We start from the raw sequence: 232,237 nt of genomic DNA, 5'->3' as shown, positions 1-232,237 counted from the left end.
AATAAATTCCTAAAAATAAATAGAAACTCCTGATTCCTGCCAGGGCTGATAGCTACAACTCCAGCATTAGGGGTATAAGAGAAAACAAGACAGGTTTGAAGAATTTTTGAAAATATTTATCAAACCACATCAAATTTACTGACAGATGAGTTATGTTTCAAAGTCTAGAAAAAGGCCACACAGAAATCAGCACGGTAGAATACACAAAGAATCATCTCAAAATCAGGTAAACGAACAACAGTTATTACCACTTATGACATTTTATTGGCATATGACAATTTACAAGAGTCCCTGTTGTATTGTACATCACACTGAGTAAGAATCGTTTAGCCATCTACATTCATTCTTATTGGGTAGTATTTTTTTTCTCAAATTGTAATTGAATTGCCAACACTTGATTTTAACTCTGACAAAAGGGAACAACAGCAATTCCTTGAAGTAGAGTGCAACTGGAAAAAAAAATGCTTCTTATATGAAAATTCCTAGGATGTTGAAGAGCACACACCTAACTGAGTCATGGCCTTCTTAAGCGGCTTTGTTACTTTTTCAAGATATATCCTTTGGTTCATTTCTACTTCTTTCATCTGGGCAAACTGGGGTTGATCAGAGTAATGTCCTGGTACCTGTAGTCTAGCAAACTTAACAGGAGGACCATTCTGTTTTTTAAACATTTCATTTAGTATGAAATTAAATGTCAGTTTCCAAAAAAAAAAAAAAAAAAAAAACGCAGATTTTTATGTTTGGCTCTGAAAACGATAAAAGCACAATGATGTTCTACTGCAGAATTCTCACAACCCTCCTAATGTACTAAACAGTACTAGTACTACTTTGCCTTCAATAAAAGTAACTGAAGGTTACATCCCATCAGCACATAAAACTACCATCTGCCAACTCCATAAGCGATTTCTCATCAAATCCCCCTTAGAAAAACTACACATAAAACTCACTGAGATTCAGAGTCCAAGCAAAAGGTCTTAAAATTTAAAAAGCTACATATGTTTACATGTAATAATGAGAATCAAATTCTGGGTTGGAGGAGCCAATCCATATTGCATTTACATTTAAGTATCATTCTGACCAGGATTGTGAGTTATGTCCAAACAAATGCAATATACCCGCTTTGGCAGGAATTTCCTCTGACTCAAATTAACTTCAGAAAGAAATAATGAGAGAAAGCACACAATAATGAGTAAGAATCTTAGGAAAAACATTTGGTGTGTTAACTTTGGTTTTAGTTTTGTTTTGTTGACAGTATCTCTTACCAAATGTCCCTGGCTGTAATTACGGCGCACAATGCACTGCAAATCAACAACATGTGTGGAAGAACCACACATTCAAGAGCTTCAACAATTTACATTAATAGGATAAGTATTTTCTCCTTTAAAATGAAAAAAACACAATTCAGTTGCTGAATTACATGCAATGTGGCTAGTTTAACGTGTAGAAACCAGACTTAACACTAAGTTTACTATTTTATTCTTTTAAGGGGTATTAAACATAACAAGCAAAGAAAGATTATCTACTTAAACAGAACCCTTGAAAGAAATAGGTCATTTTACAAAAGTCAACAGTGGGGGGGGGGGGCACTTAAATCAATGCTGTAAGTTTCCTGCCAAATTTTTTTCCTGGTGACACTACAGAAAACAAGCTACTTAAAATACAATTGGACAGTAGTATATGCTATGTATCTGTTCCTCCTCCTGGCTAAACTACAAACTAATCTACAGCTGTTCAAAAGCCCCCAAAAATATAAGCAATCAAATCTGGTCCCAAATGCATCCAATTATTTTACAATATAATCCTCCTGCAGAAACAGGATCACATAATTTTGCACTGCTTGGGTTGTTTTAATACTTAAATCTGGTTATGTGGAACTAGAATCATTATTTACAGTGTTAATAGAAAACCAGTTTCATTCTCTCAAATAGCTGATATCTAAGACCATGACTCAATCTAACAAGAATGGAAAACAAATACTCAATTTTGAACCCAAATAAGAAAGGTTCCTAAAAATGTTTGGTAGGCCATTGCTTGCTTTCAGTAAAAATATCATGTTCTCAATCCTTTAAACCTAATTTTAAATAGTCTGTACTTTTTAGCACTTGGCAATGCTACTGTCCTTAATATTTGCTGATGTGTAAAACTAACTTAAGTTTACCAAAGTAACAACTTTGTGAAATACTTCAAAATTAGTCACCCTACAATGTAGTGTTCAAATTAAGGAACATACTAAACAGATGCAAACCAGTTAAGATAATTAGTGTGGTAGGTATAAATTTCTGTTCAAGGATTTGTGTGTACAGCTAACGTTTACTTCAGAATAAAACACTAACAAACAGGGAGGAAGAGAATCAGAACTTTCACAGAGCTGTTCTTGACCATATTATAGACAAAGCAGAAATACAATGCATGTAACAAAAAGAGTATAAGGATTTTTAAAAGTTATGATAGTTACAAATATGGTACGTAACAATTTTCTATTTTATTTCAGTACAATTGTCAACATACAGTCTACTATTTTTTCAAGATATTTGAAGACTTAAAACAAAATTTCTATAGACTACTTGCAAACAGTAAAATTTAAGTAAAATGCTTACATTCTTATTTGAAAATGAAACAAAAATCAGGTTAAAAAAATGGTGAATGCCAAGTTCTGCTCTCTGCTGCACTCTTCACTTACTACTCCTAAAAAAGAAAAGGAAACAAAGATTAAGAAAGATGTGAACAGTAAAAATCAACCACAATGTTTCTTAAAGTTAACTTGCCCACCCACCAAACCCATACTAAATAAAATCTGTCAAAATCGCAAAGTGAAAATTTCTACCTTTTCTTCTTTGCGTCTGTCCTTCTTTTCTTCATTATTCTCCATAGTCTCTTCTTCATCTTCAACAATCCCATCCCCTTGGTATTTGTCATGAGTCCACTTTGGACTGCTACCTGATTTTTTGAAATTAAAGCGTCCTCGGCCACGCTGGAAAGTACCACGACCTCTTCCTCTCTTGGCCCAATAATCCACACCATCATCTCTGTCATCATGCTAAAGAAGGGTTAAAAGAAAAGTCAATGAAATGGCTTTCTGATAAAAATGATCACTTCTCTAATCATAAATCATGAAATTGATCATATGAACACTGGGCACATGCTCTAAAACACAATAAAATCAACATTTTTCAGCAAAGACATTCTATTGTCAATGAAGAATTGCATCTTATTACTTAGTGATGATGCAAGCAATGCTTGCCCACACAACTGCTTAAAGAATTCCAACAGCAACTTACTGATTTTCAGAACTGTGACTTTTCTAACTTGTTATAAAACACTGCAGGTAATCAGATTAATTAAAAAATTCCCCTCAATCATAAAGATGTGGCAAAAAAAACCACAGAACATTATATTAAAATTGATATAATGAATTATTCCTTGAACATAAGACAGATTTTAAAATCCTACATTAAGATTTAAAATCTGTCAACACAATTTTAAGTCTTCTAGGCAAAGGAGTTTCAATGACAAATTATGATGACATCCCTAGGACAATATATGTCAGCTATTTTCTTTTTCATCAATCTAAGGTACTGTAGCTATCACATTCCAAGCTGAACTTTTCATTAACTACATTGAAAAAGGTACTTAAATTACAAATTGCTCAGGCTAGAGAGATGGCTTATCAGTTAAGGCACTTGCTTGCAAAGTCTAACCACCTAGGTTCAATTCCCCGGTACCCAAGTAAAGCCAAATACAAAGAGATGCATTCATTTGGAGTTTGTCTACAATGGCTAGAGGCCCTGGCGCACACGTTCTGTCTCTCTCCTATCTCTGTGTTTGCAAATAAGTTTAAAAAAATTACAAATTGCTCTATTAAGCAAATCAATCTACAATTTTGTAGATGAGTATCATATTCCAAAAGTCTCTTACTAATTTAACTCCAAATCTGCCAACTATAAACTGGGAAATAAGACAATACCCCTTTATAAGGAAAATGGCATAATTAAAACAATTGTGCAGCCTATGAACTACTGATACCAACTACCAAGTCAGTAAAACTTTTATGTCATATAGTTTTCAAAACACAGAAAATGCCTTTGTTTATAACCATTTAATGAAGATCAACCACTTGCATAGCTTAAAACTTAAAAATGTTAGTTTGAAAGTACACTTTTCAAATACTATTAATAACCAATTTTTCAGAGCCTCATTTTGTCTATCATATTTACATAGCATTCATTCCATGGATTTGTAGAAAGACAAACATCAGAGTATAGACATGTTTTGAAGTCTCTGTATGGGCGTGTATGTTCATGTATGTGTGTTCAGCACAGGTCAAATAACGCATCTTATTTAGGTACCACCTTGGTTGGTTGGTTGGTTGGTTTTGGTTTTTTCCGAGGTAGGATTTCATTCTAACCCAGGCTGACCTGGAATTCGCACTGTAGTCTGAAGCTGGCTTCAAGCTCAAACTTCTGCCTCCTAATTGTCCCAAGAGTCAAGCTCTCTCACTGGCCCGAAACTTGCCAAGTAGGCTAAAGTGGATCTCCAGAAAGCCCAGGATGGATTTCATGCTGTAAAAGCACACGTCACTAACACCCAGCTTTTGGTTAACTTGTGTACTAGGATCAAACCCAGGGCCCTCATGCTTGCAAGGCAAGCAATTTACAAACTGAGCTATTTTTTCATGGCTTTAAGTCTTAACAGAAATCGAACTTATCTTCCCATTTTATAATAAAGGGAAACATTGAGGGAATATAGAACTGAAAAAGTACCTGCGCCAGTGTCTGACAAACAAGTACTTATTTCTATAGTACTTCCTATAGGTAAGACATGGGACACTGTTCTGAGCATATGTATTTACTCATCTAATCTTCACAACTGCTCAAATACTGTTATTATCTGTTCTTTTACCATAAAAGCATACATATGGAAATTAAAATCCTCTGAACATTACCCATGGCTGTCCTGGGAGCAGTAAATAATTAACCACACCAAGCAGCTGAGAGTTAGTAGAAATGAAAGGCTGTGGAACGGCTGGATGCCAATGTTAAAGTACTATTACTTTCAAACTCATGATTATCTGAAGACTTAGGTAAAGGAAACAGCAACTTAGATGAGACTTAAGTTGTGTCTCTCAGAGGGTGTCCTCATATGAACTAAGTGAAATTTTGGGTGCTAAAGATACTCTATCTTCACATTCTTCTGGTCCAAGATTTCAATCTCGTAATTTTAATTAAATTATCTACAGATAAGAAACCAGAAGTAGATATTCATACACAACTAAACTGTGTTAACAACAGTCCATATAGAACACAAAGATCTCCAAGTTTACACATGCATACATGCCTGGAATCCCAGCATTCAGGAATCAAGCCGTCTGCAGGAGGATCTCTAGTTCAAGACCAGCCTGTTTACATAGATCCTATGTCACCCACCCTGTGGTGGTTTGATTCAGGTGCCCACCATAAACTTAGGTGTTCTGAATGCTAGGTTCCCAGCTGATGGAGATTTGGGAATTAATGCCTCCTGGAGGGAGTATATTGTCAGGGGCAGGCTTATGGGTGTTATAGCCAGTTTCCCCCTTGCCAGTGTTTGGCACACTCTCCTGTTGCTATGTCCACCTTATGTTGGCCAGGAGGTGATGTCCACCCTCTGCTCATGCCATCATTTTCCCTGCCATCATGGAGCTTCCCCCTCAAGCCTATAAGCCAAAATAAACCTCTTTTTTCCCACAAGCTGCTCTGTTGGGTGATTTCTATCAGCAATATGATCCTGACTGCAACACACCCCAACCCCCATTAATTTTAATAATCAAGTATCAAGGATTTCAAAACAGCAAGTTTCAGAGCCCAGTCGAAATCCTGACTCTTCATCCTCCCCCACACCAAGCCATTCCTTACAAGGGTATAATCATTTATTCTTCCTCTGAAAACTAACAACTCACCAACTTTGTTTATTTTCCCACTTGTCCCAACTGTTTATTCTTCACTCAGGTTCTACTTAAAAACAATTCTTTCCTGGAACTTTTACTACTGATTACCATCCCCTTGCATGAACCCAAATTTTGAAATGAGTTTTAGAAAAGAATCCAACAAAACGCTACTATAACTCTGTTTTGAAAGATGAAGTCTGGGCTGGAGAGATGGCTTAGCGGTTAAGTGCTTGCCTGTGAAACCTAAGGACCCCGGTTCGAGGCTCGGTTCCCCAGGTCCCACGTAGCCAGATGCACAAGGGGGCGCACGCGTCTGGAGTTCGTTTGCAGTGGCTGTAAGCCCTGGCTCGCCCATTCTCTCCCCCCCCTCTATCTGTCTTTCTCTCTGTCACTCTCAAAATAAATAAAAGATGAACAAAGTATTTTTAAAAAAATACCGTCTGCTTAGATATATAGGCAGCTTCCCTTGGGAAAAAAAAAGAAAGAAAGAAAGATGAAGTCTATAGTACTTTTAGAACTCTGGCTTGGCACCCTGGGCATGAACTCTAATACAAACCTCATTTTAAGCAATAAAAACAGAATAATAGCCTGGCATGGTGGTGCGCACCTTTAATCCCAGCACTCAGGAGGCAGAGGTAGGAGGACCACTGTGAGTTCAAAGCCACCCTGAGACTACAGAGTGAATTCCAAGTCAGCCTGAGCTAGAGTGAGACCCTACCTTGGAAAAAATAAAATAAAAAAAAATAACCCCACCTCAAAAGGATTTTATCAATCATTTAGAATACCATTCACTTTACTGTACCTAGTAGTAAATGAAACAATGTTTTGTTTTGTTTTTTAAATTTATTTTATTTGAGAGCGACAGACACACAGAGAAAGACAGATAGAGGGAGAGAGAGAGAGAGAATGGGCGCGCCAGGGCTTCCAGCCTCTACAAACGAACTCCAGACGCGTGCGCCCCTTGTGCATCTGGCTAACATGGGACCTGGGAAACCGAGCCTCGAACCGGGGTCCTTAGGCTTCACAGGCAAGCGCTTAACCACTAAGCCATCTCTCCAGCCCTTGTTTTGTTTTTGTGACAGGCTCTCACACAATAGTTCAGAGGTTGGCCTTAAACTTATGACAGTCCTCCTGGCTCTGGCCTCCACAAGCTGGAGTTACAGGCATTGAACTACCATATTCAGCTTTAATGTTAGTATTAATATTTAACTGTGGCAAAATTTTCTACGTTTGATTACTCTAAAGACACTAAGAAAATATGTAGGTTATTTTAAATTTACTATTTGCAAGCAGGGAGAGGGGGAAATCAAAGAGGAGGGGCACACCAGGACCTCTTGCCACTGCAAATAAACTTCAGATGCAGGCACCCCTTTGTGCATCTGGCTTTACATGAGTACTGGCCATTTAAGCCTGGAACCTTCAGACTTGTATACAAGTGCCTTAACTGCTACGTCTTCTCCCCAGCCCTGAAAATACATAGTTTTAAACCTTGTTTCTTCTGAACTGTTCTTTTTACATGGGTACTGGGTGACCAAAATTAAGCAGTCTTGTAAGCCACACATGCACAAGCATGTTTTCTCACACTCACATCTCACCAGCCCTGACTTGATACTTTCACTCGCATTTCTTCTATCCTAAGCACTGTCTTAAAAAAAAAAACAAAAAATCACAGCACCTTTATGTAAGATGCAAATACTTCAAATTAAGACGTAAAAACCAATGTTGTGGGTTCATAGAGGTCACTCAGTGGTAAGGGTGCTTGCTTGTAAAAGCATGATGGCCAGGTTCAATTTCCCAGCACCCACATAAAGCCAGATGCACAAAGTGGCACCTAGATCTAGGGTTTTCTGGCAGGAGGCCATGGCAAGCCCATGCTGTCTCATTGTTTCTCAAATAAAATTGGAGGAAAAAAAAAATGTGTTACCACTTGTTCTTAGGAACCTAAGTAATTCTGGGAATTATTTATATGGAGAATTTGTTTGCTAATTTCAGCTGGTAATTTAAGTAACCATCAGTTTGTGATACAAATGAGAACAAAGCTGTTTTTCTTTATTTACTGTATTTGAGAGATTGAGGCAGATAAGAGAATGGGCACGTTAGGGCCTTCGGCTGCTATGAGCAAACTCCAGACTCATGCACCACCTTCTGCATCTGGCTTATGTGGGTACTGGGGAATCAAACCTGGCTCCTTTAGCTTTGCAGGCAAGCCGCTAAGCAACCTCTCCAGGCCAAGTTTGTAAACTATAATATCGAATAGCAAAGCATTGCTGCTACTTAAGTAGCTAAATTCTTAGAAACATACTCATGAATAAAACTAGTTATAAACCAACCTAAAATAATTATGTCTCAATTTAAGATAAAATCCGGTATCAAATTCTGAAAGTAAAATAAAAGGTCTGGTCTAAATCATGTTTATGGTCAAACCCAATGGAACTGCCCTGTAATCAATCCCAGGAACTGGAAGGTGGATCAAGGTGCTCAAGGTCGTCCTCCACCTTTGTCTCCTGAGTGCTGAAATTAAAGGCATGTGCCACCATACCTGGCCTGAGACTGTCTTAAAAACATAACCAAGATGGGGCTTGGTGGCACACGCCTTTAGTCCCAGCACTCAGGAGGCAAAGGTAGGAGGATCACCATGAGTTCAAGGCCACCCTGAGACTATAATGAATTCCAGGTTAGCCTGAGCTAGAGTGAGACCCTACCTCAAAAAAAAAAAAAAAAAAAAAAAAAAACAGGCATGGTGGTGCATGCCTTTAATCCCAGCACTTGGGAGGCAGAGTTAGGAGGATCACTTTATTTCAAGGACAGCCTGGGCAAGGGTGAGACCCTACTTCAAAGGAGGAAAAAAAATACACACAATCAATGGATCAATAAAGCTTTTAGAATTGTTAAAGGTGGTAAACAATTACTATTACTATCCACTGTTACCTCTAATCTTTTAACCTTTTGACCTTCATTCTTAGCCTTACTGGCCTACATTTTTACCACTTTCTCAAACAGCTTTTGAAATGCAAGTCTTTTGATCTCTTATGTTCTATGTAATTTGATCACCATGTACACAACCTATAGATGGTTCCTAGCCTTTAAATCAGCATTAACAATTCTTGTCTCTTGGATATGTGTTCTTCATTTCTCCTAGTCATTTAAATTTTCCCCTTAAAGGGGCATCTTCCTTCCAGATTCCCAATCTTAGCATTCTTCAAACAAAATCCCATTAAGTGGCTGGCAAGATGGCAGCTAAGGCAGTTGCCTGCAAAGCCAGAGGACCCAAGTTTGACTCCCTAGGACCCACATAAGCCAGATGCAGAAGGTGACGCATGCATCTGGAATTCGTTTGTAGTGGCTAGAGGCCCGGGCATGTCCATTCTCTCTATCTGCTTCACACACTCTAATAAATAAAATAAAATAAATTATGTAAGATATATATGTCCCCCCAAAAATTTGATACTTTCTAATTTTTTCCCAATTGTAGCCCCTGAGCTTCAGCATGCTCTTAAAATTTCTAAGTAGTCTAAAAGCCTAAGCTCCACCTGAACCTTAAATTTATTACTGAAGTATTGTGGCCTTCCAGGATGGTTCCAGATTTTCCTCAATTTTCCAAATGTATGTCTACAAACCACCCAATCATCTTGAGTTCTTTATGTCAAAGCCATTTCATGTCTTGTACTATCATAGCACAGCTGCTTATCTTTAAGATACAAGCCAAATTCCTCTTCAAAAAAAAGTCTATCCAGCCGGGCGTGGTGGCGCACGCCTTTAATCCCAGCACTCCCAGCACTCGGGAAGCAGAGGTAGGAGGATCACCATGAATTCAAGGCCACCCTGAGAATACAGAGTGAATTCCAGGTCAGCCTGGACTAGTGAGACTCTACCTCGAAAAACAAGAACAAACAAACAAACAAAAAAAGCCTATGCCAACTTAACTTCCTAACAAACTTTCATCATATGCCCCTAGAAAGTTAATTAGGTTTTGAAACCCAGCACTGTAATCATCTCATAGTATCTTTCCACACCTAGTACTAAAACATAATAATAGTAGTCTGTTTAATTTCAAATTATTTGTAATCTTTGTTACATAATTATATTTTTTACAATCAAGATTTTTAACAGAAAGAAAAGTTTATTTAGTATTCTGTGAGAGGCAGTGGGATTGGCAATAACAGAATTGCCAGCCTAATTATAGTTGCTCAAGTCAGACAGTAGATAGACCTTTTATACACAACAGATGAAACATCTTACTCTATCCATATTGTCAACTCATGCAAGCATAACTTCTCAGCAGAGAAATAAATTTAATTACAATAGGTATCATTCTATAACTGTTACATCCTTGGTAATTATTAAGATGGCAGGAGACATATAAAAATCTGTTTTTGAAAAAGTACACTGACCATTTTCCTAACAGATTTCCTTCAGAATATGGCTTTTCCATTTAATTAAGCAGATTTGTTAGGAACATTTCAAGTTTAATCCTTCTTAACCCAGTATTGTTTAAGTCAAAACAAAAGTACTTCTGGTATATTTTGGTATTTAGGGTCATCTGCCTCTATAATAAGGCTATACAATCTTAACTGCAAACACCAAAATATGTTCATCCTGTCTAGATAGCATTCAGGGCTCACTACCTCCCATGTTTATCCTGAGAAAGCTATTAGAATGGGGGGGGGGGGGGGAAGTGCTGGAGAGATGGTTTGGTGTTTAAGGCTTTTGCCTACAAAGCCAGAGAACCTAGGTTCAATTCCCCAGCAACCAAATAAGCCAGATGCACAAGGTAGTTCATGCAACTCAAGTTCGTTTGCATCGACAAGAGACCCTGGTGTGCCCATCCTCTCTCAAATAAACAAACGAATGAATGAATGAATGAATGAATGAATGAATGAAAGCTACTTGAATGTTGCCAGGTGTGGTGGCTTTTAATCCCAGCACTCGGGAGGCAGAGATAGGAGGATTGTAGTGAGATCCAGGCCACCCTGAGAAGGCAGAGAATTCCAGGTCAGCCTGAGCAACAGAGACCTTGATAAACCAAAAAAAAAAAAAAAGAAAAAAGAAGTCGTCTACTGGAATGGAATGAGCATCTCTACCTTAATGTAGCAAAAATCAACATAGTTAGCAATTACTTTTGTTTGCTTTTTTGAGGTAGGGTCTCACTCTGGTCCAGGCTGACCTGGAATTCACTATGTAGTCTCATGATGGCCTTGAACTCATGGCAATCTTCCTACCTCTGTCTCCCGAGAGCTGCGATTAAAGGCATGCGCCATCACTCTCGGCTTTAAAAATTGTATTTTGAGACAGGTTCTCACTATGTAGCTGGAGAGATGGTTTAGCAGTTAAGGCCTGCGAAGTCTCCGGACCCACGTTCAATGCCCCAGTACCCAGGTGAGACACATGTACAAGGTGCCACATGCATCTGGAGCTCATCTGCCATTGCTAGAGGCCCTTGTGCTCCTATTCTCTGTAACTCCCTCTTATCTCGCACACTCTAATAATAAAATAAAACCTAATTTCGTTTTACTTCAAAGCAATTAGACAGCTCTGCTCAGACCCTTTTTACAAGTACAAAGGTTATTTGTCTTTCACTTAAATAGCTGATGAAACTCAAAGAGAAGATTTCTGCATTTATTGTTGCTGTATGGACAGATGTTCTCTGAATGGAGTTATCAAATCAGGTATTTTTTTAGTTTACCCTGATCATTCCACAAATGATACTAATAAAAGTGCAAAAAGAACTAAAGGGACCTCAAAGAATGTAAAAGAATATTTCTGAAAATGTTATCCCAAGTTACAGTGAACTCTTCTTGTAATAGTGGATATCTGCTTTCTGATGTAGTCACCTGGTGTGCTTTGAAAATTAATGCAAACCAAATAAACAGATTTCTAACACCCACCAAGAAGTACTTCTTGCTCTTTGGGGTATATTCTGGATCCCATTCCTCTTCCTTCGGTCTCTTTTGAAAAGTAGTATTTGAGTTGTTTGGACCAGTATTTGTCCCAGCAAAAACTCCTCTGGCTCTTCCTCTGCCTCTAATTCGAAACTGATTAACATTAACAAAGTGGTTTAATAGCACAATCAAAAGTATTTAGTTACATGCAAACTCTTAACTTTTAGTGCAGTAACAATATATATACATATATGTCCTAATTTCCTACCTAAACCTCAACCTTACAGTCACTGTGGAGTCAATGGTCATTAATACTAGTAGCAAAAAAATTCTGCCTACCAGAAGTTGAGTAAGGTTAAGAAAAACAATCAAAAAGGAAGACCACAAAACATAGCCTGAACTAACATTCTTAAGTAATGAACATTTCTCCCCTTTTACTAGCTCCAACTTACATAATTTCTTTGAATTATCATTGAGCCACGTGTCCAAAATATAACCCCATCAGAAAAATAACTTGTTTCCTATAATGACCCAACTAGATATAGCTCAAGGGAAGAAATTATTTCAGAAATCAGAGCAAGAAAATATATGACACTAAAATCTATCATTACAACTTTATAGAAATTTGGGGAAGATGTATGATGTATGCTATACATAATAAAAAAGAAACGTGTATAATTTCTATGACTGATACCCATATAAGCAAGAGCTTAAAATAAGAAAAAAAGTAACAGCTATAACACAGGTGAACAAATAAGTTTTAATGTTTCAAGACAGGTTTTTAAAAATCTAATGGTTAAACATTGCTTAATCAGTAAATTTCTTTTGACGTTTTCTTTTAAGGCAAGGTCTCACTCTATCCCAGGCTGACCTGGAACTCACTCTGTAGTCCAGGCTAGATCTGAAGCGATTCCTCTACCTCAGCCTCCCGAGTGCTGGGATTATAGGCGTGAGCCACCACACCCGGCTTCTTGTGACTTTGATTCTATGTATAGTTACTGATCTTAAGGCAAGAAAAGTATCTAAGTTATACATATACTTCAAGATCTCAAAAATAGTAATCCTTAATGAAGCCCATCCTTCAAATGGCATTGTATTTCTCAAGACTAACTGTGACTTCAGAATAGTCACTGCACAATCTCTTGGTACACTATGGGGCTGGAGAGATGGCTTAGCAGTTAGGCACTTGCCTGCAAAGCCAAAGGACCCACATAAAGCCAGATGCAAAAAGTGGCACATGAGCCTGGAGTTCGTTTGCCGTGGCTGGAGGAGAGACCATTGGGGGGCCCCCACAACATAAATAAAAATAATTTTAAACAAAAAGACAGTACCTCAAATGTTATAACCAACTACTACTTACAAAAGTTCCTCGTGGTCTGCTAACTCCTGCAAATCCCGAGTATTCTTTCAGTTCATGGTGAGTTTTAAACTCTTCTTCTCGTTCCTTCTTACTCTCCTTTTCTTCTCGAGAACTGGGAGAAGAAGGTGATGCTGAAGATGATGATGATCGAGAATGATCTTGTTCTCTACTTTTATGTTTGCTGAAAAATAAAGAGTGCTATTTTTAAAAAGATTTTTAAAAACTTTCAGACAATCTTATAAGAGGGATGTTTTCAAGTCATAAACAACTACCCCTTTAGAATTATTATATAAGTAACTTGAACGTTGAGCTCTGACAAGGTTTATACTTCCCATTCTTCTTCAGTGATGGTTTTACATAACTAACAAACATGCTACAGCCTGCCTGCCAGTTACAAAATGGTGGTCTACCAATTTCAAGAATAAGGCTCAGTCTTTCATTATTTTAAGTTAACTTATAGTATCTGTTACTTTAATAAAAGGAAAGGAAGAGCAAGAAAAAGAATGGTTTTATTTGTTTCTGTGGGATTTGGATTTTTTTTTTTTTTTTTTGGTGGTTGTTCTGTGGCACTGGGGATTGAACCCAAGCTGCCTGGGACATGTTAGGTAAACATTCCAGCACTTAGCTATAGCCCTAGCCCCCAAAAGAATGTTCTTAAGGACAACTTGAAAAATGAATTGCAGTTTATACACCCTGAGTGACAACAGTTCATATGGTATGAGCCGTAACACCATTATAGAAATAAAAAGCATGACATTACAAATACCAGTCATAAATTTAAAAGCACAAGTAAAATTCACCATTTACCTAATAAACAGCAAGAAAACAATTGTCTATAATACTTTGTATTCCTATATTATCAATTTTTCATGACTCTAATGTAACACCCGAATAAGTCATACCTGCATTTAACTCTTACCACTGCTAACAGTATCCATGGAAACATTTTGAAAGACTAATGCACATTCCTATTTCTATTCCTTCCTCCCCCCAATTGCTCCCATGTTAAACCACTAGATAATCAGTTTAAAATTCTTGTACTCTGGGTGTTATGAGTTGAAAAAGTGCGGAATCAAGCATAACGAACCAAAGTTCTTACACAAACTGTTTCTAGAAATGCACTGCATTGAAGTCCAACCTCCTGATGTAGCCTGGATAATAGGACACATTAATTTGTCATTTTTTTTTTCAGTGTTAGCTTGCTATTCCAAAGTTTTTGTCCTCATCCACCATAAGCCGTGTAAAAGACAATTACATTTTTGCTGTAAAACAAATAATTTTAATTGTTTAAATTTAAACATTTGATTACATAGTCAAAATTGAAAGCAATTAAGCTGACAATTATTAAAGGCTAATTAGAAGCTAAGACCTAACTTGGACAATTTGAACAATTACCTGTCATCTTTGTAAGATTTGTATTCCTTGTAATCTTTTGGAGTTTTTTCTTGCTTTCTTGAGCCACTGGATTCCCTGGAGCCCTTGGAATCCCCCCGTTCTTTACTTCTTTCTTTTCGACGGCGATCAATGTCATGCCGAAGATCAGCAGAATCACACCTTAATTTTTTATCTCCCTGTAAGACAGATGTAAAATGCACATTTCAGGGAATAAATAGAAATATACATGCATATTTATTTAAGCCAGTTTCTAAAATAATACAGTACTAATTAGATAAAAGTAGATCACCTATTACCATCATCCTTGACTTAAAAAAATCCACTTTTACTGAGCATTTGCATACACAGTGGGACTAAAGAAGTTACTAAAAGCTATCTTGAATTTTACAGTGTTTACTCTAAACAACTCACAATGAACTTTTGTAAAACATTAAAGTATAACACATTTTTTCACTAAGCCAATCTTATTAGCTCTCACCCTTCAAAATGTTTTTTTTTTAAATATCTGAACAGTGATAAAAGTTATAATTTGTAGCTGTGATGTAGCCTTTAATCTACAAAATTAAGAGATCCTTAAGTAATGGTGCTTATTAACTAAGCCTCATTATCATCAAGTTCTTCCCAGGCAAGTTGACAAACCCAACAAAAGACACTATATAAAAAGATTCTGTAATTGTCATAACATGCAAGTGGAATATGATTAATAAAACTGAGGTTGAACACAGGTCAAAACAAATTCAAAAAGATATTCATAATCCTGTACTCAGTATTTTGGGCCATATACTGCCCTTTCTCAATTCAGGTATTGCAACGGACATTAGTTTAACTGGGTCACAGTTCACCTCCTTCTTGTTCCATTGCTTTTTCAAATACTATAAAATTTAGGAAGATGAAAAGAGGCATCTAGGAATGAAGAGAAATTATACATCAGTAAGATGCTAAGCAATGTGGACATCCTTGTGATTATTCAACAGTATTTATTCTGGGAAATCTAACTATAATATTTATAAGCATTCATCAAATTGAAAGAATCTCCAGAGATAAAAACTACTCACCTATGTGCTCCTAGGGGAACAACAAAAAAAAAAATCTAATCACAACAAAAACCTTCCTATTCACCCGGGTATTAGTGAGTCCAAAAAACAAGATAATAAAGCTACTTTATAAAACGCAGAATGTATATACAATTATTGCATGTTAACATGTTAATTATTCATTCAGAAAAGGAAAATAAGAATAAAACCCATATCCTTCTTGTCCACCTATCAGTTATGACTTTCTCTCAGACCAAAACAAGCTTAGTAATAAGAGAAGAAAATATGTACTTTCAGAACACAAGGACAGAATTGGTAAGGAAATAGTTAACCCACACTGAATTCAAGGTATGGAAATTAAAAGGGATAGGGAGAATAAATACATTCACTTCATAAGTTTTCCCAAAATCACTATCTCCCCTGCTCAGAATTCACTTTCTTCTTCTTCACATGCTACAGATTTCAAGGGAGTTAACAGCATGTCCAATCTGAATATACTACCCATCAATAACAGTTTCTATTAATAAAAATACCTATGATTCAAAATAGCCCAATTATTCCACAACTCTGCAAAGCAGGTATATTCCCCTCCTTTTTTTTTTTTTTTTTTTAGATACGGTTTCACTGTAGTCCAGGCTGACCTGAAATTCACTCTGAACTCATGGCGATCTTCCTACCTCTGCCTCCCAAGTGCTGGGATTAAATGTGTGCACCACCACACCTGGCTATATGCCTTTTTTATTTAGAAAAATTCGAAGTTCAACAGGTCATTTTCCAAGTATAATATATACCTAACAGTGATAGCCAAAAATATAAAGAAGCAGTATTTCCACACATCGCCTATTATTTTCAAGTCAGTTGATCTTTTTACCTTTCCTGTACAGTTTTACCTACATTTTATGGGCTGTCACTTAAGTTACTCCACCCAGTAAATGTCAATTTTGAACTATTCAAGTATACATAAACCTTCAACTACGTGCTCTCTTCAGGAGCACATATACTAAAATTGGAACAATGGAAAGATTAGCATGGCCCCTGAGCAAGGATGTCACACAAATTTTTGAAGTGTTCCATATTTTTAACATATGGCTCATATAACAATGAGGGTCCCTTCAGACCTCTAATACAAGTATGGTACCAACATGTGCTGTTTACACACTGCATAGGTACATACATAACTAATTAAAAAAAACAACCTTCAACGACTCAATTCCAGGCTCATCCAGCCCCTTGTTCCCCACCTCACCACCACAACTCATCTTTCACATGGTTCCTTTTTCAGCTTAAAAGTCATTTTCCACATCTAAAAATACTCCAACAGTGACAAAAAGTTTTTATTCCAAAGGCTCATTGTGAATCTGTTTTAAAACATCTATTAAGTAAACCACATCAAAATGTACAACATCCATGTGTGAGAGCATACATCTTCATTCTCAGCACTAAAGAAGCTGAGGCAGGAGCCCTGACATGACTTGAAGATCATCCTAGGCCCATATAGTAGGTACCAGCCATCTGAGCTAAATTAGAAAAAAAGGAAAAAGAGAAGAGAAAGCCTAACAGCATTACTTTAGCCACACACAATTTCTGGTTAATCTCACCTCAAAACTTCACAGAACTATAATGTAATTTTATTTATCTGCTTTTATAATATTTGTCTACCCACTGATTCCTTACCTTTTCTTCAGACTTTTTCTTTGATTAGCGTTTTCAAAAAGTACTCTTGGTTTTAACAAGATACAATAATGTTAAGCTTAATTTCTTCTAGAAAGAAACTGTGTACACTGCCATAAAGATAATGTATTCATAATTAAAAGCAAGACATAAACGTTTTCCTTAACAAGATTGAGTATAGTATCATTGACAAAGCTCAACTCTGCATGGAAAAGTAAGTACAGTAAAAAAAATAAAAGCATACCTTTTGATTTTCTTCCTTAAAAACTCTCTCTTCCCCTGATAAGCGGGTATGCTTCCTCAGAGCACTTGGAGAGATGTCAATTCTCCTTAAGGTAAAGTAAAGTAGATTTGTAGTCATAAACCTTCTAGTTAAAAAAAAAACAAACATACTACTGCTCATTGTTGTGAAATTCTAGTCACTTCTCTCCTAATCAATTAATTTGACACGGTAAGCCTATTGATTTAAATCCTAAAACAATTAAGAAAAAGGATATACATTAAGACTGAGTTAAAAACTGATTATTAACCAGGCATGGTGTCACATGCCTTTAATCCCAGAACTTGGAAGGCACAGATAAGAAGATTGCTGTGAGTTCAAAGGCAGCCTGAGACTATAATTCCAAGTGAGCCTGGGCCAAAGTGAGACCCTACCCCCAAAAAAACAAACAAACAAAAGAATGTAGCAATACACATCTATAATGGCACTCCAGAAGTTTAAGCACAAGGAATCCTGCGATTTCAGGGACCACCTTAGCTACGTAGGGAGTACCAGAGCAGCTAGGGCTACAAAGCAAGTCACCATCTCATAATGAAAGGAATAAATTTAAGTTTGTATAGACTTTTTTTTTTCTTACTATCTTTTATTTATCTGACAGTGAGAGAGAGGCAGATCGAAGAGGCACATAAGGGCCTCTAACCACTGCAAACAAATCCCAGACACATGTGCCACCTTGTCCATCTGGCTTTATGTGGGTACTGGGGAACTGAACCAAGGTCCTTTGGCTTTGCAGGCAAGTGCCTTAACCACTAAGAAATCACTCCAGCCCTGTGTAAACATTTTTTCTCCCCTAAAGCAGGGTTTCACTCTAGCCCAGGGTGACCTGGAATTCATTACGGTAGTCTCAGCGTGGCCTTCAAATCATGGTGATTCTCCTACCTCTGCCTGCCAAGTGCTGCGATTAAAGGCATGTGCCACCATGCCCAGATAAACTTTTTTTTTAAGTCTTTTTATTTATGTATTTATTTGACAGAGGGAGAGAAGGAGAGAGAGAATGGATGCACCAGGGCCTCCAGCCACTGCAAACGAACTCCAGACATGTGCATCTCTTTGCGCGTCTGCCTGATGTGGGCCCTGGGTAATTGAACCTGGGTCCTTTGGCTTTGCAGGCAAATGCCTTAACCACTAAACCATCCCTCCAGCCCCTGTGTAAACTTTTTTTAAAGCTAGTTTTTCATAATTTCAATTAAGGAGATGGGAAGAGTAGGCACACCAGGACCTCCGGACACTGCAATGAACTCCAGATGCGTATGTTACTTTGTGCAACTAGCTTTATGTGGTTACTGGAGAAATCTACTCAGGCCATTAAGGTTTGCAAGAAAAGCAAGTGCTTTTAAATGGCGAACCATCTCTCCAGCCCTTGGTAGACTTTCATATATATAAATGAAAGCTAATACCAAACTTACTTGAACATTTAAAAAAAAATGCTTTGGGGGCTGCCTGCTAAGCCAAAGGACCCAGTTTCGTTTTCCCAGACCACATTAGCCAGTTGCACAAGGTTGTGCATGTGTCTGTGGAGTTTTTGCAGCGGCTAAAGACCCTGGTGCTTCTGTTCTCTCCCTTGCTTCCACTGGCCCCATCCCTGGCAAATTTGTCACTTTCCCTCAAAATAAATAAAAATGAAATTTTTAAAAAATGCTTTGACTTGAGCCGGGCATGGTGGCGCACACCTTTAATCCCAGCACTCAGGAGGCAGAATTGCCATGAGTTCAAGGCCACCCTGAGACTCCATAGTGAATTCCAGGTCAGCCTGTGCTAGAGTGAGACCCCTACCTCACAAAAACAAACAAATAAAAAATGCTTTTACTGAATATTTTCACTTTATATATACAATCATCAATGAACATTTATAAATATGACTACTGGCTCTTAAAGAATCCTTATATTTTCAAACATCTAATCCACTAAGTTTTATGCTATGCTTTTCCTTTCTAAGCTAGTTACTTGTTACAGCTCTCAGTGATTTAATAGTTGCCAATTAAAAGCACTCGTAAGAACTCAACTCTTGAATTATATAATTTTATAATCAATACCACTAATTTCTACCATCACCCTGAAAATATTGTATGTAATATTAGATAACCCATTGCCAATGAAATGAAGTGAGAGAGCCAGGAATCCACACAATCACCTCACTTCAACATTAATATTCTTTTAATGAAAAAAACTTGCTTCAAACTAAGGAGTACTATTTCAGACTGACAGAAATTCCAGGGATGCTTTGAGGCATTCACTCCACAACCTTCTCCCTCTAGAAAGTACAAACAAGGGCTGGAGAGATGGCTTGGCGGTTAAGTGCTTGCCTGTGAAGCCTAAGGACCCCGGTTCGAGGCTCGTTTCCCCAGGACCCACGTTAGCCAGATGCACAAGGGGGCGCATGCATCTGGAGTTCGTTTGCAGAGGCTGGAAACCCTGGCACGCCCATTCTCTCTCTCTCCCTCTGTCTGTCTTTCTCTGTGTCTGTCACTTTCAAATAAATAAATAAATTTAGAAAGTACAAAAATGCTACCATCTATATTTAAACTCCATACTATAGTGATTAAAAGTTAATGTTTTATGTTCTAAAGCCAGGTATCATGGCGCACACCTTAAATCCCAGCACTCAGGAGGCAGAGTCCCCAGGAGGACTGCATAGTTTATAGCCAGCCTGGGACTATAGAGTGAGTTCCAGATCAGCCTAGGTTAGCGTGAGAACCTACCTTGAGGGGGGAAAAAAATAATTCCAATCAGGTAATATTAAAAAGAAAAATTTTAGCCGGGCGTAGTGGCACATGCCTTTAATCCCAGCACTCAGGAGGCAGAGGTAGGAGGATTATCGTGAGTTCGAGGCCACCCTGAGACGCCATAGTGAATTCCAGGTCAGCCTGAGCTAGAGTGAGACCCTACCTCGAGAAAAAAAAGAAAGAAAAACTCTTTTTCAAACCTTATAAATATATTTATTCAAAATACAAATGAAGAAAATTCAAGTGTATTTGCAACATTGATAACAAACTTCACCTACATTTTGTTTTCATCTGCAGATTCAGTACTGCACATACCTGTGTATCTCTGGGCTCTTCTGCCGGGCACTATGCTCTTCAGTGGCTTTCTGATAGGAAGTGAACCGCTCATTTAGGGTCACTGCAGCTGATTTGAAGTATTGCTCTGTTGATTTAGGAGAAACACTGCCAAGTTAGAATCTTTATTTTAAGAGGGGATTTTCACTTGTGACAGAAGGTCATGGAAAACAAAAATACTCAAGAAACCTAGCAGAAGAGAATTCAGGGTTTAAAAAAAAAAAAGTACCTCCTACTCTTTCTTTTAACTTTCTTTACCTCAACAACTAAGTGACTGCAAAGTTCCTCACAGGTCCCTGTCAGTACTACATATAATCCAAGAACAATCAGTGGATTAAATCCAGAGTCCCATTCCATTCTAACAGACTACTATTTCAACAGAGCAAAAGGAATAGTAATACATGCCATGTCCTTACACCTTGCCAATTTATGAGTCAATGAAGCTATTACTGCTTTAAAAATCATTTAAAGAAACAAAAAATATGAAAATAAGATAGCTTGAGTAAACTGAAAAAATTATTTCAAGAACTATGCTGATACATCAACAGAAATGGCTTTACAAAAAATGCTGCCATTCAACTGGAAAAATATTTTTGAAATCAATTTACATACACTAATTATTGCAAAAATCTGGCATCTTGGCAAACCTGACAGCACATTTGGTATTGTTGTCTGTCTTTATACAATTTTTAAATTGGTAATACCAATATTGATTAGTTTCTAAATCAGTTCAAGATATGCTGCAAATGTAAAATAGAGACGTATAAAGTCATGATTTATGAAATGTTACATTATGAAGTAAGCTATCTGCTTAACATGTCAACATACATCTGTGTCAACTTACCGCCCAATATCCAGCACATGTCTCATAACCAATCATTAAAACTTGAAACGGCCACTACAAGGGTAGTGCCTCAATCATAATTCCATGAAACCCAGGAATTTGAGCTAGCAACTCAGTTTTTATGCCACTTTTGCCAGGAAGACAGAAGATTCAACTTTGCCTGTATCTTTCAACAGCTATTTTACTTTGAAACATGGATTTTGCCATTTCAAAACATATTCCAGGACCTAGTTATAATGAAAAAGAAAACATCACTGGGCATTTTCAGCTCTATATAAAGTAAGAGCTGTTCAGTTCGGTTGCACAACACCAATTATGAAACATAACTACAGTTCTTCTAAAAAAGTAAAAAAGAAAATGAAAAAGGAAAAAAATTTATCAAAATCTGATCTCAAAATTCAACAATAAATTGTAAAATGTGGACAGGCCAAAAAAAGAAGAAAAAAATGTTAATGTTTCATATTTTATGGACCACAGTAACATGGTCATAAACTGGTTCACAAGCTTATTTATAGCCAAATAGCAAAACTTTTTGTTCCCATGTTTTAAGTAACAATAATGAAAAAGAAAGTCATTATCCAGTTTTGAAATATCAAGTGCATAAAGAACTCTGAGTGACAAGTTTCAGCTATTATGAGTTGTTGTCATAACAAACTTGAAGAGAGTGGAGGGGTGGAAGGACATTTTCGATCAATAGTGAAATTCCTGGGAAGGAACCTACTAATTACACACACACACACATACACACCAAAACAAAACTTACCTAACTGCCCAAAAGTCATGCCCTAAATCTTTTGAAAACTGTTAGTATTTTTGAAACTAGAACTACATGCTAATGAAAACATAAAAAGTATTACTTTAGTTGACATGAACATCCGTATCTTCAGAACCTAAAAAATGATCCTATTACTGTAATTAGTCACTACTCACATAATCACTATTTACCTAACATGCTTACAAGCTTATTGAACTTTACTGGTTTAAAACTCTTGGTAAATTTTCTTCTGGTCTATCATTTAAAAACTAAATAGTATCAACAAATAAGTAGCACAAACAAGAAATACTCTTTTTCTAGTGGTTCCAGATTTCCTTAAAAACCAAAAAGAAATTGAGTAAAACAATAGTAACAATATTGCCTAACTTTGTTACAAATCAGTGTTACCAGCCATAGACATAGAGATAATCTTTAAGCATTTTGTACCTCTCATGAAATACATTTTTGTAAACTTTAGATATTAAACAAATCTCTATCATGTTAACATGACACAGGTTTTTTACAATGCTTTAATTTTAGCTTTCTGGTCACTTTTTAAGTATCTTCATGAGATCCTACACAAACTATTTCCAAATGTTTAATAATACTGATACACAACTGCTAGCTCTAAGATACACTAATTACCAAGCATAACTACTCACTTTTCATTAGGAATGCAAGAAAAATTTAATTTCAGTACTAAATAAGTTAAACATACCTTTAACATGATGAACCAAGGACACAATGTGTTGTATAAATGACTCTGAAGTGCTTTTGCTGGCCTGAGGCAACTTAATGTGGTCAAAGATGGACCGGAATTCTTGCTCTTTCTTGACAGAATGGACAAGCGTACTAGCAAGTAGCCTGTCTTTAGTTAAGGAAGCAGGTCTAGAACATATCAAAAACAAACACACACACACAAAATACACCATTGGTTTGAATGTGTAGATCGTTAAGTTCAGAAAGATAATTAATATCAGTGTTAACTACCCTAGATTGATTACTTACTGGGCATCAGTGTAGAATTACCTGTTAGAATCATCCAGAGGAACAGGTGCCATTTTGAGTTTAACTTCAGGACGATGAGAATCACTGGCTATCATTTTGATCCTAAGTGGACTTTCCTCCCTGAAGGTAGACTTTTCTCGTGTATCCAGATTCTTATGGAGAGGGGGACTGTAATCAAAGAGGTCTTTGAGCTTTTCAGACTTTACCTGCTCAGGTGATTGAGTTTCTTTCTTTACTGTTATTCTTTCAGAACTTTTGTCTTCTTCCTTGTGCTTATCTTTTGCAGTGCTAGGCCTTTCCACTACATATCCAGTCTCTTTCAGTTTGTAATTTTTTTCTTCTCTAAATCCATCACTTTCTCTATTGCCTTTCAGTGAAACTTTGGACTTGTACTTGGGTCCTTCCTCCTCAGTATTCCGATGAGACGCAGTAGCAAAATTTTTACCCTGATCTGCGAGGACTGACTTTCTAAACTGTCTATAATCCTCCGTCTCCTCTGTATCCTCCCCTTCAGAATCGTTAAACTTTTGTTTTCCAGAATCTTTATCACTGAAGTAATCTAGAACTTCCTGATCTTCCCATTCTCCCTCTACCCTCCCTTTCTCTGATCCTTTCTCCTTTGGAGCCTCTTTATCCCTTGTATTACCCCTATCAAGCAGGAATACTCTAGACTCTTCATCTGTGAACCTGTGAATAAGCAAAAGAGGACAGTAACTCTGGATTGCATTCATTGTAGATTCCTGCATACTTAAATGTGTTGTCCAAAAGCACAGGACCAGCAGAGCAGAAATAACCTAACTGAAAGTACATTTTTAGATTGCTTTTAAAATAATTAAAAGCATTCCTATATAACTTACAGGGTTTTAAAATAAACTTAATTATCAGAGTTCCTCAACTTTAAAAAGACATTTTCAAAATGTAGCCACACTCCTCAATTCTCAACTAATAACCCCAATTGCTACAGAGAGTCTACAGTATTGAACAAAACCTAAATTTAACTTTCTGAGGCTAGGAAACACTAATAGACAATACTTTATTAGAACTATAATTATAAAATTTTAGATGATTTTATTTGTGTGGCTTTCAGAGACAGAATCTCATGTAGCCCATGCTGGCTTCCAACTTGCCACATATGTAGCTAAGGGTAGAATAATACAACTCTGATATTCCCTGCCTCCACCTCCCCAAGTGCTGGAATTGTAGGTATACTCCACAACATCCTGCTCCTTCACTTATTTCTTATCTGTTACTGTAAACAAGAGCTCACACAAACATAGACATTAATAATATTAGGTATAGCCAGGCATGGTGGCACACACTTTTAATACCAGCACTCAGGAGGCAGAGGTAGGATAACCATGAGCTTGAGGACACTCTGAGACTGACTACAAAGTAAATTCCTGGACATCCTAACTAGATCAAGAACCTACCTCAAAAAATATTAAATAAAAAATTTTAAAATAGCATTAGGTATTTGATACTCTATTTGAATCACAAACCAGCCCATATAACCTTTGCTCTTTAAAATACTACTACTGGGGGCTGGAGAGATGGCTTAGCGGTTAAGCGCTTGCCTGTGAAGCCTAAGGACCCCTGATTCAAGGATCCATCCCCCAGGACCCAAGTAAGCCAGATGCACAAGTTGGTGCATGCATCTGGAGTTTGTTTGCAGTGGCTGGAAGGCCTGATGCGCCCATTCTCCCTCTCTCTGTTGCATTCAAAATGAAAACGAACAAAAAATAAATACATGAAATACTACTACTGGCCATTATTATGCAGCTAAGTATCGATTAAAGAAAGTAAGTCTAGCCGGGCATGGTGGCGCATGCCTTTAATCCCAGTACTCGGGAGGCAGAGGTAGGAGGATTGCCATGAGTTCAAGGCCACCCTGAGATTACATAGTTAATTCCAGGTCAGCCTGGACCAGAGTGAGACCCTACCTCGAAAAACAAAAAAACAAAAAACAACAACAAAAAAAAAGTAAGTCTAGGTCACACCATACAGAGCATATTTGTTCTTTGTCACCCGGTATGTTAATCACACTAACTTAGATAATTTTGATTAATTTGCTAGCACCTTTTTCTGAAATTCTTTAGATTAGAATGTAAAATTATTTAAAATATTATAGTCTTAAAAAATATCTTTTCTGAGCTGGAGAGATGGATTAGTGGTTAAGGCATTTGCCTACAAAGCCAGAGGATCCAGGTTTGAATCCCCAGGACCAATGTAAGCCAGATACACAAGGGGCACATGCGTCTGGAGTTCATTTGCATTGGCTGGAACTCTGGCATGTCCATTCTCTCTGTCTGTCTCCTCTCTCTCACACACACACATTCTCTGCTTACAAATAAGTATTTTTTGTTTGTTTGTTTTTCGAGGTAGGGTCTCACTGTAGCCCAGGCTGACCTGGAATTCACTATGGAGTCTCAGGGTGGCCTCGAACTCACGGCAATCCTCCCACCTCTGCCTCCTGAGTGCTAGGATTAAAGGCATGCGCCACCACGCCCAGCGCAAATAAATATTTTTTAAAAATATCTTTTCTAAGTCCTGTGGAATTTATTAAGTACTGACAGCTGGTCTGCTAATACCACCACCAAATAAAGAGCACATAATATGACCACATTAATGTAGGTCACAATCCTTTTTTGTTGTTGTTTTTCAAGGTAGGGTCTCACTCTGGTCCAGGCTGACCTGGAATTCACTATGTAGTCTCAGGGTGGCCTTGAACTCACAGCAATCCTACCTCTGCCTCCCTCTGCCTCCCGAGTGCTGTGATTAAGGGCATGTGCCACCATACCCAGCCACAATTCTTATACAAAAGGAAAAAAATTCTAATGCGCTCACACAAAGTTAACTGTTTATGGTTATTTTTATATCATTCAATTTTGCCTTTTTTATAACCATTAGTTGTGGACTGATTGAAGGAATATTAACTCATTATTAAAACTTCCAAGTTTAACCTTTAAACAAATCTGGAATTATAAAGTAGGAACAAGAAAATCTAAACACAAGTAACAATGCAATTTTATAACAGTTATTATCTTAATTCCCTACATTTCATTCTTACCTTTTTAAAAACTTTCCAGTCTTTGCTGTTTCCTGATCTCCTCCATCAGGGTAAAATGAGGATCGTCCCCTAGACTCATCTCTTGGGGCATTTTGTGGGGTGATTGTCTTTGCAGGGCTTCTTCGTGAAGGGATGTGATGAATTGGACTATTCTGAGAAGGACTGTATCGACTAGACCCATTTCCAACAGAACCTGACCCAGACCTTTCCGGGCTATGCTGAATGGAATGTGAGTGCTGGGAAGGGGTATTTTTGGCAGAGTGGGCTGTACTAAGCATGGGGGCATCTGAGCAAGATGAACTCTGACTAGGTGGTGTAGCAATAGGGGAAGGACTATGCGGTGATCTGGGACTATTATCGTAAGCTGAAAGGCCAGGCCAAATATCACCAGATGTGGCTGACTTAGTAAACTCATCAATAGATTCAGATGGATCATGTTCAAACGTATCTTTTGGTTCCTCCTGTGATTTAGTTTTCAAAGGACTCTCTTCTTGGGGTTCCCCTTCAGCTTTTTTGGTTTGTTTTTCCTGAGACCCTCGTCTTTTAGATACAGGAGATTTACTATATGGTGATGAAGAACGAGATGATGATGATCTTGGAGACCTAGAAGATCTGTATGACCGGCGAGATCTGCTCCGGGATCTTTGAGAAGAAACAGATCTTCTTTTTGGACTCCTGGAACGTGATCTACCTCTTCTAGGGCTCCTAGAATGCCTTCTATTCCAGACAGGTCTATAGCCACCACGGTGATATCTACCTCCTCCTCCTTGATAATACCCTCTACCCCTTCCTCTATACCCATAAGGTCGTCTCATTCCTCTATTGTTTCTGTAATCACGACGATAATCTCTAGAATAAATACGATCTCTACTACGAGATCTGGAATACGTTCTGGAACGAGACCTAGAACTAAAAATGAAATAAATATCAATGCAAGAAAACTAAAGCACTTCAAACTACTATCCCAAAATATGTCTGCCTGAATACAGTACATAAATAATCAAAAGTAAAAACTACTGCCCAAAAAAAAAAAAAACCTTGTCCGTATAAGCTTACTGTTTCTAATATTTAAAAAACTCACTTCTAAGGTAAATGAGAATGAATTATAAGCCATAGGAAACTAGGCATAGAAAACACTAGGGGGAGCAAGATATCCAATAATAAGTTATAACGTATCTAGGCTGGCATTTAAGAGTGACACTATAAAATAAAATTTTAATGATATAACATAATGTACTGTTTAACAGGGAAAAAGTTATAAGCCAGTATTAACTTGATAGGATTATGGTCACTGTTATTTTAACGTGTGGCTTCTACTTTCTCTGTTATGAACATTATTATTTGAAGAAAAACCATTATCATTTTATAACAAAAATGAGAATTATTCTTTTAAAGAAACATAGTCAGCCGGGCGTGGTGGTACACTCCTTTAATCCCAGCACTTGGGAGGCCAAGGTAGGAGGATTGCCGTGAGTTCGAGGCCACCCTGAGACTACATAGTTAATTCCAGGCCAGGCTGGGCTAGACTGAGACCCTACCTCGGAAAAACCAAAAAATATAAAGAAAGAAACAAAGCCAGAAATGAAAAACTATAAAATAGAGATCATTCACTGCCAAATATCCTTGCATTATCCAACTCACCTCTTTAACATGAAAAAAATAACAAGACAGATTCTCAGATCTAGAGTCACACCCACTAGATTACTGGGTTGCAACTTAGACAATGAGGGCTTTTATGAAAATGAAATATACTAATGGCTTTAGCACATCTACATATAGGACACACATTAGTTGAATTAAAAGTACTAGAAGCACACTAATTCACCTGTATCTCTTCTTCCTAGAATGTGATCTTGATCTTGATCTAGAACTAGATTGTGATCTAGACTTTGATCTTGAAGAATGGGATCGAGAATTGGAGCGACCCATTTCTTTCTCCTAATCAAATGAAAGATCAAAAGTTAAATCACAAAAGAACTGAAGCAGTTTCACCTTAATGTTTATTTACTTCCAGGTAACAATAGGATTTTACAGATCATTTATTATTTTTCAAATATAGTAAGACAGGGCAATCATCCCTGACTAAAAAAAATGTTTGGGGCTTGAGAGATGGCTTAGTGGTTAAGGTAGCTGCCTACAAAGCTAAAGGATCCCAGGAATGATTCCCCAGGACCTATGTCAGAAGGACACACAAGGTGACACTTACATCTCTCACGCGTGCTTGCTCTGGCTCGCTCTCTCATAGAAATAAGATTTTTAAGTTTGCACTTACGTGACAGGTACTATATTCTGGAGACAAAAAAAATATATTTCTATAAACTAAGAACATATTTCTCAATCCAAAAAGATAGCAGCTACAGAAGCCAAAATGTGCCAGGTGTGGTGGTGCACGCCTTTAATCCCAGCACTCAGGAGACAAAGATAGGAGGACTGCTGGAGAGTTCTAAGCCAGCCTGAGACTACATAGTGAGTTCCAGGTCAGCCTGGGCTAGAGCGAAACCCTACTTTGAAAAAAACAAAAACAAAAGCCAAAAAGTATGTATCAGATAGCAATAGCATGTCAGATGTCACTCCAGGATTAAAACAATGTATATCACTCCTCTGATAGTGCTTTATGTCCTTAAGTTGTGTGGGTGTGTGTGTGTGTGTATGCGCACGCACGCAGGCATGTGTACATGGGCATGCCAGTACCTCTTGCCTCTTCAAACATCAGTTACTTACATCACTTTTGGCATCAGGCTTATGTGTGTGGCTTGGGACAAAAAGGTAGATGGCTTGCTTAGTAATGTAGGCGCTTGCCTGGAAGCCTAAGGACAGACCCATGTTTGAATCCCCAGAACCCACATAAGCCAAATACACAAGGTAGCATGTGTCTGGAGTTCATTTGCAGTGGCTAAGGCCCTGGCATACGACCTCTCCCTCTCTCTAGTTCTCTCTCATAAATAAAGCAATACTGCCAGGTGTGGTAGTGCATACCTTAAGTCCTAGCACTTGGGAGGTAGATTAGGAGGATTACTGTGAGTTCAAGGCCAGATTAGCCTGGACTAGTATAAGATCCTACCTTGAAAAAACAACACACACACACACACACACACACACACACACACACAAACTGATTTGGGGGTGGACACCAGCAGGGAATTGCAGGAGGATCAGGAATTTGAGGCCAGACTAGGATACACTTTTGGGGCTGGGTAAACAGCTCAGTGGTTAATGGTACTTGCTTGTAAACCCTGATGGCCAAATTTCGATTCCCCAGCATCCACGTAACTCAGCAAGAGAGAATGGCATGTACACACACATATGCAAACAAATAAAAAATAAAAATAAAAAAGAAGTATCAGAACTTTAAGAAAAAAAGGAAGCTGAATACCAGTATCTTCTAAACATTAGTCTCTATGTATCTATACTACATGTAGCATATATCTATGTTAGAAACTTTTAATTTACTTTTCTTTAAAATTAAAACAATTTAAATATATATGGTAAATCATTCCATGTACATCCTAAATGCCATGTCTTCATTTATTCAATGATTTGTAAGGCTATACAGTCTTAGCCACTTGAACTATTATTTTTGTCATAAAAGTTGGCCATTAAACAGCCAGACCCTTTATCCCAGCATTCAGGAGGGACAGGCAGAAGGATAGTCATGACTTTTAAGCCAGGGACTACAGGGTGAATTGTAAGCCAGCAAGGGCTAGAGTGAGACCTTACCTTGGAGGAGGTAGAAAGTAGCCAAAAATCCACAGTCCCCAAACAAACTATTAACAGCCTACTGCTAACCAGAATCCTTGCTGAAAAAAATCAACTAATAGATATTTTGTAGTTATATTCAAATTAAAGGCCTTTCTGGGCGAAAGTGAGTTCAAGGCCAACCTAGGAAACTTACCGAGACCCTATTTCAAAATAAGAAATGAAAAGGGCCAGGAATATAGCTCAGTGTTTATAGTGCTTGCCTAAGTTATAGGTTCAATTCCAAGCGCCAAGAAACACACAACACAAGCTAAGAACTGGGCATATAACTGCTTAATCTTAGTATGCACAAGCCCAGGGCTGTTTCCCCAGCACTGCAAGTGGTGAAGAACACCTTGAAAAGACTCACGCAAATTAGAACTTATTATTCAAGAGTCAATTGTAGGCCTATTTCCAAATTTCTATTAACTTATTACTCAAAGTAATAATTTCCATAACTGCTAACAATTCTCATAAACAAATACCATTTACCTTGGACGTTATGCAGGATAAAGGAGTCAGTCAAGTCTTTAAGGTACTGCAAAATTCTTCCTGGAGAAAATGTTCTGAGAAATAAATTCTAAATTCAAATTCCTAGTAAAAATAAAAGAAAGATTATGAATTTAATTCATAATAAATTGGATATATACTATTTACAATACTGGGCATCAAATAAACTAATAAAGGTGCTTGGGGGTTTCAAGGAAACTTATTTATGAAATTAAGACTTTTAGCTGGGGGCTGGAGACATGGCTTAGCAGTACTTGCCTGTGAAGCCTAAAGACAAGCTCAATTCCTTAGGACCCATGTTCAGCTAGTTGCACAAGGTGGCACAAACATCTGGAGTTAATTTGCAGTGGCTGGAGGCCCTGGCAAGCCCATACATTCTCTCTCCCTCTGTTTCTGCCTTTCTCTCAAATAAATACATGAAATAAATTTTTTTAATTAAAAAGAATTTTAGCTGGGCTGGGCCAAATGCACAAGTGGTACATATGTCTACAGTTCATTTACAGCAGTAAGAGAGGCTGGCATGCCTATATACTTTACCCCTATCTCTAATAAATAAATATTTAAAATAAAATTGATTTTAAAAAATTTTAACAGCCACCACAGTAACTCATGCCAAAAGCATTCTTATAAATATAAAAGACATTAAATTAACAGGCAACAATGCCCCAAATATTTACCAGTCCTCAATATTTATCCTAAGCTAACTAACAATTACAATGTAAATAAATTTGGATAAAAACATTAAGCAGCCAGCACTGGGGAGGCAGAGGTAGGAGGATCGCCCTGAGTTTGAGGCCACCCTGAGACTACATAGTGAATTCCAGGTCAGCCTGGGCCAGGGTGAGACCCCTACCTTGAAACCCCCCCCAAAATTAAGCAGTTATCAATACTGAAAAGATTAGCTCTGTGAAATATATTCAGTGATTACCAACTAGGCAGTCAAACCACCACAGGAAACTAGAAATTAAACACAAGATTGATATATGCCAGCATGCAAAAATTCATAAACAGATTTAAATCAGACATACACATTAAAAATAAAAATCACCAGATGTGGTGGTGGCATATGCTTTTAATTCCAGCATACAGAAGGCCAAATTAGGAAGATCACTGTGAGTTTGAGGGCAGCGTAGACTAATTCCAAGTCTGCCTGGCTATAGCAAGACCCTACTTCAAAAAACCAAAAAATGAGCCAGACATGGTGGTGCATGCCTTTAATCCCAGCACTCGGGAGGCAGAGGAAGAAGGATTGTCATGAGTTCGAGGCCACCCTAAGACTACATAGTTTATTCCAGGTCAGCCTGGGCTAGAGTGAGACCCTACCTCAAAAAAAAAAATAAAAATAAAAATCCATGAATCTTAACCAAGTAGTGATCCAATTTTTTTTCCTGAATTTTTATTAACATCTTCCACGATTATAAAAAATAACCCATGGTAAAACCTTCCCTCCCCCCACTTTCCCCTTTGAAATTCCATTCTCCAAGTGATCCAATTTTTTAAATGTAGTATTAGAAACACAAGAAATGTCCCCTAAACAGCCAAGGCCCTTCAACAGAAAGATTAAGAGATCTCCAGTTCAAACTAGGAAGTAGAAGCCTTTGGGTAACATACTATAATAGAAAGTAGTGAAACCAAATAACCAAGCAGGCTCGTGTACAGAAATAAAACAATTTCTGGAATTGGCACTAGTTCTTAAAATTCCAATCTCCTAGGATAATTTTCTGAGTTAGTGTACTACTAAAACTTTATTCTGCCATAGAAGTTATTGATTTCACTACTGGAAACAGTACAGTAATTTCAGCTAACACTTTCCCTGAAGAGTTCCAAAGGGATACTTTTAACTTGTATATATACATTTAAAGGTCCAATAAAGTATATACTAGAAACCAAAAACTGAAAGAAAAAAAATCAGTGGCTATATATTCATTTCAGAATCTATAAACAAACTGGGTGTGGTGGCACACACCTTTAATCCGAGCACTTGGGAGGCAGAGGTAGGAGGATCACTCTGAGTTCCAGGCCAGACTGAGACTACATAGTGAGTTAGTGAATTCCAGGTCAGCCTGGTCTACAGTAAGAGCCCATCTTGAAAAAGCAACAACAAAAGTATTACTATGACAAATGTGGTGGCACACACTTGTACTCCCAAGCAGTAGACACACAGAAGCAAGAAGATCTTGAGTTCAAGGCCAGTCCATACCACAACTATATCCTGTCACAAAAATAAATCAAATAGAACCAAGTAACTAACACAACCAGGGGGGAGGAGTCACAAGGGAACTTTCTTTAGCAAGGACACACTCAGAAGTTATCATCTGGGCTGGGGATATGGCTTGGCAGTTAAGGCCTGCAAAGCCTTAAGACCAAGGTTCAATACCCAGGACCCATGTAAACCAGATGCACAAGGCGGCGCATGTGTCTGAAGATCATTTACAGTGGCTAGAGGTCCTGGCACCATTCTTTCCCTCCCTCCCTCTGCCTCTTTCTCTGTCAAATAAACATACAAAATAAAAAAGTAGTCCTCTGACTTCCACATGTATGCCATGGCATTGTACACCCACAATCACACAAATAATTTTTTAAAAGGAACACTGAGAAGATCCAAAAACAGAAGATCACTCTACAGAGAGGATAAAAATTGTACAATTCAGGAGAGAAAAAGCAGCAAATCCAGACAGTCATCAACAAGTTGAGGGTACAACACAATGTAGCAGAGAAATGGACAAGATTAAATAATATCCAGAAGCAGAGTAAGCAGACTTTCATTCTAATGGGAAATTAATCATCTGATTTTCATTTTAAGATGGCTGCTATGGAGAGAAAGAAGAGCAGGAAGAAAATGATATGGCTTAAGTTAAAGAGAATGGTTACCTAGATAAAGTGACAGCATGGGAAGAGACTGTTGGAGGTACTTAGCACTGGTAGCCAGCTAGAACCTGTGTTCTAAATTCAGACTCCAGCATCTAGGAACTAGGTATATTCAGGAAGTAAAGACAAAAGATGTATGCACTTTAATCCAGGACCAGAATGAAATCCCCTGATCCCAACTCCTGTAGAAATGCATAATGGTGCCAAAACATGAGAGAATTCAAAATACCGTATCTATCTTTCCTATATTACAACCAAGACTCCACTTGTAAATTCAGGAATAATTTGCCTCACAAATCTTCATTTAATTCACCAACCACTGAGGAATACAAGTAAAATAAATCAGTCTAAAAAAATAGTAAAATTGGCAGGGTGTGGCGGCACATTCCTTTAATCCCAGCACTGGGGAGGCAGAGATAGGACTATTGTGAGTTCAAGCCCAGCCTGAGACGACATAGTGAATTATAGGTCAGCCTGGGCTAGAACAGAGACCCTACCTCAAAAAAAAAAAAAAAAGAAAAGAAAAAGAAAAAGAAAAAAAGAAAAACTGGCCAGGTATAATGGCACACACCTTTAATCCCAGGCAAAGGTAAAAGGATTACCATAAATTTGAGGTCAGCCTGGGCTAGAATGAGACTCTACCTGAGGGAAGGGGGAAGGAAGAGAGCTGAACGGATGGCTTAGCTGTTAAGGAGCTTGCCTGCAAAGCCCAAGGACCCAGGTTCAATTACCCAGGACTCACATAAGAGAAGACAAGGTGGCACCTGAGTCTGGAGTTTGTTTGCAGTGGCTGGAGGCCATGGAGCGCCTATTCCCTCCCTATCTCTTTCTAACGCAATCAAATAAACAAAAAATCTTAAAAATGGGCTGGAGAGATGGCTCAGCACTTGTTAAGGTGCTTGCCTGCAAAGCCCAAGGACCCAGGTTCAACTTCCCAGAACCCATGTAAAGCTAGATACACAAAGTGGGGCATGTGTCTGGAACTTGTTTGCAATGGCTAGAGACCCTGGCATATCCATTCTATCTGCATCCCTCTCTCTGATGATACAATCCTACTCCTGGGCACTTGAGAGGCAGAAAGATTGAAAATTTAAAGCCAGGGCCTCAAGAGATTGCCCACTGGTTAAGGTGCTTGCCTGCAAAGGATAACAACCTGGGCTGGACTCCCCAATACCCACACAAAGCCAGATGACACATGCATTTGGAGTTTACATGCAGTGGCTGGAGGCCCTGGTATACCCTCTCTGTATCAGTCTCTCTCTCCTCTATGTTGGCAAATAAAGAAATATTTTTTTTAATTCAAGGTCAGTTTTGGCTGCATAGCCAATCTGCAACCAACATAGGTTATACTGACACCCTATTTCAAAAATAAAAAGTCAGGCATGATGGTACAGGCATGTAAATTCAGTCTGTAATCCCAGCACTTGGTAGACAGAGGCAAGAGGAATGTGACCAGCCAGGAATATCCACATAGGAAGACCCAGTCTTTAAAAAAAGAAAAAGTAATTAATTAAAAAATTAAAAAAGAAATTACCCAAGATGAAGTTTCTCAAAATAGCATCTTTGCCTTACCATTTCAACATATTTAAGCCAAGTCTTCATTTTAGCACACTAAAGCAGTCCCAGCTCCATATTTTTAAACAAATTAATACTATTGACATCTTTTAAAATACAAAAGGGGGGCCTGAAAAGATGGCTGAGCAGGTAAGGCACTTGCCTGCAAAGCCTAAGGACCCACATTTGCCTCCCCAGAGCCCATGTAAGCCAGATGCATATTATACCACATGCATCTGGAGTTCATTTGCAGTAGATTCGTATTTTCTCTCTAAATGAGTAAAACTGAAATTACAAACACTTCACAAAAAAGGGTTGGGTGTTGTAGTGCATGCCCCTAGCCCTTAATCCCAACACACTGGGAGCCAGAGGTAGGAGAAACTCTGTAAATCGAGGCCAGCCTGGGACTACAAAGTAAATTCCAGATCAGTCTGGGCTAGAGTGGAAAAAAAATAATAATAATTGAACTACTTCAGTTCTGTACTAGAAATTCTCCATAAAAGATTTCACAAATTTTTACTTTAGTCCAGCTTATCACCTTGCTGAAAAAGAAAAGAGTTGAGGGGCTGAAGGCATGCCTTAGCGGTTAAGGTGTTTGCCTGCAAAGCCAAAGGTCCCAGGTTCGATTCCCTAGGACCCACGTTAGCCAGATGCACAAGGGGGCCCACGCATCTGGAGTTGGTTTGCAGTGGCTGGAGGCCCTGGCATGCCCATTTTCTCTCTCTCTCTCTCTCTCCTCTGTCAAATAAATAAAAATAAAATATTTTTTTTTAAAAAAAGAATTGAGAACCAGAATACCTGCATTCTCCCAAGTTGTGCTACTCTCTGGCTATGTGGACCAAAGTTTTCTACCTTTTTAGACTCCATCTAGAAAACTGCAAAATAATGGATCAAGTAAAATCATTTTTAAAACTCCCAATAATTACACACAAATATTGTTTAGTACTGCTTGTATTACTGTTTGCCTTTCAATCTTCAGGACAGTCAGAATATTAAATAAAAGCCTGTGCCTCAGAGGTAGTATTTATGAGCACTGTTAGAAATGAACAATGAACTAATCTATCCCCTACAACTATAATCTATCCACTATCCACAGACATGTTGGTCTTCATTCTCTTGTCTACAAGTACAGCAGAATTCAGCTGTGGATAAAGAGCAACTGATTCAAATGTTTCTGGGAACATTGGAATTAAGTATACTCTTGAACATTCTTTGAACATTTGAGGGTTTCTGAGAACTCTCAATCCAAAGATATAAGTACAACTATATATATACATTGCATTTCCACAACTCTTCTCATCAAAAAACTTAATCTTGTATGCTCGCATACGTTACTAAAGGAATTCAACTAGATCCAAGCCTGTAAGTGAGCAATACATTTTCCAGGACTGCTAAGTCTGCAAATTACTGTTTTCTCAGTCAAGAATCAGCCTCAGCCAGTCTCCTTAGCTTCCAGTGCATTTATCTGAATTAAGGGAAACTCCAGTGTTCCCTACAATGTAATAGTAACCAGAGAAAAAAAATCCTTAAAGTAAAATCCTACAACCCATCATTGTTAAACAGGCCTTAGCTTGTTTTCTATAAACTACTTTTTAAAACTTTTTATTTTTATTTATTAGAGGGAGAGAAAGAGAAAATGTGAATGGGTGCATCAGGGCCTCCAGCCACTGCAAACGAACTCCAGATGCATGTGCCACCTTGTGCACCTGGCTTACGTGGGTACTGGGGGAAGTGAGCCTCAAACCCGGGTCCTTAGGCTTCACAGGCAAGCACAATGCTAAGCCATCTCTCTAGTCCACTGTAAGCTACTTTTTAATTTGTTTTTAAGAACATACTTTGTATGGATACACCATGGGTTGACACCATCTTTTCCCTCCTCCTTATCCCCATTCCCTCCTCAGTGGGGTCACTGATATTCCCCATGGGGTTGTGGTTTATGCGTTGTGCAAGCAGCAGTCACTAAGGGAAGGAAATGCCTCTGGGCCTGATATCCCAACCAGGGGCTCTTACAGTCTTCCCCCCTCTACCACAAAACTCCCTAAACCTTGGTGGGTGTTTTAAGTCTACTTCAGGGACGAGCTACTTTGGACACACAAACCTTCCCCCTCCAACTATACCGAGTTGGTTACACGAATATGCAAATACAGGGCTGGTGAGCAGTTAAGGAACTTGCATACAAAGCCAAAGAACCCAGGTTAAATTGCCTAGGACCCACAGAGGACAGATGCACAAGGTGGCACATGCATCTGGATTACTTTTGCAGGGACTGGAGGTCCTGGCATGCCCATATTCATTCTCTCTCCTCTCCTCTCTCTCTCTCTCTCTCAAATAAACAAACAAAAATACAAATAGGGCTGGAGAGATGGCATGCCTGTGAAGCCTAATGACCCAGGTTCAATTCTCCAGAACACAAGTAAACCAGATGCACATGGTGTCGCATGAGTCTGGAGTTCATTTGCAGTGGCTAGAGGCGCTGGCACCCCCATTCTCTATGCGCCCCCCCCCGTCTCAAATAAATAAATAAATCTTTTAAAAAATACAAATAAACCGAAAGTTTTCTTTCTCTGCAGAACAGCATCTCAACTATTCCAACTAAAGTTGAACTGTAAGCAGGGCATGGTGGCACACACCTTTAATCCCAGCACGTGGGAAGCAGAGGTAGGAGGATCACCATTGAGTTCAGGCACACGCTGAGACTACATAGTGAATTCCAGGTCAGCCTGGGCTAGCATGAGACCCTACCTCGAAAAAACCAAAAAAATAAAAAATAAATAAAAAATTTAAAACACAAGTGGAACTGCAGGAATTTGCAATAAGAACAAGTTAATTTAGTTTTATTTGGGGGGGGGGTTCAAGTTAGGGTCTCCTACTAGCCCAGGCTGACCCGTAATTCACCATGTACTCTCAAATTGGCCTCGAACAGCAAACCACCTACCCTTGCCTCCCAAGTGCAGGGATTAAGGCTGTGCACCACCATGACTGGTTTGCTCTTTGTTTTCTTTAAGATTATTAAAATTCATGGAGAGAAAAGGAGGCACCAGAGCCTTCTACCACTGCAAATGAACTCCAGACACAAGTGTCAGTTTGCACATCTGGCTTTACGTGGGTACTGGAGACTTAAACCTGGATCCTTAGGCTTTGCAGGCAAGCTCCTTTACCGCTGAACCATCTCTCCAGCGGCCCTTGCTTTGCTTTTTTGATTTGTTTTTGTTTTTTGAGGTAGAGTCCCCCTGTAGCTCAGGCTGACCTGGATTTCACTATGCAGTCTCAGGCTGGCCTGGAAATCACGACCAACCTCCTACCTCTGCCTCCCAAGTGCTGGGATTAAAGATATACACCACTGTGCTTGGCACCTGCTTTGCTTTTTAATCCCCCCCCCAAAAAAACTTCAATGTTCTTTGACAATAGGTTACAACTCTGAGCTAACTAAGCGTTTTCCGTCAGTCTTAGCCACACTGGACTTGCCTTCAATTTTCGTCCAACTTTTCTCTTTCTTTTTAGATGTTTTTATTTATTTATTTATTTATTTGCTAGTGGAGAGAATAGACCGCCAAGGCCTCCTGCCACTGCAATCATATTCCAGATACAAGCACCACTTTGTTCATCTGGCTTTACGTGGGTACTAGGAAATCGAACAAGAGCTATTAGGCTTGGGAAGCAAGCGCCTTAACCACTGAGCCATCTCTCCAACTCCAGAACTTTCTCAAGTCTAAAATACTACAAAGTAAAAATTAAGATAGCCGGACGTGGTGGCGCATGCCTTTAATCCCAGCACTCGGGAGGTACAGGTAAGAGGATCGCCGTGAGTTCGAAGCCACCGTGAGATTACATTGTAAATTCAGGTCAGCCTGAGCTAAAGTGAAACCCTACCTCGAAAAACGAAAAACAAAAAAATTAAGATAAGTGCCGGTACTTCCACCGGATAGAGGAGATAAACACAAAATGTGCTAGATAGATCCCAGTGGTGTACACAGCTATAATCCCAACACCACCCGAAATCAAGTTCGGGTTTAGCGCTTTTAGCCTCGGCTACAGAGGGGAAATCCTGTGTCATAACAAAACAAAAGGGCCTAGAAAGATGGCTTAGCGGTTAAGTCACCTGCCTGCGAAACCTAAGGGAACCCTGGTTCGATACCCCAGTACACACGTAAGCCAGATGGACAAGGTTGCACATGCTCTGGAGTCCGTGTGCCGTGGATAGACGACTTGGGTTTGCCCATTCATATCCTCTTTTCTCAAATAATTAAAAATAAAAAACAGGGCTCGAGAGAGTGTTTAGCGGTTAAGGCGCTAGGGCTCCAGATCCTACGTTAGCCAGACGCGCAAAGTGACGCACTTATCTAGCGTTCGATTGCAGTGCGCCAATTCTCATTCTCTCTCTCACATAAATAATAATTTTTTTTAAAGTCTGTTGGGCTTGCCTCAAGAAAAAAAAATTAGGTCCGGTCCGGCGTGGTGGCGCAGGACTTTAATCCCAGCACTGGAGAAGTGGAGGCAGGAGGATCGCCGCGAGTTCGAAGCCAGCCTGAATGGTCAGCCAAAAGGGAGCGCGAGACGCTCCCCTTCGAAAACCACAACAACTTAAAAGACAACGGAAGCCTGGCGCGGTAGAGGTACCCGGCTGTGGCCCAAGCGGCCGGGAAACTGAGGCCGGCGGCTGGGGGAGGGGAGTGGCTACACAGGCCAGCCGCCCGGAAGACCAGACCTGAGCCCGCAACCGCTATCGAGGCCTGCACGCACAGGCAGCCTCCCGCCGACGAAGGCGGCTTCACGGCAATGCAAAGACGACAAAGACACCAACGGCCCCACTCACTCAGCTCCGCGGCACGTCAGCGACTTTACCCGAGGCCGCGAGGCCCAGAGAGCCAACTCCTGTCGCTGCCGCCGCTGCCGCCGCCGCCGCGCTCGCGGCCTAAGGCGGGGAAAGAAAGGAAAAAGTGCGCCTGCGCACAGCGATCCGCGGGGGCGCGCACGAGCCCGGGTGGGAAGCGTTGGGGGAAGGGCCAGGAGAGGGCTCTGCGCACGCGCACGGGAAGGCCCCGCGGTCTCCAGGCCTCGGGACCGCGCTCGCCGTTGGCACAGTTCACCCCAACCCCCACCTCCCCAACCCCCGCGGCCTCGGAAACCTGAGGCAAGGCGACAGGAAAGAAAACGCACGGGTAACGGCTCCACGTTTCCTGGGTGCTCTGGTGCCGTCACCACCCAGAGTTAACAGCACTCCTCCGTCCTCGGCGTTCACGACTCTCTGAGTACTACGGATGCCGCGCGAGGCCTACCTGACACGCCCGAGCACGAGTCCCGGGATATGGCTCCGTCGTCAACTCCACAAGCCGGCCGTCTCCAGACTCCAGAAGGAGAGGAAAACCATAGAGGTTGCTTCGACGCGCTAGCTCGCCTCCGTCACTTCCGATTTGGGGCGTGGCCTCGGGTACCGCTAAATATCCCGGCAGGCCCCGCCCACTCTTCCGCCCTAGACCAGCGCCCTGGCCACTGCGAAGATCTTCCCCGAGGCTTTCTGGGAAATCGCGCGGCTGGTCTCGCGAGAAGTTGGGTCGACCGGGTATTGGCGTCCTCCGCCTGGATTGTGGTAGACGAGATGGCCTGCGGCCTGCAGGCTGCTCGGCCTTGTTCTAGGATGACCCTGTCGTCTAGATGTCACGGTCGCCAGGGTACAGGCGGTATTCGATCTGTCAGGCTCATCCTTAATTGTGAGGCGGGCTGTGAGCTTCCAAACCACACTGAATCACTCCGAAGAAAAGGCTGGGCAGTAGACGCCTCTGTGCTCGCAGGCCTGCGGGCAGTCCCTTTGAACACCCCCAGGAGGATCTGCTGCTTTGCTAATAAAAAGGCTAAACCGGACAGGAGACATGGCTTACTGGTTAAGGCGTGTACCTGCAAAGCCAAAGGCCCCGGGTTCGATTGCCCACGACCCACGTCAAGTGGCGCATGCGTGTGGACTTTGTTTGCTTTGGCTAAAAGCCCTGGCGTGCCCATTCTCTCCCTCCCACCCTCCACCCTCAAATAAATAATTTTATTTTTAAGGAGGGCTGAAGAGATGGCGTAGCACTTAAGGCACTTGCCTGCAAATCTAAAGGACCCGGTTCGGTTCCCCAGTACCCAAGTAAGCCAGATGTACATGAGTCTGGAGTTCATTTGCAGTGGCTGGAGGCCCTAGCGGGACCATTTTCCCCTCTCTTTCCCTCTCTAATAAATAAAAATAAAATATAAAAATAAGTAAAAAAAATTTTAAAGAATAACTGCTTAGAGAGTTGCAAATGGCCTCAGTTGCAAGCCCGACCCAGCGGCATCTGCCAGAATGATGAAACAGATTATAAATAGGAAAAACACGGTTTTTCTTTTTCCATTTTAATCGATTTTTTAATAAAAACCTCTGGCATATTTACTAATAATACTTCTCTTAACTACGGTTCCTTAGGGACTTAAAACCGTTATTACTTTGATGTTTTAGGACGTCAATTTCCTTGAAGGATTTCAAAATTGTAATTAGCAGTGAGGCTTCTGTCACATCCACTGTGGAAGCTTGCTTGGAATGGAACATGGCCTAGGGCAGTTTCACAAGCCCAATTACCAGCTCAACTAGAAGAGCCTGATTTTCCACTGGCGGCAACCTGGCTTAGGCTTAGTTCGGTTTGGCATTAATTGGGCAGTGTGCCTCATGGCTCCCACCCTCAGGTGAAAGCTGGTCACAAGTCCAAAGCATTTCTTAATTAGGAACCTGGTCAATATCTATTGTTAGGTGAACTATATTAAAAAGGGAAAAAAGCGGGGGGGGGGGCTGTGCTGGAGAGATGGCTCAGCAGTTAAGATTCTTACCTGCAAAGCCTAATGTTGTAGGTTTGATTGATTCCCCAGTAGCCATGTAAAGCCAGATGCACAAAGTGGCACATGCATCTGGAGTTCATTTGCAGTGGCAGGAGGCCCTGGTGTGACCATTCTCTCCCTCCTCCCCTCCCTCCTTCTCTCTCCCCCCTCCTCTCTTTCTCTGTTTGCAAATAAAATATTTTGGGGTTTTCTTTTTTTTTTTGAGGGAGCCTTCCAGGGTGACCTGGAATTCATTATGTAGTCTTAAACTGGCCTCCAACTCATAGATCCTCCTACCTCTGCCTCCCCAGTGCTGGAACTAAAGGCATACACCAGCATGCAAGGCTCACATATCTTTTGAAGAACCATTGAGGGTTCAGCACAACTTTGCTGTCCTTTGAAAATGAGGCAGGATACACTAACAGCTTTTAATCTATTCAACAAAATACCACTTTTGAGCCAGGTGTGGTGGTGTATGCCTTCAATCCTAGCACTGGGGAAGTAGAGGCTGGAGGATCACTGTGAGCTCGAGGCCACCCTGAGATGACAGAGTGAATTCCAGGTCAGCCTGAACTAGAATGAGACTGTACCTTAAAAAAACAACAGCAACCATGGGATATATTTTATAATCCTGGAAAATGTTAATAAAAATTAAAAAAAAAAAAAAACACAGCAAGGGCTGGAGAGATGGCTTAGCGGTTAAGCGCTTGCCTGTGAAGCCTAAGGACCCCGGTTCGAGGCTCAGTTCCCCAGGTCCCACGTTAGCCAGATGCACAAGGGGGCGCACGCGTCTGGAGTTCGTTTGCAGTGGCTGGAGGCCCTGGCGCGCCCATTCTCTCTCTCTCCCTCTATCTGTCTTTCTCTCTGTGTCTGTCGCTCTCAAATAAATAAATAAAAAATGAACAAAAAAAAATTTAAAAAGAAAAACAGCAAAATACACCTTTTGTGTACGATTTCCTGGGAATCAAACCTAAGACTTAGTGAATCCTAGGCGCCTGCTCTATCACTGAACTACAACTGCAGACCTGACTGATTTTCAATAAACTGAAACATTGTAGCAGTCCCTTGAACCAATGAACCCTGCAGACATCTTTTGGAGGAGGTCTCATTGAAGCACCCTTAGGAGTAAAAGTAGAACAAATAAATAGTAAAATTAAAAAAAAAAAAAAAGTAGCTGATGAACGTGTTGAGAACTTAGAGAACTGCAACTACTTTCATCAAACCAGATACTGATGCATTAGTGTTCAGACATCAGGGGACTAGAGCTCTGATTCAGGTGCTAAACTGTTAGTTAACTTTGGGCAGGCCACTTCTCAGCTTTCAAATTAGGAGGCCAGAGAATCTTTAGGGTACAATCTTTGGGCTTCTCTGGACCACGCTGGAAGAGGAATTGTCTTGGGCCACACATTAAATACACAAACACTGTAGGAAAGTTTATGAGTAAAATAACAAGAAAAGGGCTGGAGAGCTGGCTTAGCGGTTAAGGCACTTGCCTGCCAAGCCTAAGAAGCCATGTTTGACTTTCCAGGTCCCATGTAAGCCAGGTGCACAAGGTGATAAAAGCACACAAGGCACATGTGTCTGGAGTTTGATTACAGTGGCTGGAGGCCCTACCCCACCGATTCTCTCTCCCTCTCTCTCTTTCCTCCCTCCCTCCCTCCCCCCCCCCTCCCCCCCCCCCCCCCTCTCTCTCTCTCTCTCTCTCTCTCTCTCTCGTGCGCACGCCTTTCTCACTCTCAATCTCTTGCATTTAAAAAGAAGAAGAAAGAAAACAGGCCAGTCCATTGGGCTTAAATTAAAGAAAAAAGTTCTATGCATAATTTTCTTGATGCTGCTAGTACAGATATGCAAAAAATCCTAATTATGCAACATCCTGAGTCCTTTAGGATTGTCAAGCAGGCCCCAAGTTTTTCATCACTAATAACATCTAAGTAATAAAGCCTCACTGATTTTCCTTGATGTTATTATAAAAGTAAAAGAGGACAACATAAACCATGGGGTATTGATATTGTATTTGACAAGCAGAGTAAAGTTTCTACTTACATTGACATGTGATCTTCAGAACTAGGAGAAATATGTAGATCCATTGTTGGTAAGCCATACAGTCTATGGCAAATTTTTCTGTTACCCCAATCTGACAAAGTCAACTTCTATTCCCATAGATCTTAAATGAAAGAAATGGTTCAGCTAAGTAAAGCCATAGTGTTCTCTACGTCTACTTAATATTATGACATACATAATTGTAGGGTGCTAAAAGCAACATGCTAACAGCAAAATAAGTCATAATTACTTTTTTTAATTTCTACCTCCCTTGGGCTATAAAGATGAAATTAAAATGGAATATCAGGCTCTAATTGCTAAGTAGGATAAGATTCCTGTGGAGAACATTTATAATTCCTTCCCAGCACAGCACAGTCCACAAAATAAAGATGTTCCCCAGTGTTCATAGAAAGTTCTTGAAGATCCTCATCCTCTGCTGTTGGGAAAGTTATTGAAACTCCACTAGTGTCATGTAAAAAAAAAAAAAAATAGGGGGCTGGAGAGATGGATCAGTGGTTAAGGTGTTTTCTGCAAAGACTAATAACCTGAATTTGATTCCTCAGTCCCCATGTAAACAAAGTGGCACATGCATTTGGAGTTCATTTGCAGTGGCCAAAGGCCCTGGAACGCCCATACTCTCTCTGTGTGTCTCCCCCCACACCTATGCTTGCAAATAAATAAAATATTTTTTAAAAAATAATAGGGGCTTAGCCAGCGTAGTGGTACATGCCTTTAATCCCAGCACTTGGGAGGCAGAAGTAGAAGGATCATCGTGAGTTCAAGGCCACCCTCAGACTACATAGTTAATTCCAGGTCAGCCTGGGCCAGAGTGAGACCCTACCTCAAAAAACCAAAATAATAATAATAATAATAATAATAATAATAATAATAATAATAGGGGCCAAGCATTTTGGTACATGCCTTTAACCCCAGCACTCAGGAGGCAGAAGTAGGTGGATTGCCATAAATTCAAAGCCACCCAAAACACATAGTGAATTCCAGGCTGACCTATGTATTCACTATGTAGTCTCGGGGTAGGTACAATTTCAAGGCGATCCTCTTCTGCCTCCCGAGTGCTGGAATTAAAGGCATGCAGCACTATGCATGGCTTGAATGTTCACTTTTTGTCATCTGTGTCTATTGAGAATATTCTCTGGGTGCCTTTGAAGACAGCAAGTTTTATACATTTTTGGCAGATAAATGATAGTCTCCTTGAGACACAGAGTCATAACAAGTAACATCTACACTCTGTATTCCATTGAAATGTCACTCTGGGTCATTGTTTCATCTCAGAAAAAAAAGTAAAGAACTGAATAAATAATTATCCCAGTTCTACTTAGAGGAGCATGATTTCAGAGCTGGTCTTCAAAAGAATCTGTTTGGCTTTGGGGGATGATAATAATGCCTCATATGCCTAGTCAACAATATTTTGCTCTGTGACAGGTAATTCACACCCTCCCTTCAATAGTCAGTTAAAACATTGATTCTCGGCCTGGAGATATGGCTTAGCAGTTAAGGTGCTTGCCTGCAGTGGTAGTTTGAATAGATGGCCCCCAATATAGTCAGTGTTTTACTAGTTTGTGGTTTGGATCTTCAGCCATCTAGCTGGAAGAGGTGGATCTTTGGGAAGCCTAAGGACCCATGTTCAACTGTCCAGATCCCACATGAGCCAGACACACAGCGGTGAGGCAAGCACAAGGTTTCACATGCCGGCTAGGTGGCACAAACGTCTGGAGTTCAACTGCAGTTGCTGAGGCCCTGACATGCCAATTCTCAAGCTTGCGGTTTTAACAGATGCACCGGTGACTTGCATTAAACTGTACAGCATTTTGGATGCAATGTATTAGGAAGTAGTGGAGTAAGAGATGCTCCCTCCTTCTTTCATCAGATGAGGGTCCCTATTCTTCCCAGGAAGCTCTAATACAACAAATGGACCTTGAACCACCACCACCAGCAGCAACTCATCAGAAATGCAAGTCCTCAGCTGTCATTGAACATTGAATCAGAAACTCTGAAGGGCTACAGACATATATCCATAATACACTGCTTGCCTAGAATGCACAGGTCCGTAGGTTTGACCCTCACTGCCTCAAGAAAACAGAAGAAACTCTGGGAAGTGGCTAGCCCTCCAGGAGTTAGTAAAAACACTTCAGTGAACTCACTCCTTGCTGAGTACAAAGCCTAGTGAATAAGCTCATGAGAGAGCCCTTGGGCTGGAGAGATGACTCAGTGTTAAGGTGGTTGCCTACAAAGCCTAAGGACCAAGGTTCATTTCCCCAGTATCCATGTAAAGCCAGATGTACAAGGTGGCATATGCATCTGGTGTTCGTTTGTAGTGGCTAGAGGCCCTGGTGCACCCATTCTCTCCTCTCTCTTTGTGCCTTTTTCTTTTTTCTTTTTTTTGGGGCAGCTTCCATAATTATAGACAATAAACCATGATAACTTTCTCCCTACCCCAACTTTCCCCTCACAAATTCACCCTCCATCATATCCCCTCCCCCTCTCAATTAGTCTCTTTTTGTTTATTTATTTATTTGAGAGCGACAGAGAGAGAAAGAGAGAGAGAGAGAATGGGCATGCCAGGGCCTCCAGCCACTTCAAACAAACTCCAGACACATGTGCCCCTTTGTGCATCTGGCTAACGTGGGTCCTGGGGAATCGAGCCTTGAACCAGGGTCCTCAGGCTTCGCAGGCAAGCACTTAACCGCTAAGCCATCTCTCTAGCCCAGTCTCTCTCTTTTTTTTTTAATTTTGACATCATCTTTTCCTCCTATTATGAGGGTCCCGTGTAGGTAGTGCCAGACACTGCAAGGTCATGCATATCTAGGCCACTTTGTGTCTGGAAGATTGCATTGTAAGCAGTCCTACCCTTCCTTTGGCTCTTACATTCTTTCTGTCTCAAATAAGTTTAAAATAAAAAATTTTTAAAAAAGAATGAGTCCTTGAACACAATATGCTGTCACTTTACAAACGGAAATCATAGTCATGTTTCAAAAAGGGGGAGAGAATGGTTCATTTTTGTGCCTTCATTTTTCTGCTTTTACATTCTTCCTTTGTTTTTTTTTTTTCAAGTATTTTGGTCACAGATATGTAAAAATGACTAACACAGTCCCTGACTTGGGCTGCTCAACAGTATAATTTTTTTTTACCTTTATGATGGTACAAGAACAGTATCCCTCAGTAGAAACTGGACTTCAAACCTCGGATTTTGGTCTCACCCAAGGCTACACTGTACAGTAAGACCCTTTGTCTCAGCGCTGGGCTTCAGCAGGCAGCGGTGGCCCCAGGCAGCCCTGTGAGCACCCGAGGAGTAACTGGCATACACGGGCATTGTGTTGCCAGCATTCTTTCGTATCAGACATTCAATAAATTGCACAAGATATTCAATACTTTGCTCGAAAAGAGGCCTTGCATTGGGCACTTTTGCCCAGCTGTAAGCTAATGTAATTGTCATGTGCATATTTAAAGTAAGCAAGAGCCAGGGTGGTGAAGCACACCTTTTATCCTAGCAGAGGTAGGAGGATCACCATGAATTCGAGGCCACCCTGAGACTACATAATGAATTCCAGGTCAGTCTGGGCTAGAGTGAAACCCTACCTCGATAAAATAAAATAAAGTAAGCAAGGTAGCTGGGCACTGTGTCTCATACCTTTAATATCAGCAGTTGAGAGGCTGAGATAAGGAGGATCACTGAGAGTTCAAGACCAGCCTGGGCTACAGTGAGACCCTGCCTCAAAACAAAACAAAACAAAATAAACAGTGGGCTGGAAAGATGGCTTAGCGGTTGAGCACTTGTCTGTGAAGCCTAAGGACCCCAGTTCAGGGCTTGATTCCCCAGGACCCACATAAGCCAGATGCACAAGGTGGCGCATACATCTGGAGTTCTTTTGCAGTGGCTGGAGGCCCTGGTGCGCCCATTCTATCTATGTGCCCCTTTCTCTCTCTATCTTACACTCTCAAAAAAAAAAAAAAAGAAAGAAAGAAAGAAAAGAAAAGAAAAGAAAAGAAAAGAAAAGAAAAGAAAAGAAAAGAAAAGAAAAGAAAAGAAAACCTTGAGACTGGAGAGATGGCTCAGCAGTTAAAGGCACTTACTTGCAAAGCCTGATGGTCCAGGTTTGATTCCCCAGTACCCACATAAAGCCAAATGCACAAAATGGTCACAGATATGCATCTGAAACTTTAATTTATCTATTATTATTTTTATTTTTACTTAATTGAGAGAGAGAAATGGGCAAGGAGAGAAAGAGAGGATCAGTGTGCCAGGGCCTTCTGGCCACTGCAAATGAACTACAGATGCATGTGCCTCTTTGTGCATCTGGTTTATGTGGGTCCTGGGGAGTCAAATCTGGGTCTTTTTGCTTTGCAGGCAAGTGCCTTTACCTCTGAGCCATCTCTCCAGCTCTGCATCTGGAGTTTGATTGCAGTAGAAAAGGGTCCTGGTGTGCCCATTCTCTGTGCCTCTCTTTCTGCTTGCAAATATATAAATAAAAACATTTTAAAGTAAGAAAGTCATGATGTCCAGTGAGTTACACGAATTAATTGTGTCTTCAGCCTGACATGGTATATCAGGATGTTACCTTGTCACGCGTTAAAGAGCACTTTTTTTTTCCATTAAAAAACAAAATTAAGCCGGGTGCGGTAGCACACACCTTTCATCCCAGCACTCAGGAGGCAGAGGTAGGAAGATTGGCATGAGTTCAAAACCACCCTAAGACTACATAGTGAATTCCAGGTTAGCCTGGAATAAAGGGAGACCCCCACCTTGACAAAGAAAAGAAAAATATTTAGCCTGTTGTGGTGGTGTATGCCTTTAATCCCAGAGAAGTAAGAATATTGCCACGAGTTCGAGGCCACCCTGAGACTACATAGTAAATTCCTGGTCAGCCTGGGCTACAGCAAGACCCTACCATGTAAAACCAAATAAATAAATAATAATAATGATAATTTTAAAACGGGTGTGGTGGCGCATGCCTTTAATCCCAGCATTTGGGAGGCAGAGGAAGATCACTGTGAGTTCCAGACCACCCTGAGACTACAGAGGGAATTACAGGTCAGCCTGGGCTACAGTGAGACCCTACCTCAAAAACCAAATAAAAAAAATTATTGATTGAGTTGTACATGTGTGCACATGTGTATAATAATAATTTTAGCCATGTGTGTTGGCCCATGCCTTTAGTCCCAGGAAGCAGAGGTCAGAGGATGGCTTTGAGTTCGAGGCTAGCCTAGGACTATAGAGTGAGTTCTAAATCAACATGGGCTAGAGTAAGATTGAACACAAATCTTTTTAAAATTTTTATTGAAGCCAGCGTTGGTGGCGCACACCTTTAATCCCAGCTCTCGGGAGGCAGAGGTAGGAGGATTGCCATGAGTTCAAGGCCACCCTGAGACTACATAGTGAATTCCAGGTCAGCCTGGGCCAAAGTGAGACTCTACCTTGAAAAACCAAACAAAAAAATTATTGATTTAGTTGTACATGTGTGCATATGTGGGTGTGTACATGCCAGAGTCTCTACTGCAAATGAACTGCAGACACATGTGTCACTTGGCACCTTGCTTTATGTGGGTTCAGGGGAATTGAACCCAGGCACCTTTAAAGGCTGAGCCATCTTTTCAGCCCGTGGTAGTCTCAGGGTGGCCTCCAACTCACAGTGATCCTTCTACCTCTGTGTCCCAAATCCTGGGATTAAAAGCATGTGTCACAATGCCTGGGCCTTTTTTTTTTCCCCCCTATTTTTTAAAGACAGGATCTTGCTATGTAGCCCATGCTGGCCTTAAACTTGTAGTGATCCTCCAGACTCTACCTCTTGTGTTGGGAGTACAGACTTGTGCCCCCTTGGCTCACTTTACAACATGTGTCTTTTAGAAGCTGTGACCTATGGAATGCACTACCCACAGTACAGACCTGAAATTCCCACCCCCCACCTTTGAAATCAAGCGTACCTCATATACATGATAAGCTCATGCACATTTAGCCAGTTTGTGCTGCCTACTCCAAACTCATACAGAGTACAGAGAGAGAAACAGAGGCAGTGGGGCAAGGCCAGCCCTCCTGCCACTGCAAACAAGCTCCAGATGCATGCACCACTTTGTGCATTTGGCTTTACGTGGGTGTTGGGGAATCGAACCTGAACTGTCAGGCTTTGCAAACAGTCACTCTAACAGCTGAGCCAACTCTGCAGCCTCTAATGCAGGAGTTTCGTCTCTAAAATCATACATTAATAGTATCAAAAGGGTAGAAACTTAATCCAACTATGGAGTTTAAAGGTGGGGCCTTTAGAAGGTGATTAGATTTAAGTAAGGTCACTAGGATGGAACCCCAGACAGACAAACAGACATTTCTACTCTGTGTCTGCCATGCAGTGCCATGTGCTGCCTCAGGAGTTATTTCAAGAACTGAGCTACAGGCTGCAGAGATGGCTCAGCAGTTAAACACTGTTGCTTACAAAGCCTAAAGGCCCAGGATCAATTCCCCAGTTCACACATAAAGCCAGAGGCACAGAGTGGTGCATGAGTCTTGGATTTGTTTGCAGTGACATGAGGCCTTGGCACACTCATATTCTCTCTCTCAAATAATAAATAAAAAGAATGTTTTAAAACATTTAAAAAGGGCCAGGCGTGGTGGCACATACCTTTAATCCCAGCACCACACATCCGGCTCTTCATTTTTATTTATTTATTTAGTTAGTTTTGGTTTTTCAAGGTAGGGTCTCACTCTAGTTCAGGCTGACCTGGAATTCACTATGTAGTCTCAGGGTGGCCTTGAACTCATGGTGATTCTCCTATCTCTGCCTCCGGAGTGCTGGGATTAAAGGCGTGCGCTACCACGCCCGGCTAAGCGTCTGGCTCTTTAAATATTTTATTTATTTATTTATTTATTGAGGTGGGGTCTCACTCTGGCCCAGGCTGACCTAGAATTCACTATGTAGTCTCAGGGTGGCCTTGAAATCATGGCACTCCTCCTACCTCTGCCTCCTGAGTGCTGGAATTAAAGGGCATGCCCAGCCTCTAGCCACTGCAAACAAACTCCAGACATTGCACCTCCTTGTGCATCTGGCTTATGTGGATCCTGTAGAATCAAACCTGGGTGCTTAGGCTTTGTAGGCAAGCACCTTAACCACTGAGCCATCTCTCCAGCCCTCTACCTGGATCTCATGCCCACTTTATTAAAATCAGTATTCAGGGCTGGAGAGATGGCTTATCGATTAAGCGCTTGCCTGTGAAGCCTAAGGACCCTGGTTCGAGGCTCGATTCCCCAGGATCCACATTAGCCAGATGCACAAGAGGGCACACACATCTGGAGTTCATTTGCAGTGGCTGCAGGCCCTGGTGTGCCCATTCTCCTTCTCTCTCTTTTTCTCAAATAAATAAATTAAAATTAAAATATTTAAAAAGAAAAAAGCATACAAAGAATCAGTGAAACTAAGAGATGGTTCTTTGAAAAGATAACTGAGATTAACAAACCCATGGGCAAACCTACAGCCAACATTATTCTAAATGAAGAAAAAAAAATCAAAGCATTTTCACTGAGATCAAGAATAAGATAAGAATGTATACTTTCTTATTCAATATACTGTTTGAACTCTTGGCTAGAAAAGCAAGACAATAAAATGAAATACAAGGGATACAAATAATATAAGAAGTCAGGCTGGAAAGATGGGTTGGTGGTTAATGTGCTAGCCTGAGAAGCTTAAGGACCCAGGTTTGATTATCTAATACCCACACAAGCCAGATGCACAAAGCAGCTCATGCATCTGATGTTCATTTGCAGTGGCAAGAAATTTCTGAATAAGACTTCAGTCACTTAGGAAACAAGTCAACCATTGACAAATGAGTGCTCGCAAAATTAAAAAGCTAATTAACAGCTAATTAAGCCTGCACAGTGGGAGAAAACCTTTGCTAGCCATGTCCGACAGGGGATTATCTAGAATGGACCAAAAAATTCAAAACCTAAAGAAATCAAATTAGCTCAATCAATAAATGGTCTCATGAAATAGAAAGCTCTGAAAAGATAACTCACAAGCATGAAAAACAAAATGCTCACTTCACTAATCACCAGAGAAATGCATATTAAACTACACTGAGATTCCATCTTACCCAAGTCAGAATGGCAATCATTAAAAAAATCAAATTTAAATGGAACCAGCCTAGATGTCCCTCAACTGATGAGTGGATAATGAAGATGTGGCACATTTATACAATGGAGTTCTACTCAGCGGTAAAGAAAAATGAAGTTATGAAATTTGCAGAAAAATGGATGGACCTGGAAAGGATTATACTAAGTGAGGTAACCCAGGCCCAGAAAGCCAAGCGCCACATGTTCTCCCTCATATGTGGATCCTAGCTACAGATGACTGGGCTTCTGCGTGAGAAGGAAAATACTTAGTAGCAGAGGCCAGTAAGGTAAAAAGGAGACATAAAGGGAAGAGAAAAGAAGGGAGGAGGGTACTTAATAGGTTGATATTGTATATATGTAAGTACAATGATTGTGATGGGGAGGTAATATGATGGAGAATGGAATTTCAAAGGAGAAAGTGGGGGGGAGAGGGAGGGAATTAACATGGGATTTTTTTATAATCATGGAAAATGCTAATAAAAATTAAAAAATAAAAAAAGAGAGTAAAACAAAGGTAATAGACTTATGTCACATGACTTTTGGTTTCATTGCAAGCCACAGAAGCTTTTTTTTTCAATTTTTTAAAATTTATTTATTTGAGAGAACAAAAGAGGGAAAGAAGCAGACACACACACACACACACACACATACACATACACACACACAGAATGGGTGCCCTAAGGCCTCCAGCCACTGCATATGAACTCCAGACTCATGTGCCACCTTGTGCATCTGGCTTATGTGGGTCCTGGGGAATTGAACCAAGGTCCTTTGGCTTTGCAGGCAAACCCCTTAACCATGAAGCCATCTCATCAGCCCCATTGTAGCTTTTATGAGGGCATTAATTTTTGAAGATAGACAGGTATGTCAGGAAACAGCATAGACAGTTTAGAAATAACTCACATATGGTCAAATGATTTTTGACAAAGTCACCTAATTTTTTTTAATTTTTGTCATTTCAAGGTAAGATCTTAGTGTAACCCAGGCTGACCTGGAATTCCCTGTGTAATCTCAGAATGGCCTCGAACCCACAGTGATCCTCCTACCTCTGCCTCCTGAGTGCTGGGATTAAAGGTGTGTGCTACCACACCTGGCTCCCCTAATTCTTAAATGAAGAAATGATTTTATTTTTGAGATAGAGTTTCACTCTAGCCCAAACTGACCTGGAATTCACTATGTAGTCTCAAGGTGGCCTCGAACTCACAGTGATCCACCTACCTCTGCCTCCTGAGTGCTGGGATTAAAGGCATGTGCCCCACACCCGGTTACTACTGCTGTTTTTACTCCTATGGCCAACACCATCACTACTACTAGCTTATTATTATTCTAATTATCATTCCATACGGAAACACTTAAAAGCTACTAATCGGGCTGGAGAGACAGTTTAGCAGTTAAGCACTTGCCTGTGAAGCCTAAGGACCCCAGTTCAAGGCTCGATTCCCCAGGACCCACGTTAGCCAGATGCACAAGGGGGCACACACGTCCGGAGTTCCTTTGCAGTGGCTGGAGGCCCTGGCGCGCCCATTCCTTCTCTCTCTCTCTCTCTGCCTCTTTCTCTCTCTGTCACTCTCAAATAAATGAAAAATGAACAAAAATTTTTTTTTTAAAAAAGCTACTAATCAACTGGGTGTAGCAGCTTATGCCTGTAACCCCAGCATTTGGAAGACTAAAACAGAAGGATGGTTGTAAGTTCAAGTCCCACCTGGTCTATACAGCAAGCTTGAGGCCAGTTAGGGCTACATAGAGGGACACTGTCTCAAAAAAAAAAAAAAAAAAAAAAAGGGTGGGGAGGGAGGGAATTACCATGGGATATATTTTATAATCATGGAAAATGTTAATAAAAAATAAAAAAATAAAAAACAAACAAACAAACAAAAAGGAGCTGGGCTTGGTGGCACATGCCTTTAATCCCAGCACTCAGTTGGGAGGCTGAGGTAGGAGGATGGCCATGAGTTCGAGGCCAGCCGAGAGCTATGGAGAGAGTTCCACATCAGCCTGAACTGGAGTAAGACCGTGACTCCACATACACGCACACACACACCCAACAACAACAACAAAAAGGAATGAAAGTGACACTATAAAAAATAATACTATAAAAAAACCAAAGACATGTTTGGTGTCCACCTGCCCAGAGAGGTGGCACTGATGACTCAACAGACATACTGTGAGGAGATGCTGAACACCAATCCTGTCCCGTCAGGAACACTGCCTTCCCATCAGGTAGGTAGAAGCAGAGAGTTTTCTTTCTCTCTTTCCCCTGTATGGACACTTAGAAGCTGGCCACCTACGGTCCAGGAAGAGAGCCTGAATCACATGGTGCCTTGATCGTGGCATTCCCAGCTCCAGACTGTGAGAAAGAGGATAAAAAAAATGCTGTTATTTAAGCCACTCAGTCTATGGTATTTTGCAGTGGCAGCCCAAACAGTCTAAAAAAAAATAGTCTAAAAAGTTGGAGAACAATGCACTTACATCTTCTCACTCATTCGTTACAGGGGTGACTTCAATCATTCCAAGTGAATACAACTGTCTTTAGTGGGGCGCTAATGGGCCATGCAGAATCATTGTAGCTCATAAGATCAAAACCAGACACGTAGCACCCCTTAATAAAGCTATAAAGCCGCTTTAATGAGGATTACTGCTGCCTGGAAGGGATACATGCTAAAGAATTGAATAAAAAATCAACCTTTCTGCACAATTCCAGCTGAAAACTGGCGGGCTGGGCTGGTATCTTCTTAGTGGCCCACTGCCTCCACCTTCTGGAAATGTGTGGGCATTGCAGTGCTGTTGGTTAGAGTGTATTTGTTTGCTCTTTGGTTTGTTTCCTTCCTTTCTTCCTTCTTTCTCTTTATTTTCTTCCCTCCTTTTCCCCTTTTCCTCTCCCCTTCCCTCCCTTCTAAGTCTTTATCACCATTCTCATTGCAAGAGACCAATAATGACAAAAAAATAAAACCTTAGCATATCAAAATAATGGAGCTTTGGGCTGGAGAGATGGCTTAGTGGTTAAGCACTTGCCTGTGAAGCCTAAGGATCCGGGTTGGAGGCTGGGTTCTCTAGGACCCACGTAAGCCAGATGCACAAGGTGGTGCATGCATCTGCAGTTCGTTTGCAGTGGCTGGAGGCCCTGGCGCACCCATTTTCTATCTGCTTCTTTCTCTCTATCACTCTCAAATAAATTAAAATTTAAAAACAAAAAAGAAAAAGAAAAAATAATAGAGCTTTTAAGGCTGACAAATAGCATTCTCTTAAATGTGATGGGCAGGGAAGGGTCTCAGTCTACCCCAGGCTGTCTTATAGCTCACCTGTAGCCCAGGCTGGCCTTAAACTCATAGCAATCTTCCCACCTCAGCCTCTCAAGTGTTGGGATTAAAGGTGTGCACCACCACACCAGTTTGTTTGTTTGTTTCTTAAAATATTTTAAACTAATTTTATTTACTTATTGGAGAGAGAGAGATCCAGGCAGGGAGGGAAAGAATGGGTGCACCAAGGCCTCTAGCTGCTGCAAAGGAGCTCCAGCCTCATGGGCTACCTTGTGCATCTGGCTTTAAGTGGGTAATGGGGAGTCGAACCAGGGACTTCACAGGCAAGCACCCTAAGCACTATGCCATCTCTCTAGCCCACTTTCATTATTATTATTATTACTATTACTATTATTATTATTATTAGTCTCATTCTAGCCCAGGCTGACCTGGAATTCACTCTGTATTCTCAGTCTTTTTTTTAATTAAAAAATAATAGTTTCTTTTTTATTTGAGACAGAGGAAAAGAGAGAGAGATAAAGACAGAAAGAGAATGGGCACACGAGGGCCTCTAGCCAATGCAAACGAACAAAACCCTACAGACTTGTGAAATAAAATTGGTTCATTTAAAAACAAAATTGGGGGCTGGAGAAATGGCTTAGTGGTTAAGCGCCTGCCTGTGAAGCCTAAGGATCCCAGTTCGAGGCTTGATTCCCCAGGACCCACGTTAGCCAGATGCACAAGGGGGCACACGCATCTGGAGTTCGTTTGTGGTGGCTGGAGGCCCTGGTGCGCCCATTCTCTCTCTCTGCCTCTTTCTCTCTCTGCTGTTGCTCTCAAATAAATAAATAAAAATAAACAAAAAAAATGTAAAAAAAAAATTTAAGCTGGGCATGGTGGCGCACGCCTTTAATGCCAGCATTCAGGAGGCAGAGGTAGGAGGATCGCCGTGAGCACGAAGCCACTCTGAAACTACATAGTGAATTCCAGGTTAGCCTGGGCCAGAGTGAAACCCTACCTCGAAAAACCAAAAAAACAAACAAACAAACAAACAAAACAAAACCTTATTGATTGATTTGAGTAAAAGGGAGATAGAAAGACTGGGCATGCTAGGGCTTCCAGCTGCTGTAAACGAACTCCAGACACATGCACCACCTTGTGTATCTGGCTTACAAGGGTCCTGAGGAATTGAATCTAGGTCCTTTGGCTTTGCAGGGAAACAACTTAACCACTAAGCCATCTCTCCAGCCCTCAAGTTCTTAAAGCTTTTGTAGATATCTACAGGTCTGAAACACACTAGATGAAGAATAAAGAAGACTGATTTCTATTAGATCCTATGGTTTATAAGACTATGGTTTATGTTTGTTTATTTTAAATGTTTTTTTTAATTAATTTGCAAGGAGAAAGAGATAGAATGGGTATGCCAGGGCCTCCAGAAGCTGCAAAGGAACTCCCAATGCAAACAGGACTGCATCTGGCTTTACATGGGTACCAAGGAGTTGAACCTGGAGTTTTAGGCTTTGCAGGCAAGCGTCTTAATTTCTAAGCCATCTTTCCAGCCCCTGCTTGTTTGTTTTCAGATAGGTTCTCAACCTCTAGCCCAGGTTGGCTTTGAACTCACCATCCTCTTGTCTCAACCTAGCAAGTGCTGGGATTACAGGCATGCTAAATGATGCCCAGTTTAACAATATGTTCTCATAGACAAATAGATTAGTGTCCTTATTAGGGGAGGAGTCCATAGCTCAACTTCTCTGCATTAGGTAAAGGCAGTGAGAAGGTGGTCCTTTGCACATCTAGAGAAAAGGCCTTACCAGGAACCTTAATCTCAGACTTCCAGTGTCTACAACTTTGAGAATTGTTAGTTTTTTATTCTTTTCTTCTTTCTTTTATTTATTTATTTTTAATTTTTTGTTAATTTTTATTTATTTATTTGAGAGTGACAGACAGAGAGAGAAAGAGGCAGAGAGAGAGAGGAGAGTGGGCATGCCAGGGCTTCCAACCACGGCAAACAAACTCCAGATGTGTGCGCCCCCTTGTGCATCTGGCTAACTTGGGTCCTGGGGAATAAAGTCTTGAACCGGGGTCCTTAGGCTTCACAGGCAAGTGCTTAACTGCTAAGCCATCTCTCCAGCCCCCTATTTATTTATTTATTTATCTTTGGTTTTTTGAGGTAGGGTCTCACTCTAGCCCAGGCTGTGGAGTCTCAGGGTGGCCTTGAACTCATGGCGATCCTCCTACCTCTGCCTCCTGAGTGTTGGGATTAAAGGCATGCGCCACTACGCCCGGCTTTTTTTTTTTTTTTAAGTCGCTTGCTGTATAGTATTTTGTGTGGCAGTCTGAGTTGACTGAGATGAAGACCCTACATGAAAAAAGCTAACAACAGGGCTGGAAAGATTGCTCAGTGGTTAAGGTCCTTGCCTGTTAAGCCTAATGAGCCAAAGATTGATTATCCAGTACCCATGTAAAGCCAAATACACAGTGGCACATGCATCTGGAGTTTGTTTGCAGTGGCTGGAGGCCCTGGTGCACCCATTTTCTCTCTCTCTGCTGGACGTGGTGGTGAATGCCTTTAACCCCAGCACTAGGTGGGATGAGGTAGGAGGATCGCTGTGGGTTCAAGGCCAGCCCGAGACTAGTTCCAGGTCAGCCTGCCTAGAGTGAGATCCTACCTGGAAACAACAAACAAACAAAAAACCAAGCAGACAATAAAGGTCGTCAATAAAACCACTAGCTAAAAAGCATAAAGACATAAGACAGTGATTACAGGAGAGAGAGATGACTCAGCAACTAAGGCACTTGCCTGCAAAGCCTAACAACCTGGGTTTGATTCCCTGGTACCCAGATGCACAAAGTGGCACACATATCTGGAGTTCTTTTACAGTGGCTGGAGACACCTGTTTCTCTCTCTCTCTCTCTCTCTCTGCTTGCAAACAAATAAATTCAAATTTTCTTTAGAAAAACGGTGATTACGTTAATACACCTCTAAGTAGGAAGGGGAAGACTGTTGTGGAAAGCAGGTTTTTGGTGAGGTACTAACTTGGGAGCTATTTGCTTGAGTATTTAAGATTTAAAAAAATCTAAATTATTTAAGCTAATTTGGAATGTTAATTTTAAAATAAAAGTGTACTTGGGATTTTACCATGTTTACTATGATACTGTCACAATATAAGAAGTGTTTTTGTTTGTAACTTTTAAAATCCTAGGCAAAGGGCTGGAATATAGCTCAGTGGTAAAGTGCTTACAAAGCACGCATGAGGCCCTGGATTCGATAACAAGCAACACAAAACAAAAACCAAATCAAAAACAAACCCTAAGCAAGACAAGATATACTCCGTCTGTCTAAGGTAACAACCCTTGCAAAAATATTCCCACAAATTCAGATACTTGTAATTCGTCATCTCCATGCTTCGGTCTTCCTTTTGTTACACTAATAGAAATGGAAGTTTCATGGAAAATGCTAATAAAAATTTAAAAAATAAAATAAAAAAAAAGAAATGGAAGTAGTGGTCAAGATAATAGTAGCCCGGGCTGGAGAGATGGCTTAGCGGTTAAGCGCTTGCCTGTGAAGCCTAAGGACCCCGGTTCGAGGCTCGGTTTCCCAGGACCCACGTTAGCCAGATGCACAAGGGGGTGCACGCGTCTGGAGTTCGTTTGCAGAGGCTGGAAGCCCTGGCGCGCCCATTCTCTCTCTCCCCCTCTATCTGTCTTTCTCTGTATCTGTCGCTCTCAAATTAAAAAAAAAAAAAAAAAAAAAAAAAAAAAAAAAAGGTAATAGCAGCCCATATTTCTGCTGAATACTACTGTGTTTCCCACGTCTCCTCTCATTCAGTCCTTGTTCATCCTTGGAGGTAGGCACTATTATTATGCGTGAACTAAAGTTCCCAAAAGAGCCTCTGCTGCATCTCCTTCCAACAAGGCTGAATGGGCTGACAAAACTCCTGTGATCACAGAGAGATAGAAAGTTGCCAGGTCTGAGCCAAATCACTCTGGGCTACCTTTAGCCCCTCATTAGCCATTTATTGCCCACCTCTGTGTCTGACCTAACATCCACATGGCTATCATTTAATCAGGTGCAAACTTTTTGGACTGTACCAGTCAACCACCAGCTCGTACCAACCCAAGGGCTAAGAATATGTCATCAGACAGCACCTGAAGCCCATGGTGGAGATTTCCCCGCTTTGCTGTAACCCACCTACCCGATGGTCAGCCAAGCTATTTGAAAAGTGTTAGAACCAGAATGTCTCCACTTTTGGACTCTGACTGCCGTTTCATTGTAACCCTCTGTTTCCCAACAGTGACCCCACCACATTCTTTTTTTTTTTTTTTAATTATTTATTTATTTATTTGAGAGCGACAGACACAGAGAGAAAGACAGATAGAGGGAGAGAGAGAGAATGGGCGCGCCAGGGCTTCCAGCCTCTGCAAACAACTCCAGACGCGTGCGCCCCCTTGTGCATCTGGCTAACGTGGGACCTGGGGAACCGAGCCTCGAACCGGGGTCCTTAGGTTTCACAGGCAAGCGCTTAACCGCTAAGCCATCTCTCCAGCCCCATTTACCACCTTCTTACAATGACCTGGACCACCCCACAATCACAGCTGTGGCCTGCCTGGTTTTCACTTCCCTAAAGCGGCCCAAGCGCTGAGGCAAGGTGGACCACCAGCAACCAAAGAACCCCAGTGACCTTCTCATCCACATCTCCTAGTCTGCAAGGGAAGTTGCCTCTAGGCTTTCCCTGAATAAAGCCTGTCTCTGCCATTGAGCTTTGAGCCATGGTACATGCATTTGTTGCTCATGTGCTATGGCTGGAGGCCCTGGTGCATGCGCTCTCTCTGTCTCTTCTCTCTCTCTCCTCACAAATAAAATAAAATAAAATAAAAAGTCCTTTGTGCATGTTGTAGTAGCACAGTGAGTAATCTCAGCACTTAAGAGGCTAAGGCAGGAAGTTTGCAAGTTGGAGACCAACCTGAGCTATATAGTCTAAAAAAACAAAAAGAAAACAAAGCAAAACATAATTCAAAAAAGAAATGATCTTTGGGGCTGGGGAAATGGCTCAGTGGTTAAAGGCTCTTGCTAACAAAGCCTGCTGGCTCAGGTTCAACTCCCCCGTACCCACATAAAACCAAATGCAGAAACAAAACTTTCACATATATATTTATTTTTTTGTTTATTTTTATTTATTTATTTGAGAGCAACAGACAGAGAGAGAAAGAGGCAGCTAGAGAGAGAGAGAGAGAGAGAGAGAGAGAGAATGGGCGCGCCAGGGCCTCCAGCCTCTGCAAACGAACTCCAGATGCGTGCGCCCTCTTGTGCATCTGGCTAACGTGGGACCTGGGGAACCGAGCCTCGAACCGGGGTTCTTAGGCTTCACAGGCAAGCGCTTAACTGCTAAGCCATCTCTCCAGCCCACATATGTATATTTTTGAAGGGTTTTTATTTTTATTTATATATGTTTTTCAAGGTAGTCTCGCTATAGCCCAGGCTGACCAGGAATTCACTCTGTAGTCTCAAGGTGGCCTTGAGCTCACAGCAATCCTCCTTCCTCTGCTCCTTGAGTGCTGGGATTAAAGGTGTGCACCACCATGCCCATCTTGTTTATATATTTTTTATTTATTTATTTATGTTTGTTTGTTTGTTTTCAAGGAAGGTTCTTGCTCTAGACCAGGCTGACCTGGAACTCACAATGTAGTCTCAGGGTGGCCTCAAACTCACAGAGATCCTCTTACCTCTGCCACCTAAGTGCTGGGATTAAAGGCTTGTGCCACCATGCCCGGCTCTATTTTATTCTTCTGAGGTAAGGTATCGCTCTACCTCAGGATGTCCTGGAGTTCACTATTTAGACTCAGACTGGCCTTGAACTCTCATAGCAATCCTCCTACCTCAGCCTATACAGTGCTGGGATTAAAGGTGTGTGCCACCACATCCAGCTACATATAAGTTTTTGTTTTTGGTTTTTTGAGGTAGGGTCTCACTCTGGTCCAGGCTGACCTGGAATTAACTCTGTGGTTTCAGGATGGCCTCGAACTCATGGCGATCCTCCTACCTCTGCCTCCCAAGTGCTGGGATTAAAGGCGTGCGCCACCACGCCCGGTTTACATATAAAAGTTTTAATGAATAGTGTGTGGTCACATCACTCAGGAAGTTGAGGCAGGAAGATTGCTGTGTGTTAGAGAGCAACCTGGGCTATATAGTGAGTTCTAATCCAGCCTAGGATAGAGACCAAGTTTCAAAAACAAAAAATAAAAAGTTTAAGGGCTGAAGAGAATGGCTTAGCAGTTAAGGTGCTTGCCTGTGAAGCCTAAGAACTAGCATGTTCAAATCTCCAGGTACCACATAACCATACGCACAGTGATGCAGGCAAGCAATGTTACACATTCACACCAAGGGGCACATGTGTCTGGAGTTTGTTCACAGCAGCCGAAAGGCCCTGGAGCTCCCATTTTCTCTTTTTCTCTTTCTGTCTCTCTCTCAAAAATAAAATTAAGAAAAAGAAAAGTTTAAATTAAGCAACTGTGGAGAATGGGTGGGAATGTCTAATTAGTCCCTGTGGGGGTCAGTGACGCCTGCCAGGTCCAGAGATGGCTCCCAGCCCTGAGAGAACTGCTTTGTGCAATTCTCCATGGGGATGATTGCAAATGGAGAAGGATTTTATTAAGTCATTACAAAATTCACACCATTATCATTTTCTGAGGAAAATGAGAGCAGGAAAAGCAACGAGTCCAGCAGAGGTTGAGGGCATTGCACAGTGTCTGTCTCCACTGGGCCCCTCTCAAAGCTCTCTGCCATATCCCTTGGGTGGTTTGAATTCCAGACAAATTGAGGAGCTACGTCTCCATGGGAACAGCAGGGAGAACAAAATGGGGAATCAAGTTAATATTTATAACCCGTGACTGTTGATTTTGTGTGCTGGCTTTATTCATTATGTTATCTCCGAGCTAAGGTAAGAAGAGGCGTGTAACTCTCATGGGGGTTTCAGTTCTAAAATCTACATTTACACATCCTTTCAACTCATCCCTAAATATCAAGCACAGTGACAGTTATGAAGTTGATTTGTGAAGCTTTCCTTAGGCTGTTTGGTAGAGGGACAAAGGCTTGGGAGCCAGGCTTAGCACTAATCTCATGTAGCTATTTCAAGTTCTCCATTTCTTCATTGCTAAAATGAGAATGGAGAAAACTACCTCTGCCAGCTGTTGGGAGGATTCAAATAGTCTGAGTCTTGCAGAGCAGGTCATTAACAAAAATGGTAGTTATTATTCGTATTATTAAAAAAATATTTTCTTTTTATTTATTTATTTTACAGAGAGAGAGAGAGAGAGAATGGGCACACCGGGGCCTCCAGCCATTACAGACAAACTCCAGATGTGTGCACCCCTTGTGCATCTGGCTAATGTGGGTTCTGGGGAATCAACCCTGGGTCCTTTGGCTTTGCAGGCAAATGCCTTAGCTGCTAAGCCATCTCTCCAGACCCTATTATTCATATTATTATTGACTTTCTGCTTTCACAAATGATACTCTTCACTTTTTTTTTTTTTTTTGAGGTAGGGTCTCGCTCTAGCCCAGGCTGACCTGGAATTCACTATGTAGTCTCAGGGTGGCCTTGAACTCACAGTGATCCTCCTACTTCTGCCTCCCATGTGCTGGGGTTAAAAGTGTGTGCCACCACACCTGGCTTCTCTTTACTTTTTAATTTAAAAAAAAAAATGAGTAGAGATTAAGAAAAAACAAACAAACAAGAAAAATTATGTTCTTTAGCAGAATTGAGTGTTTATCAGTCTAGTTTGTCATACAGAATTAGATACCCTCTGGATTCTTCTGTCTAGGAAGCATAATAAAAGGCCCTGTTTTCATGCCTTTATTGTATCAATGTGTGTGTTTTTTTTAAATTATTTATTTATTTATTTGACAGCGACAGACACAGAGAGAAAGACAGATAGAGGGAGAGAGAGAGTGGGCGCGCCAGGGCTTCCAGCCTCTGCAAACGAACTCCAGACGCGTGCGCCCCCTTGTGCATCTGGCTAACGTGGGACCTGGGGAACCGAGCCTCGAACCGGGGTTCTTAGGCTTCACAGGCAAGTGCTTAACCGCTAAGCCATCTCTCCAGCCCTCAATGTGTGTTTTTAAACATCTTGTCATGTTGCCTGTAACCTTTCTATTTTACTGTTATTTCCAGGCTGTCAGACAGGCAGATCTCCTCAGCTTGGAGAAACAAAGCTCAGAAGACTCTGTCTCTGTCTCTCTCTCAAACACATACACACACACACACACACACACACACACGGAGGTCTGTGCCAGCAAAGCCTGTTTGTCATGGCAACCCTTGTCACTTCCATCTGGAGAGTGAGTGATGATGTTGTTATCAAGAGAGGACCAGGGAGCTCTGAGGGCCTGGCATGAGCTGCAGGATGGCGGAGAAGCATATTTCAGAGTCCTGTGATGGTGACAGGGAGAGGAGACGTCATTGTACCCCACGCAGGCTCTTTCACAAGGAAAGAACTGGTCTTCGGGACAGGTCATGAAGAGCGGCATCTCTGCGCGCTGACTGTAAGGGAGAACGTGCGGAGCCACTTCAGCACGCAGGCAGTTCCTGCTGCTGGTGAGTGAGAAGATAAATGGCTCTCACGGTCTGGTGGCTCTTTTAAGTCCTGGGGACAAAGTGCACCGTGCTCTGCTCACAGATGTGCTGACGAGAGAGGTGGATGAATCAGAGGGCACACAGGAGACAGGCTGCCTATGGGAACCAGAAAAGGGCTCCAAAGGCCCCACGATGGAATCTGCGTGCACACAGAGACCCTCTGAAGAGCAAAGGGGAACTGTTGATCCTTATCCCAAGGACAGGCATGACTGGGGATCGTATCAGGCAGCCTGGGATGTGTGGTCACTACCCCTCAGTTGTGGAAATGACCACTGCCTGGTTTCCTCATAAGACAGCAGCTGGTGGCCTCAGCTCCAGGAGTGCTAGGGCAGGGACCACCCATTAATGACGTGAAATAGCACGGGAGGGGGCCAGATGTTACCAGATTCTAAGGATCGCTTGGGATAACTGCTAACGCGTACATGGCCACCACAGTAGATGAACCCATTTCCAGAAAAGCAGCCTACAAATGCCCCCTGTCTAATCTGTCAGAGGGACTTGGCCAGTTGTCAGAGCAACGTTGTCTTTCTGCAGATGAGTGTGGCCGCAAGCCTCAGCCTGGGTGTGTGGGTGGGGGGACGTGAAGTCGGCTTCTGGGGAGAACAGTTAGATCAAGTGATCTAAGCCCCATCTCCACACACAGCGGTCCACATTGTTGCTGTTAGACTTGCTGAAAGTTACGGCATTGGTTTATGCCAGCTATGACTGGCATGAGCTTGTTCTATCACTATACTTTTGGTGTTAGTGATAAGCAGAAGGAATAGAAATCATCCCAAACTTGAGTGCATTTTTTTGTTCGGTTGGTTTTTGCTTTTTAGGATGGTGTCTCACCATGTAGCCCAAGTTGACCTAGAACTCCCCAAGTAGCGACTGGGATTACAGGTGTGTGCCACCATGGTTTTTTTTTTTTTGTTTATTTTGTTTTGTTTTGTTTTTCGTAGTAGGGTCTCACTCTAGCCCAGGCTGACCTGAAACTCACTCTGTAGTCTCAGAGTGTTTATGTTAGTTTTTAAAAAGGTTTTTACAATCCATTTTGTTATGAAAAAATTCTAAATTCATAGAAAAACTCTAAGAACATTGCAAAAATCTCCCACATAGCCTACACACAGATTCACCTGACTAACTTTTTACTATATTTTCTTCATTATTGGCTTTGTACACACACACGCACACACACACACACACACACACACACACACACACACATTATATGTCTACTATATGCATATTATATATTTTATCCCTAAGTTGAGGATCACAGATACACCCTATTACCCATTAATACTTAGGTCATAGTCTTTATGTTTTCCTTTTTATTAAAAAAATATTTTTTTATTTATTTGAGAGGGAGAAAGAAGGAGAGAGAGAGAGAAGGAGAATGAGAATGGGAATGGGCACACCAGGGCCTCCAGCCACTGCAAATGAACTCCAGATGCCTGTGCCCCCTTGTGCATCTGGCCTATGTGGGTGGATTTTTTATTTATTTATTTATTTTTAGGTAGGCTCTCACTCTAGCCTAGGTTGACCTGGAATTCACTATGTAGTCTCAGGGTGGCCTCAAACTTACAGCAATCCTCCTACCTCAGCCTCCCAAGTGCTTGGATTGAAGGCATACACTACTATTCCTGGCTTTATTTTTTATTTATTTATTTGACAAAGAGGGAGAAAGGGAGAGAGAGAGAGAAAGAAAGAGAGCATTAAAAATATATATATATATGCATATATATGTGTATATATATGTGTATGTGTGTATGAGTGTGTCAGAGCCTCTTGCCACTGAAAACCAACTCCAGATGCATGCACCACTTTGAGTGTCTAGCTTTACATGGTACTAGGCAATCGAACCTGGGTGGACAGCAAACGTCTTTAACCTCTGAGCCACCTCCCTAGCCTCTCAACCTTACCATTTTTCTTTTTCTTTTTTATTTACTTATTTGTGTACTTGTTTATTTTATTTTTTTTATTAACAACTTCCATGATTATAAAAAATACCCCATGGTAATACCCTCCCTCCCCCTCAACCTTATCATTTTTCAAAATTATATCCTGTCACTTTTTTTTTTTGAGACAAGCCCAACACACTGTTTTTTTTTTTTTTTAAATGAGAGTGAGAGAGAGAGAAAGAGAGAATTGGCACACCAGGGCCTCCAGCCACTGTAATTGAACTCCAGACACGTGCGCCCCCTTGTGTGCATGTGTGACCTTGCATGCTTGTATCACCTTATGCATCTGGCTTATGTGGGACTTGCAGAGTCCAACATGGGTCCTTGGGCTTTGCAGGCAAGCGCCTTAACTGCTAAGCCATCTCTCCAGCCCTACTTTGTTTTTGAGACAGGGTCTCATTCTGTAGCCCAGGCTGGCCTGGAATTCCCAGAAATTGCCCAGCCTCATCCTCCCAAGTTTTGGGATTAGAAGTGAGCCACCATGCCCAGCTACTTATTTTTATTTATGTGTTAATTTTAGTATAGCATGAAAGATTCTCTTGTTGAATGGATGAACCTGTGACTAATTTTATTTTGGTGCCCAATTTGTCCTATCGTTAGCCCAAAGTCCCTTAAAACTGGCTTCTGTGTCCTTTTGATATGTTCTTAAAACTTTGCAGGCACTTTCTTTCTTTCTGGGGCTTAAGGTGTAGCGAATCTATCACATACTTTCCCTGTCCTCACAGTGCCTTTCCTGCATAGTCCACAGTTCCTTGTAGTGAAGGACAGGTACAGCCTTAGGCATGGTCATCGCTGGAGGATTGTCACTGCTTCTCTGTCCTTGTGTTCTCAGTGTCTATGTATACATGTGCATACATAGACCCCTGTGTCTGAGTCCTATACGAAGACTGCATTCATATCAAACCTTCAAACTGGGCTGCAGAGAAGGCTTGGTGGTTAAAGCACTTGCCTGCAAAGCCTAATGACTTCGGTTCGATTCTCTGGTACCCACGTAGAGCCAGATGCGCAAAGTAGTGCATGCATATGGAGTTTGTTTGCAGTGGCTAGAGGCCCTGGTGTGGCGTACAAATAAATAATTTAAAAAATATATGTGGGTTGTTTTTTTTTTTTTTTTGGTTTTTTGAGGAAGGGTCTCACTGTAGCCCAGGCTGACTTGGAATTCACTATGGAGTCTCAGGGTGGCCTTGAACTCACAGCGATCTTCCTACCTCTGCCTCCTGAGTGCTGGGATTAAAGGCGTGTGCCACCACGCCTGGCTATATTTGTTTTTTTGAGATAGGGTATCACTCTAGCCCAGGCTGACCTGTAATTCATTACATAGTCTAGGGTGGCCTCAAAATCACGGCGATCTTCCTACCTCTGCTAGGATTAAAGGCATGCACTACCATGCCTGGCCCATATATACACACACACACACACACACACACACACACACACACACACACACATATATATATATATATATTTTTTTTTTTTTTTAAAAACCCAAAATAAGTTTTTAAAGGGAGAAGGAGCTGGAGAGATGGCTTTGCTTTTAAAATACTTGCCTGTGAAGCCTAAGGACACAAGTTTGATTCTCCAGGACTCATGTAAACCAGATGCACAAGGTGGTGCATGCATCTGGAGTTTGTTTGCAGTAGCTGGAGGCCCTGGTGTGCCTATTCTCTTTATCTGCCTATCTCTCTCAATTAAATAAATAAAAATATTTTTTTAAACCTTCAAAACTACTTTAACACCATGGGGTTTATACTACCCTTTCTCTTTTCATATTTGTAACTACCATGTCTGACAATGAGAAACTGATGAATGATTTTGGCTATTAACTTATTTGTTCAATCTGTTTGTATAGACAGAAATGATGCATACACACACACACACACACACACACACACACACACACACACATATAATTTTTTATTTGCAAGGAGAGAGAATAAACTCCAGATGCATGTGCCACTTTGTGTGTCTGGCTTTAAGTGGGCACTGAACACAGGCCATCAGGCTTTTTATATTTTATTTTATTATTTCTTTTGTTTTATCTGAGAGCGAGCGAGAGAGAATGGGCGCACCAGGGCTTCCAGACACTGCAAATGAACTCCAGACGCGTGCGCCCCCTTGTGCATCTGGCTAACATGGGTCCTGGGGAATCAAGCCTTGAACTGGGGTCCTTAGGCTTCACAGGCAAGCACTTAACCGCTAAGCCATCTCTTCAGCCACCATCAGGCTTTTTCAAGCAAGTGCCTTAACTACTGAGCCATCTCTCCAGCCCCTTTATTTTATTTTATTTTTTTTTTGCGTTGACCGTCAAACTAAAGCAATTTTTCTCATTCAGCAGATCACATAGATTTCAATAAATTCATTTGGAAGTCACGTGATGGGAGCAGTAGCTGAGGAAGCAAAAATCCTTGCGGTGATGCAAGCAGCATCTCATTATGTAGCTGGCCTGGGACTGACAATGAAGGTCAGGCTGAGCTTGAACTCACAATCCTCTTGTCTCCACCTCCCAAATGCTGGAAGTACAGGCATATGCCATCACACTTGACTTTCAAAAATCTTTTCCTCTATGGAAAGTCTTAGGGGATAATAATAGTGCCCACCTCAAAGGGTGGATTAAAGAAGCTAGTGCTTGTGCAGCTAGAGACCAGCAGATAGTAGAAACAAACAAACGAAATGAGTGACTGATACCTCTTGTAGTTTTTATTTAATACAGGGAATTTTCTCTTGCTCCTTAGGCCAGGATACTCTTCTATTCTTTCTCCCTTCTTCTTCTTCTTTTTTTTTCGAGGTAAAGTCTCACCCTATCCCAGGCTGACCTGGAATTCAGTATGTAGTCTCAGGGAGGCCTTGAACTCATAGCAATCCTTCTACCTCGGCCTCCCTAGTCCATGGATTGAAGGCGTGTGCCGTGCCACCAACCCTGGCTCACTCTTTCTTTTCCTTCCTTCCTCTCTCTCTCCTTTCTTTGAGACAGTGTCTTGCTATTTAGCCCAGAATGACCTCAATCACTTGGGCTTAAGTGATCTTCTTGCCTTAGTCGCCGTGACTACAGGTATGTGCCACACCTGGCTGAGTAATGTTCTTTAGCTGATATATAATGTATACTTACCACGGGTTAAGTACAGTGCTAAAATCTTTTTTTTTAATTCTTTTTTTTTTTTTTACAAGCAAGCATTTTTAAAAAAATTTATTTATTTATTTATTTGAGAGCGACAGACACAGAGAGAAAGACAGATAGAGGGAGAGAGAGAATGGGCGCGCCAGGGCTTCCAGCCTCTGCAAATGAACTCCAGACGCGTGCGCCCCCTTGTGCATCTGGCTAACGTGGGACCTGGGGAACTGAGCCTCGAACCGGAGTCCTTAGGCTTCACAGGCAAGCGCTTAACCGCTTAGCCATCTCTCCAGCCCTACAAGCAAGCATTTTTATCTTTTTTAAATTTTTATTAACATTTTCCATGATTATAAAAAAATATCCCATGGTAATTCCCTCCCTTCCCCCTGACACTTTCGTCTTTGAAATTCCATTCTCCATCATATTACCTCCCCATCTCAATCACTAAAATCTTTATATCTAAAACTCTCACCAGATTCTGAGATGACTGAAGGGAAGTTCATCCCTGAAGAAGTAGCGTCACAAGAAAGGCAAGGTGAAAACGATGATAGTTAGGTGTAGAGGAAACAGAGGTGAGGCTGAGTGAGTTCAGAGCAGGAGGCCAGAGGAGTAGACAGGGCTGGCTGCTGGAGATCTTGCCAGTCACACCCACAAGGAGCCTTCATGTGTTGGCCAGCCAGTGATGGATAATGGTATATGCCTTCTAGAAGAGAGTTTGTAGACAATGGGCTTGCGGACAAAAGATGGAGGCTTGGAAATTAGCCTCAAAGCTGTGGCTTTTATTTCCTAAGGTTGTAACAAAATGCCATATACTATGTACCTTAAAGCAAGAGATTTATTGGTTCGTAGTTGTGGAGACTAGAAATCCGGAAGAGAAGTGCTGTTGGAGTCCTGTTCCTCTGATACTCTAGAAGATTCCTTTTTTTGCCTCTTAGCTTTGGTGGCAGTCACGCTTCCTCAGTGCCACCTCACCCCAGTCTGTCTCCATCATCACACAGCATGCATCTTGTCCAGTGTTCCCTCTTATAAAGACACGCACTGTATGGACTTGAGGCATGCTCCCCCACAGGGAATTCATGTCTGGTACTGAAAACCTAGTCAAAAGCCTATGGCTGGGGAGGTCATAAGCCCTATTGAGGAAACTATTACTATTTAATATCTGTGTACATGCCTATATTATGTCCACAAAACTTCCCTCTAAATACTTATGTTTCTGTCCATATATTGCTACTCTCACTTTTGGTTAGAAAAGCTTCTTTTCAGATCATGGTGACCACTTGAGGGGGGGGGACCTCAAAACTCAATAGAGAAGTGACATGGAAGTGCTGAGAAAAAAACAAGAAGTGTTCAGCTATGAAAGACATCTCTATCACACCCTCCAAGGTTCAGGGACCATTGCAGAAGAGATGGTGGAAAGACTATAAGGCCAAAGGAAGGGGGAGACTGCTTAAAAAGCTGTCATCCAGACACAAAGTGGTCTTGATATTAATGACCTCACAGTGGCTGACACTACCTACAAAAACCTTCATATCAGGAGGGAAAAATGATGACATCAAAATAGAAGAGAGACCAGCTGGAAGAAGGGATTCAGTAGAGGAGGGATTTGGGAAGAGGAAAATGGTGGTCTGAGGTGATTATGATTATAGTATATTGTTTATATTTATAGAAGTTGTCAATAAAAAAGTTACAAAAAAGACATAGATGACTTCATACATTTTTGTTTGTTGGTTTTCATGGTAGGGTCTCACTCTAGCCCAGGCTGACCTGGAATTCACTCTGTATTCTCAGGGTGGCTTTGAACTCACAGTGATCCTCCTACTTCTGCTTCCTGAGTGCTGGGAGTCAAGGTGTGTGCCCCCATGCCGGGCAACTTCATACACCGGTTAGCACATTTGTCCTGGCTGGCCAGATATAATGCTTGCAGAATCCACTGGCTGCTTGACGCCATTGATAACTTCTCTCTCCAAAGGCTGAATGCAGCATAGCTCTTTCCAGCTTTCTCTTTTCTTTTTTTTCCTTTGTGAGGGAGGGTCTTGCTCTAGGCCAGGCTGACTTGGAACTAACTCTGTAGTTTCTGGCTGACCTAGAACTCATGGCGATGCTCCTACCTCTGCCTCCCAAGTGCTAGGATTAATGGTGTGCACCACCATACCTGGCTCTTTCTAGCTTCCTAACAGCTGGTCAACAGGGAGGAGGTTTCCTGCTCAGCTCAAGCTGGCTTGGCTATGAGAAGCAAGGTCACTAGATTGACTGAAGCATAATGGATCTGGCCCTACCCAAGATGAGAGATCCGAAGCACCAGGAATCCTTCTCCTATTGCTTCCAAGGCTGAGGAGAGAGGGAGCTCTCAGCCCTGAGGGGAAGGAAGCCTAAAGGTTAGCCCAGTGATGGTGATGCTTTGTGGGTGACTACCACCTTCATGTCTGGCACACACCCAGTTGTTAGACTCTGCCCTATCTCCATTTCATTCCTTCCTCTGAGAAAATGGACAATGGATTGTTGTTTGGCCGCACAGAGTTTTTTTTTTTTTGCTTTATATTCCCCTTATTCCTAAAACATAACTAAATAGTGTCAATACCATCAGAGATTTAAATATTTGAATTTGGGACACTTTAAATATATATGTATATATATTTGGGGCTAGAGAGGTGGCTCACCATTTAAAGTGCTTGCCTTCAAATCCTAAGGACTTTTCTGAATTTGACTTCCCAGTACTCACATAAAGCCAGATGCACAAGGGGGCACATGCGTCTGAGTTCCTTTGCGGTGGCTGGAGGCCCTGGTGTGTCCATTTTCTCTCTTTCTGTATCTTTCTCTATCTCTTAAACAAATGAATAATAAAACACAATAAAAAGACAACTGTGGGGCTGGAGAGATGACTTTGTGGTTAAATGCTTGCCTGTGAAGCCTAAGGATCCCGGTTCAAGGCATGATTGCCCCAGGACCCATGTTAGCCAGATGCACAGGGGGCGCATGCATCTGGAGTTCGTTTGCAGTGGATGGAGGCCTTGGGTGCCCATTCTCTCTCTCTGCCTCTTTCTCTGTTGCTCTCAAATAAATAAAATTAATAAAATATTTAAAAAGAATAAAAAGACAACCGTGGAGTCATCTTTGTGTTTCTGATAGTGCCTTAAATTAGCTACCACCCCCCAGGGCTGGGGTCTTATACATGCTTAGCAAGCACTTTACCATTGAGCTATACTCCCAGTTCAACATTTTTAAAAGTAAAAATGCTACTTTGAAATGATCTGTTAATGTTTGCTTTTCATCTGAAACTTACAAATGCGAATCAAACACTTAGATATAGACCTTGTAATATGTAGAAAGTGAGAAGATTTCAAGAATCTCAAGTGTACACCACATTACAGTTTGTTTCATTGGCTGCTTAAATTCCTTTACCACTTCTTTTTGGGCCCTATAAAGACATCTGAAAAATTACATTCCCCATCCAACAATATGTTTGAGCAACGGTAACAACTTACCTGGGCTAGAATGAAACCTTACTTCAAAAAATCAAAAATCAAAAATCAAAATAAATAAATAAATAAAGTACCTTCACCAGGTGTGGTGGCGTACTCCTTTAATCCCAGCACTCAGGAGGCAGAGGTAGGAGGACTGCTGTGAGTTCAAGGCCACCCTGAGACTACATAATGAATTCTGGGCTACAGCAAAACCCTACCTCAAAAAAACAAGACAAAAAGTTAAAAATAAATAATTCTGAGCTCTGGGTGGATTGGCATTCACTTGTAATTCCAACATTTTGGAGGCAGAGTTCAAATCCTAGGCTAGCCTGGGCTAGAAAGTGGGACCTGATCTCAAAAATCATCAATAAAAAATTCTGGGCTATGGGCTGGAGGGATGGCTTAATGACTCAGGTGCTTGCCTACAAAGCCAAAGGACCCAGGCTCAATTCCCCAGGACCCATGTAAGCCAGATGCACAAGGTGGCCCACACATCTGGAGCTCGTTGCAGCAGCTGGAGGCCCTGGTGTAGCTTTTCTTTTCCTCAAATAAAAAAAAAAGTGCATGTATGTCATCTTCAAAAATTTTTTGAGCTAGCCGGTGTGGTGGCACATGCCTTTGATCCCAGCACTTGGGAGGCACAGGTAGGATCAGTGTGAGTTCGAGGCCACCCTGAGACTAGAGTAGATTCCAGGTCAGCCTGGGCCAGAGTGAGACCCTACCTCAAAAAACAAAAACAAACAAAAAAAAATTTTTTTTGAGCTATATTCTTGGTAAAAGATAAAATGTTCTTGTTATGAAAAATCATGCAGACCTCAGTTATGGAGCCAGGATATTGGTTTATTTATGGTATTTTGAGACAGGCTGTCATATAGCTTAAGCTAACCTCAAACTTCATATGTAGCTGAGGTGACCCTGAATTCCTGATCCCTTTGCCTCCACTCTCCTGAATAGTGGGGTTACAGGCACGTGTCATCATGCACAACTGGAGGCAAAATTTATGAGATTTTTTTTTTTTTCTTTTTAGGTTTCTCAAGGTAGGGTCTCACTCTAGCCCAGGCTGACCTGTAATTCACTATGGAGTCTCAGGGTGGCCTCGAACTCACAGCAATCCTCCTACCTCTGCCTCCCGAGTGCTGGGATTAAAGGCATGTGCCACCACGCCCAGCTCATCATGTTTTTTTAAAAAATGGTATTATTTTTGAGACAAAGAAAAAGGAAGGAAGGATGAATGAAGGAATGGAGGAAGGGAAGGGGAAAGGATGGGCATGACAAGCTTCCTGCCAATGTAAATAAACTCCAGTTACATGTGCCCCTTTGTGCATCTGGCTTTACATGGGAATTGGGAAACTGAACCTGGGCCATCAGGCTTTGCAAGTAAGTGCCTTTAACCATTGAGCCATCTCTCCAGCCCTGACAGCTAATACTTCTTTTTAATACGTGTATGTGTGTACGTGTGTGGATACCAGAGGATACCCTTGGGTGTCCTTCCTCAGGCACCATCTATCTGTTTTGACACAGGGTCTCTCAAGGGCCTGGAATGTACTAAGTAGGCTAGAATAGCTGGCTAATGGGCCTCAGGGATCCTTTTGTCTCTGCCTCCCCAACACGTGATTATGTAGACCACCATTTGTACACTGGTATTGGGGATTGAACTCTGGTCTTCATGCTTGTACAGCATGCACTTTACCCATTGAGCTATCTCCCCAAATATGGAATTCAGAAAAGACAGTCCAGTAGACAATTTCCATCACGGAAAGCAAAAAGAGGCAGAGGCACGAGGATGGCACACTCAGAGCTAGGAAAATCCAGATAGAGAGGGGGGATGGGCAAGGGGAGGGTGAGAAACACACAGAGACTGGCAGGCAAGCAGCCGTAATCTGATCTTGCTGTGGGGGTAGACTGTAATCTAATCCCTGCACTGCTGAAGCACAAGGGCTGCCATCATGGGCTACATAATAAGATGATCTTCATGGGTCCTGAAGAATTGAACCTGGGTCCTTTGGCTTTGCTGGGAAACGTCTTAACGGCTAAGCCATTGTGCCAGCCCAGACCATCTTATTTATTTATTTAAATTATGGGATCTGGGAAGATGGCTCACTGGTTAAAGGTGCTTGCCTCTAAAGCTGGTCAGCCTGGGTTTGATTACCCAGTACCCATGGAAAGCCAGATGCTCAAAGTGGCACATATATCTGTAGTTCATTTGCAGCAGCTAGATGCGCTGGAACACCCATACTCAGTGTCTCTCTCTCTCTCCCCAAAATAAAATAAACAAATAAACAGCTCCATTTTCTAGTAAATATGCATTCATGTGAGACATTCCATTTTGGATTTGCCCTTGTTTCAGGGAATGAGGTTCTGTAGGAAGCAGCTTCGACTTATTTACCTTTTAGGAGCAGCTGGTGGCACCTCCTAAGTAAATCTGTGACTGGAGAGTGATGGAGGCCATCTACACTGTGTGCAACGGTGCAGAAAGGAAAACAAAAGCCATTCAGGCTTGTTCCACACTGAGACTGCCATGCGATTCCCAAGCATGCCCCTTACATGTAGTGCAAGAGAACACAGGGTTCAAGGGCCAGACTTTAGAAAGCAACCTAGCTACCAAAGAGGTCAAAGTTATTCTCTGGCAATGTTCCTCTTAACAAAATATAGCTAGGACTTTTTTTTTTTTTTTTAATCACTTTAAAGCTTGATTACTTCAGCAGGCTTTTGTTCTGCTGCATAAGCATAAATATGTAAATGTTAAGTTAAAGAGAACTTAGCCAAGAAACATCTACTATTCTGAATTTTAAATAAACATTTTCTATATATAGGAAGCTAGGGGAAATGTCATTGAAGCTTAATGAAAGATAATTTGCAGACTCAAGAATCAACCAGGGAGCTGGGCCTGGTGGCATATGCTGTGAATTAATCCCAATGCTTGGGAGGTAGAGGTAAGTGGATTGCTGAGTTTGAGACCAGCCTAGAACTACAGAGTGAGTTCCAGGTCAGCCTGGCCTAGAGTGGGACACTACCTTGAAAACACAAACAAACAGACAAACAAACAAACAAACAAGAATTAACCATAGGGCTGAGGGTATAGCTCAGAATAGAGTACTTGCCTCTAGGCCCTGGGTTCAAGCCCCAGTACCACAGTGTGTGGGCTGGGTAGGTGGATGAAGTTGTAATATACAAAACCTTTAAAGGAAAACTATGTCAAACATTTTATTGGTATTTTGTTAGGTAGATTTAAACAAAATGCAACAACTTTGTTGAACAGAAATTTTTTTTAACACAAGGTCTGTGTACATGGACAACTGAGAAGAGGAAAAACCCACAAATTAATATTTTAAACACATTACAAATTGTTGCTAAAGATCATATGCTTGGATTTAAAAAGAAATAATCCAATAGACAAATAGTCTCTCATTCAGTCTGGCAGATTAATCAATCATTCTTTATAGAAAACCAACACATTATAGTGGTATAAAGTTATCTTTTTTTTTTTTAAATACTCCACATAAACACCTGTCCTCTGTATTCCCTTCTCCTTCTACATTTAGTCATTAGTTGTCTCTTAAGTGGGAAAATAAAACTGGATTTACATTAGCAAATGAAAGTGCAAGTCTGTACAGCTAGGCTCAGCAGCAAAAGAGAAGAGCAACAAGGAAGATGAGAAGCTGACGGACAGATGCCGCTCAGAACAAGGACATCCAGGAAGGTCCTTGTCCTGGCGCCATACCTGGTCAGCAATCCATCATGTTTTCATTGCTCTGAAACGAGCAAAACCGAATTCTTTTTTTAAAATTTATTTAAAGAAATATTAAATCTTTATCCCCCCCCCAACATAATTTGGGATCAGGTAAGGCAAAGGTAAGTCCCAGTATCACAGGGGACAGCAGCAACACGCAAACTTCAGAAGCGGCCCTGACTCATCAGCAACGTTCTCTCACGGTAGCATTGGGAGGAGAGGAGTGCATCTAGCAGAGCACGTCTGCCACGTGTCACGATCTTCTAATTTACTTGTCTGAAAAAAAACCTGCATAAATACATTACTCCAGAGGACAATAAGACATTTTCTTGCTCTGAACAAAATGTGTGCTTTTTTCTTCACATCTTAAAACTTGTCAGGACTTCGGTAAAAGGAGTCGCAAGAAGAAGGTGACAGCTGGGTTTGCAGGATGTCCATGCACACGCTGCAGTGACAAGAACCTGGTCATCTGCCTCCACAAACAGAGCGCTCTACAACAACACTGAAACAAACTGGCTTGATTTAAACACCTCCCCAGTCACTCTCCTCGTAGAGCAAAGAGGTACTTATGTTTCAAGTATTATGTTGTAAAAGGTAATTTAATTTTGCTAATTTTATATGTCAAGGTTTAAAGACCAAAACATCTGTGAAAAATCATGCCTAGTCAGACCATTTCTTTTTGAGTCAAAATCTCTTGTCTCTTAAAGAATACAGAAAAATAGTGATTTGCTAAGAAGGAGCACACTGGAAAAAGTCACTTTAAGGTACTGAAGATTACGGATTATTTCTTTCTATTGGTGAAAATTATTAGAGGAGCTATCCAGTCTCTTGTCCTTAGCTGGTTTTAGTAAGTTTTCAAAACGATGGTCAAGCACTCTCTAGAAAATTGGAGGGGGATGGTGCTCCTTTGTAGCATGAGAATTCCACTAAGTGTAGAAACTCTTATTAATTTTTTGCTTTGGTTCTTCAGAAGAAATGTTCATATAACTTCTGTATGAAGAAAAAGAAAACAAGAACAGATCAATATGAATTTAAAATACTACTTAAGAGAATACTACAGCAATATCTTACATTTCTAAAAATTTATTATGCTATGGGGCTGGAGAGATGGCTTAGTGGAGTTCACTCAAATCAGTTTCCTAGAGGAGGAGAAAAAGACAGGCTTCATTTGGGGTGGGGCTCAACAGAAACCCTTTCATGTCGCTAAAGGTCCACAGATACAATTTAAAAGGCAAAGCTAGCTGGATGACATGGTGGTGGACGCCTTTAATCCCAGCACTTGAGAGGCAGAGGTAGGAGTGCCATGCGTTCAAGGCCACCCTGAGACTACATAGTGAATTCCAGCTCAGCCTGGGCTACAGTGAGACCCTACTTCATAAAAAAAAGTAAAGAATAAAAGGCAAAGCACAGATGCACAAGGAGTGCACGCATCTGGCGTTTGTTTGCAGTGGCTGGACGACCTGGTGTGCCCATTATCTATCTGCCTCTTTCTCTCTCTGTCACTCTCAAATAAATAAATAAATAATATTTAAAAGGCAAAGCAGTTTTGTCACAAATAATTTCTTACTGAGTCTACTTCAATATTTGGCATTTTGCCAGTCTTCTTTATATCTGTATAGAGAGATGCTTGGTTGATATGAATGGGGTGTGCAGGGTACACAGGGAAACAAAACTCAAACCAAGATAGGGAGCTGGGGTTATCCTGTTTATTCCTGACACTGCCGAGCATGTGCTGCTGAGCTTCAATGACCCCTGAATGAGTAACATCTGACAGTGCTTTTTATTTGGGGGGGGGGGGAGGATGGATGTAAATCTGCATGAAGACTTCACTTTAAGTGTGAGTCTTGGGGACCCTGTAAGAGCTCCTAGACAGCTACCATAGTCAGTCAGCAGGGAATGGAAGATGCAGGGCCTCAGTGAGATCCTAGTTGAGAATACTGATCTTTTAATGTCTTTTTTTTGGTTTTTCAAGGTAGGATCTCACTGTAGTTCAGGCTGACCTGGAATTCACTATGTCATCTCAGGGTAGCCTTGAACTCACAGCGATCTTCCTACTTCTGCCTCCCATTGCTGAGATTAAAGGTGTGCGCCACAATGTTCAGTTTAAGGTCTTTTACTTAATTGACAACTCCCATAATTATAGATAAGCCATGATAATTCCCTCCTCACCCCCACTTTCCCCTTCACAAATCTACTCTCCATCATATCCCCTCCCCCTCTCGGTCTCTCTTTTATTTTGATGTCATCATCTTTTCCTCCCATCTTGAGGGTCTTGTGTAGGTAGTACCAGGCATTGTGAGGTCATGGATATAACAGGTCATTTTTGTGTCTGGAAGTGTGCCTTATTCTTCCTGCCACCTCTTCTGCAATGGACCCTGGGCCTTGGAAGGTGTGATAAGAGATGTGACAGTGATGAACATGGAGTGCTGTTCTTTTACTACCTAAATCCTAACTATCCATTCCATACTGAAAAGACTAGCAAGGGGCTAGAGAGATAGCTCAGCAGTTAAGGTACTTGCTTGCAAAGCCTAAAGACCTGTGTTCGATTTCCCAGTACCCACAAAAAGCCAGATGCACATGGTAGCACACGTGTCTGGAGTTTTACTGCAGTGGCTAGAGGTCCTGGCGCACCCAATCTTTCTCCCCTTCCTCTCTTAAATAAATAAATAAAGTATTGAAGACACAAGGAAGATGGACAAAGCCCCAGGCAAAACTGGGCAGAAGCAGGCCCATTGGCCACTGGCTATGGGAGGAACCCTTGTCAATAGGAAGCCCATCTACAGTGTGGGATGCTCAGCACCCAGTGCTGCATGTGTGGCAAGGGTGACGGGCACCTGTGAGGTGCTGCAGACTAAGCAGAAGGGGCAAAGGGGCCTAGAAGCTGCCCAATCCAACTTAAAATTCAAATTCCACGACCCAGCACAGTGGCTTACTTGTTGCTTCAAAGGACACAGTGGTCATTCACCCCCTCATGGCCACCTACTTCTGACGATTCCAGAGGAGTGAAGCAAGCTTACCTGCAGTCTGCTGGCTTTGCACTCCATCTACCTGAGGTAGGGGCCCGAGGGTCCCGTTATCATCAAAGGCCAAAATGGGATTCAAAGGAATTTCTGGGTTTTCATTGGTAAGATCTAATCTGGATGCTTTGGATCCAATGGGTAAGTTTATAATTTCTTCAAAATTTTCATTCTGAATAGCTACTCCATTTTCATTTGGCTGTTTTTCCAAGTTGGTAGAACTGGGGGATGTGAAAAGTCAAAATTAAAATGAGTTATCATTAAAAGAGGAAAATAGTCGTTAGGACAACTATGAATTCTTCTACAACAGTTTGACAACATTATAATATGAACAGTCAGAGTGATTAACCATGCCACCACTAACAAAAATGAGAGTCATGATATGCGTATTTTTAGATAATTTTAAAAAATTTATCTGTTTCAGGGCTGGAGAGCCTGCGAAGCCCAAGGACCCAGGTTCAATTCCTCAGGACCCACATATGGCCAGATGCACAAGGGGGCACATGTGTCTGGAGTTCGTTTGCGGTGGATGAAGGCCCTGGTGTGCTTATTCTCTCGCACTCAAATAAATAAAATAAAATGTGTCTATTTAGTTATAAAAGGTATCAAATAGGACCAACAGTCAGCTAGAACAGATATCAACACGAAACGGTCACCACCACTGCACATCCAGCCACTTCTGAGGGAAGCTGTGTCTCACTCAGTTGTTTGAAAAGCAGCACTTACAACAACCGTTGTTAAGTCAAACAGAACAGGGACCTAGTTTAGAGGGAGGGAGGGAGGGAACAGTTTGCACCGAGTCACACAACAACTGCTGGGCAGTGATTGGGACTAAATGTCTCTTAACTTTTTAATTTTACTTTCTGTTCTGTGGCTGTTCAGGTGGGGTCTCACCATGTTGCCCTGGCTGGCTCTGAACTCCAGGGGCTCAAGCAGTCTTCTCCTCTGCCTTCTGAGTAGCGAGGACTATCGGCTCTTGCCGCTGTGCCCTGTCTACACCTGCCATTGGGCTAGGGAGATGGCTCAGTGGTCAAAGGTGCTTGCTTACAGAGCCTGCTGGCTGGATTCTCCGGTACCCACATCTGGCCAGACACATAAAGTGGCACATGTATCTGTAGTTTGGTGTTAGTGGCAAGAGGCACTTGCACATCTAAACTCTCCCTCTCAAATAAATAAAAATATTAAACCCATCATCTTGCTATCTGGTCCTGTGTTGTTCTCATCTAGCCATTCTGTGTACTTCCTAGCTTTTCAAATTCTAGCCACCTCTAAATACTCCCAGCCTTCTAAAATACTTCCAAAATTCTATATATAAATTAAGTCCCGATTTACTATCTTTACTTGTTAAATCTGCCTGTGACCGTATCTTGACCCTTAGTGATTAAAACGTGCTTAGCTGGGATTACAGGCCTGTACCGCCAAGGTCTGGCTGCAATGTTATTTTTTTAATATTTAATTTATTTATTTATTTGCACGCAGAGAGAGGGACGGTGGTGGTGGGGAGATAATGGGCATGACAGGCCTCTAACCACTGCAAATGAACTCCAGATGTATGCGTCTCTGTGTATCTGGCTTTATGTGGGTACTGGGGAATTGGATCCAGTTTATTAGGCTTTGCAGGTAAGCACCTTATCTCCTGAGACATCTCTATAACTCTGTAGTGTTACTTAATAACTACTCAAACCACCACCAAGAAAAGCAAAAAAGTATGGTGAGAGGGGTTATGATCAGGGTGTACTGTGTATGTGTATGGGTGTTGTCAACAACAATAATAATAAAAAAAATCAGAAATAGAAAAAAAAAAGTCAAGAAAAGGTGGGGTCCCAGTTGACAGAATGACTACCTAGCACACACTAGGTGTTGCGTTTGATCCCTAGCACTCCAGCCTGGGCTACGTGAGACCTCATTCTCAAAAAAAAAAAAAAAAAAAAAAATCCCCAAACAAATACCAATAAACAAGTCAGGCGTGGTGGCACACACCTTTAATCCCAGCATTTGGGAGGCAAAGGTAGGAGGATTGCTGTGAGTTTGAGGTCATCCTGAGACTACATAGTGAATTCCAGGTCAGTCTGGACTAGCGTTGAGACCCTACCTCAAAAAACAAAACAAAACAAAACAAAAATTAATTTAAGAAAAAGGGGGGGATATCTTTTTTCTTAGCTGCTTTTGTGTGTGTGTGTGTGTGTGTGTGTGTGTGTGCGCGCGCGCGCGTGTGTGTGTGTGTGTGTTTTGTTTTGGTTTTCAAGGTGGGGTCTCACACAGTAGTCCAGGCTGACCTAGAATTCACTATGTCGTCTCAGAGTGACCTTGAACTCACAGTGATCCTCCTACCACTGCCTCTCGAATGCTGGGACTAAAGGTGTACACCACCACACCCAGCAAAAAAATCATTTTTTTTGAGAGAGAGAGAGAGAGAGAGAGAGAGAGAGAGAGAAAGAGAGTAAGAATGGGCATACCAGGGCCTCTAGCCACTGCAAAGAAACTCCAGATACAAGTGCAACCTTGTGCATGTGGCTTACGTGGGACCTGGAGAATCAAACCTGGGTCCTTAGGCTTCACAGGCAAGCACCTTAACTGCTAAGCCATCTCTCCAGCCTAACATTTTCCCTTTCTTAAGAGTATAGAGTTACAGGCTGTACAAAAAAAATAAAATAAAGTAGCACAAAATTAAAATAAATAAAATCTTCTTGTTAAAACTTTGAAATTGTATGACACCCAGGAAATTTCATTGGGATTAAAAATAGCAGTGTTTTAGCAGAGTGTGGTGGCCCATGCCATTAATCTCGGCACATGGAGGCAGAGGGAGGTGGATCATCGCTGTGAGTTCAAGGCCACCTGAGACTATACAGTGAATTCCAGGCCAGCCTGGGCTAGAGAGCGAGACCCTGCCTCAAAAAACAGTAGTGTTTTTAGCCAGGCGTGGTGGCACATGCCTTTAATTCCAACACTCGGGAGGCAGAGGTAGGAGGATCGCTATGATTTTAAGGCCACCCTGAGACTACATAGTTAATTCCAGGTCAGCCTACACTAGAGTGAGACCCTACCTCGTAAAACCAAAGAAAAACAAAACAAAACAACAACAACAAAACCAGTAGTGTTTTGCTCTAATGCATAGCAATGGAAAAGGCCCCAATTATTTAACTCACCTCTCGGTGGTCACTTTTGATTGCTGTAAAGTGATCACGTGTGGGCTGGCTGCTGATTCTCCATTTCCTGGAGCATTTGTTGAGCAGGGGAGTGCAGATATCTCTGTACACAGCAAGGTAGGAGCAAAATTACTAAGACTCTATCATCAGTCTAAACGAGTAGGGACCATAACACTTGGATTTATGTTGACTCTCTGACTTACCAGTTGTAGGATTTGGGGCAAATCTAACTCTATGCCTCAGTTTCTCTGTGGATAATGGTATCTACCTGACAGGCTACTGTGAGAGTGAAATGCATTAATATGTGCAAAGTACTTAGTGCTCACCACACTGTAAGCCTGAAAGAAATGCTACTATCACTCTTACTTGCACTATATTATCTCTGGACAAAAAGTATATATTGGAATCAAACAACCGCTGAAGGTAGTAAGCTGACTGAATGGGCTGACAGGGAACACCCTGAACGAGGGACTTACAGCAAGCCACCCTGGAGTACCATAAACAATGAACTGTATTTTGTCAACTCAGTTGCGTTTTAGTCATACTAAGAAAGAGGGATTTCATAAATGGATGCCCACTACCTAACTCTGTTACCTCTTTAACTGCTCAATGTCAGAGTTCAGCTAAAGGCAGTAATTAGAGATACTTGATTAACATCTAGGTCAAAGTTAAAGTCTTATGAAACTTGATAGACTGTATCACTCACATTCTTGGACACAGAATGTTAAGCATTAGTGGGAAGTGGGGAGGCTGGGGATATAGCTCAGTAATAGCACTTCCCAGGCATGTATGAAGCCCTGAGTTTGATTCTGAGCACCACAAACAATGATGGACTTAATATGTAATCACTACAAATTCAGACAGACATAAGTACCGAAGAGTAAGGTAAGGAGGTTGTCAATAAGCAGTTTACAAAAGAGCATGAATGCTGCACTATAAAGGAATGCAGAAACCAGAACAGCTCCGACTGAAATGACACCAGTATGAACTGGCCTGGAGTACTAAACTCAGGTGAATTTTTACTTAAACCCCATGTGGTTTAAACTGTTTAAGAAACAACAGTCTCAATCCAAAGATTATACCATATGAGCAATTTCCAGCAAAACATCACGGATTTTAAATTTCACTTCTATGCTGAGGTTAGAATCAAAGGAAGCGTTTACATCTTTTCCTTTCGAGAACTATCATGAATGCAAGTTGTAGGCTAGAGAGATGGTTCAGAGATGAAAGACGCTTACAGGCCCCCAGTACTGAGCTGGGCGTGGTGGCGCATGCCTTTAATTCCAGCACTTGGGTGGCAGAGGTAGGAGGATCACCGTGAGTTCGAGGCCACCCTGAGACTACATAGTGAATTCCAGGTCAGCCTGGGCTAGAGTGAGACCCTACATCAAAAAACAAAACAAAACAAAACAAAACAAATTCCCCAGTACCCACAGAAAGCCAGATGCATAAAGTGGCACATGCATCTGGAGTTTGTTTACAGGGGCAAGAGGCCCTGGAGTTCCCATTCTCTCTCTCTACACTGGCAAATAAGTACATAAAAATATTTTTAAAAATGCAAGTTGTAAAAATGGGTAAATTTAAGTTGGGTGTGGTAATGCACACTTATAATCCTAGCACTTGTGAGGCTGAGGCAGAAGGATCAGGAGATCAAGGTTATTCCTGCCTACAAAGTGAGTTTGAGGACAGCGTGTTTGAGGACAGAGCGGAACCTGGTCTTGAACAAAACAATACAAAAAAAAAAAAACAAAAAAAACAAACACCTGGAAACAAAAGAACAATAGCAACAACAAAAACTCATCTAAAATATGCAGACTTAAAGCCCTTAAAAAGGAAATCTACCCCCTTTCCCACTGACTCAAAAATATTCTGATTCCTAGTTACATTCCAATTGAGTGAATTCATTTATAGAAATACCTGTTTCTCCAGTGAGAACTCCCTTGGCGATGTCACCATTCCTTTGATCAACGGTTTTCTACCAGAGAGAAGAAGAAAATGACTTAAAAAATTCAACTTATAGTATACAGCGCTTACTTTATATAGGTAAAGAACTAGGTCTCATCCCTACAAAAGAAAGGGCTGGAGAGATGGCTTAGCAGTTAAGGCTCATGCTTGCAAAGCTTAAGGACCCAGATTCGATTCTCCAGGTCCAATGTAAGCCAGATGCACATGGTGGCACATGCGTCTAGAGTTCATTTGCAGTGGCCAGAGGCCCTGGTACATCCATTCTTACTTTCTCTGTCCTCTCTCCCTATCTCTAATAAATAAATAAAATAAAAAAATTTAAGGGCTGGAAAGATTGCTTAGTGGTTAAGGCGTTTGTCTGCAAAGCCACAGGATTGTGGTTAGACTCTGCCGGACCCATGTAAGCCAGATGCACAAGGGGACGCATGCATCTGGAGTTTGTTGCAGTGGCTGCAGCCCCCGGCAAGTATATTCTCTCTCTCTCAAATAAGTAAGTAAATATATATAAATAAAAAAACAAATCTTAAAAAACAAAACAAAACAAAAATCAACAGAGTCACGCATGAGGCCCTAGGTTCTTGGTGGCATGCACTTGTAATTCAGGCATTGGTGGGTATGGTGGGAGGCAGGAAGATTGGGAGTTCAAGGCCATCCTGAGCTACACTGTGAGTCTGAGGTCAACCTGGGCCACACGAGCCTAGATTTCAAAAAACCAAACGGCAGCCAGGCGAGGTGTCATGCACCTTTAATCCCAGCAGTCCAGAGACAGAGGATGGCCGTGAGTTCGAGGCCACCCTGAGACTACATGGTGAAATTCCAGCTCAGCCTGAGCGACAGTGAGACCCTGCCTCCAAAAGCCAACCAAACAGGAAAACCAAACTAAGAAGGGAGAGTGGCCACGCCATACCTTAGCTGCTGCTTCTGTCCTCCTGGTTCTTTTCATGATCTCCTCGAGTCGCTGCAAGAAAGGGTGAGATAAGGCCACCGGCGGCACGGGTAAGAATCTCCCCCAAAGGATGGTTCCGGGGGGCCTACCTTCCTCCGCTCCAGGCGCTCCTGCTCCTCCCTCTGGAAGTGCCTCTCGCGCTCCTGCCGCGCCCTCTCGGCCTCCTCGTCGCGGGCGCGGGCTTCTTCTTCCTTCTGCAATGACATGGCTTCTTAGCCCCGGCGGCACAGGCCCAGGCCCAGGGGCCCTTCCCCGGGCACCCACCTGCTTCTGGGCGCGCTCGGCCTCCTCCTCCTCGGCCCGCCGCCGGGCCTGCTCCTCCTGGGCCCGGGCCTGCTGGGCCTCGCGCTCCTCGGCCGCCCTCCGGGCCCCTTCCTCTCTCTCCTGTCTGGGGGAAGACAGAACCCGGGCTCAGCGGGCGATTCGCCCAGGGGAGGCCCGAGCCTGCGGGGGGCCACTAGCAGCAGCCCGCTGGCTAGGGGACAGAATGTGGAGTGGCCCTTCATTCCTCCTCTGTCCTCTGCAGCTTCACACATGTCTGTGGTCAACACAACTGCCATGATTTTGGGGACTGACTTCTTCTTCTTCTTTTTTCTTAAAAAGAAAACCTGGGCTGGAGAGGTGGCTTAGTGGTTAAGCACTTGCCTGTGAAGCCTAAAGGCCCTGGTTCAAGCTGGCTGTGGTGGCGCATGCCTTTAATTGCAGCACTTGGGAGGCAGAGGTAGGAGGATCACTGTGAGTTCGAGGCCACCCTGAGACTACATAGTGAATTCCAGGTCAGCTTGAGTTACAGTGAGACCCTACCTCAAAAAAAACAAAACACAACAAAACAAAAAAAAAAAACAAACATTTTGAGGCTCGTTTCCCCCATGTTAGCCAGATGTACAAGGGGGCGCTTGCATCTGGAGTTCTTTGGAGTGGCTGGTGGCCCTGGCATGCCCATTCTCTCTCTGTCTCTGACTCTCTCAAATAAATAAATTAAAAAAGAAAACTTTTTATTTCTCTTTAAAGGCTGAGACTTGTATAATTAGTAACAATCATTTGAAGATCCTACATGCCAGAAGGAAATCTTGTGTGTATGTGGTTTTTTTCCAGGTAGGGTCTCGCTGTAGCCCAGGCTGACCTGCAATTCACTACGAATTCTCAGGGTGATTTTGAACTCATGGCAATCCTCCTACCTCTGCATCCCGAGAGTGCTGGGATTAAAGGTGTGTTCTACCATGCCCAGCTGAAAAAAATTGATTAAAGGCATGCACCACCATGCGAGGTTTTTTTTTTTTTTTTTAAAAAAAAAACCTTATTTTATTTATTTGAGAGAGAGGGGTAGAGAGGGGGTAGGAGAGAGTGGGCATGCCAGGGCCTTCAGTTGCTGCAGACAAACTCCAGACACATGTGCCACCTTATGCATTTGGCTTATGTGGGTCCTGCGGAATTGAACCTGGGTCCTTTGGTTTTGTAGGCAAGTGCCTTAATGCCAAGCCAACTCTAAAGTCCAAGGAAATCTTTTTAAATAATAAAAGAAAAAAGTTATGATGATCTGGGTTAGGTCATGAGAAGGCTGGGCCATGGAAGATGGTGGCCCAGCCCTAGGTGTGAGGTCCTTTCCCAGCTCTGTTTGAAGAACTAAGTTGACATTAGCATTATTTAAAGTGCCTGCCCCTGGCACACTCACTGTCTGGCAGGCAATGTTGTAGCACTTAATTATCTCGCCCAGCTATCCTCTGAGAGTTTTGTCTGAAAGAAGAAAATGAAGGTCGATTACACAGCTCTAGAGTGATAATGACAAAGTTGATGAGGAAGCCTGGAGACTGGAGTCGTGTTAAAAGCAGACTGGACAGTGGTACCTGTCGTGGTTACTGTTCTGTTACTACGTGAATGCGTACCTGTTTGTATGAGATACGTGCACATCTCCTGCCTGTTCAGAGACTGGAAAGGACCTCCCCGAATGTACCAATTACTGAAAACTGGTCAGATTATGAAGACACTTTCCCCCTTTAAACCCTCTTCTCTGTCACTGCTGCTGTGCTGCTATTAATAAGAGAACATGGTTAAAAACAAAGTGCTAGGGGGCAGCTCAGTTGGTAGAGAGCTTGTCTAGCACGCATGGCACTCTGGGTTGGACCCCCAGCACTGCATAGACCCAGTGTGGTGGTGCATGCCTGCGATCATATGTTAGACCCTGTCTCAAAAGAAAAGAAAACAAACAAACTTCCAAACAAAACAAAGAAAACCAAAATTCGTAAGAGTAACAAAGCTTCACAGTCACAGCACACCAGGTGAGTGTGATTCTGAAACATTCGCTTCTGCCACCGTGTGCTCCCCTAAAATGTAAGGCTTAACCCAAGGTATCCCCGCTCTACCTTTCCAGCTCTTCCTGCTCCCTTCTCTCCCGTTCCTCCTTCTCCCTCTGTTCTCGGGCCAGCCGCCTCTTCTCAGCCAGCAGTCTTGTGGCCTCTTCTGGGTCAGTGGTGCCTGCGGAGGTCTTAGGAGCAACAGCGACATTCACAGGGGGTGATGGAGCTGGAATGGAGACTGGGACCACGGCTGGAGTGGGGACCGTGGTTGGAACGGGGGTTGTGGCTGGAACAGCTGTACAAATAGGGACAGGGAGAAAACCAAGTGGAAACAAAACTAGAAGAATAAAACAAAAACTAGCATTCCCCTTACCCCCGGCCTGGAATTCATTATTCTCAAAGAAAAGGGAACATGTATTACTGTGTGTTCTCACGGGTTCACTGTATCCCATCTCTCTGTAACCAAGCAACAGATAGCAAAAAACTGCATGTGTGAGACATCCAAAAAAAATCTCACTTTGCTACCACGTCTTATTTTTAAAGTGCTAAATCAGTTAACAACATCTGCCAAATATGTATTGAGAGGGCTACATATTAGATTCTGTGGGTAGTAAAACTCAGAGCAAAGTGAAAAGGAGAGACTCCATTTTAAAAATTACATTTGAACAATTCCTATCCTTTGGTGACTATTTGTTACTAAAGCATGAAACCATTTCTATGACCATCCTCAGCACACCTGCCACATGTTTAGCTTGAAGCTGGGCAGATAATACCCAAGGAAGAGGACTCTTTTTATTTATTTTTAATCTTTTTTTCTATTATTTTATTTATTTATGTGTGTGTGTGTGTGTGTGTGTGTGTGTGTGTGTGTGTGAGAAGGGGGGGGGAGAGAAAGAGAGAATGGACACACTAGGGCATCAAGCAAATGCAAATAAACTCCAGATGAATACACCACCTGTGCATATGGCTTACATGGGCACTAGAGAATTGTCCTGGGTCGTAGGCTTTGCAGGCAAGCACCTTAACTGCTGAGTCATCTCTCCAGCCACTATTTTTTAAAATTTTTTATTTTATTTATTTGAGAGCGACAGACAGAGAGAAAGAGGCAGAGAGAGAGAGAGAGGATGGGGAACGCAAGGGCCTCCAGCCACTGCAAACGAACTCCTTGTGCATCTGGCTAACGTGGGTCCTGGGAATCGAGCCTCGAACCAGGGTCCTTAGGCTTCACAGGCAAGCGCTTAACCGCTAAGCCACCTCTCTAGCTCTATTTTTATTTTTATTTTTTTTTTGAGAGCATGAGTGAGTGATACACACCGAGAGAAAATTGGCACATCAGGGCTTCCAGCCACTGCAACTGAACTCCGCGTGCCACCCTGTGTAATGTGTGACCTAGTGCACTTGTGTCATCTTGTGCGTCTGGCTTACGTGGGACCTAGGGAGTTGAACATGGATCCTTAGGCATCACAGGCAAGTGCCTTAACCTGTAAGCCATTTATCTAGCCCTTCAGCCCTATTTTTCTTTTATGCGCTGTGTCTGCCACTGGATCCAACTTCTCACATTCTGATCTAGCAGGACTGAGATAAGGCTTGGGCTTTGGTGGCAGTTAAAAAATATTTCCAGGGCTGGAGAGATGGCCTAGCGGCTAAGCGCTTGCCTGTGAAGCCTAAGGACCCTGGTTCGAGGCTCGATTCCCCAGGACCCATTATTAGCCAGATGCACAAGGGGGCGCATGTGTCTGGAGTTCGTTTACAGAGGCTGGAAGCCCTGGCGCGCCCATTCTCTCTCTCTCTCTCTCTCTCTGTCTCTTCCTCTCTTTGTCTGTCGCTGTCAAATAAATAAATAAAAATAAACAACAAAAAAATAACTTAAAAAAATATTTCCAGAAGTTCTCTTGAAAAAACTTTCATTCAAAAAGTACAGATTAGGGGGCTAGAGAGATGGCTTAGCGGTTAAGCACTTGCCTGTGAAGCCTAAGGACCCTGGTTTGAGGCTCGATTCCCCAGTACTTATGTAAGCCAGATGCACAAGGTGGTGCATGCATCTGGAGTTCATTTGCAGTGGCTGGAGGCCCTGATGCACCCATTCATCTCTCTCTCTGCCTTTTCCTCTGTCTGTAGATCTCAAATTTTTTTTTTTTTTAAAGTAGTGATTAGTTGCCTTTCCTTGTGAGTTCAACCTAGTGATGACAATAACTTCATCTTTTTTGGTTTTACTTTTAGTTTTTGGTTTTTGAGGTAGTGTCTTGCTCTCTAGCCCAGGCTGACTTGTAATTCATAATGGGGTGTCAGGCTGGCCTCCAACTCACAGTGATCCTCCTACGCCTGCCTCCCAAGTGCTGGGATTAAAGGTGTGTGCCAACATGCCTGGCTTTTTCTTTTTCTTTAATTCGAAGCAGGGTTTCACTCTGTAATCCAGGCTGGCCTCAAACTGGCAATCACGAATCCTCCTGTCTCTGCCTCCTAAGTGCTGGGATTACAGGAGTGAATCACTAAATCTGGCCTAGTGACTTACTTCTAATGAATTAGTATGACAAAAATAGTCGTGAGACTGTTGACACTAGGTGAGAAAAGAAACCGTAGTGTCCTTGTTCTCTCCCAGATCACTCACTTTGAGGAGGTCACAGAGAATGTGGATTATGAGGCTGTGCAACCACTCTGCGGAAAGTGAGGCCATGCAGCTGAGGCTGCCGGAAAAGAGACAAGTGCAAAACTTCCACGGAGTTCCATCTGAGATGACTGGAGTTCTGTCCAACATCTTGTCTGCAGTCTCAAAAGAGACCCTGAGGTACCAGCATCCAGCCGAGCTGCCCCCAAATTCCTGACCCAAGAATCCATGTGACATAATAAATACTGCAAAGTTTTGAGGCAGTTTATTGCATAGCAACAGAGAATATGGAATAAGATTCTGACGCAAGCACTGTGAGCGCCATGTTTTGTGAAGTCCTGTACTCAGTCAACGGAAGGACTCCACACCAACGTCTAAACTAACGTGCCAGGATTCCAGCAGGCCCTTGAATGCATGGTCCTCTTGTTACTACGAGAGAAAATGACACTTAAAGAAAAGAAAGGGGGGCTGGAGGGATGGCTTAGGGGTTGAGGTATTTGCCTATAAAGCCAAAGGACCCAGGTTCGATTCCCCAGGACCCATGTTAGCCAGATGCACAACGGGGTGCATGCTTCTGGAGTTCACTTGCAGTGGCTGGAGGCCCTGGAGCACCCATTCTCTATGTGTGTGTGTGTCAAGTAAGTAAATAAATAAATAACAATATTAAAAAGAAAAGAAAGGATCTAAAGAGTGCGAGAAAACCTTTCAAGTCTCCAGTCGTAAAAACTAAATAAAACAGTGCATGAAGAAAACGACACACTAAGAGAGCAGCTGGCCCACATCCCAGCTCCACTCAGCCCATTCTCACCGGGGTCAGCAGGTTCCAAAGGAGTCCCCTCTCCACCCGAGGCTTCTTCTATCTTCACTAGCGGAGTTCCGCCCTTGAGCGAGGGCTCACTGGCAACGCTCGCTGGTTCCTTCTCCAGGTCCTTCTTCTCTGCTTCCACCCTGACTTCTCTCTTGACAGGGCGGATGTTGCCAGGGGACGGGGGACGGGCCTGAACGGAAGCAGCTTTGCCTGAGCCAGGAGGCAAGGAAGACACTGGTCGGGGAGTGCCAGGCAAGTGAGGCAAGGACTTGGATGGGAGCCTGTGTAGCAAACGACATGGAGGAGGGCACATCAACATGGGGCTGTCAGCAACCCGGAGTACCAGTCTATGGAGAACCAAGCGGACCTTTAGCTATGTGGATTTTTTTGGTATGGCCAATGGAGAAAAGAGACCCTCTGAAATGTTCCTTTTGCTCTGCTCTAAGGAAGCCTGTGATTCCTTAGGTCAAAGCCAAACTGTGTGGGAATAGCTCACGCGACAAGAGAAGCTAACTCTCTAAGGCGGAAGAGCTTAACCAGCCTCCCGTAGTCCACTTACCACAGCCGGGCCGAAGCTGGTGATCTTGCTTTGGGATTGGATGGAGACAGAGCCCTCCGGATGCCAGATGTAAGGTGGAAGGGCACATTTTCTCTGTCTCTCTCTCTTTTATGGCCCTGAGTTCAGAGAAACTCAATTAGATTTTTCTGTGCTTGACATAGTCACATTCATAATAGCCAACGAGCTACAGATTGTCTAATAGCTTTCTACAAAACTTCGGAACTAAGCCATGTATATTCATTCCACCTGAACAAAAGGCCTTGTTAGCCTATAACTGAATAGTATAACTGAATTAACTCAGATGACATGAAGAAAATGGATCTAGATAGGTAATTTAGACTATATTTGTAAAAAAAAAAAAGACAGACTTTATAAAGCACTTATACTTTCTAAAATTATCTGAAACAAAATCTCTCTCAGTGTGGCTTCTCTTTCACATGTTAAAATGAAAGTCACTTCCATTTTTTTTTCCTTTTTGTAATGCTGAAGATTAAACCTTAGGCCTCATACATGCAAGTGGTCTACTAGTGAGCCACATCATCAGTCCCATTTTTAAAAAAGGTTTCATTAGCCAGGCATGGTGGGGCACACCTTTAATTCCAGAAGGTGAGAGGCCGAAGTAGGAGGATCGCTGTGAGTTCAAGGCCAGTCTGAGACTACACAGTGAATTCCAGGTCAGCCTGGGCTAGAGGAAGACCCTATCTCAAAAACAAAACAAAACAAAACAAAAAGTTTAATTCAGCAAAGCATATATTTTTTCTTTTTAAATTCTTTAACTTTTTTATTTTCTTTTGATTTTTCAAGGTAGGGTCTTCCTCTGGTTCATTCTGACCTGGAATTCAGTATGTAGTTTCAGGCTGGCCTTGAACTCACAGCAATCCTCCTACCTCAGCCTCCTGAGTGTTGGGATTAAAGGCATGATCCACCATTTTAATTTTTTCCTCTTGGAATATACCACTGTTTAGTAGTCAATATAAAAGTTTACATGCCTTCTATTTCAGACATTAGTATATTTCCCCCTATATGTATGTCTACAGCATTCCCTTCATAATGTTCTCTTTTTCATCAAGGAAAGTGAGATTCAGGGTGAGGGATAGTGAGACTCTCTACTCTTCCAATAAGTGTGAAAGTGAAATGCATGGGTATCAGTCCCTCCATGATGGCCAGCTTAGAATTCAGCCAGAGATTTGCTTAAAATAGGTCAAGAGAAACCTAGAGAAGTATTTGGAGATTCTGAAGTCAAAGATGGAAGTCAGCAGCAAGAGGGAGAGAGAGAGAGGAAGAGAAGCTAAGAAAGAAGAAAGAGGGAAAGAAACAGATGAGAGAAGAAAAGGAAGAGAAGAAAGCAAGAAAGAAAATGGTGAGCATTTCAAACATCTGAGGTTTGTGACATACAGGCACTGAGGTTGGCTGGTGGGTTACTAGGGGAAACGTCGGGAAAGCAGACTGTAGGGGTAAAAAGGAAGCCCGGTGTGGTGGCGCCCGACTTTAATCCCAGCACTGGGGAGGCAGAAGTAGGAGGGTCACCATGAGTTCGAGGCCACTCTGAGACTACATAGTGACATCTAGATCAGCCTGGGCTACAGCAAGACCCTACCTCGAAAAACCAAAACCAAAAAAACTCCTCAATTTTATCAGACTGCAAGGGTAGAAGGAAGGGGCAGGCAGCGTCATCTAACCTCAGGGCAAAATGTACCTTTTGTAGCAGTGTACCTTTACCCTTGACTGCAGCCTTGGGCATCCATGGCTCCTCCCTTCCCTCTATTTCCCAGTGCCCCTTCTCACTGCTCCATCTTCCTTAGCAGCACTCTCGTTAGCTGGCTGGAGGCAGCTGGAGGAAACATTTACATGTCTTCGTGTCTCCACCATAGAAGAAAGAGGGCAGGAGGGAGCTTCAGAAGGCATGAGCCAGTTCCATACCACTTCCAGTGCCAGGGCCACCTCTGCCCCTGTTCAGAAGGCAGGAGGCCCTCTTGGTTAGTGTACAGAGTAGCCCTGATGTCTCTGGAAGATTGTTTTTTTTTTTTTTTTTTCATATCATCTTAACTTGATTTGGCTAAAATCAAGTCAAGGAGAGCAGAGTAGGAGTTGTTTGTTCCAAGTACAACTGGAGGATGACTTTCCTCTTCTGGCCTTTCATGAGCAGGGCCAGGGAATGAGCCTCCACATGTGACCAGCTCTAATAGCCACTGAGCCAGAAGAAAGTGATCTCCCTAAATCACCCAGGGGCTGGGAGAGCAGGAGAGCGGTGGTGCGGACTGGAGGCAGCACTCGCCCAACTTGGTAGATTGGTCATTCCTCTCTCAGTTCTTCCATTGCTCTGATATCCAGCACACAGGTTAAGGCACTCCTGATTCTGGTCCTGATATGTGCTAAGGACTAGCAGTCTGTCTGTTCAATCATCTTTCCTTTGAACCCTTTCCTCACTGCTGAGGGAGCACACATAAGATTCTCATGTCAACTGGCAGGACAACCTACATGCAGGATAGGGACTTTTCAATCTTAAAAAGAACAGAGCTGGAGGTCTCACATGTCCTGATTTACAAAATACAATACAAAGCTACATTAGTCAAAACAGTATGGTAGTGGTATGAATATAGGTATATAGATAGATGGAACAGAGCAGAGCCCAGAAATAAATCCTGTATATGTGGTAAAATCCTAAGACCACTCAAGGAGAAAAGAATACTTTCCAACAAATGGTATATGGAACTATATATATCCACATGAAAAATGATAATCATCACTTCCCTTATACAGTGTACAAGCATGAACTTGAAATGGATTAAATACCTGAATGTGAATCTTATAACTATTAAAGGTATTAAAATCTGGGACATATATACATATGTATGCATATACATATATAAATGTATAATTTCTGTGAGATAACATAGGTGGAAAGTTTTATATCACGGGATGTGGTACTAATTAACTGTGTCAAAATAATAGGGAGCAATGCCAAAGTAGACAAATGGGCTGGGCATAGTGGTGTACGCCTTTAATCCCAGGACTCGTGAGGCTGAGGTGGGAGGATTGCTGTGAATTCGAGGCCAGCATGAGACTACATGGTGAATTCCAGGTCAACCTGGGCTAGAGTGAGACCCTACCTTGAAAAACCAAAATGTAGACAACTGGAACATCAAGTGTAAAACTTCTATAAATAAAAAATACAACAGAGTGAAAAGGCAACCTATGAAAGAAAGTATTTGTAAATCATATATGGATAAAAAGTGATAAGAAACTCCTTCAACTTGGGACTGGAGAGATGTCTCTGGTTAAAAGCGATTACTTGCAAAACCTGATGGTCTGGGTTTGATTTCCCAGCACCCACACAAAGCCAGATGCACAAAGTGGCACATGTGTCTGGAGATCGTGTGTAGTGGCTGTAGGCCCTAGTGTGTCCATGTTCATTCTTCCTCTGTCTCTCTCTTTCTCAAGTAAGTAAGTAAATAACTCCCACAACTTAACAACTAGTAACTGACTAAATAATGAGCAGGAGTTGTTGATGTAGCTCAGTGACAAAGCACTTCCTTAGCATGTGCAAGGCCCTGGGTTGAATCACACATGTGTGCTTGCATGTAAACACACACACGACTCTAGTAAACATCTCTCCTAATATATCAACTGCCAAAATGTCTATGAAAAGACGTAGAACATGGGCTCAAGAGATGGCTTAGCAGTTAAGCGCTTGCCTGCGAAGCCTAAGGACCCTAGTTCAAGGCTCGATTTCCCAGGACCCATGTTAGCCAGATGCACAAGGTGGCACATGCATCTGGAGTTCATTTGCTGTGGCTGGAGGCCCTGGTGTACCCATTCTCTCTCTATATATATCTGTCTCTTTTTCTCTCTGTCATTCTCAAATAAATAAATTAATTTTAAAAAGATGTAGAATATTATCAATCACTAGAGATACAAATCAAAACCACAAAGAGATATTACCTCACTTCTATTAGGATGGTTAGTATAAAAATAATAATAGAAAGCCAGGCATGGTGGCACACACCTTTAATCCCAGCACTTGGGAGGCAGATGTAGGAGGATTGCCATGAATTTGAGGCCACCCTGAGACTGCATAGTGAATTCCAGGTCAGCCTAGGCTAGAGTGAGACCTTACCTCAAAAAACAAAAACCAGGGCTGGAGAGATGGCTTAGCAGTTAAGCGCTTGCCTGTGAAGCTTAAGGACCCCGGTTTAAGGCTCGGTTCCCCAGGTCCCACGTTAGCCAGATGCACAAGGGGGCGCACGCATCTGGAGTTCGTTTGCAGTGGCTGGAAGCCCTGGCTCGCCCATTCTCTCTCTCTCCCTCTATCTGTCTTTCTCTCTGTCACTCTCAAATAAATAAATAAAAAATGAACAAAAAATATTAAAAAAAAAACCCCCCAAAACAAATAAATAAATAAATAAATAAGATAGACTTCTGGAAGGATGGCTTAGTGGCTAAAGGCACTTGCTTGCAAAGTGGCCTGGGTTCAATTCCCCAGTACCCATGTAAAACCAGATGCACGAAGTGGTGCATGCATCTGGAGTTTGTCTGCAGCAGCCATTTTCTCCCATTCTTTCTTTCTCTCTCACACTTCTCTTGCAAATAAATAAACAAAAAAATAGTTTTAGGGCTGGAGAGATGGATTAGTGGTTAAGGTGCTTACCTAAGGACACAGGTTTGATTCCCCAGGACCTATGTAGGCCAAGTGCACAAGTGGTACATGTACCTGGAGTTCATTTGAGCAACTGGAGGCCCTGGTATGCCCATTCCCCTTATCTGACCCCCACTCAGATAAATAAATGAGAACAAATTTAACAATCTTAAAAATAAAGAAAATCTGACAAGAAGTGTTGGTAAGGATCTGGAGAAGCCGGGACTCTGGTGTGTGACTGGCAGGAGTGTAAATGATGCAGCAGGTATGAAAAACAGTACAGTGCTTCTTCAGAACACTAACACAGAATTGGCATGATCCTGCAAGCTTGCTTCTGGTGTACATCAAGAATAATTCAAAGCAGTCTCTTAAAGAGTTGTAAAAAAGAAGAAAATTCTGACACGTCGCAAGGATGAACCTTGAGGACATCATAGTAAGTAAAGTATGTCAACTGCAACAATTCAAAAATTTCAGGATTCTCCTTACAAGGTATCTAACAAAGTGAAATTCATAACAACAGGAAGTGGAATGGTGGTCCCAAAGGGCTGAGGGTAAGTCAGCAGAATGTGGGGGAGCTGCTTGAAGTGCATAGTGTTTCAGGATTTAAAATATCCCAGAGACTGCATTCCGCAATATGCTTGTGTGAATATACTTTACGCTAAATACAATTATGTTGAGTAAGTGTGTGTGTTTTCAGTTAACTATTCAGAGGCTGGGAAGACAGCTCAACTTGTAAAGTGCTTTTGCCTTACAAGCACAAGGACATGAGTTTGAGCCCCATATCCTATGTAAAAAAGCTGAATACACACACACACACACACACACACACACACACACACACAAAAAAATTAAACACTCAGTTTGTCACAACCACTTTTGAAGCACTCAACATGGCTTGTCACTATTGAATTCCACAGTGTATATCTAGCAGCCATTCTCTGGCAGTGATAGTTGTACATCGGTGAAAAGACATCTGTTTGATCACATGTGATGACGAACTCCTCTCCCTCTGTTAGCCAAGGGTCAGCTTCCCCTGCCCAGTGAGCGCTCTGAAGTGCTCTGCGTCACTGCTGTGAGGATCTCCACAGCATGGTGACTGAAGAATCAAAACTTCATAGGCATCAAAGGGAGGTTCGCCCTTGGCGCACAGGGCTGTGAGCCTGACCCATTTATGAACTACACACTGGTGTCTCAAAGGGACTCAAAAGGAAATTACTTGTGGGCAAAGCCATTGAGCTCTCAGTCCTCGAATCATCCTTCAAGCCAAATCCTCTTACGTACTCATCAGCTTTATACATCTGAATTATGCTGGGAATAATTAAAACCAAGGCTCTGGCCTTTTGTGGCAAGGGACATGCTATTATCATAACCGAGTAGTGATGATATCCAGGGGCCTGGTGAGTCCTTTAAGCGGAAGGTATGGGGTCCAAAGGCATGGGACTGTGGCTGCATCTTCCACCTATTCTAGATGAGTGTGTAGTTTAGTAAACAATGATGAAGAAAGATTCCTGGAGATATACAAATTATCTCCATGCATTTACAGTGTGATGAAAACGAACATTAGCCCAGCTACACTGCCAGTAATAGCAAGTGCAAATTACAGTCTTCATGTGCAAGACACAGGTTTTTAGTACAGCCCACTAGCCTTTCAAGAGGTGCTTATTTAGTAAACAGCCAGTGTTCCAAAATGCTTATTTTGATCATATTTTAAGATGTAAGCTTTGTTGGAAATTAAGGTGGGAAAGCAGTCTAGCCCACTTCACTTCCAAAGACCATTTGATCGCCGTGCTTTCCAAAGGGGAACATGGCATGCATAGATTTGTATGGAGGCCCCAGCAAGACAGGACAGCCACCCAGGCGTGCTTGAGCAAAGGAACAGTCTACACCCTCCAGTTCAGATTTGGAGGAGGATCAAAATGCCCAAGTGGAGAGGCAGTGAGGGGACGGGCGGGATGACGTGTGTCAGTGGCCTGGTCTGCACGCTGATGGTACACTTGGGGGCAGGATCCACCCTGCGCAGAAACAGCTCCCGACCGCTACTCAGCTACTCACCGCTGTGCCGTGGATGGTCCTCCTTCGTGCAGTGCCCTCAGGCGGTGTGACAAAGAGTTTTGGCCGATCCGCTGGATTTCTAGAGTGTGCGGCTTTGTAGGGCATGATGATGGGGCTGCAAGATGCTGAACGAGGACAAATGGGGATAACTAGAGTGCAGGTGATTGATTTTACACAGAGCGCCAGAGGAGCGGGTGAGGAAAGCCAAGAGCAGGAGCAGAACAGAAACAGGAAGAAAAGTCAGGGAGAAGGTGTTATTACCTAAAGGTGCCCAGAACCACTGCACTCAACTCTCCTCACAGCTTCTGAGTTTATGATGTGTCCGAGCAAAAAAGGAAAAAGTTATTTGACTTTCAATTCTGATTGAAGATACACATGCAACGCAATCATGGAGAGCCTTGCACTACCATAAACCAATGGTTCTGGTAAAGCACAACATCAGTGATGGTATTTTCACATCAACACTGGTTTTCTAATCAGATTGTTCCCAATTAGCCCTATGATGAAATGAAAAGTGGAAACAAGTGTGCAAGCAGGCAAGCAAATACACTAGCAATGTCTCAAGAGCCAAATTCAATACCAATTGCTGGCAGGGCGCTGGGGGGAGCAACTGAGATTTAAAATGGTAACTGATCAAGTCTTACCAGGTGTTAAGACTCACTATAGGGCTAGATAATAATCTCTGGGGAAGAGTTTTGTAAACGTATCTATTTAAAGGCAAACCAATGCAGGCTTCTGGCTCTCCCCCCAAAGCCCGGGCACTTAATACTTTGTAAGCAGCAGCACTAGAACATACAGGGAGATTGGACATTCTTTTAAATGGTGAAAAGAACAAAAGTACGTCAGGATTGCCATAAAATATGGTTGAATCATAAACAGTTTTTATAGTTTTATACAAGATGGTACATGTTTTTGAAAACCTACATAGTTTCTGACCAATTTGGCTTCAAAGGACTCTGTCACTAACCAATTTTTTTCTGAATAATAATGGGTTTAAGGAAATTCATGTGACACTGCACATGAGCCAGAAGTGTGGGTAGTAAGGTTCCAGGGTCCATTTTCAGATCGCATTCAGGAATCTTGTCCTCCAGCAAAAGCCAAATAATCAAAAATGTTTACTCAGCATCATGGTATATACTTGGGCCAGGTTGTAAAATTACTTTATCCAATTCTGGCTATTGTAGTGATCCTTTATTTATTTACAAGGCAATCAACACATATTCCACATTATTTATTTTTTTTGAGGAAGGATCTTACTATGTAGGTATGCAGTTCAGGCTGGCTTTGAACTTGTGGCAGTTCTGCCTCAGCCTCCATAGTGCTGGGATTACATGCATGCATCTCACCAGGCCCATCTTTGTACTAATCCTTTAAAGAGGCTGTTATGCCAGGACAACATAATAGTACTGATAAAAACTCAAAGCTCACAAGACAAATTTGGGGCAATCTTAATTTTCACAGACTTAAAATACATACAACTGATCAGACTGGATTGTTTCCCCTGCGGGGTGGGGTGGTGGGGTGCGGAGAAACAGCCTCCATGGGCTCTAGGTGACATCTTTATTATTTGCCTGTCTTTCATCAAATGCCTCCCAGCATCTTCTGCTTATCCCTGAATAGTTAAAGCAGTGGGTTGAAGGCTGAGCTCTCCTGTCTCATCATCTGAGAACAGAATTTGGTTTCTTTATGTTAAAGTCTTGCTGTTCCCTCAGTTCTCCTTAAAGGACACAGGGATGGACATAAAGCTGTACTTTTCACCTTCAGTGGTGGGGGATGGGTTCTCATCTGAAGGAAAGAGAAGCTTGTGTCATTTTCCTGTGATCACAAGCAGAAAATGTGAAAAATACCTTTTCTTTTTCTCTTTCTTTTTTTCATTTTCTTTTTTGGCTTTTCAAGGCAAGGTTTCACTGTAGCCCAGGCTGACCTGGAATTCACTATGCAGTCTCAGGGTGGCCTCGAACTCGGAGTGATCCTCCTACCTCTGCCTCCCAAGTGCTGGAATTAAAGGTGTGTGCCACCATGACTGGCATGAAAATAACCTTTTCTTTTTTTTTTTTTAAATTTTTTTGTTGTTGTTCATTTTTATTATTTATTTGAGTGTGGTAGAGAAAGAGACACCCAGAGAGAGAGAGATTGAGAGAGAGAGAAAGAGAAAGAGAGAGAGAGAGAATGGGCACGCCAGGGCTTCCAGCCACTGCTAATGAACTCCAGACGTGTGCGCCCCCTTGTGCATCTGGCTAATATGGGTCCTGGGGAATCGAGCCTCGAACCGGGGTCCTTAGGCTTCACAGGCAAGTGCTTAACTGCTAAGCCATCTCTCCAGCCCCCAAATAACCTTTTCTTAAGCACCACCACAAGGCACTTCACAGACAAGGAAAGTTCATCAATACAAAACTCTCCCAAGACAATCAAATGCATTTCAGAAATGATATCCTGGCACAAGGTGCTTTTGGGGATTAGTGACCAGGAGAAGAGGAACATGGTGTCCAGGGCACAGCCAGAGGACCTTACCCTGTTCAAGGATCCAGAAACCCTAGAAAGCAGTCTTGCTCAAAGGCTGTAGAACAACACAAAGAAATGTAGTTTCTTTTTCCTTTAGTGGAAAATAACTTCATGAGGGATCTGTGGAGTATTTACTGAGACCATCCTGGAGTCATCTAACTTTATCATGCCTTTTGACTTTTCACTATAGTGCTGGAGGAAACATTAAATACAGGTTGAAAATATTCTCTCTTTTTTTTGGGGGGGGGTTCTTTTTGAGGTAGGGTCTTACTCTAGCCCAGGCTGACCTGGCTCCTCCTGTAGTTCCAGGCTGGTCTTGAACTCACAGAGGTCCTCCTACCTCTGCTTCCTGAGTGTAGAATGAGCACCACCACACCCAGGTGAAAATATTCTTAAATCTACAAATGAGAGGCATGAAACCTAGTTTCCTAACACTCAAAGGCTCTACTGTTGGCTCAGGGGGTGTTCCGAGATCACTGAACACTGAGAGGCATAAGAATCACTGTTGTGATCTGCTTCTGTAATCCTGGCTATAGATGTAGATCACTCTTTTGGCAAAAGCAATTGGGAATAAGATGCAGTAGGGAGACAAAATTAAAATGGAAAAGCAATAAAGAATAGTCCAGGGCAGTAAATGGAAAACAGAAAATTTATCTTTGAAACGATGCCTGGAAGAGATAGTTACATATGTAATTCCAAACAGATTTTTTTTTTTTGTAAAAACTAAGGCCCATTAAATAAAGCTGTATCAAGACGACAGGCAACTATGATCCAGGGAATGTATTAGTAAAGTGCAATGCAACAGCTACATACTGTTTCACACTAAAATAAATTTCAGAACTGTATCAAGGTTTAAAAAGAAGAATGGAGGAGCTGCAAAATAAAGCACAGCCAGTATGCAGATATAAGTGTGTCGACGGAACGTAGCCATGAAGGAGAAAGGAGGGGGAGGGGGGCCAGTGAAATGAGTGAGAGATGAGGAGCTGGTGTGGAGGAGAGTAGAGGAAGAGTGAGAGAATGGACAAAAGTTAGTGACGGCAGAAATAGCGAAGGACAGTCTTCTAGCTTCGGGGCAGTACTCCAGAGCAAGATCACACATGATGTGGGATTCAAGTGCATGATGCCACACGCTATGGAGCTCCTGTGAGAGATGGTGGTGGAACACCATCATGATGAAGAGCTTTTGTTACTTGCATAAAGGTATGAAAGTCATAGGCATTAAATAAACTACCTTGAAATATAGTGCTTTTTTTCCCTTCAGAAAAATCTCGGGCAAGATGAATTTAAGCATATTTAAGATTGTCTAAGTGGCCTGATGGAAGGTGCTTACTGCTATCATAATATGTGCTTTCCAGAAGAAGATGGTGGGAATGCCCGTCCTTGTGGCCTTGATTGACTCACAGAGGTGCTGAGAGAGACAGGCTTAGTACTCATTAACTCACCAGGCACCATACAGTCAGCATGAGTTCTTATTTGTAAGGCAGGGTAAGGGCATGAAGAAGCGTGCAGAGCCAAAGCAGTTTAAAAGGGAACTTTTCAACGAAGGCATGTGATTCTCTCAGCACCGGAGTTGAGGGCTGCTAGACTGGCTACATAAACACCAACTGTGCCCATTGAGGGTTGAGAAAATATAAATCCTCTCATCAAGAGAGACACGTTAGCAAAATCCTTCGTGGACCTTTCTTACCAACTGGGTAGTCTGCACTTGTTTCTCATTACATCACGGGCTCATTCAGGCACATTTCGTTTGAATGTTAGCAGGACTAGGCATGTTCTACATTTCTTCAGTGAATGGAACAAGTAAGTGTACTTGAGTTCGCCTTCTCAGCTCTTCAGAGCTAAGGACGGGCACAGGTCCTAGGTTACACAAGCCTGGGGCTGGGAGCATCAGCCCCAACTGCAGCCACATGAAGCAGCTCTGTGATTAAGTAAAAGGCTTCTTCTGCCTTTTTATTCCCAAGCCCACATATTAGTGTGGACTATTAAACTGCATGTGCCTTTGATCATCTGTTGAGATACAGGGACAGAAAGAGTGGCAGGTATGGAATACTTTTTTTCTGGTCACCTCACAGAGACAGCTGAAGCCATGTGAAAACAGGGAGGTAGTTTGTCTACTTAGTGCCTGGTGTCCAGATGAGATGCCAAGGTGGATGTAAAGAGGAAACAACGCCAAGGGCCTGAAGCCAACAACCAACGCACACTTCCACTGGAGTGGAGGGAAGTGCACATCAGGAAAAATGGAGGCGGGATAATGAGATGAACAGGGCAGAGCAGACAGCTTCCAAACGAGGCCTTCACTTCACCAGGCAAGTCCCACCAGGACAGCTTTACCTGCGTCTCCAGACAAGGCAGCAGTGCTTTTACTTCTGGCCAGGAACGAGTGTGTGGGCGTCAGCAGTCTGCTAACAACGCTGCTCTCCCAGGGGCTGAGCTGCAGGCGGCGAGCTAAACGTCACCACATAGTAAGATGTTAGATGCATTCTCTCCAGGGCCAGGTGGGAGCAGAACATCACACCTATCCCTTTCGGGAGAGACCAGGCTCCCTTGGCAGGACATTTGGCCACGCATCAGGACAACAGGATCCCCACCCAAGGGGAGTTGCTGTTCCAACTGTGGCAGGCTTTTAAGGGAGCTACCAACATCAGATTTTGCTAATCACCCTCTTTCAGAAATCAACAGCTCATTATGACTACACATCAATATAGATATATTGATTACTCAAGGGTGCAGCCACACGATGGGCACCGTGCTATGTAGTAGACTGATGGCACATGTCTCAGCCACAGGATTTCTAAGTACCTCGAATAACCAGTCCCATCACAAGTGTTGACTGGTAATGGAAGAGTAGGTTTACATAAAAGACAGAAAGGGCTCCGTTCAACTAGGCTAGGTCTCCATGAACAGCTAGTAGAACAAATATAACAAAATGAAAGAGTCGTGCAAAGTTCTGTACAGGACAGCTTTGGATTATTCCATTCAGCAAGCCAGGATCTTTGAGGTCCTTGTTTGGCAACAATATAAAACTTTCGGCACAGGATCAAGGTTAAAGCTGAAGGAAGATAAAATTAAACAGAAAAGCCAAAATCCGATATAAATATAAACTTGAAGTTTACTAACAGACATTGGAAGAATGGAGGAGACACATGTAAAATAATGCAATGACATGTGGGTCCTAAATTGTACTAGGACTTGGCAAAATCATTGGTAAGAAATGCATGCTAATTAGGAATTACTTTATTTGCATTGCTAGCTTATAGCAGTAGTACATAAAATAGAGTTATTTTTCCCCCCACAAAATACCACCCCCACAAATACCACTACAATAAAATGACCACGCAGTGCTTTTGAAAATGCACTATTTCATTGTGAAAAGTCTTAAAATCATCTAAGCCAAACAAGGCCACTTTTCTAATCTTTAGAAGTCCCTGAGAGCAGGTGTTCTTGCCAAGCCCAGAAAGGATGCTCTTGTAGGAGCAGCACTTAAACTCTGGGCCACAGGCATTACTTTTTACAAACTGCTAACTGCTGTTATACAGAAAATATTTGTTCTTCTTTGGAAGGAAGAACCAATTTCATTTCTTTACTATATGCTTTTATTTCACAAGCGATAACTCTGATCAAAGCTCTGGTTAATATAAGAATTAGTAAATTATTCAATAGGTTTTCTAATTACTAGGAAAGTCTTGATAGTTAAACTATTAAAAATTAATAGTTATTAATATTTAATTAAAACTAAACTATTGGTTTAGTTTTGCAGTCAAGTTTCCCCCATTTGGGGAAATTGCAGGGGTCAACACATCCGGAGTGCAATGGATAAGCCTCACCCTGAGGAAACCACCTTTTGATAATAGTATCTCCCCTACCAGGTAGGTATGATTGGTTTTGTTTTTTGAGGTAGGGTCTCACTCTAGCCCAGGCTGACCTGAAATTCACTGTGTAGTCTCAGGCTGGCCTTGAAATCATGGTGATTTTCCTACCTCTGCCTCCCAAATTCTGGGATTAAAGGAGTGAGCCATCATGACCAACTTTGGTTTAGCTTAGGTTTTTTTTTTTTTTTTTTTGAGGTAGGGTTTTGCACTAGCTCAGGAATTCACTATGTAGTCTCAGGCCACCCTCCTACCTCCTCACAGTAGTTCAGACTGACCTGGAATTCACTATGTAGTCTCAGGATGGCCTCGAATTCATGGCTATCCTCCTACTTCTGCCTCCTGAGTGCTGGGATTAAAGGCATGCACCACCACACTCAGCTGGTTTAAGTTTTTTGAGGGAAGGCCTCACTCTGTAGTCCAGGCTGGTCTAAAACTATGCAGCTTAGGCAGCCCTCACACTCATAGCAATCCTCCTGCCTCTGTTTTCCAAGTGCTGGGATTATATGCATGAGCCAACATACCCAGCTTCAAGAGCTGAATTAAATATTTTCTAGCATTAAGACTTAAGAAAAAAGATCTGTTATAAAAGCTACCTCAGAAGTTAAAGTTAGAAGAGAGCACCATGGCCAGCTGCTACCATATATGGTAGGACAGTATGGGGTCCGTAATAACAGAATATAGCATAACATAAGTGGGAATACAGATAATAAAAACACTGGGCAAATAAGTTATTGATTGAGTTAATGGAAAATCTCCTTAGAACTGTATGTTCAAAAGGTGAGGAAGAGGGGGAGAAAACAGTCTTCTTTGACATAAATCCTATGAGGACAGGTTTAGAACCGCAGAAATGAGACAGCACTGAAAAGGTAACTTTCTTTTCTTTCTTTTTTTTTGGGGGGGGGGTGGTTCAAGGTAGGGTCTCACTCTAGCTGACCTGGAATTCACTATTTCATCTCAAGGTGGCCTCGAACTCACAGTGATCCTCCTACCTCTGCCTCCCAAGTGCTGGGATTAAAGGCGTGCGCCAACCACGCCTGGCGAAAAAGTTAACTTTCTTTTCATTGAGAAATTCAGCTGCTTTCCTTCTGCAAGTCTTCAGGGCATCAACTACAGAATTTGCCTCAGATGAAGATCATTAAAAACCCACATTAGCTTGCATTACAGCAAATCCCATACCGTGAATGAGAGATTTTTTTACTAGGAGGAACGTTTCTATGTCTATCACATTCATAATTTACACAGTGGGAGACATGGAGTTTCCAGAACATTTTAGTAGCGATTAGTAAGAGGTGGTTTTGCTTTCCTTCTTTCATTCAGAGGCTCCTGATTTTGAGGATGAAAGGCTGAAGGAGATCCTCCCAGGGAACTCTGTGCTCTTGGTCCTATTTAGACACTGGCATGACCTTATTAAGATAAGCTTTACATTGTGATTCAAAGGTAGTTTTCTGTCCCCAGGTACAGGCTGGCTATTTTATTTCTATTGCCCTTGATCCTAAATCTTCTAAATTTTTTTGTTTTTGTTTTTTTGAGGTATGGTTTTGTTCTAGCCCAGGCTGACCTGGAACTGACTATGTAGTCTCAGGGTAGCCTCGAACTCACAGCGATCCTTCTACCTCTGCCTCCCAAGTGCTGGGATTAAATGTGTGTGCTACCACGCCTGGCTCTTAAATATTTTTATTTATTTATTTATCTATCTATCTATTTATTTATTTTATTTGAGATTTAGGGATGGGTGGGTACACCAGGACCTCTTGCCATTGTACATGAGCTCCAGATGCATGCATCACATTTTAAGCCTGGCTTGGCGTGGGTACTGGAGCACTGAATGCCTAATGGCAAGCACTGCAAGCAAGTGCCTTGGCTGCTGAGCCATCTCTCCAGCACCTAACTCCACTTCTAAAGTAGCCAAAGGAAGAACGGATAGCTGCATGCGACAGTGCACATCAGTGACCCCAGTATACTTGGAATGCGGGGGAGGCAGGAGGATTGCAGCCAGTTGCAGGTCATCTTGGTGTACATAGTGAGTTCTAAGCCAGCCTGGTCTATGTAGTAAGTTCCAGGCCAGCCAGGGCTAGGTAGTGAGTCACTGTCTCAAAGCAAAGCAAAGAATGCCCAGAGCTAACCTAAGGAATGGCGCCCATGCAGGCTGCTAAGGTAAGAACTGCTCACACAGCTCAGCAACCACATGGGGAGCGGCCGGTGATTTCAGCTCTAGTCCTGTCAGATTTCCAACCTGCGAAGGACTTGATCTCCCCAGCTGGAATAGATGATCCTTCTGACAGATAGTTCTCGGTCTTAAGAATACCCAGTCAGAGCTGGGGTGCTGGTGCACGCCTTTAATTCCAGCACTTGGAAGGATCTCTGTGAGTTCCAGGCCACCCTGAGATTACATAGTGAATTCCAGGCCAGACTGAAACCCTACCTCAACAACACAAAACAGACAAACAAACAAACAAAACACCCAAAAAAAGAATACCCAGTCAGATATTAGAATGAGGCGTCTGCAAACATCAGTTTACTTCTAATGGACAAGAACAATTCTCCCTGTCACTCCTCAGAGACAGACCAGGACACTGTCCAGTTCACAGCCTGTCTCCCTACCTACTCTGATCTTTACTTTACTTTCTGCTAAGTAAAGGACTGTAGGAGGCAGGAAAACAAGGTTTAACTTACAAATATTATAAAATTCTAATTGTAGTTTCTCTCAGATCCAAGTTGCAAGTTTGATGTTAAAGTGCTGGCTAAGACTAATTTTAAAGAAAAGTTAAGTAGACAAACGTATGAGCAGCAGACACAAGCTATAGTGTGTATTCAATGAAGGGAACGAGTTTGAAAATAAAGGATACTTATGAAAGAAATTTTAATTAGTAATACTTTCACATGAAAGGCCCTAACTTGATTACATTCTAATACCAACAATTTAAGCAATGTTAGTTTTAAAAGTGGATAGTTTTGGGTAGGAGGAAAGAATAGAAAGTTGTTCAAACATTTACTGCTTTATGATAATAATTGTAAATTAGTATTAACATTCATCTAATATATATATATATATCATAGTGACATAATAACATTTATACAATTCAAAATATATAAATACACATACACACAGAGCATGCACACGTTACATTCTTTTAAAAGACTGTAAATACTATGCTTTCCAGTTTCTCAATAAACTACTCAAAGTCAACATGATTTACTTTTAAGAAGTATGTGCTTTTATATTATACAATGATTCTCTGGTTTTATTTAAAATCACATTAATGATACAAAACAAGTAGCTTATGTTAAAAGCTTAATTCTTTCTTTTATAATAGATGTAAACTAAAACTTTTATTTCATAAATAGCCATATTGATGTACTGTAAATCAATCCATAGGATGTATATACTCAAAACTCCGATAAAATGTTAGCTGTAAGACCAAGCTAACTTATAAACTTTTTTTTTTTTTTTTTTTTTTTTTGAGGTAGGGTCTCACTCTAGCCCAGGCTGACCTGGAATGCACTCTAGTCTCAGACTGGCCTTGAACTCATAGCAATCCTCCTACCTCGGCCTCCCAAGTGCTGGGATTAAAGGTGTGCACCACCACACCCGGCAGAGCTTATCAACTTCAGGAGACTGTAATGATGGTGATATCCTTGAAGTGAAATCCCTCAAGAGTAGATGAGTGGGTACCAAAAGACCAATCATGCACATAAGAAATGCTTGCTTAAATGAGAAATTGATTGCTAGAATGAAATCTACAGGAACCATTTAAAGTTTTGTTTGGAAAGCCAAAGCCTAGCCTCCGCGGCACAGATGGCAGCCGCAGACAATACAATCCAAGTGAAAGAAATGTTCGTAAGCAAGGCTATTTGCGTCCTGGCAGTGAGCGGGTGGTTTCTGGAGCTGTAAACCCATGTACTAAATGTCGAGAGAAGCACCGCTTTCACCACTGCTAAAGGCAACCATTCAGGCACGTCCTAACACGAGAAATGGTCTCGTCGCAAGGAAAATGCTGCTCAGCCGCTTATTGCTTTTTTACTCTGAAGTTTTTTTCTTCCTATTTAAGAAATGTAGGGAAAGCAACTCAGATGCTATTTTCATCTGTCAACATCCAGGGAAAAAAAAAAGCATTAAGTAAACAACAGAATACTTTGTTTTCCTTTTGACTGTACCTCTATCTGGAGAATTTAGCAAGGTTGCAGATGAGGACGAGAGCCGCTTGCTAATGACGGGATCAACATGTTTCGAAAGATTCATGGTGGAAACTGACCGCCTGTCTGGATCTAAAACAAATGGAGATAATGCTAATTGACAGCCAGCATGCAGGAGTGCAATTTCCCAGTCCAGTGGTGGAAGGAGAAACTAGGATAGGAGGCTTCCAGCTCAACGTCTAGATCTTGCATGATAGCACAGTTTCCCAAGTGGACACAGCAAAGGTAACGTACAGGTTAGAAATAAAACTCTTTTTTTCTTACGGGATAAAACAAGTACTCAGCTCACCAGTTTGACACCGAAGCCTGCTGTAAAGTACAGACAGACAAGACAACATGAGTGCAGCGGAACTGACACTGATGGACTGTGAGGCAAAGTCAGGCCCACAGCAGCGAGGCCCTCACCGTGCCCCAAGGTCAGGAGCACGGGGCAGTGGCGTGCTGACGCGCTACGCCACAAACCCTGCGATCAAAGGCACCAGGCTGTTCTGCCACGAGGGTGCTTTTGCTCACAGAGTTACAAAATTCTTTGAGGAAGAACGATCTTACAAACCAGACAGACCAGGGGAGGTAGCCCATCCTATAATCCCAGCAACTCCAGAGGCCAAGGCAGGGTTGTAAATTTGAGGCCAGCCTGGGCGTTTTAGCAAGTCAGCCAGCCTCTCTTCTCTTTCTCATTTTTCTTTTCCTTCCTGACAGCCTTCAAACTTGCTATGTAGCTGAGGCTGGCTTTGAACTCCTTTTTGGTAAATTGAGAACTTTCTATGTAAACATACAGTCATTTGATTGTGTTCCTGTCCCTTTATCCTGTCTAGTCTCCTCTCCTCTGCCCCATACCCTGAGGACCTTCCTCTTTCCAGGCAGCCCTCCTTCCGGTTCGTTGTCCTCCTCCATCCTCATGTCAAAATGTTGATGGGCTCTGAGCTGTGCCGGTCTTGTGGAAGTATGAGTAACCAATGTGGGGTCACGAATGCACCAGCTGGTTCACGTCCAAAGGTAAGTGCTCGTGGCCTGGAATTCCTGACTGTCTTGTCTCCACCTCCCAAGTGCTGGGATTTCATGCATGTATTCCCTGGCACAGGTCAACAAATGTGCCGGTCTGTCTGTCTGTCTATGCTGTGGATAGACCCACTGAGCTATATCCCTAGCCCTAAGGTCTGGTCTCAAAGTAAGTTAGCATTCTAAATTGCTGAATATTATTGTTAAATTATTATTCTGAAACCAAATAATTTAAGAATGACTTTTGAAGTTCAAATCAGAAGGAAAATCATCATTATAAAAGGTAAAACATTAGCTCCCTTAACTTGCTGCTGGCATAGGAGAACCGAGTCACTTGTGAGCACAAATCATGTTTCCTGAGCAAAGTACATTGTCTGTCTATCCATTTAGCAGGCAGGCAAATGGGTGCTCTAATCTACAACAGCTGAAGTTAAAAGAACTTTGCTATACTTCATTTTCTATGGCTAACTGTCCACAGAAGTAAAGCAAAAACAGTCCTTGTCATGTTGCCTGCAAAACTCTGTTCCTACTGGTGTAACTAACCTTGGCAGTAAACATTTTGCAATCAACTTTCCCACATAGTCAACATTTTTAACTGTCATCTAGAGTCCATTAATCAGACATTTCTAGCCTTTTTTTTTTTTTTTTTTCGGGGTAGGGTCTCACTTGAGCTCAGGCTGATCTGGAATGCACTATGTAGTCCCAGGGTGGCCTCGAACTCACGAGATCCTCCTACCACTGCCTCCGAAGTGCTGCCATTAAAGGCGTGTACCACCACAACCAGCCAGAATTTCTATCATTAACTGAGATTTATTTTTATGGTTGAACTAACTAGTTGTTTTGTTTTTCTTCGAGGTAGGATCTCACTACAGCCCAGGCTGACCTAGAACTCACTCTGCAGTCCTAGGCTGGCCTCGAACTCACAGCAATCTTCCTACCTCTGCTTCCCAATGGCTGAGATTAAAGGTGTCTGCCATCACACCAGCCTTATTTCTTTTCTAAAGAAAACCAAAAATATGCCAACACAATTTCTGTGACTTAAACTTAGCTGATGGGTTCTTGGGTGAATCCTGATCTTGGGGAAACATTAACAACAGCACCCTAATGAAGAAATGTGAGGCCCAGGGCACCACGAAGGGCAATGAAAGTAATTTCCAGGAGATTAGGTACATTATTTTGGCTTTGGGGAAGTTGTGTCTACATCAAGTCTATCCTCAGGCTGATTCTCAATAGTTCACTGAAAACACTGAGTTCCATTTTAGAGTAAGTGAAAACAAAGAGCTCTATGTCTTCACATCTACCAAAATACTGTGAATGGTTAAGGCAACCAAATGTGCCATGGCTGGTTTAAATTATGGACGTATGCCATGGATGAGTTATCTTCCTCTTTAGGAGAGTTATGTTTCTTTTTCTCACTGAAAAAACAAATTCATAAAAAGCTTGACAATCAGGTTTATTTATTTTTTTATTTTTCTTATTTAAATTTTTTATTTTTATTTATTTATTTGAGAGCAACAGACAGAGAGAAAGAGGCAGATATATATAGAGAATGGGCATGCCAGGGCCTCTAGCCACTGCAAACGAACTCCAGACATGTGCATCTGGCTAAAATGGGTCCTGGGGAACTGAGCCTCAAACTGGGGTCCTTAGGCTTCACAGGCAAGCGCTTAACCACTAAGCTATTTCTCCAGCTCTATTTATTTATTTTTATTTTAGAAAGAGAGAGTCAGAGAGAGGAGGAGAGTATTGGTGTGCCAGGGCCTCAGCCACTGTATTTGAATGCCAGATACTTGCACCACCTAGTGGGCATATTTGACCTTGCACTTGCCTCACCTTTGTGTGCTTGGCTAATGTGGGATCTGGGGAGCAGAACATCGATCCTTAGGCTTTGCAGGCAAGCACCTTAATAGCTAAGCCATCTCTCCAGCCCAACAATCAATTTTGAGAGTATAAGGCTTTTTATAACAGTGCTAGTTTAATGTGCCATTATGAGATAAGACACTAATTTGGATGGAGACAGATTCTGGTATGGGTTGCTGGCCAGCACACACTGGCTGCATGCTCCTCAGGTACTGCTGAGCATTGAGGGGTATTCAAGCAAGCACTTTTAATCACTAAGCCACCTCCCCAGACTCTAATGAAGGGCATTCAAAATGAGGAGGATCTGGCTGTCACTCACAATACCATAGAAGATCATTTTCTGCTCTTAGAGAACTTTGGCAAATTCCAGTTATTTTTTTAGACAAACTTCTCTGTTCAGCAATTTGCTCTATTCATAGCCCTTCTAAAAGTAGATTTTTTTAAAGAAAGATTTATTTTATTTACTTGAGAGCAACAGAGAAAGAGACAGACAGACAGGGAGAAAGAGAGAGAATGGGCACACCAGGGCTTCCAGCCACTGCAAACGAACTACAGATGCATGTGCCACCTTGTGCATCTGGCTTATGTGGGTCCTGGGGAATCGAGCCTCAAACAAGGGTCCTTAGGCTTCACAGGCAAGCGCTTAACCGCTAAGCCATCTCTCCAGCCCAGATTTTTTTCCCCAATAGCTCATAAATGCATCACTGGCTTCTTGCTATGCATGGCGGGGATGAACGTCATATATTAAACTCTCTGAGTGTGGAAGCAAGCAAGAATTAAGGGTAATAAGCAGCTTTACTTTCGCAAACATGTTTGGCAATTCGTAATAGTATTTCTGCTATATACACAGAAAATGCGAAGCTTGGTAAGAGAAAAATGAGGTCGAACGTTGTGGCGGTTTTTCTGCATGGAACATGTATGAAAACTATCCCTAGCGTGAAACAGCACACACAATTGCTATGACTACAGGTCTGCAACGTGCTCCACCCAGCGCCATGAGGTGGGGAAGAACCAAGAAAAAAGTGCTCTCACATTTGGCTCAGTGTCACAGGAGAGTAAATTGTGGAATACTCTGAACCTTTCTTTTTTTTAAAAATAAAAACTTACAGAAGGTATTACAAAAGAACACAGCAAACAAATGAACAAAAATCAGAATTACTGAAATAAAACTAACAGCAGCTACCAGCAGTTTTCACAGAGGGTGGGGGTTACTTAACTCCATGTACTTTTATTATTGCTAAGTTTTTAGCAAAAGGTCATTTTAAAGGTTTTATCAAAATGATCAGTTAAAGAAAAAGTAGACACACACAATTATTTCTGCACCTTTAAGTCACCTGAGTTGTATCGTCACACTTAAGAAACACTGTGCCCATCTCAGATCTAGGTCTATGCAGTAGACAGGAGGCATGCATCACGACTAAGGCGGTGATGAACAGGCCCTCAGTGTGAGCTGCTAGCTACGTGGCAGGCAGGAATCACAGGGATGTCTGTACCAGATTTCCTAGTACCACCCAGAGTTGGGAAGTGGTGCAGGCCTGCTAAATCGAGAAAGGTGAGTGATGACTCAACAAAAACACCTGGGGACAGAATGTAAGACATGAGGGTGGAAATAAAAATAATAACACAAAAAGATTGTTAGATTCATGCAAATGGAAAAAGAAAAAAGAAAACTGACACAGTATGTAAAATCCAAGGTGTATTGAATTTACAGTACAGAAATAAAAGCCTTTTGCTAAGTTCCAGTTTCAATGTGGTTTTACGTCCACTTGAGGAAGAAATAGCTTTGTATGTTTACTAGGCATCGGTGCTGCATTCACTTCTGGGTTGGAGTGTGTAAGCTCTCCCCTACTGATTTTGCTCCATCAATATTCCTAGGAGACTTCTAGAGGGAAAACCAAAAACTGGTTAACTTACTCCACAAGCCTGAAAACCTTATGTAAACCAATTAATTGAGACTAGCAGGTTTTAGAAATGTTGCATAGATTTGTCACTGATAAATAATAAATAATAAATAAATAAATAAATAAAACCAACAACTTACGCTAAGGGAAAGAGAGGACGTTATCATCTTACCTCTATTACACTCTTCTTAGACAGTGAAAGCAACACTTAATTATTTCAGCTGGATTTTTGTTTGCAACCAAAGTTTTAGAAAAAGGAAGCAAATGTACTTTTACTGCCTGGAGGGTGGGGGGGGGGCAAAGAAGAGTGGTTTCTGTATTTACCTGCACTGTGGATCCTGAGGCTCCCGTGAAGAGGGCCTCCCCACGACCACCGGTTATGCTTCTGCCTCGGCTTCTGGCTCCTTTCCATCGTGCGTCGTACCACAGCTTCGTGGCGCTCCTTGTGGGAACAGAAGGGCCAGGGGTGAGTTCAACCTGGCTGCTGGCAGCTTCTGCAGCTTGAGGCAGAGCAGAGTGAGGAGGCCCATCTAAATTCCCACCCCACTATAGTGAGGTTATTATCTGTTTTCTAACTTCCATGCTTTTTTTGTTTTGTTTTGAGGTACGGTCTCACTCTAGCTCAGGCTCGCCTGGAATTCAATATGTAGTCTCAGGGTGGCCTCAAACTCACAGAGATCCTTCTATCTCTGCCTCCTGACTGCTGGGATTAAAGGTGTGCCCAATTCTTATCTTTTTTTTTTTTCTTTTTTAAAGTATGTTATTTATTTATTGGGGGGGGGCAGGAATGGGCAATCCAGGGCCTCTTGACACTGCAAGAAAACTCCCGATGCACGCACCACTTTGTGCATCTGGCCTAATGAGGGACCTGGGGAATTGAACCCCGGCTGTCATGCTCTATAGACAAGCACTTTTAACTGTTGAGCCATCTCTCCAAGCCCAGCTGTGCTTTCTCTTAAGGCAGGTATAGTAACAAACATGGACAGATACCTGCTCCAAAGCCACTGGGGGAAAACGGACAGTGAAATAAATCACCCCTCCTGCTGGGCTTGCCTTCAGCGCACGGAAGCAAGATGGTGCAGGCGTCACGAAACTTGATGCTCAGCACATGTATTTCACACATTTTATACAGTCTCGTTACATAAGAAGCTGGCCTTGGACTTATGATGCTCCTGCCTAAGTGTCCTGTGTGCTGGCATTACAGATATGTGCCATCAGTTTTCTTTTTCTGTGGTGCCAGGGATCCAACCCAGGGCCTTGTGCGTGCCAGGAAAGCCAGCTCTCTGCCCTTGATCTGCACTCTTAGCCCCATATGGTACAGTATTTGAAAAAGTCAATTCAGAAACTGAGAACAGGCATCATTTCATCTCTTTGGCATGCACACATGCATGTAGATTATGCATGTGGAGTGTATGCGTACGTGTGCAGGTGTGTATGCCCTGTGCACATGCGTGCAGGGTTGGAGGAGAATGCCAGGCCTCTTTTGGCTTGTTTGCCTGTGTCCTTGAAATTCAGTCTCTCACCACACCCAGACCTGTCTTTCTCACCAGTTTTTTGGTCAGCAAGCCCCAGCAAGCCTTTCGTCTCTGCCTCCTCACGCCCTGAAGGACTAGGGTTACAGAGGTGCGTAGCCACACTAGCTGTTTACGTGGGTTTTGGGGAATCGAACTTGGGTAGAATCAGGCCCTCTAAGCCCTCATGCTTGTGCGGCAAGCACTATTAACCATTAAGCCATGTCCACAGCCGTCATGTTTTATTTCTGAGACAGGGTCTTGCTACATATCGCTCTGGCTGGTTTGGTACTCACTATGTAGCCCGGGCTGGTCTTGAACTCAGAGCAATCTCCTGCCTCTGCCGAGTGCTGGGATTACAAGTGTATACCATCATTACTTGGTAAGGACATGCGTGGCTCACTGAGTTGTATAACTCGTGTGACTTACCTATTTTGAGTCTAAATTTCCTTTTTTTTTTTTTTTTTCAAAAACTTAGGTTAGCTATTAAATGAGGTGCCTCTGTAGAAAGGTTTATTTTTATTTTTTGGAAATTTATATATGGCAAGGCCCCATTGAAACCCAATTGCTTGGCATGTTCATTACACTTCAGTACAGCTGAACAGAACACTAATGAGAAGTGGGAATTCAAAGTTGTAGTGTCGACATTAATGACAGCCCACCTTCTAGCTGCCCCCCACCCTTCCCCTCACCCCCTCACCCCCCGGCCTCGGCGAGGTCCCGGCGGAGGAACACCTCACCTTGTCCTCCTCCAGCCTCTGCCTTCGCTTCTCCTCCACCGCAGCCCGCCTGCGCTCCTCCTTGAGCCGCTGCTCCTCCAGCTTCTTCTTCCGCTCTTCCAGGTGCTTCTCATAGTGCAGCCTGGCTCGCTCTTCTCTCTCTAGCCAGACGATTTCTCGTGCAGCTTGAGGGGGAAACACAGAAATACAAGTGCAGGCTTAGGACTTACAGGGCTGTGTAAGGTATCCACACTGACCACATAAATACAGGCTCTGTGGTCAAACGCCCGGTAAGAAAGCCTTGTGCTGCTGCTGTTAGAATACTTGCATATGCTGGCGGGTGGGGCAGAGAAGATGTGCTCCCTGAGTCCTGTTTTTGGGAACCCACAGATCTCTCTAGTTTTTTTTTTTTTTTTTTTTTCAAGGTAGGGTCTCACACTAGCCCAGGCTGACCTGGATTCACTTGAACTCAAGGCGATCCTCTTACCTCTGCCTCCCAGTGCTGGGATTAAAGGTGGGTGCCACCACGCCTGGCTTAGATCTCTCTAGTTTGTTGTAGGATAAGACACAAAGTACAAGCTCCAGTTTCAGTCCTGATGGTAGTATGTGATTATATAAGATCAACAGTACATGGATGTGTACATTTTACATGGGATATCCCATCAGATGTGGTGGCATACACCTACAATCTCAGCATTCAGGAGGCCAAGGCAGGAACACTGCCACAAGTGTGAGGCCAGCCTAGGCTACGCAATAATATCCTGTCTCCGAAAAAGGTGATACCTTGTAGTCCCTCCCTCCTTTTCTCCTTCCTTCCTTATTTTCTCCCTCCCTTCTGAGTTTGTAGTCCAAGCTGGTCTGGAACTCACTGTGTAGACCAGGGTGGCTACAAGCACAAGAAGCAATCCTTCTGCCTCAGCTTCCCAAGAACTGGGATCACAGACATGAATCACTACACTTGGGTATGACTACATTTCTTTCAATATTGTTTCTCTGGAAGTATGAAAAGGATGCAGAGAAAATCATCAGTTGATAAAATGATGAATTAAGTGCCTTACAAATAAGTCATAGAGTCAGTTAAGCCACATGAGACTAAGAGGCCATTGTGGTTTCCAGGGAGCCAAATGGTATCTAACTCTATTAAAAGCCAAAGAAAATGTAAACTTAAAAAAATAAAAAAGTTGTTCAATGGAACACTTCTTTTCTTTTCTTTTTTTTTTTTCTTTCTTTGGTTTATTGAGGTAGAGTCTCACTCTAGCTCAGGCTGACCTGGATTTCACTATATAGTCTCAGGGTGGCCCTGAATTCATGGGTGATACTCCTAACTCCCAAATGCTGGGATTAAAGACATGTGCCACCATACCCGGCCCTAACAAAATTTTAATGGCTACATAGTATTTTATTATTATTTTTGGCTTTTCAAGGTAGGGTCTCACTGTTAGCTCAGGCTGACCTGGAATTCACTATGTAATCTCAGGGTGACCTCGAACTCACAGCGATCCTCCTACCTCTGCCTCCCGAGTGCTGAGATTAAAGGCGTGCGCCACCAACAAGGCAGTATTTTAATATTTATGCACTGTTCATATAACCTGTTATCTATTGACAGCGAAATCCTAGAAATGATTCAGATAACCTAATTCAGACATTGAACAGCAGCCCTGGACTTTCACAGATCTTGGGGCTGTGAGTACAGATTTACGTAGAAACAGAACTGCTAAATCAAAGGGAATATGTGACTTAAACAGTGTGAAAGATACTGGGCTGGAAAAGTAGCTCAGTGGCAGTGTGTCTGCATAGCAGGGTTCCGCCCTCAGCACTGTCATGAAATGTTTACCCATGACTATTGCTTCTTTGAATGCAAACACTGATTTCTGAAGACCTGGTTGCCTTCCTGCCCGCTGCTCTCATATACTCCTCCACAAACCCTGCTTCTTCCCCTCTCTGCTCCTGCTCTGCCTCTGCTGGGAAATGGTATAGAACCCCAGCAGATTTGCTCTTTAAGGCAGTGGCCTCATAATTGTCAATCAAGCATGCCAAACAGCTTCTGCAAGTCTGTGGAGGTGGGTGAAGGGTTCAAGTCAAATCCTGGGGTTCCAATCGTCACATTCAGGGTTACTAATGTAGAACAGGGCCCATAACACTTTTTTTTTTTTTTTTTAAGGTTCTGGGGACTGAACCTAAGGGCACATACAAGTGGTGGTGGTTTGCACAAAGCTCAGAAGTAGATCTGACACAGGTAGCCCATAGAAGGTATGCGGAGACCTGCATCAGTGGTCTTCTGTGGGGGATGTGTCACTTCCACAGGCCACTGTAGCTCCTGTGACAGCGACCACAAAACTTCAGCATCTCCCAGCTCTGATTTCTATGCAGCAAAGGTCATTTCCCCTCCAAGCCCACCCCACTCCACAGTATATTTCACAGCTTGAATGAGTCCAAGGGTCTTCATTATTACTTCTTGGGGATTGTGAATTACTTTCTGACTCTGTGATCCATAACTCTGTGGCCTTGAATGAGTAACTTAACCTCTCTGGGATGAATTCTATTAGGCAAATGGTAGGAAAAGTAGGCACTTCCTCCTTACAGTGAGGATTAAAAGAAGTTTGGCACTTCTTCTTTTTAAGTATTCAGGAACATTTACCTATGGCTGTCATCTTTGTCCTCACTGCATCACTTCACAATACTAAAGGTGGGTTTTATGGTTGTTAATGTAAACCACAATAGGACTTGGCATTATTATTTCAGCAATAATTGGTTTTATCCCAAATATAAAAGAAGAATATTTCATTTCTTTCCCTTTTGCTTTTGGTGGTACTTAGGAGTACCCATGGCCTTGTACATACTAGGCAAGCATTCTGCTACCAAGCAAGCTACATCCTCAGCCCAAGGAAGACTATTTCTTTATTCACCCTTTTGGTCCACTTCTTTTTTTATAAACACCAGGAAGAATGATTCTACTGTGGGGCTTTTATGTTTTTCTTTCAAAGATAGTTGTCTGAAAGCAGTTGTATAGAGGATAAGCAAACAATGTTGAAAGAGCCAATGTCTTCTGTGGTTATTGCAGAGCCTGCTGGTGAGTGCCAGGATGAGCTGTTGGGTACACATCAAGCAATCTTAAAAAAAAAAAAAAAAGTTTACTTATTTATTTGGGAGGGGTGTGGGGAGATAGTAAGTAAGTAAATATTGGTGTACCAGGGCCTCTTGCCACTGAAAATAAACTCCACATACATATGACACTTTGTGTATCTGACTTTATGTAGGTACTGGGGAACTGAACCCGGATGGGCAGGCTTTGCAAACAAGTGCCTTTAACGGCTGAGTCATTTTCCCAGCCCTCATGTGATCTTTTGCTTTTTCTTCTTTTTTTTTTTAAATTTTTATTTATTTATTTGAGAGTGACAGAGAGAGAGGGAGGAAGGGAGGGAAGGAGGGGGGGGAGAGAGAGAGAGAGAGAGAGAGAATGGGCCCACTAGGGCCTCCAGACACTGCAAACGAACTCCAGATGCATGTGCCACCTTGTGCATCTGGCTTAGTACTGGGGAATCGAGTCTTGATGGGGGTCCTTAGGCATCATAGGCAAGCGCTTAACTGCTAAGCCATCTCTCCAGCCCTCATGTGATCTTTTAAACTAAAGAACACACACAAGATTTCAGTACCTTACTAAGAATTAAAAGTATATTTATTCTCACAATTTTAGTAAGCTGAAGTATTTCCTATAGTTTATTATTTCAAGGTTGTCTAAGTTCTCATTATGAAATGAGAATTGTGAACATAAAATGCTTAGTTGCTTTAGACTGAAGTAGGTTCCCCAATTCCAATCCATATGTCAAAGCTCTTACCCCCCAGTGTGACTATGTTTGGACACAGAGTCTTTAGAGTACACGTAAGATTAAATGAAACCTGGCATGGTGGTGCATGCCTTTATGGTCCCAACCTGGGTGGCAGACGTAGGAGGATCATGGTGAATTTGAGGCCACCCTGAGACTACATAGTGAATTCCAGGTCAGCCTGGGCTAGAGCAAGACCCTACCTCAAAAACCAAAAAAAAACAAACAAAAAGATTCAATGAGCTCAGCATGACAGCACATGTGTATAATCCCAGCACTTGGGGGGCTGAAGCAGCAGGAAGGTGAGTTCCAGGCCATCTCAGACTACATAAGGACTCCCTATTTCAAACAACAACAGCAACAGCAACAACAAAATAAAGCAAATAAAGCCAGGTGTGGTGGCACACACCTTTAATTCCAGCACTCAGGAGACAGAAGTAGAAGGACTGACATGAGTTTGAGGCCATCCTGAGACTACATAGTGAATTCCAGGTCAGCCTGGGCTAGAGTGAAACCATGTCTTGAAACCCCCCCAAAAATGAAACCAACAAAGAGAAAGATAAAATGTCATAAGAGTGGTGCCCTCATCTGATAGGATTAGCGTCCTTTTAATAAGACACACCAAAGAGTCATTCTCCCTCCCACCTTTTTGAAATATTACTTTACTTATTTATTTTGAGAGAAAGAGGGAGAGAGAGAGAGAGAGAGAGAGAGAGAGAGAGGAGAGAGAGAATGGGCAGGCCAGGGCCTCTAGCCAATGCAAACAAATTTCAGATGCATGTATCCCATTGTGCACCTGGCTAATGTGGTTTCTGGGGAATTGAACCAGGGTCCTTTGGCTTTGCAGGCAAACACCTTAACCACTAAGCCATCTCTCCAGCTCTCCCCCACCTTATTTTGAGGCAGGGTCTCACTTTGGAGTCCTGGCTAGTCTTGAATTCATGATGATCCTCCTACATCAACCTTTTAAGTGCTGTGATTAAAGGTATGAGCCACCATGCCTGGCTGCCTTTCTCTTTCTCTCTTTTTCAGTTTTTGAGGTAGGCTTTTACTCTAGCCCAGGCTGACCTAGAATTCACTATGTAGTCTCAGGCTGGCCTTGAGCACATGACGATCCTCCTACCTCTGCCTCCCAAGTGCTGGGATTAAAGGCGTGCGCCACCATGGCAGGCCTGCCTTTCTCTTTTGATTCCAGTGCTCACAGGAAAGACCAAGACCACACAGAGCACAAGGTCCTCAACAAGCTGGAAAGGGAGTGCTCAGCAGACACAGAACCAAACACTGATCTGAGACTTGCCAGCTTCCAAACTGTGGGAAAATAATTCTGCTGCTGAAGCCACCCATTTTGTGATGCTTTGTTAAGGTAACCCTGGGTGATTAAGGTATCTTGTTTAGTATTCAACATTAACAGTTTTTAAATTTCATAAAGAATCAATTTTTTAAGAGGATAGCATGTTAAGACAAACCATAAAAAGCTGGTATGAACATTATTAACCTTTACTCCTTTGAAGTCACAGCTATTGAGGTGGACAAGACACAGTTCCCAGCTGCACAGGAACCCGAGGTTTCCATATACTGCACTTACCGGGTATGGGCCACTGGACAAGTAATGACCTTTGTGGTTCTGCTTCCTGAAATGACCACAGCACCATCGTCCAGGTAGCACTGCCATGTGGGATCACGGTGGTGTACAAAGCATTTAACACAGTGCCAGGCAGTGGGTATGAACCCAAGAGAATGGAAGTAATGGTAACGAAGCTTTGTGAGAATCCTAATAATTCCTGGCTTATTGTCACGCGGAGCATGCGCTAACTTGAAGATTGCAGGGAGGACGGACAACTGACTGTGAGACTCCGCATCTACCTCAGTTGCGCCTGGTCTGCGCAGGTCCGCGTCTACATGGGTAGAGAACATGCGAGGGAAAGAGAATGCAATGCACAGAGAATAGAGGATGTAACAATGATTTCTGCAATGTACACAATTATTGCCTCTTTTTTTTTTTTTTAAATTTTTGTGGTGCTGTCTGAATTTAGGACGTTGCGTTCTGTCACTGAGCTATACTTCCAGCCCTTACTTTCATACTAAAACATTCCTAGTAACAGTGTGTACCAGAATAGCCAATAATAGAAAAGAGTGAAAATGGCCATGCATGAGAAAATCTGAGTTTGGGTTTTGATTCTATTAGGTAATCTTGGGAAAATTAATTAACCTTTATTTCTAAAAAATTATACTACATATATATGAGTGTGAGAGTGTGAAAGAGACAAAGAATGGGTGGTCTGGCACCCCGCCAGGCTTTGCAGGCAACTGCATTTAACCAGTGAGCGATCTCTTCAGCCCCAATCTAACCTTTCCTTCTTTCTTTCTTTTTTTTTTTTAATATTTACTTATTTATTTGACAGAGAGAGAGAGAGAGAGAGAGAGAGAGAGAGAGAGAGAGAGTGAGGGAGGGAGGGAGAGGGGAGGGAGGGAAAGAGGGAGAGAGGTGGAGAATGGGCGTGCCAGGGCCTCTAGCCGCTGCTGACGAACTCCAGACGTGTGCGTCCCCTTGTGCATCTGGCTCACATGGGTTTCAGGGAATCAATCCCAGGCCTGCAGGCTTCACAGGCAAGTGCCTTAACCACTGAGCCACCTCTCCTTTCTTATTTGTAAGTCAGAGAAAGAATATAAGATATTTTCATATATATCTAAATATAATCTTTAAAATAATGTATATATAATCTGTAGAATACACACACACACTTGAGACAGCATCTTGTTATGCAGCTAAATCTAGGTTGGAACTTACTCTGTACCTCAGGTTGGCTTCAAAATTGCCATCTTCAGGGCTGGAGGGATAGCTTAGCCATTAAGGTGCTTGCCTGTGAAGCCTAACGACCCAGGTTTGATTCTGCAGTACCCACATAAGTCAGATGTAGAAGGTGGCTCATGTGTCTGGAGTTCATTTGCAATGGCTGGAGGTCGTGGCATGCCCATTCTCTTTCTCTCTCTCAAATAAACAAATATTATTTTCTAAAAAATGCCATCCTCCTGAGTACTGGGATTACAGACTTACACCATCATACCCTGCTTTATTTTTTTTATTTTTTGTTCCTGCTTTATTTTGAATATTAAGATTTTAACCTTAGGGCTTGGGGTGTATCCAGTGGTAGAACTCTTGCTAGAATGCACAAAGCCTGAGAGTAGTCTATAGTATGACAGAAAGCACAAATTTTAACTTTTATGCTTTATTTTAGAAATTACTGTGATAGTTTACATTTATGAAAATGTCATTTTGCAAATTACTATGAACACAATATATATTTATATATTTGTTACTTATAAAACTATAGATATGTAAATATGTGTGTGTGTGTGTGAGAGAGAGAGAGAGAGACAGAGAGAGAGAGAGAGAGAATAGTTCCTTTTTAAAAAATATTTTATTTATTTATTTGAGAGAGAGAGAGGAAGAAGCAGATTGAGAGAGAAAGAGAATGGATGTGTCAGGGCTTCCCGCCACTGCAAACAAACTCCGGACGCATGCACTACCTTATGCATCTGGCTTTCATGGGACCTGGAGAATCAAACCTGAGTCCTTGGGCTTTGCAGGCAAGTGCCTTAACCACTAAGCCATCTCTCCTGCCTGAGAAAATAATTCTTTTAAGAAAATCTAGTGTAATCTAGTTCATCAATTCTAAGAAGACAGCTATTGAAGTAAGGATCACAGCATCTACTCTCACTTTTGGTTAGAGAAACCTCTCTTTTCAGATGTCAGTGACCTTGGGATGACTCAGAAGGCATCACAGTGCTGGGAAGAAGTGACAGAGGAGTGTTCAGCACTGAAATATCTCTATCACACCTTGCTAGGCTCAGGGTCCATTGCGGAAGAGGTGGCGGAAAGAATATAAGAGCCAAAGGAAGGGTAGGGCTCCTTACAACATGCTCTTCCAGACACAAAATGGCCTGGATATCCGTGACCTCATAGTGCCTGATACTAACTACATAAGACCATCATAATAGGAGGAAAAGATGATGACATAAAAATAAAAGAGAGACTAATTGAGAGAGGGAGGGGATATGAAGGAGAGTAGAGTTTCAAAGGGGAAAGTGGGGGGGAGGGAGGGAGTTACCATGGGATATTGTTTACAATCATGGACGTTGTCAACAAAAATTAATTAATTAAAACAAAAGAATCAGAGCATCTAGATATGGCACAGTTGAAATACTTTACAAGACTTACAATACTCATGTAGAAAACACTAATTCATTTCATTAAATAGCCATGAAATGGTAACTATGAACTAGAACTAGGGTCTGATTCAGTCTCATGCAAGACACCAGGAGCAACCAACCTCCTAGCCCCACTCCGCAAGAGCAACAGCTTCCTGTGTCTTTCTCAGCTGTTTGTGGGCTTAGCACCTGTGAACTGGTCCCTCCTGAGCCAGCCCCCTGGGCCTGCCAACCAGTCAGGCTCCTCCTTTGCACACCAGAGCCTGATGAGGAGGCTCATTCTAACTGGATGTCTGATTCACAGAAGTGGGCCTGAAACACACGTGCGATCCTTTTTTTTAAAAAATTATTTATTTATTTATTTGAGAGTGACAGACACAGAGAGAAAGACAGATAGAGGAAGAGAGAGAATGGGCGTGCCAGGGCTTCCAGCCTCTGCAAATGAACTCCAGACTTGTGCGCCCCCTTGTGCATCTGGCTAACGTGGGACCTGGGGAACCGAGCCTCGAACCGGGGTCCTTAGGCTTCACAGGCCCCACGTGTGATCCTTTTTGGCCTCTTCTTTTCCTCGCTTCCTCTCCCTATGGGAGGAAGATCTTCTCAGTCTAGCTGGGAAGAAAGAGGGAGACCTTCTTTTGATTTGGTGCTTCCTTGCTTGGTCTTCCCTCTTAAGTCTTCCTAAAATAAATCTCGTAATTGACCCTTGGCTGCATCTGCATCCTTAGTTCTTCGTGAATGTGGGTAAGAGCTAGACATGTGAGACCCGCAAGTGTGCAAGTTCTCCGTCTTGCACCGTCCCCGCCCACCTGGAGTCCCAGCACTGGGGAGGATGAGCAGGAAGATCATGAGTTCCAGGCCAGCCCTGCCACACACCCAGACCTGCCCTCAACTCTCCATCCCATTCCCCACGACCCTAACACAATGCAAGGAGGAGTTCGTTTGCACTGGCTAGAGGCCCTGGCATGCCCATTCTCCCTCTCCTGCTCTTTCTCTTCATCTGTCTCTAATAAATAAATAAAATAAAATAAAAAAAGAATAAAATCCAGGCCGGGCGTGGTGGCGCACGTCTTTAATCCCAGCCCTCGGGAGGCAGAGGTAGAAGGATCGCCATGAGTTCAAGGCCACCCTGAGACTCCATAGTGAATTCCAGGTCAGCCTGAGCTAGAGTGAGACCCTACCTCGAAAAACCAAAAAAAAAAAAAAAGAATAAAATCCAGCCTGCAGAAACGTATTTGACCATGCAAACCCAAAGTACTGAGCTGTGCTGTTTTAAAAGAAACAGACCTACAGTCAGGGGGAGTCGGTGCTTGGCCCTGGGGTCGGTATGCAGCAGCACTGAGAAGGTGGCGGCAGCGGTGGCAGCAAGCAGTTACCAGACAAATGAAGACAAACGTGCAGTAAGAGAAAATGTTCCTACTAGACAAAGTGGGCTAGAAGGTGAAATGAAGAAAAAGATCCAAAGACGTTAAATCACGTTCCCAAGATCACATGTTGTAGAAGGAAGAGTCGAGGGCTGGCGAGATAGCTCCAAGGACGGCACGCTTGCCCTGAGAGCCTGAGAGTGGGAGCCCGGCTCCCCAGTGCGCAGATGAATGCCTGCTGGTTATGGGGACCAGCCTGAAACACTAGAACTGGGGACAGGGCATCTACGGGACAAGCTGGCTGGTTTTACTAGCTGAGCTTTGGGTTCAAGTGAGAGACCCCGCCTCGGAAAGCAAGGTGGAATGCAACGGAGGAAGACATCTGATGTCAATGCCTGGCCTCCACATGCACACACTGCAAGCGTGCACGCCCCCCCCCACATGTGCATGCATGCATGCCAAAACAACAACAACAAAAACCTAGCGCTGCAATTTCAGTTTACTTATTCCAAAGTGCGTGCCCTCTGGTTCCTCACTCCTCCCTACCATAAGCTGGAACCTGCTCTGTCTTGTCTTCTGATGTGAGGACAGACTGTGATGTTAGGGACTTCAAGGTCCTCCTTCCCAGTCCTCCCTCTCACACCTGACTCACCCACACAATGGACCTTTTGTCTGACCTCATAAACGTCTCCCAGGTCGAGGGCGGCTCTCACCATGTTCTTGGCGTGGTTTTGTGCTCTCCGGCCCTTCTGCTTCTGACGCTAGTCGCTTGCGACAGCTTCCTCGCAACACAGATCTGGAAAACCTGAGGGTCCCCCTGAACCCTGGCCCGCGCCAGCTGTGTCCACCATGGCTCCTTCTGCCTGGCAATCTTCTGAGCTTCAACACCGCTGCCTTCCAGAAGCCTCCCCCGAGAAGCCCGGCAACAACTCCCTCCACCTCCATTCACACTTGCTGTCCACACTCAGATGTCACTGCCTTGCCCTCACCTATGTCCACATTCCGAGCTCCAGGGAAAAACAAAAGCGTCAAGTGAAGCTTCAACAAAGTGGCTCATGTTGTGTTGGTGACAATTTAAAGACTTCTCAACTTGTCATTTTTGTTTTGGAAACAGTCTTACTCTGCAGCCCAGTCTGACCTGGAACTCATTATGCAGCCCAGGCTGTTCTAGAGCTTGAGGCAATCCTAAGTACTGAGATGTAACTGGTTGTTTTCCCCCTGTAACTCTGATTGGATTACATAGTGGGGAACTGCCTGGTGTGACCCTGCAGGGCACCAATATCACTGTCTCCTGCCTGAGAGGCCTTGCTCCCCCACCTAGAAGACTAATGGACTGAGGTGCTGGGACAGCAATTTATACATACGGAAGACCAACAGCTTCCCTTATATACTGATAATGAGCAGAATGACTCTGAGATAAGGAAGGAAAATAAGATAAAAGTTCCCAGGGGATTGGAGAGGTTGCATAGTGGTTAGGGCACTTGCCTGCAAAGCCAAAGGACCCAGGTTCAATTCTCCAGGACCCATGTAAGCCAGCTGCACAAGGGGGTGCCTGTGTCTGGAGTTCATTTGCAGCGGCTAGAGGCCCTGGCATGCCCATTCTCCCTCTATTGGCCTTTCTCACACTCTCAAATAAATAAAAATAAAATAACTTTTTAAAAAGTTCCCAGGAATTCTACTGCGTGTAGCTTCTTGCAAAGCAAAGGCAGCCTGGGGTCTTGTTATGCCAATGCTGTCCTTGGGGTCCTCTGGCTCCCACCTCACCCCTAGCTCCCCAGTGCTGTCACTGACCCTTCTAGGAAGCACAGACATCCCTCCACATGCCACTCCTTAGCCCAGACACAGGCCTGTCCAGATCCCCCACCTAAGGCAGCTGTGCAGAATCACATGAGCGGCTACGCTCGCTCTTATCCCCACCATCACCTGGTAAGATGTCCTCTGCTCTTACTTTATGCTGACACTGAGTCATTTCTGGGCATTGTCTTCACAAGCAGCGCTAAGAGGCAGGCACTGCCATCAAACTTAATTTACTATGAGAAGTCAGAGACAGAGAAATGAGATAACCTGTCCAACATCTCACAACAAGTAAGCGGTGGAGCCATAATTCAAGCTCTGGACTGTCTTGAGTCTAGAAGCACAAAGAGCCATTCTGCTGCTAAGGGGCTGGACCGGAACTCCTCCCAGTGACTAACGCTCCTCCCCCACATGTGGGCAAGGTGGGCAACCCAACGTGAAGGTGCACATCTCCCAATACCACCCCTGGCTTTTATAGTCATTTGTTCACACGACCTTTTCCTTTTTAGGTTTAACATAGTTTTGTTTTTGCTTTTAAAGGCAAAGTAAATTGGAGAAAAAAAATGGATTAGTCATATGATTCATTTGATGTCTCTGCTGACCTCATCCACCCTCCAACAAGCACTTACTCTCCCAGCCTGAGGCTGACTCATGAGACAGCCGCTCTGGTATGTGCTAATGTCCAGATTCCTCCCACTGAGGGCGCCCACATCCCAGAGCTGTCTACAATCTGCCCACTGCCTGCAGCTTCTGTATAGGTATTCATCAAATGCCAGCTCCAAGACACCCGGGTGCCAAGACTGACCACAGGTCTGCCAAAGATACCTGAAATTTGGATGAGGACTGTGGTGGTTTGCTTCAGGTGTCCCCCATAAACTTTGGTGTTCTGAATGCTAGGTTCCCAGCTGATGGAGATTTGGGAATTAATGCGTCCTGGAGGCAGTGTATTGTTGGGGGCGGGCTTATGGGTGTTATAGCCAGCCCCCCCCCCCCCCCCCCGCTTGCTAGTGTTTGGCATACTCTCTTGTTCCTGTTGTCCACCTTATGTTGGCCAGGAAGTGGATGTTCACCCTCTGCTCATGCCATCGTTTTCCCCTGCCTTCATGGAGCTTCCCTTCAAGTCTCTTTTTTCCCCAAAAGCTGCTCTTGATCAGGTGATTTCTGCCAGCAATGCGAGCCTGACTGCTCATATCCCTCTTCCCCTCCTTGCTTCTTTTTTTTCCACTTTCTCTCCTTTTTCTTGTGAATATCTTTTAAAAAAGAAAATCTTTGACCAAAGAACATGACTGCTCTAGTCCAATAGCATGAAGTATGAGATCAGAATGAGTTTCACCTACAACTTTAACCAGGTAAATACCAGTATTGACTATTTGCTAATTATTATTAATTTGCTCAATATGTTTGAAATCAACATTCTGAAAGTGTGAAATGATTTACTGGTGAGTATACTGCTGTCCTTGAGTTGACAATACACTGAAATTATGGAGAAAGGGGAGGTAAAGAAGCTATGACTGGAAAGGTGGAATTACCCAGATCCATCCCCACGAGTTTAACTTAAGTTTGTTCCAGGGTTAAAAATCCTTTCTATATTATCTTATTCTTTTGAAAAATACATTATGGAGCTCAAGAAATGGCTTAGTGGGTAAGGCGCTTGCCTGCAAAACCAAAGGACTTTGGTTCGATTCTCCAGCACCCAGTAAGCCAGATGCACAAGGTGGCACATGCGTATGGAGTTCGTTTGCAGTGGCTGGAGGCCTTGGTGTGCCCATTTTCTCTCTAGCTCTCTCAAATAATAAATAAAATTAACAAAAAGAAAAAAAATACATTATGATAGATCTCTTGAGCAGCTCTAAATTTAGGAATAAAAGCCAATATAAATAGAGTTGGATTTCTTCTTTAAGAGCTATGTCAGTAAATGATGTAGCCTGTGATAATCTTTCATAGTTTTATCAAACTCAGAAAAGCTTCAAAAGCCCTAGTTGGGAATATAGGTGAAGTCACATAATGATGTTGGTCTCAAAGGGCTATAGGTGTAGCTCAGAGTTAGAACTGCTCACCTAATACATGAGGCTCTGGGTCTCATTACCAGCATGAAGAAAAAAAAATTGTTCTCAGAAAAGACTAAATAATTAGATGCTTACCAAAATCTGTTAAGACACTTAAATAAAAATCAAATCTAATTAGTACTTTAAAGCCACTTTACATTATCATCTTTAAAGGGGAAAACCTTGGGCTGGAGAGAAGGCTTAGTGGTTAAGGTGTTTGCCTGAGAAGCCTAAGGACCTAGGTTTGACTCCCCAGTACTCATGTAAGCCAGATACACAAGGTAGCATATGCATCTGGAGTTCATTTGCAGTGGCTGGAAACCCTGGCACATCATACATTTTCTCTTTCTCTCTCTGTGCCTCTTTCTCTCAAATAAATAAATTATTTTAAAAAGGGAAACCTTGCACTTCCCAGTAGTTTTGCCTATTATTATTAAGTATGTTATTCTCAACTTTGTCAAAATATCATAGGAGTATTAGGTTTTTAAGCTTTATTTATTTATTTGAGAAGGGGTGAGAAACTGGACATGCAAGGAAGGCTCCTTATCACTTCAAACAAATTCCAGATTCATCTCGCTTTGTGTGCCTGGCTTTCCATGGTACTGGGGAACTGAACCCAGGCCAGCAGGATTTGCAAGCAGCAGCTTTAACCACTGAGCCATTTTCCCAGCCCAAGAATATTAGTTTTATATCCCTGTATTTTTCATCTGAGAAAATGGTTATGCTTAAGAATTTAGTACTCCCAGCTGGGCGTGGTGGGGCATGCCTTTAATTCCAGCATTCGGGAGGCAGAGGTGGGAGGATTTCTGAGACGACATAGTGAATTCCAGGTCAGTCTGGGCTAGATTGAGACCCTACCTCAAAAAATAAAAAAATAAAAAATAAAATAAAAAAATTAGTGCTCTTGTGACAGAAGTATCATAAGGGCAGGCATTGTGCAGTAATTTGGGAAGGTCTGAAGTAATTTGCAATACCTGCTTGCATTTATCTTGCAATTAATGTGTGTGTGTGTGTGTGTGTGTGTGTGTGTGTGTCTCTCTCACTGATTCAACAGCCAACAAACAATGGACATTTGTCAAGTGCAAGGCTATTCGAGGCAGGGGGCTTTCAAAATTAAAAATCCTAAATCTCTTCTCTTATGGAACACATCCCAGCAGAGTTTGCCATAATAAACCACTAAGTTAAATATGGACCTGTTTAGATGATGGTGGTGGGGGCGGGAGCTACAAATCTGAGGAAGGCAGTCAGAGAAAGCCTCATGGAGAAGGTGGCATTTAAGAAAAACTGAGGGAGGCTGGGGAATTCTCAGGAAACATGTCAGGTAGAGAGAACAGGAACCAGAGTCAAGGATATGGCTGGTATACTGGGCCAGTATGGAGGCCGGCATAGTTTACATCTCGGGAACAGGGAGGGCCATCAAAAGGGTTCTGGCTTCTCCTGTGTGAAGGTCTGGAGCAGAAGTGTGACAGGGAAGGCCACATTCTAACTGGAGGACGTTGACTGCTAGGTTGACAAAAGACTCTATGGCCAATGGGAAGAAATAAGGGAGACAGCTGAGAGGTTTGGGCTGCTTGCAATAAGGTGCTCCCAGGTGCTGGGTACAAGCAATTATATTCTGGACACATTCTGAGGACATCTGCTGATCCCTTTAAAATTTATCTGAATTAGGTAATGAAATAGGTAATGGGCTGTGAGAGAAAGAGATGTTAGCTCAAATATCCTATAATCTTTGGCTGTTTACTATCTTACTCCCTCACTTGGAATGTAAGTTCTAGGAGTATAGGAAGTTTATCTTCACTTCATTATCCTAGTAACCCTGGCTCAAAACTAACCATGTATTAACTACTCATTGAATGAGTTTGAAGCTAGCCTGAGCTACATAGGGAGCACCCCTGTCTCAAAAAAAACACTGATGGTGGTTAGTTTTACTTTAAGCTATAGAGAGTAAAAAATCCACACTGTTCTATAAGCATTGTATGTTCTGATCCCTGTACTAGTCTCTAAGCAGAAATTAGTAACAGACTCTATCACTCCTAATGGACCCAAAGACTAACCAAAGTACACTGTCATAGAATTTTCTCAAAAACTTTACCCAAATCTGTTCCAACACATGTATTTTAAATTTTTGTTTATTTTTATTTATTTATTTGAGAGTGACAGACAGACAGAGAAGTAGAGAGAGAGAGGGAGAGAACGGGCGCGCCAGGGCCTCCAGCCACTGCAAACAAACTACAGACACGTGCGCCCCCTCCAACATATATTTTTATTCTCTTATTCTGTGTCAAATGGGAGTCAACAGAGCCTACAGAGCCTATGCACCTTGCTTCTGTGGGAAAATGTCTCTCCCTCTCCTCCATGTGCCAAAAGGACCTGCCCAGCTCCTAAGCCTTTAGGAACACCCACCCATTCTCTAAGTGTAGGGACTGGTCTCTACTCAACAATGACTTGCAAGGAATTTTCATACGGATGTGGCTACTCATGTACATATTAAAACCATGTTTACCCACTGTGGAGGGTCCCCAGTGGAATGGTGGTAAGGAAGAAGGAAGTGATTGTTCCAACACATGATGTGTCCATATTAAGTTTCTAATAATAATAATGATAGTAATATGTTTAAACAGCTAATATGGTAGGAGAAAAAAGGGCCTACTAAGTACTACAGAATTCTAAATCATCTCATTACTTCCTTAGACCCAATAATCACAGTGCTTTAAAAATAACTTAACATTCTATCTAACAATTTGCATAACCAATTATGGTAGCCCACACAACAAAAAGTACACTGGCTATTGTAGTTGCTTTCCTAGGTGTCAATATGTAGCGAAAAGTACAGGGTGTCTCCTGGCCCGGAGTCAACACTCCATAAACACATAAACACCCATCATCATTATCTTATGAACGACACAATAAGACCATGAACAAGTATTTCTTACACACAGCTTTCACTCAGAACTATGCCATGCATTGGGCACCTGAATTAGAAATAGAGAAGTTCACTTTAGAACCTTCACATTCATATAGCCAGGGAGGTATAGAAAGTCTAAAGAGAGAGAGAGAGAGAGAGAGAGAGAGAGAGAGAAACAAAACATTAAGTTATAAAACTGCACTAGAACGGGCACAAAAATATGAGAGATACACAAGATATATTATTGAGTGAAAAAATAAGAGAATTTCCCTAAGGGGAAGGACTACAAATGTTCCACATTCATCTACAATTTACTTTGAAGACAGCCAGCTCCACTTGTGAGTAGGGTGGTTTAGGGCTGGAGCACACCACCTACTTACATAGTGGCGTAGAGATAGGAGAAGCCTCGTTACAGGCTTAGGCCGAGTCCAGACTGTCTATTGGTGGCTACCAGTGGCTTTTAAGTAAACGAGGGAGGAGACTTGCCAGTGTAAACAGTATTGGGCCAGTTGGAAAGGAAAGTGTTTCATTCTGTAAAAGATCCATTAGCTAAGACCAGCAGTTAGAAAGAAGCCACTACTTCCAGCAGCAGAAGTGTCGAAGAATAGCCAAGGGAAAAAACTTCTTGGGGTCACAAACCTATGGGTGCAACTGCTTAGAACCTGGGCAAACCAATTATGAGTCCATTTTAGAGGGGGAGATAAAGAGTTTAGTTGTACAGAAGCTGAGTTTCAAGCGCAGTATGGTGGTTCAAACTTGTAATCCCAACATTTGAGAGGAGACAGGATTGCCATGACTTTGAGGCCAGCCTTGTCTAGAGTTACATAGTGAGTTCTAAGGTAGCTTAGGCTATAGAGAGAGAGAGAGAGAGAGAGAGAGTGACTGTGTGTCACAAGAAAACCCAAAATGAAAACAAACATATTCAGTTTCTGACCACATTATGCTACATTATGTAATTGGGAATATGAAATCCATCTACATCATCAAAAAAGAAAAAAAAAAAAGCCAAAAAGAGGAAGAGTTGACCCATTAGAACAAATGGCTGGGTCACAGAAAGTTTTTTGTCCAGAGGGAGAAACAATTCAAGCTTACAAGGGAGACAGCAAGAAATGCAGAAGAGAGTTTGAAAGAATAGCTTGAATTAACTCAGATGGAGTGGAGTGGTTCAGACCACTTAAAAAGCTTTTAAGGCAAAAAAAGAAAGCTTTAAGAGAACATATGCCTGACCAACTGACAGGGCAGTCCCGGACATGAAAAATCATGCTAGATTTATGTGGTGATGTAGAAAGAGCTAATCACGTGACATAACCCTACCACAGCAACATTAAGTTGGAGATTTAACCCACAGAAAATGTTAATAAATCCTATCTGCTTGCAAAATAGTGCAAACATGCCATTCCACCAAGACAAAACTGTAAGATTTTTACCCTCTTACCTTGCTTTAAAAATACATAGACTATAAAACAAAAACTTAACTAATGTAGTGGTTTGATTCAGGTGTCCCCCATAAACTTAGGTGTCCTGGATGCTAGTTTCCCCAGCTGATGGCAATTGGAAATTAAAGCCTTCTGGAGGCGGTGTATTGTTGGGGGTGGGCTTATGGGTGTTGCAGTAAGCTCCCCCTTGCTAGTGTTTGGCACAGTCTCCTGTTGCTATTGTCTACCTTATTTCAGTCAGGGGATGATGAACACCCTCTGCTCATGCCATCATATCCCCCTGCCATCATTTTTCCTGCCATCGTGGAGCTTCCCCTTGAGCCTGTAAGTCAAAATAAACCTCTTCTTCCCACAAGCTGCTCTTTGTTGGGTGATTTCTGCCAGCAACGTGAACCTGACCGCAACTACTTCATTGGCCATTAGCGTTTTATACTCTCTTTCCCAGAATTTATGAAGTATTTCTCACAATTTTTCCGTGAAAAGCTTTATATTTGAAAGCACGGTAACGCTTGACATACCAATCTTCTCTTTTTAAATCATGCATGTCCCAAAGACTTTCTATTCACTAACAGCCTTTCTTTACTTTTGAATATCGTAATGCTACCAGAGCTCAGCAAAGCACAGTTGGTAAGTTTATGAGGGCAGGTGTGTCCTGTGATGGCCATTTTTATTTTATTAATTAATTATTTTGGTTTTACAAAATAGCATCTCATCTTAGCCCAGGCTGACCTTGCATTCACAGCGATTCTCCTACATTTGTTTCCTGAGTGCTGGGATTAAAGGTGTGTACTACCACGACTGGCTTTTTTTTTTCTTTTTAAAGAAATTATCTTCATATACTTAAAGGCACAAATTAAATTAGATGGTGGGGTTTTTATGACACTTTTACAAATGTCTATGTGTATGTATGTTTGCACAGATGGTTGCTGAAGGGAGCCTCACAATTCAGCTGCAACTACTGTGATTTAATGTCAAAACGTAGATGGAAGGACACTGCTCTAAAATTTAGAAAGAAAATTAAATGCCAAGAAAAATTAAATGTTAATACTAGTATTGCCATTGAAATTATGATTCTAATAACAAAAAAGAGAAGAAGGCCAGGTGTGGTGGCACATGCCTTTAATCCCAGCATTTGGGAGGCAGAGGCAGGAGGACTGCTGTGAGTTTGAGGTCATCCTGGATCTACAGCGTGAATCCCAGGTTAGCTTGGGTTAGAGCAAGACCTTACCTCTAGAAAACAAAACACACAAACAAAAAAACAAGGAAGAGGTCAAAATGATGGTAACTATGATTGCTTGCATGATATGGGGAAGAATAGAGACCAATTCTATGTATCATACAGCAGCTCAGCAAAGAAGCAGGGCTTTGATGCTAGGGAAACCCATCTCACCCTAGGTACTGCGCCCCATATGTCACCTGGAGAGCAGGCCGAGTCTTTCAACCAAGCTTTTGCTCCATGCCTCGCCTCACTGTTTTGTAGTTCCTGCCTTGTCTGTCTCCTTTTGGGAGCCTAGATGACACCACAGGCAAGGAGGGCTAGGAATTTCTAAAAAAAGTTTTTTTTTTTTTTGAGGTAGGGTCTCATGCTAGCTCAGGCTGAGCTGGAATCCACTGTGTAGTCTCAGGATGGCCTCGAACTTTCGGCAATCCTCCTACCTCTGCCTCCCGAGTGCTGGGATTCAAGGTGTGTGCCACCACGCCTGGCCTTAAAAACATTTTCTTGAGACAGGGTCTTAGGTAGCCCAGCTGGCTTCAAACTCACTAAGTAGCTGATGATAACCTTGAACTTCTGATCCTCTTGCCTCCACCTTCCCAGCGGTGGGATTACAGGTGCGCACTACCACACCTAGCTAATGTAGTGCTCAGGACTGAACCCCAGGCTTCGTGCATAGGGAAGCACTCTACCACACGAGCTACATCCTCAGGCTAGGCACTGGGCTCTCCGTGTACCCCACACATACCTGCTCACAGTGCACACATCACCGTACTATAGCTGTCTACTTGTCTGCCTCCTATTAGATTACAGCTAGGTGGAGGGAACTGGGTGCCAAGCTTTATTCATTGCTTTAATCACAGGATCTCACAAAACAACTTTCTAAGTACATAAGTCCATGTATCATTTGGTGTCATTTATATGAACTGAAATATGGCATCATATCTTAAAAGCACCCTGTCAATCAACATTCAAAGCTTTTAGAGAGAATTTGCAGGCTCAGAGATGTAGTCTTATAATCTTTTTTTTCTTTGTTTTTGCAATCTTTTTTATATATAATATTTTTTTATTGAAATGTTTATAAGGTGAAATGAAAATATAAAAACATGGTATATATTTTGTTAACAATATTTCTACATGTTCCAGAATATTAACAAAAATGAATTACACAATTACATAAAAAATAGTTTCCAAGCAAATATAAAATAGAATGAATGATGAAGACAAAAATGGGTGTAATTAGTTAACAAAGGAAAATCAACTTAATGTGAATTGCATATTGTCCTTTGAAATCTTTTGCAAGTAAGAATATTGCAGTCTGTATCATTCAACAGTATTAAACGATACCATAACATAGGACTGAAGGCTAGAAAGGATTTCTTTAGACTTCATAGAACACAGAAACCCAAGCTTATGAGTTAAGACAGGACCAAAGAAGGGGCGTGAAAGGAATTGTCAGTCTTTCTAGAAGCCTCTAATCTGTCTTTCTAGGAGTGTGGCTTTGAGCCTCTGGGGGCAGTTGCCACAGTTCCTGATACATCCACAACTTAGCAGCCAGGTGGAGGCATGCTGAACACACACTGCTTTTCTGGGAGGAGGATTCTCCCTAGCCAGCCAGCACCCAGTCACACTGACACCCAGCTCTGAGAGCAGCTGTGGACTGTGGTCTTCAGCAGCTCCTGACCCGCCGGTGCTAGACAACTGGTTTTTGCAATCATTTTTGTTTGGCCAATATATTCCTGATTTTCTCAAGAAAAGACTAGTGCTTGGCTTTGAAAACGAAAGCAAACGGAAGGGTGTAGGTAAATGTGGGAAAGCTCATTCTAAAGGACTGCTCTCTCTCTTTCTTTTTTTGTTTTTTTCGAGGTAGGGTCTCACTCTGGCCCAGGCTGACCTGGAATTCACTATGTAGTTTCAGGGTGGCCTTGAACTTACAGCAATCCTCCTACCTCTGCCTCTCAAGTGTTGGGATTAAAGGTGTTCGCCACCATGCCCGGCCTACTCTCTCTCTCTCTTTTTTTTTTTAATTTTTATTTATTTATTTGAGAGCGACAGACACAGAGAGAAAGACAGATAGAGGGAGAGAGAGAATGGGCGCACCAAGGCTTCCAGCCTCTGCAAACGAACTCCAGATGCGTGCGCCTCCTTGTGCATCTGGCTAACGTGGGACCTGGGGAACCGAGCCTTGAACCGGGGTCCTTAGGCTTCACAGGCAAGCGCTTAACCGCTAAGCCATCTCTCCAGCCCAACTCTCTTTTTAAAATATATTTTATTAGAAAAAAAAAAATATATATATATATATAGAGAGAGAGAGAGAATTGGCACGCCAGGGCCTCCAGCCACTGCAGACAAACTCCAGAACAATGCATCCCCTTATGTATCTGGCTTATGTGGGTCCTGGAGAGTCGAACCGGGATCCTTTGGCTTTGCAGGCAAATGCCTTAGCCATGAAGCCATCTCTCCAGTCCAGGACTGCTCTCTTTACGCTAGACAACCCTTTCTAGTGAAGCAGATATGACTCTACTAACCTACAAATCCACAGTACAGTTCCAGAGATGTTTAGTCGTGTGACACCCATTCCAAGGGGAATAACTGGAGAGGATGAAAGTGTCGATCCTTGTGTGGACGTGAAAGCAATGCAAAGAACAGCCACCTTCGATAGCAGCCAGTTCCTGATTCTTGCTCATCTGCAGGGTTCCCCCTTCTGCAGCTCTGGTTCTGGTCTGCTCATCTTGCTACCTTACTTTCTAGACAGCAGTAGTCTTAGGAAGAGACAGAAGTGGCCAGACAGCTATCGCCACTGTCACCTACTCAAGAGCTACACAATAGGAGGGGAAAAAAAAACGATGACATCAAAATAGAAGAGAGACTAGTTGGAAAGACAGAGGGATTCGATGGTGGGGGATTTGGGAGGGGCAAAAGGAAGGACTGTGGGAGAGGGCTAGGATCATGATATATTGTCTACATGTAAGGAAGTTGTCAATGAACTTTTGAAAAAGAATAAAAGAGATCCTCTTTGGGCAACTTTGCATAAATGGATATCAAAGTCAACAAGGAGTTGGCACTGGTCTCCCTGCTTAATGTTCTACCTGAGTGCTCTGCTCTTCCCTTCCTGGTTCGCCAGTCTTGTGACTTGGCTTGCCAGGTGGCAACAGGCAAAGATTGGAGCTGCTACCTTACATGGGGCCTTTTAAGGGGGGGAAAAAATGAAAACACCTCACCATTAGGCCTCTGGCAGCACACAGTAGCAATGGTCTGGACATTTAACAGCAGCATTATTTCAAGTAAGTAACCCCCCCAGTGCTCAGTCTCCTAACTTTGCACCTCAAAAAGACCCATATGCTTACTGTCCTTGTGATCTTTCTTCACTCCTTCCTCCTCCCCTCCCTTTCTTTATTTCTTCCTTTCTATTTATTTACCTTTTGTTTTGCTTTGCTTTGTTTGATGGGATCAAGCTCAGTGCATAAAATGTTAAGTTGAAGCCAGATATGACAGTGCTTGCCTTTAATTCCAGCACTCAGATGCTGAGGCAGGAGGATTGCTATGAGCTCAAGGTTAGCCTAGGCTACACAGTGAGTTCTAGGTCAGCCTAGGCTAGAGTGAGACTCTGCTACAAAAAAAAAAAAAAAGATAAGTAAAATACAATGTAAGGGCTGGAGAGATGGCTTAGTGGTTAAGCGCTTGCCTGTGAAGCCCAAGGACCCCGGTTCGAGGCTTGGTTCCCCAGGTCCCACGTTAGCCAGATGCACAAGGGGGCGCACGCGTCTGGAGTTCGTTTGCAGAGGCTGGAAGCCCTGGCGCGCCCATTCTCTCTCTCTCCCTCTATCTGCCTTTCTCTCTGTGTCTGTCGCTCTCAAATAAATAAATAATTAAAAAAAATACAATGTAAGTTGGCCTGGTATGGTTGTATGTGCCTGCAGTCCCAGCATTTGTGAGGCGAAACAGGAAGATCACAGAAAGTTCAAGGCCAGCTAGGGTGACAGCAAAGGGGGCAGGGGAGTGGGAAGACGCACTATCAATGTCCTCCACTCACAAACACACTTCCTTCAGCACCAAGTGAAACTGGAATGACAATGTACTATGAAGCAAACGTGGCCCTAATCCTGAGCCGAGGTTAAAGAGCTACTGAAAACCAGCCCTGCTCTTGATCACAGACTAGACTGCTTCACAGTCCATCCGCCACACCCACAAAGGTACACAGGAGAAGACAGATGCTGCAGGATGCCCGTGCACTCAACGTTACGTGTCCTTTGTTCCAGAGCAGAGAAATAAGGATTCTGAGGAGATTGTCCTATGCACATAGGACGGGGGGAGGGGGGGTAGGGGGGTAGGTTGGCTACCTAGCTGTTTGTCCCGTTCTTCACGACGCTCCCGGGCCAGCCGCTGTCGGTCATCAACACGGAGCACAGGGGGCGGGTCTGAAATGATATAGAAAGCCTGAATGACAGGAGTTATATGTTCGCACACATCCTTTGGTTTAATAGATTTAGTGAAGAGTGTACAAAGTTCTGCACAAATATATCCATCGCTACAAAGAAGGCCGAGCTTACAACCGCAGTAGTTCCCACGGGTCCTCCTTTGAGACCAGTGCTGAAATGGTATCCACACTCTACCTGGACTGGACTGCAGGGAAGAATTAATGCAACCTTTCTAAGGCACAAGATGAGCTGTGGTTATGATTCCTAGATGATTTGGTTGGTTCTGGAACTCGGCACTGGACAACACTGACCAACCAGCCAGTGAAAACAGGGCACCGTAGAAAGGGAAGAGATTCAAGACTGCTTCCAGTCTTTAGTTTGTATCAATCAGAAAGTCACTGGGTCCCAGAATGTCACTGGCACCTGTAGCAGAACAGGTATGTGGGTGGTGTGGGGAGGAGCAGATGCCCGTCTGTCTTGTTACCGCTGCTCCAATGTCTGGGCCTGGCAAGAAGGGGCTGCTCCAGTGTGTGATGAATGAATGAATGGATGGATGAATGTGAGAGAATAGGCACACCAGGGCCTCTAGCCGCTGCAGACAAACTCCAGATACATGTGTCCTTTTGTGCATCTGGCTTTACGTGGGTATTGGGGAAGTGAACCTGGGTTGTTAGATCTTTCCAGCCCTGCTCTGGGGATTTTACTGAGTTTCAAGAATGAGCATTAATGGGGGGGGGGGGGATATCTGCTGGATTAAAAGGAACTAAAGAGACATTGTTTAGTCAGGATGTCCATATTGAGCTAGGACAACATTCAAACCTGCAACCCCTTTCTGTGTTTTAGAGATTGAAAACAACAAACCACTTTAGACAGGTATTTTCATGACTCTGATCTTATAAAATCAGAAGGTTTTTTTTTTTTTTTTTTTTTTTTAACTCAAGGAGAGCCATTCAACATCTAACCTCTTAATCGTGCTTTGGGGAGAAGTGAGGAAAATCATACAGTAACCTCTAAACTGAGAATCTTTTATCTATCTTTCTTTGCTAGTTTATATGTACAAGAAAGCAGACACCAGGCTACAACACACCCAGAAGACAAACGTCTCCTCGACTAACCTGACTTCAGCAATGTGAACCAAAAGACGAGAAGGCCAACAGGGCAGCGCTCTGCAAAGTCTCAGCACAGCAGGAGACTGTGTTAGAATGAGCTATTCACAGCCAAGCTTCTCCTGCATACTGCTCGCTGCGCTGGGGGGAGGGGAACTGTGCCTTTACCAGTATGCCCCTAGGAACTTCACGGTCCTAGCTTTAGATAGATAAGTGGAGTTATCAGGATATAAATGTACTAACTGCACAGTAAAGGATGACAGAATTATAAACAATGGTAGCCTTATAATACAATAGAAACACTTTGTAAATATAGTAGAATATATTTTGGCTTGTTGATACCTTCCTCTCTTCCTTCCCTCTTTCCATCTCCCTCCCTCCCTTCCCATAAAAAAAAATAATTTGAGAGACAGAAAGAGGCAGAGAGAGAGAATGGGCACACCAGGGCTTCTAGCTACTGCAAAGGAACTCGAGACGTATGTGCCACCTTATGCATCTAGATTTATGTGGGTACTAGGGAATTGAATCTGGGTCTTTTGCCCATGTAATCCAGATACACAAGATGGCACATGTGTATAGAGTTTGTTTGCAGTGGCTGTAGACCCTGGCGCACCTATTCTCACTCTCTCTATCTGCTTCTCCTCTCTCTCCCTTTCTTTTTCTTTTCTTTTCTTTCTTTCTTTTCTTTTCTTTTTTTTTTTTTTTGAGGTAGGGACTCCCTCTAGCTCAGGCTGACCTGGAGTTCACCATGTAGTCTGAGGGTGGCCTCGGTGTCCTCCTACCTCTGTCTCCGAAGAGCTGGGACTAAAGGCGTGTACCACTCACCACACCCAGTTTTCCCTTTCTTTTAAATAAAATAAAGTTAAAAAAGAAATTCTACTTCAGGTTGAGCCTATAACTGAATGACAAAATGCCTGCAATGCCCTGGATTTGATACCCAGAATGGCACAAAAATAAAAAAAAGAACTGTTACTTCCACGGGGTGCTCACTTGAATTAGAGGGTAAGTTCCACTGTGATAAACTTCATGAGAATGGGGGCATGTGTGTGTTTGCTTACATATTACCTTCCCCAGCCTATGCCAGGAGATGGGTGGCAAGAAATGAATGAATGAAAAGGCAAGCTGACTAGATGGGGAAATGGCAGCCTGCTAATTAAAGCTCGGCTGAAACTGCACAGCGTTTTCCACTAATGACTATTCCAGCAACAATACTTGTTATTGTCTTTCTTCTCAATGACAAGCCAGATTTTTCTACCCTGTGCAAGACATTTTCCATGAGAGAGAGAGAGAGAAAAAAAAAAGAGACTAAACTAAGTATAACAGAGAATGTTTTCTATGAGACGACACCCAGTCACTTCTATCTTCATTCTCACTGATTCACTGAGTTGTGAGGCTTTGTCTTGAATACAGCATGAAGCAGGCTTCCAGGAACCACACAGACTCATCCTCATCCTGATGCTCATCCCTCCCAAGAACCACATGGTGTTTGGATACCGGGAAGAAAGCACAATGTCTCCTCCATTGTTTGTATGTTTACACTGAGTGGAACAGATCATGAATCAGAGGCTATTATGTGAAATTACGGTCAGGTAGGGGTACAAGCATTGCAAATAACAAGAGGGGGAAAAAAAGCATAATACTGTATGAGCTTTGCTTCCGGTAAAGATCTTTTAAAGTGTTTTTTTCAGAAAGTCACAAATACTGGCCATATAGGCAGCGAGACTTGTGTTCCATCTTTGTTTCAAAGGTGCTTACTGCTTGGCAGTAAGTAAATGCAGAGCCAAAGATCATCACGATGGTGCAGTCAGAGCCTAGCGTCTGCACTTCGATTAAAGAGAAAGCCGGGGGCTGGAGAGATGGCTTAGCGGTTAAGCGCTTGCCTGTGAAGCCTAAGGACCCCGGTTCGAGGCTCGGTTCCCCAGGTCCCACGTTAGCCAGATGCACAAGGGGGCGCACGCGTCTGGAGTTCGTTTGCAGAGGCTGGAAGCCCTGGCGCGCCCATTCTCTCTCCCTCTACCTGTCTTTCTCTCTGTGTCTGTTGCTCTCAAATAAATAAAGAAATAATTAAAAAAAAAAAAAGAGAAAGCCGGGCTTGGAGAAGATCTGAAGCAACCTCACACAGATCTGTGAGAGTGTGCTTTGGCGGCAGGATAGAATCAAGCTCTGAGTTGAGTTTATACCTCATCAGCCTGTCTCTGTGGCTTCTGAACATCCTTCATTTCCCCCAGTAAATGCCATGTAACTTACCTGGTTTATGTCCTGACGGGGTGCTGTTCTGTCCTGAGGCTGTAGAGGAGGGGCGGTTGGGGGTAGTTTTCTTCTCTTGCACTTTATAGCTGTCATGCGCTGTAGAATGAGACAAGAGAGAAAAGATATACTTCTTAGTGTCTTAAAATATTTGGAAACACTCACCCATTCAACACATGCTGTTAACTTCTGTATCATGTACAAGGCTAGAGTCAAGGAATCAAAGGGGAAAAAAAAAAAAGAAAGAAACAGTTACATATGCCACCCTTGAGCAGGGTTCCATTCAGGGGGAAGGACACATTCAAAAACCAGTGACCTAGCTTGAAGACCAATCTTTTATTACTGGCCTGTCTCAAGGTCCATGAAGGGTACTTACCTTTACTGTCACAATTACGCAGAAACTAGCCACGTGGAAGGACTACTGTGAAACCTGTTTTTTTTTGTTTTGTTTTGTTTTTTGCGGTAGGGTCTCACTCTAGCTCAGGCTGAGCTGGAATTCACTATATAGTCTCAGGGTGGCCTTGAACTCACCATGAGTGCTGGGATTAAAGGCATGCGCTACCCTGCCTGGCTAGCCTGAAACTTATGTTATTTTTCTGCCTTGGACACCTGAATACTGGGATCACAGGAAACTAAAGTCTTTAATCTTAGTTCTTACAAAGTACACGCAGTAAGAATTAAAAATAAATTCTTAAAGTAGATCCAAGTAGACCACCAAAATGGAACCAGGAGATATAATATATTCGAGTTTTGAAAAAGCCTCTGACCAAAGTTCAAAAAGAAAGATGATGATGATGATTTCATGTTTGTGTTCCTAGGTATTGGACCTTCTCCTTCACACAAGCTAAGCAAGTGCCCTGGCACGCCCCGCACAACGACGATTACTGAACAGATGAAGGGAAAGGGGCAATGGACAGAAACAACAGACACTTCCCCAGCGATAAGAAGTACAGGGTCTTCCAGGTTCAGGACAGTTGTTTTCATATGAATTCCCTGATTGGGCATGTATTCAAAGAGTGTCTGCTACTTTCTCTGAAGTCATGTCAAAACCTGAGCCCCCTTTTCCTGCCTCCTCACCTGCTTTACTCAGCTGCTCGGCTGTTCCATTCCCCAGCTGAATGTGCTCGAAGCTTTGGAACCATCCTGAGCTTCTCTTTATTCCCTAAATTCAACTTACTAGTTCTTTCATATGTACCTTCAAGAGACCCAGCCTCCAATTTTCTGACCATTTCTTTCCCATGTGTCTGCAAAGGATGTTAGCCAGTCCACCTGACCCATGACAGAGCCGCTCGTCTATTCTCGTATCAGCAATGACCCCTTTAGAACACTTCATTAATCCTCTCTCTGCTCAGAACTTTCCAACACCTCCCATCATGGCCAGAGTAAAGTTCAAGGTTTCTACCATGGCCTGGAATGTGCCAGATGGTGTGGCTTTTGTTTTACCACTTTCCCTGCTATTCCACTCCCACGATACCAACGGACTCTGCAGCCCACCTCACAGCCTCAACACCTACAGGCACCTTTCCCTCACTTCCTTTGCATTTCTGCTCAACTGTGGCATCAGAGACCTCCTGGCCCGTTTAAAATGACACTCATCATTCACCTGTCCTCCTTATACTGCTGAATTTGTAGTCCTTACTAACGGACATCTTGAGATTTATCTGCTCTGCTCCAGGGTTTTGAACTGCAGCAGTGTGATAATAATTACATTTCAGGTAGACTCATTTTAGTATTTTATTTTTCCTTATTTATGAGAGAGAGAGAATGGGCACATCAGGGCCTCCAGCTGCTGCAAATGATCTCCAGATGCACAAGGGGGCACATGTGTCTGGAGTTTGTTTGCAGTGGCTAGAAGCCCTGGTGCACCCATTCTCTCTATGTACCTACCTCTTTCTCTCTCTCTCCTCCTCTCTCAAATATTTTAAAAAATTACTAAATTTACAGATGAAATACAAAGACCCAACATTTGACCTTTAAATAAGGCTAATACTGAATTTTTACATTTCGATTACATATTTTGGAACGCTAGCCAGTTTCAAACAACTGTTTGAACTTCAAACTTTGTCCTAAGTGACAATTTCAGTGATGAACATTGGCGGCTGGCTTATGTTTTGTGTGCTTGGGTTCTTCCTGCCTTATTGGCAGGGACAGGTCTGCAAAGATTCCGTAGAGATTGTGCACTCTGCATGAGACAAAATAAATCTTTTGTCCCTTTACAAAAATAACAACAGAATAATTAACTGAGAGAGCAGGGAATATGGCTCAGTGGTAGAGCACTTTCCAGACACGTGGTCAGGCCATGGGTTCCCTGCTCAGAGCCAGCAGTGGAAGGGATTGAGCAGAGAATACACCGATAGCAAGTAAAAAGTCAAACAGCAGGTGGCCTCAGCTATTGGCTTCTAAGAGGACCTCGCTACTTGAGGAAACGTCACCTGGCAATTTCTAGATGTTAATTTTGTGAGGTGCATGCTGTGTAGAGGGAGGAGGACTAATTAGGAGGAGCCTGAGTAGAGCAGGATAGACCCTCACCCTGACAGTGAAGCAGATGTCATGGCGGCCCTGTAACGCCGTCACCCGAGCTCTGCTTCCACTTGTGTCCCATTTGCTCTAATTCTCTTGCCACAGTGGCTTGGTTAGTGGTTACCATGTCCCTGGTGAAGCTCAGCCCAGCTAGGCTTAGCATACAGTCTCAGTTTTAGGGGCAGCCCCTGAAACACCGAAAATCACAGCATAGTTGGCGCGTTTGTAGTTCAGTGACAGAGCAAGCTTTCCCTTACTTTTTTTTTTTTTTTTTTTTTTTTTTTTAGGTAGGGTTTTGCTCTAGCCTAGGCTGACCTGGAATTCACTATGTAGTCTCAGAGTGGCTGTGAACTTACAATGATCCTTCTACCCCCGTGCCTGGCTTTCCTTACTTTGTAAATTAATCTTTGAAGAACTCATAAGGCCAACCTGTGCTACACAGCAAGACCCTGTCTCAAAAAAGGTGGGGAGGATATCTTATTTTAATTGTTAGACGACTGAGAGGTTACAGTATTACTGGTTTAGAATATATTTCGAATATTTCCATTTCTTTCTTGCCTGGGTATACTCAACATCATTTCCTTTTTTCTCTGGTGACTGGCACTCTTCCATACCCCAATCCTGATGATAAATATCAACCCTCACTGAGTATCATAACAAACGTCCGACACATGCTCAGTATGAGTCACTTTTCTGAATAAGCCTTGATAACAGCTTTCCCTTTTTGGTTGGCTGTAATTAGCTTTATTGTGCACAGAGTAAAATGTCAAAAATAAGTTTTGTGTTTAACATTCTAAGCTATAAGGAAGTGAAAATCAAAGCTACATTGAGGCAGGAGGTGTAGCTCAGTGGTAGAACACTTACTTAGCACAAATAAGGCCCTGGGTCCTAGACCCAATACTGAAAGAAGAAAACACACACCCTAATACATCTCACCCCACCAGAATGGCTGTTTATTAAAAACACCAAATGCAAATGCTTGTTTAACAGTTATCTTCTGGTTGCCAGGACAAAGCACCTGACCAGAAACTGCTTATGGGGGGACAAGGTTTGTTTCAGCTTACAGTTTCTAGAGAAAGCTTTTTCAAGGCGGGGAAAGCACAGCCCGAGCAAGGCAGCAGGGAACGGAAGCAGTCAGAGGGAGCTAGCTAGTAGGGTCCCCCAGTGACACATCTCCTCCAGCAAGGCTCCACCTCGCAAAGGCTCTGAGTGGGAGGCTTAATCACAAATGTGTGACACGGGGGGTGGGGTGGGGGACACTTTATAGTCAAACAACCACAGCTTGTGAAGATGGAGGCTCGAGAGGAAAGGAACCCTTATGCACCTGTAGGTAAGAATGCAAATTAGTGTAGTCATTATGGAAATGAGTATGGAGGTTTCTCAAAACTAAAAACAGAGCTACCATAGGATCAGGTGAACTCATCTAAGTATATACCTGAAGGAATCAAAGTCAGCAGCCAACAGAGAAGCTTACACGCCCAAGTTTATTCCAGTACCATTCACGATAGCCAAGTTAGAGAATCAGCCTGTGCCCTCCAGTGGAGGAACGGATAAAGAAAATGTGACACACACACAGACACTGTGAAGTTTATGGAATCAACCATAAAGAATAAAATTATCATTTGCATTAAAGTGGATGTAGAGGTTATCACATTTAGTGAAATAAATCAGGCAGATTTACTATATTAGAGAATTTATTATATTAGGGAATATTAGACATTTTCTCTCATGGGAAACCAATCAACACACACATGCAAACCAAATAAAGAAAAAGCCCCAAGGAGCCTGACATGATGGCTTGTGCCTGTAATCCCAGCATTTGGGAGACTGAGGCAGAAGGACTACAGTAAGTTCGAGGTCAGCCTGGGTTCCATAGTGAACAGTGAGTTTCAGGCCAGCCTGGGCTAAAGCATAACACTTCAGAGAAAGTCCAACTTTCATGCTATTCCACAGAGCCTGGGAGTCCCTCTTTGTTACACCCATGCCAGTTGGCAGTGTAGTTTAGAGTCAACAAACCTGGCACTGCTCTTAGGAGCTGTGAATTCTCAGAACATCACTAAAGTTAAATCTTAATACCCCCTCTATAAAGAGGAAAAACAAATAGAGTTGAGGGAAAAAAAGTGAGCTAATGTATCAGAAAGGCAGCTTATTGTGGGGCCTTGGGTAGGCTGAACCTGCTGGTGTGACTTCTCAGGTGTGGCTGGTTTGGGAAAAGGTACTCATCAGTCTTTCTGAAAACTGGACAGAGGACAGTGTCTGTCCTAAGACCAGCATTCAGTGGAAAACAAAACTTAAGAAGGCCAGTCTGTTGGGCTTGCCTCAAAACATTTATCAATCCTAAGTTACTGAGTTTTAAAACAAAACACACAGAATTTCACTACTTAAGAACACAGTAGTACTGGACAGTTAGGTCAGGGGTAGGAAGCTTGCCTAGCAAGTGTGAGACCCTGGCACTGCCAAATGAAAACCAAACAATATACCCACCAAACAAACAACAGTCACAAGGAAAAGAGGGATGGATTTATTCATCTTCAATTTCTGAACTTGCAACATCTGAAAAATTTAGTTAAGTAGTGGATAGGACTGAATATAGCATTTGCAAATTTTGCATTGGGAAAAAAAATGACCATTTAAAATGACTCAGTGACTTTCCAATATTATCTAAATCTTTTTCTCTCAATTTTTAAAAAGAACACTGAGCTACATATGGTGATGCTCACTGAGTCTTTGCCAGCCTTGTAACATCTCTACTGATCTCCCGGCTAGCTTGAAAACCTTAGCTCATCACATCCGCGCTCTCAAGGGAGCACGCTGGATCCCGGACAAGAGGCAGGACACAGACTGGCAGTCTTGGGACTGTGTCTCTGATGCACTCAGAAAGAAAAAGGAGAGGCAGCAGGCATTGGGAAAATGGCTCAGAGGCTAAAAGCATTTGCTTGCAAAGCCTGATGGCCCCAGTTTGATTTCTCAGTGCTCATGAAAAGCTAGATTCACAAAATGGTGTATGTATCTGGAGTTAATCTGCAGTGGCAAGAGGCCCTGGCACACTCATTCTCTCCTCCCTTTCTTTTCTTTGTTTTCTGAGGTACGGTCTTGCTCCAGCTCAGGCTGGCCTGGAATTTACTATGTAGTCTCAGGGTGGCCTCGAACTCATGGCAATCCTACCTCTGCCTCCCAAGTGCTGGGATTAAAGGTGTGTGCTACCATGCCTAGATCCTCCCTTTCTTTTTTAAATAAGTAAATATTTTGAAAAACTGAGCAGCTCCATGAGGGGTGTTGCAGTCAGGTTCGCATTGCTGGCAGAAATAACCCAACCAACAGCAGCTTTTGGGAAGAAAGGGTTTATTTTGGCTTACAGATTCGAGGATAATTCCATGACAGCAGGGAAAACGATGGCATGAGCAGAGAGGGGACATCACCTCCTGGCCAACATAGGGTAGACAACAGCAAGAGGAGAGTGTGCCAAACATTAGCAAGGGGAAACTCGTGATAACACCCACAAACCTGCCCACAAGAATACACTCCCTCCAGGAGGCGTTAATTCCCAAATCTCCATCAGCTGGGAACCTAGCATTAAGAACACCTAAGTTTACGGGGGACACCTGAATCAAACCACCACAAGGGGCTACAAATGTGCCACAGTGACTTACTATGTCCTTGCAATGTCCTCCCATTAAAACAATGGTGCTGCAGATTAAACCCTGGTCCTCTAAACAAGCCTTGAACTCATGATGTATCTGCATCAGCCTTCTCATTTCTGGAATTATAACCATCAGGCCTGTCTTCAGTCATGGTATTTTTTGTAATACATTTATTTATTTATTATTTGCAAGGAGGGAGAGAAGGAGAGAGAGGGCGAATGGGCACACTAGGGCCTCTTGCCACTGCAAATGAACTCCAGGTGCATGTGTCACTTTGTACACGTTCATGCAGGTACTGGGGAATCAAACCCGGACCATCAGGTTTTGCAAGCAAGCACCTTTAAACACTGAGTCACATCTCCAGACCCAGCCATGTTTATTTTTATTAACTCAATTCCTGGCTCTGTATAAGTACTTCTGTTAATCATTTAGCCAGCCTTGGGGGACACACATCTTTGTGAGAGTAACAAAGAACACAAAACCACAGGTTGAACCATATGAAATCACCTTTCTATGGTAAAAACAGTGAATACTAACACTTTCATATGTTTAATTTATTAATTTCAATGTATCTGTGCAGAAAAAGTTAAAGACTGGACACTGCTATCTTTATATTTACTTTATCTTTACCATTAACATATAATTATTCCTCAAGTTTATTTATTCAACTATACCTGTCAGGAGTATATAACATTTGAATAATATTAAACATTTATCCTATTTTTAAAATGAATTTGTACTGGAATAAGAAGGAAAAGAAGAGATTTCCTAACTCTTAATCACTTGAGTAGTTCACACGATGGGGAGTTAGTTTCTCCTTAGCTTAAATTCTGAATGATTATTATGAGCTTGTGCAGTATTAATTTAAGCTCACAGAAATTAGCATCAGATAAATTGCACATACTTTCTTTCCCACGTTGCCTGTTTTCATCCTTCTTGAATTTGTTCAGCCAACACTATACCACAGAATACCTCAAGCTTGGTACTAGAAATAGTACTGTAAGTTGAGAACACCTTATCTGAAAAAGTTAGAACCAAAACTGTTTCAGGTTTGGCATATGTTTGGACCTTGGAACACTTGCATGTGTACAACAAAACACCTGGGCAAGGTGACCTAAATCTAAACATTACGTTTATTTAAGCTTCATATACACGTAGCCTGTAGGCAATTTTATATTCCTTTAGTGCACAGGCATTATTAAAAAATATTTTTATTTATTTATTTGACAGAGAGAAAGAAGGAGAAAGAGAGGGAGAGAGAGAGAGAGAGAGAATGGGCGCGCCAGGGCTCCATCCACTGCAAACGAACTCCAGACATGAGCGCCCCTTGTGCATCCGGCTTATGTGGTTCCTGGGGAATTGAACCTAGGTCCTTTGGCTTTGCAGACAAGCACCTTAACTGGTAAGCCATCCCTCTAGCCATGTGCACATGCATTTTGATTATAACCCATCACTTAAGGTCAGATGTGGAATTTTCTACTGGGATATAATACTCAAAAATTTTAGCAGCATGGACTTTTAGATTGGGCATATATGAAATGAATAATGTGTCTTTTTCTCTAACTGTCACCATCAATGGAACTACTATGCCCCCAGGCTCAGAAATGGTCAGTCATTTTTTCAACAGACTTTTTTGGTACCTTCTCCCTCTTGGACCAGCCACTGTACAAGCCATTGAAAATATAAAGACACAATGTTTACATTCGAGATGCCCATCATTCTGGAGAGGAGACAACGAGATGGCAACATTGATTTTGGAAAAGCTAATAAGCCACAGAGGTTTAATAAGCAAATTAATGATGTAGATAGTGTTGTAAGGTCAAGGAGTGAGGGAGGTTGCCAGTGGGGATGGATAATGTCACCGAGTAACGATTTTCAAGAACAGAGAAAATCTGCACAAGTGAAGGATGCAGTGGCGAGCACTCCTTGTGGGGTCATAAGGTAGCATAATGCCAAGGCAAAACTATGGGCGAGGTAGTCAGGGGGCTGGGCAGGCAGAACAGTGGGCTAAGGAAGAAAGGCGGATGAAAACACAGAGGAGCAGCCAGTCAAGGCTGTCCAGCATTGCAAGAGCCTATGATGGAGGAACACTGAGTGGACTGCCTGTATTCAGAGTCCGTGGATGCTGTGTAAGTGAACCTAAGACCTGACAGGCTGCTGCAGATAACATTAAAGGCCATCACCTGAAAGAAAATGACTACAGGTGATAAAGCCACAAGCAGACATGTGCTTTTCCTGCTCAGGTGCTGGGAAGACGGCTTGGTTGGCAGAGCACTTGCCTCGCACGCATTAGGGAAGACCTGATGTCAGATCCTCAGCACCCGTGTAAGAGCTGGGCAAAGTGCCGTGTGCCTCTAACTCCAGCATTGGGGAGTCAGAGACAGGAGGAGCCCTGGGGCTTGCTGGCCAGCTCATCCAGCTGAATCACCGAGCTCTAGGTTCAGTGAGTGCCTCAAAAATAAACAAATAGCCAGGCATGGTGGCGCATGCCTTTAATCCCAGCACTATGGAGGCAGAGGTAGGTGGACTGCTGTGAGTTCAAGGCCACCCTGAGACTGCATAGTGAGTTCCAGGTCAGCCTGGACTAAAGTGAGACCCTACCTCGAAAAATCAAAAAAAAAAAAAAAAACCAAAAAAAAAAACAGTAAGGGGGACTGTGATTGAGAAAGAAATCAAAGGTCAACCTCTGGCCTCCACACACACGCACAGCGCACCCATACCCATATGAACATGCATGCACACCACACACACACAATTTAAAGAAGTAAGAATTACTCTATCTAATTCAGTAACTATTCAGATTTTTCTAGTTACTTGTATCACCTACAAAAAATATGACTATTAAGGGAGAGAAAGTGATGTGAATGAATGTTGTGAAACTTGTGCCTGCAGATGAAGAACTGAGAAGCCAAGAAAGGGGCGTGTCAGCGTGTCCTCAGAGGAAGCCCAGGACAGCTTGCTTGCCACAACAGGGACTTTCTGTACCCCCAACTTCTCATCCACTGTAGAGCCCTTCTGAGAAGATGGACCTCTGGCCACTGACTCCAGTGGGGTTCTGTAGCTGCCGGGAAGAGAAATGGGCCTGGGCGGGTGGGGCGGGGGGGGTGGTGTGTGCTACAGCACACAGTTTTGCTTAAAGCTGCCTGGCGCTGTTCATCTTTGGTGGGTCACCCCGGGCCGGGAGGGTGCCCCTCTGATTCCCAAGTTTGCAGGTCTGTGCTATGACCTTCTGCACTAGAATACATCCACCTTGTGCATGGCTGAACATGCAGTCACATTTAACCTGATGTTTTGACACAGCAATAAAAATGATGAACTGTTTATTGAACACTATTGTTCATTTCTGAACACATTTCTGAAAACACAAGCACCTAATCAGGACCATTCCATAGTGATGTCATATACACCACTCTCCTGACAGAAACAATTCAATTAAGATTTACTTCTGGGCTGGAGAGATGGCTTAGCGGTTAAGCGCTTGCCTGTGAAGCCTAAGCACCACAGTTCAAGGCTCGATTTCCCAGGACCCACGTTAGCCAGATGCACAAGGGGGCGCACGCGTCTGGAGTTCGTTTGCAGAGGCTGGAGGCCCTGGTGCGCCCATTCTTTCTCTGCCTCTTTCTCCCTCTGTCTGTTACTCTCAAATAAATAAATAAAAAATAAAAAAAAGAAAAAAAAAAGAAGTCCTCTTAAGGAGCTTACTTTAAAAAAGAAAGATTTACTTCTGAAGCTGGGCGTGGTAGTGTGTTGGGGAGGCTGAGGTAGAGGATCACTATGAATTTGAGGACAGCCTGGACTACAGAGGGAGTTCCAGGTCAGCTTGGGCTAGAGTAAGACCCTACTTCAAAATCAAAACAACAAAAATCCCACAAGATTTGCTTCTGTGAAGTCCCAGCCTCCATCTAGAAGTTATGATTTGATGACTATGGTAGACTGCATTCAAAGAACACGTTGAGGTTTAAGAATTTTGGGAGAGAGAACACAGAAATTATGAGACTGACAGTCATTTTCTGACTTCTCCATCAATTCATAATAATAAAAAAGGCAGCCAGTTTGATTCATGACAGTGATTGAGAAATATACCCACACAAAAGACACTTAGTATGTTTAATACTGATACTAAATCCAACACAAAGGTGCTGATTTTGTGAATGCAGCCCCAGTATCATGTGCAGGTACATGATATATGAGGAGAGAATCAGTCAGAAACCTCATACTATTTCCAGAACTGATACTACAGTATGAAGATATATCACTGGTAACTTCTAATATATCAACTTCCACAAAGAAGTTGGGATGACAGCAGTAACTATGACATGTAACTATATATGACATGATAAAAAAAATTTACATAGGGCTGGAGAGATGGCTCAGAGGTTAAGGCACTTGCCTACAACCAGGGTTTGATTCCCTAGTATCAACATAAAGCCAGATGCACATGTGTCTGGAGTTCATTTGCAGTAGCCTGGAGGCCCTGACATGCCCATTCTCTCTCTTTCTCTCTCTCTCTGTGTATGTGTCTGTCTTTCTCTGCTTGCAAATAAGTATGTAAATGAACAAGATTCTATTAAAGTGAGATAAGCCAGTTGTAGTGGTGCACACCTTTATCCTAGCACTTGGGAGGCAAAAGTAGGAAGATCACTATGAATTTGAGGCCAGCCTGGGCTATAGGTCAGTCTGGGCCATAAAACACTAAAGAAACAAAGACTAATGACATGGGAATAAACTTTGCATAAATTAAATGCAAATTAAAATACATAAATGGATGAAATAAAATATGTTAACAACCCCTCCCCCAAAGGAAGGATTAATCAAGGAAATGTTAAAATAATAGTAAGGTGGTTTGAATCAGATGTTCCCCACAGTCTCATGTCTTCTGAATGCTTGTTCTCCAGTTGTGGGCAATTTGGGAGGTGGAGCCTTGCTGGAGGAGGTGTGTTTCTGGGGACAGGCTTTGGGGTGTCATAGCCTAGCTTTCCCCCTTGCCAGAGTCCAGCTCACTCTCTTGCTACTGGTTTCCTACCTGCTGCGGCAGAAGTGATGTCCAGCCTCTGCTCTAGGCCCTTCCCTTCCCTGCCATCACGAAGCTCCCCTGAGACTTCAAGCAAAAACAAACCCTTTCCTCCTATCAGCTTCTCTGGTGGAGTGTTTTGTCCCAACAACGTGAAGTCAACTACAATACTTCGTTAGATGAAGGGAAAGGAGCATATTTTCTGCTTTGTGGTGCTGTTCCCAAGGCTGAGCATGCTAGGAAAAGGCTCTCGACTGACATGCAGCCCCGCTCACACATTTAATAGTTAAAAATGTTTCATTTATTTATTTATTTATGAGAGAGAGGGAGAGAGAGAAAGAGAGAGAGAGAGAGAGAGAGAGAGAGAGAGAGAGATGCAGATACTATAAAACAAAAGTGACCAAGAGCTGTTAGCTGTTAGATCAAGGTCAGGTCCATTTCCTATCAGGAAAGAAAGAAAACATTTCCTGTTATTCTAGGATCCAGACAAACCTCAAAATCAAATCACTGCTTTTCAGCCAGAGGGTAGACAGGTCTGATGGGTATCACTTACAGTGAGCATCTTGGGAATTACAGCGACAGTGCACACACAAGAGGGTGGGTCCTTGTTGCCTGTCTTGTGTGGGGCAGGCCTGCGACAGCTGAAGAATCAGCGGACAGTACCAGATAGGCCGAAGACCAGCTCCATTCGAGATGTGTCAACCCAATCTTCATTCAAACAATTCATCACATTTATTTTGTAAACTGCTTTTGAAACAGCCCGAAACCTCAGCTGAACAGAAGGAAAAGCATACATTCCATATATATATATATACACACACACACACACACACATTCCATATATATATATATTTTATATAGATAGATATATCTATATCTATCTATCTATCTATCTATATATATATAATTTTTTTCAAGGTTGGGTCTCACTCTAGTCCAAGCTGGACTGGAATTCACTATGGGGTCTCAGGGTGGCCTCAAACTCAAGGCGATCTTCCTACCTCTGCCTCCTAAGTGCTGGGATTAAAGATGTGCACCATCACGCCCAGTTACATTCTATATATTTTGTGCAAACTATGAGGAGTCACCTACCCAGCTGCTTGGTTTAGCATTAAAAGCATCTCCTGGATTCATTTCTTCCAACATCCTGAGCCAACAGGACCAAACACTATGTACTTCAAATTTAACAAGAAGTGTTTTGCCTTAATAAAAGCAACTAAACAGCAGCAAACCTCTTCTTCGCGCAGATGGCGGCTCTATAAATGAAACCGAAATCGCACCGGTCTGAAGCAGACGGCCGGGCCGCCTTTCCACCTCCCCTGCTGCTCCCCAATGCCACTGTCAGTCATCGCTGCCTACTGCAGGACCATCAGCAAACACAGGGCAGAGGGCAAAGAGAGAGGGAAGTCCAGCTGGGCTAGGGCTCCCAGCCACCCTGAGCAATGCTAAGTCGTAATTACCTCGCATCTGAATTTCAATAGCTGGGTGCCAGTTACAAAATTAGCTCAAATTCAATTAAACTCCGTCTGTAATTAAGAAGCGAAATAGCTGGAAAAGAAAAACAGCTAGAACTCGGCCTTATCATTCTTTGCTTAATGAAACGGAGCAGGTAAAAAGAGGTGGTTTTTACTTTAACAGGACAATGACTGACTTCAAGAAAAGCTAAAACAGCAAATGCTCATATTTTACAAAATCATCATTAGCAGCTACAACACAGAAAAGCTTCCACACTTAAATATAGACTCCACCTCCCCACTACCACTGCCCCACAGCAGTGTGCACGCTCGTTACACGGGGTGCACCGGCAGTGACCTCCCTGGCTGAACTGAACGCCCACAGCTGCCAAGATGGCTCCCTTTGACAGAGGCGCTCCAGTGGTTCTCCCAAAGGTGTGATGGCATGTACCTACTAGGACCGTCCCACACAGGTTCCCTCCACTTATCACAGTTCAGCTGTCTTCTTCTCAGAGCAGACTCTTCACCTCTCTCCTTCATGCTTTGAACATAGAGGATACTCAGAGCACAGTTACTCACGGGACAACCGACCATGTGGCTATTGTGGGGTGCGGGGGGGGGGGGAGGCCAAGAAGTTACGGGATCTGGCTCTGGTCTTTAATGCTATGGGATAACTGTTCTTTTTTTTTTTGGTTTTTCATGGTAGGGTCTCACTCTAGTCCAGGCTGACCTGGAATTCACTATGTAGTCTCGGGGTGGCCTTGAACTCATGGCGATCCTCCTACCTCTGCCTCCGGAGGGTTGGGATCAAAGGCGTGCGCCACCACGCCCCGGCTATAACTGTTCATTTTTAATCTTTTAAATGGGTAATACAAAGAAAACTCATCATGTTTAAAATCACTGATGAGAGGGATTTCATAGGCACAAGTAATCCCTAAACTGATACAGGGTCTCCACTGATAACAGGATGAAGTCCAAGTGCCCTAGCCTTCCAACCTTTCACTCTGTTTCCTCTCTTCCCTAACAATCAGCTCTGCTTTCCCACTCAATAATCATCAACAGCAAGGGAGGCCCCAACTGGGCTCTGAAAACGGGAAGAACTTACACAAAGTGTGTGTGTGTGTGTGTGTGTGTTTGGGGGAGGGCCGGGGGGGGGGATAAGGGACTGGGCAGGCAACTCAAAGGAGAACTTGTAAACTAGAAACCTCAAACAATGTCTCAGGACCAGATGAGTTTGAGGATGAACACGTCAGATACTGGCTTTCTAAGGTCTTCACAAGTAGGCTTGACACACCGAAAGGCTCTGCATATATTTTCTATGTCAGTATGTCCTTCATTTGGTATATAAATACTCTTATACATGCTATTTTCTCCTAGAAGTCAAAAAGCAAAACAAGTATTGGTTAGTCATCTAAGAGCAATCAGCTTTGGTTTAGCAAAGAGCAGGAGAAGCAAAGTCAGGGAAAAGCAAGGGTGGAAGATGTGTATGTTCGTGATTCAAATAAGCTCACAGGAATTCAAGTACCCTAGAAGCCAGTGGGAGCCCAGCCAAGCCGAGCCGAGCTGAGCCCGACAGAGTATGCCAGCAATCCCAGCACTTGGAAGACAGAGGTAGGAGGATCAGGCGTGCAAAGTTATTTTCAGCTACATACTGAGTTCAAGGCCTTAGATCACAAAGTATTTGTTTAGTCTTAGGAGGAAAGGAAAAGGGAGATTTAAAACCTATTCTTAGCCGGATGTGGTGGCGCACGACTTTAATCCCAGCACTTGGGAGGCTGAGGTAGGAGGATTGTAGTGAGTTCAAGGCCAGCCTGAAACTACATTGTGACTTCCAGGTCAGCCTGGGCTAGAGTGAGACCCTACCTTGGAAAAAAAAAAAAGGAAATAAAACTATTCTGAGCCAGTTGTGGTGAGTCATGCTGGCAATCAGGAGGCTGAGGCAGAAGGATTGCTGTAAATTTGAGGGCTACAGAGAGACCTTGTCTCAAACAAACCAACAACCTCCTGCACAGACCGGTGCCAGGAGTATTATTTTATATTTGTAATCCCTGCATGTGGGAGGTGCAGGCAGACTGTGAGCTGAGTTGCGCCAGCATGGGTTGAGACTGCTCGTGAGGGAGACTGCTCCTGTCACTGCACCTGGCCCTGCCATCCCTCCTTCCCTTCCTCTTTTTTCTCTTCTTTTCTTTATCTTCCTATCCCTCTCTTCCTTCCAGTACTGGGGATTAAACTCAGGGCCTAATGCATGGTAGGCAAGGGATTTACCAACGAGCCATATTTCCCTAGTCGCCCCAAATCCACTATTCTTTTGTCTTGAAAACAGCCATGGGAGCGGGGAGAGATGGGTTGGATCAAGCACTTGTGCCAGTGCAAGCACCCGTGTAAATGGCAGGGAGCTGTGGCCACCCTCCTGTATTTCTAGCCGTTGGGAGGGGGAGATAGGGCCAAGGTGGCTAGCTAGACTAGCTGAGCCAGTGAACGCTGGGGTTAAGTGAGTGACCCTCTCTCAATAAAGTAACGAGCAACTGAAGATGAACCTCAAGCTCTGGTTACACACACACACACACACACACACACACACACACACACACACACACACACAAAACAAGCAAACAAACAAAAATCCAGCCATACTTTGTATTAGCTACTTACTTTCTTTTTTCTTAATTTTTGAGACAGGGCCTCATCGTGTAGCCCAGGCTGTTCTAGAACTCACTACATAGCTCTGGCTGCTCTTAAATTCACAGATCTGGATCCCCCTTCTTCAGCCTGGAGGATACTGGGAGCACTGGCTTCCTTCACTTGGCTGCTGTTTAACTTTCTTCAGGCTAGATTTTCTGGCAGGCTGAATTTCTCTTTGTAACAAAAACTTGGTAGGAGAAAATAAATTTACGCCTGACAAAACTATGTCTGGAAGATGACACGCTGCAGATGGGTGCGCGCTGCACCTCAACGGCTGCTCTGGACAGCGGGGGGAGCAGCCAGGCAGGGCTGGCGCCAGTCTCCTCAGTGAGAGCTCGCAGGGAAAAGTTATGTACCTTCTCTTTCTAGAACTCCTCAGATTTATTTTGGATCATTTAAAAAATACATCAAAGTAACACATGGTTGTTGGCTTTCAGAGTGGTCACATTAATCCGAGTGCAGGAAAGGTGATTCTCTTTTGGATAGCCAGTCCGAGGCAGCCTTTACCCCCTATCATAATATACCAGCGGCGGCTGCTGAGTATTAGTGGGCACGAAAGAACAATGCCACTGCACAGGCAATCAGGAATGCCTGCAGACAGTATTTTACCGTCACCTTCATCATGAAGGCAGATTTCCTAATAATCCACTTCCATAGCACCATGCTGGGCTAGACTTGGTGACTTCCTAAGCATTCCTAGAATTCCTGGAATTCTGCTTGTGTGTCAGAAAAACCATTGCATTGGACAATGCCCTGTGATGACATACGTTGCTGTGAGATGCATTTCTGGCTGCATGCTTGGCTGTGCATGCTGTGGGGTCTGTGACAGAGGTGTTCCATCCCTGGGGGAGTGCAACTGCCCAGGCCAAGAGCCTCTTTGGGTATTGAACTGGATAAGGTTTGGAGCCCCTCAGGCAGGCCTGTGCTAGAGAGAGCACCTCAGCATCGAGAAGTGGGGACTTCTCTGCCTCTGTCCCCAAGCTCTTGGACCAGAAGTTAAGAATGCCCAGAAGTTAAGCAGCTGATCTGAAGAATTGGGCAGCTGACAGATCACTGGGTTGCCTAGCTTCTCCTCTTGGCGAACAGCCAGCACCATCTCTATTAACAGCTCCCTAAACCCAGTGCTGCTTGTAACAATCAATACAGGACGGACACTGTCTGTGCTGGGGTTATTAAAAAGCCAATATTGATCTGATCTGTATCAATCTGAGGCTACTGAGGGAAGACTGACTGTAACCATGTTTCATCTAAAATTTTAGGGACCCAGAAAGAATCCACAGTTATAGAGTGAGGCCTACAATGAAATCATCCTGGTAATATAGCTTGGTAGTGACTGATTTGGAAACTATCATGAGCCAGCTTTAAACATTTAGCAATACTCATTTCACTGGAAAAGGATGTCAGTCTGCTTTATGAACCTCAACTTGAGCGAAAACTTTAGGCCTATTATAAAAAGCCAGAAGAATTACTGTAGCACTCTCTCTGATCGTTACTTTTCCCATGGCTGTGACTAAGTATCCGAGCAGAAGCAATTCACGGAAGGGTTTATTCCAGCTCACACTTCCAGGGATACTTTCCATGTAGTCAGGGAAGGCCTGGCAGCAGAAGTGGGAAGCTGGCTACTCATACTGCATCTATAGTCAGGAAGCATACAGTGAACAGGAAGAGGGCCAGGCTTTAAAAACCGTGAGGCCCACACCTACAGACCTACTTCCTCCAGCAAGGTTACACTTCCAAAAGGCCCCACAACCTTTGCAAATTGTGCCACCAGCTGGAGACTTAAGTGCTCAAACACCTGAACCTATGGAGGACATTTTATATTCAAATCACAACCCAACCCAAAGTTAAATTATTATTAACTTTTGTAGTTTGATTTTTTTTATTACATTTTTAAAAAATTTTGTTTTTAATTAATTTATTTATTTGAGAGAGACAGACCCAGAGAGAAAGACAGATAGAGGGAGAGAGAGAGAATGGGCGCGCCAGGGCTTCCAGCCTCTGCAAACGAACTCCAGACGCGTGCGCCCCCTTGTGCATCTGGCTAACGTGGGACCTGGGGAACCAAGCCTCGAACTGGGGTCCTTAGGCTTCACAGGCAAGCGCTTAACCGCTAAGTCATCTCTCCAGCCGTTTATTACATTTTTTATATTACCTAAAGCCATGCTTCAAACTCTATAATTAGAAATGCCCAATTTGGTGAGCGCTAGCTTGAAATGCTCTCATCCAACCTTGTCTAGTGAGGTCTTTGTAGCAGATGGCTTCAGGTTCGCTGAGATGAACTTCCAGACCAGGCACAGTTAGGGAGGAAGGGATCTTTATTAAAGCTTACAGATCCAGAGGAAGTTCCATAATGGTAGAAGAAGTTTGCCTCCTCTTAGAGGAGCAAACAGAGAAAGAGAAGCAACAACCTCACCACACAGCACACTTCAGGAACTCCTGTTAGGCACACTCTGTATACCTTTAGATTGGAATCTCAGACCCACCATCACACCTTAGGGCAGGACCACCCAGTGACACCTCCTCCAGCCAGGTGGCTGCAGATCCAAACTACAAACTAATGAAACACTGAATAATTGGGGGGCATCTATTCAAACTACCACAGTCTATTAGAGCTGACTGTCTCCATACATCACATTAACATAAGGAAGTCTACAGCGCCAAAGTACCACTGGAGACACTCATACCTGACCGTAGCACAGAAGAAATACAGACTACCACTCGGTACAAATTCCCGTGTTAAGACAACACAGCTCCTGCTGAGAGCCCTTCATCAAATCCCACCACATGCAATGGGCACTGTGATGAAGCTTGGTAAACATCCTGACTAGCTCCTATAGACACTTTGCAAGGTAGGCAGCTGACATACAGGGGCAACGTGGAAACAGAAGCGGAGAATGGTCAGCACAGGGGTGTAAGCTAACTTGCCTTGACCCCAGAATTGACAGTTTTCATTCCTCTTATATCGAACTTTCTAGTGCCAGCATTATGGATGTGCGCCACCCTTCCAGAGAAGAGGGTGAGACACGCTCACTTGTTCCACTGTCGAAAGGAAAACTGACTGAGGCAGTCAAGGGACTGGAAGGAGGCTCTTCTCCCTCTCCCCCTCCCCCTCCCCCTCCCTCTCGTCTCCTTTACTTTTTCCTTTCCCCTTTCCTTTCCTTCTTTCCTTCCTCCCTCCCTTCCTTCCTTCCTTTTTGAGGTAGGGTCTTGCTCTACCTAGGATGACCTGGAATACACTGTGTAGTCACAGGCTGGCCTCAAACTAACAGTGATCCTCCTGCCTCAGCCTCCTGTGTGCTGAGATTAAAGGCTTGTGCCACCATACCTGGCTTCTTTTCTTTTTTTCTTTATATGAGAGAGACAGAGAGAGAGAGAGAGAGAGAGAGAATGGGCATGCCAGGGCCTCCAGCCACTGCAAATGAACTCTGGATGCATATGCCACCCCCCGGCTTGTGCATTTGGCTTACGTGGGTCCCAGAGAATCAAACTGGGATTCTTTGGCTTTGCAGGCAAATGCTTTAACCACTAAGCCATCTCTCTAGCCCTTCTTTCTTTTTTTTTGAGACCCACTATATAGTTCAGGCTGGACTGGAACTTGAAATCCTTCAGCTTCCATTTCCTAAGTGCTGGGGCTTATTTATAAGCTTGTGCCTCTATACCCACTAGCTTTTTTAGTTTTGTTATCTGATAAAAGAAACAAGAGGGTTTGAGATACTTCCCCCATCTCCCTTTCTTCTTTTCCTTCTCTTTCATTTTAAAGACAGGATATTACCCTGTACGTAGCCTAGGCTGTCCCGAACTCACTAAGTAGACCAGGATGGCCTTGAACTCACGGCAATCTGCCTGCCTGAGCCTCTAGGTGCTGATGAGCCGCCATGCCTAGCTTCTGATCACCTGTCCTGAGGAGAGCTTCACTCATGCTCTGGGAGACCTCAACTATCCATACGCAAGTATACTTACACTCACAGTCTTCCAGAATCCTGCCACATACATAATGAAGTCACAGTTTTACTGAGTCCACGAGGTCTGAACTCCAGCAGATCACAGAATAGAAGCTAAGCTTCAATAACATTACAGAAAGCACACAGATGGAAACCGTCTCCTTTTCTTATCCCTCGCCACCCCCTCAGCTTAATTAACAGATACAAAGAGACAACAATAAATAATTCTCATAGCAATCTGACAGTAGACATGAAATGAATGTTTCAGTCACTTTCTCTGCCAAAACCAAGCTCCAGAGTATTGTTGTGCAACACCTGTATTAACATGCAGTTCAGTCTTACATCATATTAACTAATGTTCTGTCAAAGTGAGTCACAGTAACTTCATTTTCAACTGACAGAATAGCTCAACAGAATAATGACCAAAATGTCTACCCAACACATAAACTGCCTTGGAAGGTCCACACAGCTTCTTCCTCTAGGAATCACAGCAACACTTTTCTTCCTTCCCTTTCCCTTCTCCCTTCCCTTCCCTTCCCTTCCCCTCCTCTCCCCCGCCCTGTCCTCCCTCCCTCCCTCCCTCCCTCCCTCCCTCTCCCTTTCCTTCCTTTTTTCTGTTTTCCACTAAATTCGTTGGACTGTCATGAAGAAATTAAGACTTTTCCAGTACTTTTGAGGCTGAGACAGGAAGTTCATCGGGAGTTCAAGGCCAGCTTGGGCTGCACTGTGAAACCTGAACAACAGCAACAAGAAATTAAGATTTTCTAGTTTAGAATTAAACTATTGCAATAATAATAATACTAGTACAGAACTGGCAAAAAGTCAATTTCGCCAAGATAGTATAGGTGCAAGAGTGGGAGCCGCAATCCAACACCCCCACCCCCACCCCCACCCCCACGGATGGTAGCCAGCTCAGCCACAGCTTCATGGCCCATTCCCTCCGTGAAGGGTGATCTAGGGATGGCGACTGCTATGACATCACTGGGTTCAGTTTGAACTCATTTTGTTAGGATGAACTGCTGGGCAGCTTAGCTCGGCTGGCAAGGGCAGGAGCCTAGAGGTCAAAGCGCAAATTCTGTGCTCCCCAGTCAGCTGCCCTGCTGTGTAACCACCGGCAAGTCCGATGACAGGTGTGTGTGGGGGGCGTTGCATGGTTGTGCACGCAGCTCCTCAGTAAATGTGTAATGAGCAAGATCTGCTCCAGGCCTGCTGCAAAGATAATGGCGCTGAGGTTAAAGTCTCCCAAGGGAGACCAACACAAAAGCAGACAATGATGGCAAGGGAAATGGCTCAGTTGGAAAAGAGCTTGCCACGCAGCAAGCATGAGGACCAGCACGCACATAAATGTGCCAGGCAGGTGTGGAGGTGCCTGTGATCCCAGAGCCAGGAAGGTAAGAGATACGGGATCCCCGGGATGGCTAGACTAGCCAGACTGGTGAGCTTTGGGCTCAGGTAAGAGACCCTGCCTTGATATAATAAGGAGGACAGCGACTGAGGAAGACACTTGCTGTAAACCTCTGGCCTCTACCTGCACACACATGTGCACGCACCTCCACACCACGTGTCTCTCACACACACACGTGTACACATACCACATGTACATGTAAATAAAAAGAAAAATGGATGATAAAAGTATAATGTGTTAGGCACTAGGAGAGATAAGAACAAGGTTCTATGGGAGACAGAGAAAGGCAATGCGCTTTCTATCTCTTACAGAACTGGCTGCTTAAAAAGTTGTTTTTAGGGGGCTGGAGAGATGGCTTAGCGGTTAAGTGCTTGCCTGTGAAGCCTAAGGACCCCATTTCGAGGCTCGATTCCCCAGGACCCACGTTAGCCAGATGCACAAGGGGGTGCACGCATCTGGAGTTTGTTTGCAGTGGCTGGAAGCCCTGGCATGCCAATTCTCTCTCTCTCTCCATCTATCTGCCTCTTTTTCTCTCTGTCACTCTCAGATAAATAAATAAAAATGAACAAAAATTTTAAAAAAGTTGTTTTTAAAAAAGATTTCATTTATTTGAGGAAGAACCGGGGGTGGGTCATTTCAACATTGAAGTTTTGCTGTTTCAGCACAGGCAGCTCTTTTATCCTCCACGGTTCTGCATAATGAAAATCTGCAAATCTCAGGAAAGCCAGGAACCTTGTTCGGTGGGGAATGATGATAAAGAAGTGCCCACCTCCTGCCAAAGCAAAAAGTACTTTCAGACTGGAGAGATGGCTCGGTGTTTAAGGCGCTTGTCTGAGAAGCCTAGAAGGACTCATGTTCAACTCTCCAGGTCCCACATAAGCCAGACACACAGTGATGCAAGCGTGCACATTGCACATAAGGAGGCGCATGTGTCTGGAGTTCAATTGCAGTGGCTAAGGACCTGGCACACCAATTCTCTCTCTCTCACACTCACTCACTCTCTTGCATAAAAAAAAAAAAGTACTTTCACTGATTACAAGTCCCGAACTATAACAAGAATCTGCCTAGTTTGTTGCTAGGTACTTCTGAATCTAACAAAGCTTTTTAATTTTTTTTTTTTTATTGATTTATTTGAGTGGGACAGACACAGAGAGAAAGACAGATAGAGGGAGAGAGAGAGAATGGGCGCGCCAGGGCTTCCAGCCTCTGCAAACGAACTCCAGACGCGTGCGCCCCCTTGTGCATCTGGCTAACGTGGGACCTGGGGAACCGAGCCTCAAACCGGGGTCCTTAGGCTTCACAGGCCGCTAAGCCATCTCTCCAGCCCTAACAAAGCTTTTTTAAAAAGTGGTATTTAAATGAGCTTGAATAGAGCAGTTTTTCAAAGTATTTAGGTATAAAGCAGTGCTGCACACTGGAAGGTTCTTAGAAAATTGCCTCAGGGCCTTTAATACAGAGAAGCTTGGGTCGCACCCAGACATGCTGAGCTGCAGTCCTGAGGAAAGAGGGTTAGAGGTGTCTTTTCAGTGACTCCCTGCTAGACTCAGAAGCACTTACAACCACTTAGAAATAATTCAACAGTTTTCTTTTTTAGAAAATATTTTTATTTATTATAGAGAGAGAGAGAGAGAGAGGGGAAAAAAAGATAAAGAGGGAGAGAATAGGCACAGCTAGGGCCTCTTGCCATCACAATCAAACTCCAGATGCATGCACCACTCGGTGCGTCTGGCCTAACGTGGGCATTGGGGAATGACACTTGGGCTGGCAGGCTTTGAAAGCAAGTGCCTTTAACCACTGAGCCATCTTCTCAGTTCTTTAACTTTTTTTTTTTTTTTTTTTTTTTATTCCTGAGTGAAGAAGACAAGTCTGGGTTTGCTTAGACTATCAGGTTAAGAGGAGTAGGTAGGGCTTTCTCCTGTCTTTACATCCGCAGCTACCCACTAGCCATAGCACTCTCACGGGCTTTCCACAAAGGACATTAATGGTTTTGGGGCTTGGGACTCATGACAGTCTCTGAAAGCCTGTCTGGATCCCTTCTCAGGACATTTTTACATACATCAATTAAAATGGCATTACAAAGATAATGCAACTGTACTTAATATTATACTTAACAGATTATCAAGATAGGAGAATGACTGTGCTGCAGAAATATGTTTCTTTATTAACCCATTACATGGTAAAACCTAGAAGCACATCTAGTAACTGTTACAATTTCAAAGTTGTAATCAATTTAATCGCCTTTCTGAGATAATGTGAAACAGCTGCAACCTGGAAACATCTGCTTTGTATAGACATCAATGCTACCACATGCTTACTGTTCATGTTTATAATGAAAAGAAGTTCTCAATTTAGTCACAAAAAGATGCAATTATTTTCCCCATTCAAGATCTCAAAGCCTCTGTTAAGATCAAAGGAAGTGTACACACAGTCGGCTTATAAGCAAGTGAGCTCAGCTTCCTTCTTTTTTTTTTTTTTTTTTTTTTTTTTTTTTTTTTTTTTATATTCTAAAACATGGTTTTATTGTACCAGCCTCACGGGACAGCCTGACCCGGAGCCTCCTCCCTATCTCTGCAGCTGCCCCTGCTTGTATCTATCAGGTTAGTGCAGCCATAGCCACAAACGCCCTGAACAAACATCAGCTTCCTTCTTAAACCCTCCTCACTCTACACATCCTTTCTCCTACTTTGAGATGAAAAGCACCCCTCTTATACATGTGGAATATGATGTGCTTTATTTTTCAGGATGAGAAAACCCCAAAAGTGCCCGCAAAGCAAGGAGAGACCACACTGCTCCTGCGGAGGGAGGGAGGGAGTCTGGGCAGGGCCTTGTGTGCATCCGCCTCTGTTCTCCTCTACCATGAAGCACCACTGACACTGGGCACTTCTCCTCACTACAGAATGTATTGTCTACTTCCCACTGCAATAACAAAATACCTTAAAGGGGGCTGAGGACATGGCTCAGTGGTTAAGGCACTTGCCTGTAAAGCTTAAGGACCCAGGTTCGATTCCCCAGTACCCATGAAAATCCAGATGCACAAAGTAGTACATGGGTCTGGAGTTCATTTGCAGGGGCTAGAGGCCCTGGAATGCCCATTCTCTCTGTTTGCAAATAAATCAATAAAAATGTTTAAAAAGAAAATCTTAAAAACAGCCAGGCGTGGTGACGCAAGCCTTTAATCTCAGCACTTGGGAGGTAGAGGTAGGAGGATCACTGTGAGTTCAAGACTACCCTGAGACTACATAGTGAATTCCGGGTCAGCCTGGACTAGAGTGAAACCCTACCTTGAAAAACCAAAAAAGGGCTGGAGAGATGGGTTAGCAGTTAAGGCAAATGCCTGTGAAGCCTAAGGACTCAGGTTCAATTCTCCAGGTCCCATGTAAGCCAGATATACATGGTGGCATATGCATCTGAAGTTTGTTTGCAGTGGCTAGAGGTCCTGGAGTGCCCATTCTCTCTCTCCTTCTCTCTGCCCCCCCCCCAAAAAAAATCTCAAAAGAAGAAGAAAAAAGAATCCTAGAAAACAATTAACTTATACAGAGAAAAGTTTTATTTTGTCTCATAGTTCTGGAGTTTTTAGTTTAAGACCAAGGGATACATTGATTTGTGCTCCTGATAAGACACAGAGCATCATACTAGGAGTACATGGTAGAGTAAAACTGTTTACTGGGCTGAAGGGATAGCTCAGTGGTTGGGCATTTGCCTGTAAGGCCAAAGGACCCAGGTTTGATTCCCCAGGACCCATGTTAGCCAGATGCACAAGGTAGTGCATGCATCTGGAGTTCATTTGCAGTGGCTGGAGGCCCTGTCGTGCCCAGTTTTCCTCTTTCTCTCCCCCTTTCTGTCAAATAAATAAATAAAAATAAAATATTTTAAAAACCATTTACATCATGAGCTAGGAAAAAAGAGGAGAAAGATAAATCTGGGTGCTACACACCTTTAATCCCAGTACTTGAGGGGCAAAGGTAAAGGGATCTCCATGAGTTTGAGGCTACCCTGAGACTACGTAGTGAATTCCAGGTCAGCCAGGGATACAATGAGACCCTACCTCAAAAAAGAGAGAGATGATAAAGAGACCAGGTTGACATTCACTTTGAAGAGCATGCCTCCTGTGTAACCCAAGATCACCTCACTATGTCTCAGAACCTAAAAGTGACACCCTGGAACTAAGCCTTTAACACACAGACCTTTGGGGGGCACTGCTCACACTCAAACTGTAACACAAATATCTCATATGAATGGAATGGCATAGCATCTCCACTTGTGAATTCCATTTCTATCTGTGAACGCATTATTTCATTTAGCATAATGCTTTCAAAATTTATCCATGTTGTATTTGGAGATAGTCTTATGTAGTCTAGGCTGGCCTCAAACTTGGGTTCTTCCTGCCTCTGCCTCCAGGATTCTGGGATTACAGTTTGTACCACTACACCTTTAGCATATCTTCATCAGAGTATATTTTTCTGAATATAAAACACCTCTCCCTTTACATCCTAGGTCACCAGTTAAGTTGCTGTAAACTGTCTTTCATGGGCAGTCACTGGAGGGCAGCATGTTTGAAACAGGTTCTCCAACAGTGTATTGGGGCGGCACAAACTCTATTGAGACTGACTCTGAAATCCGTGAAGCACATTCCCATGAAGCCTGTGTCCCTTGTTCAGATGTCGCTGAGGTCATCATTTGTACATTACATAGAAATCGCTTTCAGTGTTAGTACTGGGAGTAATTGCATTTCTTCCATGTAACTGACTTTTTCTTTCCAGTAAAGAAAGTTGAGCAACTGGCAAGGTTTTCCATCTGTAACCAGTATGAAGAGTTTGGAGACATTGGCTACTTGTTGTCTTCCTGCCACTGTCTCCTGTTTGCACCATTACACAGGCTTTAAACTGTAGTACTTAAGGCAAAAGTTAGTCTCAAAAATTAGCTGAGTCAAGTGTTATTAAAAAAAAAAAATTCCTAAGCACTTTAAGAAAACTGAAAAAGTGCTCATGTCAAAATCAATTTAAAACTTTTTGCTTTCTTCCTTGTCTTTCTGTCTTTCTTATCTTTCTTTTTTGGTTTTCCAAGGTAGGGTCTCACTCTAGCCCAGGCTAACCTGGAATTCACTCTGCAGTCTCAGGATGGCCTTGAACTCTCAGCAATTCCTCCTACCTCTGCTTCCTGAGTGCTGGGATTAAAGGCGTGTACCATCACACCCAGGTCTTCCTTGTTCTTTCCCCCCAGTATTAGAGATTGAAGCCAGAGTCTCAGGCATACTAGGAAGGCAGACACTCCAGTCCCCAAAATTTAGTTGGCTTTTGAAGTAGGGTCTTACTGTGTGGCCCAGACTACCTTCAAACTTGTGATCTTCCTGCCTCAGTCTCCCCAGTGTTGGGATTACAAATCTTCCAGTCTCCAAACTTTCTTTTTAAAAATATTATTTTATTAGAGAGGTGGGGGGGGGGATATGAATGGGTGCGCCAGGGCCTTCAGCGCTGCAAGGGAACTCCAGATGCATGCACCACCTTGTGCATCTATCTGGTTTAAGTGATTCCAGGGTATTGAACCAAGGTCCTTGGGCTTTGCAGGCCAGTGCCTTAATCACTAAGTCATCTCTCCAGCCCTTTCTTTCTTAGTTTCTTTTAAATATTTATATTTATTTATTAATTTGAGAAAGAGAGAGGCAGGCAGAGACAGAGAGAGAGAGGAGGGGGAGGATGGGTATGCCAGGGCCTCTAGCTGCTGCAAATAAACTCCAGATACATGTGCTACCTTTTGCATCTGGCTTACGTGGGTCCTGGGGAATCAAACCTTTGGCTTTGCAGGCAAGCACCTTAATCACTAAGGCATCTCTCCATCTCTTTTTTTTTTTTTTAATTTTTTTTTGTTCATTTATTATTTATTTATTTGAGAGCGACAGACACAGAGAGAAAGACAGATAGAGGGGGAAAGAGAGAATGGGCGCGCCAGGGCTTCCAGCCTCTGCAAACGAACTCCAGACGCGTGCACCCCCTTATGCATCTGGCTAACGTGGGACCTGGGGAACCGAGCCTCGAACCGGGGTTCTTAGGCTTCACAGGCAAGCGCTTAACCGCTAAGCCATCTCTCCAGCCCTCTCCATCTCTTTAAAAAGCTTATTTATGTGTAAAGAGGGAGGGGGATTGGTGAAAGTGGGGGGAGAGAATGTCTTCCTGGGGCCTCTAGCCTCTACAAATGAAATCCGGATGCATGTGACACTTTGTGCATCTGACTTTCCATGGTGAGTGGGGATTGAACCTGGGTTACTAGGCTTTTCAGGTAAGCACCTTAACCACCAAGCAATCTCTCTATCCAGACCTCCAGACTTTTTGTTTTTAGTGTGTGTGTGTGTGTGTTTGTGTGTGTGAGAGAGAATTGGCATGACAGGGCCTCAGCCACTGCAAGTGAACTCCAGATGCTTGCACCACCTTGTGGGCATGTGCAACACTGCGCTTGTGTCACCTTTGTGTGTCTGGCTTACCTGAAATGTGGAGAGAGATTGAACATGGGACTTAGGCTTTGCAGTCGAGCATCTTAACCACTAAGCTGCCTCTCCAGCCCCAAACTCTTTCGTAAATAATGACTTTCATATAGCAATGTGCTGCTAAAATACAGTAAAACTAAAATGCTAACTTTGCCCAAAATGAAAATAAGTCTGAGATTCAGAAATAAGTTGCAACTAGTTTGAGACTATGAAGGAATATATGGGAACTAGAGAATAGTACTCTGTGGTCTCAGGAAGAACATTACGTGTGAACCTAGCTTGAAATGAGACCCTTAAATAACATTATATAAATGTTTCAACATGGTTCATTTTTTAAAATATATTTTTAATTTTATTTATTAGAGAGACAGAGAGAGAAAGAGGCAGATGGAGTGAGAAAGAGACAGTGAAAGAAAATAGGCATGCCAGGGCCTCCAGCTGCTATAAACTCCAGACACTTGTACCACCTTGTGCATCTGGCTCACATGGGTCCTCGGGAATCGAACCTGGGTCCTTTGGCTTTGCAGGCCAGTGCCTTAACTGCTAAGCCATCTCTCCAGTTCCACTATGATTCTTCTTACAAGGCTATTGTCTTTTAAGGATTATGAAATGCGATCAAGGACTCCATTACACATAATGGTGTTAGAGCAACAGATACAAGGCCCAGGATAAAAAAAGGAGACAGTAATGAAACCTTTCTATCAGTGGCCAAGAAAGACAATCACTGTTCATGTTCTATTATCTTTGGTAAGGCTCCACACATTGAAGGATGACTGACAGAATCCTTCTCATATCCACACACCTATCCAATGCCCACAGGAACATGTAAGGCAGAGTCCACGATGGTGGGCAGAAGCAGACACCGTCCTTGATCACACAGAAACTATGGGCTATAAGGACACAGGCACTGAGGCACTGGTTCAATGAGCACACCAATGAAGGGGGATTCTAACTTGGAAAAGGGATTAGAAAGGACAGAACACAGTTCTGTGGAGAAGGTAACAAAGGGACCTGAATGTATGACACTATTTAAAATTCTATGTAGCTTCTGTTAAGACTTTTTTCTTTCGGTTTTTTTTTTTAATTAATTTATTTATTTTTAAAGCTTGTTTGTTTGCAAGGAGAGAGAGAGAGGCTGGGGGAGGAAAGGAGGGAAGAGCAACAAACAAAGAGAAATGCTAAGACTAAAATAACTTATGATTCAAAATTTCTTTCATAGATTTCACTTAATGTTTTAAACTAGTAAGTTCCTGTGGTGGTTTGACTCAGGTGTCCCCCATAAACTTTGGTGTTCTGAATGCTAGGTTCCCAGCTGATGGAGATTTGGGAATTAATGCCTTTCTGTTGGGGGCAGGCTTATGGGTATTATAGCCAGTTTCCCCATGCCAGTGTTTGGCACACTCTCCTGTTGCTATTGTCTACCTTATGTGGGCCAGGGGGTTTGTCCACCCTCTGCCCTTGCCATTGTTTTCCTTGCTACTGTGGAAATGCTCCTCGAGCCTGTAATCCAAAATAAACCGTTTTTTCCCCCTGCAAGCTGCTCCTAGTTGGGTGATTTCTACCAGCAATGAGAACCTGACTGCAACAGTAAAGTGGTACTGAGAAGAGGGATTGCTGCTAGACACCTGACTGTGTGGTTTTGGCCTTTTGGAGCTAATTTTCAAGAGGTATGTGAAAGGATTTGAAATCTTGGCCTAAGAGTTGCCTTGCAGTGCTGTAAGTACATCTTGATGGTCTATTCTGGTCAGAGTTGAAAGGCCTGAATGCAGTGCTATGGACTGTGAGGTTTGGCTTATGAGGGTGAGAAAGAGCTTTGCCTGGAGTGGGTTAGCAGTTTATGTGAAGTCTGCTATTATGCTTGTGTCCTGAGAACTTGTGCAGGGTTGCTTTGTGCAGAAATAAACTGGTGTGACCAGACAGAGATGGCACAGAAAAAAAAAAACACAAAATCTTTGGGTGAACTGCTGCTCCTTCAGCTGCAATTGAGAGATTACAACCCCTGAGATTGGGCCAGCTGACCTGCCCTGGGGCAACAGGAGGTATGTAGACTCTTTTAAAGGGGCCTGAGTGCTCAAGGAGTGTCCTGTTCTTCAAAGTCTGCTTTATTCCTCCCTGGATTAACAAACTGGCACCCTACCTGGTATCGTGGAGTATGAGAAATGCAGGAAAAAGAGGGTCACTGAGTTTGCAACACGGTCTTGCGTTCTGGAAATGGCCATGGGCAGTGTGAAGCAGGTTTGCTGGATGCCTGCATGGAGACCTCATCCATGAGGATGAACCGTGGCTTGCAGTGGAGACCCAGTGGAGATGACAGGACCACGAGATGGCTGCCAAGGAGAGGTGCTGGCCCAATGAAGTTTTCTAGGACTGTGAGTAGCCTAGCTGGAGGGGCGGAATTGGAATTCCAGAGACTTGTTGCTTGGTTAGAATGATCAGACTTGGAGATTTGTCATGGACTAGAGTTGTTGGACTTGGAACTACAGAGTTTGATGCTTGCCGTTTTTAAATCTTGTATTGGTGTATATTTCTTTACTATGCCAAATGCTATATTTTGCAATGTGTTTATTCTATGCCATTATGGTTTTTATGGGGGGTGGTTTGGTACTATGGACTACGGGGATGTAAGAACATCATTAGGACTTATGAAAACTATGGTGACTTTTAAAGTTGGACTACATGCATTGTATTTTACATCATGTATGGATATCAGTTTATGGGGGCCAGGGGTGGAATGTGGTGGTTTGAGTTAGGTGTTCCCCATAAATTTTGGTGTTCTGAATGCTAGATTCCCAGCTGATAAAGATTAGGGAATTAACACCTCCTGGCGGCAGTGTATTGTTGGGGGCGGGCTTATGGGTGTTATAGCCAGCTCCCTCTTGCCAGTGTTTGACATACTCCCCTGATGCTATTGCCTACCTTCTCCTCATGCCATCGTTTCCCCCTGCCATTGTGGAGCTTCCTTTCGAGCCTGTAAGCCAAAACAAACCTCTTTTTCTCACAAGCTGCTCTTCATTGGGTGATTTCTATCAGCAATGTGAACCTGACTGCAACAGTTCCCCTTTGACATTGTGTCTGTGTGTGTGTGTGTGTGTGTGTGTATACATATACATACAGAACTTAATTTATACCTGGGTATAACACCTATCTCATTAAAATATTAAGAATTTACTAATTCACAATAAAACACCTTAACCACTAAGCCATCTCTCCAGTCCATACTGGAGTATGCTAAATATCAAGACCCTCATCATTGAAGATGAAATCTCCCAAGCTGCCCAGGCTGTGCTCCAACTCCTGAGCCGAGGAGGTGCTCCTGAGTTGTTGGGGTTGCAGCCACCACACCCAGCACCTCAATCATGTTTTGAGAAGGACTTTCTGACATATACTATACTGTTTTGGAGGCATGGCTAGACCTTCTGGAGAAGGGACATTAAATAGCATAAATCAATGTCCTGCTTTTTAAAAATTATATTTTACTTATTTATTTATTTGAGACAGAGAAAGAGACAGAAAGAGAGAGAGATAATGGGCATGCCAGGGCCTTCAGCCGCTGGAAACAAACTCCAGATGCATGCACCTCCTTGTGCATCTGACTTATGTGGGTTCTGGAGAATCAAACCTGGATCCTTTGGCTTTGCAAGCAAATGTCTTAACCTCTAAGCCATCTCTCCAGTGCAATGTCCTGCTTTTTGTAGCTGACTGCTAATAGTGATCAGGACATGCCCAGCCAAGATATACACTGTAGAAGAGTGCTATATCCCCCAGATTTTACTTTTCTGGCATAAAGATGACATGGAAATGATTGTTTTTGGAAATAAAACCCTAGAGAAGCTCTGAACATAGGGGACTTATTGAAAATTAGCTAGCTTTTAATAAGAGTTAAATTTATAAAGCAAATGCCTCTGAGCCAGTCAGGAAAGGCTGGCTCTCCATCTCCCGAATCTCCGCAGTGGAGAAAGCTCCTAAGGCCCTGCGACCTCACTCCCACTCAGCACGTCTTTCCTGATCACTACATACCCGCCTTCCCCACTGCCTGCTTTCTTTCAGCAGCTGGGGACTCAAGCTACATCTTAGAGATTTGCACCTGAGATTCAACTTTTTTTCTGGGATTCACCCACATGCACATGAGGTGTTTGTATATATTAATAAACTTGCTTTCTCTTACACTGTCTTTTGTTGTATGGTCTTATCCAGCTACGAACTCAGAAAGAACAGAAGAAATGTTTATTTTCCCCTCCCTACGCTGTGAAACTAACAAGCAACTGGAAATGCATATGGAGGTAAAAAGCTTTTTATTTTTCTCTAGGGTATAATTTCAACAAAGAGTTCTGATGACAGCTACTGGCGGTAAAACCTGTGTAAAACATTCAGCATATTTCAACAACGTTTAATAATTAATGAGCATCCTATGTCATTAATTTATAATAAATTCAAGCTGTTTGGGAGTTTTCAAATGCATTGCTTAAGAGTCTACTCAGTGGCAATTAGCTGATGGTGACAGCCCTCAGCCTCCTGAACTGTATTTGGCATTATATGCCTCTGAAAGCTTCAACAATGCTCAGTGAGTGTGCTTGGGGTCCTGGGAGTGCTATCTAATTACTTTCTCCTAATTTGTGAAGGGCTTTTTTTTTTTTGGTCATTAGCATACAGATTGGAATGAAGAGACTACTTTCCATAGCCACAAACAGGAGAACAAAAATTGTCATTATAGTTAATTACAGCAGAGTGAGGCATCAAGATTCCCAGTAATTTTGATGAAATACTTTGGTTTCCTTCTTAATGTTCGAATGGAGGTGCTGGGCAAATAAACTATTGTGGCAGAAGTTGGTAAATAAAAGCAACTGTCTGACACTGAAGAAATGATATCAATGTGCTCAGTTACATGTTTATCATTAGTTCTTATGCCAACAAAGACACTTAATTTTTGTTTTCGTTTTCTGAGACAGAATCTTGCCATGTTGCTGAGGGCATCCTAGTACTCACTATGTAGTGCAGACTGATCTCAAATTCAGCCTCCTGAGAGCTGGGATTAATGGGATGTACTACGCTACCACATTCAGCTCAGACCCATAGATTTAAGTGTTCACTGAAGGAGTGACCTTACCACTCTGAATTATGAGATCTCTCAGTTGTCCTTTACGCCTGTATACAGGTGGGTCTGTATTTTGGTTAGTTTTGTGTCTATTCTGTGTTTTAGTCCCATGTTTAAGTGTCAGTCTCTTGGTAATTCCTCACAGCCAGGCACACAGACCTCGAGAAGCGCTTCCCAAATTGCCAGAGTCTCCATCAAAAGGAACCCCTCTGGGTTATGACAAGTTCCAACTCACAACCACAATTGTTTCATCAGTCTTCCCCACCCAGCAGAATCCATCATTTGAGACATTAAGCCCACCAACCATCAATAGCCAATAGACTTGAGGCATTCCTTCAGTTACTAATCATTCAAATGACCACTTGGAACTATCTGAGATCTTAAAATTGGTCCAAGATGAGCAGGGTGGCTCAAATTTGTAATCTCAGTACTTGGAAGCAAGGATTCTTTCCATTTACTCATTTACAAGCAGAGGGAGGAAAGGCAAGAGGCAGAGAGAGAGCAAGAACACACAGGGACTTGCTTGTGCCAGGGATTCTTGCTTCTGCAAATGAACTTCAGAAGCATGCTCCACTTTTGTGTGGGTACTAGGGAATTAAACCTAGCCAGCAGGCTTTGCAAGCAAGTGCCTTTAACCACTAAACTGTCTCCCTAGCCCTAACCTCAGCACTTGGGAGACTGAGGCAGGAGAAATGCTATAAATTGGCGGCCAACCTGTGCTACAAAGTAAGTTCCCTGTCTAACCTGAGCTACAATGTGAAGAGTTCTCTCACATACAAAACAATGTCCCATAGGAGAGAGATGTGAACACTGACACAGGGGTTTGGATGTGGTTCATACATGGGCTCAGATGTTCTTCCAGCGGGACGAGGTGAAATGCGGTAGAGCTTTTAAGAGGCAGAGTCTAGTGGGAGGGTCCTCTCACTGTGACATGTTCTGAGGACGTCCATATTTTATAGAACAGTGGCTTTGGGCTATCCTTTGTCCTGAGTGGCTCAAATTTACAAAACAGCACTTTGCATTTTTAGTACAAATGACAAGGCAGAAATGACTGTGCCTTGTTCGTGCAAGCAAACAGCCACCATGTGTTCAATAAGAACCATGACACACAGCGTGATAAATAACTTATTTATACTAATAAAATATCATCACCTATAAAGTTATCAAAGCAAGTTGGGAACATATAGACATTTGAGCTTGTAAAAAGTATCAGGAAAAAAACAGGACAGTGAGCTTATTATTATTTTCTGAGTACGTGGGGGTATGTGTACGTGTAGGTATGGAGACCAGGAGCTGATACGGGTGTCGTCTTTGATCACTCCCCACCTTACTTTTGGAGACACGATCTCGCACTGAACCAATTCTGCAATACAAGCTGGCCAGCAAGCCCCAGTCTCTGCTTCCCTAGGTCTGGGATTTCAAGCTTGTGCTACCTCGCCTGGTCTGAACTTGGGTCCTTAGGCTTGCATAGCAAGCACTTTATCCACTAAACCAGCTCCCCAGGGCTCCAATGAGCTTACTAAAAAACTAAACCAGGGCTGCAGAGATGGCTTAGTGGTTAAGTGCTTGCTTTTGAAGCCTAAGGACTCTGGTTCGAGGCTCGATTCCCCAGTATCCACATAAGCCAGATGCACAAGGTGACACATGCATTTGGAATTCATTTGCAGTGGCTGGGGGCCCTGGTGTGTCCATTCTCTCTCCCTTTCTGTGCCTCTTTCTCTGCCCATCTGTCGATCTCAAATAAATAAATGAAAACAATTTGAAAATAACCAAGAATGATGTCATCCCTTCACATGGGTCATATAAAGGGAGGGACGCCTAACAGTGGGGAATGGTGGCACCCCACAGCTATCATCCAGTCATTTGATGTATGTGTTACAAGACCAACAGGAGAACTCCCAACTCTGCCCTTGGGACCCCAGCTTAGCCCACTGGAACTACCATTTACCAGGACTCACTAAGGCCAGGGCAAGCTCTGTACTTGGAACCAACTCTGCACTTACAGAACCTTACCAGCAGAACATGACTGGCTTCTTTATGTTAATATCTGACAGATCCAAATGCAGTGACACTCTGCATATTTTTGTCTTTAAATTGTTGGGGAGTGCTAGGATTAAAGACATGTGCCACCACACCTGGTTAGATTGGGATCTTTAATGCACATATAGGCATGAACAATTAATATATGACTAGTGTAAGTAGGAATGTTTGTGCTTTTTAATACTGAGCACAGTTTGTTCACTAAAACAAAATGTCTAATAGTGATTAGAGAGGATACCTTGAAATACGTAGTGAAATTTTAGTTAAGTATGTTGATTTATAGCTTACCTCTAAATGCCCAGAGCAATTCTTAAAGGCATCCTCATTCATAATTAGAAGTTGCTTTTCTTCAAGGCCTGGTCTATCTTATAATGCTACAAATTGTGTCTGTATTATAATCTACTAGTAATATAAATATTTTAATGTCTTATCACCCAAACAAGCAAGCAACATGTGATGAATAGCCAAGAAGGTAAAAGTTAATATTTAAGCTTTCGACTTGCTTAATTCAACATTAGCAATACAAAGATTTCATGTTTTCCTATAACAACACTTATAAAATCAAAGATTAACAATTTTATGTAACATTTTAATGTTTCTTAAGACTGAGATTGTAGCTTAGCTTGTTAGAAGCCCTGGGTTTGATCCCTCATACCAAAAAGAAAAGACCTCTTACTGAATAATTGAAATTTTTTAGTGTATTTTGTGTTTTTCTGATAATCAATTTAAGTTGGAAGCAAGAGAATCAGGAGTTCAAGGTCATACTCAGTTACATAGTGAGTTCAAGGCCTGTCTTATTATCCCACCCTAAAAAGAAAAGCATGATGTTTTATTCATGGTCAAGATAAAAATTAAAAATAAAAGCAGTGCATCCTTCAGGAAATTTAATTGGATTTAAATTAGGTGAAATCAGCAAGAACTAAGAACTAAGTTCTTGTATTAATTGGCCATATTATTCCATGAAAATCTAGTAGAAATATCATTGAATTTCTCTTATTTTTCTATAATTTTTCTGCCCCTGATGATGTTTAGATTAGGTGCATATTGAAAATCACATGAGGGGCTGGAGAGATGGCTAAAGACCCAGGTTCAGTTCCTCCACAAAAGCCAGATACACAAGGTGATGGATGTGTATGTAGTTTGTTTACAGTGGCTAGAGGTCCAGATGCATCCATTCTCATTCTCATTCTCTCTCTGTGTGTGTCTCTTTATCTATCTATCATCTATCTATCTATCTATCTATCTATCTATCTATCTATCTATCTATCTATCTATCTCAAATAAGTAGTAAATGACATTGTAAAAAAGAAAAACATCAGTAATTAAAGCTGTCAGATCCCATCATCCAATCACACCTTCCAAGCTCTCTAAGTCTGTTAACTAAATGTTATTTAACTCACTTCTCCACCACTAAGCACATACACATTCAGGAGAAGTGGGGGCTGGAAAAGGTGGATCAAGGACAAAAATGAAAAGCCTCTTTCTAGGGCAGGCGTGTGGCTTGTGATGTCTCCTGCCGACCTGCCAGTTGTTGCGGCATAATGATAAAGCCTGTGTGTGTTACCTGCGTGTTTGAGAAATGGTATAAAATGAAAGGGAAGGGAAGAGCCTTAAATCACCAACAAGGATAACGAAGGTGGTAACAGTTGTACGACACCTGAAGTTCCATATTCATCCCTTGAATCATCGAGTGCAGATCATCATAGGAGCCACCAACCTGTTCTCATAGCACTTTCCTGTGTCATTGTTTAGAGAATATTCTCTCAGCTGAAATTTTCTACTGACTGAATTATAACCCTTGTATCTTGATACTATAATTTGCTTTGCTTATCTGAACCTCAGGGTAACAAATAAAGTTCAATTGAACTACAAGTCTTTTGAAACTTACATTGGGATTTTTGTTGTTAGTGCTTTGTATTGTTGTTGTTTTTCTAGGTAGGGTCTCGCTCTCGCCCAGGCTGACCTGGAATTCACTATGTACTTTCAGGGTGGCCTCGAACTCACAGCAATCCCTCTGCCCACTTAATGGTATTTAGACAAATACTGAATATAAAGCCATAATACTTTTGAATTTTTATTTAAGGAGATAACTTGAAGTTTTGGTTTTTATTCAAGAAACAGTGCAGAATTTCCAAGCAAACTTCTTGCTGTTTTGTCCTCCTCTGAACGCTGCTCGTGTCTGGCTGACCTCTTCTAGACTGGCGTGCTCGCCTGCAGCAAGCCTCTCCACTGTGCGCTGTTTGTTTGGACAGGGTTTCACAGTGCTCAGGCTCGCCTCCATCTCTATGCAGCCAAAGATGACCTTGAACTCCTTTTCCTCTTCCTTCCATCTTGCAAGTGCAGGGACTACAGTCCAAGACTGGCTTGCAGAGAAACTCTTGACCTCAAATAAAACTCTATTTCTGTCATTTTATGCATTTGTAAAAAGTCCAAGTGTGGCCTCTTTTGCTTCTCTGTCCTTTGGAGACTAGGGATGGATGTGTATATTCGGTGAATGGATTAGGTGCCTGATAATTTCAGGTATTATTCCTAGGAACTTGGGATCTAGCAGTGAACAACATAAAATTCTCTAGCCTTCCCGAGCATTCATTCCACTGTGGGGACAAGCAAAGTACACCAGGGCAGTCTGTGTTTGGGGGTCACTCATCCCCAACTATCTACTTCCAGAGCTGCCTAGTGATGGTAGATATGTGCTCTATACCTCAGTCAGGGCCCCAGCCTCATAAGGAGGCTTTCTGAATAGAAAGGTACAGCTCCATAAAATATGCTGACTAAGGGCAAATGAATTTGGAAGTCAATTACCTGAAGAGGCATTTTGTTCCAACTTATGACAATAGTGACATATTTACAGAGCATTGACAATTTTTCTCATACCACAAAACTAGTTAATGTCAGAGCAAAAGACAAACTCATATCAAACCCCAGAGATTTTTCTAATCGTCTGCTCTAACTCTATTTTTTTTTGTTGTTGATTTTTCAAGGTGGGGTTGCACTCTAGCCCAGGCGGACCTGAAATTCACTATAGAGTCTCAGGGTGGCCTTGAACTCATGGCAAGGTGATCTTTCTACCTCTGATTCCCGAGTGCTGGGATTAAAGATGTGTGCTACCATGCCTGGCATCTAACTATATTTTATAACCATAAATATAAAAAGAAGCCATTTCCTCATGCTATAATCTATCTCTTAGTGGTGACCGAGTATTGTGGTAACTATGCAAAACTCTTATTTCTTTCTGACAGCGAATGTTTTATATCAAGTTTTGTAAATGGTATCTATGAAAATGAAGATGTCCTTAAAGACAAATAATTTGGGGACTGAGACATTGCTAAAACTCTTTAAAACTTAAGCTGATGAGCCATCTAGTGAAGAAACTTTCAGAAAAGAAAACACTGTGATGAAAATAACTTTCCAAAAGGTGCTGCAGCCTTCATTGTATGGCCCAGATGTGGTTTACTGTTCACGGGCCACAGAGACAGTCAGGTAAGGAAAGACAATGGGCAAATGCAAGCGGTTGTTTCTATAAAAGCTCAACTGAAAAAAGAAAAAGAAAGACAATACAGTGCTCCGGAGTGTCCCCTTAAATCAAACAGCAGTCACTTGCAAATATCCCCCGGCTCTGGTCTGGGTAGGAGTATTACAAGTGGTAAGAAATTAACAATAAATTAGGTACCTTTTTTTTTTCCAGACAACAGCATAGTTGTGCATATGCAGTTTGCTATGTTGGTCTAGTAGTTCTGTTAGGAGACTGAAGCCATTGTTTGGGCTTTCATTTTGTTTTCGTCCAAAGAAAACAAAGTGGGAACGTGGACAAAGGAAAACAATCAGGTTTACTTTGAACTGTCACAGAGCAAGTGCGTGACTCCAGGAAAGACGACTGAAGTATAAACTCAAGTTTACTACATAACCAAGATAATTTTATCGGATGAAAATCCCCACTCCTTTTTCTAAAAACATCAAAACCCAGTAGTTGCTATTTTTAGAGAGAGGATCTAAGAGCTCTCCTGCTATGTACTTCCTCCTGTTTTAAAAAAAAGTGTCAATTTGTCACAACTGGCTTAAAGACCCCCAGATTCCTACAGACCCATGTTAAAGTTTTCAAATATATTTTGAGCTGGAAAACTTACAGTCCATTTTAGCGTCTTCCATCCTAAAATCCTCCTTGCTTGAGTACACTGCCACATATCTGCATGTCTCCCTCTTCTTGCTTTGAGTCCCTCAGCCAGGCAAGGACCAAATGGTCAGTGGAGGGGCTGTTTAATCACACTAAGAATTTCTCTCACAGAGTGAGGGACACTCGGGAGAAAAGAAAGTGGGAGATGAGACCTAAACTCCACAGCTCTGTTTTTAAACAGTAACCCTGTGCACTGAACCAAGTAAAAGCTGAGAATGGCATCTGTTCAAAAGAGCCAGTGAAGCTCAAATGGGTATGGGCCGCAGACAGGGGAAGCCTGTCCCGGTGAAGAAAGTCTGTGAAGTACCCCAGTCTCAGGGGTTCACTGGCTGGAGACCCCAAGCAGGATGATCATGAGATACACGTTAAAAATAAAGTTGTTGACCAAAAGCATCTAAGCATCACTGTATTTCCCTAGGCTCATTTGTCTTTGGTTTTCAGATGCACTGACGATGACATTTAAAGCTCCCAAGGTTACGAACCAGAAACATCTGATGGCAGTCATTGAGAGTCAGTCAGGCAGAGAGATCTCTCCCTTCGCTGCTGAGGACAGCCACGCAGCCACTGAGACACTGTGTGAAATAGTTTAGTTGCTTTGTTCCCAAGGCTGAGGCTGACTTGTGTTAGCAAGTTATAAACAACTATAAAGGTCAGACTTCAAAGAGCAAGAAGAACCAGTGAAACAAAGACTGAAACTTCTACATTAGTGACATACAGGTCCTCTGAACTCATCACTTTCATTAGTGACAAATCACATTGCAAACTTTGAAGTCAGCACCACTGCTACAAATTTGGCTTGTGTCTCATTATGTAGCCCAGGCAGCTATGAAACTGAGATTCTCCTACCTCTGCCTCTCCAGTGCTGGCATTCTAGGCATGAGCCATCACACCCAGGGAAATGAGATCAAGTTAGAAACCTTTGTCCTGTCCTTACAGACTACAAATGCTTGTGGCATGGGGGCCAGAAAACTGATCAAAGCCTAATCTAAAGTCTAATGAATTTGGATGAGCTAAAGGCCCAATTTGTAAATGAAGATAACAGTACTTTTTTAGAAGAAAATTAAAATTTTAAAGTCCCTCTGACTATCTCCTGGAGTCACTGGACTGGCCCAGTAAGATTAGATACCCACGGTTTCTAAGATGGACGAGGCTCGAGTGCCCAGCAGGCTTGGTAAAGATTTATTTATTTGACAAAGGAAGCATGAATGGGCGCCAGGGCCTTCAGCTGCTGCAAACAAACTCCACACATATGTGTCACCTTGTGCAGCTGGCTTATGTGGGTCCTGGGAAATCGAACCTGGGTCCTTTGGCTTTGCAGGCAAGAGTCTTAACAGCTAAACCATCTATCCAGCCCAGCAAAGATTCCTTTTTAAAACCTTTGGGACCCCAGACTACTTCATGAGCATCCAGAGGTGCCAGTTTCAGTCCAGCACATTCAGATACCCTCAAGGACCCAACATCACAGCTGCAATGACCACCCTTCCCCCAACCCATTCAGGGGTAGATGCTCACACTACCCCTCTAAAGCCCCTCTAAAGTGGGGTTCTCAGCCTATCTGGGACACTTTGTTATGGCAGCTCACACTTGCCATCTATTTTGTGTCAAATATATTTTTTAAATTTTTTTGTTTATTTTTATTTATTTATTTGAGAGCAACAGACGGGGTGGGGGAGAGAGAGAGAGAGAAGGGAGAATGGGTGCCCCAGGGCCTCCAGCCACTGCAAACCAACTCCAGATGCATGTGCCCCCTTGTGCATCCGGCTTGCATTGGGTCCTGGGGAAATGAGTCTCCAACAGGGGTCCTTAGGCTTCACAGGCAAGCACTTAACTGCTAAGCCACCTCTCCAGCCTTATTTTGTGTCAAATCTTTTTTTAAAGATTTATTTTTATTTATTTACTAGAGACAGAGAGAGAGAATGGGCTCACCAGGGCCTCTAGCCACTGCAAATAAATTCCAGACACATGTGCCACCTTGTGCATCTGGCTTATGTGGGACCTGGAGAATCGAACGTTGGTCCTCAGGCTTCACAGGCAATCACCTTAACCGCTAAGCCATCTCTCCAGCTCTATTTTGTGTCAAATCTTATTCCAAGGGCTTTTAGATATGTGGTCAGATCTAGTCTCACAATAACCTTTATCATGTCACACGGAGAGCGGTCTGTGTGGCTGGTCCCAGCAGCCATTGGCACCACGGCTTCTAGCCCCTGGGTCCAAGCAATTTCTCATAAAAATATTTGGGGAAAAAGTTGCATCTATATTGAGTGCTATTTCCTAAACAACATAGTATAACAGCTACTTACAGTGATGGAGTAGTGTTAAGAAATGTAGAAGTGAGTTGAGTATAGGGAAGTATATGAAAATAGCCACTATATATAAGGAACTTAAGCATATATAAATTTAGGTGGGGGTACCTGACCACTCCATGGGATAGTGCTGTGTGACTTATAATTGGTAGCCTCTTTATAACTCTCACACTCTGCTCTACTGCAGCATATGCTCTGGGCGTAAGGAGATGACTTCTTACTTCCCGCACCCAGGAAGCTTGCAGACCAGGGTGGCCTGCCGGTGGGAAATGACTGGTACCACAAGGAGAGGAGGAAGGGAAGGACAGGAGAAGATATTGTGTGGAGACAGTGCACCACTCTTCCCCTGGGAACAACAGTGCTTTAAATAAACGGTGATGCATTCATCCAGAAAACAGCTGAATGCTAACAAGAGGAGAGAATAAAGGGGTTTGTATGTGACAAGCGTCGGAGATGTCTATGCCCAGTGCAGAGCATGGGTACCACAGAGCATGAGTCATCTTGCACTGCCTGGGAGCTGCCTACAGAGACCCGATCCTGCCCTCACACGTCATTCTTTTCTCAAGAATTAAAGCCTCAGCTTATCACTCCACTCTGCCCCCCCACTTTGTTTTGAGGTAGGGTCTCTCTCTAGCCCAGGCTAACCTGAAATTCACTATGTAGTCTCAGTGGCCTTGAACTCACGGCGATCCTCCTATCTCTGCCTCCAGAGTGCTGGGATTAAAGGTGTGCCCCACCATGCTTGGCTTGCTGGCTTTCTTTCTTTCTTTTTTCTTTCTTTCAATGAGAAAGAGCAAGCAAGAGACATGCCAGGGCCTCCAGCCACTGCAATCAAACTCCAGATGTGTGTGCCACCTTGTGTGCATATGTCACCTTGTGCAGATGGCTTACATGGGTTCTGGGGAGTTGAACCTGTATCCTCAGGCTTTGCAGGCAAGCACCTTAACTGCTAAGCCATCTCTCCACCCTTCCATCCATTTCTTGCTCACCAACTACCTGCCATCCCCAAAACTAACCTCTTCTGTCCTGTGGCCCAGATGAGGAACCCTCAGCTCTCCAATTTGAGTAGGCACCATAAGCCTTGAAATGGCAGAGAACTGTGCTTGGCCACAGTAAGATATGGATGAGCATATAGCTGCTAGTATTCTCTCAACAGGCTGTGACTTACCACCATCTTCTCTTCATCCGTTTTCCCATCTTAACTTCTGGTTACTACTACACAGGTTTATACAATAGGACATCCACAAGATTATGATCTGGGGGCACTTGCTTGTTTTCCTCACCCCAAGCTTCACTGACATGTAATTGAGAAACAAAACTGTCTGTGCTAAAGGAGCACAAAATAACAATGTGCTCCACACATAAACTGAGAAGTGATTACCACACTCAAGCTAATTAACACCTTCACCACCTCACAGTTATCATCTCCATGTGTGATGAGCTCGTGTCAGGACTACTGTTTTGGCAAGTTTCATGTTTACAACACAGAACAGCAGCTCCCCAGAACTCAAGACTTACAGTCTATGCCCTTTAGGAAGCAACTCCCCATCTCCCAGCCCCCAGCTCCACTTGTTTGTAACAAAGCTTTATTCCACAGAGAATTGTCATCCTGCATTCACTCTGAATTTCTTAGAAAACACCAGAAGTGAGAGGGAGTACAAGGACAGGGATATATATAAAATATATATATATAAAAGATGTATGATATAAATATAAATAAAAAGCTGAAGCTCAGTTGTTCTAGCAGGTAACTACAAGCGTGTGGAATGACTGAAAAAGTTCGGCACCTTCAGTGCATTGTCATGCTGGGTAAGAACTTAAAAGTTTTTATTTTTTTTTCTTGTAGACTTTCAAATTATTTCACATAATAGTCATATAAACTAGATTTGACCATCACAATCATTAAAATATTGTAGTTTAAACTCTCGATGTTTAGTAGAACTTACTGTATCGAAAAATATTAGGAGTTTGGCTATTGCTATCTGAAGAGACCTAAATGCTAGGAACAGATTTCACTTACATTTTATTTAGTTACAGAAAATAGAGATTCAATGTATTACGAAAAGCTTATGTTTTTTTTGTTTGTTTGTTTAAAATTTAAAAGCGAACATCGCACAGCTGTACTATTTATAATTAAACACCCTGTTTAGTTGCTGTAAACTGGTTTTGGTCATGCTGGTCTTGTTTGAACATACCCAAGCACTTTCAAACCCCAAGGCTCATCTAGGAATCCTGCAGCATATTTCTTTCTCTGAACCCCCTTCTTTATCTTAATTCTGTATTTTCCATTTCTTTGTGTTCAAAAAGTACGAACACTTTTAGGGAGGCTTTTGCTTCCTTCCAGCACTGGTGATGTAATCCAGGATTTGTACCTTCCTTCTTGGTAGTTATCCTTGTTTCTTTTCTTTTCCTTTAAATGTTACCTTAGGACACAAGTTTTAAGATACTGAGAAAGGGGCTGGAGAGATGGCTTAGCGGTTAAGACATCTGCCTGCAAAGCAAAAGGACCCAAGTTTGATTGCCCAGGATCCAAGTAAGCCAGATGCACAAAGTGGCACATGTATCTGGAGTACATTTGCAGTGGTTGAAGGCCCTGACGCACCCATTCTCTTTGTCTGCCTCTTTCTCTGTCTCAGTCTCTCTCTCAAATACATAAATAAAATTTCAAAATATAAAAAAATAAAGATACTGGACTTCTGGGTGGTGGCGTAGGAACCATGCTAGAGCAGCACAGGAGGGAAATAAGCAAAAAGTAAACAAAACAAAACAAAATACATTTTTCTACTGAAAAGTGAAGGTGTATAAGAAATTATGAACCACAGCAGAGAAGTAGGAGAGGTCACAGAAGCAGACAGAAGCGGCTCCAGCAGCGGAATTGGTCCCGCAGCTGCCAGGCTCGGCCTGAGCAGCAGCAAAAGCCAGGCGAGATTTCCCACTCGCACCAACCTCCTTGCGAACTCAAGAAAGCTGAAGGGGAAGAGAGCAGGGACCAGCTGAGTGGCTTGCGAGGAAGAGGGTTTTAAGGACCAATGGTACAACTTCAGCCACCATCCACAGCCTCCCCTCCCCGCACTGCCAGTACAAGTGCCAGCAACCACCGGAGACCTGGGGAAGGGAACTCACCTACACAGCACCTGGCACAGGCGATCAGAGTAGTGATCTACTGACCCAGCCAGCCTACCTGAGCCCACAGCGCAGCAAAGAGGGACCCAAGAGGACACACACAGCATAGCTGAGACCAAAGCCATCCCCCAAAGGTAACAGGATTTACACCACAGAAGCTTCTCTCTTCAGATGGCAGTGACCACTGGGATGACCCAAAAGGCACCATAGTGTTGAGAGGAAGTGACAGAGGAGTGTCAAGCACTGAAACATCTCTATCACACCCTCCAAGGCTCAGGGTCCACTGCATAAGAGGCAGAAAGAACGTAAGAGCCAAAGGAAGGGTATGACTTCCTACAATGCAACTGTCCAGCCAGAAATTGGCCTTGATATCCACGACCTCGCAGTGCCTAGCAACACCTTCACAAGACCCTCAAAATAGAGAAAAAGAGGATGACATGAAAATAAGAGAGACTAATGGAGAGTGGGAGGGGATTTGATAGAGAGTGGATTCGGGGAGGGGAAAGCAGAGGTGGGAATTATCATGGTTTATTGTCTGTATGTTAGTTGTCAATTAAAAAAATACCAAAGAAAACTAACAAAAAATAATGATGGCAATGAATTAAAACACACATTACAAAAAGAAAAAAAAGATACTAGAAAAGGATATTGTTGCTTGCTTATTTTCAAGTTTTACAGAACCTTGGACAGAGAGACATGTGACAAGTGCTGTGGTTCTGAAGAAACTCACTTAATGTGGTTAAAAATGGACTCTAGGGCTGGAGAGATGGCTTAGCGGTTAAGGTGCTTGCTTACAAAGCCAAAGGACCCAGGTTCCCCAGGACCCCTCTCTCTCAAAAGATGGACTCTACACATAACTCCCTATCCCTCCTCCTTTTCCTGTTCTGTTTAAAAAAATATTTCATTTATTTATTTAAGAGAGAGAGCGGCAGATAGAGAGAGGGAATGGATGCACCAGGGCCTCCAGCCACTGCAAATGAACTCCAGACTCATATGCCACCATGTGCATCTGGCTTATGTGGGTTCTGGGGGATCAAACCTGGGTCCTTAGGCTTTGCAGACAAGTGCCTTAACCATTAAGCCATTTCTCCAGCCTGTCTTTGTCTTTTTTGAGACAGTGTCTCATGCAGCCCAGGATACTCTCCAGCTCACTGTAGCTAAGGCTTGTCTTGAGCTAATTCTCTTGTCTCTAGTCCTTGAGTGCGGAGGTTGCAGGTATGGACGACCACACCAGCCCCCCCTTTTCTTTTTCATGTGTGTATGTCTGTGTGTGTGTGTGGAGTATGCATATATGTGGAGCACATGTGTGGGCAGGGTTGCACGCACATGTGCACACAGGCATTTGGAGGCTAGAAGTTGACAGACAGCAGGTGTCTTTCTCAGTTGCTCTCTATATTACTCATTGAGACAGACTCTTACAACTGAAACTAGAGCTCACTGACTTGACCAGGCAAGCTAGCCAGCAAGCGCTGGGTTCTCCGGTTCCCTCCTTGGAGCTGAGATTACGAGCCCGTCCCTCCAGCCCAGCTTCCACGTGGGTTCTTGGGATACAAACTCAGGCAGTCATGACTGTGGAAAGCGCTCTTTCTACCCACCGTGCCATCTCCCCAGACTCCCTACCTCCATTTTCCCCACCCTCGCCTGTTCTCTCCTCCTCCTCCTCCATTCTCCTCTTCCTCCTCTCTCTCTTCCTGTCTGTCTGTCTAAGCTGGCTGCAAACTCATGATCCTCTTGTCCTAGTCTCCTGAATACTGGGACTGCAGGTGTGAACCATCAAGCCTGGCTCTACAATTGTTTTCTTTAGGAAATAAAGCACAACGTACTTGAGCTTCTTCTTGAAATTTTTAAGTATGTTACTCTGGAATCATTCGTTTCCTTCATATCTGTACTTTATAGCAGTGACCCAAACTAGACTTTTAATGAAATGCGTAAGAGGCACTCTCATTTTTACATTGGCACTTTTCTACTGTGCTGGTGCTATGCCCCCCTCCCCGCCCCCCAAGCTTCTCCCAACCCTCCTGTCAGCCATAACCAGCTTTCTGTGGCATTTGTGAGATTCATTCCAGTTTGGGGATAATTACACTGAAGTTACTAGAAATGTTTACGCTGGCAGCCAAGTTACTACTGACTCAGTACAACGCAGCTGCCTGGTCTGGATGAGGGGCTGAGGCTGTCAGGAGGGCCAGCGCCGCTCCAGCGGACAGAACTTTCACCGCAACGCCCTCTCTCCAAGCATGTTTTGTGACTTCGGGAAGGAAGGAGTATTAGGAGGCACACCTCCCATGACCTGAACTCCCCACCTGCTGCTGATGCCTTCAAGTTAATTACAATGTATTTCAGAGAAGCTTTCACTGACATGGAGGATTAGTGAGACAGCATGACAGCTGGAGTCCCATGTTAGGTCAGAAATTGAAATAAAGAACTTGACCTACTTCCAAAAACAAGATGTTTGGTAATTTCCTCAAGCCAAATTTATGTGATCTTTAGAAGAGGGGCTAAAATACCTAGGTTATTTCAGGAACTAAAATATGTTGTCTGTAAAAGAAACTCTTAAACATCTTACCTGTCTGACTTTTTTTTTTTATAATAATGTAAAATATATTTGTGATTTTAGCTGTTCAATGTTTTACATGCAATATAAATTTCAACTACGTATAGCATTACACTATGCAAATAAAATAAGGATATACAAAATGTTAGATAAATAAAATTATCGCACTTAATATTATTTTGTTGAAAACTGAAACCATCAAGTTCCTTAAGACTGTATGAAACTGTCTGACTTTTTAATTAGCCCACAATTTGATGTTTGTTATTCTGTATATACAGCTGTGAACACTCACTCTTTTAATGCTAGCCGTAGAGATCGCCACACTGTTCCCACCAGGCAGAAGAGACAATGCCATAATGAAGCCAGGGTGGGAAGGAAATAAAGATGTCATGCCCAATAATACCCAAACACTCAAAGTTAGACATGCTTTATTTTTAATTGTAGTTTTGGTTTTTAGAGGCAGGGTCTCACTCTGAAGCCCAGGCTGGCCTCCAACTCATGGCAATCCTCCTGCTTCAGCCTCTACAGTGCTATAATTACAGGCCTGAGTCACAATGCCACAAGTATAAATTCTCATACCCTAATTTGTATGATCTCTACTTGGCATTTTGGGCAAAAGCCTAGATTCAACCTGGCATCCCTATTTCCAACTCCAGCTTGCCGAATCATCTCCCTGTTGCCACCTTTTATCTTTAATTCCTCTGACCTGCCAGATGAGTCTCCCTTAAAAAAAAAAAAAACGAAAAGCCCAAACAAAGAACCAGGCCAAGATGCTCACTATTCCCCTGCCTAAGCCAGACTACCTCTTGAGAGTCATTTCCACCTGCGTCCACAGATACTTTTCACTCACAGAACAGATTCACTAGCTATTCCTTCACAGTGCTTCATGGCTTCCCTCCCTCCTACCTGAAATGCTGCTTCAAACATCTCTTTTAAACCTTCCAGAGTCCCAGAAAATGCCATCACCCTGCAGGAAGTCTATCTTGATTCTCCCAAACAGAAGGGTTTGCCTTTTTTCTCTAAAGCCAGAAACACATTGATTCATCTTCCCTAACAGCCTCAGCACAGGCGTGGAGGGCGGTCAGGTTTACCCATCCAGCTGGCTGTACCTGGAAGGCTGTATAGAGCTAACACTAAAAGCACGCCAGATCACAATGGTCTATCTTTCAGCAAATGGGTCAATTTCTAGTAGTAGTGAGGTCATACTTCAAAAGGTTCCAGACAAGTAATAAATGTAAGTGTAGGAAACAGAAAACACACATAAGCACACTCCTTAAAATAACCTGTAATGTTGATTCAGACATAAGTGCTGTAAACAGTTTGGTATTGGTTCTTGTAGTTTTTTTATTTTTTGGTTTTTCAAGGTAGGGTCTTGCTCTAGCCCAGGCTGACCTGGAATTCACTATGTAGTCTCAGGGTGGCCTCCAACTAACAGCGATCCTCCTATCTCTGCCTTCCAAGTGCTGGGATTAAAGGTGTGCACCACCATACCTGGCTTCTTGCAGTTTTTGTGAAAAAATAGAACATATAAATATATTCATGTGTACAACACAAAAACTAGAATCTTCACGTAATACTATTTTGGAATCTACTTACTATGTGGACATCTGCTATGTAACTAGAATATTTCTAAAACACCTTTACTAATGGCTAGACAATACTGAATTATAGGGAAAAAAGTCCTGCAACATGTGTAAGACATTTCCAAATTTTAGGTTATTTGCAATTTTTCAAGGTTATGGGCAAGATTGTCTGTTGAACCGTGCAAACTTGAAAGGGATCCCACTGATTAAATCTGACAGAACTTGAGCTCAAGAAGAATTAGAATCTGCAGAATAAAGTAAACATTCATGAGTCCACACTATATAAAAAAAAAATTGAGGAGGAAGTTCTTCATACAGTAGAGATCCAGCTAATAAATCTAGAAAGCGACAAACCCCCAAATCTCTATTTGGCAACTCATGTAATGATAACTGATTCAGGCAAAAGTAAGTTATGTTAAAACTTGCAGGTGAATATAAAAGCAAGAAAAATGCATTTACAAAGTTTCAAAATATATTCCCACAATGAACTAATTAAAAAACAAAAATTAGTCACTCAACAGTGGAGGAAACACAGCATTTGTCACTATAGCCAGATGATGGACGTTAGCAGCATCAGGATTGGGACAAATCAATGTGTGCCTCCCGAGCTGAGCCTGGTACGTGGAGAATTACATACCAGTTCTGCGGTATTCCTGCCCGGAGTTTACAGCCCGGGCTTACCCATGAGGAAATGAGGAAAACGCAAACAGAGATACATCTTGCAGAAAATCTTGGTGGAAATGCTTCAAAAAGGACACTATCATGAACTGCACCGAAAGACTCCGTTCAAGTGTTGAGGGTCAGAGGCAGGATCCTTGATGCTCACTGTTGGGACACATATAGACAGCAATGTGGCACAGGGGCAAATATGACAGTCACAAAGCTGTTCTTTCTCAGGAGAGTTAAAAATGACTTCAGAATTGTTCACTGAGGGATCCACATGGAAGGCACATAGGAACTCTCGACCAACATGATATTCAATTTTTAAAACGACTTAAATCAAGGCTACTGAATCTCTCCTTGGCCCTAAACTGAATGTAACAGGAGTTGAATGTCACACACATCTAAAGTTTTTCTGAAAATAGACGAGTGCAATTTTTCCAGAGCAAAGGATGGATAAGGAAGGCCAGCTCATTACTCCTTCATCCTTTCCAAACATAAGCTATGGGCTACAAACTTCAGAGGAAGTAGGAAAAACCTATTCTTTTACATAGTGTCCCACCTTCAATATTTTTTTTTGTCATTTGCTTTATTTAATTTTTTGTGAAAAAAATTATATTTAACAAAGATAATTTCAATGTTAAGTGTTTCACTGTGTATACCTTTATGAGGATAAACATTGCCCAGTATTACCCCATTTAACAGTTGAGAATAAGTGCAGCATTCCATAAAACTTTTTTTTTTGTTTTTTTTAAGAATTTGTTTATTTTTATTTATTTATTTATTTATTTATTTTTTATTTTTATTTTTATTAACATTTTCCATGATTATAAAATATATTCCATGGTAATTCCCTCCCTCCCCACCCCCACACTTTCCCATTTGAAATTCCATTCTCCATCATATTACCTCCCCATTACATTCATTGTAATTACATATATACAATATCAACCTATTAAGTATCCTCCTCCTTTCCTTTCTCTACCCTTTATGTCTCCTTTTTAACTTACTGGCCTCTGCTACTAAGTATTTTCAGTCTCACGCAGAAGCCCAATCATCTGTAGCTAGGATCCACATATGAGAGAGAACATGTGGCGCTTGGCTTTCTGGGCTTGGGTTACCTCACTTAGTATAATCCTTTCCAGGTCCATCCATTTTTCTGCAAATTTCATAACTTCATTTTTCTTTACCGCTGAGTAGAACTCCATTGTATAAATGTGCCACATCTTCATTATCCACTCATCTGTTGAGGGACATCTAGGCTGGTTCCATTTCCCAGCTATTATAAATTGAGCAGCAATAAACATGGTTGAGCACGTACTTCTAAGGAAATGAGATGAGTCCTTTGGATATATGCCTAGGAGTGCTATAGCTGGGTCATATGGTAGATCAATCTTTAGCTGTTTTAGGAACCTCCACACTGTTTTCCACAATGGCTGGACCAGATTGCATTCCCACCAGCAGTGCAGAAGGGTTCCTTTTTTCCCACATCCCCGCCAACATTTATGATCATTTGTTTTCATGATGGTGGCCAATCTGACAGGAGTGAGATGGAATCGCAATGTAGTTTTAATCTGCATTTCCCTGATGACTAGTGACGTAGAACATTTTTTTAGATGCTTATATGCCATTCGTATTTCTTCCTTTGAGAACTCTCTATTTAGCTCCATAGCCCATTTTTTGATTGGCTTGTTTGATTCCTTATTATTTAACTTTTTGAGTTCTTTGTATATCCTAGATATTAATCCTCTATCAGATATATAGCTGGCGAAGATTTTTTCCCATTCTGTAGGTTGCCTCTTTGCTTTTTTCACTGTGTCCTTTGCGGTGCAAAATTTTTGTAATTTTGTTAGGTCCCAGTGGTTAATCTGTGGTTTTATTGCCTGAGCAGTTGGGGTTGTATTCAGAAAGTCCTTGCCAAGACCAATATGTTGAAGGGTTTCCCCTACTTTTTCCTCTAGCAGTTTCAGAGTTTCCGGTCTGATGTTAAGGTCTTTAATCCATTTGGACTTAATTCTTGTGCATGGCGAGAGAGAAGAATCTATTTTCATCCTTCTGCAGATATATATCCAGTTTTCAAAACACCATTTGCTGAAGAGACTGTCTCTTCTCCAATGAGTATTTTTGGCATTTTTATCGAATATCAGGTGGCTATAGCTACTTGGGCTTACATCTGGGTCCTCTATTCTGTTCCACTGATCTACATGTCTGTTTGTGTGCCAGTACCACCTTCAATATTTTTTAACCTTTTTTGGAAGAAAAAAAAACCCGATTTGTTATGACCAGATGGAAAAACCTGCCAGTTGCTTAATTTAAAACTGGACAATAATAAATATGAAAATTAAAGCAATTTGCTGAAATGAGGTATAAGTTTACTTGAGATTCTTATGCAGATCTTGAACTATACCTGGAAAGATCTACCCTGGTAAGGTCAGTCAGCATTTCCCTCACAGGACAATGAAGGACCTCATATTAAACAGCTGAGCCAAATTAAAAATTGGTCCGGGCATGGTGGTGCACACCTTTAAGTCTAGCACTTGGGAGGCAGTGATAGGAAAACCACCTTGAGTTCACGGTCACCCTGAAACTACATAGTGAATTCCAGGTCAGCCTGGCCTAGTCCCTACTTTGAAAAACAAAAACCAAGACCAAAAAAAAAAAAAAAAAATTAGTATTGTTTTTAAACACAAAGGTAAGAAGTACACTGTATGCTTTATCATCTAAAGTAACATAAAAGCTAGCAGATATAGGAGGATCACTGTGGGTTCAAGGCCATCCTGAGACTACATAGTGAATTCCAGGTCAGCCTAGACTAGTGTGAGACCCTACTTTGAAAAACCAAAATAAAATAAAATAAAAATAAAGTAACATAACTCAATGCTCATGTTAAAAAGTACAACATAATAATCAGGAACATGGCACAAAAGGTACTTTTGTTTGACTGTAGTAGAAAGAACCTACCATATTATGAACTAAACATGGTCATTTTTCTCTCCCCATTTTTTCCTCTTAAGCAGTCATCTCAGTAAGATGCCATACTTTCTTTGCTCACTAACTTATTAAACTCTTAGACAAGTGGTTGAATTTCTTTGTTTTGTTTTTCCTTTTTGCACTGACCCCAAGCTAAGCAAGCACTGCAGTGAGTCACATCCCAGGCCTTTCCTTGGCTTTCTTTTTTTTTTTTTTTAAATTTTAATTTTTGTTTATTTATTTGAGAGTGACAGAAAGAGAAAGAGACAGAGAGAGAGAGAGAGAGAGAGAGAGAGAGAAAGAGAGAGAGAATGGGCACACCAGGGCCTCCAGCCACTGCAAACGAACTCCAGATGCATGCACCACCTTGTGCATCTGGCTTACGTGGGTACTGGGAAATCGAGCCTCGAACCGGGGTCCTTAGGCTTCACAGGCAAGCGCTTAACCCCTAAGCCATCTCTCCAGCCCTCCTTGGCTTTCTTTACCAGCGTCTGTGCACAGAAAAACCAGGGGTTAAGAAGGCATGCTCTGCTGTTTAGGGTATGTTGTGTACCAGAATATCCATATTGCAAAATAAAAGAAACATAACCAAGTTCAGAACTGCAAGTTCTTGAACTGCTGTTGTAATAATGGCATCTTTAACCATTTAGCTAAAAGATTATATCCTGGCTAGGGATTTACCAAAAATGTGCTGAGTCTTGCTTCCAAAAAGTAGGTGGGTGGCGGGGGGAGTTCACATAGTAAATGGATTTCATAACTGGTATGATTCCCTTAGGAAATGACAACTAAATAGCAACTTTTAAGGAGTCCTTAAAGCAAGAAATTTAATGGGGTCTCCCAGATTCACTCAGCTGAGATCTCTTGTTTTCTATCTAGTATTTACTTATCTGAGTAGTCATGAGGAGATACTTTGTAAATGGCATGTTTATATGTGCATATAAGTACAGGAAGCTGTGTGTGTGTGTGTGTGTGTGTGTGTGTGTGTGTGTATGTATGTATATATTGTATTTTGAGACAGAGTCTCATGTAGCCTAAACTGGCCTCGAATTAGCTATGTAGCTGAGGTTGGCTTGGAAATACCTGATCTTGCTGCCTCCATCTTCCCAGTGCTGGCACTATAGGCTACACTGCTTATAATATTTTCAAGTTACATTATTTATAAGATTCTCTTCTTTTTATTTTGATATTTTGGTGTGTGTGGTGCATGTGCAGACACTGTGCCCTCTGAATATGTGTGGAGAAGCCAAAGGGGGACATAGGGTATATATTTCTCTATCACCTCGTTGCCTTGAGACAGTCTTTCACTGAGCCCAGGCCTCATCCAGCTTTGCGACCACATTGACAGTGATCCCCAGCGAGCATCCTGTCTCGGCCCCACGCCGGCTTTAGGGTTACAGGCGTGTGCAGCCACACCCACGTGTGTACATGGGTGCTGGAGACTGGACTCGGATCCTCATGCTTGTGCAGCAAAGGCTCTTACCCACTGAGCCAGCTGCCCAGCCCCAAGATACTCTTTAAAAACCCCATTTGCATGATATGCTTTCAACACAACATTCTTCATAAAACCAACACAGCTTAGCAGTAAATTCTCTGTAAGTCGAATGTACCAGCAGAAGCACTATCGGAAATTTAAGGGAAATTAAATTTAGAGGGTCACCAGATTGTCTTAGGAGAAGGTAAACTGAATTTGATGACTTAATAATCAATTCCACTTACATTTTTTGGCTTTAAATCTAAATCCATAATGCATTTTCACAGATGGTAAAAATAGATATTAAACTCCATTAGTCGGCTCCACAAGTCTGATGCACATGAGCATTCTTTCCTGTCTTCCTGAACTTCCTGGAACATCAAGTAGGTCTAATGGACCAGTTCAGAGTAATAAACCACTACAGCCTGCTCCATAGTCTCCAAACACATTGCTGTTGAACAGGCACAGCTGACTACAAGAGCAAACACTCTAAATCTTAGTTGCTACGAAAGGTTGGAACAGCGAGGCTACCTGCTCAACTCTTTAAACCCGAAGGAAAAATCCACAAAGGTACGCAAAAATCCAGGAAATGTTTATTTGAATAAAGTGATGTGACAGGCGAGAGGGGAAAATCATTCTGGAGTCCTTAGTACAGGAAATACTGAGTAGCAGGACAGCACAGCCATGCACACCTGAATGAAGGCTTCCCTTGCAAAGGCCCACGGGAGGGCGAGAAGTCTATGGCTGGAACTGAAGCCTGCCTGCAGCCAGGACACCGTGCTGGGACCACGGGAGGCTCCCTCACAACCTCAAGTCCCTGAGCAGTGTGAGTGTTGCCACTCTGCTTTTTCCATATTAAATCTTCTGTACATAATTTTACTAATCGCAACCATATGGGAAGCATCTGTAGCTTTTCTCAATTCTAATTTTCATAGGCAGAAGAAACACTGATAAAAATAGCCCACAGCCTGGGAGAGCCGCTATGGACTGACCTACTTAGATTCCGTAGGCCGAGTGTATCTGAGCTGGCTTAATCCTGCCCAGCTTCCAGGCAGTAGCAGTGCCCGGAGCCCCAAGCCCAGGCTTTAGGGCTCACCAGTATACAGTTTACAGGTTACATGGGTGGTTGAAACTATTTTAGTGAGGATATGATCACAGAGGGCCATTCCAAATCAATACAAACAAAAATTTGAACAACAACAACAAAACCCTTGTTAATGCTAAGTGGCTAATGCTAACATAGGGACATTATCTGTTACATGTGACCAGAAAATGGTAAGTATTCTTTACTTACAAAAAGGAAAATAACATTCCCAAATAAAATGTCAAAGAAAAGGCTTAGGGTTTAGCTCAGTGGTAGAGTACTTGCATGTGTCCTTGGGGTTGATTCCCAGCACTGGAGCAAAAAAACCCAAAACTCAAAAGCCGAAACCCAAATAAACAACAAAACCCTAGAAAACATTGGAAGAAATAAACATGTGATTTGTGTGAAAAATAAAGGGCTTAAAAACATTTACGATAACCAGTAATCAAAGAAATGCAAATTAAACAATAAACCATTTATTTGCCCCCAAAACCCAACAAATTTCAAATGAGAAGATAAATAGCATTTTAGCATAATGTCTTAAAAAATGCTTCTGATGATGCTAAATTTAAAAAAAAAAAAAACAAGCCAAAACAAAGAACAAAAAGGAGGGGCTGGAGAGATGGGTCAGTAGTGAAAGGTGCTTGATTCAAAACCTGACAATGGGGGTCTGATACTCCAGTACCCAGTTAAATCAGATGCCCAAGTGGCTCATGCATTTGAAGTTTGTTTGCAGGGGCAAGATGCCCTAGCATGCCCATTCCCTTTCTCTCATTCTCTCTTTAATCAAATCAATAAACATCTTAAAATCTACATAGTTAGCAAAAGCCAAAATAGTATATACAAATGTTAATGTAGCTATGTATGAATAATGAGAATATAGCTGACTTATAATCTTTATTTTTCCTGTTATTAGACAAATAAATTGATTCATTACTTTTTCTCACTAGAAAAATTCATGTTACAATTTTCAATGACAGGTTTTATGTCAAAGGGGCATGTAGGGCTAGAGAGATGGCTAAGCAGTAAGGTGCTTGCCTGGGAAGCCTAAGAACCCAGGTTTGATTCCCCAGTACCCATGTAAGCCAGATGTACAAGGTGGCTCATGTGTCTGGAATTCGTTTACAACGGCAAGGGGCCCTGGCATGCCCATTCACTATCTGTCTGCCTTTTTCTCCTTCTCTCTCCCAAATAAAGAAATAATTTTTTTTTTAAAGAATGGCATGTATACTTGAATTTCACAGTATGTTCATATTCAGCTAATTAAAACACCTCACAGAAAAAAAAATCCACCTCACAAAAAATGAATTTCAATGACTGTGATTACATTTTCAAAACAACTTAAGTAGTTTCTAGATAATATTCCTGTGTAAGCTCTTCCAGGTTTGAGGGAAACCATATGCTAACTATAAGTTCTCTCACATTTTTGCTCACTTTTGAAATGTAAAAGATGGTACAGGCATCATTTTGGCGGTCTATTGAGAGAGATTTCTTTTGGTATCATCAAATGTAGAGGCAAAGAATACGTTTCTATGTATTAACTTACTTTATGAAAAGGTTGTTCTTTAAGAAAAAAATGATCAAGAACACAAAATTCTGTTTTGCTTTTAAATTATTAAATAGTCTCTTCAAGTAAAATAAAAACCAAATAAAAAACAAATACTGATTCATGCTATTTGCCATGATAGGTTTTATACACACACACACATACATACATATACATATATACATACATACACACACATACTTATGTGTATGTATATAAGTGTGTCAGGGCTTCTTGCCTCTGTAAATGAGTACCAGAGACTTGTGCCACTCTTTTGCATCTGGCTTACACGGGTAACTTGAGAATTGAACTGGGCCAGCAGGCTTTGCAAGCAAGTGCCTTTTGCCAGTGAACCAACTCTCCAGCCCCGCTAGGCACTTCTTAATGAGGTTTATATATGAGAAATAACTAATAACACATAATAGGAGTTACAAATAAGGCAGGCAGGAATCTTAAAATATTACACACGGTCTGATTCTATCCTTCCATATACCATGTTTCACTACTTCTCTCTTTTTGTAATTTATGACTTGTGGAAAAAAGAAATTTAGTAGGTTCCAATTAAAGCCTTATCTCTATCTTCCAAGGGTATAACTATATTTCTTAAGATGAAATTTCAGAATTTATCCTACCACTCCTGGAGTGGGGAAGGGAGGAAGAAATCAACACATTCTGTACTGCCAGGGAATTAGCTGAATACATTCACTTATAAACTGAAACACAACTCATGAATCTCCATGTCTACAAAGAGTGTCAGAAAGAAAAATACACCAGTAATTAAAGCCTTTAAGAATTACTTACTTACTGAGTTGTACTTGCAAAATAGAAGGTACACAAGAAACCCAAAGAGCCGAGAATAGAAAATCACTACAGGCTTCCAGAACATCCCACTTAAAGTCATCAGAAAAAAAGGCATGAAAAGATCTTAACGAGACAGGTAAAATGCTAATAGTGTAATTTAGTTACGAGATATGCGATCCAAGGAAAAACAAAGTGATTCTTTTTTTTTTTTTTTTTGGTTTTTCAAGGTAGGGTCTCACTCTGGCCCAGGCTGACCTGGAATTCAGGGTGGCCTCAAACTCACAGCAATCCTCCTACCTCTAACTCCTGAGTGCTGTGGTTAAAGGCGTGCGCCACCACGCCTGGCTAAATTCTTATATAGGTTGACAATTCCTTATCCAACATGCTTGGGGCCACAAGTGTGTCAGATTATGGATTTTCTTTGGATTTGGTAATATTTACATGTGCCTGAGAGATCTGAATTCACTGTGTTTCATATGCTCCTTATGCACGAAGCCTGAGACTAATCTTCCCCAGCACTTTGAGTGTACTTGGGTTTTGACAGGCATCCACCACATAAAGGTCGGGTGTGGAATGGTTCACTTGTGGCATTAACCTTCATGCTCAAAAAGATTCTGATTGTGGAACACTATGGATTTAGAGTTGCTCATTTTATTTATATCTTATTTTAATGAGACAAGTATGCTACATGATGTTGAGACACAGCATGACCATATTATTGAAACTGCTTCTGGAGGTGTAGTGTCCTAGTCACCCCACTCCAGGGCAGCCTGGCAGGCCTGGGTCTCCCTCAACATCCCCTTTGGAGTATCTGTTATGTATTTGCTACGCACTCTCTTTTCCCCATGTCCACCCCTTTCCATTTGTGTATTCTATGCTGCAAAGATTTCTGCCGTTACTGTAGCTGGGACTCTAATGTTTCTGTACATTAATAATGATGATCCTGAAAGTGAAAATATTAACTGTATTAATTCTCAGATGTTTAAATCTGTTTGTTTTTATTTTATTTTAATTTTTAACTTATTATTATTTTTTTTTAAATTTTATTTATTTATTTGAGAGCGACAGACACAGAGAGAAAGACAGGTAGAGGGAGAGAGAATGGGCGCGCCAGGGCTTCCAGCCTCTGCAAACGAACTCCAGACACGTGCGCCCCCTTGTGCATCTGGCTAACGTGGGACCTGGAGAACCGAGCCTCGAACCGGGGTCCTTAGGCTTCACAGGCAAGCGCTTAACTGCTAAGCCATCTCTCCAGCCCAATTTTTAACTTATTTTTAAGCACAGAGAGAAAGGTAGAAAGAACAGAGAGAATGGGTACACCAGGGCCTCCAGCCACTGCAAAGGAACTGCAGATACATGTACCACTTTGTGCCTCTGGCTTTATGTGGGTACTGGGGAACTGAACCTGGGTCATTAGGCTTTACAGGTAAGCGCCTTAACCACTGAGAAATCTCTCCAGCCCCTATTTCAGTTTTTAAAAAATATTTTATTTATTGATTTGACAGGGAAAGAGGCAGGAAAGAGGAAAGGAGGGGGGGGGAGAGGGAGAGAGAGAGAATGAATATGGGTGTTCTGGGGCCTCTAGCCACTGCAAATGAACTTCAGATGTATGTACCACTTTGCGCATCTGGCCTTATGTGGGTACTGGGGAACTGAACTGGGGTCCTTGGGCTTTGCAGGCAAGCGCCTTAACTGCTGAGCCAACTCTCTAGCCCCCATTTTAATATTTTATGTTATTATTTGAGAGAGACACAGGGAGAGAGGAGGGAATAAGGGAGGGAGAGAGGGAGAGAGAGAAAGATAGGTAAGAGTATAGGCACACCAGAGACTCTTGTCATTGCAAATGAACTTCAGACACACACGCACAGCTTTGGGCATCCGGCTTTATGTGGGTATTAGGGAATCAAACCTGGGCTACAAGGGTTTGCAAGCAAGCACCTTTAACCGTTGAGCCAGCTCCTTAGTCCTATAAATGTCCTTTACTATGTTAAGGATATTTTTTCCTCTCTCTCTCTCCCTCCCTCCTTCTCTCCCTTCCTTTCTTTTTTGTTTTTTGAAGCAGGTCTCTAGCCTAGGCTGGCCTCACACTCACAATTATCCTCCTATCTCAGCCTCCTGAGTGCTAGGATTAAAGGCATGTGCCACCATGCCCAGCTTAAACCTATCTTTTAATAGGTAGTATTCAAAATAAAAGGACTTATTAAGAATCTAAAATTTAAACAGACTTCTTTCACTGTGCTTTATAAACAGCATAACATAAAACTCGTATTTGGTCAAAAATAGTTAAGTAGGGCAATTTCATACAGCTCAATCTAATACTTGACCCAATTTATACCAATGCTTTCTAGCGCCAAGATGAGCTGCTGTGCTAAGGCAGATGACAAGCAGCAAGCCTCTTGTTCTCAGGACAATGCTGTTTATGACTAGTGACCTAGATTCCTCACTCTGTGGTGCCCGAACCCAGTCTGTTAAATGGCATCACCCAGTTTCTCATGCCAGTGGGCAGCCATTTTTCACAATTGTGCAGAGGAAGGAAAACACCCTGGTGAGCAAACTGCGTGTGTGTGTGCGCAAGGCGGGGACCGGCAGTAAGTAAGGAATGAAGCGGGAGAGGAGCAGATAGCAGAGGAGAACTCTGGTAGCTCTCTCCTTTTGTCTAGATCCATTCTAGAACACACGCAGTGTGTATGGTATGTGCATTATGCGTTCATGCATATATGTGTGTGGGTTGAAGGGTGCACAAGCACATATGCACGTGGAGGCCAGAGGACAGCCTAGTGCGTCATCCCAAGGAACATTATCCTTTTTCTTTTTCTTTTTTTCCCTCCTTCCTTCCTTCCTTCCTTCCTTCCTTCCTTCCTTCCTTCCTTCCTTCCTTCCTTCCTTCCTTTTTTTTTTTGCCAGAATCTTTCACTGGTCAGGAACTCTCCAATTACATGAGGTTAGGTCTGTCTTTGCCTCCTCAAACTTTGGGATTACAGCATACCACCACACCCAGGATTTTTAGTGGGTACTGGGGATCGAACCCATGTCCTCATGCTTACTATGCAAGCACTTTACCAACTGAGCTGTCTCCTCAGCCCTTAAAGATCAATTTTTGAAAAATATTCATTTTATTTATATATATGAGAAAGAGAAGGAATGGGCATGCCAGGGCCTCTAGCCACTGCAAACAAATTCAAGATGCATGCACCACCTTGTGTATATGGCTGACATGAGACCTGGGGAATCAAACCTGGATCCGTATAGGCTTCAGAGACAAGCACCTTAACTGCTAAGCCATCTCTCCATCCCTGCTTTTGTTTTTGAGACAGGTATGCCATGCAGCATAGGATGACCGTGACCTGATTATGTAGTCCAGAATGGCTTGAAGTCCTTATCCTCCTGTCTCTACCTTGAATGTTAGAATTACAGTCATTGATCCAAAGTCACTTTCAAAATGTGAGTGAAATATTTATTTAGTGGGTTGTATTAACTAAATGGAAACCTGGATTTAAGTACGGAATTGGAACCCAAAGCAAATCCATTAAATTAATGCTGTGGTAATCTTCTCCACATGGTTAGCTGCCTGTTTCCAGTCAGATTCTGATTTGCAAGAAGGGTACTGGAAACACTGGTTATACTGCAATGTACTCATACCACGGGTGACCATCTAGAATGCTGGCATTGCTAATAAACTGTATTTTCAATATTCAAGTAAATTGTTAAGAAAATTGGGAAGACATTTTCCCTGCTATCAATGGAGCTTATATTCTCAGCGGTTACCAGGCAGGATAAATAAACAAGTAGCTATAATACAAAAGACTGTGTTCATGTAAGAAGTAAATATGTTCCATATGCAGCTACAGAATCTGTCAGGAATTGAACTAGAACTTTCACATTGACTACTAAGCATTCTTGCACTTGAAGCTTATATTCTTCTTACCATTGTTGTTTCTATGCTGGGGATCGAACTCAGGGCCCTTTGCATACGAGAAGAAGGCAGTGCTGCAGGAGCATTCTGGCCCCGCACACCTGTGGTCTATTTCCCTGTATGGCTGAGAATGACATTAGATTCTGACTGTGGGATGTATCCTATAGCCGGCCAGCACAGCTTGGAAGCCAGCTCTCCCATTGTGAAGCTGTTATTTAAGCTCTGAGCTGAAGATTACATGTCTACAGGGATGGTGTATCCTACCAACCTCACAGGTTATAATTAATTACAAATTTCAGAGTGCTTACTATCTTACCATTTTTAATTTGTGAAGATATAAAACCACTTTTCCTTTTTGGAAAGGTCAAAAATCCCTGACACAGAGGTAATTGGAGCTAGCCTATATTAGCAGAACAGGGAGTCATTTCCAGACTGAAGTAGCAGGCAAGGGTGGGTGCCTTCGGTCTCATGGCCTCTAGAATACACTGTGACTTAGGAAACAGGAAAAGGAAACAAAGGGACCCGCCACCACAAGAGCTGTGTTCACGGAGTGCAACGTGCGGTTGCAAATTAGAATCCCGAGAGATTTAGTAACAGATTTAGTGGTGGTTGTAATAATAATTTATTGCAAAAAGTGAATTGATGTATTCAATTATTTCAACAGATACATTTTGCTCATATTGTCATTGGGGTAAGATAGACGGCTTTGTGAAGATCTGAGTAAGCAAGGTAGAAACATTTGTGTGGGAAAACCTATTCCTGAACAACCTTTTGTTTGTATAACAAAATGAATGTACTTTTGTACCATTGAGCTATGCACTTAAAAATGTTTATGATCAGGCTGGAGGGATGGCTTAGGGTTAAAACACTTGCCTGCAAAGCCAAAGGACCCAGGTTCAATTCTCCAGGACCCACGTTAGCCAGATGCACAAGGGGGTGCATGCATCTGGGGTTTGTTTGCAGTGGCTAAGTCCTGGAGTGCCCATTCTCACTCACTCTCTCCTCATCTCTTTCTGACTCTCTAATAAATAAGTAAAAAAAAATTTTTTTTAATGTTTAAGATAGCCAGGTGTGGAGGTGGCAACACCTTTAATCCCAGCACTTGGGAGGCTGGGGTAGAAGGATCTCTATGAGTTTGAGGCCATTACAGAGCGAGTAGCCTGGACTAGAGTGAGACCCTTCCTTAAAAAATAACGCCCCCTGCTGGGTATGGTGGCACACGCCTTTAATCCCAGCACTTGGGAGGCAGAGGTAGGAGGATCACTGTGAGTTCAAGGCTACCCTGAGACTACATAGTTAATTCCAGGTCAGCCTGGACCAGAGTGAGACCCTACCTTGAAAAATAACGCCCCCTGCTGGGCATGGTGGCACACGCCTTTAATCCCAGCACTTGGGAAGCAGAGGTAGGAGGATCACTGTGAGTTCAAGGCCACCCTGAGACTACATAGTTAATTCTAGGTCAGCCTGGACCAGAGTGAGTCCCTACCTTGAAAAACCAATAAATAAATAAATGAATAAAAATATAATATCCCCCCCCAAAGGTAAAGTTTTATGTAATCTGTATTTGGCCACAATTTTAAAAATGCTCACAAGTCATATCATCTTCCTAGTAGTTTTACTGGACACCGAAGCTACAACTCATCATAGGATTCTACATAACTAAGTTGTGTTTATATGAAAGTTGTTTAAACAGGAGATGGGCAGTTAGGAAGCAAACCTTGAGGCGCCTTACCTAACCAGGTCTCAGACAGTGTGAATCCACAGTGGACAATATATGCCATGGAGCCTTTGGATGCGGGGACATGGGCACCGGCAGGACTGTGCTTCGTGCTCAGCGAGGCCATGGGCAGAAGGCCAGTGAGCATGTGCAAGAACAGACCAACACCAGAGAAGGCACCTTGCCTTAGAAACTAGCTCAGGTCCTCCCAACACTTCCCATACAGCAGCCTCAGCCTGCCCCAAACCCACCAGCCAGGGACCTCGCAGAAGTCCTGTTTGCCTTCCAGGAGGGCTGTGAGACCTTTATGTCTGTCACTGCTGCTTGTCCTTGGCCCTTCTGCAGGCCTTCAGGCTCATCTTAATAACCCTGAAGCTGCAGTTTCTCACAAGGAGAGGAGAACGATACAATACTTCCTAACTCCAGAAAAGTGGCTTCCAAACTGGGCCACAGTTTTTCCACATGAAGTCAGGAGATTAGGGTTCTCTCAGAAATGCAAATCCAGACGATCCTGTGTGGGGCATCCCTATTTGATTGTGATCACCTAAGTTCATTCTTGAACGTGAACTCTTGTCCTCCTAAAAATAAACACAAATTTAGCTTCATAACAGGTAAAGCATACACACACACACTCACACCTAATAAGTTAAGTGGTGAGCAAAAATTCAAACCTGGGTCTGGCTATTTTCATCTATTCCAAAACCTAAGTGCTTCCCATATCCAATGCTACTCAATGTTTCCCTGCCTCCTTTCCTTTGGAACTGGCATGAGTCACTCCACTGAGACCACTGGTTTCTTCTACACTAAAGTTTCTCCTTTTCTTGACCTTAAACTTCCCTATACTCATATCCTGTACCAAGAAAGACTTGGCAGAGGGACACCCTGTTAGATAACATCGTAACCCAGGTGATGTTTGTCCTCCTCTCCTTGTTTCACTGAGACACTAGAAATGATGGAGTTTTTAAATCCTTTTCTTAGGATACATGAGGCTTTCGTTTTGTTTTGTCTGAGACAGTCTCACTGTGTAACCCAGGCTAACCTTTATGTGGCCTAGGCTAGCCTTCATCTTGCCTTAGCTATCTGAGTGCTGGGATTTTAGGCATGAGCCACCACACCCAGACACATGTTATTTTGAGAATATGACAAAAGCTGCAGGCTCTCTTTCCAGAGAATGACCATGGTGACATATAAACACACCAGTAGGCCATTTCATAGACCCCATAAATCTGTATTTTTTAATATTTCTTAATTTTCAATTTTCTTTTTTAACATTTTTATTTATTTATTTGAGAGAAGAAGGAAGATGCATACATATAAACATCATATATATGTATATGTATAGAGAGGTATATACATACATAGATAATACATATATATATATAGAGAGAGAGAGAGCGTGTAAGCGAGTGCATGCGAGAGAAAGGGTGCACCAAGGCCTCTAGCCATTGCAAATAAACTCCAGAGATGCATGTGCCACCATGTGCATCTGGCTTACATGGGTACTAGGGAATTGAACCTGGGTACTCAGGCTTCATAGGCAAGTGCCTTAACTATTAAGCCATCTCTCTAGCCCTGCATTTACTTTTTTTATTTGAGAGTGACAGACACAGAGAGACAGACAGATAGAGGGAGAGAGAGAATGGGCGCGCCAGGGCTTCCCGCCTCTGCAAACGAACTCCAGACACGTGCGCCCCCTTGTGCATCTGGCTAACGTGGGACCTGGGGAACCGAGCCTCGAACCGGGGTCCTTAGGCTTCACAGGCAAGCGCTAAGCCATCTCTCCAGCCCCATTTTTTTTTTTTTTTTTAAGGCAGAGTCTCACTGTAACTCAGACTGACCTGAATCTCACTCTAGTCCCAAACTGGCCTCAAACTCATGGTGATCTTCATATCCCTGCCTCTTGAGTGCTAGAATTAAAGTCATGCACCACCATGCACGGCTGAATCTCTTGACTCATAATAGTTTTAGGGAATTTATTTTTTAAATTAATTTTTATTCATTTATTTGAGAGAGAGAAAGAGGCAGATAGACAGAAAGAATGGGTGTACCAGGGCCTCCAGCCAGTGCAAACAAACTCCAGACACATGTGCCACCTTGTACATCTGGCTTATGTGGAACCTGAGGAATTGAACCCAGGTCTTTTGGCATTATAGGCAAGTACCTTAACTGTTAAGCCATCTCTCCAGCTTGGGAATTCATTTTAATATGCTTTACCAGAAAGAACAAAATTTATATTTAGGTTTCTATACTCAAAAGTTAAATCTAGCCTAGAGAGATGGCTCAGCTGTTAAGGCCCTTGGCTTGCAAAGCCTAAGGATCTGAGTTTGATTCCCAGGTACCCACATAAAGCCAGATGCACTAGGTGGCATATGTGTCTGGAGTTCGTTTGCATTGGCTAGAGGCCCTGGCACACCTATTCTCTCTCAAATATTTTTATTTTTAATATTTTATTTTTATTTATTTATTTGAGAGAGACAGACACAGAGAGAAAGACAGGTAGAGGGAGAGAGAGAATGGGCGCGTCAGGGCTTCCAGCCTCTGCAAACGAACTCCAGATGCGTGCGCCCCCTTGTGCATCTGGCTAACGTGGGACCTGGGGAACCAAGCCTTGAACCGGGGTCCTTAGGCTTCACAGGCAAGCGCTTAACCGCTAAGCCATCTCTCCAGCCCTCTCAAATATTTTTAAAAAATCAAAAAGAGGACTGGAGAGATGGCTTAGTTAGGTGCTTGTCTACAAAGCCAAAGGACACAGGTTCTATTCTTCAGGACCCACCTAAGCCAGATGCACAAAGTGGCACATGTGTTTGCAGTTTGTTTGCACTGGCTGGAGGCCCTGGTGTGCCCATTCCCTCTTTTCCTTTCTCTCTCTAATAAATAAGTAAAAATAAAAATAAAAATATTTGAAAAAATGAAAAAAAAAGCCTTTAATCCCAGCACTCAGGAGGCAGAGGTAAGAGGATCACAGAGTTCATGGCCACCCTGAGAATATATAGTGAATTCCACATTAGCTTGTCTGGAGTGAGACGCTACCTTGAAAAGAAAATAATTTTTATTTTTTAAGTTTTTTTTCGAGGTAGGGTCTTGCGCTAGTCCATGCTGACCTGGAATTCACTGTGTAGTCTTAGGGTGACCTCGAACCCATGGTGATCCTTCTAACTCTGCCTCCTAAGTGCTGGGATTAAAGGCATGTGCCACCATGCCCAGATCAAGAAAAAAAAAAATAGTTTTAAAAAAGTTAAATCCATTTGCTTTTTAGAGTCGTGCCTAAAAGCTGTGCCGTGCATCATTAGCAGGGATGAGAGAAGGGTGACGGAAATAACGCTCATTTGTGGTTGCCACATGTGGGAAACCAGTGTTTGAGCTTCTTCAGGTGAACCTGTGGGACACAGATAACCTCCTGAGAGGGTCCCTGGATTTCTAATTCTAAAAGTAACCTTATTTAAAAACTGTAATGAATTAAGAGTTAAAAAAAAAAAAAAGGTTCAAGTTGGGGGGGGGTCCTGGAGAGATAGCTTAGTGGTTAAGGCACTTGCCTGCAAAGCCCAATGACACAGGTTCAATCCTCCAGGCCCCACATAAGCCAGATGCACATGGTGGCACATGTGTCTGGAGTTCATTTGCTGAGGAAAGAAACTCCTGCTGCTAAGCCCCACAGGCTGGTGCTTTGTTATGGCAACCCTAGGATACAAACCAGAGCACATCAGGTGTATGTCCCCACACCCAACTAAGCTGGCATAAATAACGACGAGAATTTATAGGCATCAGATCAGAAAGATTTCAAAGTAGCAAAGGTCCCCGTTTGATCTGAAGATGCAGTGAAGTCATCAAGACAGTGATCACACAAGATTGCAGGCATGTCTCACCATGTCTTGCACTTCTTGACATCCTCTGGGCTCTGGCCTTCTCTTTGGGCCATTTACTCTGAGGCTCCAAGGTTCCTTCTTCTCCAAGGAGAAAGATCCCTACTCCATCTCTATGTGCCACTGATAAGGGTTGATAAATCTCATTCATTGTTTTCCTATCCTAACCAATGTGTAAGTTTGCATGGGTTCTCTTGTTTAAACATGTGGTAACTTTGAGGCCAGTACTATTATTATCAGGGCCTGCGGGAAGCAAGCTCAGAGGTTATAACTTGCCTAAGGTTACACAGCTGATAACATCATCTTAGCAAGAAGTAAGCCCAGAGCCCCCACAGACTGTCCTTACTCATTATACTCAACTATCTTTCCATCTACAGAAAAAGGCCTGTGGCAATACTCAGCAAGCCTTGGTTGTAAGGGGCCAAGTATGTATTCTAGGCTTTGGGCCACATGTATAAGCCATATATTCTTATCAATTTTTTTATTAATATTTATTTATTTTGTGAGGTAGAGTTTCGCTCTAGCCCAGACTAACCTGGAATTCACTGTATAGCACTTTATAATCTCAGGCTGGCCTTGAACTCACAGTGATCCCCCTACCTCTGTCTCCCAGGTGCTGGGATTAAAGGCTTGCACCACCATGCCCAGCAATGTTCTGATTTTTATAACCCTTTAATATGTAAAAAGCTGTGTGCGAACTTAATCCACTGAACTGTACACTCTTAGGTCTAGAATAGAAAACCAGGCCAAGTCAGATGCCGATGCAGGTTGCAGTTTTACCAACCTCTAGCATATCCCTAACATTCCCTTATTTGGACAATTCAGAACAGCCACATAACCCTTTGGATTAGCAGAGATGCTACAACCTTCACAGGAAGGTTCTGAAACGAATCGTAAGGCCCACGGTGGCTCCGGGCTTCTGCCTGTGGAAAGCACTTGTTCTCTTGAGACTTGCCCTCTGTGGACTGTTGGGAGCAGTAAAGGCAAGATAGCTTTCCTGTCATCCTGTCTTACACAGAAGACAAGGCGTCTACCTCCAGGGCTTTGGTCTTTGTGGTGGGCTGAATATTCTCATGTGCTTGACGACCTAACCCTCAGCTGATGGCACAGCTTGGGAATGTTGTGGCACCTTGAAGGCGTGGAGCCTTGCTGGAAGAAGCCATGTCACCGGGGGTTGAGCAGCCCGGCCGCACTGATGTTCCTCTCCCTCTACTTCCTCCCTGCTCACGTGATGGATGCATGCGATGCCAGCTTCCTGCTCCTGCCATGCTTTCCCACCCTGAGGGACTTCACCTTCTGCAACTTAAACTGAAGTAAGCCCTTCTTCCCTTAAACCGATTTTTGTAAGGTCTTTTGTCCTAGCAATGAGAAATTGACTAATAATTTTCTTTTACATGGAGGATGAAAAATGACAGAAAAGGAAATCTTACTCAAGTCGACGTGCCTGATAACTATTGATGCTGATCATTAAATCATTATTTGGATAAACTTCTCAATGCTTAGGTTTTACTGGCATCCCAGGAGAGGAAATTGTTCATCACTATTTCTGCATTGTTTCTTCATATCAACCTTTTCCCCTCAAACCTTGTTACTGTTTGCATTTTCAGTCTCTAACATTTACATACATTTGCGCACATAAGGAGGATTTGCCTGCTGTTGAGTTGTCTCAAGTTGAGTAAAAACCCTTTCATTAATGTTGAATTACTTTGGAGACAGTTTTAACTGAATTAAATTCTCTTTGGTTTATATAATAATGTTAGATATACCTCCTTCCTTTAAAAGTAAGACTATCAAGCCAGGCATTGTGGGGCACATTTGTAATCCCAGCACCAAGGAGGCTGACACAAAACAACCATGAGTTCCAGGCTAATGTAAAGGTAAGAATGCTAAAGTAGCATAGATAGCTGTGTGTGTGTGTGTGTGTGTGTGTGTGTGTGTGTGCGCGCGCGCGCGTGTGTGTGTGTGTGTGTGTTTATACTATTAAGTGCTTCCAGCCAGCACATAGAGGGGCTTGAAGGGGAAAAGCAATATCCTGATTCACAGACTCTTGAAAAGCAGTTGTTCTGATATATGCTTTAGCAGTAACTGCATTTTTTTAAAAAAAATGTATTTATTTATTTGTTTGAGAGAAAGAGAGAGAGAGAGAGAGAATATGAGTGCTCTATGGCCTCTAGCCACTGTAAATAAACTCCAGATGCATGTACCACCTAGTGCATCTGGGTTACATGGGTACTGGGAAATCGAACCTGGGTCCTTAGGCTTTGTAGGCAAGTGCCTTAACTGCTAACCCATCTCTCCAGTCCCAGCAATTACATTCTTTACTCTTAAACGTTTATCTCAATTATTCCATTACAAAGACAGAATAAGGGGGCTGGAGAGATGGCTTAGCAGTTAAGGCACTTGTCTGCAAAGCCACCATGCCTAACTAACTTAAAAAAAAATCATTTAATTTACCCCAGTTATTTATCCAACTTCTTTGTTGAAATATCTTTTATTATATACATGTATACATGTCGAACATGCAAGTTACCGAAAATAAACCATAGCCCGACTTAAGGTTCACTGCCCTCATCCTTCCAGAACACAGAAAAAAGGCTGGGGCCCCATGGCCTGCTCACGTAAGTGCCCAACAGCAACACATAGGTGCACTGAGAATTTTCCTTCTTTAGCACAGCCTGAATATGAGGCTACAGAATAAGGAAAAGTTCTTCCAGTGGGCTCACGAGGCCACAGGCAGTGGGGGCTTCATGGTCCAGAGCAGAGTCTGGCGCTCACTGAGGCAGAATCTGTCACCAGACGCCAGAGCAAGAACCAGAAAAGGCTGACAGGCCTGCGAATGCATTTCCCACCAGCAGCCAGGTGTTGGTTTATAGACGTTTATTATGTAACAAGGGTCCAGCTTTGACTTTATAAGAAATTCAAATACATTAGATCTTGTAAAGAAAAAAAGGTATTTAAAAAACAATCTTAATCATCCATTTGTAACAAACCAACTCACAGTTTTAGTATCCTCCAGTTTCAAACAAATAAATCCTAAAGAATTAGACATGTATAAACCAACACACACATATTACACTCTACAAAACTTCCTACAGTGGTGTAGACACATGTATACCCCCATAAAATATCCCTTGTCAAGTAAGTACACTCACTCCCATCCTGGGTGATTCAGAATAGTGTACTAGCTGCCTTTATAAGTCCTATAGTCAACACATGCATTTCTTGGACTGATGTGAATTAGAAAACCTGTTTTGCTAGCACAGCTACTACTGTCCTATAGGAAAGGTTAAGAGGACATGGGAAAGGAAAAGAGCTCCTTGCCTTCACCTACTAGACCTGATCTAGGTCTCTTGCTAAGAGTCTCCACACAGCTGCCTAGAGACTGTCTCCATAGACACTGCACACAGAAATTACACTCCTTTCCTACAGGCACCACAAAGACGATTTCTAAGCTGACCAGTGAACCATGCCTAGAATGAGAACATGCATCATAACCTTCTTGTGCGACCTATGTATAACAAAATTATTTTGCCAGGCACGGTGGTGGCGCACGCCTTTAATCCTAATACTCGGGAGGCAGAGGTAGGAGGATCGCTGTGAGTTCAAGGCCACTCTAACACTACAGAGTGAATTCCAGGTCAGCCTGGGCTAAAGTGAGACCCTACCTCAAAAAAACAAATATTCTGAGTTTTTCATTTTGACCCATGTTTTTGCTCTGTTCATATGTAAGCCTGCCCAGGACCCTCTTAAATTACTCTGTAATTGCAGTTATAGAAAACCTTTCAATAAGGCAATATGCCAACCACACATTTGTTCCCTTTGTCTTCAAGTTTAGTAACAGACTGTCTCCTTCAAACAAAGCCTCCAAAAGCCTCCAATCCCATGTGCCTGCTGGAGACCACTGGTGTGCTCCTCTCTTCAGGCCTGCACCTGACTCCTTAAGTGTGTCTGTTTCCTAATCCACAAACTCACCGTTTCACTGACCTGCTCGGAAGCTCTTCTCTTTGGTGTAACTGACTTACAATCCCTGCTGCACATGGATAGAGAGCCCTGCAGCTGACGGGAACTCCATTCCCCTGTGTTGGTGTGAGATTCCCATCGGGGGCAGAGCAGCTCATGTATCGCGCCAGCGGGAAGATGGCTTATGGGGTGACTGGGCGCCAGTGCAGAGGACTCGTAGGCTCCTCAGACACCGCTAAAGGATGCACAAAAATTTGGGAACAGTGCTTTCTATAGAAGCTAATGGGTCCTGAATGAATGGGTGAGAGCAAGAACCAAAGTAGCTTTAAATTATGAGCATGCTAACAATTATGCTTAGTTTTGTTATGATGATGCTAAGTAGAACTCACCTCCCAGGATCCCAACCTGAATCCTTATAATTGAGATAGAGAGTACCAAGCATTGATTTCTTTTTCTTTTCCCAGCAAAGCAACTTTCTTTTTCCAGGAAAATAAGGCAATTACACACACATGTGACTGAGCTGAAAGCAACACTGAGGTCTGCGGACTCGCCGTCCACACATCCAAGCCTCCTCCTGGTAACTAAAATAGCCTTTGCAATAATAAAAGAAACTCCCAGTCACAGTGCTTACTCCTGGCTTTTAAATTATTCATTGTAATGCCGTACATCTGTGGAGCTTATAGTTTAGAAATGCTAATCGGGACCAAGGTTTATATGGATAATGGAAGCCTACAAATAATTACCAAGTCTGATCTTAAAGCACTGTTTTCAATGTGTGTTATGCCCAGAAATCTGTGAATGCTGCCCTTCTCCTTCCCTCCACTTGATGCCCTTCATCACGAAGGAAATCCTCCTGGAGGTAATCTGATCAGCAACGCCAGCTTAACCTCCTGTATTCTTTCTGTCCCTGCCCACCTGCCAGGAGCGACGCTGGCAAAAGGAGAAGGGGGAGGAGGAGGAGGGGGAGGAGGAGGAGGAGGAAGCCGCCTGAAGGGAAACCTCAAGTCCCAAGTCTACAAACTAGAGGCACTGTTTGTTTCAAACAGGGAACCTGAAAGCCGGCTCCACGGGAAATGTGGGGGAAAAGTGTCCCCTGGCAAAGTGGGGCCACTGGTTTCTTCTGCCATGTCGCCAGCACCTCACCAGAAGAACAAGTGAGACCCAATTGCTGATGCGGTGGGTTCTCCTGCCTTCCTCCAGGGGAAAGACACCTCAACATCGGTTATTAAAAAGAATGCATTTTAGGGGCTGGAGAGGTGGCTCAGTGGTTAAAGGTGCATGCTTGTAAAGCCTGACAATTTTCTAGTACCCGCAAAACCAGGTGCACAAAGCAGAGCATGCGCCTAGAATTCGTTTGAAGAGGCTGGAGGTCCTGGTGCCCATACTCACTCTTTCTCTGTCTGCCTCTCTCCCCCTCTCTCACATAAATGAAAAAAAAAAAATTTAGGCTGGAGAGATGGCTTAGCGGTTAAGCGCTTGCCTGTGAAGCCTAAGGACCCCGGTTCGAGGCTCGGTTCCCCAGGTCCCACGTTAGCCAGATGCACAAGGGGGCACACGCGTCTGGAGTTCGTTTGCAGAGGCTGGAAGCCCTGGCGCGCCCATTCTCTCTCTCTCCCTCTATCTGTCTTTCTCTCTGTGTCTGTCGCTCTCAAATAAATAAATAAAAATTAAAAAAAAATCTTTAAGAATGTACTTTAATCAGTGTCTAATTTTGTTCATTAAAACTAATTACTGGGCTAGAGGGATGGCTTAGCAGTTAAGGAGTTTGCCTGCAAAGCCAAAGGACCCAGGTTTGATTCCCCAGGACCCATGTTAGTCAGATGCATAAAGGGGGCATATGTGTCTGCAGTTCATTTGCAGTGGCTGGAGGCCCTGGCATGCCCATTTATTCTCTCTCTCTTTCTCTGTCAAATAAGTAAAAATAGGGGAGGGGATATGATGGAGAGTGGAATTTCAAAGGGAAAAGTGGGAGGAGGGAGGGAATTACAATGGGATATTGTTTGTAATTATGGAAGTTGTCAAAAAATTTAAAATTTAACTTTAAAAAAAATTACTGCCAGGTGTGGTGGTACAAACCTTCAAACACTGGGAGGCTGAAGTAGGAGGACTGCTATGAGTTCAAGGCCAGCGTGAGACTACATAGTGAATTCCAGGTCAGCCTGGGCTAACGTGATACCCTACCTAGGGGGAAAAAAAGCCAGCCAAATGTGATGTGTCATGCCTATAATCCAGTGAGGCTGAGGTAGGAGGATCACTGTGATTTAAAGGCCAGCTTGGGTTACAAAGTGAATTCCAGGTCAGCATAGGATAGAGGGATACCCTACATCAAAAAACAAAAAGACCCAAATATCATTTTATGCCCATCCAATTCATGAGAATCAAAGAGTATCAGGATAGCAAGTCTAAGTGGGGATTTGAGGACCCTCATAAATTACAGAAGGGAGTATGCTAACAAAACTGTTTCGGACAGCAAGTTGGCACATAAGAATGCATGTGCCACTCATTTCCAGGAATATACCCTGGGAACCTGGTACATATGCCCAAAAAGAAATCTATGAAAGTTTACTGCACAGAGATTACAGCAGTAATAAGACAAAACTGTGATCAACTTCTCTATAAACTGGGAACTACAAATAAGTTATGGTAAAGTCATATTACAGAAGTCTCCAGCAGTTAAGCAATTTAAAACTTGTGTATATGGGTGCAAAACAAGGCTGCAAACTGATGTAGTTGTGTGACACAAACAAATGCCAAATCAAATACAAATAATATATTATTCATATATGTTTACATGTAGCCGAGGTATAGAAATGAACTGAAAGGAAATATATTAGCTCCCTGAGATAAGGAATGGGGGAGGGAAGGTCAGACTGTGGAAGGGTACAGGGAAAACTATGATACTAGCTATTATATATTATATGCATTTCCCTATATTCATATATGCTATATATGAATATAACATCTTTTAGTGAAAATGCTTAAAGTATGTTTAAATGTTCTTCTTCTAGACCATAAGTATATAGCTATTTCTTATGTTAGCCTTCTTTCCTTTTTGTTTAGCTAATTATTTTTAATGTATTATAATTAAGGCTAAAACAAATAATAAGATACAGATTGAGTATCCCTATCACTCAAAACAAAAGCAAGGGCTGGAGAGATGCCTTAAGGAGCTTGCCTGTGTAGCCTAAGGACCCATGTTTGACTCCCCAGATCCCACATAAACCAGATGCATGCACAAGGTTGCACATGTGCCCAAGGTGGCCCACATATCTGGAGTTCAATTATGGTGGCTGGAAGACCTGTTGTGCCAATTTGTCTCCCTTTCATAAAAAAGGCCAGTCTGTTGGCCTTGTCTCAATAAAATAAAATAAAATAACAACCCCCCTCCAAAAAAAACACCCTAAAAGCAAGACAACAACAACAACAACAAACCCTCAAAACCAAAAACACAAAACAGAAAAAATCCAAACTGGAATCTGAAATGCAGAGCATGGTACTTAAAAAAGGTCTGGACTTCAAAGTGGGTACTGATTTTAGATTTTCAGATTAGGGTTGCTGAGTCAGTAAAATCTATTCTAATATCCCCACATCAGAAAAACTCCAAAACTGGAAAACACCAATGGTCCTGAGCACTTCACGTAAGGGGAACTCAATCTTCAGTGAACGGAAAAAGATTCATAACTTTATAAGACAGTAGTCCCCTCCTGAGCATTTAGAACTCAGCTATACCTTATAAAACCCATCTTTGTCTCCTCATTAACGTGAGACGTGGTAGTGTGCACCTGTAAGCCTAGTGGCCCATCTACGGCAAAAGGGGAGGTGGAAGGCAGGAGCATCCTCCCAAGGGCATGCAGTGTGCATTACATTGGCAAGCTGCCATATGCTGTTTAAAGAGAGCATAGCCCCTCCCCCTCATGTACCCAAGCACATTACAGCCCAGGCGCTGGAAACACTGCACCCTGGAGAGCAGACGGAAGGTAAACCATTCCCTGGACTGTCTGTCTCATGTCTCTCCAGATCTGATGGCTTGAGCAGAGTTTATCCCATGGTAGAAAAATGCCCGTGGTGGGAACTGCTAATTGGAAGTGTCACCTGGGAGTATGGGAACGTCAATTGGGATCTCTCTCTCTCTCTTTTGTTGTTATTTTTATTTATTTATTTAGTTATTTAAGAGCGAAAGACAGAGAGAAAGAGGCAGAGAGAGAGAGAGAGAGAGAATGAGTGCGCCAGAGCCTCCAGACACTGCAAAGGAGCTCCAGACGCGTGCACCCCCTTGTGCATCTGGCTAACGTGGGTCCTGGGGAACTGAGCCTCTAACCGGAGTCCTTAGGCTTCACAGGCAAGCCTTTAACCATCTCTCCAGCCCTCTTTTTTTTTTTTTGTAGTGCATCCCCTGTCATTTCTGGTGGGTGGTGTTCAGTGCTCAGCTTGATGTGTTAGTCTTTATCTGCTACTTGTCATTTTTCTTTTACATTGGTTTGCTGTATCCGTGATAAACACACTCATTTGAAACTGACAGAACAGCCACTATACAGCGTTTTCCAGATGAAACAGCTTGTTGGTCAGAGCTTGGCATAGACAACAGTAAACAGTAAGAGCCCCTGCCTCAAACAAGGTGGAAGGTGAGGGCTGACAGCTGAAGGTGTCATTTGTAGCAGCAAGAGGCCCTGCTGCACATACACACATGCATGCAAATTTTTTAAAACAAAATCCAATATGGCACAGACAGGCTTTATAACTGAGAAGAAGGAAAAATTAAGTAATTTAAAATGTGGTACACGGGCTGGGGAAGTGGCTCAGTGGTTAAAGATGTTTGCTTGCATAGCCTGACAGCCTGGGCTCAATTCCTCAGTACCCATTTAAAAGCAAGATGCACAAAGTGGCACATGCATCTGGTATTTGTTTGCAGTGGCAAGAGGCCCTGGTGTATCTATATACGTTGTGTTCTCTATTTCTCAAATAAATTAATAATTTTAAAAAATGTGATCCATGTAACCATAATATTTTTCTATGATGGAGGAAAAGTATAATTAGAATATTGCATATAGTCAGGTATAGTGGCACATTCCTGTAATCCTAGCAGTGAGAGGCTGGGACAGGAGGATCCTGGATGGAGAGTTTGAGGGAAAACTTTGTATAAAGCAAGACCCTGACTCAAAATAATAATAAAGAAAAAATATCATCTATTGGCACCATCATACTTTACCTCAAAGAACTTTTTTTTTTTTTTTTTTGGTTTTTCGAGGTAGGGTCTCACTCTGGTCCAGGCTGACCTGGAATTAACTCTGTCATCTCAGGGTGGCCTTGAACTCATGGCAATCCTCCTACCTCTGCCTCCCAAATGCTGGGATTAAAGGCGTGCACCACCACACCCGGCTTCAGAGAACTTTTTATAAACATGTCATACCAAACCAAATAATTGTTTAAAAAATATATAACATAACGCCCCAACCACCTTCCCAAAGCTTCCACAAATACAAATATTTATAAGTACATTTAAGCTTTGAGAAATTTTTGTTTTCACAAAATTAATATATAGAAACAAGAGAATTCTTTGTCTTATTGCTGAATGTTATATTAAATAAAAATTTCAAAGTAAATTTCCAAGATTGCTTTCCCACAATACTTTTTAACAGAATAGCCTCAACTCAGTATTTCTTGCCACTAATATGTACATTATTTTAATGTATAGTTGAACATTATAATTGAGAACTGACATAAAAAAGATACTGTGGTAATCAAGAACACTTATAACAAGGGCACAGGCATGGTAGTAGTTTAAAGTTTGGGAAATTTCTCACACCAGTAAGAAATTCTTTTGCTGGAATGTCTGCCCTTCCGATCCTAGAACTGAGAGCAGGGTCTCCTCAGTGCTGGAACTGGCGCAGTCTAAGCTGTGTAGGTCCACGGATTACTGTTTCTCCAAGGGTTTCCTTCTCTGACAAGAACTGTGGCATAAATCTCCAAAGCCGAGTAAGACAGAATGTGGGGGGGCTAAAAGCCTCTTGCTCCCCTCTTGCTCCAAAGTGAGGGTGAGAGAGAGATACTGCTTTGAGCTAAAGTGTACTTTAGGGTTCATCCTTGTGAAAGGTCTTGAAGAACACCTCACCACCAGACTTCTGCTCTAGACCTCTCTTGACCAAACAGGAGACCCAAAAGAAAGGAGAAGAGGAGAGACTAGGGGATGGTGGTGGCCATGAATTTGTCTAAGGCCGTAATGACTTCAACTTTTCTCACAGACCAAATACATGTTTCTTTTCACTTGTTTCAAACCTCCTAATCTCTTGAAAGTGTTAGCTGCTGAACTGAGAAGACACTGCAAATATCATTTGCTAGTTTCCACACTGGTCCGCTGTGCATAATTATAGACACATTTTGCCAATCATGGCACCTCATCCTTCACAACCTATGACACCAGTCTTACTGTTTCCTTTGATTTATGTGTGAAGCAAAGGAGACAATGAAATACTAAGGACTCTGCCTGGAGCTTATTGTTAGGAGGTGGCAAAATTGGCTCTGGAGTCCAAGTTTTAATTCTTACATCACACTGCCCTGCCTCCAAGAGACCATGATGCACTGCTCAGGTACAAGCCGTTCACTCAGCATTCACTTTGGCATACAACCACGATTTGAATTTCAGTGACACTCCCAGGACATTACAACCTCACTTGCCCATGTCACCAGTCAGAAAGCTTGCTTTTCACCAGTGACCATATTTTCCCAGTCCTGTTACAGTGTGAGAGGACTCGGGCACCACTGTTTTAAGGAGACCAGCATCAGAATTAGGACGAGCACATTACTTTCCTCGATCTGCTAACTTATCAGACATCGAGTCTGAAGTCTGAAGTGCCTCGCTGCGCACACCTAACCATCATGGCTTCACGCCGCATCTCAGGACCCCAAGCGAGGAAGTGATATGATCTCAACGCTACAGTCGCGATGAACCATCAACACTGACCCAGGACAGGTTTGTTTGTTTTTTTTTGGAGGGGGGGTGAACTTTCACACCAAACATCATAAGTAAATTTGAAAGATAAAATACATAGGAAAGTGTAGGAAAACTGAAACAGCCACATAGGCAGCTAAGAAACTTCCTATTACCCAAGTTGCTAAGGTGTACCTAAGTACAGAAATCCAGCGCAGGTTTCTGCGAATGACTTAGTGGGCCCTCTCAGTAGTGATTAGTACGTACTAGAAGAAAGGCATTGGAGAAACCCCAACAGCCTGACCTAAAGCTCTGCTTTCTGAACAGATCAACTGAAGCAATAATGGTCCTTAGCCTTTCCCCGTGAAGTAAGCAGATATCGACCAGTAGCTAGGTTAACTCTCTTGTGAAGCATCTGCAGATGTAGTGACCCCCACAAAACAGCAGAAACTTCTCTGCAGCCTTCAATTAACTTTTTCTCTTATTTATAATCCTCACCGAACATACCATGTCGCTGGCCCCATACCTAGTATAATTATCCTTTAACAGTCAGGATTTAGTTAAATTCACTGTCAAGTGAGCCAACAGTCCTTTCAAATACTACCTTGCTTTTGTAAAAGTCATATTAAATAGAAGCAGAAGTTTCTTCTTCCTATTAATATCTACTTTTCTCTTCACTAAAGAGAATGAATTATAATTTAGAGCCCAATTTAATATTTCCTCAGTATTCTCAGAAAAGTGGCTAAAAGTGTCAGATGAGGAGGAGGAGGTAGAGTGGAAGAGAGGGGAAACCACGAGACAGGGGGCAGGGCCGCAGGCAGCTTGGTTTTACCTCTGTGCATTCAGACTCAGCAGCTCTAAAGAAGAAACAGGCAGGCTATCGTGAGACACTCAGGGCTGGCAAGAAAGGCATAGATGCTGACGTGGCTACCTGTGAGCTCCAGACTGAGAAAAGGCCAGTGAGTTGGGAGAGGACATGAGAACAGATGTGACCTGGGGGCCATGCAGGGAATTATGGCTCCCAAGATGTGAGGCTCTAGTGCAGGCAGGACCGTGAGTTCCTATATGTGGACACAGAGCACACTGCCCAGCACAGGGCAGACACAGGGGTACTTGCTGAAGCTCAAGTCTGTGGGTGCCTTGGGGGATGGCTGAGTCCCCACATAGCTCTCCACTGCCTGCAGGCTAAGTGGGGCTGAAGTGAAGGCAGGGCAGCTGCAAAGTAGATGTATATACCATTGAAAGTTACAATGGTGGATTCTGAAGTTACTTGGATTGAGAGAAAAGGTATCAAGTTGGTTGGTGACTGGTAGTATTGATTAAACGGCAACTTCAGAGTTTTCTTCATAACTCATGCCACTGTTAACGTCACAGCATTCTGAACTAGCAGGTAGGGAAGGGGAAGCTGTGGGGTACTGACCGCCACCCCTTGCAAACCAGACAAGGATTCCGCATGCAGAGTCACAGAGGGTTCAGGAGTGACACATTCCTAAAAGAAACCATGACTCCATGGAGAGCCCAGGGTGAGGTCTCAGCTGCTGCTTTGCGTCTTTACAATGCTGACTGAAAGGTCTTTCTACCAAAAACCTGTTTTTCTAGGTCTTAAAAAACATCTGATGCAGAGATGGCATTATAAGAGAAGCATAAAGGGAAACTTCTGAGGATGGCTTAAAGAGATGCACTGACATGGGCGGGGACCAGAGCAAATCTGACTCCTGTACCCATCTGACTTCTCTAAATTAGCAACAGCTCTAGGGCTCTTTGCAAGATTTTCCTAACCCACAGAAGGGTTGGTGGGAGTGGGAAATGCTACTAGTCAAAGAACTCAGGGGGTGTTTACATCACTGAGGATTTCTTACATAATTTTCCCGAGTACAACATATGCTTTGCAATGGTGATAGTGAATTTCAATTGCTCAGGAGGAAAGCATGTGTACACTAATAATACTTCAAACATCTCTAACAACTACATACCACAAACTCAAAATGAGCATTTCATAATTCACTCCAGTGCTTAAGGAAATATGAAGGTAAAAAGTTCTAGAATAGTCTTGTACTGGAATTTGACTCAAGTAGGTCACTGTAGACTTGCCAGGTCATAATGTCTAGTTGAAATCCAACAAGTCATCTCCACATGAAGGCTTGTGGGCAAAGGTCTTTAATACGAAAGTCACAGTTGTAGCACTGGACAGGGTGATGGTCAATCAGATATCCCTAGGCCCTTGGCAGATTCAGAACAAAGTTCAGGGTCCTGGGATGTTCAAGCCAGTAGAGTTAGCATTCCCTGATGGACTGCTTTCCCTCATCCCCTGGCCGATGGGGTCAGTATATTGCCTCTAATCTACACCCTGCAGGATCTAGATGTGTGCTTCTGCATCTGATCAGCCCCTGTGAGTATCTGAAAAGCACTTCTATCAAGGCCTTGATTTAAAAAAAAGGGGGGGGGTGTTTCAGGCTGGAGAGACGGCTTAGTGGTTAAGACACTTGCCTGCAAAGCCTAAGGACCCAGGTTTGATTCTCCAGGTCCCATGTAAGCCAGATGCACAAGATATCACATGCATCTTGAGTTTGTATGCAATGGCTAGAAGCCCTAGTGAGCCCATTCTCTCTCCCCCTCCCCGCCCCCATCTCTAGAAAATAATTTTTTTTTTTCTAAAAAAGGGAGTGTTTCAACTCGAAAGCTGGACTACAAGTTCTAGGACATGAATGTAAAATTATGCTGGGTAGGTTCCTGTCAATATTTTTAAAAGCTGTGATACCCATTCATACAGCCAACATTTAGAGAGCCTCAACTATACAATGGCCTTTGCAGAAGGGTGCTAGGGCATGGTGTGAATCCAACAGACACACTGAAAGCCCTCTCCCGAGCTGAGGAGAGAGACGCCAAACAGCCATTCAGCAAATAAATACATAACTTAAGATCTGACTGAAGCAAAAGAAGGCAAGTGCATGATCTTAGCCAAGAACCTGGAACCTGTGTTGGGGACATAGCCTGAGGGAAACGATGTATAAACTGAAGGTCAAGTCCAGTGGATCAGGGACAGCAGGTGGAGAAAGGAGAAGCCACAGAGGGTCACATCAGCAGAGGGAGGAGCTCTACCCAAGAGCCAGATGGTATGCAGTGCTCTGGGATTACAAGGGCTGGCTGGCACATATGTTTGATGACAGCAGCATACAATATCTACTTTGGTGATTTTAACCACCAGGAGAATTTGTAGTACTTAAAACTACCACAGAGAAAGAAGTACTGAAGGAAAAGACAGACATTAACCACACTGAGAACAAGCATTTGTAATTGATCCCACTGGGGAAAAATGTCCTACAAGCCTAGGGCATTCCCATCAAGCAGTGTGCCACCATCAGCTGGGGAAGGAGATTAGCAAGGTTTAAAAATTTTTTATTTGAGACAGAGTGGGGAGGTGTCAGAACGTGAGAAAGAGAGAATGGGGACACCAGGGCCTCTAGCCACTGCAAACGAACCCTAGATGCATGCAGCACGATGTGCATCTAGCTAACGTGGGACCTGGAGATTTGAAACTGAGTCCTTAGGCTTTGCAGGCAAGTGCCTTAACCGCTAAGCCATCTCTCCAGCCCAACTTGCAAGTTTTAAGAAAAAAAAAAAAAATCCTCTTGAAACAGAGCCCAAGATGGCAGAAAATGGCATTATTCCCTGATTAAGAAAAACCGAAAATTTTCCATTTAATTCTCAAGAATTGAAAGTACACTCCCTGAATGATATTTGAAATAACAAGTGAGATGATCTGACTTAATTGCAATGTATTTCCTTCATTAAGCACAACCAAATTACAGGGTATCGCATGAGTAACCTACCTGACATTTAATACTTTATTTTTTGTTTGTTTGACATCTAATACTTTCGATCCACATGAATAAGCACAGAACAAGGATCTAATCACATAGGCCTATCACCGGGAAGGACTACAAGGACTCAGAAGAGAGGCAACACTTCTACATATTTTCATCATTCAGAAAGGAAGTTAGGATAAAGGTAGCAAATTCAACTAGAGGAGGCATCTCTAAACAGACAGACTGAGCAGAGTCCTGGAAGATACACCAAGCCGGACGGTGGTCCTGCAAGGCCACTCCCCATTACAACATGTCAGAAGTGAACAGAAAAGATGACCATGTTCTTACAAATTACCATTAATATAATGATCATTTGAGTGCTTACATATTTTCCCTAGTCCTCACCAGTACCTAAGGGTAATTTTATTAATTTTATATCACAGATGTGAAACAGGCTTGGAAAGGATGAAGAAGCCCACTTCCTGTGCTGTGCTTTTTCCTAAATATCACAGACTTTCACAAAAACCTAGCCTGAATTCTAACAGTGGCTCACTTGGACCTCAGCACTTGTCATCACGGCTATGCTATTTTTAGCATAGTGCTTTCCTGCCATTAGAAAGTACTATGATCCTTACAGGGGTGAGCCCTGAAGTTCTACTTCTATAGAGGGACTGGAGCAACTACATCAAGGGGAAGCTTCTTTTGAAGATGCATTTTTACGCTACATTATTCAGGAAGGTTATGAAGAGGGCTGGTAAAAGTCATAGCTATCTAGCCCAACTCTACGCTATCTCTTGTACTTGTCTCCCGAGTTGACACAACCTTATTGGGCAGAGGTGGCACCAGCCTCCACACCGTTCTTCCACACTGTTCCTCCCAATCATGGCTTTCAGACAGATTCTGCTGAGCACTCTTACTTTAACATCTTGCTCTTGCTGTCTCAGGCCTGGGGTTTTAATTAGGATGAATCTAGGCCTCCAAGTGATTTAAAGACCAAAACTAAGAAAATAAATCTCCCTGGTCTATACTCCTAAACTCCATTCTCCCTCCACAGTAAGACCTGGGGCTATAAATTTTTTATGTCTTGCCTTACTAATAAATGACAGACTGAAAAATAAATGGACTTCCATTTTGTGGTCAGTCTAAATGTAGAACAGTGTTCGGTAAACGCTTCAAATACAATGTCTTATGAGCATCTGTGATACACTGTGGGCCTCTGCAACTGGATCTAGACTGCAGTGGGGTTATTATTTGCCTGTTCAAGTTTAACACAAAGTAGATCTCAAATAAGCTGGGCTCTTCCTACATGCCCACAAGATCTGAACATTAAAGTAAACTATCAGGAAAATCACCTTGCTTGCTATTAAGGTGTTTGTTCCTGCTATGTAGAAAATGTGGGCAAGGTTCGAAGTAGTGGTCCATGCCTATAATCTTAGCATGTGGGAGGCTGTCATGAGGGTGCAAAGTTTGAGTTTAGTCTGGACTGTGAAATCCTGCCTCAGAAAATAAAAACAGAATACTCAGTAAAAACAAAGTAAAGTTACTCTTTTGCGATACACTGGTATCAGTGGAAATGCATACTCATTTAAAATGCAGATTATACCCTTCCAACAAATAATGTCTAAGAGTTAACAGCTAGGAATTTCTAAGCCAATATTTTATAGTGCTTGGTTCCTCTTTCATCCACATCAATTATAGTTTCTTTTCAAGGTTTCTGGTTTTTCTTTTAAAAAATTCTGTGTGTGGCTAGGTGTGGTGGCTGGGGCACACGCCTTTAATCCCAGCACTCAGGAGACAGAGGTAGGAGGATCTCAGTGAGTTCAAGGCCATCCAGAGACTACATAGTGAATTCCAGGTCAACCTGGGCTACAGTGAGAAGACCCTACCTTGAAAAAACAAAAAACAAAAAAAGGTGTGTGTGTGTGTGTGTGTGTGTGTGTGTGTGTGTGTGTGTGTGTGTGTGTGTTGCATGCATAAGCGCCGCGAGCAAGCACACACTGGTCATCTCTCTACTGCTCTGCTGCCTCGTTTCCCTGAGTCAGTCTCTCACTGACTCTGGAGCTCCCTGTTGCTAGTTAGACAACAGACCAGCAAAGCCCAGTGATACTCCTCTCTCCACCCGTCAGCGCGCTGGGGTTACAGGCAGGCATGGCTTTTTATACGGGTGCTGGGGGTCAAGTGCAAGTCCTCACGTTTGAGCAGAAAGTACTCTTCACGCCGGGCGTGGTGGCGCACGCCTTTAATCCCAGCACTCGGGAGGAAGAGGTAGGAGGATCACGGTGAGTTCGAGGCCAGCCTGAGACCCCATAGTGAAATCCAGGTTAGCCCGAGCTACAGTGAGACCCTACCTTGAAAACTAAAAAAATAAAAAAAAAAAAAAAAAAGAAAGTACTCTTACCACTGAGCTATCTCCCCAGACTCCCAATGACAGCTTTTCAAACAGTCACACCATTTTAAGCCTGTTAATTTTTTGTTGTTGTTTTGAGGTAGGGTTTCACTTTATCTCAGGCTGACCTGGAATTCACTCAGTAATATCAGGGTGGCCTTGAACTCATGGTGATCCTCCTACCTCTGCCTCCCCAGTGCTGGGATAAAGGCGTGCGCCACCACGCCTGCTGCCTGTTAATTTTTTGTAGCAAGAAGATTCCGTTTTACCTAATACCTCACTTTACAAAACACACACACACACACACACACACACACACACACACACACACACACGTACATGCTGAGCCAGGACTTTGCTTATAGTGATACATAGAATATTTTTACTCATGTTTTTATTTTTATTGATGTTCACTTCCCAACATCCTTTGTTCATTTTGTTTATATAAATTTTGAATAATATATTTAGGGCCTCTTTAGCAAAAAAAAGTTATGTTATCAATTTGACACCAATATATCTTCCTTATAATAGGGATCTTTGAAACTAGTGTCCTTGGCTGGGTGTGGTAGCACATGCCCTTATTAATCCCAGCACTCAGGAGGTAGGAGGACTGCTGGGAGTTCAAGGCCACCCTGAGACTACATTGTGAATTCCAGGTCCGCCTGAGCTAGAGCAAGACCCTACCTTGAATAAAAAACAAAAAGAGTGTTCTTCCAGAATATGCTTTTGCCTCACTAACTGCTAAATTCTTCTGCTAAAATCTTTTGCCTGGTCTTGAACTGGTGCCCGTAAGGATACTGGGAACAGACGATGGCCCATGCCCTCCAGAACAAAGAAGGAAAGAAGCTGAGAGGTGTGTGAGAATGGCTCCCGAGTGGCATTCACACGTCTGTCATAAGACTCCTCTCAGAAAACAAAGACTCGGGACTATCAAGCGGACATGATGGTTGCTAGATGGTCACCCATCCCACAGGAACACAAACGGTAGGCGGCAGATTATGTTTCATTTGGAAACTTTAACTGTTAGAAAGTCTACCTTTATAGTGAATAAGCCAAAAGAAAAACACTCTCCTCGGGCTCTACAAATACATTTCCACGACAAAGGGTGGGAGGGAAGCACAAGTTTCTCCTAACCCCTGTCCTGATTTCAAGTGTTTCATTCGAGTTTAATCTGTGGACAGCTAACAAAAAGGGCAGAAAGCATCAGTAACCTTGATATGAACAAAGTGGTCAGTTACAGCCACTTTGTAAATATACGCCTTCAATTCTCCACCCCCCTCAAAAATGGTCAACAGAATAACAAAAGCATAACAAAATGATGTCAAAGACTGAGACCCTATTGCATCAGTGCAGGGAGGAGCACAATGTGATTAACAGAGCAGACAGAAGCACTTTCAGTAGTTCCCTTGGAAGGGGAATTCTATTATCATCAACATTTCCTCTTCTACCCTCCCCCCCTTTTTTTGAGGCAGGGTTTCACCCTAGCCCAAGCTGACCTGGAATTCACTATGTAGACTTAGGGTGGCCTTGAACTCACTGTGATCCTCCTAACCTCTGCTTCCCGAGTGTTGGGATTAAAGATGTGCGCCATCACAGCCGGCTCACTGCCAACATTTCTTAGAATGTCTGTTAGACCTTTAGAGCCTATGGAGGCCATTTTCACAAGTGAAATTTTCTCATTTACATAAAGGCGGAGTCCAGGCCCTTCTGCTCCAGGTCTAGAGAAAGGAGGGCTGTGTGCAGAGCCTGTCTTCAGTCTGAGGACAGGAGTCGGGGAGCTAAAGAGCTCAGTGAGGGGCTGCCAATCTGCCGCAGAACAGGAAAGCTTTGAGTGACAGGGGAGGAGTTCTAGAAGGGGTAACAGGGGATGTCTGCAGTACAGGGCAGGGCAGGGCAGGACATGTAATCTGATTTTCAACCATGAGTTGGAGCATACAGGTGGAGAAGAGGGTGGAGGGAAGACCAGGAGAAGGCCACCGAGGCACAAGGAGCAAAAAGGGACAGAGAAATGCATTTTGGTGCAATCAGAACATCCAGTGGCGAGAGTGGAAGGAGGGGAGCATCATGGGTAGTCCAGGTTCCACATTAAAAGCATGGACTTATATTTTAGGTCAGAGGTGTCAGAAGCAAATGACTATAGGCACAGTAACGTAGACGGCCGAGGCAGGCGAGATGGAGCAGACTTTGGCCGGGGTTCCTGAGGCATGGCCCCTCGGCATGGCAGCACTGCTCAGCTCTAGCTAAGTGTTGGCATGAAGAAACATAGCCTGGTGTCCTTTGATTTTTCAAGAAGCCAAAGTCCAGATTATTATTATTATTTTTTTTTTTAAGAAAACTCTCTAAATGTTGGCTTATTGAAAACAAACTTCAGGGAGCCCATGACAACACCTAAAGATCAACCACGGCTGGAAGGTTCCGTTAGGATACCTGCCCGAGGGAGACCGTTTTGGAGCATGACTGGAAAGCCAAAGGGTAAAAGCAGAAGGCCATCACCTGTCCTGTGTTCGTCTTTTAAGGCTGATAGAAAACATGGTGTGGGAATGTGTGTGGAGAACCGCGTGTCAAGCAGCTGCCCTACATTCTTTTTCTTTTTTTTTTTTTTTGAGGTGGTTTTCACTCTAGCCCAGGCTGACCTAGTATGTAGTCTCAGGGTGGCCTTGAACTCACAGTGATCCTCCTACCTCTGCCTCCTGAGTGCAGGGATTAAAGGTGTGAGCTGCCACGCCCAGCTTGCCCTATGTTCTTGCCTTGGGCCCTGTGTGAGCTTCTAAGCTCAGCAGATGTTTGGGAGAGAACAGCATGGGGGCCTCTACTGTCCGCCTTCTGCTCCAGTTAGAAAGTGGAAGCTAAAAGCTTCATCTTTGGCATGGACCCGCCATTTCTGCCATGCCTGTCCTCTTTCCCCTTCTCCTCACTTCAATCTATCCACATATGCCTGTCTTCTTCCACTAGACAATGAACACTTCCAAGAGCAAAATGCACGTCAACTACCTTTATATCAAAAGCGCTTAGAGGACACCGGGCCGGAATAACCTGCCACGGAATGCGCATGTAATGAAAGTTTTTTTTAGGGAGAAAAATATATTACTTATTAATAATCACACTGCACTCAGCAAGGTTCAGAAAGCAAATTTGCCTTGAAACCTATGCAAGAGCATTTAGTTACTGCAGTAATTTAATCAAGCTCAGCTGGATAGGTCTGAGGCCAGCACAGACAGGCTCAGGATGTAGACAGAGGTATAAAGCCAGCATCACAAGCCCAGTTCATGCCTACTTATCACTTACAATTTTATGTTAATAAAGTAAGGCATGTGATACATGCCAGTTCCATAGACCAGCACTGCTTGACTGGTCTTAGCCTACTAACTAACCAAATTCTGTCTCACCCAACCAGGTAATTCTGATGCCACTGTCCGGGAGTCTAGATGGCAGCCGCAACATCCATTTCTAAGTGCTTGGTGGTTACTCAATAATATGTATACCTGGAAAGATGTTGCTCCTGTCCAACTCAGGGTAATCCTTCACAGAAGTTCTCGGCTTAACGTACTTAGATAGCAAGGATTTTTTTTTTTATTGCTGAAAATGGCAGGGGAAAACAATTAAGCATGTAAATCAGGTTTGTACACAAGGTTAAATATAGTTAGTCAATCAGGCCATGGAGTGGGCAGAAGACAAAAATTTGATTGCTTATCAACAGTCACACATAAAAGATAAGCTGCATGCCACCTTGTTCAGGTGTTTTGGAAATAGAAGCCCCATGAAAAGTTGCAAAACATGGGGGAGGCAATAGTGACTGGTATGGAATAACAAATGGAAGAAAAAAAACCAAACTGTGTACAAATCCAAGCCAGCACACAGAGAAGAGGATGTGTGCTTCATGATGCACTTGCTTTTAAATTTCTTCCTTTTTTAAAAGTTTTTCTTTTCTGGTGGGAGGTGCATTGTTTGTTTTTCTTGAGACAGGTCCTCATGTGGGCAAGACTAGCCTGGAACTCCTGATCTTCCTGCTTCTACCTCAAGATCCAAGTACACCTGATATCAGGAAGCAGTCAGACCCGACAAAACAGGGATGACACAAATACAGGAGGCCGCGGTTCTACAGTGCTGTCTGATAAGGCAGCCACACATGGGCGCTTCCGTTTAAATGAACTAAAAATAGTGAATCACATTCTCAGCTGTACTAGCCATGTTTCACGTGCTCTGCGGCCACATGTGGCTATGGCGGTCTCCTGGAGAAACGTACGTTTCTGCCATTTCCCTGTTAAACAGAGCTAGACCATTCATGTTGCTCAGACAGGCCTGATGAGAAATTCAGAATCAAAGCAAAACCATTTCATTTATCCAGCGTAACACTTATCAAATCAGATTTCTGGGGGTGTCTAGAAGCTCTGGTCATCTGTGTGTGGATGCTCTCCGCCTCCCCACATTATAGTGAGGCAGGGATGGAAGGGGAAAGCAGTAGGGATCAGACAATGGCTTAATTTAAGATTCTTGGTGCACAGACTGCCAACAACAAACACGTTTTTAGAAGTATCAACTTTTCCTGCTTTTCCCTTCCTTTAAATAAAATGCCAAAATTCTACTTGAAAAGGAAATGAAAACTAACAACAACAAAAAGATAGGAATTCTAGAAAATTACGAAGGACAAATGGATAGGTATTCTAAACAATTCAAGGACATGCAGGGAGTCACAAATCAAAGCTGTTTCAGACCATTCACCGTGGGAACATTTCAACACATCAGCATTCATTTCAAAAGTTACTGACTTCTCAGAGAGCGGATGATTTGCTGCTATTGACAATGTAAAGCAGTGCGTTTCCACTGAGAGCAGCACACACACTAACCCACGGGCAAACGCAAGAAGCACACATCCCCTTCCCTTCAGAGCGCTGTCCGATTCTGAGGTCACCCTGTCCTCAGATAGAAGCCCTGACAATAAATGCGAATCAATGACCTCAACCACAGCGGTAACTCTACTTATTACAGACTGTGTGTTTTTTTAAAAAAGGTAAAAACATACTTTTGGGTTTAAAGTAGACCATTTCAATTGTACTTAACACAAGCAAACCATGATTCATTCACGAACCAGGAACGAGAAGAAAATAGCAGTCTTGAGACACTGGACTCTATTTAAACACTCATTCTTCACCGCTTCAATATTTGCTGCTATGTTGCCATGCTAGCTCTCTAAACCACACTTAGGGAAACTTGATATGTCAGCATGAGAATAATCTGATACAAGCTAAAATTTAATCAGCTCACAAAAACAACAGGATTGGTAACTTGGCTGTTTAAGAGAACAGCTCATGTATTTTGGGGAAGAAGATTGCAGAAATTAAGATGCTGGAAAACTTAAAATTGCAAGCCTGAAAGCCCTTCTTCAAAAATGCACGAGGTTACTATGATAATGACAGTGCCGGGAAGAGCGGCTGTGAGACCATGCTCAGCCGAGGCCCTATGGGGACTCCAGGAGCTGGGCCAGGGCCGCTGTACTTCATCAGCGGGAGAGAACACCAGACAGACTTCTGCCTGCTGTACCCAGCACACTTCCACAGCTAGCCCAGCACGGAGCAGCAGAGTCACTGGCAAAGTTCTAAGACCCACACTCTTCTCCTTGCTCCCAGCTGTGCCCCCTGCAGTGCCCACAGGCCTTGCCTTTCTGCCTCCACTCCCAGCCTTTCTCAGTAACAGACGCGGCAGCTGCACCCCGCTCTCACCTACACCGCTTTAACCCGCAACAGGAACCTACTCCACGGAAGTGAGTGGAAATCATCGGCTGGACCTCAGGAAGGCGAAGGAGGCTATGTTCCCTTAAACCTGATTAGTCAAATTTCTTCCAATTAACGTAGAGTCACAGCCCCTGTTTAAGTGACAATTAAAGACTTCCAGGACAAGAAAGCAGAAATGATGGTGTGTGTACCCCAGCAAGCTGTGCTAGGTCACGAGACCCCACAGAGCAGGCACCGAGGACAGTTCAGAGGTGTGCTGTGGGCACAGTGTGGAAAGCAGGGCTGGATCCAGCTCCTACCAAAGGGTAGGGCTAAAAGCATACCTTTCGGTCTTCTGGAATTTCCATTCTTTTGCTGTTCATCTTCCTCATTAATGGTGAATAAACCAAGGGGAACTGGCCTTGCACTGGTCTTCTTCAGTCTCTCTTGTCGGATAGCTGTAGCTGAGCCAGGCATACTGCTGCTACTTGTGTTTTAATAATTATATTAAAAATATATGCTTATGTAATTGTAGCTCTCAGGAAGCTGCTAGTTCCTAAGCTGCCGGTTCATTTGAGCACTTGTAATAGATCCCCTATGGGTAAACAGTGTGCAAACAGCTGACAGATAGTACCAGCTACTTGGCAACTGAGGCCCTGCAGATACCCCTCACCTAGCAGCAGCCCCCTCCCACCTACTCCCTCCACAGGCACAGGAGCTGGTGAGTAAACACTCTCACACACGCACACATGTGCGTGTACGTCACACACACACACACACACACACACACACACACACACACAGACAAACACACGGCTTCCAGAAAGGCTATTAAAGGCATGCAGATTCAAACATCTCCCTCTCCACTGCCTAACCTGTGCAATCAGATCCCAGCTTCTCCTTCCTGCTGCGGCACTTTTCCCAATCTTCTTCCTGCTACTGCTCAGTGAAACATTCAGCGCACAGCAGAGGGGAAAAGATGACACGCTGCCTGCCGCAAACAGTTGCCCTGACAACCCTGACATACCCTAATCAAGGAGGCCCGGGAGCGGCTCCATCTCCTGCTGCCCACGGGATGCTGTGTCTAGGAAGTTGGCAGCAGAGGGTTAGTGACAGTGGGAGCCAGCAGGGCAGCTCCCTCTTCCTCTTAGTGGCAGAGCGGCAGGGTGGGAGGAGGAGGAGGAGGAGAAACCGAGTTTTGCCTGCTCAAGCGGCAGCTGACTCAGAAAGGGCTCTGTAAGGAGAGACGGGCTCAGGACAGGAAAGCCTTTCTGG

General features: G+C 42.8%; 2 protein-coding genes and 2 non-coding genes across 7 annotated transcripts; 1 reads left to right on the top strand and 3 right to left on the bottom strand.

Annotated features, from left to right (window-relative positions):
* Positions 1-244: 244 nt before the first annotated feature.
* Bclaf1 (BCL2 associated transcription factor 1) lies at positions 245-40,337 on the bottom strand. Of its 4 annotated transcripts, none has more exons than XM_045158096.1 (13): positions 40,212-40,337; positions 30,496-30,597; positions 28,094-28,206; positions 26,269-27,177; positions 23,223-23,888; positions 22,912-23,081; positions 20,578-20,683; positions 17,504-17,588; positions 14,555-14,730; positions 13,160-13,340; positions 11,806-11,952; positions 2,825-3,037; positions 245-2,685 (listed from the first exon to the last, which is right to left on the bottom strand). In XM_045158096.1, the coding sequence occupies exons 3-13, from the start codon at positions 28,195-28,197 to the stop codon at positions 2,680-2,682; spliced, it is 2,763 nt and encodes a 920-aa protein (XP_045014031.1). In that variant the 5' UTR covers positions 28,198-28,206; positions 30,496-30,597; positions 40,212-40,337; the 3' UTR covers positions 245-2,679. The 4 variants fall into 4 exon arrangements, 3 of the variants coding, with proteins under 3 accessions (XP_045014031.1, XP_045014033.1, XP_045014032.1); XM_045158098.1 differs by having other exon boundaries at positions 26,269-27,171; XM_045158097.1 differs by lacking the exon at positions 40,212-40,337 and adding an exon at positions 39,749-39,764.
* Positions 16,565-16,668, top strand: LOC123463766. Its single transcript, XR_006639151.1, has one exon. It is a non-coding gene; the product is annotated as a U6 spliceosomal RNA (small nuclear RNA).
* A 35,373-nt stretch (positions 40,338-75,710) lies between the features above and the next one.
* Map7 (microtubule associated protein 7) lies at positions 75,711-231,960 on the bottom strand. The gene is made up of 19 exons (XM_045159255.1): positions 231,838-231,960; positions 231,307-231,446; positions 142,161-142,259; positions 138,730-138,807; positions 115,624-115,787; positions 113,697-113,814; positions 108,574-108,684; positions 102,881-102,994; positions 98,048-98,172; positions 91,360-91,475; positions 90,801-91,081; positions 87,454-87,682; positions 85,358-85,481; positions 85,183-85,287; positions 85,055-85,105; positions 84,100-84,157; positions 82,183-82,285; positions 79,037-79,257; positions 75,711-77,009 (listed from the first exon to the last, which is right to left on the bottom strand). The coding sequence occupies exons 2-19, from the start codon at positions 231,437-231,439 to the stop codon at positions 76,999-77,001; spliced, it is 2,241 nt and encodes a 746-aa protein (XP_045015190.1). The 5' UTR covers positions 231,440-231,446; positions 231,838-231,960; the 3' UTR covers positions 75,711-76,998.
* On the bottom strand, positions 104,265-104,423 carry LOC123463625. The gene has a single exon (XR_006639034.1). It is a non-coding gene; the product is annotated as a U1 spliceosomal RNA (small nuclear RNA).
* Positions 231,961-232,237: the final 277 nt, after the last annotated feature.

Source organism: Jaculus jaculus, chromosome 9 (assembly GCF_020740685.1).
Source record: "Jaculus jaculus isolate mJacJac1 chromosome 9, mJacJac1.mat.Y.cur, whole genome shotgun sequence".
Classification (NCBI taxonomy): domain Eukaryota; kingdom Metazoa; phylum Chordata; class Mammalia; order Rodentia; family Dipodidae; genus Jaculus; species Jaculus jaculus.
The sequence above is the reverse complement of the archived record's forward strand: the minus strand, read 5'-3'. Positions and strand labels throughout refer to the sequence as shown.

Coding starts and splice junctions, on each gene's coding strand:
- Bclaf1 (XM_045158096.1), bottom strand. CDS start 28,197: ATGGGTCGCTCCAATTCTCGATCCCATTCTTCAAGATCAAAGTCTAGA. Junction 20,684..22,911: donor CTTGGTTCATCATGTTAAAG/GTATGTTTAACT, acceptor CTAAATCAACAG/AGCAATACTTCAAATCAGCT. Junction 11,953..13,159: donor GCAGACCACGAGGAACTTTT/GTAAGTAGTAGT, acceptor AATGTTAATCAG/TTTCGAATTAGAGGCAGAGG.
- Map7 (XM_045159255.1), bottom strand. CDS start 231,439: ATGCCTGGCTCAGCTACAGCTATCCGACAAGAGAGACTGAAGAAGACC. Junction 108,685..113,696: donor CCTCAGGATCCACAGTGCAG/GTAAATACAGAA, acceptor CATTTGTTTTAG/ATCCAGACAGGCGGTCAGTT. Junction 91,476..98,047: donor GGACCATCCACGGCACAGCG/GTGAGTAGCTGA, acceptor CTCTGAACTCAG/GGCCATAAAAGAGAGAGAGA.